Source organism: Bufo bufo, chromosome 6 (genome assembly GCF_905171765.1).
Source record: "Bufo bufo chromosome 6, aBufBuf1.1, whole genome shotgun sequence".
NCBI lineage: Eukaryota > Metazoa > Chordata > Amphibia > Anura > Bufonidae > Bufo > Bufo bufo.
In genome coordinates this window covers 52843655-53061365 of record NC_053394.1, presented here as the reverse complement: position 1 = coordinate 53061365, position 217711 = coordinate 52843655, and the positions used below count along the sequence as shown (strand labels likewise).

At 43.9% G+C, this 217711-nt stretch overlaps 1 protein-coding gene across 1 annotated transcript; it reads left to right on the top strand.

Annotated features, from left to right (window-relative positions):
- Nucleotides 1-28321: 28321 nt before the first annotated feature.
- LOC121004844 (alpha-2-macroglobulin-like) lies at nucleotides 28322-205216 on the top strand. Its single transcript, XM_040437236.1, has 36 exons — nucleotides 28322-28498; nucleotides 31942-32125; nucleotides 32240-32399; nucleotides 33291-33343; nucleotides 33542-33562; nucleotides 52428-52581; nucleotides 53038-53122; nucleotides 53871-53991; nucleotides 62272-62386; nucleotides 63452-63561; nucleotides 63654-63812; nucleotides 64630-64857; nucleotides 66089-66155; nucleotides 104433-104578; nucleotides 116835-116984; nucleotides 120765-120935; nucleotides 139218-139329; nucleotides 153145-153283; nucleotides 158936-159161; nucleotides 160749-160875; nucleotides 162442-162563; nucleotides 164255-164312; nucleotides 164482-164565; nucleotides 165301-165477; nucleotides 166104-166185; nucleotides 167565-167721; nucleotides 174640-174714; nucleotides 174805-174967; nucleotides 175205-175410; nucleotides 186446-186661; nucleotides 190025-190152; nucleotides 192588-192678; nucleotides 193806-193874; nucleotides 196080-196182; nucleotides 197745-197786; nucleotides 205118-205216. The coding sequence occupies exons 1-36, from the start codon at nucleotides 28431-28433 to the stop codon at nucleotides 205132-205134; spliced, it is 4386 nt and encodes a 1461-aa protein (XP_040293170.1). The 5' UTR covers nucleotides 28322-28430; the 3' UTR covers nucleotides 205135-205216.
- Nucleotides 205217-217711: the final 12495 nt, after the last annotated feature.

Here is a 217711-nt window from a genome sequence, read left to right as displayed (position 1 = left end):
CGCGGGGTATAGAACAACAGACCGAAGAGTGGTTGCTGCCGGTGAGCCTCAAGCCCGGCCTGGTGGTGTGCGATAATGGGCGAAATCTCGTTGCAGCTCTGGGACTAGCCGGTTTGACGCACATCCCTTGCCTGGCGCATGTGCTGAATTTGGTGGTGCAGAAGTTCATTCGCAACTACCCCGACATGTCAGAGCTGCTGCATAAAGTGCGGGCCGTCTGTTCGCGCTTCCGGCGTTCACACCCTGCCGCTGCTCGCCTGTCTGCGCTACAGCGTAACTTCGGCCTTCCCGCTCACCGCCTCATATGCGACGTACCCACCAGGTTGAACTCCACCTTGCATATGCTGGACAGACTGTGCGAGCAGCAGCAGGCCATAGTGGAGTTTCAGCTGCAGCACGCACGGGTCAGTCGCACTGCGGATCAGACCCACTTCACCACCAATGACTGGGCCTCCATGCAAGACCTGTGTGCCCTGTTGCGCTGTTTCGAGTACTCCACCAACATGGCCAGTGGCGATGACGCCGTTATCAGCGTTACAATACCACTTCTATGTCTCCTTGAGAAAACACTTAGGGCGATGATGGAAGAGGAGGTGGCCCAGGAGGAAGAGGAGGAAGAGGGGTCATTTTTAGCACTTTCAGGCCAGTCTCTTCAAAGTGACTCAGAGGGAGGTTTTTTGCAACACCAGAGGCCAGGTACAAATGTGGCCAGACAGGGCCCACTACTGGAGGACGAGGAGGACGAGGATGAGGAGGAGGAGGTGAAGGAGGATGAGGATGAAGCATGTTAACAGCGGGGTGGCACCCAAAGCAGCTCGGGCCCATCATTGGTGCGTGGCTGGGGGGAAACACAGGACGATGACGATACGCCTCCCACAGAGGACAGCTTGTCCTTACCTCTGGGCAGCCTGGCACACATGAGCGACTACATGCTGCAGTGCCTGCGCAACGACAGCAGAGTTGCCCACATTTTAACGTGTGCGGACTACTGGGTTGCCACCCTGCTGGATCCCCGGTACAAAGACAATGTGCCCACCTTACTTCCTACACTGGAGCGTGATAGGAAGATGCGCGAGTACAAACGCACGTTGGTAGACGCGCTACTGAGAGCATTCCCAAATGTCACAGGGGAACAAGTGGAAGCCCAAGGCGAAGGCAGAGGAGGAGCAAGAGGTCACCAACGCAGCTGTGTCACGGCCAGCTCCTCTGAGGGCAGGGTTAGCATGGCAGAGATGTGGAAAAGTTTTGTCACCACGCCACAGCTAAGTGCACCACCACCTGATACGGAACGTGTTAGCAGGAGGCAACATTTCACTAACATGGTGGAACAGTACCTGTGCACACCCCTCCACGTACTGACTGATGGTTCGGCCCCATTCAACTTCTGGGTCTCCAAATTGTCCACGTGGCCAGAGCTAGCCTTTTATGCCTTGGAGGTGCTGGCCTGCCCGGCGGCCAGCGTTTTGTCTGAACGTGTATTCAGCACGGCAGGGGGCGTCATTACAGACAAACGCAGCCGCCTGTCTACAGCCAATGTGGACAAGCTGACGTTCATAAAAATGAACCAAGCATGGATCCCACAGGACCTGTCCATCCCTTGTGCAGATTAGATATTAACTACCTCCCCTTAACAATATATTATTCTACTCCAGGGCACTTCCTCATTCAATGCTATTTTTGATTTCATTTTACCATTATATTGCGGGGCAACCCAAAGTTGAATGAACCTCTCCTCTGTCTGGGTGCCGGGGCCTAAATGTGTGACAGTGGCCTGTTCCAGTGGTGGGTGACGTGAAGCCTGATTCTCTGCTATGACATGAATACAGATTCTGCGCTGACATAAGGCCAGATTCTCTGTTACGGGACCTCTCTCCTCTGCCTGGGTGCCTGGGCCTAAATGTGTGACAGTGGCCTGTTCCAGTGGTGGGTGACGTGAAGCTTGATTCTCTGCTATGACATGAATACAGATTCTGTGCTGACATAAGGCCAGATTCTCTGTTACAGGACCTCTCTCCTCTGCCTGGGTGCCTGGGCCTAAATGTGTGACAGTGGCCTGTTCCAGTGGTGGGTGACGTGAAGCTTAATTCTCTGCTATGACATGAATACAGATTCTGTGCTGACATAAGGCCAGATTCTCTGTTACGGGACCTCTCTCCTCTGTCTGGGTGCCGGGGCCTAAATGTGTGACAGTGGCCTGTTCCAGTGGTGGGTGACGTGAAGCCTGATTCTCTGCTATGACATGAAGACAGATTCTGTGCTGACATAAGGCCAGATTCTCTGTTATGCGACCTCTCTCCTCTGCCTGGGTGCCTGGGCCTAAATGTGTGACAGTGGCCTGTTCCAGTGGTGGGTGACGTGAAGCTTGATTCTCTGCTATGACATGAATACAGATTCTATGCTGACATAAGGCCAGATTCTCTGTTACAGGACCTCTCTCCTCTGTCTGGGTGCCGGGGCCTAAATGTGTGACAGTGGCCTGTTCCAGTGGTGGGTGACGTGAAGCCTGATTCTCTGCTATGACATGAAGACAGATTCTGTGCTGACATAAGGCCAGATTCTCTGTTACGCGACCTCTCTCCTCTGCCTGGGTGCCTGGGCCTAAATGTGTGACAGTGGCCTGTTCCAGTGGTGGGTGACGTGAAGCTTGATTCTCTGCTATGACATGAATACAGATTCTGTGCTGACATAAGGCCAGATTCTCTGTTACGGGACCTCTCTCCTCTGTCTGGGTGCCTGGGCCTAAATGTGTGACAGTGGCCTGTTCCAGTGGTGGGTGACGTGAAGCTTGATTCTCTGCTATGACATGAATACAGATTCTATGCTGACATAAGGCCAGATTCTCTGTTACGCGACCTCTCTCCTCTGTCTGGGTGCCTGGGCCTAAATGTGTGACAGTGGCCTGTTCCAGTGGTGGGTGACGTGAAGCTTGATTCTCTGCTATGACATAAATACAGATTCTCTGCTGACATAAGGCTAGATTCTCTGTTACGGGACCTCTCTCCTCTGTCTGGGTGCCGGGGCCTAAATGTGTGACAGTGGCCTGTTCCAGTTGTGGGTGACGTGAAGCTTGATTCTCTGCTATGACATGAATACAGATTCTGTGCTGACATAGGCCAGATTCTCTGTTACAGGACCTCTCTCCTCTGCCTGGGTGCCTGGGCCTAAATGTGTGACAGTGGCCTGTTCCAGTGGTGGGTGACGTGAAGCTTGATTCTCTGCTATGACATGAATACAGATTCCATGCTGACATAAGGCCAGATTCTCTGTTACAGGACCTCTCTCCTCTGTCTGGGTGCCGGGGTCTAAATGTGTGACAGTGGCCTGTTCCAGTGGTGGGTGACGTGAAGCCTGATTCTCTGCTATGACATGAATACAGATTCTGTGCTGACATAAGGCCAGATTCTCTGTTACAGGACCTCTCTCCTCTGCCTGGGTGCCTGGGCCTAAATGTGTGACAGTGGCCTGTTCCAGTGGTGGGTGACGTGAAGCTTGATTCTCTGCTATGACATGAATACAGATTCTATGCTGACATAAGGCCAGATTCTCTGTTACAGGACCTCTCTCCTCTGTCTGGGTGCCGGGGCCTAAATGTGTGACAGTGGCCTGTTCCAGTGGTGGGTGACGTGAAGCCTGATTCTCTGCTATGACATGAAGACAGATTCTGTGCTGACATAAGGCCAGATTCTCTGTTACGCGACCTCTCTCCTCTGCCTGGGTGCCTGGGCCTAAATGTGTGACAGTGGCCTGTTCCAGTGGTGGGTGACGTGAAGCTTGATTCTCTGCTATGACATGAATACAGATTCTGTGCTGACATAAGGCCAGATTCTCTGTTACGGGACCTCTCTCCTCTGTCTGGGTGCCTGGGCCTAAATGTGTGACAGTGGCCTGTTCCAGTGGTGGGTGACGTGAAGCTTGATTCTCTGCTATGACATGAATACAGATTCTATGCTGACATAAGGCCAGATTCTCTGTTACGCGACCTCTCTCCTCTGTCTGGGTGCCTGGGCCTAAATGTGTGACAGTGGCCTGTTCCAGTGGTGGGTGACGTGAAGCTTGATTCTCTGCTATGACATAAATACAGATTCTCTGCTGACATAAGGCTAGATTCTCTGTTACGGGACCTCTCTCCTCTGTCTGGGTGCCGGGGCCTAAATGTGTGACAGTGGCCTGTTCCAGTTGTGGGTGACGTGAAGCTTGATTCTCTGCTATGACATGAATACAGATTCTGTGCTGACATAGGCCAGATTCTCTGTTACAGGACCTCTCTCCTCTGCCTGGGTGCCTGGGCCTAAATGTGTGACAGTGGCCTGTTCCAGTGGTGGGTTACGTGAAGCTTGATTCTCTGCTATGACATGAATACAGATTCCATGCTGACATAAGGCCAGATTCTCTGTTACAGGACCTCTCTCCTCTGTCTGGGTGCCGGGGTCTAAATGTGTGACAGTGGCCTGTTCCAGTGGTGGGTGACGTGAAGCCTGATTCTCTGCTATGACATGAATACAGATTCTGTGCTGACATAAGGCCAGATTCTCTGTTACAGGACCTCTCTCCTCTGCCTGGGTGCCTGGGCCTAAATGTGTGACAGTGGCCTGTTCCAGTGGTGGGTGACGTGAAGCTTGATTCTCTGCTATGACATGAATACAGATTCTGTGCTGACATAAGGCCAGATTCTCTGTTACGGGACCTCTCTCCTCTGTCTGGGTGCCGGGGCCTAAATGTGTGACAGTGGCCTGTTCCAGTGGTGGGTGACGTGAAGCCTGATTCTCTGCTATGACATGAAGACAGATTCTGTGCTGACATAAGGCCAGATTCTCTGTTACGCAACCTCTCTCCTCTGCCTGGGTGCCTGGGCCTAAATGTGTGACAGTGGCCTGTTCCAGTGGTGGGTGACGTGAAGCTTGATTCTCTGCTATGACATGAATACAGATTCTGTGCTGACATAAGGCCAGATTCTCTGTTACGGGACCTCTCTCCTCTGTCTGGGTGCCGGGGCCTAAATGTGTGACAGTGGCCTGTTCCAGTGGTGGGTGACGTGAAGCCTGATTCTCTGCTATGACATGAAGACAGATTCTGTGCTGACATAAGGCCAGATTCTCTGTTACGCGACCTCTCTCCTCTGCCTGGGTGCCTGGGCCTAAATGTGTGACAGTGGCCTGTTCCAGTGGTGGGTTACGTGAAGCTTGATTCTCTGCTATGACATGAATACAGATTCTATGCTGACATAAGGCCAGATTCTCTGTTACAGGACCTCTCTCCTCTGTCTGGGTGCCGGGGTCTAAATGTGTGACAGTGGCCTGTTCCAGTGGTGGGTGACGTGAAGCCTGATTCTCTGCTATGACATGAAGACAGATTCTGTGCTGACATAAGGCCAGATTCTCTGTTACGCGACCTCTCTCCTCTGCCTGGGTGCCTGGGCCTAAATGTGTGACAGTGGCCTGTTCCAGTGGTGGGTGACGTGAAGCTTGATTCTCTGCTATGACATGAATACAGATTCTATGCTGACATAAGGCCAGATTCTCTGTTACAGGACCTCTCTCCTCTGTCTGGGTGCCGGGGCCTAAATGTGTGACAGTGGCCTTTTCCAGTGGTGGGTGACGTGAAGCCTGATTCTCTGCTATGACATGAAGACAGATTCTGTGCTGACATAAGGCCAGATTCTCTGTTACACGACCTCTCTTCTCTGCCTGGGTGCCTGGGCCTAAATGTGTGACAGTGGCCTGTTCCAGTGGTGGGTGACGTGAAGCTTGATTCTCTGCTATGACATGAATACAGATTCTGTGCTGACATAAGGCCAGATTCTCTGTTACAGGATCTCTCTCCTCTGCCTGGGTGCCTGGGCCTAAATGTGTGACAGTGGCCTGTTCCAGTGGTGGGTGACGTGAAGCTTGATTCTCTGCTATGACATGAAGACAGATTCTATGCTGACATAAGGCCAGATTCTCTGTTACAGGACCTCTCTCCTCTGCCTGGATGCCTGGGCCTAAATGTGTGACAATGGCCTGTTCCAGTGGTGGGTGACGTGAAGCTTGATTCTCTGCTATGACATGAATACAGATTCTGTGCTGACATAAGGCCAGATTCTCTGTTACGGGACCTCTCTCCTCTGTCTGGGTATCGGGGCCTAAATGTGTGACAGTGGCCTGTTCCAGTGGTGGGTAACGTGAAGCCTGATTCTCTGTTATGACATGAAGACAGATTCTGTGCTGACATAAGGCCAGATTCTCTGTTACGCGACCTCTCTCCTCTGCCTGGGTGCCTGGGCCTAAATGTGTGACAGTGGCCTGTTCCAGTGGTGGGTGACGTGAAGCTTGATTCTCTGCTATGACATGAACACAGATTCTATGCTGACATAAGGCCAGATTCTCTGTTACAGGACCTCTCTCCTCTGTCTGGGTGTCGGGGCCTAAATGTGTGACAGTGGCCTGTTCCAGTGGTGGGTGACGTGAAGCTTGATTCTCTGCTATGACATGAATACAGATTCTGTGCTGACATAAGGCCAGATTCTCTGTTACAGGACCTCTCTCCTCTGTCTGGGTGCCGGGGCCTAAATGTGTGACAGTGGCCTGTTCCAGTGGTGGGTGACGTGAAGCCTGATTCTCTGCTATGACATGAAGACAGATTCTGTGCTGACATAAGGCCAGATTCTCTGTTACGCGACCTCTCTCCTCTGCCTGGGTGCCTCGGCCTAAATGTGTGACAGTGGCCTGTTCCAGTGGTGGGTGACATGAAGCTTGATTCTCTGCTATGACATGAATACAGATTCTGCGCTGACATAAGGCCAGATTCTCTGTTACGGGACCTCTCTCCTCTGCCTGGGTGCCTGGGCCTAAATATGTGACAGTGGCCTGTTCCAGTGGTGGGTGACGTGAAGCCTAATTCTCTGCTATGACATGAAGACTGATTCTGCGCTGACATGAAGCCAGATTCTCTGCTATGGCATGAAGAGACAGATTCTCTGCTGACATGAAGCCAGATTTTTTGCTATGGCATGAAGAGACTGATTCTCTGCTGACGTGAAGCCAGATTCTCTGCTATGGGACCTCTGTCCAATTGATATTGGTTCATTTTTATTTTTTTTTATTTTTATTTTAATTCATTTCCCTATCCACATTTGTTTGCAGGGGATTTACCTACATGTTGATGCCTTTTGCAGCCCTCTAGCTCTTTCCTGGGCTGTTTTACAGCCTTTTTAGTGCCCAAAAGTTCGGGTCCCCATTGACTTCAATGGGGATCGGGTTCGGGACGAAGTTCGGATCGGGTTCGGATCCCGAACCCGAACATTTCCGGGAAGTTCGGCCGAACTTCTCGAACCCGAACATCCAGGTGTTCGCTCAACTCTATCTAACGATTCTCATTACTGATTTATAATTTTCCTCTTTATGTAAGATAGTTTATGTCATGCGATAAATCGGCAATTACACAACTTTCCTATTGGTTGGCTATGGCTAATATGTGTATTTTAGGAATATTCGCTATATTGCTATAACTTTGTTTTTTAGAATATTCGTAATATTCTAAAAAACGAAGTTATAGCAATACAGGGAGTGCAGAATTATTAGGCAAGTTGTATTTTTGAGGATTAATTTTATTATTGAACAACAACCATGTTCTCAATGAACCCAAAAAACTCATTAATATCAAAGCTGAATATTTTTGGAAGTAGTTTTTAGTTTGTTTTTAGTTTTAGCTATTTTAGGGGGATATCTGTGTGTGCAGGTGACTATTACTGTGCATAATTATTAGGCAACTTAACAAAAAACAAATATATACCCATTTAAATTATTTATTTTTACCAGTGAAACCAATATAACATCTCAATATTCACACATTTACATTTCTGACATTCAAAAACAAAACAAAAACAAATCAGTGACCAATATAGCCAACTTTCTTTGCAAGGACACTCAAAAGCCTGCCATCCATGGATTCTGTCAGTGTTTTGATCTGTTCACCATCAACATTGCGTGCAGCAGCAACCACAGCCTCCCAGACACTGTTCAGAGAGGTGTACTGTTTTCCCTCCTTGTAAATCTCACATTTGATGATGGACCACAGGTTCTCAATGGGGTTCAGATCAGGTGAACAAGGAGGCCATGTCATTAGATTTTCTTCTTTTATACCCTTTCTTGCCAGCCACGCTGTGGAGTACTTGGACGTGTGTGATGGAGCATTGTCCTGCATTAAAATCATGTTTTTCTTGAAGGATGCAGACTTCTTCCTGTACCACTGCTTGAAGAAGGTGTCTTCCAGAAACTGGCAGTAGGACTGGGAGTTGAGCTTGACTCCATCCTCAACCCGAAAAGGCCCCACAAGCTCATCTTTGATGATACCAGCCCAAACCAGTACTCCACCTCCACCTTGCTGGCGTCTGAGTCGGACTGGAGCTCTCTGCCCTTTACCAATCCAGCCACGGGCCCATCCATCTGGCCCATCAAGACTCACTCTCATTTCATCAGTCCATAAAACCTTAGAAAAATCAGTCTTGAGATATTTCTTGGCCCAGTCTTGACGTTTCAGCTTGTGTGTCTTGTTCAGTGGTGGTCGTCTTTCAGCCTTTCTTACCTTGGCCATGTCTCTGAGTATTGCACACCTTGTGCTTTTGGGCACTCCAGTGATGTTGCAGCTCTGAAATATGGCCAAACTGGTGGCAAGTGGCATCTTGGCAGCTGCACGCTTGACTTTTCTCAGTTCATGGGCAGTTATTTTGCGCCTTGGTTTTTCCACACGCTTCTTGCGACCCTGTTGACTATTTTGAATGAAACGCTTGATTGTTCGATGATCACGCTTCAGAAGCTTTGCAATTTTAAGAGTGCTGCATCCCTCTGCAAGATATCTCACTATTTTTGACTTTTCTGAGCCTGTCAAGTCCTTCTTTTGACCCATTTTGCCAAAGGAAAGGAAGTTGCCTAATAATTATGCACACCTAATATAGGGTGTTGATGTCATTAGACCACACCCCTTCTTATTACAGAGATGCACATCACCTAATATGCTTAATTGGTAGTAGACTTTCGAGCCTATACAGCTTGGAGTAAGACAACATGCATAAAGAGGATGATGTGGTCAAAATACTCATTTGCCTAATAATTCTGCACGCAGTGTATAGCGAATATTCGTAAAGTACACATATAGACTGTAATTTAGCTAATATAGTGCTATAGTAATTTTTTTTAATAGTGTAAATTTTTTAGTTCAGAAGTTCAGAAGAGGCAAAAAAAATTAGACTATAAAAAAAAATTATAGCACTATATTAGCTAAATTACAGTCTATATGTGTATTTTACGAATATTCGCTATATTGCTATAACTTTGTTTTTTAGAATACTACGAATATTCTAAAAAACGAAGTTATAGCAATATAGCGAATATTCCTAAAATACACATATTAGCCATAGCCATAGCCAACCAATAGGAAAGTTGCCGTATACAGTTAAAAGAAAATCGCAATACGCGAATAATTAAATCGCATATTATTCGCGATAAATAGAATAATGGCGAATATTCGATTTAGACGAATATTCAATTGAATATTCGCGAAATATTGCGAAATCGAATATGACACCTCCCGCTCATCACTACAGTACAACATGTGAGACAGCGTAGAAATGTCTGACATTGATTGGAAGAGCATGACCAAGACTTCCAAGTACTATCCTGATCTTCTAATTTCCCAGACTTTACCCCAATTGAGTATTTTTGGGACCGCCTCGGTCATCGTGTTTGGTGTTTGGATCCTCCCCCACAACCCTTCCAGAAGCTGTGGGATGCACTGCAGCAAGCATGCCTCCAAATACCTGTGACAACCTACCGTACTAGGACCTTACTGCCATAGAGGGGCCTTAATGTGGTTGTCCCATCTCACCACTTCCACAGTGAGATGGGACTAAGCGCCAACCCCTGGTGGCCAGGTGTCTGGAAACTGCTGAGTGGACCAGCACTTTGCAGTTTACATAGCTCCCATTGCATTGAAACAGAGCTACAGAAACAGCGTAGCAGAACATGCTATCCGGCTTTTGTAGCTTCAGAGTTATGGAAGCAGCATAACTTGTTCTGCAAAGCTAGTTACATAGCTCCCATTCACTGAAATTGGAGCTACTAAAAAAGCAGAGCCCGAGCCCACTTGGCAGTTTATGCAGCCCGCTTGGCAGGTTCTGTAAGACTGGCCACCTAGGGCTAGCACCAGGGGCGTAGCTAAAGGCTCATGGGTCCTGGTGCAAGAGTTCAGATTTTGCCCCCCTTCTCTCAGTGCTTTGTGGCCAGGGGCAGGGAAGCACATAGCCTTTGTGCTGCCTGAGGCAAAAATTGAAACGGCATTCGTCCCAAAGGCAAATTCTTGACCTAACCCCTTACCTCTAGCCAAAGGTGTAACTTGAATAGCATGCACTTTCTATAATACCATTGTCTTCACATGCGGCACAAGGGTCTTTGGGCCCCCTCAGGCTCCTGGGCCCGGTAGCAACTGCTACCTCTGCACCCCCTATAGCTACGCCCCTGGCTAGCACTTAGTCTCAACTTGCTGTGGATATGACGTCATGGGCCAATCCCTTTAAGTTATTGCTACTGAAAGGCACAACAAGGGGGTCTTAGCAATACTATAGGTGAGTCGTATTACTACTGAGGACACTGTAGATGGATCTTCTTACTAGTGGGGGCTCTGTATGGGGACCTTATTATTACCGGAGCATTGTAGGGAGACCTTATTACTTTTGGGGACACTATGAGGGTATTATTAGTACTAGGGGTGCTATGTAGTGCTTTATCACTACTGGCAGAACTATAAGAGGTTCTGTTTCTACTGTGAGCATTCTCAACTTGCTGTGTAAATTACGCTATTGGACAATCTCTTTAGTTATTGTTACTTGGGGGCACAACAAGGGGGCCTTAGCACTACTAGGTGAGTCGTATTACTACTGAGGAAACTGTTGCGGGATCTTCTTACTAGGGGTTTTATTACTACTGGGGATACAATGGGGGTGTTATCACTACTAGGGGCACAGTGACGGGCTATTTTACAACTAGAGGCAATATGAGTTTTTTATGACAAGGGCACTATGGGGGCATTATTACTGCTGGGGGCACTATTGGGAAAATACTTTTACTATGGGCACTACTGGGTGCATTATTGCTATTACAGGCACTGTAGGGGCACTCTGGTAGCAAATTATTACTATTAGTGGGAGTTTAGGGAGCACTTACTATGCTGGGACTATCTGTAATTCACAATTATTTCTGCAGCATAGTTTTTGGGGCATTCGGGATCACAGTATTAGGGGTAGCAGCAGGAGACAAGATGTGGCTGAAAGAAGTCGTCATGGTGATCTGCGCTGAATGGAGAAGATGAGGAAAAAGGTGTATGTATAATTAGAGATGATGTCACTGGTTGTAATAGGTATTTTCAGACTGGAGTACTAAGGGCCCACCAGAGGAAATGATCATGACTAGAGTTGTTGAAAATTCGATTAGGCGGCTTTGCCGAATTTGAAGAATTACTTTGATGCTGAAGGGAAGATATTCATGAAGCTTTATTTTTCAGTTAATTTTACTTTTCTGATGTCTGTATTCAGCCCTTAGCAACCCTATTTCTCGGTGCCTCTATTTCAGCATCTTCCTAAGATGGCCTCTGCTGCATTTCCTGTGGTGATGTTTGCCCTGTCCTTGAGGCCATCCTGTATTTCCCTCACTTCCCATAAGCCTTTGCTCTCCTCATGTGAAGTAGCAGGACCAATCAGAATGCAGACAACTTCCCCCACTACCCCAGAGCAGTGTGTGTCCTCTCACATCGAGCTAACCAGAGACAGAAAAGCCCTGCATTACATGAAATCACCTTAGAATTGGGAAAAACCTCCTAAAAATGACACTTTATTATTGTATCATTTTAATGTGTATCTGCAGTAAATCTTGTTGGCGCACAACTCAAGGGGACGCTATTGCATCTTTAACCCCTTAGTGACATCATTCATTTTAGCTTTAAGGACCAATAATATTTTCCCCCTTTGTGTTCTAGCAGTCATAAATTTTTACATTTTTTCTTCTTAATGTTTTTTTTATTTTGCGGGATTAGTTGTAGGTTTTTTAAGAACCATTTTGGGGTATACTCGTATATAGTGTATTAAATAACGTTTATTTTATTTTTAGGGGGAAAGAAAACAACAATTTTTACAAATTTTTAGTGGAATTTTTATGGTGTTCACTGTGTGGTAAAAATAACTTACGGTATTAAATTACATTATGTGTGTCACTACAATGGTGATAATTAGTGATGAGCGAGCATGCTCGGCCGAATACTTGTTCGGCTCGAGCATCGCTATGCTCGGCACATAGTGGTACTCGGCCGAGTACCACATGTGCTCGAGCGGCATGCTCGAGTCTCCTCCCCGCACGTTTTTTGCGGCTGCTAAGCAGCCAATAAACGTGCAGGTAAATACTGCTATCACTGTAATGCCAGTAGCCATGTTGGCTGCTGGCATTACAGCGATTGGCTGGCCGGAACGCGTCATCGGGTGCTATATAGCACCCGATGACGCGGGTTCGGCCCACTGCGAGTCAGGGAGAGCAGCGCTTAGGAAGGGACAGATAGTGTAAGGAGATTGTGATCGCAATATATTCCAGTGACTAACGTTTCAAAGACCCAAAAGTCCTTTTAAGGACTATTGTGTGTGGTGGCAGCAATTTAATTGTGCAAAGTTGTACTCAAATTTTTTTTTCTATACTTTGCGAAATAGTGATTCTTTTGCTATATAGAAGGTGTCTGCAGTGACTTGTGACATCTGTGCAGCAATACCTTCTGTGTGTCAGGGTCAGAGATAGGAAGAATATTAGTAAAAACAATATTTTTTTTTACCATAATCCACATTTTTGCTGTCAACGGTGCAATTAGTCAATTGTGTGATCTGCGCTTCAATACCTTGTGTGGTTGTCAGGCCCAGATATAGGGAAAAATTTAAAGTACAGAAAACTATTTTTCTCCCATAATCTATCCACATTTTTGCTGTCAACTGTGTAATCCGTCTAATTGTGTGATCTGCGCTTCAACGCCTTGTGTGGTTGTCAGACCCAGATATAGTGAAAAATATAAATATAAAATACATCAGAAAACAGTGTCTGTACCGGAGATTCCAATAATCTGGGCCTAAAATAGTGTCCATATTATGTGCTGTTCTGTGACATATACAGTACGTCATCCGAAAACTGTTTCTTTAGGGAAAATTCCAATAATCTGGGCCTAATATAGTGTCCATATTCTTTGTGTTTCTGTGACATTTACTGTCCTGCAACCGAAAACTCTTTCTTTAGGGCAAATTCCAATAATCTGCGCTTAATTTTCATGGCTGTGTCATGGTCTGGTATTGTGGACTATGACACTTTTGCTGTGCATGCTTGTTGCTGGTGGCAACATGTTGTTTTTGCATGTTTTGACACTTCCACTTTAAGTTGTGTGTCCCTTCCCATCCTGGTGTGCACGGGGTTAAGGTGTGTTTGCTAGGTGTGGTGGGTGTGACCTCAGGCCTCTTTATATGTTGGGGTGGTGGAACCTGTGGTCAGTTTGATTTTGCTTGTCAGTCTGTGTAGGAGCTCTGCTCCCTGGCTGTATGTATAAGTCTGTGTGAGCCACCCTCATTTGTTATATTTTTTCCCTTGCTCTGTCTGTGTGTCCCCTCCGGCGTGTTTCTGTTTTCTCTCTCCCACCTGGTGTATGTTGTTATGGTGTGGGCCTTGTTTGAAGGTTATTGTGTTGTGGTGTGTTTCCTCCGAAAGGGGGTTGCTTTCCCGGAGGGGTTTAAGCAAACATCTAGACAATGCATTTCCAGTCCATCTCGGCGGCAGGTAAGTTCTGGTAACCTAGGTTGTCTGTTGCCTTTTGTTACTTACCTGTCGTTCGGCTGTAAACCCTGTCTAGTTGGTGGCCAGCTGCTGGGCTTCTGGAGACACTATGCATCCGTTGTGAGGATGAATGGGTGGTCTCTGCCCTGTCTTCAGGCTTAGGGCATAGCAGGGATACCTAGGGTTCTAGGTTGGTGAGCATGAGCCCCCTTACCTTCTGAGGCGGCTCATGCATTAAGAGTTTAGGGAGATCTTCAGGGTCGCGTTAGGAGGTGACCTGCTCCCTGTTCCCTGCTATCCGGCGTAGCAGCGACTGGTATTGTACGGTGGGAGGTTTCCCCCACTCCCCGCCGTGACATTAGTATAGTGTCCATATTCTGTGGGTTTCTGTGACATATACTGTCCTGCATCAGAAAACTGTCTTTAGTGGACTGTTAAACAATCTGCGCCACATCTAGTAACAAAACCATTAATATGAAGAAGGCGAGCACTAAGGGACAGGAATTCTGTGTGTTTCTGTGACATATACTGCTCTGCATCCGAAAACTCTTTCTTTAGGGCAAATTCCAGTAATCTGGGCCTAATATAGTGTCCATATTCTGGGTGTTTCTTTGACATATACTGTCCTGCATCCAAAAACTGTTTCTTTAGCGTAAATTCCAATAATCTGGGCCTAATATAGTGTCCATATTCTGTGTGTTTCTGTGACATATACTGTCCTGCATCCGAAAACTGTTTCTTTAGGGCAAATTCAATAAATCTGGGACTAATATAGTGTCCAAATTCTGTGGCTTTCTGTGACATACTGTCCTGCATCCGAAAACTCTTTCTTTAGGGCAAATTCCAATAATCTGGGCTTAATATAGTGTCCATATTCTGTGTGTTTCTGTGACATATACTGTCCTGCATCAGAAAACGGTGTCTTTAGCGGACTGTAAACCAATCTGCGCCACATCTAGTAACAAAACCATTAATATGAAGAAGGCGAGCACTAAGGGACGGGAATTCTGTGTGTTTCTGTGACATATACTGTCCTGCATCCGAAAACTCTTTCTTTAGGGCAAATTCCATTAATCTGGGCCTAATATAGTGTCCATATTCTGTGGCTTTCTGTGACATATACTGTCCTGCATCCAAAAACTCTTTCTTTAGGGCAAATTCCATTAATCTGGGACTAATATAGTGTCCATATTCTGTGGCTTTTTGTGTCATATACTGTCCCGTATCTGAAAACTGTTACTTTAGGGCAAATTCCAATAATCTGTGCCTAATATAGTGTCCATATTCTGGGTGTTTCTGTGATATATACTGTCCTGCATCCGAAAACGGTGTCTTTAGTGGACTGTAAAACAAGCTGCGCCACATCTAGTGACAAAACCATTAATATAAGGAAGGCGAGCACTAAGAGACGGGGAAGTGGGCGTGATGCTGATGGAGCACGCAGAGGCCGTGGCCCTGGGCGCAATGAAACTGTGCCTGCTGCCAGTGCACCAGAAAAAAAAAACATCCACCGTACCCAGCTTCATGTCCAACTTAGCTGGGCGGCGCAGGACAACACTGTCCAAGTCAGTTGGATTGCTGAAGATAATGCTTCCAGTCGGTTAAGCACCACCCTGTCTTCCACCAAGTCCGCCAAGAGTCTGGTCAACCGAGTCCTCTCTCTGATCATCCTTCCTCCCACCATGGAGAGGCTTGACAAACTAGTGATCCCACACTCGGATATTCCAAGGAGCTCTTTCCAGCGCCACTATTACATTTGGCTCTCGTGCCCAGCACGCTTGAAGAGGGACCTGAGATATTGTGCCCTGATTCCCAACCTCTTGAGCCTTCACAGTCTCAAGAAGATGACGGTGGTGAATGGCAATCATTTGTTCACGAGGTGCGTGATGATGATGAGACACAGTTACCAATCCCTGAGGTTGTGGTTAGGTCAAGTCAGGAGGATGAGCAGAGTGAGAAAGTGGAAGAGGAGGTGGTTGACGATGAGTTCACTGACCCAACATGGGAAGGTGAAAAGCTGAGCGAGGACAGCAGTACAGATGGGGAGGAATCCGCAGCACCGCAACAGGCTGGAAGAGGCAGTGAGGTTGCAAAAGGGAGAAGTCATCCCACACCAAACAGGCCGGCAACCATTACACCGAGCACCCCTATGCATAAATCTACATTGCCAAGGGGTAGGTGTTCGGCACTATGGCGCTTTTTTAAGGAAAGTGCAGATGACAAAAGAGTGGTAGTTTGCAGCCTGTGACATATACTGTCCTACATCCAAAAACTGTGTCTTTAGCAGGCTGTAAAACAATCTGAGCCACATCTAGTGACAAAACCATTATTATGAAGAAGGCGAGCACTAAGGGACGGGGAAGTGGGCGTGATGCTGGTGGTGCACGCAGAGGCCATGGCCCTGGGCGCAATGAAACTGTGCCTGCTGCCAGTGCACCAGAAAAAAAAAACATCCACCATCCACCATACTTAGTTGGGCGGCGCAGGACAACACTGTCCAAGTCGGACCAGTGTGAACAGTTGGTCGGTTGGATTGGTGAATGGCGCTTTTTTGAGGAAAATGCAGACGACAAAAGAGTGGTAGTTTGCAACCTGTGCAATACCAAAATGAGCTGGGGCATGAACACTAACAACCTCACCACCACCAGCATGATCCGCGACATAGTATCCAAGCACCCTAATAAGTAGGCCGAACGCCTGGGTCCACAATCTGGGTCTGCGGGTCACACCACTGCCTCCTCTTCCCCTGTGTTACGCACTGCTGGCCAATCCCCTGTCGAATGCATAGGCCCGTATGGCCCTCGCCCTGCACCTGGACCTTCGCATGAACCATTAGCAACAACATCAACTTCCCTGTCCCAGCGCACCATCCAAATGCCCATAACACAGTCATTTTAACGCAAGCGCAAATATCCACCCACCTACCCACAGGCCAAAGCACTAAATGTGCCACTTTCGAAATTACTGGCCCTTGAAATGTTGCCATTTAGGCTTGTGGACACTGAGGCCTTCCGCATCCTGATGTTGGCGGCCGTCCCTCGGTACGCAGTCCCCAGCCGCCACTATTTTTCGCGGTGTGCCATGCCTGCCTTACACTAGCATGTGTCCCAGAACATCACCCGTGCCCTGATCAACGCAGTTACTGGGAAGGTCCACTTAACCACGGACACATGGACAAGTGCTGGTGGCCCGGAATGCTACATTTCCCTAACGGCACACTGGTTGAATATTGTGGAGGCCGGGAGTGAGTCGTACCCTGGGATGGTACAGGTGCTACCCATGCCCAGGATTATGGGCCCTATGTCCATCAGGGTCTCTGCCAGCAGCTATGTTACTGGCTGCAACCCCCAATTCTCCTCCTCCGCCGCCTTCTTCTCCACTTTCACCTCCAGAAGCAGTCAGCCATCAGTCGCTAGCTGGAAGCAGTGTAGCACTTCTGTGGTTAAGCGTCAACAGGCTGTGCTGAAGTTGATCTGTTTAGGGGACAAACAGCACACCACCGCAGAGCTATGGCAGGGTATAAGGGACCAGACCGAGCTGTGGCTCTCGCCACTCAACCTACAACCAGGCATGGTTGTGTCTGACAATCGCCGTAACTTGGGGGCGGCTTTGGAGCTCAGTAACCTGACACACATCCCATGCTTAGCCTACGTCTTAAACTTAGTGGTTCAGCGGTTTATCAAAACCTACCCCAATTTACCAGAGCTACTAATGAAGGCGCGCCGCATGTGTGCCCATTTCCGCAAGTCGTCCACAGCTTCAGCCGGTCTGTCAACGCTGCAGCAGCGCTTGCGGCTTCCAGCTCACCGACTGTTATGCGACGTGAGCACGCGCTGGAACTCTACGTTCCACATGTTGGCCAGGCTTTATGAGCAGCAGAGGGCAGTTGTGGAATACCAGCTGCAATATGGTCGTCGCCTTTCGAGTCAACTGCTACTATTCACAAGCGATGAGTGGGCATTGATGTCAGACCTCTGTGAGGTTTTAAAAAACTTTGATGAATCCACACAGATGGTTAGTGGCGATAACGCTAATATCAGCGTAACCATTCCACTGCTGTGTCTACTCAAACAATCGCTGCTCACAATTAAGGACAACGCTCTGTATCCTGGCTAACGTTTCCTCATCCAAAATACCGCAGTGACATTATACTCATTCCAATAACAGGGCATCTTAACCACCTCAGCTACCCTAGCTTAAACACCCTTAATGACCAGACCACTTTTTACAATTCTGCACTACACTACTTTCACCGTTTATTGCTCGGTCATACAACTTACCACCCAAATTAATTTTACCTCCTTTTCTTCTCACTAATAGAGCTTTCATTTGGTGGTATTTCATTGCTGCTGACATTTTTACTTTTTTTGTTATTAATCGAAATTGACCAAAATTTTTGCAAAAAAATGACGGTTTTCATTTTAAGTTGTAAAATTTTTCAAATAAAACGACATTTTTATATAAATTTTTCTCTAAATTTATTGTTCTACATGTCTTTGATAAAAAAAATGCAATAAGTGTATATTTATTGGTTTGCGCAAAAGTTATAGCGTTTACAAACTATGGTACAAAAATGTGAATTTCCGCATTTTGAAGCAGCTCTGACTTTCTGAGCACCTGTCATGTTTCCTGAAGTTCTACAATGGCCAGACAGTAGAAACACCCCACAAATGACCCCATTTCGGAAAGGTATTCGCTGATGGGCATAGTGAGTTCATAGAAGTTTTTATTTTTTGTCACAAGTTAGCGGAAAATGATGATTTTTTATTTTTTTTTACAAAGTCTCATATTCCACTAACTTGTGACAAAAAATAAAAACTTCCATGAACTGACTATGCCCATCACGAAATACCTTGGGGTGTCTTATTTCCAAAATGGGGTCACTTGTGGGGTATTTATACTGCCCTGGAATTTTAGGGGCCCTAATGCGTGAGAAGTAGTTTGAAATCCAAATGTGTAAAAAATGCCCTGTGAAATCCTAAAGGTGCTCTTTAGAATTTAGGCCCCTTTGCCCACCTAGGCTGAGATATTTCTCTCATCCAGCATGGGTATATGTAAAAAGACACCCCAAACCACACTGCCCTACTTCTCCTGAGTAAGGCGATACCACATGTGTGACACTTTTTTGCAGCCTAGGTGGGCAAAGGGGCCCAAATTCTAAAGAGCACCTTTAGGATTTCACAGGGCATTTTTAACACATTTGGATTTCAAACTACTTCTCACGCATTAGGGCCAATAAAATGCCAGGGCAGTATAAATACCCCACAAGTGACCCCATTTTGGAAAGAAGACACCCCAAGGTATTCCATGAGGGGCATGGCGAGTTCCTAGAATATATTTTTTTTTGGCACAAGTTAGCGGAAAAGGATGATTTTTTTTCTTTGATTTTTTTTCTTACAAAGTCTCATATTCCACTAACTTGTGACAAAAAATAAAAACTTCCATGAACTCACTATGCCCATCACGAAATACCTTGGGGTATCTTCTTTCCAAAATGGCATCACTTGTGGGGTATTTATACTGCCCTGGCATTTTAGGGGCCCTAATGCGTGAGAAGTAGTTTGAAATCCAAATGTGTAAAAAATGCCCTGTGAAATCCTAAAGGTGCTCTTTTGAATTTGGGCCCCTTTGCCCATCTAGGCTGCAAAAAAGTGTCACACATGTGGTATCGCCGTACTCAGAAGAAGTAGGGCAATGTGTTTTGTGGTGTATTTTTACATATACCCATGCTGGGTGAGAGAAATATCTCTCTAAAAGTCAACTTTTCCCATTTTTTTTATACAAAGTTGTCATTTTAGAGAGATATTTCTCTCACCCAGCATGGGTATACAGTGGCGGAAATAATTATTTGACCCCTCACTGATTTTGTAAGTTTGTCCAATGACAAAGAAATGAAAAGTCTCAGAACAGTATCATTTCAATGGTAGGTTTATTGTAACAGTGGCAGATAGCACATCAAAAGGAAAATCGAAAAAATAACTTTAAATAAAAGATAGCAACTGATTTGCATTTCATTGAGTGAAATAAGTATTTGAACCCCTACCAACCATTAAGAGTTCTGGCTCCCACAGAGTGGTTAGACACTTCTACTCAATTAGTCACCCTCATTAAGGACACCTGTCTTAACTAGTCACCTGTATAAAAGACACCTGTCCACAGAATCAATCAATCAAGCAGACTCCAAACTCTCCAACATGGGAAAGACCAAAGAGCTGTCCAAGGATGTCAGAGACAAAATTGTAGACCTGCACAAGGCTGGAATGGGCTACAAAACCATTAGCAAGAAGCTGGGAGAGAAGGTGACAACTGTTGGTGCGATTGTTCGAAAATGGAAGGAGCACAAAATGACCATCAATCGACCTCGCTCTGGGGCTCCACGCAAGATCTCACCTCGTGGGGTGTCAATGGTTCTGAGAAAGGTGAAAAAGCATCCTAGAACTACACGGGAGGAGTTAGTTAATGACCTCAAATTAGCAGGGACCACAGTCACCAAGAAAACCATTGGAAACACATTACACCGCAATGGATTAAAATCCTGCAGGGCTCGCAAGGTCCCCCTGCTCAGGAAGGCACATGTGCAGGCCCGTCTGAAGTTTGCCAATGAACACCTGAATGATTCAGAGAGTGACTGGGAGAAGGTGCTGTGGTCTGATGAGACCAAAATAGAGCTCTTTGGCATTAACTCAACTCGCTGTGTTTGGAGGAAGAAAAATGCTGCCTATGACCCCCAAAACACCGTCCCCACCGTCAAGCATGGGGGTGGAAACATTTTGCTTTGGGGGTGTTTTTCTGCTAAGGGCACAGGACAACTTATTCGCATAAACGGGAAAATGGACGGAGCCATGTATCGTGAAATCCTGAGCGACAACCTCCTTCCCTCTGCCAGGAAACTGAAAATGGGTCGTGGATGGGTGTTCCAGCACGACAATGACCCAAAACATACAGCAAAGGCAACAAAGGAGTGGCTCAAGAAGAAGCACATTAAGGTCATGGAGTGGCCTAGTCAGTCTCCGGACCTTAATCCAATCGAAAACCTATGGAGGGAGCTCAAGCTCAGAGTTGCACAGAGACAGCCTCGAAACCTTAGGGATTTAGAGATGATCTGCAAAGAGGAGTGGACCAACATTCCTCCTAAAATGTGCGCAAACTTGGTCATCAATTACAAGAAACGTTTGACCTCTGTGCTTGCAAACAAGGGTTTTTCCACCAAGTATTAAGTCTTTTTTTGTTAGAGGGTTCAAATACTTATTTCACTCAATGAAATGCAAATCAGTTGCTATCTTTTATTTAAAGTTATTTTTTCGATTTTCCTTTTGATGTGCTATCTGCCACTGTTACAATAAACCTACCATTGAAATGATACTGTTCTGAGACTTTTCATTTCTTTGTCATTGGACAAACTTACAAAATCACTGAGGGGTCAAATAATTATTTCCGCCACTGTATGTAAAAAGACACCCCAAAACACATTGCCCAGCTTCTCCTGAGTACGGGAATACCACATGTGTGACACTTTTTTGCATCCTAGGTGCGCAAAGGGGCCCAAATTCCTTTTAGGAGGGCATTTTTAGACATTTGGATCCCAGACTTCTTCTCACGCTTGAGGGCCCCTAAAATGCCAGGGCAGTATAAATACCCCACATGTGACCCCATTTTGGAAAGAAGACACCCCAAGGTATTCCGTGAGGGGCATGGCGAGTTCATAGAAGATTTTTTTTTTTAGCACAAGTTAGCGGAAATAGATTTTTTTTTTTGTCTTTTCTCACAAAGTCGGGCTGAAAGAAAAAATGAACGGCACAGATTTCTTCATTCGCATCGATCAATGTAGATGAAAAAATCTCTGCCAAAAAAAAAAGGAGGGGTAAGGCGTCTGCCAGGACATAGGAGCTCCGCCCAACATCCAAACCCACTCAGCCCGTATGCCCTGACAAACCCGATTTCTCCATTCAAATCAATCGATGTGGATGAATAAATCATTGCCGGGATTTTTATTTTTTTTATATAGACAGTGTTTGCCAAAGCATATGAACACCGCCCCTCAGCTCATAAGCCTCGGCAAACGTATCTTTTTTACTGCAGAGGAGAAATCTCGTCTTGCAGCGCCGCATACACAAACTTTTGTGTAATCTGACAGCAGCGCAATGCTTCTGTCAGAATGCACATCAGTGCTACAGCTGGTTCATCGGTTGGTCCACCTAGAAGGTAAAAAAACAAAACATATAAAAAAAAACAGGCCGCAACGCAATTAATTTATTAACATTAACTTTATAACATTTGAATCAGAACATTAACTTTTAAAAACTTTTTTGAACTTTTGGAACATTAACTTTTTTGCTTACCTGTGATTTTTTTTATTTTTTTTTACCTTTTTTATAGGACAAACCTCCCCTTCCCCATGGGACAATGTGCAAAGCGCAAATTGCCCAGAGATGTGGCGAAGTACATTATGCACTTTGTCCCAGGTGAAAGGAGAGGTTTGCAGCAGCTGTGAGTGAAAGGGCCCTAAGAGCCCTGTGTGCCTGTCCTTTGTAACGCAATCCCTATGCTAAGTGTACCTGTGTGTGGTACTTACGGAAACACTCCCCTAAGCATAGGGCAGGGTGGTCATGGCAGTCAGGACAGAAATAGCGGGTGTCACGCCTTATTCCACTCCTGCTACAGACACAACATTTTTTTCGGGGTGGCAGTTGGTTTGAGGTACCAGCAACGACACTGGATACAGGAGGTTCTCGATGATCTCTTCCTGAAATTTGAGGAAGGATCTTGTTCTCCCAGCCTTACTGTAGAGAACAAAACTATTGTACATCGCCAATTGAATTAAATATACAGACACCTTCTAGTTCTTATATCAGCGTCTGGTCCTGCGGGAAAGTAAATAAGGAGCCAACATCTGGTCATTGAAGTCCACCCCTCCCATGAGCAAATTATAGTCGTGGACCGAGAGGGGCTTTTCAATGACACGGGTTGCTCGTTCTATTTGGATTGTCGTGTCTGCGTGAATGGAGGAGAGCATGTAAACGTCACGCTTGTCTCTCCATTTCACCGCGAGCAGTTCTTCGTTACACAAGGCAGCTCTCTCCCCCCGGGAGACGGGTGGTAACGAGCCGTTGGGGGAAGCCCCGGCGACTAGGTCGCTGGGTGCCACAGCAGCCAATCTGTTTTAAAAACAAATGCCTGAAGAGGGGCACACTTGTGTAAAAATTGTCCACATAAAGATGGTACCCCTTGCCAAATAAGGGTGATAACAAGTCCCAGACTTCCCACTGCTTCCCAGGTAGTCAGGGCAACCGACCGGCTCCAGGGTCTGATCTTTACCCTCATAGACTCGAAATTTGTGCGTATAGCCTGTGGCCCTTTCACAGAGCTTATACAATTTGACCCCATACCGGGCGCGCTTGCTTGGGATGTATTGTTTGAAGCCAAGGCGCCCGGTAAAATGTATAAGGGACTCGTCTATGCAGATGTTTTGCTCAGGGGTATACAAATCTGCAAATTTGGTGTTAAAGTGGTCTATGAGGGGCCGAATTTTGTGGAGCCGGTCAAAAGCTGGGTGGCCTCTGGGACGAGAGGTGCTGTTGTAACTAAAGTGCAGGAAACGCAGGATGGTCTCAAATCGTGTCCTGGACATGGCAGCAGAGAACATGGGCATGTGATGAATTGGGTTCGTGGACCAATATGACCACAATTCATGCTTTTTTGTCAGGCCCATGTTGAGGAGAAGGCCCAGAAAAGTTTTAAATTCGGAAACTTGGACGGGTTTCCACCGGAAAGACTGGGCATAAAAGCTTCCCGGGTTGGCGGCTATAAATTGAGTGGCATACCGATTTGTTTCTGCCACGACTAAGTCCAAGAGCTCCGCAGTCGAGAACAGCTCAAAAAACCCCAGTGCCGATCCGATCCAGACTGGGTGGTGAAAGGGGGAACTACTGGTGCGGCTGAAGTTAGGGGCTGCCAATCAGGGTTTGCCAGCACCTCAGGGACTCTAGGGGCTCTACGGGCCTGTCTGTGCGGTGGCTGCGACGGGGGAACTAATGCACGTGCCACCGTACCAGCTTCAACTGCCCTTCTGGTGCTCGCCACTTCACCATGTTCTACGGCAGTGCTGGTACTAGGTCCAGGATGGGCTGCGCTGCTGGTGTATGCCTCACCACGTAATCCGACAGAGCCAGCCCCACTCTGCTGCCCTTGAAGCGGATCCTGCGCAACCTGTGGTCTAGCAACACGGGGCCGGGTACGCCTTGTGGTATCAGGGACCTCAACCTCATCGTCCGAACTTTGGGTCAGACTGCCACTGCTTTCTACAGGTTCGTATTCTGACCCGCTGGATTCGTCAGATGAGGGTTCCCATTCCTCATCCGACTGGGTCAGAATCCTGTAGGCCTCTTCAGAAGAATACCCCTTATTTGCCATTTGGTCAACTAAATTTAGGGGGTATTCCCTGAGACTACCCAAGAAAAAAGCAAGCCTGTCTTACAAATGGGAGGCTAGCGAAGTACCGGAAGCCGCTACGATTGATAAAAAATATCAAAACTGATTTTTTTTTTATCGCCGCAGCGCTTGTAAAGTGATTGTGCAGTGATCAAAAAAATAAATCATTTTTTGTCACTGCGGCGGGGCGGGCGTGGGTGAACGTACGTGTGGGCGACCGATCAGGCCTGATCGGGCAAACACTGCGTTTTGGGTGGAGGGCGAACTAAGGTGACACTAATACTATTATAGATCTGACTGTGATCAGTTCTGATCACTTACAGATACTATAAAAGTACCAATGCTGATTAGCGATACGCTAATCAGTGAATCAGTGACTGCGGTGCGGTGGGCTGGGCGCTAACTGACGCTAACTACCTAACAAAGGGACCTAAACTAACCTAAAACCTATCAGTCAATACTAGTGGGGAAAAAAAGTGACAGTTTACACTGATCACTTTTTTCCCTTTCACTAGTGATTGACAGGGGTGATCAAGGGGTTAATTGGGGTGATGGGGGGTGATCTGGGGCTAAGTGTAGTGTTTGGTGTGTACTCACAGTGATGTGTGCTCCTCTGCTGGGACCAACCGACGAAAAGGACCAGCAGAGGAGCACAGAAGCCATTTAACACCTTATATTTATAAATATAAGGTGTTAAATGGCTTAAAAGTCACCAACCTGCCAGCGATGATCATTGGCTGGCAGGCTGGTGACGAACTTCTGATGTAACGATTCCCGGCCTGCACTGCGCATGTGCGGGCCAGCTCTGCCCGAAATCTCGCGTATCGCGAGAGAACGCGCCGGCGCGTCCAGGAGGAATAACAGGGCCGCCGCCAGGACGCAATCCTGCGTGCGGCGGTCCTGCGGTCCTGAGGAGGTTAAGAGTCCTGTATTGTTATTTATCGTCACTACCTCCCCGAGTCAGAAGTGGGTAATTGCCGCACGCCTGCTGCCTTCCTTGGATGTTTCTGCTTTAATACCTTGACCCACTCTCTCTGGGTGGTTCACAATTATAAAAAAAAAGTGGCAAAGCAACAACAATCAATCAGATTTCAGCCATTGACCTCCCTTGGATGTGGTATCCCTTTCTCAAACTCCCTCTCAGGCATCGAACTCTGATTCCCCGTTACCCGTGATCACCATGGTAGGCGCAGAAAAGAACATCGAAAGCTGGTAGTGCAGACATCCAAATGAATCGTCGCCGTCACGGGGACGTGCAATCACCCAGAGGTTATCTAGAGTCACCAATGCGGCAGCAGGCTTTATTGACCTTATGGGCATTTATAGGCCTTGAAGATTAGTCTGTTGATGCAAAAAGGCCTTTGCTTATCTGTGTATAATGTTACCCTCCCAGGATTTTATCCTGCTAAAAAAAGTCAATAAAGCCAGCTATCTGTTTTGAATGGGGAGTGCCGTGACATTTATTTTTTGTTGTTGGAATATTCTCATGGACTGCCTTTTCCACTGATCACCACTCTTAGGATTTGTGGAACCACAAGTCCCAGGATGAAGGCCCAGATTTGAGTCTATGTAGTGCCAGTTCTACCTTACTTAAAGGCATTTTCAGGAGTTCCGGTGACGAACCTCAGCCTGCTGACACTCTAAAACATTAGGGGCGAGGGCCTGCTGGTGAGCTGGCCCTCTCAAACATTATATGCAAGTGTCTGCTGGTGAGCTGACGCTCTAAAACATTATATGCGAGGGCCTGCTGCTGAGTTGACGCTCTAAAACATTATATGCGAGTGCCTGCTGGTGAGCTGACGCTCTAAAACATTATATGTGAGGGCCTGCTGCTGAGCTGACCCTCTAAAACATTAGAGGCAAGGGCCTTCTGGGGAGCTGACCCTGTAAAACATTATATGCGAGGGCCTACTGCTAATGTTTTACAGGCCGAGCTCAACTGCAGGCCCTCGCATATAATGTTTTACAGGGTCAGCTCAGCAGCAGGCCCGCACCTAAAAATTTTTATTGGGTCAGCTCACCTGCAGGCCCGCAACTCAAATCTTTTACAGGGTAAGCTCACCTGCAGGCCCGCAACTCATGCTGCCTTGCTTTGAAGTACAAACCGGATTCCAAAAAAGTTGGGACACTAAACAAATTGTGAATAAAAACTGAATGCAATGATGTGGAGATGGCAAATGTCAATATTTTATTTGTAATAGAACGTAGATGACAGATCAAACGTTTAATCCGAGTAAATGTATCATTTTAAAGGAAAAATATGTCGATTACAATTTACACAGTGTCAACAAATCCCAGAAAAGTTGGGACAAGTAGCAATAAGAGGCTGGAAAAAGTACATTTGAGCATAACAAAGAGCTGGAAGACCAATTAACACTAATTAGGTCAATTGGCAACATGATTGGGTATAAAAAGAGCTTCTCAGAGTGGCAGTGTCTCTCAGAAGCCAAGATGGGTAGAGGATCACCAATTCCCACAATGTTGCGCAGAAAGATAGTGGAGCAATATCAGAAAGGTGTTACCCAGCGAAAAATTGCAAAGACTTTGCATCTATCATCATCAACTGTGCATAACATCATCTGAAGATTCAGAGAATCTGGAACAATCTGTGCGTAAGGGTCAAGGCCGTAAAACCATACTGGATGCCCGTGATCTCCGGGCCCTTAAACGACACTGCACCACAAACAGGAATGCTACTGTAAAGGAAATCACAGAATGGGCTCAGGAATACTTCCAGAAACCATTGTCAGTGAACACAATCCACCGTGCCATCCGCCGTTGCCAGCTGAAACTCTACAGTGTAAAGAAGAAGCCATTTCTAAGCAAGATCCACAATCTCAGGTGTTTTCACTGGGCCAGGGATCATTTAAAATGGAGTGTGGCAAAATGGAAGACTGTTCTGTGGTCAGACGAGTCACGATTCAAAGTTCTTTTTGGAAATCTGGGACGCCATGTCATCCGGACCAAAGAGGACAAGGACAACCCAAGTTGTTATCAACGCTCAGTTCAGAAGCCTGCATCTCTGATGGTATGGGGTTGCATGAGTGCGTGTGGCATGGGCAGCTTGCATGTCTGGAAAGGCACCATCAATGCAGAAAAATATATTCAGGTTCTAGAACAACATATGCTCCATCCAGACGTCATCTCTTTCAGGGAAGACCCTGCATTTTTCAACAAGATAATGCCAGACCACATTCTGCATCAATCACAACATCATGGCTGCGTAGGAGAAGGATCTGGGTACTGAAATGGCCAGTCTGCAGTCCAGATCTTTCACCTATAGAGAACATTTGGCGCATCATAAAGAGGAAGGTGCAACAAAGAAGGCCCAAGACGATTGAACAGTTAGAGGCCTGTATTAGACAAGAATGGGAGAGCATTCCTATTTCTAAACTTGAGAAACTGGTCTCCTCGGTCCCCAGACGTCTGTTGAGTGTTGTAAGAAGAAGGGGAGATGCCACACAGTGGTGAAAATGGCCTTGTCCCAACACCATGAAATTCTGATTCAACATATTTTCCCCTTAAAATGGTACATTTTCTCAGTTTAAACTTTTGTTCCGTGATTTATGTTCTATTCTGAATAAAATATTAGAAGTTGGCACCTCCACATCATTGCATTCAGTTTTTATTCACGATTTGTATAGTGTCCCAACTTTTTTGGAATCCGGTTTGTACTTAGGGGGACCTAGTCCCATGTTGCTGAAATGCAACTGGCATCACAACTAAAACTTTTAATCCCTGATACGTCGCATCCAGAAGCACACTGCACAAACATGCTCAGCTGTTCTTCTAACTCCCATAAAAGTGAATGGAGCACTCTGGGAGTTGTAGTTTCAGAACACCTGGAGTGCCGGAGGTTACAGATCCCTGGTCGAAACATTTAAACCTCCCGTCATTTTATCTCGGAATATCTCCACTTCTCCAGCCAGGAGGAAAGGTAAAAGTGGCGAAATATCATGTGATTATATGATTATGCAACTACTCAAAGTTGGTCCAATTTTTTATTTTTTTATTTATCTGTGTGAAATTTCTTCAAAGCCTTGAACAGCCAGTGCTTTTCAAATATTTGTTATGTTGTGAAGCTGTGCAATGTCCATGTTGCCTGCAGCACAGATATAAAGAATTGAGGCAGGGACCTACAAGAAAAAGTCCTCCACTAGAAGTTCCCTGTTGACCCGCACTATGGTTTCCAGCGCCTTTTTAGTGGGACTGGTTATACTGCAAACCTCGTGGGCAACAGAAGCAAGACTGTAAGTACTGTAGCTGTGATGTACATTTATCCAAAAGCTAAAAGTATACAATGTGCACACATTGTGCTTTTATGCAGTTTTCTTGAAGTGGGTATAATCAGCTTCCATTTTCCAAATCACACATTTGTCTTGCATTGTTTGCATAGTATTTATAAAAATGTTATTCTAATATGCAGACAACTTGGGGAAGAGGAGAGGGGGTACTGGCTCTCCTTGAGGAGACCAGCTGTGTAGGTAGGCTTAGTGGCAATGCTCCATGGGAAACAAATATGCAAACAGATATCTCCCAGAGAAAGAGAACTGTCTAACAGTTGTGTTCCAAATAATAGCAGTCAGACATCACTAACCTGATCAATCACTGTTTTTGGTAGAAAGGATATTTCTACATGGCAAATAATTTACTAGCAGGTGTAGTAGAGTAATAGAAACCCAACAGACCCAACAGTCATGCCATGCATACTGCTGATTCTTTGTAATTCAATCATTTATTTAAAAAGGCATGTTCAAAATATTAGCAGTGTGGAGTTCAATTAGTGAGGTCATTATTGCCCTTATTTAAGGAAGGAAGGCAGCAAATGTTGTACATGCTGGTTACAGTGCATTTCTCTCTGAAATTCTGAGGAAAATAGGTCGTTCCAGACATTTTTCAGAAGAACAGTGTACCTTGATTCAAATGTTGATTGGAGAGGGGAAAACATATAAAGAAGTGTAGAAAATGATAGGCTGATAAAATGTGCAGATAAAATGATCGCAAATGCTTTAAAATGGCAACTAAAACCTGAAAGACGTGGAAGAAAGCAAAAAAACGACCATTCAAATGGATAGAAGAATAGCCAAAATGGCAAGGACTGGCCAGCAATCAGCTCCAGGAAGATCAAAGAAGGTCTAAAGATACCTGTGAGTACTGTTACAATTAGAAGACGTCTATGTGAAGCCAAACTATCTGCAAGAAGCCCCCGCAAAGTCCCACTGTTGAAAAAAAGACATGTGCTGAAGAGGTTACAATTTGCCAAAGAGCATATTGACTGACCTATAAAAGTGAGACTGTTCTTTTTGGGTCTAGTGGCCGGAGAGAGTTTGTCAGATGACCCCCAAACACTGAATTCCAGCCACAGTACACTGTGAAGACAGTGAAGCATGGTGGTGCAAGCATAATGATATGGGGATGTTTCTTATACTATGGTTTTGGGCCTATTTATCGCATACCAGGGATCATGGATCAGTTTGAATACATCAGAATACTTGAAGAGGTCATGCTGCCTTATGCTGAAGAGGAAATGCCCTTGAAATGGGTGTTCCAACAAGACAACGAACCCAAAGACACCAGTAAACGTGCAACACCTTGGTTTCAACAAGATTGACGTTATGGAGTGGCCAGCCCAATCTTACTCCAATAGAAAACTTGTGAGGTGACATAAAAAATGCACTTTCTGAGGCAAAACCAAGAAATAGAGAAGAACTGTGGAATGTAGTCCAATCATCCTGGGCTGGAATACCTGTTCACAGGGGCCAGAAGGTGGTTGACTCCATGCAACACAGATGGACAGCAGTTCTCAGAAACAGCGGTTATACAACTAAATATTAGTTCAGTGATCAAAGGAAAGCAAAATCTTCAAACATTTTTCAGTTTATATAGTGAATGTTTGAGTTTGTAAATAAGAATACAAACACTACTTTTTTTTTGAACAGTCTAATATTCCCTTTTCTTCAGTTTTTTTTAGAGGAACAACACAAATTTTATATATTTTTCTTCATGTTTTGATTTGGAATATAATGTGTAGTGCTCCCAATGCATTTGTGTGTATAGAAATCAAAGCTATTAGAAGGATTTTGAGCTTTATTCACCTTTTTAAACACACTGCTATTTTTTTTAACACAACTGTACAAGTGACACATTTTAAAACTGGCTCCCTATGAGGTAAAGTCTGAAAGGTTACACTAGAAAGATGGTTCTCTTTTTCTACATAGCATTGCTATTAAGTCTCCTTAAGGTGAGCCACTATACCCTTAAGATGCATCTAAGGAATCTCGCCAGAATGCAGATTCTATAGAATCAGAGTTTCATGTGATTTGATTCAGGATAATTTTTGTAGAGGGAGAGAGAGAAGCGCTTTTAATTTAAATTAGATGGCTCATTTAGTCTAATTGGACCACTGTTGAATTTCCAGAAATTTGCTCTTCACAACTTGACACTATGAATTTTAAATTATAATTTTGCAATATGTGTAGACATGCAAACTTAAGGGATTCACCTCAAGATCTGATTAGAATATTAAGCAAATCAATTTGTTTATCAAACAGAGTTCTTCAGCAGGGAGGGTCTGTCCCAGCACTTAAGAGGTGCACCCCTCTGGCTTGATTGACAGGGCCAGACATCTCACCCGGCCCCGTCAACCTCATGCTTATGCTGTTGCTGTAAGTAGTGGCACAAGTACAAAGGCTCTGTTTCTGTTGCACTTCTGATTTTTGGGGAATCTATTCACTACATTTGGTGTTACTCAAATGGTTCCACTTCTAAAAGAAGATGATTGCAGACCAGATTAAGTGCAAACCATTCATCTTTACTGAACATGGCTGTAGTTACAGTAATACAAAAGATATGTTATTGTGGTCACTTTAAGAACACAGTATGCTGGAATTATAAATGTTACAGAACGTAAGGCTATAGTCACCTTTGGGGAATTTTCTTTATTCACTTGCATGTATTCTTTATATAAAATAATTTTTTGCAACATAATTTTATTAAAACATTTGCACCTTTTGGCTTCTATTAATAAAAACAATATAAAAAAACACAGAAATAGTTGTATATACATAAAAGCTTCCCAAATATGGAAGTCCTTATATGAAGGGTTAACATGCCCTCCCTGTCCTGCATGGGCTCTGTGGAAGGGTGGACAGTAGCTACCCAAGAGAATAATGCTGGATTCAGAATTCCAAGAGACCATATTTTTGTGCTTGACCAATCTGCTTTAACATCTCCCCAAGCATGGTATGACATTGTGGTACAGGAAGAGTTTAAAAGACTGTGAAAAATTTTTTTGTTTTCTGTGGACAGAATCATGGTCCTATATGTGAGGTTGGGGAAAGCAACCCATGTCCCCTTGAACGTGGCCACCACACTGAGAGTTTTTCAAGGGTAACCAACCCACTGGTGTCTCCTGGTAGGGCAGAGTCGTAATACAGGTATAAATACCCTTCTTCATGAATCTATTCGACAGTAAAGTCAAGCATAGCACAAGGGAAGGAATCACCAAATTCTGGGGTACCACAAAACCATCATAGTTGTAGTGCAGCCGAGCAATATTCCAGTTTTTGCTGGGTGACTACCTGGTATACTATAGTATAATAGAAGATAGTGTCACTTTGAAACAGCACTAGCACTATGTAGACCTGCTCTTATAGCTGTGCTATTTTTCTCTTCTCCATCTCTTCTACCTCAGGCACTATGCTCTCATCTTCCCTTCAGAGCTGCGTGCAAGCCATCAAGAAAAGATCTGCTTGCAATTGGAGGGAGCTCGAGGAGAGAGCAATGTAGAAATATCACTGAACCTGGATGATAAGAACACAACACTGATAGATAAAAACTTCCAAGAAAACTCCATATTCACCTGCCTCAACCTGCAGGTAACAGGTCTAGTTGAGTCTCTGTCACATTTCCTTCACATTTACATGGCCCCATAAATATATATCACCCAGGGATACATATTCAGCTGCTGCTCTAATTTTATTTCTGCTCAGGTTTCAGACCCTGAAAAAGAAAAAGAGGTCGGCAAACTGACACTTTCCATCCAAACTGTGGATGAAACCATAACCAAAACCACTAAGCTTATTGTGAGGAAGCAAATATCCAAGGTTCTAGTCCAGACAGACAAGGCTGTGTACAAGCCCGGTCAAGCTGGTAAGAGAATGGTCATGGGTTGTTATTAAGTAAAAAATACATTTTTAGTTCTTCAATGTCTTATACCTGTTATTATTTAGTTGTATAAGTTTATAAAAAACGTATCAGTTTTCTTTCAGAGCCAGCAGATTGTGTCTGATATTGCAACTCCACCCCATTCATTTAAATAAGGTTGAGCTGCAAAGCCATGAACAAGAGTGCTGCTATTTTGGAAGAAAGCAATCTGCTTATTTGAATATTACAAATGTTTTACATGTAATTACAGAGGTCATTTGATGTACCATAATGTCTAGCATGTAATTGATTTGTACTCATATGGTAATTTATTGGGAAGCACGGATTCTTTCTTTGAAAATTCATCGTGCTCATTTTGCATTCTTTTGTGTGAGTTCTGTCAGATATCCGTTATTTTGGACAGGATAAAAAGAGCTGAGAGGAACACCATCAAAAACAATGCATCTCTAATGGAACTGACAACAAATGGATGCAAAATGAGCAGAATAGATGCTCAAAATAAAGAATCAGTGTTTTTTTCTGCCCTTCTGACGAATCAGAAGAACAGCAAATAATTGATGTATACATGTCCTAAGCTGTATTTGAAATTGTAGTTGACGTTGGCCTTTCCAATACAATACAAATCACAAATTTACAGTGTGAGTCAATGGCAGACCAATGCAAGTACAGTATATGCAAATTATATACAGTATATGTTTACATGTCAGATGTACAGTGAAAAGAGCCTACGTATTGTATTTTTACCTTAAGTCATGATGTTGCAAAATTGCTTTTTTTAAGGGTGGGGGGTTGGTTGGGTTTGTTGGTTGGTTGAATATCAAATGTCTTTCTCAAGGAGGCTCACATTATTAATAAACTGTATGTCAACTTCTACAGTGCAATTCAGAATTCTATCCCTTAATGAAGATTTTAAACCAGAAAGCGAAGTAGTAAGTTCAAACTCCACAAATAATATAAAGGAAAACAATTTAGAAAGTATCAAAATATGAGCACATTAACATGTTCTATCTATCTATCTATCTATCTATCTATCTATCTATCTAGAAAAATAAATATGGTATATTATGTAGCTAACTGCAATAAACAGATTCTATGAAAAATGTTAATGTATCTGTGTTTTTTCCCAGATTCCAGTCATTGAAATGCAGGTCAGTATTTAATAATAATAATAATAAAAAATATATATATAAAAATTATTATTATAAATTATACTATTAACATATAGAAATAAAAGGAGTACCTGTCATATCTCTTAGGGCATGTTCACATCTGTTTTCGAGGCTCCGATTGGGGCTTCCGTCAAAGTTTGTCAAAAATAGTGGAGAGAAAAATCTTGAATGCATTTTTCTCCTCTGAAATACATGTTCTCCTGAATGCGATCAGTTGACTAGAGATGGCCTTGCTGTTCACCCGGCGGTCGTTTCGAGCAAGCGAACATATGTCGATGTCCGCCGGCGCCATATTCTTTTGCATTGTGCTGAATATTGACCCATGACACATCCATCAGGTGGGACAGGACAGCCAATTGAGACATTTCAGCACATGGACACACCCCCTACATTATAAATAAATCCGATCTGGCAGCCATTTTACATTCTGTTTTTTGCCAGTGTAGGGAGAGGTTGCTGTGTGGAGCAGGGACAGGCTGTTAGAGACACCAAACGCTAGCTAATAGGGCCACAAAAGTTCTTTTAAGGACTCGTATAGGTGTGCTATCGATAGGTGTGACATGCTGAGGGGTGTGATATACCTATAATATACTTTCTAACCTAGAAAGTATATTATAGTGCATTTGTATTGTGCAGCAGTTGTGTGCGGTTCTGCTGAGATACCGCAGCTAGATAGAGGGACAAACGCTATTGGAATAACTAATTGCAACAGGTGTGATATACCAGTTGCCCCCCAAATAAAACTAATTGAGGGGTGTGATATACCTATAATATACCTTCTAACATAGAAAGTATATTATAGTGCATTTGTATTGTGCAGCAGTTGTGTGGGGTTCTGCTGAGATTCTGCAGCTAGATAGAGGGACAAACGCTATTGGAATAACTAATTGCAACTGGTGTGATATACCCAAAAAAAATAACTGATTAAGGGGTGCGATATACCTGCTGCCACAAAATACTGATTAAGGGGATTGATATACCTGCTTCCACAAAATACTGATTGAGGGGTGTGATATACCTGCTTCCACCAAATATTGATTAAGGGGTTTGACATACCAGCTTCCAGCAAATACTTATTAAGGGGTACTATATACCTGTTTCCACAAAATACTGATAATGGGGATAGAAATACCGGCTTCCACCAAATATCGATTGAGGCCTGCGATACACCAGCTTCCACCAAATATTGTTTAAGGGGTTTGATATACCAGATTCCAGCAAATGCTCATTAAGGGGTTCTATATACCTGATTTGACAAAATACTGATAGAGGGGATTGATACACCGGCTTCCCCCAAATATTGATTGAGGCCTGCGATACACCAGCCTTCACCAAATATTGATTAAGGGGTTTGATATACCTGCTTCCAGCAAAAACTCATTAAGGGGTTCTATATACAGTGCTGCCCATAATTATTCATACCCCTGGCATGAATAACTTTTGACTTAAAGTTACTTTTATTTAACCAGCAAGTAATTTTTTGATGGGAAATTACATAGGTGTCTCCCAAAAGATAATAAGACGATGTACAAGAGACATTATTGTGTAAAAAAAAACAAAAACTGTTCTCAGCTTTTATTTACATCTGAGCAAAAAATACAAGATGTTCCACACTGTGGAAAATCTCAGAGGACGTGGTCGGAAGCCAAAAGTGACACCTGTGCTGGCCAGGAGGATAGCTAGAGAGGTGAAAAAGAATCCAAGGATCACCTCTAAGTCAATCCTGGTGAATCTGGGCTCTGCTGGTGGCAATGTCTCAAGGCAGACAATCCAATGGACACTGCACGCTGCTGGGTTCCACTTCTCCAGATAAGGCACACAGCAAAAGCTCATCTGGACAAAGAAGAAGACTTCTCGTCTTCTGTGTTATGGTCAGATGAAACACAAATTTAATTGTTTGGTCACAATGATGTTTCCTTCATTTGGCGTAAAAAAGAAGAAGCCTTCAACCCAAAGAACACCATCCCCACTGTCAAACATGGTGGTGGGAACCTAATGCTTTGGGGGTGTTTTTCAGCCAATGAACCAGGGAACCTAATCACAGTAAACGGCAACAGCAAATACTCATTAAGGGGTTCTATATATTCCACAAAATACTGATATAGGGGATTGATATACCAGCTTCCGCCAAATATTGATTGAGGCCTACGATACACCGGCTTCCAGCAAATATTGATTAAGGGGTTTATTATACCAGCTTCCAGCAAATACTCATTAAGGGGTTCTATATATACCTGTTGCCACAAAATACTGATAGAGGGGATTGATATACCGGCTTCCACCAAATATTGATTGAGACCTGCGATACACCGGTTTCCACCAAATATTGATTAATAGTTTGATTTACCAGCTTCCAGCAAATACTCATTAAGGGGTTCTATATACTTGTTTCCACCAAAAAAAATGATAAAGGGAGTTGATATACCGGCTTCCAGCAAATATCAATTTAGGCCTGCGATACACCGGCTTCCACCAAATATTGATTAAGGGGTTTAATATACCAGCTTCCAGCACATACTCATTAAGGGGTTCTATATATACACCTGTTTCCACAAAATACTGATAGAGGAGATTGATATATAGAGATGTCGCAAACATAAAATTTTCTGTTCGCGAACGCGAATTTTCGCAAATGTTCGCGAACGGGCGAAGCGGGCGAACCGCCATAGACTTCAATAGGCAGGCGAATTTTAAAACTCACAGGGACTCTTTCTGGCCACAATAGTGATGGAAAAGTTGTTTCAAGGGGACTAACACCTGGACTGTGGCATGCTGGAGGGGGATCCATGGCAAAACTCACATGGAAAATTACGTAGTTGATGCAGAGTCGGGTTTTAATCCATAAAGGGCATAAATAATCTAACATTCCTAAATTGTTTGGAATAACGTGCTTTAAAACATCCAGTGTGTGTATACGATCAGGTATGATGTTGTATCGATCAGGTAGTGTAAGGGTTACGCCCGCTTCACAGTGACAGACCAAACTCTGACAGACCAAACTCCCCAGTTTAACGCACCGAAAACAACTGCAAAGAGTTGTTAATAGTTGACACACTCATGACATAAATTTTATTCCTGTATGTGTCAATCTTGGTGTAGTGATGACTGTGCTCGTGCGCACGTTCGGGAGATTGCAGGCGATGTCGGTTTTTTCAAAGCCTATTGTCGTGCTGAGGTAGTTGAGTGACAGTTAAGTGACCCAGAAAACAATGATTCTGCAGTGTGGGCCCATTGTTGGCCTAGTAGGCTTTAATGATCACCTTAGATGATCACAAAGAAAATTAATGTTTTTTCTATGAAAAATTATCCAGCCGATCGCTTTTGGTCTGTTCACAATGAAGCAACGACCTTATCATCTGGGGTGTGCCAACATTGCCAACACACTCATAGAGGTGATCGCTTCATTGTGAAACGCAAGCCCCTTCACCACAACAAGGTAACGATCACGAAGGGGAATTGACACATGTATGTGCCTTTTTTTTTTTTGCAGCCACAGTGCAGCACCAGAGGCCAGAAAAATGAGGCATGTATACATGCCTGAAAAATCAGGTACTGTTGCAGCCGCTGCTGTAGCAGCGGCCGGAAAAATTGATGTTTTCCGGGCAGAAAGTGTACTAAAACATTGTGGCTTGAACCCTAGTTGGTGGCGGAGAAGTCACGCAAGTCATCCGGCATGCAGAGATTAAATACAGCAGCGTGGGGACCATTTTTAGGCCAAGGCATCTCATCAGGCCTTTTTTAGTCAAATGCATCCCCCACTGTCAGTCCCTTCGGGATCCATGCCTCATTCATCTTAATAAAGGTGAGGTAATCTAGACTTTTTTGACCTAGGCGACTTCTCTTCTCAGTGACAATACCTCCTGCTGCGCTGAAGGTCCTTTCTGACAGGACACTTGAAGTGAGGCAGGCCAGAAGTTCTATCGCAAATTGGGATAGCTCAGGCCACAGGTCAAGCCTGCACACCCAGCAGTCAAGGGGTTCATCGCTCCTCAGAGTGTCGATATCTGCAGTTAAGGCGAGGTAGTCTGCTACCTGTCGGTCGAGTCGTTCTTTGAGGGTGAACCCCAAAGGGCTGTGGTGATGCGTAGGACTTAAAAAGCTCTGCATGTCCTCCATTAACAACATGTCTGTAAAGCATCCTGTCCTTGATGGCGTCGTCGTGGTAGGAGGAGGATTACTTTCACCTCTTCCCCTGTTAGATTCCCGTTGTGCTATGACATCACCCTTATACGCTGTGTAAAGCATACTTTTTAACTTGCTTTGGAACTGCTGCATCCTTTCCGACTTCCGGTAATTCGGTAACATTTCAGCCACTTTCTGCTTATACCGGGGGTCTAGTAGCGTGGCCACCTAGTACAGGTCGTTCTCCTTCAGCCTTTTTATACGAGGGTCCCTCAACAGGCATGACAGCATGAAAGACCCCATTTGCACAAGGTTGGATGCCGAGCTACTCATGTCCCGTTTCTCATCCTCACGGATCTCATTGAAGCTCTGTTCTTCCCCCCAGCCACGTACAACACAACAATTACCAGATAGGTGACAACGAGCACCCTGGGATGCCTGCTGTGGTTTGTCTTCCTCCTCCTCAAAGCCACATTCCTCCTCTGACTCCTCTTCCTCAGACTCCTCTTCCAGCGTTGCCGCAGGTCCAGCAAACGATGATGATAAGGCTGTTTCTGGTGGTGATGGTGACCACAACTCTTCCTCTTCATGCTCATCTACGGCCTGATCCAGCACTCTTCGCAGGGCATGCTCCAGGAAGAAAACAAATGGGATGAGGTCGCTGATGGTGCCTTCGGTGCGACTGACTAGGTTTGTCACCTCCTCAAAAGGACTCATGAGCCTACAGGCATTGCGCATGAGCGTTTAGTAACGTGGCAAAAAAATACCCAGCTCCGCAGAGGCTGTCCTAGCACCCCGGTCATACAAATACTCGTTGACGGCTTTTTTCTTGTTGGAGCAGGCGGTCGAACATTAGGAGTGTTGAATTCCAACGTGTCGGGCTGTCGCAAATAAAGCGCCTCACTGGCATGTTGTTTCGCCGCTGAATATCGGAAAAGTGCGCCATGGCCGTGTAGGAACACCTGAAAGGGCCACACACCTTCCTGGCCTGCTTGAGGACGTCTGTAAGCCTGGGGGACTTATACACAAAGCATTGTATGATCAGATTCAACACATGTGCCATGCACGGCACATGTGTGAACTTGCCCAAATTCAATGCCGTTTCCGTTGTCACACACCACTTTGCCGATCTCCAGTTGGTGCGGGGTCAGCCACTGATCCACCTGTGCGTTCAGGGCGGACAGGAGTGCTGGTCCGGTGTGACTCTCTGCTTTAATGCAAGTCAGCCCCAAGACGGCGTGACACTGTCGTATCCGGGATGTGGAATAACCCCTGGGGAGCATGACGCAGTTGATGTGGAGCATGACGCAGCAGCAGAAGAGGACTCAGCCGAGGAGGTTAGTGAAGAGGATGGAGTAGGAGGAGTAGAGGAGGTGGCAGCAGGCCTGCCTGCAAGTCGTGGCAGTGTCACCAACTCCGCTGCAGAGCCACGCATTCCATGCTTGGCAGCCGTCAGCAGGTTTACCCAATGCGCAGTGTACGTGATATACCTGCCCTGACCGTGCTTTGCAGACCAGGTATCAGTGGTCAGATGGACCCTTGCCCCAACACTGTGTGCCAGACATGCCATGACTTCCTTTTCCACAATAGAGTATAGGTTGCCTTTTGTTGAAAAAAAAAATTTGGCGGGTACCTTCCACTGCGGTGTCCCAATAGCTACAAATTTTTTGAAGGCCTCAGACTCCACCAGCTTGTATGGTAAAAGCTGGCGGGCTAAGAGTTCCGACAAGCCAGCTATCAGACACCGGGCAAGGGGGTGACTCTGTGACATTCGCTCTTACGCTCAAACATTTTCTTGACAGACACCTGACTGTGGGCAGATGAGCAGGAACTGCTGAAGGTGAGAGGGGCGGAGTGGCGGGTGGTTAGAGGGGGGCAAGGAGGACAGCAGTGGTTGACGTGGCTGAAGATGCTGGACCAGGAGGAGGATGGTGGCTTTGAGTTTGTGTGCTGCTTGTACTCATGTGTTGATCCCATAGGCGTTTGTGATGTGAGATCATGTGCCTTCGCAAAACAGTTGTACCTAGGTGGGTGTTGGACTTCCCATGACTCAGTTTCTTTTGGCACAGGTTGCAAATGGCATCGCTGTTATCAGAGGCAGACACACAAAAAAATGCCACACTGCTGAGCTTTGCAATGACGGCATTCTGGTGGTGGCAACAGCATGCGTTGATTGGCGTGCTGTCTGGCTGAACCCGGGTGCAGATACATGCTGTCTGACTGTGCCACTAGCTCCATGCGACAACCTCCCCCTGCTTCCAACTCGTCTCCTCCTCCTCTTTGCCTCCCCATCTGAACTTTCCCCCCTGTTCTTCTTCTCTTTGAGCGGGCACCCACGTGACATCCACGGACACATTGTCATCATCAACCGCTTCTCTTGTATCTGACAACTCAGCAAAGGAAGCAGCAGCGGGTACAACATCATCATCATCACACCGTACGTCCATGTGTGTAATGCTGCCTGACTGAGACATATCCCTGTTATCTACATCCTTTGGGCAATAATGGTTGCGCATCACTCATTCTTCCAACTGATGTGTAAATAACCCTCTGACAGATCAAGTGAAGCAGCTGTGGTGTTAGTGTTGATGGTGGCGGCGGGCGGGCGATTGGTAACTTGAGAGGTGCCCGAAGCTGAGCTGGAGTATGATGGTGCATCAAGGTTCCGAGCGGAAGCTGTAGAAAATTGGGTGTCCTGTGTAAGCCAGTCAACTATGTCCTCAGAATTTTTCGAGTTCAGGTTACGTGGCCTCTGAACACTGGGCTTTATTCTAGGGCCAAAGGATATCACAGCACCACGACGACCCCTGCGGGGTGGCCTGCCTCTGCCTTTCATTTTTTTTTAGATTAGTGGTACTATGCGTGCAAGGTACTGTGCTACCCTATATAAGTGGTGGGCAGTGGGCACAGTACAGTCAGTGGGCCTGACACTCACTGGCAGGCAACTGCAATTATAGTACAGAGGAAAAGTTTAATGACTTTTTTATCTGCAAGGTACTGTGCCACCCTATATGAGTGGTGGGCACTGGGCACAGTACAGTCTGTGGGCCTGACACACACTGGCAGGTAACTGCAATTATATTACAGAGGAAAAATTGAATGACTTTTTTTATCTGCAAGGTGCTGTGCCACCCTATATGAGTGGTGGGCAGTGGGCACAGTACAGTCTGTGGGCCTGACACTCACTGGCAGGCAACTGCAATTATATTACAGAGAAAAAATTGAATGAGTTTTTTTTATCTGCAAGGTACTGTGCCACCCTATATGAGTGGTGTGCACACAGTACAGTCTGTGGGCCTGTGGCCTCTCACACACGGGCAGGCAACTGCAATATATATATATAAAAAAATAAAATAAAAGCAGACTGATGTACCAGCTGTCCTTACAGAAGATGAGTCTTTGAGGACTGGGGTGGACACAGAACACTGGCCTAGCTAACGATTTCCCTATTAATCCAGCAGCAGCAGCACTCTCCCTGCTCTAACTAACACTGCAGCTTCAGAATGAATCTAAGAGGGCTGCCATCCTTGCTTTTTTAGAGGAGGTGGGAGGGTCTGGGAGGTAGGGTATGCTGATTGGCTGGAATGTGTCTGCTGACTGTGAGGTACATGGTCAAAGTTTGCTCAATGATGACGTATAGGGGGCGGACCGAACATCGCATATGTTCGCCTGCCGCGGCGAACGCGAACAAGCGATGTTCGCCGGGAACTGTTCGTCGACAAATAGTTCGGGACATCTCTATTGATATACCGGCTTCCACCAAATATTGATTGAGGCCTGCAATACACCAATGTCACGGATGAAGTTAGCAGATAGCTGGAACATATAAATAAACGAGCGACTGGCTTGATCCCAAAATAAGGAGCTTATATTTGAGCCCTATAAAACCCTAAGAGCTCTCCCTGACTGCTATGCACATGCAAGGGTCTGTATGGTAGACGATTGCATGCCCGCATACTGTCACGACCGCTATCCCAGCAGCAGTCGTGTCGCACCAGACGGAGGGGAAGGGGGACCCTTATCTACGGATGGGAATAGTATGGCCACCACTGACTAACCCTAAGCTGGCACCTGTCTGCCCTGATACCCTAGACGGGGTGTGAACCCGTGCGGCGAGCAGGATGCCTAAACCCTCAGTCACCCTAAAAAGGCCTAGAGTGGGGAAAGGCCGATGGGAGCACTAGTCACCATTACTCATGTCTAGGAGAACAGCAGGGGAAGACAGCAACAAACAAACTATATCAGAGATAGACTTATCCAGTCACGAGCAGAGAAGGCGATCCCAATCACGACAGTCCACGCCAGACAATAGCTCCACAGCAACACCATCAAACGATCTCCTTCAAAGGTCAGAATAGAACTGGAAGTAAGGACTATATCTGGCAATGACTGCAAGTGAAAGTGAAACTAATATAGTAGCTGGGAGTGGCAGACAGGACTCACCTGAGAAGGATGCCTACAAACTCCCAGTCAGGACAAAAAGGTTCACAAGGCAAAACCCAGATGACATACCCTGAACCACGGAGCAAACTCACAAGCTATCGCGAGTAGCAAGTCGCTGCGACCTTCTCCTCCCAGACCTGTCTGGATCAGTCACAGTCGTGACACATACCTAATACTGTGTGACACCTGAAAACCCTATAATAGTGAGGGGACACGACCACCGGCTCCCTGCACTTAATACGGACGGAGTCAGGGTCACCTAGAATCAAGCCAGCAAGGAAACACAATAAAGTAAATGACTTATCTGAACAAACAGCAGACACAGCCTCCAGCAGTGAACACCTCATCCAGGAAGTAGTATAAACCGCAAAGTGAGGCAGTATGGGAGGGATTATAAAGGAAGACGATTAGTCGAAATAAGTGACACCTGGCAGAAGGAAAGGAGATGAGAAAGTGAAACCAAAGCAAAGAACATCATACAAGAGGTAGAGAAGAACGTCTGCCAGATCTTCTCACAGAATTGGCGGTGACAACCAGCTTCCACCAAATATTGATTAAGGGGTTTGATTTGCCAGCTTCCAGCAATTACTCATTAAGGGGTTCTATATACTTAGAAAACAGAAAATAGACACTCGCGCTGCCGTCTGTATTGGGGAGAAAGGAAATTGAGCCCACACAATTGGAATATGCGTAGGCCCCGTCGCTGCAGGGTTCTACTGTAAGGTTAATGCCAGAAAAACCACAGAGTAGGAGGAGACCTAATATCAAAAGCAGAGAAAAAGAACCCGCGCTGACTTGTTTGCTGCCTGCAAAAAAATGGGTATTGTCGCACTAGATAGAGTGGGTTATAACATATAGTGTTAAATACCTATATAAGTGTTGCCGCAATAGGCAGAGTGTATACTGACACTCGATTTTTACTCCTTTTGTGATACTCCTCTATCTTGTTATATCTGGAGTTTCTATCTGGAGGATAAGTGGCAAAGTAAAAATCGTTTTACATGCGATTTGTTATTAGAGCAAAGTAAAAATCGTTTTACATGTGATTTATTATTAGAGCAATACTACATGCGGTCTAAGTGGCAAAGTAATAATCGTTTTACATGCGATTTATTGTGAAAGCAGTGCTATATGCGATCTATTTGGGGAGCAGATGCTCAACACTTACTAGTATGCGTATAGTCCGGTACGTCTACTGTTATGATGCGAATGTCCGCTATCGGCAATGGTCCTCTTGTTGTCTGGTATGGTCCTGTCTTCAGCCTGCCTCGTGGTGCGTGCGCAGCTCCGGCCGGTAGCTTGCGCACGCACAGGGCCGGAGCTGTACGAACTCTGCAGCAGAACAGGTTCTGGGGAGCTTGGTTTCTTTTCACCAAATTAGATCACCAAACTGGTCAGTCACAGCCAGTGCGCCATCAGTGACATCGTACCTTATGCCTTCTTTCTGGAGCGTGCATTGCATCAAGTCATTGATCAAGCCGTCGAGGAGCAGGAGCTTGAAGATGAGGAAGTCGCAATGCTGAAGGAATACCCAGGGGGGGCTGCTCCATCAGAGACAAGTCAGCAGGAGTCTGAAGAGGAGTCAGAAGAGGATGGTGCCTGGGGGGATGAGGAGCAGGAGGAGCAAGTAGAGCAGGCTTTAAACTTTTCGATGATCTCTGGTGTTGTCCGTGGATGGGGGGAAGAGACAGAGGACAACATTCTCCTGGGTGATGATTAGGAGCCAGGGCGCTCCACCAATTCCAATTTAGTGCAAATGGGGGACTTCATGCTCCAATGTTTGAAGAGGGACACCCGTATAAAAAGCATCAAGGGCAAGGACCAGTACTGGGTGGCAACGTACTTAAACCCACGATTCAAACACAAAATGGCGGACATGTTTCCAGCATCACAGAGGGCTGTCAGAATGCAGCATTTCCAGGCCTTGCTTCGAGAGATGCTGCATTCTGCTGTTGCTGGCGCTGGCAGAGGAGTTTCCACCCACAGAGAAACAGTTGCAGGTACCAATCCTACCGCGCATGCAAGAAGAGGGCCGTTCGAAGATGTTTTAGTCACTTCGGATATGAGATTATTCTTGCAAAACAACCCATCGTCAGCCGCCCTCCAGATCCAGCCTCAGGGAATGTCTAGACCGACAGGTGTCCGACTACATCGGGTTGACGGCCGATGTGGACGCTCTGAGAAGCGAGGAACCCCTTGACTACTGGGTGTGCAGGCTTGACCTTTGGCCAGAGCTGCCACAATTTGCCATGGAACTCTTGGCTTGCCCCTCATGGAGTGTCCTGTCCGAAAGGACGTTCAGCGCAGTAGGAGGGATCATGACCGATAAGCGCACTTGCCTAGCTCATGACAGTGTGGACTACCTCACATTTCTAAAAATGAATGAGGCATGGATCTCGGAGGAATTCAACACCTGTGACGACCATGTTTAATTGAATTTCCTCATGTCAGCCGACACATATCCGCCACCACCCAGAACAAAGAATGGTCCCTGTTTTATGTAAATACAGCGGCATAAAAGGCCTTTTCTGTCTGGTAAATGCCTAATGTTTGGGGCCTGTACTCCACTGGCCTGCAGTAAAATTGGAATCCAATGTCTAATATACCTCCAGCCACATAATCACTTAATCTTTTCTGTACGGTCAATGCCTAATTGTTGGGGCCTCGGAGGAATTCAACACCTGTGACAACCACGTGTTATCGAATTTCACCTATTATCATTTGGGGTTTATTTTAGAGGGGGGATTTCGTTAGTCATGTTTTTAATCCAATTTTATATTTTTATTTCTTTTAAATATATGTATTTGACATGTATTTGTACTGGCCTACAGTAAAATTGTTAACCAATGACCGTCTAATATACCTCCAGCCACATAATCACTTGATCTTTTCTGTTCAGTGAATGCCTAATGTTTGGGGCCTGTACTCCACTGGCCTGAAGTAAGATTAATATACAATGACCAACTAATATACCTCCAGCCACATTATCACTTGATCTTTTCTGTACGATGAATACATCATTTTTGGGGCTTCTAATCTAACTGGCCAACAGTAAAAATTGTTAATGACCACCTAATGTACCTCTGGCCACATAATCACTTGTTCTTTTCTGTATGTTGAATGCCTAATGTTTGGGGCATGTACTCCACTGGCCTGCAGTAAAATTGATATCTATTGACCATCTAATATACCTCCAGCCACATAATCACTTGATGTTTTCTGTGTGGTGAATGCCTATTGTTTGGGGCCTATACTTCACTGGCCTGAAGTAAAATTGATATCCATTGACCGTCTCATATACCTCCAGCCACATAATTACTTGATATTTACTGTATGGTGAATGCATAATTTTTAGGGCCTGTAATCTAACTGGCCAACAGTAAAATTGTTATACTGTGACCGCCTAATGTACCTCCAGCCACATAATCACTTGCTCTTTTCTGTCTGGTGAATGCCTAATGTTTGGGGCCTATACTCCACTGGCCTGCAGTAAAACCGATATCTAATGACCATCTAATATACCTCCAGCCACATAATCACTTGATATTTTCTGTACGGTGAATGCATAATTTTTACGGCCTGTAATCTAACTGGCCAACAGTAAAATTGTTATACGGTGACCGCCTAATGTACCTCCAGCCACATAATCACTTGTTCTTTTCTGTACGGTGAATGCATAATTTTTTGGGCCTTTACTCCACTGGCCTGCCGTAAAATTGTTATCCATTGATGGTCTAATATACCTCCAGCCACATAATCACTTGATGTTTTCTGTGTGGTGAATGCCTAATGTTTGGGGCCTGTACTCCTTTGGCCTGCAGTAAAATTGATATCCATTGACCGTCTAATATACCTCCAGCCACATAATCACTTGATCTTTTCTGTACGGTGAATGCATAATTTTTGGGGCCTGTTCTAACTGGCCAACAGTAAAATTGTTATATGGTGACCGCCTAATGTACCTCCAGCCACATAATCACTTGTTCTTTTTTGTACGGTGAATGCATAATTTTTTGGGCCTTTACTCCACTGGCCTGCCGTAAAATTGTTATCCAATGATGGTCTAATATACCTCCAGCCACATAATCACTTGATGTTTTCTGTGTGGTGAATGCCTAATGTTTGGGGCCTGTACTTCACTGGCCTGCAGTAAAATTGATATCTAATGACCGTTTAACCACCTCAGCCCCCTTAGCTTAAACACCCTTAATGACCAGGCCACTTTTTACACTTCTGACCTACACTACTTTAACCGTTTATTTCTCAGTCATGCAACTTACCACCCAAATGAATTTTACCTCCTTTTCTTCTCACTAATAGAGCTTTCATTTGGTGGTATTTCATTGCTGCTGACATTTTAACTTTTTTTGTTATTAATCGATATTTAACGATTTTTTTGCAAAAAAATGACATTTTTCACTTTCAGTTGTAAAATTTTGCAAAAAAAAACGACATCCATATATAAATTTTTCTCTAAATTTATTGTTCTACATGTCTTTGATAAAAAAAAAATGTTTGGGTAAAAAAAAAATGGTTTGGGTAAAAGTTATAGCGTTTACAAACTATGGTAAAAAATTGTGAATTTCCGCTTTTTGAAGCAGCTCTGACTTTCTGAGCACCTGTCATGTTTCCTGAGGTTCTACAATGGCCAGACAGTACAAACACCCCACAAATGACCCCATTTCGGAAAGTAGACACCCTAAGGTATTCGCTGATGGGCATAGTGAGTTCATAGAAGTTTTTATTTTTTGTCACAAGTTAGCGGAAAATGATGAGTTTTTTTTTTTTTTCCTTACAAAGTCTCATATTCCACTAACTTGTGACAAAAAATAAAAACTTCTATGAAGTCACTATGCCCATCAGCGAATACCTTGGGGTGTCTTCTTTCCAAAATGGGGTCACTTGTGGGGTAGTTATACTGCCCTGGCATTCTAGGGGCCCTAATGTGTGGTAAGTAGTTTGAAATCAAAATCTGTAAAAAATGGCCGGTGAAATCCGAAAGGTGCTCTTTGGAATGTGGGCCCCTTTGCCCACCTAGGCTGCAAAAAAGTGTCACACATGTGGTATCTCCGTACTCAGGAGAAGTTGGGCAATCTGTTTTGGGGTGTCATTTTACATATACCCATGCTGAATGAGAGAAATATCTTGGCAAAAGACAACTTTTCCCATTTTTTTTATACAAAGTTGGCATTTGACCAAGATATTTATCTCACCCAGCATGGGTACATGTAAAATGACACCCCAAAACACATTGCCCAACTTCTCCTGAATACGGCGATACCACATGTGTGACACTTTTTTGCAGCCTAGGTGGGCAAAGGGGCCCACATTCCAAAGAGCAGCTTTCGGATTTCACCGGCCATTTTTTACAGATTTTGATTTCAAACTAATTACCACACATTTGGGCCCCTAGAATGCCAGGGCAGTATAACTACCCCACAAGTGACACCATTTTGGAAAGAAGACACCCCAAGGTATTCCGTGAGGGGCATGGCGAGTTCCTAGAATTTTTTATTTTTTGTCACAAGTTAGCGGAAAATGATGTTTTTTTTTTTTTGTTTGTTTTTTCTTACAAAGTCTCATATTCCACTAACTTGTGACAAAAAATAAAAACTTCCATGAACTCACTATGCCCATCAGCGACTACCTTGGGGTGTCTTCTTTCCAAAATGGGGTCACTTGTGGGGTAGTTATACTGCCCTGGGATTCTAGGGGCCCTAATATGTGGTAAGTAGTTTAAAATCAAAATCTGTAAAAAATGGCCGGTGAAATCCGAAAGGTGCTCTTTGGAATGTGGGCCCCTTTGCCCACCTAGGCTGCAAAAAAGTGTCACAAATCTGGTATCCCCGTACTCAGGAGAAGTTGGGCAATGTGTTTTGGGGTGTCATTTTACATATACCCATGCTGGGTGAGATAAATATCTCGGTCAAATGCCAACTTTGTATAAAAAAATGGGAAAAGTTGTCTTTTGCCAAGATATTTCTCTCAGCCAGCATGGGTATATGTAAAAAGACACCCCAAAACACATTTCCCAACTTCTCCTGAGTACGGGGATACCAGATGTGTGACACTTTTTTGCAGCCTAGGTGGGCAAAGGGGCCCACATTCCAAAGAGTACCTTTCGGATTTCACCGGCCATTTTTTACAGATTTTGATTTCAAACCACTTCTCACGCATTCGGCCCCTAAAATGCCAGGGCAGTATAACTACCCCACAAGTGACCCCATTTTGGAAAGAAGACACCCCAAGGTATTTCGTGATGGGCATAGTGAGTTCATGGAAGTTTTTATTTTTTGTCACAAGTTAGTGGAATATGAGACTTTGTAAGGAAAAAAATAAAATGAAAAAAATCATCATTTTCCGCTAACTTGTGACAAAAAATATAAAATTCTAGGAACTCGCCATGCCCCTCACGGAATACCTTGGGGTGTCTTCTTTCCAAAATGGGGTCACTTGTGGGGTAGTTATACTGCCCTGGCATTCTAGGGGCCCTAATGTGTGGTAAGTAGGTAAATGACCTGTGAAATCCGAAAGGTGCTCTTTCGAATGTGGGCCTCTTTGCCCACCTAGGCTGCAAAAAAGTGTCACACATGTGGTATCGCCGTATTCAGGAGAAGTTGGGCAATGTGTTTTGGGGTGTCTTTTTACATATACTCATGCTGGGTGAGAGAAATATCTCGGCAAAAGACAACTTTTCCCATTTTTTTATACAAAGTTGGCATTTGACCAAGATATTTATCTCACCCAGCATGGGTATATGTAAAATGACACCACAAAACACATTGCCCAACTTCTCCTGAGTACGGCGATACCAGATGTGTGACACTTTTTTGCAGCCTAGATGCGCAAAGGGGCCCACATTCCTTTTATGAGGGCATTTTTAGACATTTGGATCCCAGACTTCTTCTCACGCTTTAGGGCCCCTAGAATGCCAGGGCAGTATAAATACCCCACATGTGACCCCATTTTGGAAAGAAGACACCCCAAGGTATTCAATGAGGGGCATGGCGAGTTCATAGAAATTATTTTTTTTTGGCACAAGTTAGCTGAAATTGATATATTTTTTTTTTCTCACAAAGTCTCCCTTTCCGCTAACTTGGGACAAAAATTTAAATCTTTCATGGACTCAATATGCCCCTCACAGAATACCTTGGGGTGTCTTCTTTCCGAAATGGGGTCACATGTGGGGTATTTATACTGCCATGGCATTCTAAGGGCCCTAAAGCGTGAGAAGAAGTCTGGAATATAAATGTCTAAAAAATTTTACGCTTTTGGATTCCGTGAGGGGTATGGTGAGTTCATGTGAGATTTTATTTTTTGACACAAGTTAGTGGAATATGAGACTTTGTAAGAAAAAAAATAATAATTTCCGCTAACGGGCCAAAAAAATGTCTGAATGGAGCCTTACAGGAGGGTGATCAATGACAGGGGGGTGATCAATGACAGGGGGGTGATCAGGGAGTCTATATGGGGTGATCACCCCCCTGTCATTGATCACCCCCCTATAAGGCTCCATTCAGATGTCCGTATGTGTTTTGCGGATCCGATCCATGTATCAGTGGATCCGTAAAAATCATACGGACATCTGAATGCAGCCTTACAGGGGGGTGATCAATGACAGGGGGGTGATCAATGACAGGGGGGTGACCAGGGAGTCTATATGGGGTGATCACCCCCCTGTAAGGCTCCATTCAGATGTCCGCATGTGTTTTGCGGATCCGATCCATGTATCAGTGGATCTGTAAAACTCATACGGACATCTAAATGCAGCCTTACAGGGGGGTGATCAATGACAGGGGGGTGATCAATGACAGGGGGGTGATCAGGGAGTCTATATGGGGTGATCACCTCCGTCATTGATCACTCCTCTGTAAGGCTCCATTCAGACATCCGTATGTGTTTTGCGGATCCGATCCATGTATCAGTGGATCCGTAAAATTCATACGGACCTCTGAATGGAGCCTTACAGGGGGTTATCAATGACAGGGGGGTGTTCAATGACAGGGGGGTGATCAGGGAGTCTATATGGGGTGATCTGGGGTGATCAGGGGTGATCAGGGGTGAATAAGTGGTTAATAAGTGATCATAACAGCATCTAATATACCTGTTAGGGGTTAAAAAGATCACATCTCCAGCCTGCCAGCGAACGATCACCGCTGACAGGCTGGAGATCCACTCGCTTACCTTCCGTTCCTGTGAGCGCGCGCGCCTGTGTGCGCGCATTCACAGGAAATCTCGCGTCTCGCGAGATGACGCACGGATGTGTCCAGGAGGAATGAATCAACCACCTTCCGGACGCATCCGTGCGTTAGGCGGTCCGGAGGTGGTTAATATACCTTCAGCCACAAAATCACTTGATCTTTTCTGTCCAGTGAATGCATAATTTTTGGGGCCTGTTCTAACTGGCCAACAGTAAAATTGTTTTACGGTGACAGCCTAATGTACCTCCAGCTACATAATCACTTGATTTTTTCTGTCTGGTGAATGCCTAATGTTTGGGGCCTATACTCCACTGGCCTGCAGTAAAACTGATATCTAATGACCATCTAATATACCTTCAGCCATATAATCACTTGATATTTTCTGTACGGTGAATGCATACTTTTTACGGCCTGTAATCTAACTGGCCAACAGTAAAATTGTTATACGGTGACCGCCTAATGTACCTCCAGCCACATTATCACTTTATGTTTTCTGTCCGGTGAATGCCTAATGTTTGGGGCCTGTACTCCACTGGCATGCAGTAAAATTTTTGTCCAATGACTGTCTAATACCTCCAGCCACATAATCACTTGATCTTTTCTGTACAGTGAATGCCTAATTGTAGGGCCCAGGAGGAATTCAACACCTGTGACGACCACGTGCTATGGAATTTCACCTATTATCATTTGGGCTTTATTGAAGAGGGGGGATTTCATTAGCCATGTTTTTAATCCAATTTTATATTTTTAGTTCTTTTAAACATATGTATTTGACATGTATTTGTACTGGCCTGCAGTAAAATTGATATCCAATGACCGTCTAATATACCTCCAGCCACATAATCACTTGATCTTTTCTGTCCGGTGAATGTCTGATGTTTGGGGCTTGTACACCACTGGCCTGCAGTAAAACTGATATCCAATGACCGTCTAATATACCTCCAGCCACATAATCACTTGATCTTTTCTGTCCGGTCAATGCCTAATGTTTGGGGCCTGTACTGCACTGGCCTGCAGTAAAATTGATATCCAATGACCGTCTAATATACCTCCAGACACATAATCACTTGATCTTTTTTGTACGGTTAATGCCTAATGTTTGGGGCCTGTACTCTAGTGGGCTACAGTAAAATTGTTATTTAGTGACCGCATAATGTACCTCCACCCACATAATCACAATTTATTTTATGTCAGGTGAATGCCTAATTTTTAGGGCCCGTATTCCTGTGGCCCTAAAGAAAAAATTTCTAGTCTCCAGCAGTGCACATTTTTGAGAATTTCCCTTTAAGACACATAAAAATGACCCATGATTAAAATACATATTTTTTATGGGAATTTTTGTCATTGATCTTCCTCTAGTATGTCACTGTCCATGTTGTGGGACTATTTGCGCACTTCTAGTAAGTATTTGGTGGCTGCAAATATGACCTGAAGGTTTTTCAGGTACGCCTGCCATTAAAGTAAATGGGGCCCGCCGCAAACTTGCGGTTAGCGAACATTTGATCGCGTTTGCGCACTCGTGGTCGCGAATCGTCTCAGCCGATGTTTGTCCATCACTACTGTTGACCTCTGTTCCTGTCAGTTATGTGCCAAACCTGGCACTCCTATAACATAGCAGAAGAACAGAAATAATAGCACTGAAAGTGCCCTTAAAAAATGTGTTGTCCTGTTTCTTTTGGAAGGTTCATTAATTTTTTATCACTGGATGTCCTGCTGCTCGATCATCTAGTGATCAATTGTAACTTAAAAGATAATACTGCAGAAGGTGTTCAGATCTCCTGCAGTGCCATCGCAGGAGAAACAAAGTATTACTCGGGTCCCACTGAAATCAATGGAGAATCTATGTGTGTATGAACATGCCAGGGGACCCTTTTTATTGTTACTTTCTGCTATGACAATTAGCTAAGGGTCCTGAATGTGGGATCCCCTCTATTACCAAATAATTGGCTAATAGAATATTCTAAAGTGGGTCTTCTAAACCAGATTACCATTTTTCAGTTTAGGCTACAAGTAAATAAATAATCCTATTACTTTAGGTGGTCAACTGATAATGTACAATTTGAGGTTGTTCCTTTTAGGATCCAGACAAAAATAGGATTGGTCAATGGTTAAATGTGAGCCTCAATCAGGGAATCGCTGAGCTCTCCCTATTACTCTCCTCCGAGCCCACACTAGGGCAATATATCATCAAAATGAAAGACACAGTCGATTACTTCAGCGTGGAAGAATATGGTGAGGAGGACATTTTCTTGTATAAACATCTAAAACATATACAGGTGAAACTCGAAAAATTTGAATATCGTGCAAAAGTTCATTTATTTCAGTAATGCAAATTAAAAGAAATTGCATTAATGCAGCTTAAAATTAGAATTTAATGTAAAGGTTCAATATTCTAGGCTCAAAGTGTCACACTCTAGTCAGCTAATTAATCCATATCCCCTGAGCAAAGGGTATCTCAAAATTGTGACTTTGGGGTTTCATAAGCTGTAAGCCATAATCATCCAAATTATAACAAATAAAGGCTTGAAATATCTCACTTTGCATGTAATGAGTCTATCTCGTATATTAGTTTCACCTTTTAAGTTGCATTACTGAATAAATGAACTTTGCACGATATTCAAATTTTTCGAGTTTCACCTGTAATGGAAGCTGTATTATACTTTACTTTTCTCCATTATGTTTTTTTAGTACTTCCAAAATTTGAGGTCAATCTTCATTTCCCCAAGAATGTCATGTTCAACAGTAAACAATTTCCAGTTAAAATATGTGGCAGGTGAGTCGATCATTTATTATATTGATTCTGGCAATAGATCTGCAGGATATTCTCAAGAACAGAACTAGAAGATTACATAGAAACAAACAAAGTAGATGACTTGTCTAACTGCTTTGCTGTTATCAGATGACTTGGAGCTACTATATAATAAGGTAAAGATAAAAGCATTCAGCATGTACCAGAGCATTTATGGGTAAACCATATGATCTCACGTGCTGTGATCGTGAGATAATTGTAGGTGCAGTTCTGGTGCAATCTGGTACCTTGGCACCCATTATATGTCCTGTCATTGACAGCCAGCCACCATCACCTTCATTTTCAGTGGTGTTGAGAATGAAAAATCTGGACTGCTACAGACTGAAACCTTATTGTTTTTAGGTCCTGTTTGGAATCCTACAAGTTAGCAGAACCTACAGAGCCAGCTGCAACATCTGTAGGCAAATGCGCCGCAGGATACCATATGGAACCTGTATGCATCCATGTCCGGCAGTATCTCATCCTGTATTGAGGCTAGAGGGGGCCCAATAGAGTGCTAGAGCCTACTTTCAATTGTTCTGTTTTCCCTAATAAACCTTTCATTTTGCTTTAATATTGTAATCACTTCCATATATCATCATTACATTCAGACATAGAACAGTTCATTCAATTCCAACAACTGCCTCTTGGTGCTTTATTTTTTTGGCAAAGAGTGTATTTTTTTTTTATGCTGGGTTTATACTGATACTGTAATATTTTCATAATCTTTTAGGTACACATATGGGAAGCCAGTACATGGAAATTACACTATGTCCATTTGTAGGAAGTATTATTCAAGATTTTGGTCAGGTACACATGAGGAACCTCCAATTTGTCTTTATTTTCCTGGAAAGGTAAGAAATCTACAACATTAAAGCATTAGTAAAATATTTATAGTTAGTTATAATGGGAATGGTTTGGGGAACTAATAAAAGACTAGCATTCTCCCATCAGGGGCATAACTACCATAGTGGCAGACCATGCAACTGCTATAGGGCCTAGGGCAAGAGGGGGCCCAGTTAGGATCACTCCCTCTTCTACTGGGGGTTAAAACTTTGTGAAGACACCACCCTCTGAAATAACAACTTTTAGCAAATGAAGCAGTGGAAAAATGGCCCAAGAGTCATTGAAAAGGGTTTAGGCAGAAACCCTTCTGTCCTGTGTGTGGGTCCTGGTTTGATCCTTGCTATGGGGACCTTACTTCTCTATGTACGCCACTGTCTAGCATTTTTATATCTCATTCTTCCATCAAATATTTAAAGGACAGGTTCACACAGTGTAACCTTTGATGCAGTTTATTGCAAAAACAAGGTATATCTCTTATCTTCATAACTAACAATCTATTGTTAAAGGGAGGTTTGTCAGATACTTTCTGACCTTTAAACTGATAGGGTAAGAATTAGGGTCCTCTTACACTGGCTGATGCTAGTCAATAAATGAGTATTGGTTTCATTTAAACGGCCTTTCTATAGATGAATGAAGTTTTGAAATATTCGATTCGCTGAAGTTCACCAAGAAATGTTATTTGTTCCAAATTAATTTGCCACGAATTATTATAAATCCCGGCCTAATCATATTCCCACTTGGTGGCCCAATCTCAGTGCGAAAGCTTGAAGTAGTGTTGATCGAGCACCAAAGTGCTCTGGTGCTCCAATAGAACACTTTGGGATGCTCAGGTGCTCTACAGAGCAATAGAGCACAATAGAAGTCAATGGGAGGAACAGAGCATTAAACCAGGCACCGCCTGCTCTTAAGAGGGGAGGGTTTACTGGTTCACAGGAAAAGGTCAGAAATTGATGGAAACACCACTGAAATGGTTCAGAACAGCATAGGGAGGATGTCTGGATGCATCTTGGACTCCAAGGTCGCTGCTGGGAACAACGTTGTCCGAGTAGTACGCCACTTTTACAGACTGACAATAATACGCACAAAAACAGAAAGATAAAATCAATTTTAGAAGAAAAATTGTATAGAATCATTCTTTCCTTTATTTTTACTTGTATATAAAGTGCAAGTGCTGCCAAAAATTTACAAGCAAGAGGTACATCCGAAACCCAGCCTGCATATCACATAAAGGAGGGCCTCATTCACATTGTGGTACAATTGTTCAGGTAGTAGGACTCCTACACTCATAAAGCCTATGCACTAAGTGAAAGGGCTGCCAAAAATTAGAAGGAACCGGCACTCCAATACACTCTTTATTACACATAAAGGGGGGGTGTCACGAGGGTGTCAAGAACACGCCTGACTCAGTTATACCCGGGGTCAGGAAGTCGCAGCGGTTGGCTGAGCGCTCCTATGTAAGATAGGGCTGTTTCCTTATGGTAGTTTTCTGGGTTTGCTTTGCAACCCTTTTGGCTCACTCAGGATCCGTAGCTCCTTCTCCTCAGCTGTTCCTTGTACAGCACTCCCAACCTCCTTATATTCCCTCTCACACTTCTATGGTTGCCAGATATAGAGCCTTCCTGCCTGGACTTCTATACTGACACCTCTGGAGCTGTGTTGCTGCGTTCTCTGGTTGTTGGTCTAGAACGTTACCCTTCGGATCCCTGTTGGACCTTTGTGGTCTGCTGTGTCGCCCACCGGGTGTATGTGTTTGTCTGTATTGTCCTGTCCTCTCCCTGGTGGTCTCCTCTTAGTGTCAGTGGTGCGGACTAGCGATCCCACGGCCCGTTCACTATCTAGGGTCTCATTTTAGGGGAAAGCCAGGGGTTTAAGACACGTGATCGCCGCACGGGGTGGATGGAACCCGTCTAGGGAAGTCAGGGCAGTCAGGTGCCATGCCGCAAGGTGAGTCAAGGGGTCACCACCTTTCCCTCCTCCCCTTGGCCTGGGCTTTCCCTTTTCCCTCCCTGTGCGTGACGCCGGTCATTACAGTTATTTTCTCACTTGATCACACAACGGCTAATAAGTCCTTTTTTCCCCACTATACACACAAAAAAGGGGCTTTAAAACATATAACTGCACTGCTAAACGGCAAATATATTTTTACTTTTGCCACTATTACACGCCACAAAGGCTTTAGAACATATAACTCACCACTAACATGGCAAATATATTTTTTCTTTTTCCACGAATACAACGCCACAAAAGGCTTTAGAACATATAACTGCAACCGCTGAACGGCAATATTTTTAATTTTGCCAATAATATACGCCACAAAAGGCTTTAGACATATAACTGCACTGCTAAACGGCAAATATATTTTACTTTTGCACTAATACACACCACAAAAGGCTTTAGAACATATAAACTGCGTTGCTAAACTTCAGATATATTTTACTTTGCCGCTAATACATGCCACAAAAGGCTTTAGTACATATAACTGCACCGCTGAACGGCAATAATTATTTTATTTTGCCAATAATATATGCCACAAAAGGCTTTAGAACATATAACTGCACCCACTAAACGGCAATATATTTAACTTTTGCCACTAATACACGCCACAAAAGGCTTTAGAACATATAACTGCGTTGCTAAACGCCAGATATATTTTACTTTTGCCGCTCATACATGCCACAAAAGGCTTTAGAACATATAACTGCACAGCTGAATAGCATATATATTTTTCTTTTTCCACTAATTCATACCACAAAAGTCTTTAGAACATATAACTGTACCGCTGAACGGCAAATATATTTTATCTTTTTCCACTTATACACGCCAGAAAAGGCTTTAGAACATATAACTGCACCACTGAACGGCAAATATATTTTTTATTTTTCCACTAATACATGCCACAATAGTCTTTAGAACATATAACAGCACCCAACTGTACAACTGAACGGCAAATATATATATTGTTTCCACTAATACACGGCACAAAAGGATTTAGAACATATAACTGCACCGCTGAATGCTGAAAGGCAAATATATATTTTCTTTTTCCACTAATACACGCCACAAAAGGCTTTAGAACATATAATTGCACCGCTGAACGGCAAATATATTTTTTTCTTTTTCCAATAATACACGCCAGAAAAGGTTTTAGAACATATATCTGCACCGCTGAACGGCAATTATATTATTTCTTTTTCCACTAATACACGCCACAAAAGGCTTTAGAACATATAACTGCGCCGCTGAACGGCAAATATATTTTACTTTTGCCAATAATTCATGCCACAAAAGGCTCTAGAACATATAACTTCACCGCTGAATGCTGAAAGGCAAATATATTTTTTCTTTCTCCACTAATACACGCCGCAAAAGGCTTTAGAACATATAACTGCACTGCTGAGTGGCAAATATATTTTACTTTTGCCACTAATATACGACATAAGGGGCTGTTTTTTTAGCACTTCACCACACAACGCTTAATTAGCCCTTATATCTCCACTAATACAAGCCAAAAAATCCTTTAGAACATATAACTGCAACGCACAAGGGCAAATAAGATGTAGAAATATTGCCTTGCAATAAATAGTGATGAGCGGCAGGGGCAATATTCGAATTTTGCAAATATTTGGTCGTATATTTGTCATATATTTGCGAATTCGAGAATTTGCGATTATTTTCTTGATTGTGAAAATCGGAAATGTAATATGCGCGTATTGCGCGCGCAATACAGGCGTGGGTCACTGTTGCTACATTTTTCAAGCTCCAAGAAGTTTCCTGAGTCTGGAGAAAATGGTTGGCACGGCAGATCGTTACAATAGCTTTATATGCAGATAGAGTGCTCCAATATACACTGCTCAAAAAAATAAAGGGAACACAAAAATAACACATCCTAGATCTGAATTAATTAAATATTCTTCTGAAATACTTTGTTCTTTACATAGTTGAATGTGCTGACAACAAAATCACACAAAAAAAAAAAATGGAAATCAAATTTTTCAACCCATGGAGGTCTGGATTTGGAGTCACCCTCAAAATTAAAGTGGAAAAACACACTACAGGCTGATCCAACTTTGATGTAATGTCCTTAAAACAAGTCAAAATGAGGCTCAGTAGTGTGTGTGACCTCCACGTGCCTGTATGAACTCCCTACAATGCCTGTGCATGCTCCTGATGAGGTGGCGGACGGTCTCCTGAGGGATCTCCTCCCAGACCTGGACTAAAGCATCTGCCAACTCCTGGACAGTCTGTGGTGCAACGTGACGTTGGTGGATAGAGCGAGACGTGATGTCCCAGATGTGCTCAATTGGATTCAGGTCTGGGGAATGGGCGGGCCAGTCCATATCATCAATGCCTTCGTCTTGCAGGAACTGCTGACACACTCCAGCCACATGAGGTCTAGCATTGTCTTGCATTAGGATGAACCCAGGGCCAACCGCACCAGCATATGGTCTCACAAGGGGTCTGAGGATCTCATCTCGGTACCTAATGGCAGTCAGGCTACCTCTGGCGAGCACATGGAGGGCTGTGCGGCCCTCCAAAGAAATGCCACCCCACACCATTACTGACCTAATGCCAAACCGGTCATGCTGGAGGATGTTGCAGGAAGCAGAACGTTCTCCGCGGCGTCTCCAGATTCTGTCACGTCTGTCACATGTGCTCAGTGTGAACCTGCTTTCATCTGTGAAGAGCACAGGGCGCCAGTGGCGAATTTGTCAATCTTGGTGTTTTCTGGCAAATGCCAAACGTCCTGCACGGTTTTGGGCTGTAAGCACAACCCCCACCTGTGGACGTCGGGCGCTCATATCACCCTCATGGAGTCTGTTTCTGACCGTTTGAGCAGACACATGCACATTTGTGGCCTACTGGAGATCATTTTGCAGGGCTCTGGCAGTGCTCCTCCTGTTCCTCCTTGCACAAAGGCGGAGGTAGCGGTCCTGCTGCTGGGTTGTTGCCCTCCTACGGCCTCCTCCACATCTCCTGATGTACTGGCCTGTCTCCTGGTAGAGCCTCCATGCTCTGGACACTACGCTGACAGACACAGCAAACCTTCTTGCCACAGCTCGCATTGATGTGCCATCCTGGATAAGCTGCACTACCTGAGCCACTTGTGTGGGTTGTAGACTCCGTCTCATGCTACCACTAGAGTGAAAGCACCGGCAGCATTTAAAAGTGACCAAAACATCAGCCAGGAAGCATAGGAACTGAGAAGTGGTCAGGTCACCATCTGCAGAACCACTCCTTTATTGGGGGAGTCTTGCTAATTGCCAATAATTTCCACCTGTTGTCTATCCCATTTGCACAACAGCATGTGAAATTGATTGTCACTCAGTGTTGCTTCCTAAGTGGACAGTTTGATTTCACAGAAGTGGGATTGACTTGGAGTTACATTGTATTGTTTAAGTGTTCCCTTTATTTTTTTGAGCAGTGTATTTGCGATTGCGCAAATCGGCAAGTAATGATGTGCATATTTTGGCACAATACGTGCTAATTCAGATTTTAGCAGGTCTGACTATATATTACTGATTAGTGCAGTATTGTTATGAACTTGTGACATCACAGCACTATGTCTGTAGCATGTATGTATGGACAGCAGAACACTACCTAACAACCTGCACTGGAACCTATCAGCTACACTATATCCCTATCTAACCTGCACTGACTATCTCCCACTAACTATCTGTATTATATATATAATCTAACTAACTAACTGTAATTATACAGCAAAGCACAGAGCACAGCAATGACAATGCTGTCTCTCTCAGAACTCCATAAAACTGCAGAAAATGGCTGCTGGGGAGGTTCTTATATAGTAATGGGTAGGCAACTTTCCTATTGGTTGCTGGGGATGTTGCTAAGCTCAGACCAGGACACTGCAGCCTTCTCATTGGCCCACAAGCAAAAAGGAAGGTTACTGATGAAAAAAAATCTAGAATATTCGCGATTATGAATATATAGCTCTATATTCTAAATCTTCACGAATTCTCGAAGTGGCGATATTCGCGATTAAAATTCGCAATACGAATATTCGCGCCCAACACTACACTGCGTGCAGAATTATTAGGCAAATGAGTATTTTGACCACATCATCCTCTTTATGCATGTTGTCTTACTCCAAGCTGTATAGGCTCGAAAGCCTACTACCAATTAAGCATATTAGGTGATGTGCATCTCTGTAATGAGAAGGGGTGTGGTCTAATGACATCAACACCCTATATTAGGTGTGCATAATTATTAGGCAACTTCCTTTCCTTTGGCAAAATGGGTCAAAAGAAGGACTTGACAGGCTCAGAAAAGTCAAAAATAGTGAGATATCTTGCAGAGGGATGCAGCACTCTTAAAATTGCAAAGCTTCTGAAGCGTGATCATCGAACAATCAAGCATTTCATTCAAAATAGTCAACAGGGTCGCAAGAAGCGTGTGGAAAAACCAAGGCGCAAAATAACTGCCCATGAACTGAGAAAAGTCAAGCGTGCAGCTGCCAAGATGCCACTTGCCACCAGTTTGGCCATATTTCAGAGCTGCAACATCACTGGAGTGCCCAAAAGCACAAGGTGTGCAATACTCAGAGACATGGCCAAGGTAAGAAAGGCTGAAAGACGACCACCACTGAACAAGACACACAAGCTGAAACGTCAAGACTGGGCCAAGAAATATCTCAAGACTGATTTTTCTAAGGTTTTATGGACTGATGAAATGAGAGTGAGTCTTGATGGGCCAGATGGATGGGCCCGTGGCTGGATTGGTAAAGGGCAGAGAGCTCCAGTCTGACTCAGACGCCAGCAAGGTGGAGGTGGAGTACTGGTTTGGGCTGGTATCATCAAAGATGAGCTTGTGGGGCCTTTTCGGGTTGAGGATGGAGTCAAGCTCAACTCCCAGTCCTACTGCCAGTTTCTGGAAGACACCTTCTTCAAGCAGTGGTACAGGAAGAAGTCTGCATCCTTCAAGAAAAACATGATTTTCATGCAGGACAATGCTCCATCACACGCGTCCAAGTACTCCACAGCGTGGCTGGGAAGAAAGGGTATAAAAGAAGAAAATCTAATGACATGGCCTCCTTGTTCACCTGATCTGAACCCCATTGAGAACCTGTGGTCCATTATCAAATGTGAGATTTACAAGTAGGGAAAACAGTACACCTCTCTGAACAGTGTCTGGGAGGCTGTGGTTGCTGCTGCACGCAATGTTGATGGTAAACAGATCAAAACACTGACAGAATCCATGGATGGCAGCTTTTGAGTGTCCTTGCAACGAAAGGTGGCTATATTGGTCACTGATTTGTTTTTGTTTTGTTTTTGAATGTCAGAAATGTATATTTGTGAATGTTGAGATGTTATATTGGTTTCACTGGTAAAAATAAATAATTGAAATGGGTATATATTTGTTTTTTGTTAAGTTGCCTAATAATTATGCACAGTAATAGTCACCTGCACACACAGATATCCCCCTAAAATAGCTAAAACTAAAAACAAACTAAAAACTACTTCCAAAAATATTCAGCTTTGATATTAATGAGTTTTTTGGGTTCATTGAGAACATGGTTGTTGTTCAATAATAAAATTAATCCTCAAAAATACAACTTGCCTAATAATTCTGCATTCCCTGTAGTAATAAACCCTGTTAATGGCTGTAACACCCCAATAACAAGAACGGTTTGCTGGAATTACATAGCTGTATAATGGCAATTTGGGTGCCCAGTCAGTGCAGTAAGGTGTAATGGGATTATTCCTATTACCCAGACTGTAACCTGCCTTACTGAACCTTGTTCAACATAAATGCTGTGGAATGATTCCTCCCTATTCTTTCCCTACACCTTGAATAATCTTTCCTTGAACTTGTAAATTGTTTTTTTAGCACAATTAAGTTTTTTTCTACCACTGTCTTTAGCGCCTGCAGACATCTCTCCCTGCACTAAGTACACTGGAAAATGGCATCCAAGAATCCAAGATGGTAGAGGCTATTTATAGGGCTGTGACATCACAGTGCTGGCTGCTGATGAGCTGCATGCATGGCATTATGGGTGATCCCGTCTTCCCAGAGTTACTTTCTTAATGTCCTCATACGTGCAGCCTCCATTTTAGGAAAAAATTTGATTCGTTACCACGAATCGCAAGAAAATTTGACTTCGGTGCGAATCAAATTTTTCCTGAAATTCAGATCAACTTCCACTTTGTCAGCTTTGATTCGCTCATCTCTAGTCATCAATATTGAACTCCTGGAAAACATCTTAAAAAAGATGCAGATGGAAACTACCCCTTAATTGTTCTTGTGTGTTTGTCTTATTTTCCTCAAAGCTCGACAGATCTGGATGCCAAACCGTAGAGATCCAATCTGAAATCTTCAAATTAAACAAAACTGGCTTGGTAATGCAATTGACTGGTTTGGCCTCTATCACAGAAGAGGGGACTGGTAAGTGTTCTTATCTACTATTACTAAAGCCCCATGCAAATGAACATATCGCAGTTCAGCTAAATATGGATATGGTCCTTGTGCCATCCACATTTAAATTGTGGACCCATTGTTCCTTATCGGCCCGTGGTCTGCATTTTTATTTTATATATTCTATCTTTTAGCAGGATAGACATATGAATTTGTAAAGCATATGGGTGAAGCATGTCCTATACTTTTCCTATACTTGGCTGCAATAGGTGAACCCTGGACTGTCAATGAGTCCCCCCCAAAAAAAAGCAGAACCACACTGACCACATTCGTATTTTGTGGATCCATAATTTGTGAACCGCAAAAAGGTGTGGATTAGGTCTCAGTCAAATTTCAGTAAACTACAATTAGTATTTAATCAGCTTTTATGACAGTGGAGCCAAAAGAGAAAAAGTATAGTGGAAAGATGTGTGCTGGTTTGCCTTGCAAATACTGATGGAAAATACTGACCAAGTGACCAAATACTGACCGTATGAAAGACCTAAATCTGGGTTTCCACATTCACATTTTAAGACAGCCTGCCGGATCCGCGCTAACGCTAGCCCACTGTGCCGCCGGAAGTCTGCTCTGGCACCATTCACAATAATGGGGGCGGGCAGGAGGTCCTGCCACAGCACAACAAACATGCCGAGATGAGGCTGGACAAAAACTACAGCATGCTGCGGTTTTTGTCCGGCCACCTCTTGGCTTGTTTGCCGTGCTGCGGCCAGACCTCTGGCCCGACCCTATTATAGTGAATAGGGCCAGAGTGGACCTCCAGCGGCACGGTGGGCTAGCGTTAGCATGGATACGGCAGGCTGTTTCCCCGCCAAAACAGCCTACTGGACACTGCTACCGCGAGTGTGAAAGTATCCTTAATGCCGTTTTTTAAGCCAAAACCAGGTGTGGATCTTAAAGGGATAGTGAGTGTAAAGGACATATACTAACTCATCTGTAAAGACTGTTTCAGTAAACTCAAACCAGTAAACGTAGCCTTGAGGTGGAAAAATATTCAAAAGTGTTTTCTTTTTACTTATTTTTCAACTTTTTATGTAGGGGTGGATCAGTCAACATCCAGTCAAACAAGCATATCCACTGTCATCAACAGATTGTCATTTGTTCATACTGATAAGGACTATAAGCCTGGGATACCATATAGTGGACTGGTGAGTGTTATAGGACCCCTTCTCCTGTATATAGTATTTGCATTGCAGGTCATACATTGCATTTACAGTATATCTTATGATTTATTTTTCAGATTAAAGTGGAAGATGCTGATGGTAATCCAATACCAGACATTGCGGTTTTTCTCCAGAGCAGACCTGATTTAGTCAATCTGACTTTAGTGACAGATGAGAATGGTCAAGCATCCTTTACTTTAAATACCAGCAACTGGGAAGCCAAAATGTACTTGAAGGTACCAATCAATGTCTGCTTAGCTTACAGTAGGCTACAATTTGTGTGTGTGATGGGGATCAGAATCTCTTCACTGTGTGCTGTGTATGGTAGACATCAAAGCAGCTCATTTCCTGTTTCTGCTCAAACCTCGCCCTTCCCTCTACATCTACGTCTATAGACAACAGTTGTACCCTGATCTGACCTTTATCTCTTTGCTTCCTGTGTATGGATTTTAACAGTGAACTTGGCCTGAGTGAACAAAAGGGACACAGAAAGAGGCATTTTTCTGTGATAAGATATATTCCAAAAGTTCTTATTTCACCTTATATTTATTATTTTTCTATATACAATATATTCTATTTATTTATTTATTTATTAAGGTAAAGTAGTTTGGTATATATATATATATAAATATATATATATCTGAACTGATGCCTCACAGGACTGGGGTTTTGTATAAGTTCTTCTATTTACCCCCCACTTCCCATAAAAAAACTTTGTAGTGCTTAAATTGTTATATTATCAACTAAGAGACCCATGTGAAAGATTCTATAGCATTTGTGCTTGTCACATTTCAGACATGCACTCTTTCGTACGTGAGTTTTGATTACACAGGGTGGGATCTTGACACTCCATAGGATTTGCATTGAGTGCGAATCCTCTCTTAAGTGAATCTTCCAAGTGTGATGCGATGTGTGGGGTATTAGGAACTGTTTAACAAGCATTTTTATACTTACTATTACATTTTTGTTCTTTTTACCCTAGACATCAACAGCATTAGGCATTAATAATATTTTAGTAACTTTCTCCCATTACAATTTACTTATTTTTTGTAGGCTAGAACACACCTGGACACTGAGCCATATACTCCTGGTGAAATCAGGCCTAGTTATGGTATAGCCTCCTTGCATGTTGCCCAGTTCTACACTCGGAGCAAGAGCTTCTTGAAGCTCTACCATTTGGACAAAGTTCTTTCATGTGAGGGGCATCAGGAGGTTTTAGTTGAATATATCATTCAGTACTCTGAGCTGATGGAGGCCAAACAACTCTATCTACATTATCTGGTGAGCAACAACACAATAAATCAATGATGCATGGTTCCAAGTTATATTCTAGTTATCATGCAGACGTCTATTTAGGTATAATTATATGCAATACACTGGGATAAAAGGTACAATCAAAGATTTGCCAAAATTTCTGTATAATCATCTATAAATAAGAACTAGCTTTATACAACTACAGTAAATAAGCCTACTAGTACCGTTTACAAATAGATATCACTGGTTTGGCTGATAATCTAAGCAGGTATGAGCGAATTAATTTGAATTGATTGGTCTAATTAGCAAGAGCTCCCCACCTCTGAGGGGCTGTCGCACACAAGTGCCCACTTGCTGTTTGATTGCCAGAGCTGGACATATACAGTAGCCCGACCCTGCCAATCTCCTGCCTGTGCCACTGCTCAGTGTATTGCCCCTTCCTTGGATAGAAACTACCACAGACTGAAAGTGACTGCTGCATTCATGACCCCATGATGATCTCTTGTCTGCAGTGGTGTCTGAATCAGTGTGTATATATATACTCATAAGCACTTCCTACCTTGCTCTTGCTATATATATGCTGCGAACTGTGAATAGTAATGCTTTCTAGTGCAATGTTTTTGTTTTTTTTCTAGTGTAAAGCTTTAGTTTAAATGTCAGTTCTTGTTCCTCTGTCCATGGCATCTAGGATTGCTCCAAACAACATTTCATTGTATTGTACATTGTATTACATTGTATTGTACAGTGACAATAAAGGTATCTTATCTTATCTTATCTTATTTTAGTGGTGCCAGCGTAGAAGCACTGATTCGATTTCGGGTATGCTGCTACTCGGAAATGTTGCAGCGCACATGCAGTCACTGTTCGGGAAGACAAATGAGTGCTTCTACACTAATGCATCTACATTGAGAAGCGGAGCAAACAAAAAATAAACAGGTTTTAAAGACAGATCCGTCTTGGCTATTTTAGATATAATAAAACTGGATCTGTTCAGAACGGATGCAGACAGTTGTATTATTTTGACGGAAGCGTTTTTGCTGATCCATGACGGATCTAGCAAAAACACTGGTGTGAAAAAATGTCCTATTCTTGTCCATTTTGTGGCATTTTAAGGCATTGTTAAAATTGATGATCTGCAAAAAAAAAACAAAAACTGATGCAATCTCTAATTCTTTGAATCATAAAATGAATCTGTACATGTTTTATATTATATTTTCTATACGTATTTATCTAAAACGTTATTTTATTTATTTTATAGTTACTTTCTAAATCTTCAATAAAAGATTATGGGTCTGTAGAAATTAACATTAAAAATGATGCTGAAGGTAAGATCTCTTGCTGAAATTTCTATTGTCCTGTAACCAACATTTCATGATATGATGAGTCGGTGGATCAGAATACAGTATCTTCCATTTTAGGATTGATTAAAAAAACATTTAGCTAAAAATATATAAATTCTAATCAGATTGTACTTTAGATTTGGTTTCCAATACATTTGTATTTCAATAACGAAAAAATGTTTTGTGAAGAATAGTGATGGACGAACATCTGCCGGGACGGTTCGCGAACGCGATCGCGCGAATGCGATCAAATGTTCGCAAACCGCAAGTTCGCAGCGGGTCCCATTCATTTTAATAGCAGGCGAACCTGAAAAACCTTCAGCTCATATTTGCAGCCAAGAAATAATTACTAAAAGTGCACAAATAGTCCCACAACATGGACAGTGACATACTAGATGTATTATTCGAATTTGCGATCTGCATTCATTAATTTTTTCAATGCGAAATAGCTGCAATATAATTTTCACGTACGCACATGCGCAAATGCACTATACAGTACCCAAAAGTATATTGGTATATAACACCCTGCTTCAATCAGTTTTTTTGAGGGGCGACTGGTATATCACACCAGTAGAAATTATTTGTTCCAATAACGCTTGTCCCTCTATATACCTGCAGTATCGCAGCAGAACCGCACACAACTGCCGCACAATACAAATGCACTATAATATACTTTCTAACATAGAAACTATATTATAACATTGTACACAGAAGGCAATCCATTAGAATATACATAAAGATAAAACGTAACCTTTAATAATGTTACTATGAGGGTCTATTAACACGTCCGTAAGTGTTTTGCAGATCCGCAAAACACGGACACCGGCAATGTGCATTTGCGGACCGCACATCGCCGGCACTATAATAGAAAATGCCTAATCTTGTCTGCAATTGTGGACAAGAATAGGACATGTTCTTTTTTTTTCCGGAAACGGAAGCACGGATGCGTAAGTGCGGATCCGCAAATGCGGATGCGGACAGCACATTCCGGACCCATTGAAAATGAATGGGTCTGCACCCCTTCCTTAAAATTGCGGAACGGATGCGGACCCATTTTGCGGACGTGTGAATGGAAAAGATATCCCTCAAAATTAAAATAAATGAAATTATTAAAGTTAAGCAAAAAGCATTGATGTGGTAGGCAATAACAAGTGCTCGGCGGAACTAAATCAGAAACCATATGTCCTACCACAATCCGGGGGGTTCCAGTGCACATCCATGAATCCTTGAGGGAAAGCAAAAAACATCTATCCCTGGGCTAGATGATGATGTGGTAGGACAGGGTGGGCAAAGAACTGTCCCTGATATAGCCCTACAGGGGGGTGCTATCCTGGCCCTGACAGCCTAACCAGAGACCAGGCACCCTGATAAGAGCGACCCCATCCGGAACATTACCCTATATAAATATGGCCCTAGTAAGCCCCTAGTCATTAGGCCCCTGACTTCCAGGTGATCACTATATAGATCTATGTGTTTTTGACTCATTATAAAAGTATATTATAAGTACAGGTCCTTCTAAAAAAATTTGCATATTGTGATAAAGTTCATTATTTTCTGTAATGTACTGATAAACATTAGACTTTCATATATTTTAGATTCATTACACACAACTGAAGTAGTTCAAGCCTTTTCTTGTTTTAATATTGATGATTTTGGCATACAGCTCATGAAAACCCCAAATTCCTATCTCAAAAAATTAGCATATTTCATCCGACCAATAAAAGAAAAGTGTTTTTAATACAAAAAAAAGTCAACCTTCAAATAATTAAGTTCAGTTATGCACTCAATACTTGGTCGGGAATCCTTTTGCAGAAATGACTGCTTCAATGCGGTGTGGCATGGAGGCAATCAGCCTGTGGCACTGCTGAGGTGTTATGGAGGCCCAGGATGCTTCGATAGCGGCCTTAAGCTCATCCAGAGTGTTGGGTCTTGCGTCTCTCAACTTTCTCTTCCCAATATCCCACAGATTCTCTATGGGGTTCAGGTCAGGAGAGTTGGCAGGCCAATTGAGCACAGTAATACCATGGTCAGTAAACCATTTACCAGTGGTTTTGGCACTGTGAGCAGGTGCCAGGTCGTGCTGAAAAATGAAATCTTCATCTCCATAAAGCTTTTCAGCAGATGGAAGCATGAAGTGCTCCAAAATCTCCTGATAGCTAGCTGCATTGACCCTGCCCTTGATAAAACACAGTGGACCAACACCAGCAGCTGACATGGCACCCCAGACCATCACTGACTGTGGGTACTTGACACTGGACTTCACGCATTTTGGCTTTTCCCTCTCCCCAGTCTTCCTCCAGACTCAGTCCACTGCTTCCGCAGGTCCCCCAAGGTCTGGAATAGGTCCTTCTCCACAATCTTCCTCAGGGTCCGGTCACCTCTTCTCGTTGTGCAGCGTTTTCTGCCACACTTTTTCCTTCCCACAGACTTCCCACTGAGGTGCCTTGATACAGCACTCTGGGAACAGCCTATTCGTTCAGAAATTTCTTTCTGTGTCTTACCCTCTTGCTTGAGGGTGTCAATGATGGCCTTCTGGACAGCAGTCAGGTCGGCAGTCTTACCCATGATTGTGGTTTTGAGTAATGAACCAGACTGGGAGTTTTTAAAAGCCTCAGGAATCTTTTGCAGGTGTTTAGAGTTAATTAGTTGATTCAGATGATTAAGTTAATAGCTCGTTTAGAGAACCTTTTCATGATATGCTAATTTTTAGAGATAGGAATTTTGGGTTTTCATGAGCTGTATGCCAAAATCATCAATATTAAAACAAGAAAAGGCTTGAACTACTTCAGTTGTGTGTAATGAATCTAAAATATATGAAAGTCTAATGTTTATCAGTACATTACAGAAAATAATGAACTTTATCACAATATGCTAATTTTTTGAGAAGGACCTGTATATCGCACCCCTCTGTGTATCACACCTATCGATAGCACACCTATACTAGTGCTTAAAATGACTTTTGTGGCCCTATTAGCTAGCGTTTGGTGTCCCTAACCGCCTGTCCCTGCTCCACACAGAAACCTCTCCCTACACTGGCAAAAGACTAAATGTAAAATGGCAGCCAGATCAGGTTTATTTATAAGGTAGGGGGTATGTCCATGTGCTGAAATGTCTCAATTGTCTGTCCTGTACCACCTGATGGATGTGTCATGGGTCAAAATTCTTCACAATGTAAAATAATATGGCAGGTGCGAATACAGATGGAGTAGAGTTAACACTCCTGTTTTCTGAGATTTCTGAGTTGTGTTATCTAATCTAGTGATGAGCGGCAGGGGCAATATTCGAATTCGCGATATTTCACGAATATTTGGGTGAATATTCGCCATATATTCGAGAATTCACGAATTCATGATCTCCAGGCATTATTTTCTTGATTGCAAATATTCGCGATTACGAATATATTTTGCGATATTCTAAATATGTGCAAATTCTTGAAGTGCCGATATTCGCTATTAAAATTCGCAATTCGAATATTCGTGATCAACACTAATCTAATCTAAGCAAACACCTTCAATTGCTTTTCAATGGCTTTTGTCTCAAGATAACGCGATGAGTTAAGAAATTTTAGTTAAGAGCTGGAGTGCTAACCCTGCTACATCTGTATCTCCATATGTTCGCATGTTTGGCAAATCACGAACACGCAAAGTTCGCCGCAAAGCAACCGCCGGGCGAACCGTAAGGCCATCTCTAGTGAAGAAATTAAATTCATGCCTGCTACAAGCATGGCTATATTTACACCACTATCTCCACCTATGTATTCTACATAACAAAGTTGGCTAAACTATGTCTCCTTTGGAGACTACAACAAGTTTCCTATAACTTACCAAATTTGGCAAGTGAAGGAAAATTTCACAAATTTTATAGCTAAAATATCCATACATCATTATTGGCAACATTTTAGTGGCTTTTTTATGATTGTTCTTGGGTTCCTTGAAAAGATTTTTTGAATCCTAATGTTTACAACTAGAGATGAGCGAGTTGAAGCTGACAAAGTGAAATTCAAATTAGAATTTCAGGAAAAATTTGGTTTGCACCGAAGCCGAATTTCCTCGCGATTCGTGGTAACGAATCACATTTTTTCCTAAAATGGCTGCTGTACGTGTGAGGACATGGAGCAAGGAACTTTGGGAAGGCGGAGTCACCCATAATGCCATGCATGCTGCCAATCAGCAGCCAGCCCTGTGATGTCACAGCCCTATAAATAGCCTCAGCCATCTTGGATTCTGCCATTTTCCAGTGTACTTAGTGCATGAAGAGAAGTCAACAGGCGCTAGGAACAGTACTAGAAAAAAACTTCATTATGCGTAAAAAAAACTATTTACAAGCGCAGGGAAAGATTATTCAAGGTGTAGGGAAAGGATGGGGAGGAATCATTCCACAGCATTTATGTTAAACAGCGTTCAGTAGGCCAGGTTACAGACTTGGTAATAGGAATAATCCTATTACACCTTGCTGCACTGACTGGGGATCCAAATTGCCATTATACAGCTCTGCAATTCCAGCAAACCGTTCTTGTTATTGGGGTGCAAATGCTGTTTGATACAGCCATTAATAGGGTTTATTACAAGGAAATATTTCTACGTCTTATTTGCCCTTGTGCGGTGCAGTTATATGTTGTAAAGCATTTTTTGGCTTGTATTAGTGGGGAAAAAAGGCTTATTAGCCGTTGTGTGGTGAAGTGCTAAAATTCCAGCCCTTTTTGTCGTGTATTATTTGCAAAAGTAAAATATATTTGCCGTCCAGAGGTGCAGTTATATGTTCTAAAGCCTTTTGTGGCGGGTATTAGTGCAAAAAGAAAAAATATATTTGCAGTTCAGCGGCACAGTTATATGTTCTTATGCCTTTTCTGGCGTGTATTAGTGGAAAAGAAGGAATATATTTGCTGTTCAGCGGTGCAGTTATATGTTCTAAATAGGGTATGTCACGGGAAGGGAAGGTAGAAGGAAGGGCACCCCCTAGACTGCCACCCTCAACCCTGTCCCTGCCTACTTGCACCACCCGCCCTAGGTGACGGGGCGCAACTGGGCGACGGTCCCTAACCTCCGTAAGTTCCGGGTAGGGGAGGAAGGAACAGAGAGGGTACCGGACAGCTAGGCAGAGAACTGTACGCGAGATGCAGGCAAAGGCGGGTCAGCTAGCCGAGGTCAGTCCGGGAGGTCACGTCAATACAAAGGGAAGAGGCAGGTGGCAAATCCGAGAACGAGCCGAGGTCAAAATCCAAGATGTAGCGTCAAAACCAAGGAAGCAGGCAAAGGGAGGTCAGGAATCGGTCAAGGACAAATTCCAGAGGTCAATCAATAGAGTAGCTAACAATACACACAGCCTAAGAGACTAAAATCACAGGCAACCTGTAGCCAGCAGGCCACCTGTGAGGGTCATGTGACGTGGCCAGCTTCACATGACCGACAGACAGACAAGTCGAGCACCGAGTGATCAGCTCGGCGCTCAAGGCAGACCTAGGAGCAGGGAGCCTCCCAGCTAGCAAAGCCACCCTGGGAACGAGGCCAAACACAGATCCTCGCTCCCGAAGCTAAGCAGCAGGTCTGCGGCTGATGGGTGACCGAGTGCGCCTTTGGCGCCCCGTTACAGTACCCCCCCTTCCACGAGGGGCCTCTGGAGCAGCCCGGGGGGTGACTGGGACAGGAAGATCCTCCAGAAGGAATGTGAATGGATTAATCGGCTCCGTCCCAGTCTCCCCTCGGGATTAATGAGAGATTGACATTTTCTTGTTTCCTTTGACTGCCTTTAGTCTATAATTTGGTGCCTTTTTCTAGATTGTCCCTTGTTATGTATTGCCAGGCCCGATGTAATTTTGAATACTCTTAAACTGGCCAGATGCGGGAAGTATCTGAATCTAAGTATCATTATAACCAACGAACATGACTTTTTCGTTGGATAATATAACATCCTCTATATTTTTCTTAGGCTGCTTGATGGTTTTTGGTGAAGGTTTCATTCACCACATTTGATGAATATACCTCTGTCTCCTCTCCACCATGTATTTCTCTGCCCATAGATATGTGACCATTCTTGGATGCTTTTAATGGGTATCTATGTGTCTTACCCTGTTGGGATAATTGCGACCAGACATGGGTCTGTATATAGTCTGGGTCCCTATAGGTATGATTTGTATAGGAGGTTGGTGAATATGCGGATAGAGAGCACTGTACAGCGCATTGGGGCATCCCTCATTTTCGCTACATGCCTTAGATGTCATAGAAACCAGTTGACCCGATGTGATCACATGCCTGTGTTCCAATGCGTTCCACTGGCCGGAAGCATGTGACCGGAACCGAGCGCGCTGAACTGAGCGCTGGGCTGCGTTCCACGGGCCGGAAGATAAGTACATCCTATGACAGGAAATGACAGAATTGTGGTATTTTTGAATGTGGTGAGCATATAAATAGGGGACACCTGGTGAACACAGGGATGGGCTGAATGAGGAGTTTGGGACGATCGGATCCTGAGACGGACAACAGACTGTAAGTTGGGGAATTGCTTCCCCCTCGTTTTTACTAACTAGACTGCGATTGTTGACCATTAGCGTTTGTTCTTTGCAGTATGGGTCATCTATGTTCATTGAAGGAATTCACTAACTGCACCATTGGACCTATGATGTTTAAAGTGAGTGTACAGAGATTGTGAGTTCATTTCTATTGTTTTGGGCATCGGTGGAGGTTTTTTATAGGATACGCTTTGTTCTCTACCATGTATCTTTCTTCCACAGGTGTCTGCAATGAACTGTGGCTAAGCTATACAACGGTCTTGGTGTCCTGACTAAACTGTCTGCATTGTGTCCTAGTGATTGAGATCCCCTCCAGCCACTGACAAATGGTCCCCTTTTTTATTATGGGGGTATCATTTATATAACTACGGATATCTCACTATCCATATTGATATCCGTCACCCAAATCCTACTGACCCCCTGATGATCCCATAAAGTGGGGGAAACGCGTCAGGGCAATTTTAATGACGTATATCTGATGGTGTACTGTGCACCTAGCTAATTGCCTGACCTTAGGACTACAGGTTCTTCTCAAAAAATTAGCATATTGTGATAAAGTTCATTATTTTCTGTAATGTACTGATAAACATTAGACTTTCATATATTTTAGATTCATAATACACAACTGAAGTAGTTCAAGCCTTTTCTTGTTTTAATATTGATGATTTTGGCATACAGCTCATAAAAACCCAAAATTCCTATCTCAAAATATTAGCATATTTCATCCGACCAATAAAAGAAAAGTGTTTTTAATACAAAAAAAGTCAACCTTCAAATAATTAAGTTCAGTTATGCACTCAATACTTGGTCGGGAATCCTTTTGCAGAAATGACTGCTTCAATGCGGCGTGGCATGGAGGCAATCAGCCTGTGGCACTGCTGAGGTGTTATGGAGGCCCAGGATGCTTCGATAGCGGCCTTAAGCTCATCCAGAGTGTTGGGTCTTGCGTCTCTCAACTTTCTCTTCCCAATATCCCACAGATTCTCTATGGGGTTCAGGTCAGGAGAGTTGGCAGGCCAATTGAGCACAGTAATACCATGGTCAGTAAACCATTTACCAGTGGTTTTGGCACTGTGAGCAGGTGCCAGGTCGTGCTGAAAAATGAAATCTTCATCTCCATAAAGCTTTTCAGCAGATGGAAGCATGAAGTGCTCCAAAATCTCCTGATAGCTAGCTGCATTGACCCTGCCCTTGATAAAACACAGTGGACCAACACCAGAAGCTGACATGGCACCCCAGACCATCACTGACTGTGGGTACTTGACACTGGACTTCAGGCATTTTGGCATTTCCCTCTCCCCAGTCTTCCTCCAGACTCTGGCACCTTGATTTCCGAATGACATGCAAAATTTGCTTTCATCCGAAAAAAGTACTTTGGACCACTGAGCAACAGTCCAGTGCTGCTTCTCTGTAGCCCAGGTCAGGCGCTTCTGCCGCTGTTTCTGGTTCAAAAGTGGCTTGACCTGGGGAATGCGGCACCTGTAGCCCATTTCCTGCACATGCCTGTACACGGTGGCTCTGGATGTTTCTACTCCAGACTCAGTCCACTGCTTCCGCAGGTCCCCCAAGGTCTGGAATCGGTCCTTCTCCACAATCTTCCTCAGGGTCCGGTCACCTCTTCTCGTTGTGCAGCGTTTTCTGCCACACTTTTTCCTTCCCACAGACTTCCCACTGAGGTGCCTTGATACAGCACTCTGGGAACAGCCTATTCGTTCAGAAATTTCTTTCTGTGTCTTACCCTTGTTGAGGGTGTCAATGATGGCCTTCTGGACACCAGTCAGGTCGGCAGTCTTACCCATGATTGCAGTTTTGAGTAATGAACCAGGCTGGGAGTTTTTAAAAGCCTCAGGAATCTTTTGCAGGTGTTTAGAGTTAATTAGTTGATTCAGATGATTAGGTTAATAGCTCGTTTAGAGAACCTTTTCATGATATGCTAATTTTTAGAGATAGGAATTTTGGGTTGTCATGAGCTGTATGCCAAAATCATCAATATTAAAACAAGAAAAGGCTTGAACTACTTCAGTTGTGTGTAATGAATCTAAAATATATGAAAGTCTAATGTTTATCAGTACATTACAGAAAATAATGAACTTTATCACAATATGCTAATTTTTTGAGAAGAACCTGTAGGAGTGTATACACAGTCAACCATTAGGCCCTATATGATAGGGTAGGGTGTATTTGTTGTTTCTGTATGTGTATCATCTGTCCATCTTTAAGCACATATTTAGGATATGACGTATCTTCACACCCTCTTTCACCACCCTGGTAGGGTCGTGTAAGGGTTGTAATAGCCTAGGTTCGAGAACAGGGAGTCCCCACCATCAGGGGTCGTTTCTGGGCTGAGGAATAGACCAGGGAGAGATAATAGGGACAGATTCCCTGGCGTTCCAAAGGTGCTTACTGTGGACTGTATCTGAGTGGACCCTCAGTGATTACTGTCTTCATGTTTATTGACTTAATTTTCCGATTTTAAAGGATATAAATAAAATGTATAAATTTTAAGGGTTATATTATTTGCTGGATTTTGACATACGTTTATTAACCCAGAGAGACGCTATTTACTTAATTGCTGGACTAGGATAAAATTCCGGGCGAGTCTGGATCACCACCTGTGAGATACACCCTTTAGATACTGTGGTTCTATTCAGTTATTTGAAAAACAGCCATTTTGGGCAAAAAACTTTAATTGCGGCCTAGTCTGTATCAGGACGTGTGAGATACACCCTTTACATACTGTGGTTCTATTCAGTTATTAACCTCTTCAGGACACATGACGTACCAGTACGGCATGTTGTCCTGGTACTTAAGGACACATGACGTACTGGTACGTCATGTGTATTTCCGATCACCGCTGCCCGGCGGGCGGTGATCGTAACCCGGTGCCTGCTCAAAACATTGAGCAGGCACCTTGGCTAAATGCGCGGGGGGGGGGTCAATTCAGGGGGGTCAATTTAGACCTGCGGTTTGCTGCTTTTACCTGCGCTTTGCGGCGGCGATCGGCGCTGCCATCGGGTCCCCATGCGGTTGACCCGATGGCATAAAAGGCAGTGCGATGCCTAAGGAAGGCATCGCGCTGCCTTCCGGTAACAAGCTTGTGAGATCCAGCCCCCTGGATCTCACAGGCCGGAAGCTGTATGAGTAATACTCACTGTATTACTCATACAGCCAAGTTCAATTCCCAAAGTGGGACAAAAAAAAAGTGAAAAAAATTAAGTTTCCCCCCCCAAAAACTAAAAGTTTCAAGTAAAAATAACCTAACCCCTCAGATGAACACCGTAAAAAAAAACAAAAAAAACCTGTGCTAAATAAACCATTTTTTTGTCACCTTACATCACAAAAAGTACAACAGCAAGCGATCAAAAAGGCGTTTGCCCACCAAAATAGTTACAATCTAACCATCACCTCATCCCGAAAAAGTTGAGCCCCTACCTGAGACAATCGCCCAAAAAATAAAAAAAACTATGGCTCAGAATATGGAGACACTAAAACATAATTTTTTTTGTTTTAAAAAGCTGTTATTGTGTAAAACTTACAGAAATAAAAAATAAGTATACATATTAGGTATCTCCGCATTCGTATCGACCGTCTCTATAAAAATATCACATGACCTAACCCCTCAGATGAATACTGTAAAAAATAAAAAATAAAAGCTGTGCTAAATAAACCATTTTTTGTCACCTTACATCACAAAAAGTGTAATAGCAAGTGATCAAAAAGTCATATGCACCCCAAAATAGTGCCAATCAAACCGTCATCTCATCCCGCAAAAAATGAGACCCTACGTAAGATAATCGCCCAAAAACTGAAAAAATTATGGCTCTCAGACTATGGAAACACTAAAACATGATTTTTTTTGCTTCAAAATGAAATCATTGTGTAAAACTTACATAAATAAAAAAAAGTATACATATTAGGTATCGCAGCATCTATAATAACTTGCTCTATTAAAAATATCACATGACCTAACCCCTCAGTCGAATACCGTAAAAAAATTAAAATAAAAACGGTGTAAAAAAAGCCATTTTTTGTCACCTTGCATTACAAAAAGTGTAATAGCAAGCAATCAAAAAGTCACACGCACCCCAAAATAGTGCCAATAAAACCGTCATCTCATCCCGCAAAAATCATATACTACCCAAGGTAATCACCCAAAAACTGAAAAAATTATGGCTCTCAGACTATGGAAAAAAAGAAATCATTGTGTAAAACTTACATAAATAAAAAAAAGTATACATATTAGGTATCTCTGCGTCTGTGACAACCTGGTCTATAAAAATACCACATTATCTAACCTGTCAGATGAATGTTGTAAATAACAGAAAATAAAAACGGTACCAAAACAGCTATTTCTTGTTACCTAGCCTCACAAAAAGTGTAATATAGAGCAACTAAAAATCATAAGTACCCTAAACTAGTACCAACAAAACTTCCACCCTATCCGGTAGTTTCTAAAATAGGGTCACTTTTATGGAGTTTCTACTCTAGGGGTGCATCTGGGGGGCTTCAAATGAGACATGGTGTCAAAAAAAACAGTCCAGCAAAATCTGCCTTTAAAAAAACGCATGGCATTCCTTTCCTTCTGCGCCCTGCCGTGTGCCCGTACAGTAGTTTACGACCACATTTGGGGTGTTTCTGTAAACTACAGAATCAGGGCCATAAATATTGAGTTTTGTTTGGCTGTTAACCCTTGCTTTGTAACTGGAAAAAAATTATTAAAATGGAAAATCTGCCAAAAAAGTAAAAATTTGAAATTGTATCACAATTTTCCATTAATTCTTGTGGAACACCTAAAGGATTAACAAAGTTTGTAAAATCAGTTTTGAATACCTTGAGGGGTGTATTTTCTTAGATGGGTCACTTTTATAGAGTTTCTACTCTAGGGGTGCATCAGGGGGGCTTCAAATGGGACATGGTGTCAAAAAAAACAGTCCAGCAAAACCTGCCTTCCAAAAACCGTATGGCATTCCTTTCCTTCTGCGCCCTGCCGTGTGCCCGTACAGCGGTTTACGACCACATATGGGGTGTTTCTGTAAACTACAGAATCAGGGCCATAAATATTGAGTTTTGTTTGGCTGTTAACCCTTGCTTTGTAACTGGAAATGGAAAATCTGCCAAAAAAGTAAAAATTTGAAATTGTATCACAATTTTCCATTAATTCTTGTGGAACACCTAAAGGATTAACAAAGTTTGTAAAATCAGTTTTGAATACCTTGAGGGGTGTAGTTTCTAGAATGGGGTCAATTTGGTTGGTTTCTATTATGTAATCCTCACAGAGTTACTTCAGACCTTATTTGGTCCCTAAAAATTGCTTCTAAACTTCTAAGCCTTGTAATATCCCCAAAAAATAAAATATCATTCCCAAAATGATCCAAACATGAAGTAGACATATAGGGAATGTAAAGTAATAACTATATTTGGAGGTATTACTATGTATTATAGAAGTAGAGAAATTGAAACTTGGAAATTTGCAATTTTTAAAAAAATTTTTTGGTAAATTTGGTATTTTTTTATAAATAAAAATGACATTTTTTTAACTTCATTTTACCAGTGTCATGAAGTACAATATGTGACGAAAAAACTATCTCAGAATGGCCTGGATAAGTCAAAGCGTTTTAAAGTTATCACCACTTAAAGTGACGCTGGTCAGATTTGCAAAAAATGGCGAAATAAGGCCTAAAGGGGTTAAACAAACACCCATTTTGGGCAAAAAACTTTAATTGCGGCCTAGTCTGCATCTGTACGTGTGAGATACACCCTTTACATACTGTGGTTCTATTCAGTTATTTGAACTATAGCAATTTTGGTCAAAAATCTTAAATTCCGGCCTAGTCTGCATCTGTATGTGTGAGATACACCCTTTAAATACTGTGGTTCTAGTCAGACATTTGAAAAACAGCCATTTTGTTCAAGAAACTTAAATTCCGGCCTAGTCTGGATCAGGAATGGTAAGATACACCCTTTACATACTGTGGTTCTATTCAGTTATTAAACATACACCCATTTTGCGCAAAAAAACTTTAATTGCGGCCTAGTCTGCATCTGTACGTGTGAGATACAACCTTTATATACTGTCGTTCTATTCTCTTATTAATTAAACACCTATTTATGGCAAGATCCTAAACTTGAGAAATATGAGTAGAGCGTCAAATAAGGGACGTGGCCAAGGTCGTTGTGCTGCATGCACAAGTGAAACCTCTTCCTCAGGTGCGAGTAGGCGACAGAACCTGCAGCGGTATTTGGTTGGGCCTAATGCGGCTCTACGAATGTTGAGGCCAGAACAAGTAGAGGCGATAGTAGATTGGGTTGATGACAGTGCCTCCAGTTCCTTCACATTGTCTCCCACCCAGTCTCCTGCTGAAAGATCAGAGTTGGCACCTGCAGCCGATGTCCATCAGTCATTCACTTCACCCCCTTGCAAATCAGCCAAGCAGTCTGAGCCCCAAATCATGCAGCAGTCTCTACTGCTTTTTGATTACTCTGTTAGCAGGGATTCCCAGGGCCATCCACCTATCCCTGCCCCAGAAGTGGAAGAGATTGAGTGCACCGATGCCCAACCACTTATCTTTCAAGATGAGTACATGGGAGGACCATCGCAGCACGTCTCAGATAATGACGAAACACAGGTGCCAACTGCTGGGGCTTTCGAAAGTGTGGAGACTGACAAGGAGGGCAGGGGTGAAGACTGGGTGGAAATGATGTGGAGGACGATGAGGTCCTCGACCCCACATGGAATTAAGGTAATGCGAGTGACCTATGTAGTTCGGAGGAAGAGGCGGTAGTCACACAGAGCCACCAGCACAGCAGAAGAGGGAGCAGGTTGCAAAAGCCGTCCCCTAGACAGTACTCCTGCTACTGCCCACCGCAGCAAGGGACGAAGCACACCAAAGCCAGCTCCAAGGAGTTCCCTGGCGTGGCAGTTCTTCAGACAATGTACTGACGACAAGACATGAGTGGTTTGCACGCTGTTCAATCAGAGCCTGAAGTGAGGCATAAACGTTCTCAACCTGAGCACAACCTGCATGACCAGGCATTTAAGTGCAAAGCACGAGCTGCAGGGGAGTAGACACCTCAAAAACCAAGAAAGGTCTCTGGCTCCTCCTGCTTCCTCTTCTGCTGCAGTCTCAGCCTCTTCATCCACCTCTGGAGTGACAGTGCCACCTGCCACCCCGCAAACAGAGGATCTGCCAGCAACACTACCACCTGGGTCACCAAGTATCTCCACAATGTCCCACGGAAGCATTCAGCTCTCCATCTCCCAAACACTGGAGAGGAAGATGAAGTACCCCCCTACCCACCCGGGATCCCTAGCCCTGAATGCCAGCATTTCTAAATTACTGGCCTTTGAAATGCTGTCATTCCATCTGGTGGAGACGGAGAATTTTAAAGGCCTTTTGGCGATGGCTGTCTAACAGTACGTCGTGCCCAGCCGCCACTACTTTTCCAGGCTAGCCATCCCTTCCCTGCACAACCAAGTGGGGAACAAAATCAGGTGTGCACTGTGCAACGCCATCTGTGGCAAGGTGCACCTCACTACGGATATGTGGACCAGTAAGAACGGTCAGGAACGTTATATCTCCATAACAGCACACTAGGTAAATGCAGTGGCGGCTGGGCCTGAGGCGGATAGCAGTTTGGCGCATGTCCTTCCACCACCGAGGATTGCAGAGCGCTTCAGTTTGCCTCCTGTTGCTTCCTCCTCCTACTTCGCTTCCTCATCCTCTACCGGCTCCACATCCGGTCAGCATAACACCTTCACCACCAACTTCAGCACAGCCAGGGGTAAACGACAGCAGGCAGTTTTAAAACTTATCTGTTTGGGGGACAAACCCCACACGACGCAGGAGCTGTGGACGGGCCTTGAACAACAGACTAATGAGTGGTTGGTGCCAGTGAGCCTCAAGCCCGGCCTGGTAGTGTGCGACAATGGGCAAAATCTCGTAGAAGCTCTGGGACTAGCCGGTTTGACGCACATCCCTTGCCTGGCGCATGTGCTGAATTTGGTGGTGCAGAGATTCCTTAAAAATTACCCCGATATGTCAGAGCTGCTGCATAAAGTGCGGGCCGTCTGTGCGCGCTTTCGGTGTTCTCACCCTGCTGCTCGCCTGTCAGCTCTGCAGCGTAACTTCGGTCTTCCCACTCACCGCCTCATATGCGACGTGCCCACAAGGTTGAACTCCACGTTGCACATGCTGGCCAGACGAGCGAGCATCAGCAGGCGATAGTGGAGTTTCAGCTGCAGCACGCACGGGTGAGTCGCTCTGCGGAACAGCACCACTTCACCACCAATGACTGGGCCTCCATGCGAGACCTGTGTTCCTTGTTGCACTGTTTCGAGTACTCCACCAACATGGCAAGTGCCGATAACGCCGTTCTGAGAGTTACTATCCCACTTCTATGCCTCCTTGAAAAAACGCTGCTGGCGATGATGGAAGAGGATGTGGCACAGGGGGAGGAGGAGGAAGAGGCATCATTTCGTAGGGTTTCCGGCCAGTCAATCACAAGTGGCTCTGAGGGTGGGTTCCTGCATCCACAAAAGCCAGTTGTCATGGGGTTACGAAGGTGCACTCGGTCCCCCATTGCCCGCAGACCTGTTGCTTAGCTTTGGGAATGAGGATCTGTCTTTGACCTCATTCCCAGGGCGGCTTTACTAGCTGGGTGGCTCCCTGCTCCTAGTCTGCCTTGAGCGCCGAGCTGATCACTCGGTGCTCGACTGGTTGGTCTGTCGTTCATGTGACGCTGGCCACGTCACATGACCCTCACTCCCCACTATAAATACAGGCAGCCTGCTGGCCACAGGTTGCCTGTTAATTTCTAGGTTCCTGGCTGTTTGTTGAACTACTGAAGGCTTACCTGATCCTGTTCCCTGACGATCCTTTTGCCTGCTCCTCCTGTACTGCGCATCCGTCCTGGTATTGTGACCTCGGCTCCCACCTGACTACTCTCTTAGGACTCCTCTTGTACTTCTCTGCTCTCCTGGTATTTGACCCCCGCTTCTCCTGACCATTCTTTGCTTAATCCTTTGTACTGCGTAGCTCTCTTGGTTCTGACCCGGTCCGTTCATGTTCCGTATTTTGTCTTGTCTGTCTTCCCTGCACATATCCTAAGTTAGGGACTGTCGTCCAGTTGTCCCCTGTCATCAGGACTTGTGAGGCAAGTAGGCAGGGCCAGGGGTGAGGATGGAGTGCAGTGGTCACTATCCTTCCCCCTGTGTGTGTGTGGACATGACCGTTACAGATTAACAGGCCCAATAACCACTGTATCATGAATCCTCTTATTACCCTGACTGACTATGTCTCTAGCTTGACACAGGTGGTGCAGGAGCTAGGAGAGAAACTCTGTTCTTTTGAGTTAGGGCAAGGTTCTTCCACTCCTCAGCCCTCCAGTCCACATTTTGAACCCCAGATCAAGCTCCCAGAACCCTTTTCTGGAGACCGGAAGAGGTTTCTCTCCTTTAAGGAGACTTGCAAACTCTACTTCCGTTTGCGCCTCGTGTCCTCCGGTCCCGAGAGCCAACGCGTGGGGATTATCATTTCTCTACTACAGGGTGATCCCCAGGACTGGGCATTCTCGTTACCTCCTGGGGCCAGTTGTCTGACTTCTGTGGAGGGGTTTTTTCAGGCCCTGGGTACCCTCTATGATGAACCAGACAGGGCCCTGGTAGCCGAGACGGCTCTTAGGGCACTGGTTCAGGGCCATCTCCCTGCGGAGGAGAATTGCACCCAATTCAGATGGTGATGTGTCCCCTCAGGATGGAATGAACCAGCCCTGAAGAGTTAGTTTAGGTCTGGTCTGTCTGATAATTTAAAAGATCTATTAGTCAGTTATCAAATTCCAGAGACCTTAGAGGAGATGATGACCCTAGTTGTCCGACTTGACCGACGAGTTAGAGAGAGACGACAAGAACGACAGTTCTGTTCTCAGATGGTGGTCCAGCCAGAGGCCTTTTCCAGGGACAACACTGAGGTCTCCACCGAGGAACCCATGCAAGTTGGCATGACCCGGGATAATCTTTGTCGCAGATGCGGAGAGTGCTTCTACTGTGGAGATCCTGGCCATTGTATCGACAAGTGTCCTAAGAGGGTCCTCACTGACAGGTCTCCTAAAGCAAGACAACCTAAAGACCAGGTACACCCTGATTTTTCTAAATAAAAGCTTTTGGTACCCATAACAATTTCTCTGGGGGTTAGTAAGTGGCCGGGTAAGGCCTTTATTGATTCCGGTTCAGCGGCCAGCTTTATTGACTTTAAATTTGCTAGTAAATTGGGTATTCCAATGCTTGCTTTACCTACACCTATCCATGTCATGGCTATTGATGCTACTCCCCTGATGGGTGGTACGGTGAGGTCATGTACCTCTGAAATTTCTCTGACCGTGGGTGTGTGCCACTCTGAGAAATGTTCTCTTTTAGTCCTGGAAAACCTACTGGTTGAGGTGGTACTAGGGTTGCCTTGGCTCCGTTTACATAACCCCACAATTGATTGGTCCAAAGGAGAGTTGGTGAAATGGGGACCTAAGTGTAACTCATGCTTGTCTGTGGTCCAGGCTGGGGTTTCAGTAAGGTCTAATACATTACCCTCAGTTATTAAAGAATTTTCTGATGTATTCTCATCCCCTACTCCAGAGGTTCTACCCCCCCATAGACTTTATGATTGCGCCATAGAGCTAATAGAGGGTGCCGAATTTCCTAAAGGGCGAATTTATAATCTTTCAGGGCCCGAACGCAAGGCTATGGAAGATTATATTAAGGAGAGCCTTGCTAAAGGGCATATTAGACGTTCAGTCTCTCCTATGGGAGCAGGGTTTTTCTTTGTTAAAAAGAAGGATGGTGGTCTTAGGCTTTGTATTGATTACCGGAGATGAAATAAGATCACTGTCCAAAATAGATACTCTCTCCCATTGATTCCGGATTTATTTAACCAGGTTCTGGGGGCAACCTGGTTTTCCAAGATTGACCTGAAAGGGGCATACAATCTAATCTGAATCAAAGAGGGAGACGAATGGAAGACAGCGTTCAATACTCCGATAGGACACTTTGAATATCAGGTGATGCCTTTTGGACTCAGCAATGCCCCAGCTGTGTTCCAAAACTTAATGAACGATATTCTCAGGGAGTTCTTAGGTAAATTTATTATAGTCTATCTTGACGACATTTTGATATTCTCTCCTGATTTCGAATCTCATGTGTCTCATGTCAAACAAGTATTAGAGGTGTTGAGGGAGAACCAGCTATCTGCTAAGCAAGAGAAATGTGTCTTTGGTGTACAGGAGATACTGTTTCTAGAGCATGTTTTGACTCCTCACGCCTTTAAGATGGATCCTGGTAAGGTTTTAGCAATTAAGGAATGGGTAAGGCCTTCATCCTTAAAGGCTTTACAACGGTTTTTGGGTTTCGCTAATTACTATTGTAAATTTATCATAAATTTTTCTGTAATTGCTAAGCCATTGACCGACCTTACTAAGAAAGGGGCGGATTTGGAGAATTGGTCTACCAAGGCCATCTCTTCATTTGAAACCTTAAAAAAGGCATCCACCCCAACAGATAAGTTGTTTGTTCCCGTACAATTTCGTTTCCAGCTGTTGGGGGAGTGTCACGATTCTGCCTTTTGTGGACATCCGGGTTTTGAGGGCACTAAGGATCTGATTTCTAGATCTTATTGGTGGCCCACTCTGACCAGGGATGTCAAGTCCTACGTGTCAGCCTGTGAGGTTTGTGCCAGGTCTAAGACACCTAGGACTCGCCCTGCTGGTAACCTATGACCCCTACCCATTCCCAGTAGACCCTGGTCCCATATCTCGATGGACTTTATAACTGACCTACCGCTGGCGGAGGGTAGTAGTCGATAGGTTTAGCAAGATGGTTCATTTCATTCCCCTGTCTAAACTCCCGAATGCTAAAACCCTGGCGTCTATTTTTGTGAGAGAGATTGTTCGTTTACATGGCATCCCGGAAAACATTGTTTCTGACAGGGGTGTGCAGTTTGTGTCCAAATTCTGGAGGGCCTTCTGTCAAAGATGTAAAATTTCATTGTCTTTTTCTTCCGCCTACCATCCTCAGAGTAATGGGCAGACTGAACGCCTTAATCAGTCTGTGGAACAATTCCTGAGGTCGTATGTTGCTGATGAACAGCAATTATGGGTCAAATTCCTTCCGTTGGCTGAATTTGCTTTGAATAACCGTGTCAATTCTTCTGCTGGGGTCTCCCCTTTCTTTTGTAACCATGGTTTTCATCCCCGTTTTCATTCTGGGTCGTACGTCTCCTCCTCTAACCCTGAAGCGGATAAACTCTCCTCCGAACTGTGCACAGTTTGGGCCCGGGTTCAATCGAACCTAGAAAAGGCTCAAAATTCTCAAAAACTCAAGGCTGATAGGAGATGTTCAAGGGGGGTGAACTTTCAATGTTGGGGATAAAGTATGGTTGTCCTCCAAGAATCTATCTCTCAAGGTAGCTTCTAGAAAGTTTGCTCCTCGTTTTATTGGACCATATAAGATCACGGAAGTGATTAACCCGGTATCTTTTAGGTTGGAGCTGCCCGAGTCATTCCACATTCATAATGTGTTCCATAAATCTCTACTTAAAAAGTATTTTGAACCGGTAGTACCATCGAAAGCCTTGCCTCCGCCGGTTCTTGTTAATGATGCTGTCGAGTATGTGGTGTCTAAGATAGTGGATGTCAGGAAGGTGCGTAATTCCTTGCAGTACCTGATTCACTGGAAGGGGTATGGTCTTGAAGAGAGATCTTGGGTTTCTGCCAGGGAGGTTCATGCTCCTAGACTTGTTCATAAATTTCATTTGGAACATCCTGAAAAGCCATCACCTGAAGTCTTGGGTCCGGTGGCCCCTCGTAAAGGGGGGGGGGGTACTGTCACGGGGTTCCAAAGGTGCACTCGGTCCCCCATTGCCCGCAGACCTGTTGCTTAGCTTTACTAGCTGGGTGGCTCCCTGCTTCTAGTCTACCTTGAGCGCCGAGCTGATCACTTGGTGCTCGACTGGTTGGTCTGTCGGTCAGACCCTCACTCCCCACTATAAATACAGGCAGCCTGCTGGCCACAGGTTGCCTGTTAATTTCTAGGTTCCTGGCTGTTTGTTGGACTACTGAAAGCTTACCTGATCCTGTTCCCTGACGATCATTTTGCCTGCTCCTCCTGTACTGCGCATCCGTACTGGTATTGTGACCTCGGCTCCCACCTGACTACTCTCTTAGGACTCCTCTTGTACTTCTCTGCTCTCCTGGTATTTGACCCCGGCTTCTCCTGACCATTCTTTGCTTAATCCTTTGTACTGCGTAGCTCTCTTGGTTCTGACCCGGTCCGTTCATGTTCCGTATTTTGTCTTGTCTGTCTTCCGTGCACATATCCTAAGTTAGGGACTGTCGTCCAGTTGTCCCCTGTCATCAGGACTCATGAGGCAAGTAGGCAGGGCCAGGGGTGAGGGTGGAGCACAGTGGTCACTATCCTTCCCCCTGTGTGTGTGTGGACGTGACCTTTACACCAGTACTCAATTGTCCAGCCAGGTCACAGTTCTGGAGAATGACGAGGTGGAGGATGAGGAGGAGGAGATAAAGGAGGAGGAACCATGTTCACAGCAGGGTGGCACCCAGACCAGCTCATGGCCATCACTGGTGTGTGGCTGCGGGGATAGAGACGACACAGACGATACACCTCCCACAGAGGACATCTTTTCATTGCCTCTGGGCAGCCTGGCACACATGAGCGATTACATGCTGCAGTGTCTCCGCAACGACCGCCGAGTTGCCCACATTCTAACTTGTGCTGATTACTGGGTGGCCACGCTGCTGGATCCACGTTACAAGGACAACGTACCGTGCTTAATTCCGTCACTGGAGCGTGATCGTAAGATGTGTGAGTACAAGCTCACGCTGGTAGACGCGCTGCTAGTGGCATTCCCACCTGACAGCGGGGGCACAGTGGAAGCACAAGGCGAAGGCAGAGGAAGAGGTCGCCAACGCAGCTGGGGCACCGCCAGCACCTCAGAAGGCAGGCTTAGCATGGCCGAAATGTGGAAAAGCTTTGTCAGCACGCCACAACAACCAGCATCACCAGCTGATATGGGACGTCTTAGCAGGAGGCAGCTTTTCAGCAACATGGTGGAGCAGTATGTGTGCACATGCCTAATCGTACTGAATGACGGGTCTGCCCCCTTCAACTTCTGGGTCTCCAAATCGGGCACATGGCCTGAGCTTGCCCTTTACGCCTTGGAGGTGCTGGCCTGCCCTGCAGCCAGTGTATTGTCTGAATGTGTTTAGCATGACTGGAGGGGGTTATCACAGGTTATATTTCCTTTGGGGTGTACCCTAATTAAAAAAAAATAAAAAAAAATGTAAAACCAAAAAGCAGTGTAGGCTACCTCCTCCTCCACCACCGCTTCCACATACACCGCCACATCCACCGCCTCCTCAACCTCCTACTCCATATGGACCTCGTCCTCCTAGATCAAGATTATTATTTTTTATTTTTACGTATTTTATGTTATTTTAAGTCATTTCCCTATCCACACTTGCTATGCTCTTAACCACATTTCGATGCCATTTGCAGCCCTCTAGCCCTTTCCATGACATTTTTACAGCCATTTTAGTGCTCAAAAGTTCGGGTCCCAATTGACTTCAATGGCGTTCGGGTCCCGAACTCGAACTTTTTTGTATAGTTCGGCCGAACCCGTTGAACCGAACATCCAGGTGTCCGCTCAACTCTAGTTCTAAAGCCTTTTGTGGCGTGTATTAGTGGAAAATGTTAAAATATATTTGCCGTTCAGTGGTGCAGTTATATGTTCTAAAGCCTTTTCTGGCGTGTATTAGTGGAAAAAGAAAAAATATATTTGCCGTTCAGCGGTGCAGTTATATGTTCTAAAGCCTTTTGTGGTGCGTATTAGTGCAAAAAGAAAAAATAGATTTGTCCATTCAGTGGGGAAGTTACATGTTCTAAAGTCTTTTTTTTGTTTGTATTAGTGGGGGAAAAAAGGGCTTATTAGTAGTGTTGATCACGAATATTCGAATTTTTATCGCGAATATACGTAATTCAAAAATTCACGAATATTTAGAATATACTGATATATATTCGTACTTTCGAATATTCGAGATTTTTTTTTGAGAATTTTCGTAATGCGAATTTTTATTGCAAATTTTTCAATTGCCAAGTAAAAACATGATTCCTCCCTGCTTCTTGCTTGTGGGCCAATGACTCATTGGCCCACAAGCAAGAAGCAGGGAGGAATCATGACTTTAAATGGGAAAAATTATGAATATTCTAAAAAACTAATATATAGCACTATATCGAATATATTCTTTTTTTTTCGAATATTCGTAATATTCTAAAACAAGAATATATATAGCAATATAGCGAATATTCGAAAAAAAAAAAACGAATGTAGAGCAATTTAGCTAATATAGTGCTATAATCTTCTTTGTCTAATAGTTGTCATTTTTTTCTAATCTGAAGTTCAGATTGGAAAAAAATTTCAAATATTGAAAAAAAGATTATAGCACTATATTAGCTAACACCGTAAAAATTTTTATATAAAAACTGTGCTAAATAAACCATTTTTGTTACCTTACATCACAAAAAGTGTAATAGCAAGCGATCAAAAAGTCACACGCAACCCAAAATAGTGCCAATAAAACCGTCATCTCATCCCGCAAAAATCATATACTACCCAAGGTAATCGCCCAAAAACTGAAAAAATTATGGCTCTCAGACTATGGAAACACTAAAACATGATTTTGTTTGCTTCAAAAAAGAAATCATTGTGTAAAACTTACATAAATAAAAAAAGTATGCATATTAGGTATCGCCGCATCCGTGACAACCTGGTCTATAAAAATATCACATGATCTAACCTGTCAGATGAATGTTGTAAATTACAATAAATAAAAATGGTGCCAAAACAGCTATTTCTTGTTATCTTGCCTCACAAAAAGTGTAATATAGAGCAACCAAAAATCATATGTACCCTAAACTAGTACCAACAATACTGCCACCCTATCCCATAGTTTCTAAAATGGGGACACTTTTTTGTAGTTTCTACTCTAGGAGTGCATCAGGGGGGCTTCAAATGGGACATGGTGTAAAAAAAAAACAGTCCAGCAAAATCTGCCTTCCAAAAACCGTATGGCATTCCTTTCCTTCTGCGCCCTGCCGTGTGCCCGTACAGCGGTTTACAACCACATATGGGGTGTTTGGTTTGGCTGTTAACCCTTTCTTTGTAACTGGAAAAAAATTATTAAAATGGAAAATCTGCCAAAAAAGTGAAATTTTGAAATTGTATCTCTATTTTTCCATTAATTCTTGTGGAACACCTAAAGGGTTAACAAAGTTTGTAAAATCAGTTTTGAATACCTTGAGGGGTGTAGTTTATAGAATGCGGTCATTTTTGGGTGGTTTCAATTATATAAGCCTTGCAAAGTGACTTCAGACCTGAACTGATCCCTAAAATTTGGGTTTTTGAAAATTTTTAAAGATTTTAACTTAACTGATAAGCCTTGTAACATTCCTAAAAAATAAAATATCATTCCCAAAATGATCCAAACATGAAGTAGACATATAGGGAATGTAAAGTGTAATGGATCTCCTAGCACCCGACCGGGTACCTCCGTTGATAGATGCTCCTAGTGCTTCCCGAGGTCCCCAAGCACTCCACTTGACACTGTAAGCGCTGCAGACCTCACGAACCGCCGAAGCTTGGTTGAGGTCTCACCATCTCCTACCCACCCTGGACCTACGACAAGGCTCCAGGCTCCAGTGGGTGAACCTCTCCTTAATCCCGAGAGCAGGAACAGCTCTTACAAGAGCTAGTAGTTATGCCAGGGGAGTATAGCAAATCTTCAGCGTATAGCAATCCCCCAGTGTAGATCAGTTACCCAAACACCAGCCTCAACATGGTAAATGGTAAAACAGGAACTCTTTATTGAACACACAGCATTGACTTATATACACATGACATACTGAGGACATGACATAGCAGCCAATTCTGTACAGTTTAAACACAAAACTAACCCTATTCAACAAACACAATGGCATTGTCTGTGACGCAATTAACAAACACACTGGCATTGTCTTTGATGCAATCAACAATTAACATGCAAACAGATATCTTCACCCTCTCCATAATGAATGAATAGGGGACGAGGAGACACATGTGATGGGATTATCTCCTGAGTGTATCATAGGAGTCGGCTGCTATTATAATCAACTATCTTAATCCCATCACTAACACAATCAGTGGGAGTCTCAGTGCAGAGTTAACCCTTTTTGTGTTGCTGAATCCACACCATGCCTTTTTAATGGGCCATAGGAAATATGTGGCATATAAATTACACACATAAATCAGGGTTCATAGTTCCTTGTAACCCCAAAAGGTCTGAGTGGGTCTCCATTGTTCTCGGTCCATAGTCTGTAGGAAGGAGGCTAGCCCTCAGGCTCCTCCAGAAGCCCCAGTGACGGTTCAGTCCATCACATTTCTCCCCTCCCAACAGTAGACTAACCAGGTACCTGACCTCCTGTCGGTCGGTGCCTAAGTTAGTCGAGTAGCCCACCCATAAACAAACACTGGTCCTGTTGAACTCTGGGGCCTGGCTCTGTTCTATATGTCCCCAGCTGTTAAGTGGGCATCTGCTACTCCTTGCTTCATTGTTGTTCTCTAGCTTGGAGTTATAGGTACTTGGTGGGCAGAGGCCGACTGCGCTCTGCCCAGATGCCAGCTCTTCCGCTGGGGTAGCCAGTTGGGAGTCAGGCTCTGGACAAGAGGATAGGGGAGGGTAGAGGCCAACTGCACTCTGCCCAGATGCCAGCTCTTCCGCTGGGATGGGGTCATGGAATCCTACCCCCAGGACCTTGTTGCGGATCAGCTGTGGAGAGGATGGAGCGCTTACCTCCTCCTCCTGGCATTCCTGCGGGGTTGGTGGGGGATCTGTACCGGCCATCCAGCATCCCAGTAGGCCTGGTGCAGAGACTGCGGTCCCATCTGCACCATCGGAGTCAGGGGTGCTGTCCCCCTGTGGTTGGGGAGAGAAACCAGTTGTCTGCTCTCCCTTCAAGGTACACTGCCGCTGGGGAATGAAGACGATGCTCTTCTCTCCCTGCAAAACATACTGCCGCTGGGGAGCAGGACCGACTGTCCCTACTCCCTGAAAATCCAGCTGCCGTTGGGGATCTGGGCCGACTGCCCAGCATCCCTGTAGGGTCGGTGGAGAGACCTCGGTCCCATCTCCACTGTTGTGGGGCTTACTGTCTCCCCCTGGTATGTTAAGCTGCCGCTGGGGTGAGGGGGTAACAAGCTCCTCTCCCATACATACTTCCAGCCGCTGGGGAGGGCGACCAACCGTCTCCGCTCCCAATTCAGTGTCCTGCTGCTGGGCAAAGGAGACTGGGCTCTCTATTCCCTGCTGGACACTCTGCCGCTGGGGTGGAAGGACAAAGCTCTCCTCTCCCAATAAAACCCTCTGCTGCTGGGGGACAAGACCGACTGTCTCTGCCCCCTGTAACTCAGCCTGCCGCTGGGGGATAGAGACTGGGCTCCCAATTCCCTGCATATTACACTGCCGCTGGGGGATGGAGACTGGGCTCCCAATTCCCTGCATATCACACGGCCGCTGGGGAATGGAGACTGGGCTCCCAATTCCCTGCATATCACACTGCCGCTGGGGAATGGAGACTGGGCTCCCAATTCCCTGTATATCACACGGCCGCTGGAGAATGGAGACTGGGCTCCCAATTCCCTGCATATCACACTGCCGCTGGGGGATGGAGACTGGGCTCCCATAAATCAGGGTTCATAGTTCCTTGTAACCCCAAAAGGTCTGAGGGGGTCTCCATTGTTCTCGGTCCATAGTCTGTAGGAAGGAGGCTAGCCCTCAGGCTCCTCCAGCAGCCCCAGTGACGGTTCAGTCCGTCACATCAAGTAATAACTATTTTTGGAGGTATTACTATGTATTATAGAAGTAGAGAAATTAAAACTTGGAAATTTGCAATTTTTAAAAAAATTTTGGTAAATTTGGTATTTTTTAATAAATAAAAACTATTTTTTTTAAACTTTATTTTACCAGTGTCATGTACAGTAGGTGATCGCGAGATTGTGCATAAAACTGGGTTTGCATCGGCGATATTGACCCTCTGTGAGCCCTGTCGCGTGAGACAGCACCGAGCTGTGTCGCTCATTAATTTTTTTTTTCCCTCTGGATTCCTGCCTAAATCACTTTCACCGCTAGGTGTCATGCACGCTTTGTTTTCTATTTGTCGTCACACTACAGTACTACTGTGGCTGCAGAAGAGTGTGTCAATTTCTTGGGCATATGAACAAGTAAAACTGCTGGTGGTCCAGCGGCAGCGTGTCAGCCTTGTAACACCTAGTGTCTAGGGTTCGATTCCCCTGTTAACTTTTTTTTTTTTTGTGTGTCTTTACTTAATAGAGTTCACTCCTGTATATTCGAGTACAGTCTGTACAGTACCTATACTCCTGCAGCCCTCACTATTATGGAAAAAATCTTCAGAGGCTGGGAGCGCGGGATTGAAGAGAAGGTGCTGGCAAGAGTCAGGACCTGTAGCCAGAGCTCATTGTCTCAGTGTCTGCAAGTGAGGAATCACGTAGCTCATTTGCATAACAATGCCGTATTTAACACCTCCGTCTTAGATATGTGAAGTGGACTGCTTAATGCTTTGGGGGAGGGGGGGGGTTAAATAATTTACAATGCAAATTGTAATATAGCACATGGAGCCTGGAGGGGGTTAATGTACTCACCTAAGTATTATCACACAGTGCATGCTGCAGACATGCGTCTAGCACGCAGAGCTGTCTTTTACTGGCTTGGGGATGTTTAACCACCTCAGCCCCCAGTGCTTAAACACCCTGAAAGACCAGGCCACTTTTTACACTTCTGACCTACACTACTTTCACCATTTATTGCTCGGTCATGCAACTTACCACCCAAATGAATTTTACCTCCTTTTCTTCTCACTAATAGAGCTTTCATTTGGTGGTATTTCATTGCTGCTGACATTTTTACTTTTTTTGTTATTAATCGAAATTTAACGATTTTTTTGCAAAAAAATGACATTTTTCAATTTCAGTTGTAAAATTTTGCAAAAAAAACGACATCCATATATAAATTTTGCTCTAAATTTATTGTTCTACATGTCTTTGATAAAAAAAAAATGTTTGGGTAAAAAAAAAATGGTTTGGGTAAAAGTTATAGCGTTTACAAACTATGGTACAAAAATGTGAATTTCCGCTTTTTGAAGCAGCGCTGACTTTCTGAGCACCTGTCATGTTTCCTGAGGTTCTACAATGCCCAGACAGTACAAACACCCCACAAATGACCCCATTTCGGAAAGTACACACCCTAAGGTATTCGCTGATGGGCATAGTGAGTTCATAGAAATTTTTATTTTTTGTCACAAGTTAGCGGAAAATGATGATTTTTTATTTTTATTTTTTTTTCTTACAAAGTCTCATATTCCACTAACTTGTGACAAAAAATAAAAACTTCCATGAACTCACTATGCCCATCACAAAATACCTTGGGGTCTCTTCTTTCCAAAATGGGGTCACTTGTGGGGTAGTTATACTGCCCTGGCATTCTAGGGGCCCAAATGTGTGGTAAGGAGTTTGAAATCAAATTCTGTAAAAAATGACGAGTGAAATCCGAAAGGTGCTCTTTGGAATGTGGGCCCCTTTGCCCACCTAGGCTGCAAAAAAGTGTCACACATCTGGTATCTCCGTATTCAGTAGAAGTTGGGGAATGTGTTTTGGGGTGTCATTTTACATATACCCATGCTGGGTGAGATAAATATCTTGGTCAAATGCCAACTTTGTATAAAAAAATGGGAAAAGTTGTCTTTTGCCAAGATATTTCTCTCACCCAGCATGGGTATATGTAAAAAGACACCCCAAAACACATTCCCCAACTTCTCCTGAATACGGAGATACCAGATGTGTGACACTTTTTTGCAGCCTAGGTGGGCAAAGGGGCCCATATTCCAAAGAGCACCTTTTGGATTTCACTCGTCATTTTTTACAGAATTTGATTTCAAACTCCTTACCACACATTTGGGCCCCTAGAATGCCAGGGCAGTATAACTACCCCGCAAGTGACCCCATTTTGGAAAGAAGAGACCCCAAGGTATTCGCTGATGGGCATAGTGAGTTCATGGAAGTTTTTATTTTTTGTCACAAGTTAGTGGAATATGAGACTTTGTATGAAAAAAAAAAAAAAAAATCATCATTTTCCACTAACTTGTGACAAAAAATAAAAAATTCTAGGAACTCGCCATGCCCCTCACGGAATACCTTGGGGTGTCTTCTTTCCAAAATGGGGTCACTTGTGGGGTAGTTATACTGCCCTGGCATTTTCCAGGGGCCCTAATGTGTGGTAAGTAGGTAAATGACCAGTGAAATCCAAAAGGTGCTCTTTGGAATATGGGCCCCTTTGCCCACCTAGGCTGCAAAAAAGTGCCACACATGTGGTATCTCCGTACTCAGGAGAAGTTGGGGAATGTGTTTTGGGGTGTCTTTTTACATATACCCATGCTGGGTGAGAGAAATATCTTGGCAAAAGACAACTTTTCCCATTTTTTTATACAAAGTTGGCATTTGACCAAGATATTTATCTCACCCAGCATGGGTATATGTAAAATGACACCCCAAAACACATTCCCCACCTTCTCCTGAGTACGGAGATACCAGATGTGTGACACTTTTTTGCAGCCTAGGTGGGCAAAGGGGCCCATATTCCAAAGAGCACCTTTCGGATTTCACTCGTCATTTTTTACAGAATTTGATTTCAAACTCCTTACCACACATTTGGGCCCCTAAAATACCAGGGCATTATACCTACCCCACAAGTGACCCCATTTTGGAAAGAATAGACCCCAAGGTATTCGCTGATGGGCATAGTGAGTTCATGGAAGTTTTTATTTTTTGTCACAAGTTAGTGGAATATGAGACTTTGTATGAAAAAAAAAAAAAAAAAAAAAATCATCATTTTCCACTAACTTGTGACAAAAAATATAAAATTCTAGGAACTCGCCATGCCCCTCACGGAATACCTTGGGGTGTCTTCTTTCCAAAATGGGGTCAATTGTGGGGTAGTTATACTGCCCTGGCATTTTCCAGGGGCCCTAATGTGTGGTAAGTAGGTAAATGACCAGTGAAATCCGAAAGGTGCTCTTTGGAATATGGGCCCCTTTGCCCACCTAGGCTGCAAAAAAGTGTCACACATCTGGTATCTCCGTACTCGGGAGAAGTTGGGGAATGTGTTTTGGGGTGTCTTTTTACATATACCCATGCTGGGTGAGAGAAATATCTTGGCAAAAGACAACTTTTCCTATTTTTTTATACAAAGTTGGCATTTGACCAAGATATTTATCTCACCCAGCATGGGTATATGTAAAATGACACCCCAAAACACATTCCCCACCTTCTCCTGAGTACGGAGATACCAGATGTGTGACACTTTTTTGCAGCCTAGGTGGGCAAAGGGGCCCATATTCCAAAGAGCACCTTTCGGATTTCACTCGTCATTTTTTACAGAATTTGATTTCAAACTCCTTACCACACATTTGGGCCCCTAAAATACCAGGGCATTAAACCTACCCCACAAGTGACCCCATTTTGGAAAGAATAGACCCCAAGGTATTCGCTGATGGGCATAGTGAGTTCATGGAAGTTTTTATTTTTTGTCACAAGTTAGTGGAATATGAGACTTTGTATGAAAAAAAAAAAAAATCATCATTTTCCACTAACTTGTGACAAAAAATAAAAAATTCTAGGAACTCGCCATGCCCCTCACGGAATACCTTGGGGTGTCTTCTTTCCAAAATGGGGTCACTTGTGGGGTAGTTATACTGCCCTGGCATTTTCCAGGGGCCCTAATGTGTGGTAAGTAGGTAAATGACCAGTGAAATCCGAAAGGTGCTCTTTGGAATATGGGCCCCTTTGCCCACCTAGGCTGCAAAAAAGTGTCACACATCTGGTATCTCCGTACTCGGGAGAAGTTGGGGAATGTGTTTTGGGGTGTCTTTTTACATATACCCATGCTGGGTGAGAGAAATATCTTGGCAAAAGACAACTTTTCCCATTTTTTTATACAAAGTTGGCATTTGACCAAGATATTTATCTCACCCAGCATGGGTATATGTAAAATGACACCCCAAAACACATTCCCCAACTTCTCCTGAGTACGGCGATACCAGATGTGTGACACTTTTTTGCAGCCTAGATGCGCAAAGGGGCCCAAATTCCTTTTAGGAGGGCATTTTTAGACATTTGGATACCAGACTTCTTCTCACGCTTTGGGGCCCCTAGAATGCCAGGGCAGTATAAATACCCCACATGTGACCCCATTTTGGAAAGAAGACACCCCAAGGTATTCAATGAGGGGCATGGCGAGTTCATAGAAATTTTTTTTTTTTGGCACAAGTTAGCGGAAATTGATATTTTTTATTTTTTTCTCACAAAGTCTCCCGTTCCGCTAACTTGGGACAAAAATTTCAATCTTTCATGGACTCAATATGCCCCTCACGGAATACCTGGGAATGTCTTCTTTCCGAAATGGGGTCACATGTGGGGTATTTATACTGCCCTGGCATTCTAGGGGCCCTAAAGCGTGAGAAGAAGTCTGGAATATAAATGTCTAAAATTTTTTACGCATTTGGATTCCGTGAGGGGTATGGTGAGTTCATGTGAGATTTTATTTTTTGTCACAAGTTAGTGGAATATGAGACTTTGTAAGAAAAAAAAATAATAATTCCGCTAACTTGGGCCAAAAAAATGTCTGAATGGAGCCTTACAGGGGGGTGATCAATGACAGGGGGGTTGATCAATGACAGGGGGGTGATCAATGACAGGGGGGTGATCAATGACAGGGGGGTGATCAATGACAGGGGGGGTGATCAATGACAGGGGGGGTGATCAATGACAGGGGGGGTGATCAATGACAGGGGGGGTGATCAATGACAGGGGGGGTGATCAATGACAGGGGTGGTGATCAATGACAGGGGGGTGATCAATGACAGGGGGGTGATCAATGACAGGGGGGTGATCAGGGAGTCTATATGGGGTGATAACCACAGTCATTGATCACACCCGTGTAAGGCTTCATTCAGACGTCCGTATGCGTTTTGCGGATCCGATCCATCTATCAGTGGATCCGTAAAAATCATGCGGACGTCTGAATGGAGCTTTACAGGGGGGTGATCAATGACAGGGAGTAATCAATGACAGGGGGGTGATCAGGGAGTCTATATGGGGTGATAACCACAGTCATTGATCATGCCCCTGTAAGGCTTCATTCAGACGTCCGGATGCGTTTTGCGGATCCGATCCATCTATCAGTGGATCCGTAAAAATCATGCGGACATCTGAATGGAGCTTTACAGGGGGGTGATCAGGGAGTCTATATGGGGTGATCACCACAGTCATTGATCATGCCCCTGTAAGGCTTCATTCAGACGTCCGGATGCGTTTTGCGGATCCGATCCATCTATCAGTGGATCCGTAAAAATCATGCGGACGTCTGAATGGAGCTTTACAGGGGGGTAATCAATGACAGGGGGGTGATCAATGACAGGGGGGTGATCAGGGAGTCTATATGGGGTGATAACCACAGTCATTGATCATGCCCCTGTAAGGCTTCATTCAGACGTCCGGATGCGTTTTGCGGATCCGATCCATCTATCAGTGGATCCGTAAAAATCATGCGGACATCTGAATGGAGCTTTACAGGGGGTTGATCAATGACAGGGGGGTAATCAATGACAGGGGGGTGATCAGGGAGTCTATATGGGGTGATCAGGGAGTCTATATGGGGTGATCAGGGGCTAATAAGGGGTTAATAAGTGACGGGGGGGGGGGGGGGTAGTGTAGTGTAGTGGTGCTTGGTGCTACTTTACTGAGCTACCTGTGTCCTCTGGTGGTCGATCCAAACAAAGGGGACCACCAGAGGACCAGGTAGCAGGTATATTAGACGCTGTTATCAAAACAGCGTCTAATATACCTGTTAGGGGTTAAAAAAAACACATCTCCAGCCTGCCAGCGAACGATCGCCGCTGGCAGGCTGGAGATCAACTCTCTTACCTTCCGTTCCTGTGAGCGCGCGCGCCTGTGTGCGCGCGTTCACAGGAAGTCTCGCGTCTCGCGAGATGACGCGTATATGCGTCCACTCGGAATGAATCAACCACCTCCAGGACGCGTCTGTGCGTACAGCGGTCCGGAGGTGGTTAAAGTGTTGCATGCATCCCAATGCTGGCATCCCATTTATTTCTACTGAGACACACAGCCGCTATATCCCAATATGTCATGCGTGCGGGTCCCAGAATGCATGCAGGGTGCGTTCAGGGACCTGCACCAGCATGTCATATTGGGATAAAGTGGTTGTGTGTCTCAGTAGCAATAAATATGATACCAGCATTGTATAATAGTATAATTTTGTATTCTCCCAAAAAAAGCCAATAAAAGCTACATTTTAAAGATACCTGTACCTTTGAGTATTTGTGTGTGTTTTTTTTTATTTATGTTTAATGTGTACAGTTTTATTTTGTATTCTCCACAAAAATCTAATAAAAGCTACATTTCTCCACAAAAAGCTAATAACATACAGTATTGTAATGTTGAATTACAATAGAATGATACTTGTGCTGTAGGCATACTCTGCCAGTTGGGGTTTGGAGCTAGTTTACAGGCACCCCCCATGGTGCCAATTCTCCTCCCTCCTTGGCTCTCAAGGTTGCAATGTGAATAGAGTGGGGGGAGGGGAACTGTAATTTAAGCTTGCTGATGGAGCCAGAGCTGTGAGAAAAAGGAAAACAAATTCTGTTACAGTACTGTAGGCAGGCCACAACTGTAGCACTGAAAGGTGTCCCTCTCACCCACACCATCCAACAGCAGAGAAAAATGGTACAGTACTGTACAGTACAGATCAGTGCACAATATTCTACTTTACTGAAGTTCAAACAAACACAAAAGGCACTAGTTTTTTTTCACATATAATGTATAGTTTATTTCTGCAGTGTTCACAGCACATTAACTACTGTACATTACATGCTACTGTATTATTTAACATTGTAACTCTTAATTGCAACTTTTTCCAAGGGCATTCTCGAGACATCCGTAGGAATTCATTACCTTTGTCCCTACAAGCTTGAACATTGTCCCCTAGGAATCTTTGGTGGACAAAGTCAAGAATGGTTGCTTTCAAATTTGCAGGGATTCCCGGTTTGTGATTATCCCCATCAAAATTAACCCTCTTGGTCCATTGCTGGTATTGCTCCCATGAGATTAAATGTTTCAAAACAAGCCGGGCCATATTCCCCGGTTTGTTGAGAGAATGCAGCACTATAAGGGCTGTATCCTCTTCGGTTATGACTGGGAGGGCATAGTCTGGCAATGGAGACATTGTCTTTCTACTCCTTGCCACCGACGATACCCTGCTGCCTATAGCGCTTGTCGTTGGGTATGTCAAGGACACTGGCCTTGGATAGCTTCTGGCTGGGGTGGCCATAGAATCCAAGGGTGTGCCAGATGTGAAGGGCATTGGACTTTGATTGCTTCTGGCTGGGGTGGCCATAGAATCCAAGGGTGTGCCAGATGTGAAGGGCACTGGACTTTGATTGCTTCTGGCTGGGGTGGCCATAGAATCCAAGGGTGTGCCGTATGTGAAGGGCACTGGACTTTGATTGCTTCTGGCTGGGGTGGCCATAGAATCCAAGGGTGTGCCAGATGTGAAGGGCACTGGACTTTGATACATTGGTGGTGTCAGAGGTGCAGTGAGATGGGTGAGAGGGACACCTTTCAGTGCTACAGTTGTGGCCTGCCTACAGTACTGTAACAGAATTTGTTTTCCTTTTTCTCACAGCTCTGGCTCCATCAGCAAGCTTAAATTACAGTTCCCCTCCCCCCACTCTATTCACATTGCAACCTGAGAGCCAAGGAGGGAGGAGAATTGGCACCATGGGGGGTGCCTGTAAACTAGCTCCAAACCCCAACTGGCAGAGTATGCCTACAGCACAAGTATCATTCTATTGTAATTCAACATTACAATACTGTATGTTATTAGCTTTTTGTGGAGAAATGTAGCTTTTATTAGATTTTTGTGGAGAATACAAAATAAAACTGTACACATTAAACATAAATAAAAAAAAACACACACAAATACTCAAAGGTACAGGTATCTTTGAAATGTAGATTTTATTGGCTTTTTTTGGGAGAATACAAAATTATACTATTATTATACAATGCTGGTATCATATTTATTCCTACTGAGACACACAACCACTTTATCCCAATATGACATGCTGGTGCAGGTCCCTGAACGCACCCTGCATGCATTCTGGGACCCGCACGCATGACATATTGGGATATAGCGGCTGTGTGTCTCAGTAGAAATAAACGGGATGCCAGCATTGGGATGCATGCAACACTTTAAACATCCCCAAGCCAGTAAAAGACAGCTCTGCGTGCTAGACGCATGTCTGCAGCATGCACTGTGTGATAATACTTAGGTGAGTACATTAACCCCCTCCAGGCTCCATGTGCTATATTACAATTTGCATTGTAAATTATTTAACCCCCCCCCCCCTCCCCCAAAGCATTAAGCAGTCCACTTCACATATCTAAGACGGAGCAAATGAGCTACGTGATTCCTCACTTGCAGACACTGAGACAATGAGCTCTGGCTACAGGTCCTGACTCTTGCCAGCACCTTCTCTTCAATCCCGCGCTCCCAGCCTCTGAAGATTTTTTCCATAATAGTGAGGGCTGCAGGAGTATAGGTACTGTACAGACTGTACTCGAATATACAGGAGTGAACTCTATTAAGTAAAGACACACAAAAAAAAAAAAAAAGTTAAGAGGGGAATCGAACCCTAGACACTAGGTGTTACAAGGCTGACACGCTGCCGCTGGACCACCAGCAGATTTACTTAAAGAAGGGCATACAGTATATGTAAAGCAGTAAATTTGATTTTCACCAATCGATCACAGTTTAGTCCTGTAGTATTACTGCAACTGATTGGTGCCACTGTATCAGGTAAAGCGGAATTGAACAGTAGTTGTCCCTGTACTGACTGCACCCATCCCTCAGACACTGCCATCATAATGTGAGAGAAGATGTACCAAATGACTCCACCACCCCCCCCCCCCCAAAATACCAGGAAGAGTCCCTCGGCACATTTGCGCAAGCAGAGGAGATTTCCAGTGATTTTGCAAAGATTTTTTCCATAATAGTGAGTCCTGTAGTATCCCTCAGACACTGCCATCATAATGCATAATGCAATAATACATCAGTATGTATGTCCCGCTCAGGCTGATTTGGCTGGGATCGAACCGGGGTCTCAGAGGAGGACTGAACAAAAGCCGACATGCGCACAATGGTTTTTGTCCAGCGCCACCCCGTGGTTACATGTAGCAACAACAGTTTGAGAATGCATCGCAAGCCCATTGCGGATGGTCTCGGGGACAGGCAGCGCGACAAGTACAAGCTGCAGCGCCGAGCACCAGCGTGATGGGCTCGCGATAGAAATACAATATCGAAAATACCTACTGTAGTACAATATTTGACGAAAAAACAATCTCAGAATGGCCTGGATAAGTCAAAGCGTTTTAAAGTTATCACCACTTAAATTGACACTGGTCAGATTTGCAAAAAATGGCCGGGTCTTTAAGGTGAAATAGGGCCTTAATGGGTTAAAGAAGATCAGCACACTCCTCTCCTAAAATACTCTGCAATGCTGAGGAATCCTGCTCATTTAACTCTCAGTATGTGATATGCTACTCATCTTTTTTTTTATTTATTAGAAATTCAAACAATACAATTCACCAAAAACAAAACATTATTATAATCTTTTCCCCCTAATAAACCCTACCCCCCTGTTCATACCCAACCAACCCGCTGCCTTGTTATGCGTCTCCCTCCCGCCCCCACAACTTTTAAGAGAAAAAGGGAGGGATAATGAGGGAGTGTAGGCAGGAAAACCTACTTTCATTCTCCCCAAATTTTAGTCCATTTTTCCTCAGTATTTCTTAGCTTATATAGAAGGTTTTCATATCTCCTAATCTTATTAACCAGGCTAACCCATGAAGTAATACTTGGAGTATTTCGAGAAAACCAAACCCTAGCAATCAAGTCTCGCCAAAAGAATCCTTTTATATTTTGGACATTCTACCTTGGTCAGGTTATTCAGTACCATACATTCCACCGTAAACAGTATCTCAATTTCAATTCCCGGATAATACCATTTTAAATTGCCCCCCAATATTGTTTCAACTCTAAACATGACCAAAACATATGCAAGTGATCCACCCCAGATAAATCACACCGTGGACAATTAGTAATATCCGTTAAACCACATTTATTAAGTCATAAAGATGTGACATAGATTAAATTGATCCAAAACGTGATTAAAATGATAAGAAACGAAACTTAAATTTGCCGATATATTATCCCAATCTTCAAGGGAAATTCACGGACAATCAATTTGCCAAGCCTTTTGTCTAGGAGAACGTGTATTATTAAATCAACACTTTTAAGCAACACTTTATAAAGTTGAGAAATTTTAACCTTCTGTCCCATATTCCCTATAGATGAATAGACGAAGCGGGAGATCGAGAAAATGATTAAACAGGGCATGGGGGAGGAGGGGTCAAACATGGAGGCAAAGGATACTTCAAACTTCAAACCTGTAACCAGGTCCCAGCCGAGACCGAAATATCAGAAGGAGGGCGAGCCAGGCCGCAAGCATACACCGCCAGACAAGGCGGACAAATGCAGGGGATCCGCTGAGAGTCCTGTCCAGCAGAATACAAAGGGCTCAAAGGTGGGGGCGTCCCACGGTTCCGATAGAGAGGCTCGTGTTTTGCATAGTGCAGCGGGATAAAACGGTCGGAGGGAGGAGCGACGTAGCAAACCTATGTCGTCACGTTTTCACCCCCTCTGACGAAGGGGCTTCATCATCGGGAGAAGAGGGTGGCAGCTTGTCCGTCAGGCAGCAGCAGAGCCAGCAAGTCGCTAGAGTGGCCAGGAGTCAGCAGGGTGGCAGCAGTTGGAGGTCGGTAGCCAAACATCCCTGGGGTAGACCACCTGCTTCGCAGGAGCCTACCTACCCAGGAAGTAGTGGTGCACGGGTTCACGGCGGCAGAGGTGGTAGCAGTCAGTCAGTGCATAGTGCTGGGGGTAAAATCACCTATGCGGCGGTGTGGCAGTTTTTTGTTATGCCGCCGGAGGAGATGAACATGGCCATATGTAGAATCTGTGGGCAGAAGGTGAAGCGTGGCCAGGGTGCCAATTAGAGATGAGCGAATTTTTTGAAATTTCGATTCGGCTGCTTTACTGAAGTTTACAAAAAAAAAATCGCTTTGTGACGAATTACTTCATCACGAAGCACATTTTTTCGTAAGCAATGACAGGGAACTGCAATAGCACCCCCATCATTGTAATCCTCAGATATCGCGTTCATACATGATCGCGGCATCTGAGTGTAAAATTAACAATAATTCAAACTTACAAAATCAAACTTACCGCCTCCATTTGCCCGCGACGGGCCGGCCGCCTCCATCTTGTTTGAAGATCTCGGCCAAAATCCCGTGCAGCGAGAGATTACGTCATCACGCCGAGATCTTCAAGCAAGATGGAGGCTGACGGCCCGTTGCGAGCAAATGGAGGAGGTAAGTTAAAATTTTTTTGTATTTATACTATTTCAGGTTAAATCGATTCGTTGACAAGAAGCACGAGGAAATTCAGCTTCTAGGCGAATCGAATTCCGCTTTGTGGGATTCGATTTGCTTATCTCTAGTGCCAATGTTGGCACCACGGCCATGCGTCAACATATGCAGCCTCACCATACAGTGTCCTGGGAGAACCATGGCTCTGATGTGGTGGTCCAGTCTGCCGCAGCAACCTCTGCATCACCCAGTGGCACACAGTCACATTTCAGGCAGTCAAGGCTCCACCACCTCAGCCGAAGGGAGCTGTCTGTCCTTCCTATCATCTACCGGTCCTGATGCTCCTGCTCCTCGTCCTCCTACTCCTTGTCACTCATTCCATCAGCAATCGATCACTGAAGCGATTGGCAAGAGACAACAGTATGCGTGCACTCATCCAACAGCGCAGAAGCTGAACGCCTGTCATCTGCATGTCATACTGTCTTCACAGTATAATGACACTACCACAGCAGACTCCCTATGCATGTTACTGCAAGGCACAGTGTTCTACGCCATTTTAAAGGCTCTCTGCAGCCAGGAAATAGCCGTTTTTACACAAGATTTACGGTGAATAAATTCGGATCGAACCGATTTTTTTTTTTTATGTGGCGAACGGCCCAAATCGAACTTTTGAAAAATTCGCTCATCTCTATTTACAACATTGCTTTTCTGATTTTTGGAGAGAGCTTTCCCTGGCTGCAACAATCGTTTGGTTTGGCAATGTAATTGACTCCTCTGGTTTCTATTTTAAAGTTATTTGGGAATTTAGAGACAAATACAAGTTAAATGGAGATGAAATTGGAATTTTGACATGAACTTCAATGGAGGCTCAGGTTGGCATCATCATGGTTTGGAGGATGAGACCCTAATATATAAAGGTTGAGAAGCTGTGTTCAGGAATTAATTCTTCCCTGACCTACATGCTGTAGATTTTCTGTAATCTGGTTTAATTAGTGGATAGCAATGTTAAATTTGAATCCAAAAATATTAAAGATTTTTACATTGAAATGCAATCATAATGTTCTACAACCACAAATGTTTTGTGTGTCCTAGAGATACATGGAAAAGCCACTTTAAATCTCAAATTAAGCGGAGACACATCAACAACTATTCATGTCCTTGTCTACATTTTTCTACCTAATGGAGAAATATTAGCAGACACTGAAAAGTTCAACGCACAGAAATGTTTTAAAAATAAGGTAAGTGAATGGAAAAGTTAACTCAAAAAATGACAATTATATTTAAGGACCTACTTCATATAACATGTATATCTTACAGATGTAGCAGCGTTAGCACTCAAGCTCTTAACTCAAATTTCTTAACTCATCACGTTATCTTGAGACAAAAGCCATTGAAAAACAATTGAAGGTGATGGCTTAAAGCATTTAGTTTAGATAACATGTCTCATAAAGCATGAGTGTTCACTCTACTACATCCGTACTTATGGGCAGATGTTTGAAGATGTTTTGAAACCATGATAGCTCTTATACAAATATGTGAATTGCTTTATGTTCTTCAATAAAATGGGTTCTAAAAAAAAAGTAATAGACCATACCATAATTTCCCCCCTTAGTGGTTCCCTGAAAGAGATGAGGAAAAAAAATCCTCGCATGCCCCCTAAAAATCAAAGACATTTGGAGGTCCACTGTATTACGGATAAAGAGTGTTCATTACCACCTTAACTTGTTGACAACAGACATTTCCCCTTTTGTCTACAGACCTCACCTGTCCAAGATATATCATGCTCAATAGTGATCATCAGTAATCCACATAAAGTTTCAACCCCCTGGGGTGCCTAGCCGCAGAGTATCAAATTGCCATATCATTCTACCACAAACCCTTGTGGACATTAGTGATGAGCAGTGATGGTCAGTTCGCAGTGTTTACCAGCGAACACATGCGGGCTGCCATCTTGACTCACCCATCCGGCAATGCACAGGTAAGCGCTTACCTGTGCCTTTGCCGGGAGGCGGTCTGAAATCAAATGCGGTCACCGGGAGCAGGCAGTTCCGAGAACAGCCCGATGAAGGCCCCCAGCGGCTGTTCTCGGAACTGCCTGCTCCCGGTGACCGCATTTGATTTCAGACCGGCTCCCTGCACAGACACAGGTAAAAGCTTACCTGTGCATCGCCGGACGGGTGAGCCAAATGCAGCCCGCATGTGTTCGCTGGCGAACACTGCGAACTGACCATCAATGGTGATGAGCAGCAGGGGTCATATTCAAATTTGTGATATTTCGCTGATATTTTGTAGAATATTCTTCGAATATTTGTTATATTCTACATTCTTTTTTTTTACTCGAAAATCGCCTTTATTCATATGTCTAAATAAAAGAAAAATAACATAAAATACCTCAAATAGGGAAAATTATCTAACATAACACAAAACAATAAAAAATTGAGTCAATCCTCACAGTAGTGGGTGACAAAATGGCAGGGTCTCGTGTGGGAAAACGATGCTTGGGGGACTGTCCCTAAAGATATAATATTACCACTAAACAACTGTGGTATTCTTTAAGCTACCGCGTGACTCATCCCTTGTTGATGGGAGTTGATATGCACCTATCTTTTCCATTTGTGTTACTGTTTATTATTTTTGGTACGTTTATTTTTACATGGTAAAGTCTAGACGAGTCAACTATAGCTTGTTCTACACTTCTCGATCAGGGCCATCCTAGGGCGTCCAGGAGGTTCCTGACACGGGATCGCCCCTTCCGGGGCGGCCATTCCATCCTAGGCAGGGCAGAATGAAGATAGGGTCATCTTTAGGGACAGTCCCCCAAGCATCGTTTACCATACGAGACCCTGCCATTTTGTCGCCCACTACTGTGAGGATTGACTCTTTCAAAATTGGATTTTTTTTGTTTTGTGTTATGTTAGATAATTTTGCCTATTTTTTTTATTTTGACATATGAATAAAGGCTAAGTTTTAAAGGATGGTTATCTGTGACTATACTTAACTTCACTAGACCATCACGATTTATATTACCCTCTGACAGGTTATAGTCTGTACTGTGAGTTAAGTGTAGAGGAGACAAGCTCGGAAACAAATCCATAATGCTGCACAGCCAGCAATTCTGCAGATAGCCAACACTCATCCCGTCATTGTCCTGTGAGCTGAGCATAGGGAGAGACATGACAAGCGCTTATGCGCTAAGGACAGTGTTGCTGAAGACTTTTAATAGAAGAATATTGGAGAAGGGAGAGTGCAGGGAGACTGCAGGTAGAGTGCAGGGAGAATTATTCTGCGTCAGTTTTATTTATTTATTCCTGTATTTACTTATTCCTACACCAGCTGTAAACTAAGATATGTAATTTAATACCAATACCTCATCTTTTGATGGCTTTCTGTCTTCCAAATCATCCTCCAAAGTCTACATATCCCAGAAAAGTCAGCAATATGCAGAGAGAGGAGGAGCTAGATGTTCCTGATGACATATTCTCATTGATATTAGATGATGTGGGAAAGGAGGAAAAGCAGATGGAAGAAGAAGGGCTCCTATCTGTAGGGCAGGAGAGGGCTGGGTTTGGATAAGTGGGTACAGATCCTGTTTAAAGGTGCATTAAAGGTGGAGTGTGGCTATTAACAATGAAGACCGACTATACAGTGCAGTCTTTAGTATTACATAAAAGGCAGCTGCTGGTCTAATTGGCCACGCAGTTCAGCACTGCCGCTCTGTGTGGCCATACTGTAAGGCAGAGTGGCCTGGGTATACCTGATTTATAGCGATTCTTGGCGAACTTCCGCAAAGCTACCAGATAAAATTTTTCAAATCTTTACTCATCTCTAGTGGTTGTGACTTGGCTGGATGTGGCCAGCCTCACCATGGAGTCATACGCTAAGTAGATTGAGATCTGATCTAATCAACAACATTAACATTTCTGTTTTATAGTTTTGGCTGTTTATTTTCTTCCTGGAAACAAAATTAGCTGTATTTCCATACATTTTGGTGCATTTGTTTTAACTTTTATTTACTATTTTTTTAGGGCTTACTGTATCATACCCTTTCCATGTTTTTCTTGAGGTGTACTTTGTCTGTATGCAATTTTTTGCTATGATACATTACATTTGTCACCAATAGGTGCTCATGTTAATACTGAGTGATATACATTTATTTCTGAATGCCTCTGTATTGATTAGTGCAATAGTAGACTATGCCATTCAGTACAGGCTCTTTTTACGTTATACTTTACATTTACCATTTTGTGTAAAAAAATTTCCAACCTGTGTGCCAAACATAAGGCCGCCATGTAACTGTATATCATGCAGTTCCATATTATACATTTCCCATAGGCTCGCATGTTCCACAGATAAACACTGTGTAATATACATTTTAATGCAGGATGCCTCTTGATTAGAGTTGAGCGAACCCGAACTGTAAAGGGTTTGTGTTCGGTGTTCGGCAATTTTTATGGCGCTTTTTGAAAGGCTGCAAAGCAGCCAATCAACAAGCGTTTAACTGTGTACCCTTAGAAGCCATCACAGCCATGCCTACTATTGGCCAACTGCAGCATGTGACCCAGCCTCTATATAAGGCTGAGTCACGTAGCGCTGCACGTCACTCTGCTATTCTTAGTGTAGGGAGAGGATGCTGCTTCTGTCAGGGACAGATCAAGGATAAATACTAAGAAGAACTGCCTTATAACTCAGCGATCTCAATCCAATGTGTTTTGTGGGTGCAGTGCACAGTTTTTTTTAAGCCTGCCCTGAGCCAACTTCTGTTGAAAACGCATTTTGTTTTTACTTCAGTTTGTCACTATGAATACCTAATCGGCAGCCATTTTATGCAGACATGCTGGTGCAGCACTATATACCTACATGTCTGCTAGTCCAGAAATACAGCTTTTTTGCTGACTGTGCTTAAAAAAATATTTTTTTCATATACTGGTCATCTTTGATTACACGTGCATAAGTGACTGTCACATTTAGGCCACAAATACGGCCATTAGGTTACTGCGTTTAAAAAAAATCTTTTTTTCATATACTGGTCATCTTTGATTACACTTGCATAGGTGACAGTCACATTTAGGCCACAAATACGGCCATTCGTTTACTGCGGTTGAAATAAACCGTGTGTTCATTTACTGGTCATCTTTGATTACACATGCATAGGTGATAGTCACATTTAGGCCACAAATGCGGTCATTTGTTTACTGCGGTTGAAATAAACTGTGTGTTCATATACTGCTCATTTTGAATTTAACGTACATAGAATACAGTCACATTTAGGCCACAAATACGGCCATTCGTTTACTGTGGTTGAAATAAACTGTGTGTTCATATACTGGTCATCTTTGATTACACATGCATACGTGACAGTGACATTTAGGCCACAAATATGGCCATTCGTTTACTGCGGTTGAAATAAAACCGTGTGTTCATATACTGCTAATTTTGAATTTAACGTACAAAGAATACAATCACATTAAGGCCACAAATACAGCCATTCGTTTACTGCGGTTGAAATAAACCGTGTGTTCATATAATGGTCATCTTTGATTACACATGCATAGGTGACAGTCACATTTTGGCCACAAATACGGCCATTCGTTTACTGCGGTTGAAATAAACCGTGTGTTCATATACTGCTCATTTTGGATTTAAGGTACATAGAATACAGTCACATTTTGGTCGCAAATACGGCCATTTGTTTACTGCGGTTGAAATAAACCATGTGTTCATATACTGGTCATCTTTGATTACACGTGCATAGGTGACAGTCACATTTTGGCCACAAATACGGCCATTCGTTTACTGTGGTTAAAATAAACCGTGTGTTCATATACTGCTCATTTTGGATTTAACGTACATAGAATACAGTCACATTTTGGCCGCAAATACGGCCATTTGTTTACTGCAGTTGAAATAAACCGTGTGTTCATTTACTGGTCATCTTTGATTACACATGCATAGGTGACAGTCACATTTAGGCCACAAATACGGTCATTTGTTTACTGCGGTTGAAATAAACTGTGTGTTCATATACTGCTCATTTTGAATTTAACGTACATAGAATACAGTCACATTTAGGCCACAAATACGGCCATTCGTTTACTGTGGTTGAAATAAACCGTGTGTTCATATACTGGTCATCTTTGATTACACATGCATACGTGACAGTGACATTTAGGCCACAAATATGGCCATTCGTTTACTGCGGTTGAAATAAAACCGTGTGTTCATATACTGCTAATTTTGAATTTAACGTACAAAGAATACAATCACATTAAGGCCACAAATACAGCCATTCGTTTACTGCGGTTGAAATAAACTGTGTGTTCATATACTGGTCATCTTTGATTACACATGCATAGGTGACAGTCACATTTTGGCCACAAATATGGCCATTCGTTTACTGTGGTTGAAATAAACCGTGTGTTCATATACTGCTCATTTTGGATTTAACGTACATAGAATACAGTCACATTTTGGCCGCAAATACGGCCATTTGTTTACTGCGGTTGAAATAAACCGTGTGTTCATTTACTGGTCATCTTTGATTACACATGCATAGGTGACAGTCACATTTAGGCCACAAATACGGTCATTTGTTTACTGCGGTTGAAATAAACTGTGTGTTCATATACTGCTCATTTTGAATTTAACGTACATAGAATACAGTCACATTTAGGCCACAAATACAGCCATTCGTTTACTGCGGTTGAAATAAACCGTGTGTTCATATAATGGTCATCTTTGATTACACATGCATAGGTGACAGTCACATTTTGGCCACAAATACGGCCATTCGTTTACTGCGGTTGAAATAAACCGTGTGTTCATATACTGCTCATTTTGGATTTAACGTACATAGAATACAGTCACATTTTGGCCGCAAATACGGCCATTTGTTTACTGCGGTTGAAATAAACCATGTGTTCATATACTGGTCATCTTTGATTACACGTGCATAGGTGACAGTCACATTTTGGCCACAAATACGGCCATTCGTTTACTGTGGTTAAAATAAACCGTGTGTTCATATACTGCTCATTTTGGATTTAACGTACATAGAATACAGTCACATTTTGGCCACAAATACGGCCATTCGTTTACTGCGGTTGAAATAAACCGTGTGCTCATATACTGCTCATTTTAAATTTAACGTACATAGAATACAGTCACATTTAGGCCACAAATACGGCCATTCATTTACTGCGGTTGAAATAAACTGTGTGTTCATATACTGCTCATTTCAAATTTAGCGTACATAGAATACAGTCACATTTTGGCCACAAATACGGCCATTCGTTTACTGTGGTTGAAATAAACCATGTGTTCATATACTGGTCATCTTTGATTACACGTGCATAGATGACAGTCACATTTTGGCCACAAATACGGCCATTCGTTTACTGCGGTTGAAATAAACCGTGTGCTCATATACTGCTCATTTAAAATTTAGCGTACATAGAATACAGTCACATTTTGGCCACAAATACGGCCATTCGTTTACTGGGGTTGAAATAAACCGTGTGTTTATATACCGTTCATTTTTAATTTAACGTACATAGAATAGAGTCACATTTAGGCCACAAATACGGCCATTCGTTTACTGCGGTTGAAATAAACCGTGTGTTCATATACTGATCATTTTGGATTTAACGTACATCGAATACAGTCACATTTAGGCCACAAATATCGCTGGCATATAGAGTTAAAAAAAAATTCTAGTGCAATACCCTACATCAGGGTTTATATTGGCGGTTAATTATTTTTAACATACTTACCCAATTTTTACTTTGCTTTGTGAACGCTAACTATGAGGCAAACATCTAATAAGGGACACAGTCATGGTCGCGGTGGTGGTGTTGGAGCCTCTGGTGCAGGGAGAGGACGTGGCCATTCTGCCACAGCTACACGTCCTACTGAACCTACTACCTCAGGTCCCAGTAGCTGCGAGAATCTACAGCGATATTTGGTCGGGTCTAATGCCGTTCTAAGGATGGTAAGGCCTGAGCAAGTACAGGCGCTAGTGAATTGGGTGGCCGACAGTGGATCCAGCACGTTCACATTATCTCCCACCCAGTCTTCTGCAGAAAGCGCACAGGTGGCGCCTGAAACCCATGCCCATCAGTCTGTCACATCACCCCCGTGCATATCGGGGAACCTGTCTGAGCCTCAAGTCATGCAGCAGTCTCTTATGCTGTTTGAAGACTCTGCTGGCAGGGTTTCCCAAGGGCATCCACCTAGCCCTTCCCCAGTGGTGGAAGACATAGAATGCACTGACGCACAACCACTTATGTTTCCTGATGAGGACATGGGAATACCACCTCAGCACGTCTCTGATGATGACGAAACACAGGTGCCAACTGCGTCGTCTTTCTGCAGTGTGCAGACCGAAAAGGAAGTCAGGGAGGAAGACTGGGTGGAAGAGGATGCAGGGGATGATGAGGTCCTAGACCCCACATGGAATGAAAGTCGTGCCACTGGCTTTTTAGAGTTCGGAGGAAGAGGCAGTGGTGAGACTTAGCCAACAGCGTAGCAAAAGCAGAAGCAGGGTGCAAAAGCAGAGCAGCCGTCGCCGAAACAGTTCGCCCGCTACTGGCCACCGCCACCAGGGACCGAGCACACCAAAGGCAGCATCAAGGAGTTCCCTGGCATGGCACTTCTTCACACAATGTGCTGACGACAAGACCCGAGTGGTTTGCACGCTGTGCCATCAGAGCCTGAAGTGAGGCATTAACGTTCTAAACCTTAGCACAACCTGCATGACCAGGCATCTACATGTGAGACATGGGCTGCAGTGGAGTAAGCACCTTCAAAACCAAGAAAGGGCATAGGCCCCTCCTGCTCCCTCTTCTGCTGCTGCCCCGGCCTCTTCCTCCGCCTCTGGAGGAACGTTGGCACCTGCCGCCCAGCAAACAGAGGATGTGCCACCAACAACACCACCTCCGTCACCAAGTATCACAAACCTTTGAGAGAAGGCGTAAATTCCCACCTAGCCACCCTTGATCCCTGGCCCTGAATGCCAGCATTTCTAAACTACTGGCCTTTGAAATGCTGTCATTCAGGCTGGTGGAGACGGACAGCTTCAAACAGCTCATGTCGCTTGCTGTCCCACAGTATGTCGTTCCCAGCCGCCACTACTTCTCCAGGAGAGCCGTGCCCTCCCTGCACAACCAAGTATCGGATAAAATCAAGTGTGCACTGCGCAACGCCATCTGTGGCAAGGTCCACCTAACCACATATACGTGGACCAGTAAGCATGGCCAGGGACGCTATATCTCCCTAACTGCACATTGGGTAAATGTTGTGGCGGCTGGGCCCCAGGTGGAGAGCTGTTTGGCGCACGTCCTTCCGCTGCCAAGGATCGCAGGGCATCATTCTTTGCCTCCTGTTGCCTCCTCTTCCTACTCGGCTTCCTCCTCCTCTTCTACCACCTCCTCATCCGGTCAGCGACAGACCTTCACCACCAACTTCAGCACAGCCAGAGGTAAACGTCAGCAGGCCGTTCTGAAACTGATGTGTTTGGGGGACAGGCCCCACACCGCGCAGGAGTTGTGGCGGGGTATAGAACAACAGACCGACGAGTGTTTGCTGCCAGTGAGCCTCAAGCCCGGCCTGGTGGTGTGCGATAATGGGCGAAATCTCGTTGCAGCTCTGGGACTAGCCGGTTTGACGCACATCCCTTGCCTGTCGCATGTGCTGAATTTGGTGGTGCAGAAATTCATTCACAACTACCCCGACATGTCAGAGCTGCTGCGTAAAGTGCGGGCCATCTGTGCGCGCTTCCAGCGTTCTCATCCTGCCGCCGCTTGGCTGTCTGCTCTACAGCGTAACTTCGGCCTTCCTGCTCACCGCCTCATATGCGACATGCCCACCAGGTGGAACTCCACCTTGCACATGCTGGAGAGACTGTGCGAGCAGCAGCAGGCCACAGCACCACTTCACCACCAATGACTGGGCCTCCATGCGAGACCTGTGTGCCCTGTTGCGCTGTTTCGAGTACTCCACCAACATGGCCAGTGGCGATGACGCCGTTATCAGCCTTACAATACCACTTCTATGTCTCCTTGAGAAAACATTTAGGGCGATGATGGAAGAGGAGGTGGCCCAGGACGAGGAGGAGGAAGAGGGGTCATCTCTAACACTTTCAGGCCAGTCTTTTAGAAGTGGCTCAGAAAGAGGATTTTTGCAACAGCAGAGGCCAGATACAAACTTGGCCAGCCAGGGCCCACTACTGGAGGACGAGGAGGAGGATGGGGATGAAGCATGTTCACAGCGGGGTGGTATCCAACACCGCTCGGGCCCATCACTGATGCGTGGCTGGGGGTATACGGAGGACGCAGACGATACGCCTCCCACAGAGGACAGCTTGTCCTTACCTCTGGGCAGCCTGGCACACATGAGCGACTACATACTGCAGTGCCTGCGCAACGACTGCAGAGTTGCCCAAATTTTAACGTGTGCTGACTACTGGGTGGCCACCCTGCTGATTCTCGTTACAAAGACAATGTGCCGCCCTTAATTCCCTCACTGCAGCGTGATCGCAAGATGCGTGACTATAGGCGCACCCTGGTAGATGCGCTCCTGAGAGCATTCCCGACTGACGCCGGGGGACAAGTGGAAGCACAAGGCGAAGACAGGGGAGGAGGAAGAGGTCGCCAAGGCAGCTTTGTCAGCGCCAGCACCTCAGAAGGCAGGGTTAGCATGGCTGACATGTGGAAAAGCTTTGTCACCTCGCCGCAACAACCGGCCCCAACTGCTGATATGGAGCGTGTTAGCAGGATGCAGCATTTGAACAACATGGTGGAACAGTACCTGTGCACACGCCTACACGTACTGACTGATGGTTCTGCCCCATTCAACTTCTGGGTCTCCAAATTGTCCAAATGGCCAGAGCTTGCCCTGTATGCCTTGGAGGTGCTGGCCTGCCCTGCAGCCAGTGTACTCTCTGAACGTGTATTTAGCACGGCAGGAGGCGTCATTACAGACAGACGCAGCTGCCTGTCCACAGCCAACGTGGACAAGCTCACGTTCATTAAAATGAACCAGGCTTGGATCCCACAAGACTTGTCTGTACCTTGTGCAGTATAGATATTTATACCACCATCAAACATACATTCTTGTACTCAAGTCAAGTGCAATGATTCTTTGTTTTCTTTTTTTTAATTTGTCCCAATAATTTGGGGGCTACCTACCCTAATAAAAAAATTAAAAAAAAACATTGTTGGCTACCTGTTCCTCCTCCATTGCTGCCTCCACATACAACACCACAATCACAGCCAACCTCCGACTCCATATCCACCTCCTTCTCTGATTTGCAGGTTAATAATTTGGAATTTTTTGTTATTTTATTTCATTTTAAGTTATTTCCCTATCCACATTTGTTTGCAGAGCAGTTGCCATGCTCTTAAGCACATTTTACTGCCTTTTACATCCCTCTAGCCTTTTCAAGGACTATTTTAGAGCCACTTTAATTTTAAAAAAGTGCCAATTTTAGTGCCCTAAATTGAAAAAATTCTTATTTTCAATTGTCGGTTGACATTTTTCCATTTTTGGCGTATACAAACCCTTGCTGTGCCTGGGTGACAGGGGCCTAAATCTCTCAAAATCCTCTGTTGTATTGCTGGGTGACATGAACCCCCTTTTGCCGTGAATGAACCCCTGCTCTGCATTGCTGACAGGGGCCTAAATCTCTCAAAATCCTCTGTTCTATTGCTGGGTGACATGAACCCCCTTTTGCCGTAAATGAACCCCTGCTCTGCATTGCTGACAGGGAACTAAATTTAGTGAAAACATCTGTTACTGATCGGAAGATGCGAGACTACAAGCGCATGCTGATGATAGCATTCCCACCTGACAGCGGGGGCACAGTGGAAGCACAAGGCAAAGGCAGAGGAGGAGGAAGATGTCGCCAACGCAGCTGGGGCACCACCAGCACCTGAGAAGGTAGGGTTAGCATGGCCAAAATGTGGAAAAGCTTTGTCAGCCTTGGAGGTGCTGACCTGCCCTGCAGCCAGTGTATAGTGTGAACGTGTGTTTAGCACGGCAGAGAGCATTATCACAGGCTGCAGCCAATGTGGACAAGCTTACATTTATTAAAATGAAGCAGGCATGGATCCCACAGGACTTGTCCGTACCTTGTGCAGAATAGACATTTATACCAGCCTCAACCATCCATTCTTGTACTCAAGTGCACTTATTCTTAGTTTTGTTTTGTTATATGCCCCAATATTTACCACCTACACCGTCACGTCAACCTACACCGCCACATCCACCCATCCACCGCCTCCTCAACCTCCTACTCCTAGATCCAGATTGTTATTTTTAATTTTTCTGTATTTTATGTCATTTTAAGTCATTCCCCTATCCACATTTGTTTGCAGAACAGTTGCCATGCTCTTAAGCACATTTTGATGCCTTTTGCAGCCCTCTAGCCCTTTCCAGGACTATTTTAGAGCCATTTTAGTGCCCAAAAGTTCGGGTCCCCATTGACTTCAATGGCGTTCGGGTTCGGGGTCAAGTTCGGGTCAAGTTCGGGTCCCGAACCCGAACTTTTTTTTCAAGTTCGGCCAAACCTGCCGAACCCGAACAGCCAGGTGTCCGCTCAACTCTACTCTTGATTAAACAGCTTTTTAATACAGCTAAAAAAAAGGGTGACCCATACTCAACCAAATTTATGCCAAGAGGACTTTCTTTTGGCATCCAGATGTAGCAGGTCTGGTTTCCATTGTGCAGGATGGAAAAGAAAGTCCCGCTGACAGGACTTTATTTTCTGTCCTGCATAACGGAACCCAGACGGTTCTGTTATGCTTGCCCATAGACCTCTATTGTGACAGATCAAAATGGAATGCTTCTAAAGGTTTCTGTTTTGAATTCCATCTTATGAATTCCGTTATTTTCCATTCTAACCATGTTATAACAGGAAGCAATAACGGAATTCATAACACAGATGTGATCCCGTCCTAACTTGTTAACTCATTTATGTTGGTGGTTGCTAGTTCTGTATGTTGGGTTGATGTAAGCCAATGGATAAGACTAAATAATTGCAGATTCAGTAGGTCATCCCAACTTTAGCAAAACACTTTCCCAGTGGTGATTTAGTTTGGAGTGAATAATTGTAAACTTCAGGTACCAAAAACCAAGCCAGTCAGAACTAAAAATGGCAAACATTAGATCTTCTGTTAATTCATTTAGCTCACTGATGTTGGTGCTTGCTAGATCGGTTTGTCAGGTTGATGCACGACAATGGATAAGTCTAAATTAGTGAGGATTGAGTATGTAGGTCATCTCAACTTGAGCAAAATGCTGTTCCAGTGATGATTTAGTTTGGAGTAAAAAGCTATACGCTCAAGGTACCAAAAACCAAATCTAAAACTAAGCTACTGTATAATAGTAATTACAAAAGCCAACTAGAACTAAAAATGGGATATATTCCATTTTCTCTGCCCTTATTTTATTATGGTCTAAGGCTGTGAAAAAAAATAATTATAATCAAACTTTTTCCAGGTATCAAGTGGGTTTACTGCTGATGAACTTCTTCCAGGATCAGATGTGTCTCTCCAGGTTGAGGCTGCTCCTGGATCTCTCTGTGGTCTGCGGGTGGTAGATCAGAGCGTGGTACTGATGAAACCAGAGAAGGAGCTGACTGCTGACAAAGTGAGTAGTAATAGTGATTTAATAGTTCATGAGAAAACCTGTGCATTAGTTTTCCCAACTAATGTCTCTCAGTGTTTTAATTCCATAGTAAGGCCTCATGCACACGACCGTATGTATTTTGCGGTCTGCAAAAAACTGATCCCCCAAAACTACGGATGACTTCAGTGTGCATTCCATATTTTGTGGAACAGAACAGCTGGCTCCTAATAGAACAGTCCTATCCTTGTCCATAATGTGGACAATAATAGGACATGTTCTATTTTTTTGTCGAACAGAAATACGGACATACGGAAACTGAATGCACACGTAGTAACCAGGTTTTTTTGCGGACACATTGAAATGAATGGTTCCGTATACGGTCCGCAAAAAAAAAATGGACATGGAAAGAAAATACTTTCATGTGCATGAGGCCTAAGGCTACATGCACATGAACGTTGTTTGTTTCCGTGTCCGTTAAATTTTTTTTGCGGATAGGATGTGGACCTATTCATTTCAATGGGTCTGCAAAAAATGCGGACAGCACACCATGTGCTGTCCGCATCAGTATGTCTATTCCGTAGCCCCGCAAAAAAAATAGAACATGTCCTTTTCGTGTCCGTTTTAGGCATTGTTACAATGGATCCGCAAAGAAAAAAAAAAGTATGGCATACGGATGTCACCAGTTTTTTTTGCGGATCCGCAATTTGCGGACCGCAAAACACATACGGTCATGTGCATGTAGCCTTAAAGCTGAGTTTGCAGGAAGCTTTTTATTTTATTGAATCAGTAGGTTTTTGTCAAAATATTTCAAAAATAATTTTCTTTTGCAAAATTTTTGTTTTGGCAAAAATCTAAAGAAAAAGAAAAAAAATACGTTAAATAGGTCTAGCGGTTATAATCAAACCTGCGAAAATCTAGGAACTCTTAGGCCCCTTTCACACAGGCGAGTATTCCGCGCGGATGCGATGCGTGGTTGAAAGTTGTACCCGCACTGAATACCGACCCATTCATTTCTATGGGGCTGTTCACATGAGCGGTGATTTTCACGCATCACTTGTGCGTTGCGTGAAAATCGCAGCATGCTCCTCTTTGTGCGTTTTTCACGTAACGCAGGCCCCATAGAAATGAATGGGGTTGCATGAAAATCGCAAGCATCCGCAAGCAAGTGCGGATGAGGTGAGATTTTCACGCACGGTTGCTAGGAGACGATTGGGATGGAGACCCGAGCATTATTATTTTCCCTTATAACATGGTTATAAGGGAAAATAATAGCATTCTGAATACAGAATGCATAGTAAAACAGCGCTGGAGGGGTTAAAAAAATAAATAAATAATTTAACTCACCTTAGTCCACTTGATCGCATAGCCGGCATCTCCTTCTGTCTTCATTTGAGCTCTGTGGAGCAACAGGACCTGTGGTGACGTCACTCCGGTCATCACATGATCCATCACATGATCTTTTACCATGGTAATGGATCATGTGATGACCGGAGTGACGTCACCACAGGTCCTGTTGCTCCACAGAGCTAAGATGAAGACAGAAGGAGATGCCGGCTACGCGATCAAGTGGACTAAGGTGAGTTAATTTTTTATTTTTTATTTTTTTAACCCCTCCAGCGCTGTTTTACTAAGCATTCTGTATTCAGAATGCTATTATTTTTCCTTATAACCATGTTATAAGGGAAAATAATACAATCTACAGAACACCGATCCGAAGCCTGAACTTCTGTGAAGAAGTTCGGCTTTGGGTACCAAACATGCGCGATTTTTCTCTCGCGAGTGCAAAACGCATTACAATGTTTTGCACTCGCGTGGAAAAATCTTGGGTGTACCCGCAACGCAACCGTACCTTTTCCCGCAACGCCCATGTGAAAGAGGCCTTAGCATTTCGTTGATCTACTACGGACAGATTTTCACATGGCTGAGGGTGCTGAATAACTATGCTTCTTAAAAATTAAAAGTGAAAACAGATTAGATCATTTTGATTTCTTTTTCAGTCTGGAACCAAACATGCATTTTTATACATATGAAGCAAAACATTATACAGATGCAGACAAACTAAACTTGATGCGTTAAGTAAAAAAAGGCCAGAGAAAGATAACTAAGATTATAATGGCTTTTGTCACGAGATAACCAAGATAACACACACTGTGTCATGTGTTATCAGAGTCAATTTTAGCTCAGCTACATATGTACTTTTCTATATATTTTTCTTTATTTTTTTATGTATTCCTGTCCTTGGCTCGAAAACTTGCATTGAAAACTATCACAAACACTAGATGTATGATTCCACCCTGAAAGTGAAGCTTTGGGTAGAATACAACTTTTTATAAATTTAACCAACTTTGGGTCAATAAGCACACAGGTTGGTCCTTTCCTCACTATTGGTTCTCGAGATGAGTGGTGTGAGATGATGACCAACGTTAATAAAAATGTATGATTTTTGCAGTATTCATCATGGGAAGTCTATCCTATAGCTGTGGCCATCCAGTGCTGGTGTTATGTATTTAAGCCAATGGATTTGCTTGAATGTCATTATATTTTATTAAATTTGTTTCATAAGAAATTACAGTCCTTAAAAGGATTTCCCAGTTTGCATAACATCCAACATAAATAATCATTTATGAGGGTAGTTGCAATTTTGTATTGTATTTCTTTTACCTTTTATTGCTCCTACCTTCCATTCTGGGCTGTGGTCACATGACCATGTCCATTAAGCTCTTTCTTATTTCCTGTGATGTTATGTCCATGGGCGGGGCAGTGATAGGGGAGTGTCTATGTGACCAGCTGGTTGGGAGGAGCTATAAACTACCTGGGCGTTGTTAGAGGAAGTGCTGGAGCTGTGGCAGAGAAAGGAGAAGTGCATCATGGGTTTGGTTACACAATTCCTCATTCCTCAAGCAGTACCCTCCAGCTATTAGCTGTACACCACAAATGTCATCATTTCCCATTACCCACAACTGCCTATTAAGTATGTCCATAGAGAGCTTAAAGGGATTGTCTCACTTCACTGTCCATATTGCCTCCTTTGCTGGATTGATTCATTTTTCAATCACATTATACACTGCTCATTTCCATGGCTACAACCAACCTACAATCCGGCAGCAGCACTTGAACACTATAGGAAAAAGCACCAGCCTATGTCTACTACCCAAGTCCCGGCCACCGGAGAAGCCAGCCCCTTTTCCTTTAGTGTGCAAGCACGACCACTGGTGCTGGATTGCAGGGGGGTCATAACTGCTACAAACAAGCAGTGTATAATGTGATGGAAAATGAATCCAGACAGCAAAGAAAGCTATATGGACAATCGCATTACATTAGTATGTGCCTTGCATTAACTTTATCTACATGATAACTGCCTTTTTCTGAAGGAAGAAAACCCCTTTAATACTCTCTTATAACTTATTCCTACTGCACTTGGTGATGACTGAACATGGGAGAAATGAGTATTAAGCTCTCTAATGCTAGACAATGTCAGAACATGGCAGCTGTGAGAGAAGGAAAGTGGTGATAAAGTCAATGCCTGCAGCTACAGCCATGACAAGGACTGAGGAGGGCGGGTTCATATTTTTATACTCTCCTTATATCACATGCCAATAGTTTCTAGAAGGACCAAACCAGGGAAATATTGAACTGCCACCCATAGAAAATAATCATGTAGGCAATAAGTAAAATAAAGTTCTGCATTGTCTTATCAATAAGTGAAAATATGCTCTACACAGTCAATATAATAATTAGGGCTCCACACCATTGTACACATGCATAGCATTTTGCTTTAACGCATAGCAATTTTTTAAATAGGTTTTTGACTTATTTTCCTACTTGGAAGTTTGGTTGTCTGACTATGGAATCTGGGAAACTGAAGATGCATGTAGATTTCCCAGCTTTATCCCTGATCACCCCTTTCTACGGCAAGGAAGAATACTACGGCCCTCTGGCGCCAGCATCGTGGATGTGTACAGCTTGCTAAAGGTTCGTCTTATATGTCAGTTATATGTCAGTTACATGTCAGTTATATTCTCTACAACAGAATTTGAAGGAATAAGTAGAACTTTGATCAAATATATTTAGAGAACCTGTCCCAGAGAAAATGCAATGCTGTCTGCAGACTGTATGTTATAGAGCAGGAGGAGCTGAGCAGATTGATATATCGTTTTGTGAAAAACGACTCAGTAAAACTTGCAATTTATTCATTTAAAGATATTGTACAGCAAAAAATATTCAGCAGTTTTACAACCAGCCCCTGGATCTGAAAATTTTTGTAATAACATGTAATTAGAAATTTAACATTGCCACTAAGTTATTCAATAAAATGTATCCGTATAGCTCCACCTGGCTGAGAAGGCCACACATGCTCAGTTTCATCCTTCAACTGACTTCTGAGATGTGATAGGGAGAGAGCTTCAGCAGAATGGACACACCCTTTGAGCTTCCAGCTTGATGTAAATCTAGCAGAGCAATGCATGGGGTGTTCTCTAGATCCATTTGAGGTGCAGGGCTCTAGAAAGAGGTTCTAATGTACCATATATCCGATTTCAATTTTTTACATGAATTATGGGATAACCCCTTTAAACCTCTGCTCTTTTTATGCCTTGGAGTCATGTGGGTGGTGCCAATCAGTGTCAATCACTGAGTAGGACCGCCAACATTATTTCAAGTCATAAAAAGAACAGATGTTTAAATTGGTGCCGAGCACCAAAAGAGAGCAGAGGGGGTTCTTTTCCCACAAAACTATCCTTCTATCTATCTATCTATCTATCTATCTATCTATCTATCTATCTATCTATCTATCTATCTATCTATCTATCTCTCATCTATGTACATTTGAAACCAGAAGTTGACATACACTATATAAAAAGACACATACAGTATGCATGTTTTTATCAATATCTGACATGAAATCAGAATAAACCTTTCCTGTTTTTGGTCAATTAGGATTACCATAATTATCATTATTTGCCAAATGCCAGAATAATGAGAGAGAAAATGTTTTAAGGCATTTTAATTACTTTCTGCAATGTCAAAACTTTACATACACTATGATTACTATTCTTTTAAACAATTCTGGACTGCCCATATGATGATGTCATGTGTTTGGAAGCTTCTGTTAGGTTTGTTGGCAACATATGAGTTAATTAGAGACACACCTGTGGATGTATTTAAATGCACACCTGAAACACACTGTTTCTTTGTGTAGCATCATGGGAAAGTCTAAAGAAATCATCCAAGATATCAGGAAGAGAATTGTGGACTTGCACAAGTCTGGCTCAACCTTAGGTGCAATTTCAAGATACCTGAAGGTGCCTCGATCATCTGTACAAACAATTATTCGCAAGTAGAAACCAAGATGGGAATGTCCAGCCATCATACCGCTCAAGAAGTAGACGGGTTCTGTGTCCCAGAGATGAACGTGCTTTGGTCCGACAAGAACAAAAGCAAAATGCCTTGTGAAGATGACGGTGGAAGCTGGTAAGATTGTGTCCATATCCACAGTGAAACGAGTATTGTATCAACATGGGCTGAAAGGCCACTCTGCCAGGAAGAAGCTATTACTCCAAAAGAAACATAAAAAAGCCAGATTAATGTTTGCAAATGCACACAGAAACAAAAACCTACATTTTTGGAGACATGTCCTGTGGTCTGACGAAACTAAAATTGAACTTTTTGGCCATAATGACCATTGTTACGTTTGGAGGAAAAAGGGAGAAGCTTGGAAGCCTAAGAACCATCCCAACTGTGAAACACGGGGATGGCAGCATCAAGTTGTGGGGTTGTTTTGCTGCAGGAGGGACTGGTGCACTTCACAAAATAGATGGCATCATGAGGAAAGTAGATTATGTGGAAATACTGAAGCAACATCTCCAGACATCAGCCAGGAAGTTAAAGCTTGGACGGAAATGGGTCTTTCAAATGGACAGTGACCTGAAGCATACTTCCAAACTGGTTACAAAGTGGCTTAACCCGTAGGATACCAGCGCCGTAACTGGTGCTAGGAACCGGGTTCAAAATACCAGCGCCATAGAACTACGGCACTGTGTTCACCCGGTTCCTGAGCTAAATCGCTCGGTGACCGGGTGATGATGAATGCTCAGGATGGCAGGCAGCCATCTTCCCAAGGGGCAGAGAGAGGTTTTTTCGCCCCCCTGCAGCATCGATCGCTGCGATTGGCCGATTTCTGCAGACCGGCCACTCGCAGCTCTGGATGATTTTTTTATTCATCTAGGAAGCTGCAGGGGGGTGGAACAGGGTTTGTACAGGGGTGACCGGTGCTGAACTTGTCAGCAACTGTCCCCCCTAGGTCAGGCTGGGGACACCAGTGTTTGGCGTCCCCTGCCAGCGCTGCCATTTGGTCCGTGCACTTTTTTTGTTTTTTTATTCTTTTTTCCAGCTCTGCACAACTTTTTCTGCATGCGAGCTGTGACCGCCAAGTGTAGTTCAGTACATACCTGCCTGATCAGCATCAGGGGATTATTTTCAGCGCTTTTTTTTTCCACATCTGTGTTTTTTTTGCCATTTTTTTTGTTGGGGTTAAAAAAGAATAAAGTGTAGTTAGGGGTTTATATAAATATATATTAAGCTCTATATTTCTATACATATAGACATAAGTAAAATTTTTAGCCAGTGTTGACTTTTTAACCACTGTAGTGAATTTTTATACTATAGTTTTTGCACGCACGCACGATCTGTGTGCGTACGTGCTGCAGACCACCGAAAACTAGTGTGCTCATTTACATCTGCACATTTTTATTTTTATTTTTTTACATTTTTTTCTGTGAAAAAAGACTTGCAGTTAGTGACAGGTAGTTAGTTATATATATATATACACTCACCTAAAGAATTATTAGGAACACCATACTAATACGGTGTTGGACCCCCTTTTGCCTTCGAAACTGCCTTAATTCTACGTGGCATTGATTCAACAAGGTGCTGATAGCATTCTTTAGAAATGTTGGCCCATATTGATAGGATAGCATCTTGCAGTTGATGGAGATTTGAGGGATGCACATGCAGGGCACGAAGCTCCCGTTCCACCACATCCCAAAGATGTTCTATTGGGTTGAGATCTGGTGACTGTGGGGGCCATTTTAGTACAGTGAACTCATTGTCATGTTCAAGAAACCAATTTGAAATGATTCGAGCTTTGTGACATGGTGCATTATCCTGCTGGAAGTAGCATCAGAGAATGGATACATGTTCTCATTCTGTTTACGCCAAATTCGGACTCTACCATTTGAATGTCTCAACAGAAATCGAGACTCATCAGACCAGGCAACATTTTCCCAGTCTTCAACAGTCCAATTTTGGTGAGCTCATGCAAATTGTAGCCTCTTTTTCCTATTTGTAGTGGAGATGAGTGGAACCCGGTGGGGTCTTCTGCTGTTGTAGCCCATCCGCCTCAAGGTTGTGCGTGTTGTGGCTTCACAAATGCTTTGCTGCATACCTCGGTTGTAACGAGTGGTTATTTCAGTCAGCGTTGCTCTTCTATCAGCTTGAATCAGTCGGCCCATTCTCCTCTGACCTCTAGCATCCACAAGGCATTTTTGCCCACAGGACTGCCGCATAATGGATGTTTTTCCCTTTTCACACCATTCTTTGTAAACCCTAGAAATGGTTGTGTGCGTGAAAATCCCAGTAACTGAGCAGATTGTGAAATACTCAGACCGGCCCGTCTGGCACCAACAACCATGCCACGCTCAAAATTGCTTAAATCACCTTTCTTTCCCATTCTGACATTCAGTTTGGAGTTCAGGAGATTGTCTTGACCAGGGCCACCCCCCTAAATGCATTGAAGCAACTGCCATGTGATTGGTTGACTAGATAATTGCATTAATGAGAAATAGAACAGGTGTTCCTAACAATTCTTTAGGTGAGTGTATATATATATATATATATACAGTACAGACCAAAAGTTTGGACACACCTTCTCATTCAAAGAGTTTTCTTTATTTTCATGACTATGAAGGCATCAAAACTATGAATTAACACATGTAGTATTATATACATAACAAACAAGTGTGAAACAACTGAAAATATGTCATATTCTAGGTTCTTCAAAGTAGCCACCTTTTGCTTTGATTACTGCTTTGCACACTCTTGGCATTCTCTTGATGAGCTTCAAGAGGTAGTCACCTGAAATGGTCTTCCAACAGTCTTGAAGGAGTTCCCAGAGAGGTTTAGCACTTGTTGGCCCTTTTGCCTTCACTCTGCGGTCCAGCTCACCCCAAACCATCTCGATTGGGTTCAGGTCCGGTGACTGTGGAGGCCAGGTCATCTGGCGCAGCACCCCATCACTCTCCTTCATGGTCAAATAGCCCTTACTTTCAAAGTTTTCCCAATTTTTCGGCTGACTGACTGACCTTCATTTCTTAAAGTAATGATGGCCACTCGTTTTTCTTTACTTAGCTGCTTTTTTCTTGCCATAATACAAATTCTAACAGTCTATTCAGTAGGACTATCAGCTGTGTATCCACCTGACTTCTCCTCAACGCAACTGATGGTCCCAACTCCATTTATAAGGCAAGAAATCCCACTTATTAAACCTGACAGGGCACACCTGTGAAGTGAAAACCATTTCAGGGGACTACCTCTTGAAGCTCATCAAGAGAATGCCAAGAGTGTGCAAAGCAGTAATCAAAGCAAAAGGTGTTTCACACCAGTTGTTTCACACATGTTTGTTATGTATAGAATTCCACATTTCATTATTTTGATGCCTTCATAGTCATGAAAATAAAGAAAACTCTTTGAATGAGAAGGTGTGTCCAAACTTTTGGTCTGTACTGTATATATATATATATATATATATATATATATATATATATATGAAAAAATGGCGGCACCGAACAAACGTAGAGTGGGTGCTAAGTCCCAGGGCATGTGTCCAAAGCCCAAATATAAAAGAGGAAAATCAGACAGCACTCCAGGTAGGAAGCAAAATTTTATTCACCCATGTGACAAAAAAGGAAGCAACGTTTTGGCTCAACAATAGAGCCTTTGTCAAGCATTGAACACAAGTGCAAAGTGAATTATATATACAGGCCAAACAATTCATCAAATCAGTGAACATAATGCAAAACAGCCATGTGTAATTAATGATATAATTGATCAATATATAAATAAAAATACTATATAATGATTAAAAAAACTGTGATCGATATCATATCATATATATGAGGTGATACAACAATGGAAAAGATAGCAGTATTACATAATCTGCAAAATTCATAAATATATAATTGATAAAGTGCCTGTGTGCATTATAACAAAGTATGTAACCCAATTAAAAACATCAATAAAAGCATAATCGAGGGGAGGAGACAAATAGAAAAGAACATATAGCCATACCCAACAGGTGGATCAGATGTATCGTATACTGTAGCGCCATGCTCAGCGTGTAGTAAGTCACAGTATGCATACTCCAGGTGACGGCATCGGTGCGCGGAAGCAGGAAGTGACACGCAGCAAAAAACAGTGCATGCGCACCTCATACCCACTCCACACACCGCCATCTTAAGTGTGGTTTCTATCAAATAGGAGTACGCGCATGCGCACAAGCACAATGGAATAACACCGCCATATTAGAGTCTGGCGGACTGCCCAAATGATAAATGCGAGCCAATATGGAGCTCATATGGCTCAGGGAAAACTGCTAACATTTCTACCATATAAAGGAGAGGACATGCCTCTTCAGAGGGGGGAAACCTCCCCAAAGTAGGCACCCCAGACTAACATGTACAGCACGTTAGTGCCATACATATTGAGTGAGTGTGCCAAGTGGTATCAGTATATCGCAGCTAAATCAGGGGATCTCCTGCTGGACAGAACAAATATATGTGCAAAAAATTGGAGATTTTCCTAGCTATTGTAATGGAAAATATAGATTTTATTAAAGACAGGAGGCGAACATTGTGCATTAACTTTCTTTACTACTCCCATTAGCAGCAAGAATAACTATTACAACAGGTGAAAGAGTTTTTTCAAAACAGGTACTAAATATGTAAATGAGGAAGTCCAGGTAACCAATCAGTGATCTTCCTAGTGTATAACAGATGATGACAACGTAGACTCTGCCTCTTTCTTGATGGTGACTCGAGATGAAGTAACTTGAAATTAACCGAATCTTGGCAATAAAAGGAATGCAAAGTAGATCTAGATGATATAAATTTGGAATAACAGGAACGTTTGAAGATGGATGGAGGATTGAAGAGTTGAAGATATTCTAGTATGCTATTGAGACATAAAAATATATATGTACAATCAGGGTTGGGTTAATAGGGGGGGACAATGTTCGCCTCCTGTCTTCAATAAAATCTATATTTTCCGTTACAATAGCTAGGAAAATCTCCAATTTTATTGCAACAGGAGGCTCCCATTGTGCAAGTTTAAAGCTAAATGTGTATAAAAATTCCATAATTATAATTTATATGATGGACATAGATATATGAGTGTCAGGTTTGAAATAAAATGTTTTAAAAGTGGATTCTGAAGACCAATCCGCGGCCTTCAAAATATCAGAGAGAGAAACTCCTTTTTGGAAGACTTTAGTGGAAACCGCTCCTCGGATTGAGTGGGGACCAAAGATTGATGTATGGTAAGTTTAATCCATCTGGCTAATGTAGGGGAGGATACTGGAAGATGTGGTTTACGAAATGAAATAAGAAGTTGGGAAGATTGAGGAGTGCATACTGATTGGGTCATGGATTTGTATGTTTTTAAACATTGGACAACGCATAGTTTATCGTTAGAAGGGAAAGCTGGGTTAAAAACCATATGTAGGTTGGTTTTGGTTCTTCTGGTGATTTGGAAGGTTACTCCGTTAGGGGTGAAGGATCTGTGAGAAATGTCCAAGGCTCTGACATCTGAAACCCTTTTGATGGAGATGAGACATAAAAGGGTCGTGATTTTAAATGAGAGTAATTTTAGTGAAAGATGTTCGTTGTCTTCCCAATTAGAAAGAAGATTTAGAAGGAATGTAACGTCCCAAGTGGAATGGTATCTAGGTTTAGGGGGATTTCTAAAACGAATGCCTTTCATAAGTCTGCAGACCATTGGGTGTTTGCCAACAGGAATGGAGTTAACAGGGGCATGTTCTGATGATATTGCGGAACGGTAAAGGTTTATGGTCCTATAAGCTTTCCCCATATCAAAGGATTCAGAAAGGAAGTTTAATATGTGGGTAATAGGTGTGTGAATGGCATCCAAATCCCGTTGAGTGCACCAATGAAGCCAAATTTTCCAGGCTGATCTATAAGCCTTTTTGGTACCTGGGGCCCATGCGTCAGAGAGGATGTCGATAGTAGATTGTGAAAGGCCGAGATCGATTGTTGATTGCCTGAAATCAGCCAAGCTATTAATGTTAGGTGTCCCGATAGGATCAGAGGGTGGAGGTGTCCCAAATGGTCTCGGAGGAGATCCTGGGGAGAAGGGAGAATTCTCAGGATATCTATCGTTAGACTGAGTAGTGTGGGAAACCATGTTTGAGATGGCCACCATGGAGTGATGATCACTTGTGTGTATCCCTGTGCAATTGTCTGAAGTAGATCTCTGGGGATTAATGTGAAGGGAGGAAAAGCGTAGAGACGTTTTTGTGGCCAAATTTGGCGAAGAGCATCTAGAGCTAAAGCTTCTGGATCCAGACGCCAGCTGAAGAAGGTGGGTATTTGTGTGTTCAGTCGTGATGCGAATAGATCTATTAGGAGGGGACCCCATAGTTTGTTGATCTGTTGGAAGATGAAAGGGTTTAATTGCCAATCGCTGGAATCCGAAAGGTATCGGGAATTCCAGTCGGCAACTGAATTTATCAAACCTGGGAGATATTCTGCTTTTAGGGTGATATTCCTGTCCAGACAGAAATGCCAAAAATCTTTGGCAATGTCGGTTAGAATCTTGGAGGTGGTGCCCCCTAAACGGTTGATGTATTGAACTGCTGCGATATTTTCCATACGTAGTAGGATGCAGCAGTGTGATTTGTCTTTCGCGAAACTTTTCATGGCGAAAAAGGCGGCTAGTAGTTCCAGACAATTGATGTGTAGATGAGATTCTGATTCTGACCATTTTCCTCCTGTGGAATAAGGACCGCAACAAGCGCCCCATCCCGATAGGCTGGCGTCTGATTCTAGTACCAGGTCTGGTAAGGAATTGAATATCATTTTCCCATTCCAGATCTGGATATGTTGAAGCCACCAAAGAAGTTCTTCTTTGGCTTCTGGAGATAGGGGAACTTTGTTCGAATATTGTAGACCCTCCCGTAAATGTTGTGTTTTTAGGCGTTGGAGGGCTCTGTAGTGTAATGGGGCGGGGAAGATTGCTTGTATGGAGGCCGATAAGAGGCCCACAATCCGTGCAATGGTCCGTAGTGATACTAGATGTTTGTTTAATACTGAACGGATTTCTTTTCAAATCAAGGAGAGTTTTTTGGTAGGGAGACTCAATAGAGCGGAGACGGTATTGATATTGAAACCCAGAAATTCTATTTCCCTGGATGGGGATAGGACAGACTTTTTCTAATTGATTAGAAAACCAAGATTGGTTAGAAGAGAAATGGTCCATTGTGAATGAGTAAGGAATAGTGAGAGTGATCGTGCCATAATTAAAATATCGTCCAAATATATGATTAAACGTACACCTCGGAATCTTAAGGATGAGATCACTGGTTTCATTAATTTGGTGAAGCACCAAGGGGCTGATGATAGACCAAATGGAAGGCAAGTGAATTGCCATTTATGGTTGTTCCCTAAAAATTGTAGAAAAGGTTGATGGGAAGGGTGTATGGGTATGTTGAGATAAGCATCTTTTAGATCTATTTTTATTAGCCAATCTTGAGGGAGTAAGAGGTCCATGAGAAGGTGAATTCCTTCCATTTTGAAGTGATGATAAGTGACAAAATCGTTGGGGGTTTTTAAATTTATGACAGGTCTGTGACCCCAATCTTTCTTTTTTACTAGAAAGATGTTGCTGATGAAACCCGGAGATAGAGGTGGTACTTGAATGATAGCTTTCTTGTAGAAAAGATCCTGTATCTCTAACTCTATGAGGTTTTGAGATAATCTTAGCCCTCTTACTGGCTGTCATAGCCTGGCTATTGGTAGTCTCCTCCCGGGTGGAGGGTCTTTTGTGGGGATTTTCGCCACCATTATAATTACCGCCTGGTTTATACGGGCGTTTATTGGAATCTTGACCCTTTCCCAGGGTGTGGGATTTTGGGTCGTCTGTAAACCTTCTTTTCTTGGCAGAAATCCCTGATTTTTTAAATCCTTTGGCTAGCTCCGTAATTGAATCTTCTGCTGAAAGGAAGTTGTCAGTCGGAGTAGAAGGGTAATTTTGAGGTGACCTTTGGATTACTACCAAGGAAAGGGATCTAAAAATGGAGTCTTGAATAGATACCATGGCTGACTGTATCGCAACGGATACTGATTTAGAGACGGATTGATCCACCATTTGCTGGATAGAATCTGAAATTAATACTTCATAGCCAATGGGTATGGATTAAATAGATTGGGGATTAGGTTGTTCTTCAGAAGGATTCATGTTGCTAAATATATGAGTATGAATAGAAGAGAAAAATGGGAAAATTAAATGAATGTGGGATAGAAAAGTGTTTTATACATATACATACACAAATACGCGCATTTAAGAATATACTCTATCAGTATATAAAATACATACAGACAAGTATAGAATAACTGAATCCACGTAAATGTAGATGTACAGGGGATACTTACAATTGGGCAGAAGAAGAAGATATAAAAATATATATTTAATGGTGTGTAGATGTGTAGAAACTGTAGAGACGTATTGGAGTTCTGTGAGGTGATCAGATGCGCTGAGGTAATTTGAAAAGCGAGCGCAATCACCTCACAGTTTGAAGCGGAGCGCCCGAAGTCTCGCAATACATGAGACTTCGGCTCTGAAGGAGAGAAGATGGAGTCTGGGGACTGGCGAGGGAAAGGAGGTAAATTGAGAGAGAAAAAAGGCAATAATAGCTTGTTAAAACGTGTCGGAAGTCAGGGGAAAAGGGGGGAAAGTGACCACCATTGACAAAATGAAAGCGAAAGCTTTGGTCACGGTGTCTGACTGGGAAACACGCAACTGTCTAGGTGAAGTGCAGTACCGAATGGTATTTTGATATAATAACAGCAATTATTACAGTTTATGCATCCAAATAAAGATAATAATTAAGAAAAGAAAAGACAAAATTATTAATACGTATCTCTTCTTAGATGGGAGCAGCAAGAAAGAGGCAGAGTCTACGTTGTCATCATCTGTTATACACTAGGAAGATCACTGATTGGTTACCTGGACTTCCTCATTTACATATTTAGTACCTGTTTTGAAAAAACTCTTTCACCTGTTGTAATAGTTATTCTTGCTGCTAATGGGAGTAGTAAAGAAAGTTAATGCACAATGGAAGCCTCCTGTTGCAATAAAATCCACTATAACCACACCTGGAATAAAAGCATAGTGACCAATTAAAAATTTTTAATTAAAGAGCATTTTTGTAAATCCAACTGCTTGTTCCCGTCTTCCAGATCTCCCACTTCATGATCCAGATTACTGGAAAAGACAAAGAGAAAGAAAACAATTACTTTTCTATCTAAACATAATATATCAATATCTGTGTTCAAACTCAACCACTAAACAGGAGCAGAACAGAGCAGAACATACGGCGGGAAAAGGGCAAGCCACTAATCAGATAACACTCCATGGATTATATTCGATGTTAAGACCATAAGATTTGAGACAATTCAGTGTATGTATCCAATACATTTCTCTTTTTTTTCATCAAAGACAATCTATTACCACCTCTCCTGGGTAGGGGGACATGATCAATGATCCAACATTTAAGATCCACCAATCTTTAAGGCATTAAGGCATTGCCAACATATTTGCAAGGGTAGTTCTTTCATACATCCCGTAACAGGAGTGTCTTTTCCTATTCAACATTATCTTACTTGCAATTCTAATTTTGTTATTTATGTTTTAACATGTCCTTGCAAACTTTTATATGTTGGTGAGACTTCCACTGACCTTAAGATCCGCCTCAACAATCATTGCTATACGATCCGCAAAAAGCACTCTGATTTACCAGTTCCTAAACACTTCCTGGATTCGGGGCACACTGAAATGTTGGATCATTGATCATGTCTCCCTACCCAGGAGAGGTGGTAATAGATTGTCTTTGTTGAAAAAAAGAGAAATGTATTGGATACATACACTGAATTGTCTTAAACCTTATGGTCTTAACATCGAATATAATCCATTGAGTGTTATCTGATAAGTGGCTTGTCCTTTTCCCGCCGTATATTCTGCTCTGTTCTGCTCCTGTTTAGTGGTTGAGTTTGAACACAGATATTGATATACAGGTCCTTCTAAAAAAATTAGCATATTGTGATAAAGTTCATTATTTTCTGTAATGTACTGATAAACATTAGACTTTAATATATTTTAGATTCATTACACACAAATGAAGTAGTTCAAGCCTTTTCTTGTTTTAATATTGATGATTTTGGCATACAGCTCATGACAACCCAAAATTCCTATCTCAAAAAATTAGCATATCATAAAAAAATGGTTCTCTAAATGAGCTATTAACCTAATCATCTGAATCAACTAATTAACTCTAAACACCTGCAAAAGATTCCTGAGGCTTTTAAAAACTCCCAGCCTGGTTCATTACTCAAAACCGCAATCATGGGTAAGACTGGCGACCTGACTGCTGTCCAGAAGGCCATCATTGACACCCTCAAGCAAGAGGGTAAGACACAGAAAGAAATTTCTGAACGAATAGGCTGTTCCCAGAGTGCTGTATCAAGGCACCTCAGTGGGAAGGAAAAAGTGTGGCAGAAAACGCTGCACAACGAGAAGAGGTGACCGGACCCTGAGGAAGATTGTGGAGAAGGACCAATTCCAGACCTTGGGGGACCTGCGGAAGCAGTGGACTGAGTCTGGAGTAGAAACATCCAGAGCCACCGTGTACAGGCGTGTGCAGGAAATGGGCTACAGGTGCCGCATTCCCCAGGTCAAGCCACTTTTAAACCAAAAACAGCGGCAGAAGCGCCTGACCTGGGCTACAGAGAAGCAGCACTGGACTGTTGATCAGTGGTCCAAAGTACTTTTTTCGGGTGAAAGCAAATTTTGCATGTCATTCGGAAATCAAGGTGCCAGAGTCTGGAGGAAGACTGGGGAGAGGGAAATGCCAAAATGCCTGAAGTCCAGTGTCAAGTACCCACAGTCAGTGATGGTCTGGGGTGCCATGTCAGCTGCTGGTGTTGGTCCACTGTGTTTTATCAAGGGCAGGGTCAATGCAGCTAGCTATCAGGAGATTTTGGAGCACTTCATGCTTCCATCTGCTGAAAAGCTTTATGGAGATGAAGATTTCATTTTTCAGCACGACCTGGCACCTGCTCACAGTGCCAAAACCACTGGTAAATGGTTTACTGACCATGGTATTACTGTGCTCAATTGGCCTGCCAACTCTCCTGACCTGAACCCCATAGAGAATCTGTGGGATATTGGGAAGAGAAAGTTGAGAGACGCAAGACCCAACACTCTGGATGAGCTTAAGGCCGCTATCGAAGCATCCTGGGCCTCCATAACACCTCAGCAGTGCCACAGGCTGATTGCCTCCATGCCACGCCGCATTGAAGCAGTCATTTCTGCAAAAGGATTCCCGACCAAGTATTGAGTGCATAACTGAACTTAATTATTTGAAGGTTGACTTTTTTTGTATTAAAAACACTTTTCTTTTAGTGGTCGGATTAAATATGCTAATTCTTTGAGATAGGAATTTTGGGTTTTCATGAGCTGTATGCCAAAATCATCAATATTAAAACAAGAAAAGGCTTGAACTACTCAGTTGTGTGTAATGAATCTAAAATATATGAAAGTCTAATGTTTATCAGTACATTACAGAAAATAATGAACTTTATCACAATATGCTAATTTTTTTAGAAGGACCTGTATTATGTTTGGATAGAAAAGTAATTGTTTTCTTTCTCTTTGTCTTTTCCAGTAATCTGGATCATGAAGTGGGAGATCTGGTAGACGGGAACAAGCATACCCAGCAGTTGGATTTACAAAAATGCTCTTTAATTTTAATTTTCATTGGTCACTATGCTTTTATTCCAGGTGTGGTTATAGTGGATTTTATTGCACATATATTTGTTCTGTCCAGCAGGAGATCCCCTGATTTAGCTGGCATATACTGATACCACTTGGCACATTCACTCAATATGTATGGCACTAACGTGCTGTACATGTTAGTCTGGGGTGCCTACTTTGGGGAGGTTTCACCCCTCTGAAGAGGCGTGTCCTCTCCTTTATATGGTAGAAATGTTAGCAGTTTTCCCTGAGCCATATGAGCTCAATATTGGCTCACATGTATTATTTGGGCAGTCTGCCAGACTCTAATATGGCGGGGTTATTCCATGTGCTTGTGCGCATGCGTGTAATCCTATTTGATAGAAACCACACTTAAGATGGCGGTGTGTGGAGCTGGCATGAGGTGCGCATGCGCTGTTTTTTGCTGCGTGTCACTTCCTGCTTCCGCGCACCGATGCCGCAACCTGGAGTATGCACACTGTAACTTACTACACGCCAAGCATGGCGCTACAGTATATGATACATCTGATCCACCTGTTGGGTATGGCATTGGCTATATGTTCTTTTCTCTTTGGTCTCCGCCCCTGGATTATGCTTTTATTGATGTTTTTAATTGGGTTACATACTTTGTTATAATGCACACAGGCACTTTATTATTTATATATTTATGAATTTTGCAGATTATGTAATACTGCCATTTTTTACATTGTTGCATCACCTCATATATATATGATATTGATCACAGTTTTTTTATCATTATATAGTATTTTTATTTATATATTGATCACTTATGTAATTAATTACACATAGCTGTTTTGCATTATGTTCACTGATTTGATGAATTGTTTGACCTATATATAATTCACTTTGCACTTGTGTTCAATGCTTGAGAAAGGCTCTATTGTTGAGCTGAAACGTTGCTTCCTTTTTTGCCACATGGGTGAATACATTTTGCTTTCTACCTGGAGTGCTGTCCGATTTTCATCTTTTATATTTGGGCTCCGGACACATGCCCTGGGACTTAGCACCCGCTCTACGTTTGTTCGGTGCCGCCATTTTTATATATATATATATATATATACACAGTATATAAAACTAACTACCTACCACTAACTGTAGGTCTTTTTTCACACACATATATATATATATATATATATATATAAAAATCAATTTTAGTTAGTGTTAGTTTAGTGCCAATTTAGCATTTTGCACGAACGCACCACCTGTGTGCATTTTGAAATCACTGAGCACCGATCAATAGTGTCCATTACTGATCGCGTCTGCTCATTTTTCAGCGCTTTTTTTTGTGCAGAAGATCCTTTTTTTTTTGCAAATTTTTTTTTCTCCTTTTTCCTTCTAAATTTAATTTCCAATTTATTACAAGCTTCTTCACGTGTGAAAGAACCATTTTACATATTTCACACGTTACACCCCAATAAAATAAAAATGGCCTGTCCATCCCAACGAGTATACTCAGCTGAAGAGGCATACACGTATCTTGCCTCTGATACTGAGTCGGCCAGTGAGGGAGAAGAGGATGCCACTTTCCTCTACTCCTCTACCCCCTCATCATAATCCGATGATGAGGGACCCTCTAGAAGGCACCCCAGGGTAGCAGTGGAGACAGCCCCCCAGAGTGTTCCCATATGGACCCCACCCCCTGAGAATTATCAGCCCCAAATTCCTGAGTTTGTGGGCAGCTCAGACTGTACGGGCTTCACAGAAATAGAATTTTAAAAAATCTTTTTTCTGAAGATTTTATAAATTTTATGGTAACCCAAACAAATTTATACACCCAGCAATTTATTTCCTGGAACCCCACAAAACCATACGCTAGACCCCAAGGTTGAAACCCAGGAAATGCAGCAGAGATGATGACCTTTTGGGGGCTCTTGCCGCATATGAGCCTAGTAAAAAAAACAAAGATTAATCAGTATTGGAGTGCGGATGTCTTGTACCACACTCCAATTTACAGTAATGCCATGGCCCGTAATCGATTCCAAGCAATTCTGAAATGTTTGCATTACAACGATAATGCACAGTGCCCACCCCAGAATGACCCCGCATTTGACCGTCTGTTCAAAATTAAGCCCATCCTTGACCACTTCAACGCAAAGTTCTCAGAAGTGTATACCCCAGAACAAAATGTCTGTGTATATAAATCCCTATTAATTTTCAAAGGGAGGGTAAGATTCCACCAGTACGTGCCCAGCAAGTGGGCAAGGTATGGCATAAAGTCTGTGGGAGTAGCTCTGGGTACACTCACAAGTTCCAGGTTTACGAAGGGAGGGACACCCGGATTGAACCCCCACAATGCCCCCCCGTACTAGGAGTTAGTGGGAAGATAGTGTGGGATTTACTGCACCCACTGCTGGATTAGGGTTACCATTTCTAAATGGATAATTACTACACCAGTCTACCACTGTTCCAGTCCCTAGCTTCTAGAGGTACTGTGGTGTGTGGCACAGTACGCAAATATCAGAGAGGCTGCCCTAGATCCCTGGTAGGGAAACCACTACGAAAAGGAGAAAGCCGTGCTCTGCTCAATCAGAACACGTTGGTGGCTAAGTACAAGGAAAAGAGGGATGTCCTTTTCTGACCACCATTCACAGTAACACCAGCTCCCCTGCCGCTGTGCGAGGTACCACAACCACTGTCCCCAAGCCAGACTGAATCCTGGACTACAATAAACATATGGGGGGGGTTGTTCTTTCAGATCAAGTTTTGAAGCCCTACAATGCCACAGGAAAAACAAAAGTGTGGTACAAAAAGCTGGCCTTGCACATTGTACAGATGGCACTGTACACTGCGTTTATGTTATTTAGATCTAGATGTCAGCCAAGAACATTCCTACAATTTCAAGAGGTGGTGATAAAGGCTCATGTTTTTTCAAACCAAGCAATGGTGGGTCCAAGTACTTCTGTAAGTTACCATGCCCTGAGTTGTAAATTTCCCTGGTAAAGTCCCCCAAACAGCGAGAATGGGAAGGACCCAAAAAAGATGCAGGGTGTGTTCCAAAGGGAATAAGGAAAGACACTATTCACCATTGCGAAACTTGCCCTGAAAAACCTGGTCTGTGCATCAAGGATTGTTTCAGAATCTATCACTCATCTATGGATTTTTTTAACATGCGACATGGCACCTAAAATCCATGTCTGTTGATTCAAGCCCATATGGCAGGCTACAAGCAGATATGGGGTGTTACCGTATTCAGGGGAAAATGGGTAACAAAATGTGGGTGAAAAGCAACTTTTTCTGGAAAATATTGTAATTTTTCATTTCCACAGTATTTCCTAATTCTGTGAAACGCCTAATGGGTCAAAGTGCTCACTACACACCTTGAAATACTCCTTCAGTGGTCTAGTTTCCGGAATGGGGTCACTTTTTGGGGGTTTCCACTGTAGGGGTACCTCAGGGTGTCTTCATATGCGACATAGCTCCAAAAAACCAATGCTGCAAAATCTGTCCTCCAAAAGCCCTCTGGTGCTCCTTCCATTTTGAACCCTGCCATGCACTCAAGAATCTGTTTTTGAGCACATGTGGGGTGTTGCCATATTCAGGGGGAAATGGGTAACAAAATGTGGGGTGCATTTTGTCCTGTTACTTCTTGTGAAAGTGAAAAATGTGTGTGTAAAGCAATTTTTTCTGGGAAAAATTGTAATTTTTCATTTTCACTGCCAAGTATTTCCTAATTCTGTGAAATGCCTGATAGATCAAAGTGCTGACTACACACCTTGAAATACTCCTTAAGGGGTCTAGTTTCCGGAATGAGGTCACTTTTTGGGGTTTCCACTGTAGGGGTACCTCAGGATGTCTTCAAATACAAAATGGTGCCTAAAAAACATTCTAGCAAAATCTGCCTCCAAAATCCATATGGCGCTGCTTTCCTTCTGACCACTGGCACATACCCATAGAGCAGTTTACCGCCACATATGGGGTATTTCTGTAAACTGCAGAATCATTGTAATGCATATTAAGAAAAAATTGATTAACATAAAAAATCTACCAAAAAAAAGTGAAGTTTTTGAAATTTTACCTCTATTTTCATTTTATTCTTGTGGGACACATCAAGGGTTAACAAAGTTTGTAACATAAATTTTGAATAACTTGAGGGGTGTAAATTCTAAAATGGGGTCAATTATGGGGGGTTTCCATTACATAAGCCCCTCAAAATCACTTTATAACTGAATTGGTGCTTAAAAAAATGGTTTTAGAAATTTTGGTGAAAATGTGAAAAATTGCTTCTAAAATTTTAAGTCTCCTAACTTTCTAAAAAAATAAAATGACATTTACAAAATGATGCCAACATAAAGTAGACATATGGGAATGTTGATTGATAACTATTTTATGAGGTATTACTATCTGTCTTAAAAGTAGAGAAATTCAAATTTAGAAAATTGTGAATTTTTCCAAATTTCTGGTAAATTTGGGATTTTTTCATAAATAAAGGTGTAATATATTGACTAAAATTTATGACTGTCATGAAGTACAATGTGTCATTAGAAAACAATCTCAGAACGGCTAGGATAAGTAAATGTGTTCCAAAGTTATTAGCACATAAAGTGACGCATGTCAGATTTGCAAATATCGGCCTGGGATTTAAGGTGAAAAGTGGCTCGGTACTGAAAGGGTTAAGGATAACAAAATCAATGTTTTGGAGTGGCCATCACAAAGCCCTGATCTCAATCCTATTGAAAATTTATGGGCAAAGCTGAAAATGCAGGTGCGAGCAAGGCGACCAACAAACATGGCTCAGCTACACTCGTTTTATCAGAAGTAATGGGCCCAAATTCCGACCAACTATTGTGAGAAGCTTGTGGAAGGATATCCAAAACGTTTGATCCAAGTTATACAGTTTAAGGGCAATGGTACAATATTAATGAAATCTATGTAAACTTTTGACTTTGTAGAAAGTAATAAAAATGCCTTAAAACATTCTCTCTCTCTCTCATTATTCTGGGATTTGACAAATAATAATAATTATGGCAATCCTAACTGACCAAAACGGGAAAGGTTTATTCTGATTTCATGACAGATATTGAGAAAAACATGCATATGTGTTTATACCGTATAGTGTATGTAAACTTCTGGTTCAACTGTATCTCATTAGATATCTATGTAGTTATGAATGTATCTAATGATCTTCCTTTCTTTTAGTCCATGAGTTTAAAAATAATAACAAGTGCGGATATAAAGAAGCCTGTGGAATGCTTACCAAGAACTTTTATTCTAAGAGGTGGTGTAATTCCTCCTGCTAGAGATAGAAATAGTAAGTTATCCACTTACATAATTTTTTTTATGTTTTTTTAGGAAAGCATTGCATAGAAAACAATGCTGTTACCTATATAGTTTATGTATTGAAATACTACTGAAACAAAAAAATACCCGTTCCATATCATTACCCCATGTAAACATCCAATTAGCGAGCAAAAGTTATTCATGAACTGCAGATGCTCAGGTGAAACTAAGGCGGCTGATTACTACTTAGAGCAGTTGATGTGTAAAATCGCTGTGGAAAGACATCCTTGTAGATAGGAAGTATTAAAGCGTACCTAACCTTTCAACAAACTTTGCATTAATCAATAGTACAGTGTTTACACTATTTCTGGCCATTATATGAATTGCATCTGGCTTTTTCTAGCAGTTTTCCCCTATTTATGCTGAATGTCTAGGTTTCAGTTCTCCCACAGATGGTAGCTGGAGACTAGCTGCCATCCACTGCACACAGAAAGTAGAGGACAATCTGCTTCCTAACCTTCTCTTACTGAGAGGTTATGTTACAGAGAGGTTATGACCTATATGGTTGTGAATAAAGTGCTTAGGAAGTTTCTATCCCATGTACAGTCATGTGAAAAAATTAGGACACCCTTTGAAAGCATGTGGTTTTTGTAACATTTTAATAAATGGGTTATTTCATCTCCGTTTCAACAATACAGAGAGATTAAAGTAATCCGACTAAACAAAGAAAACTGAAGAAAAGTCTTTTCAAGATCTTCTGTAAATGTCATTCTACAAAAATGCCTATTCTAACTAAGGAAAAAGATAGGACACCCTTGCCCCTAATAGCGAGTGTTACCTCCTTTGGCTGAAATAACTGCAGTGAGACGGTCTTGTAGCCATCTACCAGTCTTCGACATCGGTCTGAGGAAATTTTTACCCCACTCCTCAATGCAGAACTTTTTCAGCTGTGAGATGTTTGAGGGGTTTCTTGCACGTACAGCCCTTTTCAAGTCACCCCACAGCATCTCAATGGATTCAAATCTGGACTTTGACTTGGCCATTCCAGACTCTCCATTTCTTCTTTTTCAGCCAATCTTGGGTTGATTTACTAGTATGTTTTGGGGTCATTGTCATGTTGCATGGTCCAGTTCCGCTTCAGCTTTAATTTTCTAACTGATGGTCTCACATGTTCTTCAGCACCTTCTGATACACAGTAGAATTCATCGTGGATTCTATGATGGTGAGCTGACCAGGTCCTGCTGCAGCAAAGCAGCCCCAAACCATGACACTTTCCACTTCCATGCTTCACAGTTGGTATGAGGTTCTTTTCTTGGAATGCTGTGTTTGGTTTAACGCAAACATGTCCTCTGCTGTTGGTGTCCAAATAATTCAATTTTGGACTCATCTGTCCAAAGAACATTATTCCAGAAGTCCTGGTCTTTGTCAACTTTATCGCTGGCAAATGTCAGTCTGGCCTCGATGTTTCTCTTGGAAAGGCAAAGGTTTCCTCCTTGCACACCTCCCATGCAAGTTAACTTGTACAGTCCTTTCTGATTGTAGAGGCATGTACTTCTACATCAACAGTAGCCAAGCCTGCTGTAGTTCTCGAGATGACACTTTAGGGTTTTTTGGATACCTCTTTTAGCATCTTGCGGTCTGCTCTTGGGGTGAACTTGCTGGGGCGACCAGTCCTGGGCATGATGCAGTTGTTTTGAAAGCCCTCCACTTGTAGACTATCTTCCGGACAGTGGAATGGCTGATTTCAAAATCTTTTGAGATCTTTTTAAATCCCTTCCCAGACTCATAGGCTGCTACAATCTTTTTTCTGAAGTCCTCTGACAGCTCTTTTGCTCTCACCATGGTGCTCACTCTCACTTCAACAGTCAGGAGCACACCAAACTAAATGTCTGAGGTTTAAATAGGGCAAGCCTCATTCAACATGCAGAGTAACGATCTACTAATTATGTGCACCTGGTGTGATATACCTGTGTGAGATCTGAGCCAATTTAAGAGGGAATACATGTGAGGTGTCCTATCTTTTTCCTCAGTTAGAATAGGCATTTTTGTAGAATGACATTTACAGAAGATCTTGAAAAGACTTTTCTTCAGTTTTCTTTGTTTAGTTGGATTACTTTAATCTCTCTGTATTGTTGAAACGGAGATGAAATAACCATTTATTAAAAATGTTACAAAAAACCACATGCTTTCAAAGGGTGTCCTAATTTTTTCACATGACTGTAGCTCCACCAGTCTGCTTGTCTGTGTGAGCTGCTGCCCACTAATTCCCCTCCTCTCTCCATAGACTTGCTTTGATATGTGTAATACTGTATGATCCTCTTGTAGAGCTGCTCCTGTCTAGGATGTGATTAAGTCGTTTTTCAAAGTAAAAAGCGATTAGCAAGGGGGAGTTAAACCGCTGATAACATGAGAACTAGACATTTCTCACTGACAAAACATATTACAAAGTTTCTTGTAGTTGTTAGTACTATTGATTTATGCAAATTGTGTGAAAAGATATTGAGTATTGAGGTGGCAGCAGCATGAGGAGACCACAGAGTAGTGATGTGGCAGCAGCATGAGGAGACCACAATGTATTGAGGTGGCAGGAACATGAGGAGACCACAGAGTGGACCAGCGACATAGTGATGAGGTGGCAGCAGCATGAGAAGACAACAGAGTGGTGAGGTGGCAGCAGCATTAGAAGAACACAGAGTGGTGATGTGGCAGCAGCATGAGGAGACCACAGAGTGGCCCAGTGACATAGTGGTGAGGTGGCAGCAGCATCAGGAGACCACAGAATGGTCCACTGACAGAGATGTGAGGTGTCAGCAGCATGAGGAGACCACAGAGTGGCCCAGTGACATAGTCATGATGTGGCAGCAGCAGGAGGAAACTACAGAGTGGTGAGGTAGCAGCAGCATGAAGAGACCACAGAGTGGCCCAGTGACATAGCAGTGAGGTGGCAGTAGCATGAAGAAACCACAGAATGGTGATGTGGCAGCAGCATGAGGAGACCACAGAGTGGTGAGGTGGCATCTGCATGAGGAGACCACAGAGTGGCCTAGTGACAGAGTGGGGAGGTGGGGGACGATACCAGTACCCTCTGAAGTTGGTGGGTGGCAGTAGGAGCACCTGGCAGCAGGTATGGCATCAGGCGGGTGACAGCATCAGAATAATAGCTGAAGCAGATAGCCAGAAGAAACAGGTCTCTTTTGACAAAGTTTAGGTGTGGCACCATGGATGATCTAGTCTGATGCATTAGGCACTGGTGTTTGAAAATCCTGGCTGATCTATGCTAATTCATCTTCACAAAGGTAATTTTTTTCACATTTTGAGTGGACAGGCGAGTTCTCCTTGGGGTAGCTATGGCCCTCACCACACTAAACACCCGCTCTGATGCCACACTGCTGGCCGGGCAGGAAATCTTGTCTAGGGAAAACGCGGCCAGTTGCGGCCACAAATCAAGTTTGGCTGCCTAGTAGTCCAGGGGATCTTCGATGTGGGGTGGCTGGGTGCAATCCAAGTATGCCACAACCTGCTGGTTCAGGTTCTGCTCTATGTCTAGCTGCTGCTGCTGGTGAGTAGTTTCTTCAGTCGGCGGGTGAAGAAAACTGTTCATCAGCGACTCTAGGCTTAAGTTGCTGCTGATGGAGCTGGTACTGTTCCTGCCCCATCCATCCCAGCAGCCATGGCAGTGGAACGTGAGTGCAGAGGGTCCCCCCCGTAAGACCTGCGTGAAGATGGATGATGGCGCACATAGACAGCGACCAACTGACTGCATAGGATGTCTTAATAGGAGTTCAGTTTGTCCTCCCTCTCAGCGGGTGTAAAAAAGGCCCCCATTTTGGACTGGTAGCGAGGGTCTAACATGGTGGAGAGCCAGAAGTCATCCCTCTGCCAAATGGTGACAATTCAGCTGTCACTACGCTAGCAACTGAGCATGCATTGATCCATTTGCACAAGTGACTCGGAGGGACTTCCTGCCTCTATCTCCACTGCATACTGCCACGGTGTGCCTGGGTCATCCGGCTCGTATTCCTCATCATCCTGTAGCTCCTCTGGCTGCTCCTGCTCCTCCTCTCCTGTCACTTGTGTAGAAAAACCAGCTGTTTCTCTACACATTGCTTGTGCTTGAATTTCCTCCTCCACCCCCTCTAGTTCAGCCCCCACAGGGCTCATGTGGCCGTGAGATGTAGTCGCCATGTCTCCCGTCCCCTGGCTAGCCAGATTTAGCAGCATCTATTCCAGGACATGAAAACTGTGGAATGACGTTGTTTATCCCGTACTCCTGGCGACTGACATAAAGTGGCCTCCTCAAAGGGCCCAAGCAAACGGCAGGTGTCACACATGAGCTGCCACTGGCTAACATCGAAGTTACACAGGGGAGTACTCCTGTCTGCTTTGATCATCAAGAAAATGTTTATGGACTTTCTCTGTTCATATAATCGGTCCAACATATGGAGGGTGGAATTCCAACGAATGGAAACGTCGCATATCAGCCTATGTTGGGGGACGCTGTTCTGCCACTGCAGCTCAAGGAGGGTGTGCTTTGCGGTGTACGAGTGGCTGAAGTGCATGCAAAGTTTCCTGGCCATTTTCAGGATGTCTTGCAGATGGGGTGAAGACTTAAGGAACCTCTTTACAACTAGATTAAACATGTGTGCCATGCAGGGCACATGGCTCAGCCCTCCTTGATGCAGCGCCTACACCATGTTCTTCCCGTTGTCGGTCACCATGGTTCTGATTTTGAGTTGTCGAGGAGAAAGCCAGGATTCAATTTCTTGATAAAGGACGTGGAGCAGTTCCTTCCCTGCGTGACTACGTTCTCCCAGGAAAACTAGGTGTAGAACAGTGTCACTCCGCCGTGCCTTGCAGATATGGTATGCTGGAGGAGCCCTGTGAATTGTCCCTGCAGTGGAGGCTGAGGACACGGTGGAGGATGAGGAGGCAGAGGCGGATATTGTCGCAGGACCAATGGCGTGACAATGTAGAGGCGGAATCAGCGTCACCTAGCCTAGAGCCTGGTGTGGCTAGGCAGGAACCAGATTTACCCAGTGGGCCGTAAAGGACATATACTGTCCTTGACCTTAGTTATAGCTCCACACGTCAGCGCTCCCGTGCACTTTGGCAGACACCGACAGGCTCAAGGACTGGCCCACTTTCTGTTCTACATATGTGTGCAGGGCTGGTACTGCCTTTTTGACAAATAAATGACTGCTTGGGACTCTCCACCTCGGCTTGGCACAAGCCATCAGTTCTCTGAAAGGTGCAGAGTCTACCACTTGGAAAGGGAGGGACTGCAGCACCAGCAACTTGGCCAGGAGCACATTCAGCTTCTGCAACCGTTAAATGGCTGCACACATATTGTTGTCTCTTGCAATCGCTTCAGTGATCGATTGCTGACGGAATGACTGATGAGGAGTAGGAGGAGGAGGAGCAGGAGTATTAGGACCAGCACATGATGGGAAGGACAGCTCCCTTCGGCTGAGGTGGTTTTCCCCCCAACACTCCTCGTTGACTGCCTGCTACCACTGCCTCAGTGAACCCCTGAACCGCTACTTTCCGAGCAGGTAGGCTTCTGCGAAGCGGGTGGTCTACCCCTGCACTTTGGCTTCCGACCCCCTACTGCTGCCACCATGCTGACCCACGGCCATGCTACCACCCTGCTGGCTCAGCCGCTGCCTCACGTGCAAGCTGACACCCTCTTGTCCTGATGATAATGATGAAGCCCCTTCTTCATCCGGCTCTTAAGTGCGATCTGCTACATCATTATCATTCGCTACTGTCTGCACGTCACTGATGCAGAAGCCTGACCACTCGCAACATCTGCTTCCACGAGACTCTCCTCATCACTACTTGCCTGCCTACTGGAGGAAGCGGAGGATGTCTCCTCCAGATCTTGGCTTGGCAGTAGCTGCTGACTGTCCTCTAGTAGTTCGTGCTCGCTGAAAAGTGGAGCCGAGCCTACGGCATATAATACTTCTCGCGCTGAGGGAATCCAAAATGACAGAGGCAGGTTGAGAACAATTGGGGGCACAGGGCCTGCTCCTGGGCAATGCCAACTAAGCGTCTTATTGGCATGGACTCTTGGCTGGGGGTGTCTGAAGTCATTTGCGACGAATTCAAAGACAGAGTCAACATTCAAGCACCACTGGGTTGCTGGTCAAGACACGATCGCTAGATGACACTGGGAGCTCAGGCATCTCACTGCGAATCCTGAGGCCACCCCCCTTTCTTCTGTCACTATTTCTGCATGCAACAGAAACATTTTGGCCACTGCCCATTACTTTTAAAGGGTCTGTCACCTGTCTGTCTGACATACTATATAATAAAAGAATTCAATTAAAATTTTAATTATACACACCAATGTAGTTCATTGTAACTTCACTGTAGAATGGCAATTAATACATATTCTTTTTCCTATTAATACACCACAAAAAATGAAATATAACAATCACAATTCACTGCAAAATGGCTAATAGGACGTACATTTATTTTCTTTCAATACACCCCGTAAATTGTTGTAGTACAATGCAACTTCACCGCAGAACGGCAATTAAGACGTATTCTTTTTCCTATTAATACACCCAAAAAAAAAGAAATATAACAATTACAATTCACCGCAGAACTGTTAATAGAACGTACGTATCTTTCTTATTAATACACCCCGTAAATGGTTGTAGTACAATGTAACTTCAACGCTGAACGGCCATTATGACATATATTTTTCCTTTTTTTCCCTATTAATACACCACCCCCCAAAAAAAAAATAAGTCACAATTCACCGCAGAACTGCTAATAGGACGTACGTTTATTTCCTTTCAATACACCCCGTAAATGGCTGTAGTTCAATGTAACTTTACCGCAGAGCGGCAATTAAGGTGTATTCTTTTTACTATTAATAAAAAAATAAAAAAGTATAACAATCAAAATTCACTGCAGAACGGCTAATAGGACGTACATATCTTACCTATTAATACACCCTGCAAATGGCTGTAGTACAATGTAACTTCACTGCTGAACGGCAATTATGACATATATTTTTTCCTTTTTTTTCCTATTAATACATCCCCTCAAAAAAAGTAAAACAATGTAAAATCAATGCAGAACAGCTAATATGATGTACGTATCTTTCCTATTAATACACCCTGTAAATGGCTGTACTACAAAACACTTACACCCCAATAACAAGCAAGGTTTGCTGGAATTACTGATTTATCATATAGTGCAAACAACCTAAAAGCATGACGGTGGTATTGGTTATCAGCCGTCCGACCCCTAACCATACCCCACTCTTTTTCCTCCAAACCCTGTATCCAACCCTCACCCATACCTCATCTCTAACATGCCCCAAAATGACACACGGACACCAGGCTTGGAATAAATCGGCCACAGCAGCCGTCTTTTATTAACATATAAACATAACATATAAAAAATAACAATTCTCCCCCCCCCCCCTGAGGGGAGGTCCTTGAGGCCCCCAAACAACCGCAAATACCCCAGTGGGTGAGCCATCTTGCTTCCAGCCATTGCCCTCCATCTCAGAGGCACCACTGAATGGCCCCTTTTAAATCCGTCACCACTGGGAGTCCAGCCCCAACCATGGAGCCCTCCCAGCATCCTCCTCTGTGAATCAGACCAACTTCAAGGACCTCCCCCCGCCACAGCCACCGTGACACCAAAAACTACCCCCACCTGCCCCATTCCCCCTTAAACCTCCACCCCCAACCCCTTAAATAAAGGTAGGGTGGGCGGGAGCTCTTTTCAGGATCTGACAAAATGGCCCCCGGTCTCCCCTCAGCTTCCCTATTTAACCCCTTAACCACACCCCTACACTAAAACCACCCAATCCCCCACTTCCACAGATTCCTCCTCCCATCCCCTCTAATCTCCACCTAACCTACTAACTGGGGTCTCCCTAAACCAAACCCCCGTCATGATGCCCTCCCCTAAGGCTGTGCCCCCAGTCCGGCCATGACTTGACGGTGGTATTGGTTATCAGCCGTCCGACCCCTAACCATACCCCACTCTTTTTCCTCCAAACCCCGTATCCAGCCCTCACCCATACCTCATCTCTAACATGCCCCAGGCTTGGAATAAATCGGCCACAGCAGCCGTCTTTTATTAACATATAAACATAACATATAATAAATAACAATTCCCCCCGAGGGGAGGTCCTTGAAGCCCCCAAACAACCGCAAATACCCCAGTGGGTGAGCCATCTTGCTTCCAGCCGTTGCCCTCCAGCTCAGAAGCACCCCTGAATGGCCCCTTTTAAATCCGTCACCACTGGGAGTCCAGCCCCAACCATGGAGCCCTCCCAGCATCCTCCTCTGTGAATCAGACCAACTTCAAGGACCTCCCCCCGCCACCAACGCACAGACTTGACCGCCTTAAGTCTGCGCGTTCCTCCACAAATGCAAGGCTACTTCAATCCCCTCCTGGATTGCAAGGCTCCACATGTCCAAGCCAACCGCATTCAAATGCACACCGTCCGCCCACCAAAACCCCCCTACACCCTTCTCAAGCTCCATATGCCTCACTGCCACCGCCCCATTCCTGGCCATGAACCGACCCATTGCCCGGTTCACCTTAACACGTGCCCTGTTCAAACCTACCACCGAACGTGCATCCCTCCACACCATCCTAGGAACAATATCTGACCAGACCGTCACCATCCGCGGAAACAAGGCCCACAACCGCAGCAAGTCGAATTTGATCCCTTGCAGCAACTCGCGGAACGGCCGCGCCACCAGGTCATTACCTCCCACATGCAGAACCAAAACTTCGGGTGCCCTATCCTGCCTTACGAACCTGTGAATCTCCGGCAACACCCCGGCCCAAACCATACCTCTCCGCCCTAGCCATCTCACCACCGCCACGGACCTCGAGAACCCCAGCTGCTGACCATCCGGCCGAACCGCTGCCCGGACAGCCCCCCAAAAGACATAAGAATGTCTGAGGATCCAAACTAGGGCCGGCACTGCATCTGCAATGAAAAACAAACCCAAGAACAAACAATAATGACATTGCATAAACACCATCAACCTATCCTACCCCATCACCCGCCGGCCGCTCCCCTATAGACTGTGCAATCGAATGTACGATCTAAACCGCACAGACTCCCACCGCCCAATCCTTTTTATAATCTCGTCGCCCAACCCCCACCTCGCCGCCTCCGTTGCCACCCCAATTCTAAAAGAATGACTCGAGTACCCCTCAGGCCCCAAGCCCAACCGAACCAGACATTTCGAAAAGACCGCCACAAACTGAAAACGCGACAAAAAAGAATCATCCTTATGCACTAACAACGGCAACATCCCACTCCTCCTGCCACCCCAGTAATCCCGTAAACTCCCCACCGGGCACATGGCGCAATCCGGGACCCCAAACAATACTACTCTCCGCCCCCGACCTTCCGCATCCGTCTTGGACCGGCGAATAACGAACTCCAGCCTGTCTTGGAATAGCTCCACATCCGCCCTCTGCAACCCCCCAGCCTTACGCACCGACGGACTCACCAACTCCCCCACCCGTAACGCCCCGAAAAACGCCAAGGAAAAAGCCAACCAGAACAACCGAACCTCTGAGGCGGAACAACACACTACCCCCAGCTGCTCCCCCAGTTTCAACAACAACCCGAAGGACACAGGTCTCCTGTTATTTCCCCCCGTACACGCCCTTCGCCACCCCTTCAACGCCCGCATTACCAAAAATGAATTAGTCACATCCGGCCGCTGCCTACACTTAAAACCGAACGCCAATCCGGCCATGCAGCTATTCATCTTTGCCACGGACCAACCCTCTTCTCTACAGCGACCCACAAACAACAACATTGGGACCTCTAACTCCCCCTCCCCAACACCCAACTTACTGCACCAATCCTCCCAGTACTGCCACGATTTCAGATACAACTCCCACGTCCTAGGTGCCAGCGATGCCTGAATAAGACTTGCTACCGTTCTTCCAGTACCTCCCATAGACAACTCGGGCATTCCCTCCCAAACTCCTCCGCGTCTGGAGCCAACTGCCGAAAACGGTCCCACTGTGAACGAGAAAGAGCGTCAGCTATGCCATTGTCCACTCCCGGCACATGAACCGCCACCACCCACGCATTGTTCAACAGGCACTCCAACACCAAACGTTGCAACAACCGCACCACCAACCCCGACGAAGCTGACAACCCATTTATCGCCTGCACCACCCCCAGGTTATCACAGTGAAACCTTACCTTCCTATCTCGGAACACTTCCCCCCACAACACCACCGCCGCCACAAAGGGAAACAGTTCCAACAAAGCCACGTTCTTTACCCAACCTCGTTCCACCCAACTGTCAGGCCACCGACCCTCACACCACTGCCCCCGGCAATAAACCACAAAGCCCTTGCTACCCGCTGCATCCGAAAACAACTCGAAATCGAAAGAATTCACCACATCACCCATAAATAACGAGCGACCGTTAGAACGCTCCAAGAAGGAACTCCATACCCTCAAGTCCACTCTCAACTCCTTTCCTAAACGCACATAGTGATGTGGTGAAACCACCCCCCCCGTCGCCATAGCCAACCTCCTACAGAACACCCTCCCCATAGGCATGATCCGGCATGCAAAATTGAGTTTTCCGAGCAGCGACTGAAGCTCCCGCAACTGCAGCTTTTTCAAGCGAGACGCCCTCGCAACCTCCCCCTTTAAATCCTCTAACTTATCTAAGGACAACCTACATTCCATCCTATCCGTGTCAATCACTATCCCTAAAATCACTCAACTCCGTAACCGGCCCTACCGTCTTATCCGTAGCCAACGGGACCCCAAAAACCCCAAACAACGACTCCAAGGTATGCAACAACAAGGCGCACACCCTAGAACCCGACGGACCAATACATAGGAAATCGTCCAGGTAATGAATGATGGACTCACACCCCGACGAGTCCGCCACCGCTCATTCTAAAAATGAGCTGAACGCCTCAAAATACATGCAGGACAGGGAACAGCTCATTGGCAGGCACCTATCCACAAAAAACTCCCCCCCCCCCCCCCCCCAATAACATCCCAACAAGTGTAAACAGTCTGGGTGCACTGGCAGCAACCTAAACGCAGCCTCGATGTCAGTCTTCGCTAATAGCGCCCCCCTCCCAAACTTCTTAACCCACTGCACTGCCGCATCAAATGAGGTATAAACCACCGAACATAAGGCAGGGTCTATACCGTCATTGGCTGACCTCAAATTTTTCCTAACCAAGACCGCTTCACACTGAACAAACGGGATCCGAAAACCAACTGAAAAACCTTCCCAAAACAAAGCTGCAGCCTCCCTATCCGGATACCGGTCTAGAAATGGGCCCATCCTTCCCAGACGTACCGGCGTCTCCCCCTTTGCTATTGAAATCCCCCCCCCTCTGTCTGTTACCCCTAAAGCACCGCGCTGCACCGTGTGCACCTCCGCACACCGAGCACTCGTGTTTAAATTTACACTTTGCTCCGAATTGACATGTTCCGTCATTAAATGCAAAACACAGCCCCTTTGCTGAAGCTGACGCAACATTAGGCTGCCCACTACCTCCTGCCTCCCCCCGAAAGAACTGACCCTGTCTTACCGGCGCGGTCACCTTCAACCACAAAGCTATATCCTTGTGATCCCACTTAATTTCGGGCCGCACTGCCTTCCGCTGCCGGAACTGTTCATCGTACCGCAGCAACGCTATCCCCCCATACACCCTGTACGCCTCCCCAACTGCATCCAAATAACAAAACAACGCCGAACAGCACTCCGGCGCCTTCTCCCCAATTACGCTTGCTAATATCGCGAACGCCTGCAGCCAGTTTGCAAAGGTCCGCGGTATCAGGCGGTACCTACGCTTCTCTTCCTCCTCCTTCTTACCCTCATCCCGTCTCGCCCTATCCAAGTTAAATTTGTCTAGAGGAAGCAAAGAAAAAATCTCTACATACTCCCCCCTCCAAATCTTTTCCCTTACCTCTTGCTTCAAATGTGCCCTCAATAGGCCCTCAAAGCACACATAAACCTCTCCCCTTGCCCTATCGTCCATCTGAACCGTCTCCTCCTCTACCGCGCCCCCCGCCTGCGTCTGCACCGACGCCATCGCAGCCCCCCCACTCACACCGCCCCCCCCCAACCGCACTCGCTCCCCCAGAGGGCCCGGACACCCCCCACGCTGGTAACGGAGACGCTCCCCCCATACCCCATCCTGCAAGCAAACCTGCCAGCCCCCCAACAATTGCCCTAAACCCCTGCTAACATCTACTGGGGACCCCCCCAACACCCCCAGCCCCCCCAACAAACTGCGCTTGCGTTCCCCAAGAGGCCTCACCTGGCTGCCTGGGTGCTGTGTCCCCACCAGCCGTAGATCCGGACTCCAGCTGATCCCTCCTCCGCGTTGCCGCCTCATCTTCTAGTCCCCTAGCCAGGCCCAGGCTAGAGACGTTAGGCCCTCCATCTTCCTGGGCTGCAAGAGAGTGGGCGGGGCTTCCTCTTCCTTGCGCAGTGATCACTGAAGACAGGGGCCTGCTGCCGGACCCCGAAACGACTGCAGCAGCCCCGTTCCTCCCGCCGACTTGTCCACGCTGAGGGGTCTCAGCCTCCGATCCTGGGCTGGAGACCCCCGCTTCTGGTCCCTCTCCCACGCCGTCCGTCACAGCAGAACGAGGTGACCGGGCCCGGCCACCTCGCAGGCTCTGCCTACTAGTCGGATTCCTCCCACGCCGGGGAGTACTGGAGGAAGCGTTCCCCACCGACCCCCGGCGTGGAGGGTCCCTTGAGGGGCTCCGTTTGCGGCGCTGAGCCTTGGAAGGGGGCTGGGCAGAGAAGCCTGCGGGCTATAGCGCGCCGGCGGCCTGGCCCGCCCCGCCGTGGCCGGATTAACACTGGCTGAGGCCCAGCCGGAGCCTCAGCCGCCCCCTGGAGCATCTGCTGTACCTGCGTCTGGATCCAGTCGGCGCCGCAGACCTCCGCTGCTGCCCTCAAACGAGCGATGGTCTCCTCCAGCTGCTCCATTTCGGTCACCAGCTCACAGCAAAGGTACCAGCTTTTTTCAGGATCTGACAAAATGGCCCCCGGTCTCCCCTCAGCTTCCCTATTTAACCCCTTAACCACACCCCTACACTTAAACCACCCAATCCCCCACTTCCACAGATTCCTTCTCCCATCCCCTCTAATCTCCACCTAACCTACTAACTGGGGTCTCCCTAAACCAAACCCCCGTCATGATGCCCTCCCCTAAGGCTGCGCCCCCAGTCCGGCCATGACTGTAGTATAACACCATTTTGGATCCCCAATTAGTGCAGAAAGATACAATAGTAATCACTCCTATTACCCAGGCTGTACACTCTCCTATTGCACCCTGTTCTCCTTTTATCGTTTAGATGATGCCTCCCTATTCTTTCCCTACACCTTGAATAATCTTTCCCTGCACTTGTAAATCGTTTTTTATCACAATTAAGTTTTTCCTAGCACTGTCCCTAGCGCCTGCTGACGTCTCTCCTGCACTAAGTACACTGGAAAATGGCAGAATCTAAGATTTATATATAGGCCTGTGAAATCCCAGGGCTGGCTGGCTGCTGATTGGCTGTATGCATAGCATTGTGGGTGATCCCTCGCTCCATATTCTAACATGTGCAGCAGCCATTTTAGGAAAAAATGTTATTCGTTAGCACAAAGCGCAAGGAAATTTGGCTTCGGTGTAAATCGGATTCACTCATCTCTAATAAGCACCTTGAACAAGCAACCTTCCCCACCCCCATATTAAATAAACAATTCCTATTAGGATCTGGAAAAATGGGTTTTCTAAGCTGCATAAAGAAAAGTTACTATTGTGAATGTTTATTACAATGCATCTGTTGCTTTGAAAGGAGTTCACATAACGCCCTTAAGTGGTGTGGAAGTCATGAGACCAGACGCAAGACGAGCTTTAAGAAAGGAATCACAAGAAACTGAAAAAGTGAGAGCATATTTCCCTGAGACTTGGATTTGGAAACTAATTACTCTAGGGTGAGTTGGTTTCAGAAAACTCTCTATAAATGCATTTTTGCTAACTTTTAACATACTACGAACTCATAAAACAAAGGAACCAAGAAATAAATATACTGTATTTGTAAAAATGTCACAGAAAACCTTAAAAAGTTAACCTATATCTAAATACCTTTGTTTATGCATGTAATTAAAGGGAGTCTGTCACCAGATTGTGACCTTATAGACCGCTTACATAGCGCTCTAGCATAGCAGTCTATGATTCTAATGGTACCTTTGATGTTTGCTTGTGAAGTTCCCCCAAGGCAAAAACTGACTTTTATTCATATGTAAATTAGGTCTCGCAAGTGCCCAGGGCGGCGCTCACCTCGTTGGAGCCCAGGCTGTTCTGCCTCTTTTCGTCATATCCCCGCCCCAGCCTCTTCCTCTGCCCACCCCGCTCTTCCTTTGCGTCCTCCTTCTCTGCAGCGAGATCCCGCGCCTGCTCTATCCATTGCTTGGCCGGGGCATGCGCACTGCGATGCCCATTGTGGGTGTCTCTGGTCCGCCTCCTCGCCACTGTTTCTCGCCGTTGGCCGGCGCATGCGTAGTAGCTACTGCGATGCCGTGCCCACAATGGGCATCGCAGTGCGCATGCCCCGGCCAAGCAATGGATAGCGCAGGTGCGGGATCTCGCTGCAGAGAAGGAGGACGCAAAGGAAGAGCGGGGCGGGCAGAGGAAGAGGCTGGGGCAGGGATATGACGAAAAGAGGCAGAACAGCCTGGGCTCCAACGAGGTGAGCGCCGCCCTGGGCACTTGCGAGCCCTAATTTACATATGAATAAAAGTCAGTTTTTGCTTTGGGGGAACTTCACAAGCAAACATCAAGAAAGTTAAGAAAACATGCACAACTTTTTTCAATGTTTTCAATAATATTTATAAATAAAAATAAAACCCCTTAATAAAATAAACCTCTGCACACCCCCTTAACGAAATAAACCCATTAACCCCCCCTTAATAAAACCCATTAACCACCCCTTAATAGACCCCTTAACCCTTCCTTAATAAAATAAAAACCTGCACCCCCCTTAAACCCCAGTATAATAAACATTGGTGGCGCAGTGCGCCCCCCCCAACATAATAAACATTGGTGGTGCAGTGCGCCGCCCCTCCCTAGCATAATAAACATATAAACATTGGTGGTGCAGTGCGCCCCCCCCCAACACCCCAGTATAATAAACATTGGTGGCACAGTGCGCCCCCCCCCCCCCAACATAATAAACATTGGTGGGCAGTGCCAATGAGGGTTAAAAAAATAAATAAAAATTAACTCACCACCTCCAATTGATCGCGTAGCAGCCGGTCTCATGTACTTTCTTCAGGACCTGTGGTGATGTCACTGGACCATGTGATAGAGGCTGGAGCTCAGTGACGTCACCACAGGTCCTGAAGAAATTACAAGGAGACCGGCAGCAGCTACGCGATCAATTGGAGGAGGTGAGTTAATTTTTTATTTTTTAACCCTCATTGGCACTGCCCACTGCCCACCAATGTTTATTATACTGGGGGGGTGGGGCGCACTCAATGTTTATTATACTGGGGGGGGGCCGCACTCAATGTTTATTATACTGGGGGGGCCGCACTCAATGTTTATTATACTGGGGGGGCCGCACTCAATGTTTATTATACTGGGGGGGGGGGGGGCCGCACTCAATGTTAATGAAGATAACTGAGTGTTAATACAAATGCAGGAGGCGGGTGCCGGAATCAAATAGCGGCACCCGACCTCTATGACAGGGAGCACCTGAGGGGTTAACTGCCGCTGATGAGGCTGATCGCAGCTTCCTGTCATAGAGGTCGGGTGCCGGCTATTTGATTCCAGCACCCGCCTCCTGCATTTGTATTAACAGGTCAGTTATCTTCATTGGTGGCGCAGTGGCCACAGCCCCTCCCCCGGCCCTGTCCCTCTTCTTATTGGCCACGGCGGCAGCTGTACAGGGGGAGGGAGAGACCATCTGGAGCCCTGCCCCTATCACAGCGCCACGCCTGGGCCGGCCCACTCGCCACATTTTTTTTTTTTTATCCTCAGTCGCGGCTGGCACCCCCCTTGTGAGTGGCACCCGGGGCGGGCCGCCCCCCCCCCCGCCCCCCCCTTGGTACGCCACTGGAGCCACCAAATTATTCAATAAAATCTAACTGTATCGCGCCGCCTGCTTTTTTTTCCCTCACTTCTTCTTACTTCTCTGTCAATCTTACTGAAAGGTTCACACAAGTCCTATCTACTGTTAGAGGCTGTGACAGATAGGCTAGGTTCACACCTGAGCATTTTACAGCGCGTTCCTACGCGCTGTAAAATGCTCAACAGGCAAAAAACAATGTTTCCCTATGGGTATGGTTCTCACCTGAGCGTTTTACAGCGCGTACGAACGCGCTGTAAAACGCCCTACGCCCAAGAAGTACAGGAGCTTCTTTGGGGCGTATTGTCGCGCGTAACACCTCTGTTTTTCATTGTACGCCACTGTGGTCAATAGCAAGTACGCGCATTTCCAAAATACAAAAACGCCCCAAAATACGCCTCAAAAACGCCCGATAAAAACGCCTGTAAACAGCGCTTATCGAATACGCTCAGGTGTGAACCCAGCATTACAGGCAGAAAGCTGCATCAGAAAGGTCACACCCCCTGTGAAAGGACACATTCCCTGTGCCACAGAAAAAAGGACACATCCTCTGAGAAAGGACACACCTCCTCATCTGCCAGCTTGAAATAAATGTACCAGAACAATTGAAGAAATAAATGGGGGGCGCGATATCAGGGTTCATGTGAGTAGAGATCAGCAAAATTTGATTTGGCTTCTTTGCCGAATTTTACAAAAAATTTTGCTTTGTGGCGAAATACTTTGTCACGAAGCGCATTTCTTTGTAATTAGTGGGTGCAATGACAGGGATGGGAGATTGCGTTGCCCCCTGTCCTTGTACCCCTCAGATGCCACGTTCATAGCTGATCGTGGCATCTGATATAAATAACAGAGTGTAGAATAAAAAAAAATAGAAATAATACTTACCTGATCCATTTACGGTACGTTCTGGTATGAAATCTTGCACGGCCCGAGATTACTTCATCACACTGGCTGGCGTGGTGATGTCATACGTCAGCTTGCTCAGGATTTTATGCTAGATCTTCAAGCATGGAGGCCGCTGGCCTGTGGCGAGCTAATGGATCATGTAAGTAGGATTTTTTTTTGTTTGTTTTTTACACTATTTCAGGTTAAATTGTTTCGCCACCAGCATGAGGAAATTCGGCTTCAAGGAGAAATTTATCCTGAAATTTATCCTTCGTGGACTTCGATTCGCTCACCATTACATGTGTAGTACAGGGCAGGTTCTACCTTTGTTAGAAAGAGATTTTCATGTACGTACTTTGTGTTGTCTGATTTTCACTTTATTCATTAATAATGGGATAGTCCCTTTAAAGGAAGCTTACTTGAATTCTGAATTTCTGCAACTCTTGCAGCTACCCCATTGAACATAAAAATTAGCAGATATGTAATTCCTTCTGTCGAAAAATTAAAGGGCTTGTCCTATGAAAAATATTCTACAGTTTTCGAACCAACTAGTGAATCTTAATGCTTTGGTAATTGCATGTACGTAATTAAAAATTTTGTTTAGCCATTGAGTTGTTCAATAAAATATATATATATAGCGTCACCTGCTGTTTGTCCACATGCTCAGTTCCATCCTTCAACTGTCACCAGCTATATCTACTGTTAGAAAGTGTGACAGTTACATGGAGAAAGCAGCAGCAAATGGACACATCCCCTGAGAACTTACACATCCTCAAGACCATCACAGAGAAGGTTATGGATGCAATTGGGTCTGGAATAGGGTTAAAAATAATTACCATACCATTGGGCTTCAATCATTTCACTCTCAGACAGATCATCTGTGGAGACGGCTTGCCCAGGCCAATCCATTTTAGCAGGTTTAGCCCAGTAGAATGCAAAATGCTGAAGTAAGTCTCTAAGAACCCCAGAATCACAGGATCTACTGGTAGCTCTGCCTACTTTTTTTTTATCAGTCTACTATTAATAAGAGGCTGTATAGAAGGTGCCAAGAAAAAATACTGTAGTCCAGAAAGTGCAGAATATCAAGACATAGATTATCCATAGATTACCTGTGAAAACACTAGAATTTCTGGAACCATGTGCTCCGGAGAGACAAGACACCCAACGAGTAGAACTGGCAGAACACCCAACTGGCAGAAATGAAAGACAACATTTCACTCAAAGAGTCAGACATAAAATGGTAATGTATGTTGGTGGAAATGTTATGGTTTGGGGCTGCTTTGAGTATCAGGTTCTCAGCAGCTCATCATCATAGAATCACAAAAGGCATCAGGAAAACATGTGAAACTTTGTTCTTGGTTTCCCATAGAAACCATTTTAGAGACATCATTGTTGAAAAAAAAAATCTGTGCTGGGATGAATACTTAGATCCAGTCCATTAGACTAATGAAAGAGCTATGTCTTATCTAATTCAACCCACTTTATGGAGGTTGCTCTTTTGCTATGAGAGATGGCAAATTTATTTTCCAACCATTTTTATCTTCTTAGTAGTGTGACAGCAGGTAACATAAATTCCAAATGACCATCAAATTCACAATTTGCTCCTTAAAGGCAACCTGTCACTAGTTTTATGGTGTCCTAACTAAGGGTAACATAAATAAGTGACTATTTCTTTTCAAAATGCTGGGTCACTTTCTTTAATTGACCCAGTCAATCTGCTAACATCTTGTATTGAAAAGCTCTAGCTGATAACGATGAGTCCTGACTCCTGAATATTCATGAGCTCCTGACTCTCCCCGCCCACCTGCTGCTGAATGACAGTGATTTTCCATATGAATCAGCAGCAGGTGGGCAGGGGAGTGGCTATAGCTCTGAATTATATATACGCTGGACTCAATGACATCACGCTGGACTCAAATCAGCTCATTAGCATGCGGCATGTGGCATCTTTGTGTGCATAATATGAGGTAACCATCTGTCACACCAGTAAGTGAATACATCTAAGGCACTTTTTAGTAGTTAATGATTGTATATAATTAGTTATATTATAATCAAATATCCACATGACAGGTTCCCTTTAAGGCCCTTTTATGGATCACTAGTTCCCGATAATTGGCCAGTGTGAATGTGCTACCAATCATCCAATGAATGAGCAAACACTCAGATGATTGTATCTGTCATCTTGTTTCTGGGCAACATATTACCCTGTGTCATCAGGGGCCTGTAAATTGGCAAGAGTAAAATGGCCATCACTCTTTGTGGGCTCACAGTGTTAGCTTTGGCCAGAGTGGCATCCAGGCTCCTTTAGAATTAACAGCACTTCTCAGTTGCCGGTATAAATTTTCTGTGGCTAAATCAAACTGTATTATGAGTACCAATTCTGGTACACATTTATTAACCTACCACATGCTGTCCAATAGGCAGGCAGGATGTTAAATAGCTGGAAGACTGATACATAATTCTGAGGAATTAGATTCAGTAAAACTTGTATTTTGCCTCCAGTGGGAGGTCATTGACAGCTATATCTGTATACTGTACATGCTGATACAAGATAGAGTGTCAATCTTTGAGTTACCCTCCCCCATTGGATTAATATATTATTTTAAAAAGGTATTCAATTTGTTCTATATAGAGAATCGGGCAAAACAGAACTTCACTATCGAGCTCCAGATACCATCACTGACTGGAATGCAGGAGCCGTATGTATGGGACCCAGTGGATTTGGCATTTCTCCTTCGTCATCCCTTAGAGTTTTCCAGCCGTTCTTTGTCGATCTTACCCTCCCGTACTCTGTTGTCAGAGGAGAGTCATTTACCCTCAAAGCCTCAGTCTTTAACTACCTGAAACAATGTATAAAGGTAACAAAAGTGACAACTGACACAATAGTATAATTACAAATGAACAATGAATCTCCCCTCTGTAGTGCCTTTGTGATGAAACAAGGCACAGTATGTGAGCTCTCCTGACCATACAGATTGCTTATGGAGCTGACGGCAAGGCTTCTCAAACAATGCTCCACCCAAAAGTCCTTTTCAGCATTACTTAATAGAGCACTACATATAACACCCATACTGTAACAGTGTATACTTGTTATGTAAGTGCTATGGATATTTCATTTAAGAAATCTCATCGGCCTCTAATACAAAAGAATGTGTAATTATACATTTGCAGGCTTTTAAGCTATTTACTGATTATTGTAGTTTGGGAGGGGGGCGGAGTTGACAAAGTCTTTCACACTAGCGTTTTGGCTTTCCGTTTGTGAGATCCATTCAGGGCTCTCACAAGCGGTCCAAAACGGATCAGTTTTGCCCTAATGCATTCTGAATGGAAAAGGATCTGCTCAGAATGCATCAGTTTGCCTCCGATCGGTCACCATTCCACTCTGGAGGTGGACACCAAAACACTGCGTGCAGCGTTTTGCTGTCCGCCTGACGAGGCGGAGCCAAATAGATGTAAGTCAATAGGGACATATCCGTTTTCTCTGACACAATCTGGCACAATACAAAACAGATCTGTCCCCTATTGACTTTCAATGGTGTTCAAGATGGATCCGTCATGGCTAGAGAAGACATAATACAACTGGATCCGTTCATGACGAATGCATGCAGTTGTATTATTGTAACGGAAGCATTTTTGCAGATCCATGACGTATCCGCAAAAAATGCTAGTGTGAAAGTAGCCTTAAAGGAAACCTGTCACCAGGATTTTGGGTATAGAGCTGAGGACATGGGTTGCTAGATGGCCGCTAGCACATCCGCAATACCCAGTGCCCATAGCTCTGTGTGCTTTTATTGTGTAAAAAAAAACGATTTGATACATATGTAAATTAACCTGAGATGTGTCCTGTCCCTGAGATGAGTCCAGCGTGAAGGAGTCCAGCCCCGCATCCTCAGAATCTCCTCCTTGATCCCCGACGTCAGATAGCTAGAGCGCCGTAATCTCGCGATGCACGAGCTAGCGCATGCGCAGTTTGTTCCCTGAGGCTGATGCTAGCACAGGGAAGGAACACTATGACAACACTGCGCATGCGCTAGCTCGCACATCGCGAGATTACAGGGATCTAGCTTTCTGACGTTGGGGAGCAAGGAGGAGATTCTGAGGAAGCAGGGCGGTGCTGGGCTCCTTCCCGCTGGACTCATCTCAGGGACAGGACACATCTCAGGTTAATTTGCATATGTATCAAATGTTTTTTTACACAATAAAAGCACACAGAGCTATGGGGACTGGATATTGCGGATGTGCTAGTGGCCATCTAGCAACCCATGTCCTCAGCTCTATACACAAATTCCCAGTGACAGGTTCCCTTTAAATGGAGAAAGTGTACAGCCCCCTTCATTGACGTCTACTGGAGTTGTGGAAAGAGCAAAAAGCATCTTGACTTGACTTTTATTTTGCCAGAAGTCTTGTAGATCTAAATATCCTTTTGTTCTCACATATTTTGTCAGGTGCAAATCACTCTGAAGACCACTGATGAGTTAGAACAAAAACCATGCCCTGACTGTCAGTATATCAGTTGTCTGTGTGAAGATGAGAGCAAAACCTTCTACTGGAACCTAAAAGCCTCTAAACTAGGTAAAAGTCATGAAGCCCATCATGATTTGGAAAACTGTAAAATTTCTGAAATGTATTCAATGTCAATAGATAAAACCGTTAAAAATTTGTTCATTTAAAAAAAAATACTACTTTGATAGTTTTATAAATATTTCAGATTGCAGATTTCTACCTTTAGCTAAGTGCCAATCGTGCTTTTATATTAACAGCTGTCATGTATGACAGGCTGCATACTAGGTTAAAACTGCCTAACAATGACCTGTTCCAAGTCTAGATTACTTGGATTTTCAGCTTCACGGCTACACTTATATCCCCTTTGCAAACTGTTTATTGTTCCAGGGCATCTAACATGAAATATGAAGCCACTTTACAAACAGTCCTGACTAATTTTTTGTACTGTTTTGTGTCTATATAGACCTATATTTCTCTATGGTAACAGACTACAAACAAACCCTGTGTAGTCAGATCCTGCAGTCATATTGCTTTACACTACTTCTTAGCATACCTTTGGTAGGTTAGCAAAAGAAGAGTTTATATGGAAGAGAACATGACTGCAGGTTCAGATTACACAAGGTTTATTTGTAGTCTGTTACCATGGAGACATATAACAGAAAATAAACCACATTTTGTTTTTTCTTAAACCTGCTTTATTTAATGTAGATACAATGTAACAAAATGTCACTGTAATAAGGACAGAAAATGAGAAAGAAACTGGGAAAAAAGTTTTCAGCCTAAGCATCCTCCAGCCCAACCAATGTATACTAACACTCTGGTCACCACTTGACTAGCTAGATATAATTTGATAAAAATCTGAAGTGAATGAAATGTCATCATTTATTCTGAATAATACATGGAGGTTTTAACTTTATTGCATGGATGACATATGATACAACCCATGGCTTGTCACATACCGGGGTCAATCAATTGTACCTTATTGGAATCGATTTTTGTGGCACGGATAATCTTTCTGCACATGTCTTATTTTTTTAAAATACATGTCCTGAGTTTGTGTCTTGCCCCTGGTTGTGCAACTCAGATTCTGAACACAGATTTTGTTCGATCTGCAAAGATTCTTTTTGTTTAGTGATGGCGCTTATATTCGTGTACCTGGACCTGTTATGTCTGAACTGTGACCAAGAGTTATGTGCCTGTTCCATCTTACTAGTTTCTGCTAATGTATCTGCTATTTCTAAACCGTGTCCTGAAGTCTGTTCCATCAACGTTGCATGTTCTCTGCCTGTTTATCCTCATTCTGGTTCTGTCTATGTTTTGCCTTGGACTTGCTTATATCCTGCCAATTCTTTGTCTGGCCCTGTGTATGATGTTGGCTGTGCTTCCTGTGTTTTGCACTGGAGTCTCTGATCCGTGTGTCAGCTTCAAACTATACCAGGACTATTCCAAGAGGTAGTGGCCTGGTGGCTGCCCTGCAGCGAGAACCAGATCTCTGTATAGGGGTTAAAGGGTTAAAACCACAGGACCACCAGTATAATGCCTTCAGGTGCAGCCCACAGTCAAATCAGTTAGTTGGCACAGTGGTTCCACAACCATTATCTAACAATATTATACCATGTTTCTATCCCTTCCGAGGTGATGTGAATATCACAGTAAAGACAGAAGCTGTGGACACTGAGGAATTATGTGAAAATGAGGTACCGATTGTCCCAAAGCAAGGCAGAACTGATACCATTGTAAAGTCAGTACTCATACAGGTGAGTGTGCAATCTTTTTATTCCAAGGCTAGTTTCACACCTCCAGTGTGAATTCCATTGAGCTGTTCATGCAGACAATGTTATCAATTGAGTCCAGCCGATCTCCTGCATTGTCTTCTGGAATGCGGCCGGATCTCCACCCAAACCATTATACTTAATGGGGCCCACGGCCATTCTGTCGGCATCTGGCAGTGCTGGATCTGGTGAATTCCAGCAGGCTGTTCTCTACCAGAACATCCTGCCGGAATTTACATCACAAGACAGATTAGAAGAGCCCACAAACTTTGTGGTTTGCATCAAGAATGACCAGACATTTAATAGGAGACAGTTCAAGGGTGAGTGCTCCAATGGGCCAGGTTCCAATAGGTCATTGGTTAGGATGGCTATAGATGTTAGTTGAGTAATGAGTCTTTTTGATTTCAGTCAAAACATACAAGATAGGTACAGAAGGCTGTACAGAGGCACATAGAGTCCCTGGTCTTTGACATGCATAATTTGTATTACAGTAAGATTGATATGGAATCCAACACTAAAACACCTCTATGTGACTCCGTACAATATCAGAAGCATATGAAGGTGCAGTAGGACACCATAGATGTCAAGGCATGATATTATGTATAACTTGGATGTTGTGGAAAACTATAATACATTAGAGGTTATTAGGAGTAGCACAAGCTCTCATAATACTAAGGGAGTTTTTTGAGCTGAGCGCCACAATGTCTTCTAAGAACAGATCGGTAGGGGTGCCTGAAGTTAGACCACCATTCATCTAATATTCATAATCTATCCATAGAATAAGTCATCAATATTTAACGCCTAGAGAATGGTATAAACAGCACATTTTTAAATCACTTTATTTAATAAATATGTCTGCATCCACCTGAAAAAAAGTAAAGTCATGGCCACTAGGGTTTGCACTTCCGCCTAATTTGCAGTTCACTGCATGTTGTCAGGCAAAATCCATCTCTAGTAACAGAGACTCAGAAGATGGCTCACAGGAAATGGAGACATGTCAAAGCTAGCAGAGATTCTAAGCCTGATAAAACAACTGTTTCTATACAGCTTATGAACATTATAGGAGCCTCCTTTGTGTCTGTAAGGCTACTTTCACACTAACGTTTTGGCTTTCCGTTTGTGAGATCCGTTCAGGGCTCTCACAAGCGGTCCAAAACAGATCAGTTTTGCCCTAATGCATTCTGAATAAAAAAGGATCCGCTCAGAAGGCATCAGTTTGCCTCCATTCAGTCACCATTCCGCTCTGGAGCCGGAGACCAAAACGCTGCCATCTTGGATGGATTTTTTGCTACAGTCGCATATCATTATAAAAATTGCCTCGCGACATTGGTGCGACAAAATGTCGTTGTGTAGATCTAGCCTAACTGTGTAACTGAAATAGGGATAATATGGCTGAAAAAAACCTTTAGGGAAGCCCAAAAACACCTGCTCCTTCATAGTTATGATTCTACGATGCAGCTTAGCCATTATCCAAACTAAAAAAAAATCTGCTATACTTTAAGCTGTGAAGTATACATATAAGTTCTGCAGAGGCTGTTGCTACCTTCTTCTAATTCCCATTGGATTTTATACCGGTAAACGATTATTTGCCTTATTCTAACTTTGCAGTTTTGTGGTGATATATTGTGTTTGTGTGTCTTTTGATATTTGTGACCCCATATTTGTGATCTTTTTAGCCTGGAGGTATTCTTGAGGAAAAAGCACACAGCAATCTGATCTGTATCAAAGAAGGAGGTAAGAAATCCTTACCTTTATGTTTTTGGGGAGGATATTACATTTACTTTTAGTTTATATGTACATATTAATACAGTATTTTATAATTGTCTGGTATTCCCACTCTGCTCCAGATGAAAGCAACCATGTTTTTCTAATCCTGCACAACTTCTTTTACATTATATTCCAGATCAGCCTAAACCAGAAGAGTTATCACTAAAGGTCCCTGAAAATATTCTAAAGGATTCTGCAAGAGCATATATAACAGTTTTGGGTAAGATCTATGATTTATGATCTATATAAACTATTAGAGTATGCTATACCCCATCTGACAGATGTTTAGAAGACATGTCTTTAAAGAGCTTGACAACTGACAATAGTGTCTTTTTTAGAATTCCAATGCAATCCTTTGTCATCTAATATAGAGGAGGGGTTATTGTTAGCATCCATGGTGGTCTAATGAAGAGGAGGAGTTAGTGTCAGCATCTATGGTGGTCTATGGAAGTGGATGAGTAGCAATTTCTTGGTGGTCTTTGGTAACAGATCAGTGATGACCACTAATTTGCTCACATACCCAGGCTCCTCAATGCTGAATATGATGGGGCAGATTTGGGTAATATTTAGCCAATTTAAACTTGGACCAGGCAGTCTATAGATGACAAATGTATCACAGTGGCTGGCACTGTATGACTGTCTAACTTTACACTACCTATTGGTTGGCTCACTTTGCTCCAAAGGTTTGCACCAAAATTGACACAATTTTGGCACACTTTTGCATTTTAAGCCATATTCCTTTTGGTAAGTCATGACCCACCCACTCTAAGCCATACCCCATTGCCTACTGAGATATAAAAATGGCTAAAATACATAATGTGATGCAAGGCCTGCATGCAGTTTTTTGTCAAATTGAGCCATACCCGTAAGTCTAGCACATCTAGCTTAGTAAAATTTCTCTGATGTCATCAATATGCTATTATTGTTATATTTGAATGATGTTATTACATTGCAGGAGATCTAATGGGCACAGCTATGCAGAACCTTGATCGTCTCCTGGCCATGCCATATGGTTGTGGAGAACAGAATATGGTTTTGTTTGCACCTAATATCTACATCCTGCAGTATCTAGAAAAATCACATCAACTAAACAAAGAAATTCAGAGCAAAGCCAAAACATTCCTGGAGAAAGGTGAGAAATCCTTCATCCATTGCTTTTCTTTTTATTAGCATGAATTTCTCTATAATTTTATTATTCATTTCCATTTACAAATCTGACAAAGGAATATATCTACCCCTGTTCTAAAGTTTACTCATTTTTTTCTCACAAAATAGCTAGGTACTGTAATTCAATTCCACCATGGTGGTTTGAAAATTTATATCGGAGTGGTTTTCACATAAGATTAAACAGACATTATGCTACAAATTATTATTATTTGGTTTGATGTGGATACTGTATGATATGAGCAATGATTTCAAATGGTAAATGCATGTTTTTTGGGGGGTATGTTTGTGTTTGTATGCACATGCCTAATTTTTTGTGGGGAAAAATTGACATGGAGATTCACTGAAAGGACAAACCAGCGTGAAATTTGGAATGGTCTGCAAATACAAAATAAAATGATTTTGCAAGAAAGCCATTGGATTCCATACTGTTTTGTAGGTTCTCCTTGGAACAGAGTTGTATTAAGTGTTATTGTAGGACCTTTTGTAGTTAAGCTGATGAATACTGTACTTTACATGTTATTCTAAAGTTTTGTTTTACATACAGTATGAAAGTATTAAAGCAGTTATTTATATTGTATCTTATTCTCACAGGGTACCAGCGTCAGCTAAGGTATAAACACGATGATGGGTCATACAGTGCCTTTGGAAAAAGTGACAAAGAGGGAAACACATGGTTAGTGGATTTGTCTTTATATTCTTTTTTATCTCTTTTGAATATTCCTTACATTTTAGCATTTACCACAAATAATCGCACTTTACCCAGATGTAATAAGATATATACTTTGATGTTATGGAATTTGTTAAGACAATGGACTCTTTCTTCGACAGCTAATTCAGCACTAAACCAGAGCAGGGAAGTCTAAACATTTTTTCTGTTCTCCACTCTTAACCTCTTCACAAAAGTATGGATTTTTTGGTTGAATCCCCAGGAAGTTCCCGGAAGAAGCCACCAATTGATTGATGTTAGACACAGACTGGATTTAAAAATGAGTGCAGAGGTCAGGATGACCAAGAGTCTGTACTGTGAGGATAGCCCAAGTCAAGGAGAAGTACCAGAGATCAGAGTGCTATAGTCAGAAAACTTGAGTCAAACTTGTTAATAAAGTACAAGGATGCCAAGGACAGACAGGAGCATAGTCTGGGTGTACCACTTTCATTACCAGATTCAGGATATAAAATACTGAAAATTACACAAGAACAGGATCACTTAATCTAAGGTTCAGACAAGGTCTGGAGAGTGAAATACCTACAGAAATTCCCCATGAGGTGCTGTCTTTGGGACATGCCAGTTGCCATGAACATGAAGTCATCAATGGAGGTCAGCAGAGTGGGACAGCACCATGAAGGACAAACCGTAACTTGGGAGCAAGAGCGTAGCACTAGAACATGGAGCAGTGAGCAATACTGGCATTGTGATGTGTTGTGATTGACTTTGATATGCAGGTGAAACTCGAAAAATTAGAATATCGTGCAAAGTTAATTTATTTCAGTAATGCAACTTAAAAGGTGAAACAAACATATGAGATAGACTCATTGCATGCAAAGCGAGATATTTCGAGCCTTTATTTGTTATAATTTGGATGATTATGGCTTATAGCTTACGAAACCCCAAAGTCACAATTTTGAGGTACGGTCCCCTTTGCTCAGGGGATATGGATTAATTAGCTGACTAGAGTGTGACACTTTGAGCCTAGAATATTGAGCCTTTTCACAAAATTCGAATTTTAAGCTGCATTAATGCAATTCCTTTTAATTTGCATTACTGAAATAAATGGACTTTAGCACGATATTCAAATTTTTCGAGTTTCACCTGTAGTTGAAGGTTAGACAGTAGGCTATAACATACTTCTCAAATCAATTTATTGAAAATGAATTGTGACGTACTCACATACATACATAATTATGTTTGTTTTTGGATGATAGGCAAGAGTGGTGCTTTGGAAATATAAAACTGGACGGTTTAGAGATGGGTAGAGAAGCTCGAGGAATTCCATTCGTTGTTGGTTATTGTTACAGATATACAATATATTAAACTCTAATGTGTTTCCACAGGTTGACTGGATTTGTGCTGAAGTCCTTCAGCAAAGCTAGACCTTATATCTTCATAGATGAAAGTCATCTGAACCACTCCCTTCTCTGGCTGAAAAATAGCCAGCAAGACACTGGATGTTTCCGGAGTGTGGGGAGGCTTTTCAATAATGCCATGAAGGTGCTTTAAATGAGAATGTTTTTTGTTGTAGGGCTGTGACAAAGGTGACATGACATAATCTTGAATTATGCAGGTGAATCATAATACTATACTGATATGTAGACCAATAATTGAAAATACAGAAACTTATGCACCTGAAAATACAAAATACGAGGCAGTGTCTTTTGCTCTGGTTCCCTAAATGTTTCTAAGGTTCTCCGTACTTTGTAGATCCTTAAAGAGGAACAGCAAGTTGAAAAGTTTTATGGGCAAACTGTAGGTAGGCTCAAAATTTAAAGTGACAAATATTTCACATTAACTGAGTAACGAACAGAAAACTTATCTAATGCTTCCCTTTCATCTTTTTTGTTGCAGATTTTTGGGCTCCTCTTCTGCCACCCAAGAGGGCTGTACTGCTTCTCAGACTGCATGATGCATATTATTCATTGCCAGTCTAAGACACTTAATGCATGTGCAGTCAAAACCATACATCATGGCTACAGCCCAGTTGGGAAGGAGAAGTGGCCATGGGGTTTAGGAGAGGAACACTAGTGTTGGTCGAGCACCAAAGTGCTCGGGTGCTCGAGTAGAACACTTTGGGATGCTCTGGCAATGGAAATCAATGGGAGAACCCGAGCAATAACCCAGGCACCCCCTGCTCTAAAGAAGGTTGGGTATCTGGTTCATAGGAAAAGGTCAGAAATTGATGGAAACACCACCAAAATGGTTCGGTAACAGCATGGGGAGGATGTCTGGATGCATCTTGGACTCCCTGGTCACTGCTGCGAATGATCTTGTCTGAGTAGTACGTCACTTTTACAGACTGACAATAATACACAACAAAACCAAAGATAAAATCGATTTTAGAGGAAAAATTGTTAGGAAACATTCTTTCATGTATATTTACTTGTATATAAAGTGCAAGTGCTGCCAAAAATTACAAGGAACCGGCACTCCAATACATCCTTTATTACACATAAAGGAGGGCATCATGCACACCCTTGAAAAATTATGATTGATGGCTTACTAGTGCCCCTTAAAAACATTAGGAGCAAGGGCCTGCTGGTGACCCTCTAAAACATTAGGGGCGAGGACCTGCTGCCGAGCTGACCATCTAAAAATATTTTGTGGGCGAGGGCCTGCTGCCAAGCTGACCATCTAAAAAATGTTGTGGGAGAGGGCCTGCTGCCGAGCTGACCATGTTAAAAATTTTGTGGCCGAGGGCCTGCTGCTGAGCTGACCCTCTAAAACATTAGGAGCGAGGGCAGCCAAATAAGCATGTTGATATGATGGAGGAGGAGGAAGAGAAAAGGGAGATTTAACCATATACCCTTTTTAGTGGTGGAAGGGGTGCATGGGAATACAGTGTATTCAATACACCAAAAAAGCCAAATTTAGAGAGCCTTTATGTTCAGCCACTTTCCTCTAGTGGAGTAGAGAAGTAAGGGGCAATCCAGGCCTTGTTCATTTTTATAAGAGTCAACCGGTCAGCATTTTCAGTGGACAGGCGGATGAACTTATCAGTTATTATGCCCCCAGCAGCACTAAATACACACTCTGACAAAACACTGGCGGCAGGGCAGGCCAGCGCCTCCAAGGCGTAGAGCTCAAGTTCGTACCACGTGTCCAGCTTGGACATCCAATAGTTGTAAGGCACAGAGATATCACGTAGTCCTTCACCATCTTCCAAAATGTTTCCATCCTTGTGACAGTAGGCCGCGCATTAGGTTGAGGGTGTCATAAAACTGTCCCAGGCCTTGGAGAGAGTTGCCCTTCCTCTGTTGGAACTGCTGTGTGTTCCCCTCGCCTCCCCTCCACGGTTGGCCAAGGAACTACGTACTCTGCCGCCACCGTTGTCAGCTGGAAATTTTTGGAGCAATTTTTCCCCAAGGACCTTCTGGTATTGCACCATTTTGCTCGTCCTCTACACCACAGGAGTGAGAGATGAGAAGTTCTCTTTGTAGCTGGGGTTGAGAAGGGTGAACAACCAGTAATCAGTGTTGGCCAAAATGCGTACAACGCGAGGGTCACGGAAAAGGCAGCCTAACATAAAGTCAGCCATGTGTGCCAGAGTCCCAACAGACAAGACTTCCCTGTCCTCATCAGGAGGATGACTCTTAATATCCTCAGCCACTTACTCCTCTTCTGCCCACCCACGCTGAACAGATGGAATTAAACTTCCATGGGTACTACCCTCTGTAGCAGAGGCAATCGTCTCCTGCTCCTCCTCTTTATCGTCCAATTTGCGCTGAGAAGACGAACTGAGGGTGGTCTGGCTATCACCCTGTGTAATGTCTTCCCCCATTTCCACCTCTTCCACATGCAAAGTGTCATCCTTAATTGTGAGCAGCGAGCGTTTGAGTAGACACAGAAGTGGGATGGTTACGCTGATAATAGCGTTATCGCCACTCACTATCTGTGTTGATTCCTCAAAGTTGCGTAAAACCTCACAGAGGTCAGACATCAATGCCCACTCGTCGCTTGTGAAGAGCCGAAGCTGACTGGAAAGGCGACGACCATGTTGCAGCTGGTATTGCACTACTGCCCTCTGCTGCTCACAAAGCCTGGCCAACATGTGGAACATGGAGTTCCAGTGCGTGTTCACGTCGCACATCAGTCGGTGAGCTGGCAATTGCAAGCGCTGCTGCAGCGTTGCCAGACCGGCGGAAGCTGTCGATGACTTGCGGAAATGGGCACACCCGCAGCGCACCTTCACCAGTAGCTCAGGCAAATTGGGGTAGGTTTTGAGAAAATGCTGCACCACTAGGTTGAACACGTGGGCTAGGCATGGTATGTGTGTGAGCTTGCCGAGCTTTTGCCACTTCCCAACTGCAGTGCTACACTGCTTCCAGCTACTAACGGATGGCTGACTGGTGCTGCAATATGATAATTCAGAGGTGGAAGTGGAGAAGGAAAGTGGAGAAGGAGGTGGAGGAGGTGGGGTTGCAGCCACTAACGTAGGTTGCGTGGAAACCCTGATGGCAGTAGGGCCCGCAATCCTTGGCATTGGTAGCACCTGTGCCATCCCAGGGTACGACTCGTTCCCGGCCTCGACAACGTTCACCCAGTGTGCCATCAGAGAAATGTAGCGTCCCTGGCAAAAAGCACTTGTCCATATGTGAGTCGTTAAGTGGACCTTCCCAATAACTGCGTTGGTCAGGGCACGGGTGATGTTACAAGACACATGCTGGTGTAAGGCTGGGACAGCGCACTGTGAAAAATATTGGCGGCTGGGGACAGAGTACCGCGGGGACAGCTGCCGCCATCAGGCTGCGGAAAGCCTCAGTGTCCACAAGCCTAAATGGCAACATTTCCTAGAGCCAGCAATTTGGAAAGGTGTGCATTTAGTGCTATGGCCTGTGGGTGGGTGGCTGGGTATTTGCGCTTTCGTTCAAAGGCCTGGGGTATAGACATCTGTACACTGCGCTGGGACACAGAAGTAGATGTGCTAGCTGATGGTGCTTGCGAAGGTCCAGGTGCATGGCGGGAGGCATCCGGGCCTGCGTCTTGGACAGGGGATTGGCCAGCACGTAATACAGGGGAAGAGGAGGCAGTGGTGTGACCCGCAGACACTGGTTGTGGACCCAGGCGTTCGGCCCACCTATTAGGGTGCTTTAATGCCATGTGGCGGATCATGCTGGTGGTGGTGAGGTTGCTAGTCTTCACGCCCATGCTCATTTTGGTACGGCACAGGTTGCAATTGACAATTCTTTTATCGTCCGCACTTTCCTTAAAAAAGGCCCAGACTGCGGAACACCTACTTCTTGGCAAGGGAGATTGCCGCAAGGGGGTGCTCCGGGAAACAGTTGCATGCCTGTTTGGTGTGGCCCGCGTTCTACCTTTTGCCACCCCAATGCCTCTTCCAGCCTGTTGCGGTGCTGCGGATCCCTCCCCCTCTGTACTGCTGCCCTCGCTCGTCTTGCCACCTTTCCAGGTTGGGTCAGTGACATTATCGTCCACCGCCTCCTCTTCCACTTCCTCACTCTGGTCATCTTCCTAACTTGTTGACCTAACAACAACCTCACTTATTGACAACTGTGTCTCATCCTCATCATCAACCTCTTGAGACACTAATTGCAGTTGACTTATTTGCAACTGTGTCTCATCATCATTATCCACCTCGTGAAACATTAATTGCCATTCCCCACCATCATCTTCTTCTGACTGTGGATGCTCCAGAGTTTGGGAATCAGGGCACAATATCTCCTCATGTCCCTCTTCAAGCGGGCTTGGCGAGAGGCCCAAATTAAGGAATGGTGCTAAAAAGAGCTCCTCGGAATATCCGAGTGTGGGATCAATTGTTTGCCAAGACTCTCCATGGTGGGTGGAAGGAGTATCAGGGTGAGGATTCTGCTGACCAGACTCTTCGCTACTGAGACTGGACTTTGCGGAAGACAGGGTGGTGCTTAACCGACTGGAAGCATTATCTTCTGCAATCCAACCGACCACCTGGTCGCACTGGTGTGACTTCGAGAGTGGTGTCCTGCGCCGCCCTGCAAACTGGGACATGAAGCTAGGTATCGTGGATGAGTGTGTTTCTTGTGCTCTGGCAGCAGGCACAGTTGCCACGGCCTCTGCATGCACCGTCAGCATAACTGCCACTTCCCCATCCCTTACTGCTCGCCTTGCACATATTAATTGGTACTGAAATTACACTGAATGAATTTCACTGATATTTAGGATGCGCACACGTTAAACAGGAGGTATATCGCAAGTAATGTCGCTGTCACCACCGCCTAATAAAAAAATTACACTGAATGAATGTTACTGATATTTAGGTTGCACAAACGTTATACAGGAGGTATAGCCCAAGTAATGTCACTGTCACCACCGCCTAATAAAAAATGACACTGAATGAATGTCACTGATATTTAGGATGCGCACACGTTATACAGGAGGTATAGCGCAAGTAATGTCACTGTCACCACCGCCTAATAAAAAATTACACTGAATGAATGTCACTGATATTTAGGATGCACAAACGTTATACAAGATATATGGAGCTGGTAATGTCGCTGTCACCACCGGCTAATAAAAAATTTCACTGAATTAATGTCACTGATATTTCGGATGCGCTAACGTTATACAGGAGATGTAGTGTAGGTAATGTCACTGCCACCAGCAGCAAAAAATTAGACTGAATGTCACTGATATTTCGGATACGCCAACGTTATACAGGAGATGAAGCGCAGGTAATGTAACTGTCCGCAGGGGACACCGTCTATGGAAAAAGTACACTGGATGTCACTGATATTTTTAGGCTACAGGAGATGTAGCACAGATAATGTCTCTGTCTGCAGCGGCCAAACAATTGCAAGCTATTTAGCGCAGGTTGCGCTAAAAATATCTATTGCTGTCAAATACAACTATAGTCCTTAAAAGGACTTTTGGGTCTCTAACAAGTTTTAGCAATTTAGTGCAGGTTGCACTAAATATTGCTGCCACACACAATAGTCTGTGTAATTTTAGGTCTACAACAAGTATAAAAACTTAAATATTGCTATTTCAATCCCTACACTATCTCTCCCTTCTGCTCTCCAGCTCTCCCTGACTAATACTGAGCCGAACACGTGTCATCGGGTGCTATATAGCACCCGATGACATGTTACGGCTAGCCAATCACTGTAATACAACAGCCAACATGGCTACAGCATTACAGTGAGCGGCAGTACTTACCTGCACATTTATTGGCTGCGTAGCAGCCAACAAACATGCGGAGAGGAGACTCAAGCATCGCGCTCGAGCACACGCGGTATTCAGCCGAACACCGCGATGTGCCGAACATCGCGATGCTTTAGCAGAACTAGTGTCCACCTTAACCTATTCGTGTCTTTCCTGGGTTGAAATTGACCTCCATAATGTATTCTTCTGCTGTCCACTAAACTCTAACCAGCCTACTGGCAGGAAAAAATACTTTATATACAGTAACTTGACTAGCTCCAGCCATTATGGAGAATGTGCCAAACTTGCGATACTGTGTTCTCAACCTGGTATAGTTAAGGAGGTATGCCTTTCCCCCAAACATGGGATCTGGAACCATACTTTTTCTGCACCATACTGAGCAGGGAACAAGTGCCAAAAAGGAAAAGCCATCCAAACTTCCAACTTCCAACAAAATATATATAAAAGCAATGTCACAGATTAAAGGCACTGTGTACCTATAGTATATAGCACAAATATGTACAGATGGTGATATTTAGGTGAAATGCCTGTTGTTGCAGTATGTGTGCTTGTGGTAGGGTCAGCAACGATTTCACAGACTTTAGGGTTAAAACTCCAAAACAATTTAGTTTTTCTCCAAATACTGTGGTCCACAGCAGACAAAGTGTAACATGCACTTGGGGAATCAGTTCACAGACACACAAACAGAAAATCAAATACCTGCCCATCTGAGTGCTAACTATACATAAGTTTATCTCACCTAGGTACTTCCGCAATCACCAGTAAATCAGGCTTCACACAGCCATAGTCCAACTAGCTTCCAGGCTCTGACCCTGAATGAACATTTCAGCCCTGTATTTCTCCCACAGTAATGAGCCCAGCATCTGCACCTGGGATTACTTCTGGCTAGGGGAAAATGTTGTACTGGAGTGAGGAAGAGAATGGCATGTCCCTCTACCAACCTACCTACCGTTCCATAAAAATCCAGGCCCATAAAACACTTTCAAGAAAAATGCCAGAGCAAACTACACTTTGGTGAAACCACCCATCTTTCTTTGATTCTTTTACCTCACCCATCTCAGCAATCTCGCTGAGATATATACCCCTCTGGTATATTACCTGCCACCATGTTAATCTGTATAAAACAGTTGATACACATGTAAACATTTAACCAGCAGCAGTACAACTTAAACTGGGGAAATACCTATCTATGACCTTACAACCATAGTAGGTCCAGTGTACTTATGAAAATTTGACAACAATATAATTATGTTTCAGGGAGGTGTAGAAGATGAAGTTTCCTTTTCTGCTTATATAACTCTTGCTCTTTTGGAATCTGGAGTGTCTGTGCAGGTAAGTGGTCATGTACAGTAAATGTAAGATATAAAAATAAATAAAACAGATTTTTACGCCAAGTTTGAAGCTTATCTTATTCCTTTTCAGGATCCCTTGGTAAGGAATGCTCTGTCTTGTTTAAAGCAAGCTTCTGTGAATTCCAGTAATGTTTACACCCAGGCCCTTCTGGCTTATACCTTTACATTGTCTGGAGACACACAACTTACAAAAACTTTGATGGATAAATTGGAAGAAAAGGCAGTACATGGAGGTAAGACAAGAAGATATTTGTTTCAATGCACATCATCAGTGCTGATAAATAGGTTCATCCCCACATATCAATAGCATCTGCCATAAATGTTTCGTGAAAACGAATGGGACCCTCTCCAGTTCTGAGGACAGGGGTCCCATATTCTCAGCAAACTGTTTTCAGCACATATGAGGTCCATCTATCTACATATCTAATCTATCATACAGTACATCTTATCTTTGTATTTTTTATCTGCAGATGGACAATTACACTGGAAGCGGGACTCTCCTCCTCCTTCTAAAGTCTCATATTGGTGCCGAGCTCCTTCAGCAGAAGTAGAATTGACCTCCTATGTGCTTTTAGCTCTGCTGTCTGGTCCCACTCAAGACTTTGGCAAAGCTTCCCTGATTGTGAATTGGTTGAGCAAACAGCAGAACCCGTATGGAGGATTCTCTTCTACACAGGTGAAGAGAAAGTAAAGCAGTAGAGCGCTTAGAACTGAAAGGCCATAAATTGCAGGTGCTGTGCTGTTCCGAGGATCTACAGGATTGTAGAGTGCTTCCTTTAATCTTAGTTTCCTATTATTGTTAGAAGTTTTCTGGAACATTTCCTTAATATTAACCTGTCACCACCATATCACCCCCTTCCATCTGCCACAAGTGCCTTATAGCTTTCTTGCTCAATTTTCCATTCATGTGAACTGTACATTTCTGTGTTTTCAGTTCGTAGAAAATTGTAGGATGCTTCCTCTAATCTTAGATTCCTTAGTTTTCATTTTGTAGAAAAATGTTTTTATATAACTTGTGTGCAATTTGTACCTTTGAAGTCAAGGAGGCAGCATAGCTCATGCTTGTCATGCAGCAGACATCCTCTTTAGTGTTGAGTGAATTGAAGTCAAACAAATTGATTTCGATTCGAATTTAAGGAAAAATTAGATTCGCCACAAATTTGAATTTCCTATCTCTTAGTGTTTCTCTTAGTGGTAACGAATTGTTTTTTTTTCCTAAAATGGCAGATACAAACTTGTAACAAACTGAAAGTAAGAACCTTGGGATTATGATATGGTCCATAATGCTATCCCAGCCAATCAGCTCCCCTGTGATGTCACAGCCCTATAAAAAGCCTCACCCTGCCAGTCTCCTTGATTTTACTGTAAACTGAGCATTCAAAGAAACCTAACAAGTGCTTCAGATTCATTGTTAACAGGTGGTCTAATATATTTGTACATTTTTCTAGTTCATTTGCAGTGCTATTCATACTTAATCTGTTCTGTTATACATAGACTTACTGTGCATCAGACTTAGTCTAAACAGCAAGTCTATATAGACACATTTACCTAGTTCATCTTCTGCTCCATTAATATTTAATCTGTTCAGTTATACATAGACTTACTGTGCATCAGACTCAGCATCAACAGGCGGTCTAATATATAGGCGTGTTTATATAGTTCATTTTCTGCACCATTTATATTTAATCTGTTATTCAGTGGAAAAAATGTTGTAGGCAGCACAAGTCGCACCAGAAGAAGGGGTGGTGGTAGCAGTAGCCGCAGCAACAGGCCAGAACTGCCACTGTCATCCAGCGGTCATGTATTGACTAACAATCCAACTGTACTGGAATGGCAGACTCACTCTTCAACATCATCTCAAGTGACAACAGATACACCCAGCCAGTAATCGGTGGTGCCTCTGACACCACACTTGTCCTCTTGGTCCAGGAACAACCTTTGGTGCCCTCACCTGTCCTGCAAATGCCTCTTTTTGTTTTTTTGCTGCTCTTTCTGCTTGGGGAGTAATACATAGTCTTAAAAGGAACATAATACAAGTACCTGTTACATACAAACATCAACCAAGATAAGAAGAAAATCCAGGATATTCACTTTACAGGTAATAGTAATTTAAAATGTATTTTCACAAATGCCAGAAGTCTATCTAGCAAAATGGGGGAGCTGGAGGCTATGGTACTAGAAGAACACATAGATGTAGTTGGTGTGGCTGAGACATGGTTGGACTCTTCGCATGACTGGTCTGGTAATATTCAGGGTTTTAACACTTTTTAGTAAAGACAGGGTCAATAGAAAAGGCAATGGCATGTGCCTGTATGTGAGGAGTGATCTGAAGACTAGAGATGGCCTTGGTTCGCGGCGAACTTTGCTTGTTTGCGATTCGCTGAACATGCGAACATATGGCGATATTCGCAATCGCCATATTTATTTCCATAGCGACGAACTTTGACCCATGACACATCCATCAGATGAGACAGGACAGCCAATTGAGAAGTTTCAGCACATGGACACACACCCTACCCTATAAATAAACCCGATCTGGCAGCCATTTTAAATTCTGTTTTTTGCCAGTGTAGGGAGAGGTTGCTGTGTAGAGCAGGGACAGACTGTTAGGGACACCAAACGCTAGCTAATAGGGCCACAAAAGTCTTTTTAAGGACTGGTAAAGGGGTGCTATTGATAGGTGTGACATACTGAGGGGTGTGATATACATACTTTCTAACCTAGAAAGTATATTATAGTGCATTTGTATTGTGCAGCAGTTGTGTGCATTTCTGCTAGATAGAGGGACAAACGCTATTGGAATAACTAATTGCAACTGATGTGATATACCTGTTGCCCCCCCCCCCCCCAAAAAAAAAACAACTATATATTGATTGAGGCCTATAATACACCGGCTTCAACCAAATATTGATTAAGGGGTTTGATATACCAGATTCCAGAAAATACACATTAGGGGGTTAAATATACCTGTTTCCACAAAATACTGATAGAGGGGTTTGATATAACGGCTTCCACCAAATATTGATTGAGGCCTGCGATACACTGGCTTCCACCAAATATTGATTAAGGGGTTTGATATACCAGATTCCAGAAAATACTCATTAAGAGGTTCTATATACCTGTTTCCACAAAATACTGATAGAGGGGATTGATATACCGGCTTCCACCAAATATTGATTGAGGCCTGCAAAACACCAGCTTCCACCAAATATTGATTAAGGGGTTTGATATACCAGATTCCAGAAAATACTCATTAAGGGGTTCAATATACCTGTATCCAGAAAATACTGATAGAGGGGTTTGATATAACGGCTGCCACCAAATATTGATTGAGGCCTGCGATACACCGGCTTCCACCAAATATTGATTAAGGGGTTTGATATACCAGCTTCCAGAAAATACTCATTAAGGGGTTCTATATACCTGTTTCCACAAAATACTGATAGAGGGGATTGATATACCGGCTTCCACCAAATATCGATTGAGGCCTGCGATACACCAGCTTCCACCAAATATTGATTAAGGGGTTTGATATACCAGATTCCAGAAAATACTCATTAAGGGTTCAAAATACCTGTATCCAGAAAATACTGATAGAGGGGTTTGATATAACGGATTCCACCAAATATTGATTGAGGCCTGCGATACACCGGCTTCCACCAAATATTGATTAAGGGGTTTGATATACCAGCTTCCAGAAAATACTCATTAAGTGGTTCTATATACCTGTTTCCACAAAATACTGATAGAAGGGATTGATTTGCAAGCTTCCACCAAATATTGATTGAGGCCTGCGATACACCGGCTTCCACCAAATATTGATTAACGGGTTTGATATACCTGCTTCCACTAAATATTGATTGAGGCCTGCGATATACCTGCTTCCACAAATACTGCTCTTCTATAGAGACTTTGTCACAGGGTCATTTTGAAAATTACAGGCAGAGGAAGAGGCAGGCCATTCCGCAGGGGTGGTAGGGGTCGGGCAGGTGCACCAGGCCTAAGTGGGAAGTTGGAGAAGGTGCGTGCAATTACGTCAAAGGACGCACCAGAGTTGGTTGAGTGGCTCACTCAGCGTTCCGCTTTTGCACCCTCCTCATCCTCTGTATCTGCACCCTCCTCACTCTCTGCTGTGTGCACCCCCAAAGACACCACCACCATAGCCTCTCCACTCGAGTCAGAAGAATTATTTTCCCATCCATTCCCAGACCTTACCGATGCGCAGCCATTCTTGGCATCGGATCAGGAAGAGGAGGTAGAAACGGCCGCCACCCAGTGGTCTGACGACAGTACCCAGATCAGCCCAAGGACGGAGGTCCTTACTGTTGCTGCCTACTCCGAGATCTCTACTGTCAGTCGGGGTGAAGGTGACTATGATGACGTGTCGATGGATGGCAGGCAGAACTCGCAGTGCACAGGAGGCAAAAAGCAGACTGCAAATGTATCTGGAGCGAGCCATCCACCATGCAACATGCATCTGGCGCTGACAGGACGCTGGCACATGGCTCCACAGAGTGGGCTTTTTTTTTAACGTGTCAGCTGCTGACAATAGTGTTACGATCTGCAGCCTGTGCTGTCAACACATAAGTCGCGGTAAGCCTAACACTCATCTAGGGATGACCGCCTTAAGAAGGCACCTGGCCTCCCATTACCGAGCCCAGTGGGAGCAACACCGTATGAACCCACAAAGCCACACTCCCGGTGCTCCACGTCCTGTCTCTTCTCCTTCTCCTGTCTCCTCCCATTTGTCCTCCACTCCACCTTCTACCGTGCCGTTGTCACGTTCATCTGGCAAAAGGCAGGCTTCCGTGGCCCAAATGTTCGAACGTAAAAATCTGATGACACCGGATAACCCTTTTGCCCAACAGCTGACCGCTGGCTTGTCGGAACTGCAAGCCCGCCAACTACTGCCATATAAACTGGTGAACTCGGAGGCCTTTATAAAATTTGTGGCCATTGGCACACTGCAATGAAAGGTGCCCGGAAGGAAATATTTCTACCAGAAGTGCATCCCAGAGCTATATGGCCATGTTCAGCTGCAAGTGAATGTATCTCTGGCACACAGTGTCGGTGCCAAGATACATCTGACCACAGACACGTGGTCTAGAAAACACGGGCAGGGAAGGTACATAACTTTTACTGCCCACTGTGTGAACCTTCTGATGGCTGTCAAACATGCAACCCGTGGCACCCGTGTGGATTTGGTGTTACCGCTACGGATTGTGTGCAGGCCTGCCTCTTCTTCTCCTCCTCCTACTCCATCCTCGGCTGACTCCTCGGCTGACTCCTCCTTTTCCACTGCTGCCGTCTCTTCCACTGCACCCCCCCCAAGCTCCCCAGAACCTTTTTCGATGTGCCAGGTGAGACATTGCCATACTGTGCTCTGGTTGTTATGCCTGGAAGCCAAGAGCCACACCGGTCCTGCACTGCTTTCAACTCTGCGGTCACAGGCCGATCAGTGGCTCACCCCGCTCAATTTGACAGTTGGTAAAGTGGTGTGTGACAACGGTGCCAATCTGCTGAGCGCACTAAAACAGGGCAAAATGACACACATGCTGTGCATGGCACACGTCCTGAACTTAGTCATGCAGTGATTAGTTGCCAAATACCCCAGGGTCCAGTACGTCTTGTGGCAGGCCAGGAAAATCTCTGGCCATGGCTTCCTTTGCTGACGTTCAACGATGACACCACCTGCCCGTCAGACGTCTGATTTGTGACAGCCCGACGCGGTGGAACTCCACCTTGTATATGCTTGATAGGCTGCTCCAGCAACAACATAGCATTAATGACTACCTGTACGAAATCTGCAGCACGACAGGTTCTGGGGAGCTTGGTTTCTTGCAGACTTCTGTGACCATTTGATGAGATCACCAAACTGGTCAGTCGCAGCCAGGGCGCCATCAGTGACATCGTACCTTACGCCTTCTTTCTGGAGCGTGCATTGCGTCGTGTCATTGATCAAACCATCGAGGATCAGGAAGATGAGGAAGTCGCAATGCTGAATGAATTCCCAGGGGGGGCTACTCCATCTGAGACAAGTCAGCAGGAGTCTGAAGAGGAGTCAGAGGAGGATGGTGACTGGGGGGAGGAGGAGGAGCAAGAAGAGCAGGCTTTAAACTTTTCTGGGATCCCTGATGTTGTCCGTAGATAGGGGGAGGAGACCGAGGACGACATTCTCCTGGGCGATGAGCAGGAGCCAGGCCGCTCCACCATTTCCAATTTAGTGCAAAATGGGGGCCTTCATGCTTCAGTGTTTGAAGAGGGACCCCCGTATAAAAAGCATAAATGGCAAGGAACAGTACTGGGTGGCAACGTACTTAGACCACTAGTACAAACTGGCGGACATGTTACCAGCATCACAAAGGGCTGTCAGAATGCAGCATTTCCAGGCCTTGCTTTGAGAGATGCTGCATTCTGCTGTTGTGGGCACTGGCAGAGGAATTTCCACCCACAGAGAAACAGTTGCCGGTACCAATCCTACCGCGCATGCAAGAAGAGGGCGGTTTGAAGATGTGTTGGTTGGTCACTTCGGATATGAGATCATTCTTGCAGCCAACCCACTGACAGCCGCCCTCCGGATCCAGCCTCAGGGAATTCCTAGAACAACATTGGGTTAACGGCCGATGTGGACGCTCTGAGAAGCGAGGAACCCCTTGACTACTGGGTGTGCAGGCTTGTCCTGTGGCCAGACCTGGCACAATTTGCCATGGAACTCTTGGCTTGCCCCTCATCGAGTGTCCTGTCCGAAAGGCCGTTCAGCACAGCAGGGGGGATCGTGACCGATAAGCGCACTAGCCTAGCTCACGATAGTGTGGACTTCCTTAAATTTCTAAAAATGAATGAGGCATGGATTTCAGAGCAATTCAACACCTGTGACGACCATGTTTAATTGAATTTCACCTATTGCCATTTGAGGTTTTTTCAAGAGGGGGGATTTCGTTAGCCATGTTTTGAATCCAATTTTATATTTGTAGTTCTTTTAAACATATGTATTTGACATGTATTTGTACTGGCCTGCAGTAAAATTGATATCCAATGGCCGTCTATAATACCTCCAGCCACATAATCACTTGATGTTTGCTGTCCGGTGAATGCCTAATGTTTTGGGCCTGTACTCCACTGGCCTGCAGTAAAATTAATATACAATGACTGTCTAATAAACCTCCAGCCACATAATGACTTCATCTTTTCTGTACGGTGAATGCATAATTTTTGGGGCCTGTAGCCCACTGGCCTGCAGTAAAATTTATATCCAATGACCGTCTAATATACCTCCAGCCACATATTCACTTATTCTTTTCTGTACGGTGAATGCATAATTTTTGGGGCCTGTAATCTAACTGGCCAACAGTAAAATTGTTATATGGTGACCACCTAATGTACCTCCAGCCACATAATGACTTGATCTTTTCTGTACGGTGAATGCATAATTTTTGGGGCCTACAATGTAACTGGCCAACAGTAAAATTGTTATACGGTGACCGCCTAATGTACCTCCAGCCACATTATCAATTTTCTGTACGGTGAATGAATAATTTTTGGGGCCTGTAGTCCACTGGCCTGAAGTAAAATTGATATCCAATGACCGTCTAATATACCTCCAGTCACATAATCATTAATGTCTTCTGTCCAGTGAACGAATAATTTTTGGGGCCTGTAGTCCACTGGCCTGCAGTAAAATTGATTTCCATTGACCGTCTAATATACCTCCAGCCACATAATCACTTTATGTTTTTTGTCGGGTGAATGCCTAATGTTTGGGACCTGTACTCCCGTGGCCTAAAATAAAAAAATTCTAGGCTCCAGCAGGGCACATTTTTGAGAGTGTCCCTTTAAGACATATAAAAATGGCCCCTGATTTAAATACATATTTTTTGTGGGAATTTTTGCCATTGATCCCCCTCTGGTATGTCACTGTCCATGTTGTGGGACGATTTGTGCACTTCTAGTAAGTATTTGGTGGCTGAAAATATGACTTGAAGGTTTTTCAGGTTCGCCTGCCATTAAAGTAAATGGGGCCGGCTGCGATCTTGTTGTTCGCGAACATTTGAGGGAATCTTCCCGGCCGATGTTCATCCCTCACTAGTGAGGACAATCAACAGCTACAGGTCTAGCACAGCCATGGAGGAGAGGTACACTGCTTCCTCCCTTAGGCGTGAAACTAGCGATGATGACCTGTGGGAGCACATGTTGTGAGTGGTCAGGGATGTGACAATGATAATAGTGAAGGTGACATATGTGACAAACAGACATTAGTGTACAATGATTTAGCCGATCACACGTGATAGCCTGATGCTCCTCCATCTCCTCATCACGTGTTTCACCAGCAGTCGATCATTGAGGCAAACAATCCTCTTTGGAGTTACCCCTTAACAACATTACTCAATATCATACTTGGGTTTACATACTCTTCTACCTATAATAAACACATCACTTCTTCATTCATAAAAACTAGTCCGGAGACTGCACTCTCCTCTCCTCTGTTCACTTCAAGTAATACATGGCCTTAGATCCAGGTCTATTATCAGACCATTAGGTTGGAGCGAGTTCATGCAGTAAATGTTAAGTGGGAACTCCAAAGAGGATTGGTTGCCAGAAACATGTGATCGGTTTAAAGGGACTAAGAATGAGGATGTGTGTATATGCGGGCTGAAAAGGCCCTAAGAAACTGTTTTATGAATTATAAATGCGTTTTTAATAGTAATTTTATTTTTTTTACAAAATTTGGTGGTTAATCTGCCAAAGCAGCAGAAGGAGCAGGAGGAGCTAAAGGGTGATGACGAAGATGATGCAGATGACCTTGACACACCATGGCAGTATGCAGTGGAGATGGAGGCAGGGAGACCCTCTGCAAATGACCAGTAGTGATGAGCGGCAGGGGCAATATTCGAATTCGCAATATTTCACGAATATTTGGCCGAATATTCGCCATATATTCGAGAATTTGCGAATTCATGATCTCCAGGCATTATTTTCTTTATTGCGAAAATTCGCATAAAATTAAATAAAAACGAATATTCGCCATTACGAATATATTTTGCGATATTCGAAATATTAGCGAATTCTAGAAGTGCCGATATTCGCGATTAAAATTCGCAATTCAAATATTCGTGATCAACACTAATGACCAGGTGCATGCTGAGTTGCTTGCATTTGGCAGAGATTATTATTGACTCTCCCCAATGTTAGACCCTCACTACTGGTCCAAAAGGGGGGACTTTTTCGCACATTCTGGGAGGGATGAAAAACTCAACTACTATCGAGACAGCCTATATAGTCATTTGGTAGCTACCTACGTGTGCCATCGCCCATCAAGGTTTAACTGGGTGGATCCTCTGAGCTCACACTCCATTGCCCTGACTGCTGGCGCGGGGCAGGAGCAGCACGAGCTCCATCAGCAGCAACTTAAATCTTGAGTCTCTAATGAGTACTTTTCTTCAGCTACCTACTGAAGAAACCACCCAGCAGCAGCAGATCAACCAGGATTTCCAGACATGGTTGCCTGATACAACAGACTACATAATTCTAGCAGTAGTGATCTGACTGTGGTGAAACATTGCGACAAATGGCCCTTTACTTCTGTCCACATGCAGCTGCCACTACTCAAATTCTACCACCCTCCTGATTCCACACACCTGCTACCTCTACTGCCATCTGTCCATACTGTGATCTGCGCCATCTTGTGCTGTTGCTGCCACTTCTGTCCCCCCCCCACACTTTGTTCCGGGGTCACTATTGTAACTCTTCATGCTGTTGCCACCCTCACCAGTCTGTTACAGGGCCAATAGTGTCCCTGTTTGGCTGTGTTGACATCATTGTTTATTTGTCCATTCTTCTGATCCATCAGATCAGGGATCCTGTTGTTGGAGCGTCCATAAGGCCTCTATCACACAGTCAGTATTTTGCATCAGGATTTGGTCATGATTTTGAAGCCAAACTCATGCAGATTGAGCACGAGGCCTCTATCACACAGTTAGAATTTTGCTTTCGGATTAGATCATGATTTGGAAGCCAAAAGTAGGAGTGGGTCCAAAACACTGAAGACATGCAATTATTTCCATCATATACTATTTCTGTTTTGGACCCACTCCTGTTTTTACCTTACAAATTCTGATCAAATGCTGAAAGAAGAACGGAAAAATAAGCAGTTATGTGAACACAGCCTTACTGCTGACCACTCCCCCACTGTCATGGGGCCACTAATTGAATCTTGGGCCACTCCATGGTTAAGGGCATACTGATAAATTAGACGCTAATATTGACTTGATAAATTAGCCCCGACGCTAATATTGACCTGTAAGGCTGAGTTCACACTATTTGGCCAGTTATTTCCATCAGTTTTTGTGAGACAAATCCAAGAGCAAAGCCTACTCTCGGATGGCACAATGACGTGTACGTCCATATATGTGACCTACCTATAATTCTGACCCACAGTTTCACTACCAGAAAGGACTAGCTATGAATGTCGCTGAAATGCACAGTGATGTACACTCTCTAAAGTTTAACTGCAGGCTGAGAGAGACCTGACTTAAAGTGCTCTGTGATTAATTCATTTGTAACAAAGCAAATTGTTGGGAGAAATTCAGTGAAGCAACCAAATCAAATTTTTGCAAAACTTCGCTAATCTCTAATAATTGCTTATGGACCTTTGTAAACCAGCAGACATCATACACAATATGTCTGAGATTCCACACAAGAGGCATTTTGTGCATTGAGAGATTCTTCTCAGTGCCTGCACAGTTTTCCCCAGCTGTAGTCTCTTAGGCTTTAGAACCTCTCTGCGCAGGAGCCACATCTCGGGACCAAAAGCACCCTGGAATGTGGTACCTGTGCTGTGAGCTGTGCTGCCCCTGAAGTCAAATAGACAGCATCTGGGCAACCTGTGTAGGCAGCAAGAAAAATCGCTATCGGCCCTTGCGTAGGATCTTGGCACACAGATTCTGATGTTTGCTAATTTTAAGACATCAATCAGCATTGAAGAGAATCTCTGGGAGAGTGGAAAGCTTGACTTGTAGCATGAGCTCCACTGTTCCCTTGACTTTAAAGGCACAATTTGCATATAACACGCAAGGTACATAAAAACATTTTTCTACTAAATTAAAATATGGAGGGATTTCCAGTTAACATGAATGCACACTTGAGCAAGAAAACTTAGTACTTGTGGCAGTTAGGGGGCTGATATGGTGGGTTGACAGGTTCCCTTTAAGATTGGCCACCAGTTTTTGATCAGTGGAGGGTCCGACGCCCCAGATCTCATAGCAGAATGAATGGCATCCAGTGTTCACCATATACACTTTACTGATTACACAGGCACATATTTTTGTCAATATGGACAAGTGTTCCTGGTACAGCGGCTACAGTCCATATCCTTTTGTGGGGCTGTGCCTGGGTAAAAATTGAAGCAGCCTCTTCATTCTGCTGATTGGTGGTTGATCCAAGGGGTTGGACCCCTACTGATCAGATATTGATGATCTAGCAAAGGCATGGATAGGCAATCTGTGTTTAAAGGAAATCTGGACAACCTTTACTTTTTAAAATGCTCCAATGAGCTGATCACAAGGTGTCCTGAATATAGGACCCTTCTCTATGAATTCAGAATTCTTTCAGGTATAAAAATGCGTGTTTTTGTAAAGTAGGCAACCCCTTTAAGTCCTGGAAAATGCTTTTAAATTCAAATTATACATATGCTCACATTCCTTTTTATTTCTAAGGACACGGTGGTGGCTCTTCAGGCCCTGGCCAAGTATGCAGAAGTCACGTTCACTGATGAAGGAGATGTGACTGTTACCGTCAGTTCCAAGACGGGATTAATCGAGAAGTTTCATGTGGACAAAAATAATCGTCTGCTTCTCCAAAAGGCCAAGCTATCAACTATCCCTGGAGACTACACAGTGACATCTACAGGGACTGGTTGTATCTTTGTTCAGGCAAGTAGAACAATGACACGGTATTCTTTCTCCCGATTTAACCCGATGAAATGCAGTTATGTGTAGACGTAGAATGCGAAAAACAGTTACATCAGTCATCCATGATGTTGAGCAGATACTGACAGGACATCAGATATCCAAATGCAGGGAAATTTATCAAAATTGCTGCAAAGAATAACTGGCTTAGTTGCCCATGGCAACCTATGAGGTTGATTGTTTCATTTTACAAAGGAGCTCTGAAAAACCAAAGGTGGAATCTGATTAGTTGCTATGGGCAACTAAGCCAGTTTTCCTTTGCACCAATTTTGATAAATCTCCCCCACAGTGCCATGATGTTTACTACACAAGAAGTAAACACCAACACTGATGGCTGCAGTGACGACAGGGAATTCTTTATCACATGTCATAATTCCAGACCACACGTTTTTATACCTAGGGGTGAAAGAGCAGTGAGATCCCATGAATATGATATGCCATATAACCCTGTGATATTGTCCCTAACAAGGCACCCACCCCACAGTGGGCATTCTTGATAAAAAAATGTCACCTTGTGGAAGCATAATATACGATACCTGTAGAAAATAATAATCAGAATTGCATCTAAATCATAAATTGTTGCTTTATCAGGTGAGCAGAAATTCCATAAAGGAAGCCATTTACTTTATAAAGCACACAGTGATCCAGATTTACTCAAGTGTCTGTGCCAAAGATCTGTCTAAAAAAATGGGGTGCAATTTGCCATATCTAGGGTTTGTACACTTTTTTCCAACATGCTTAAAGGGGTTGTCTCACTTCAGTAAGTGGCATTTATTATGTAGAGGAAGTTAATACAAGCCACTTACTAATGTAGTGTGATTGTCCATATCGCTTGCTTCGCTGGCTGGAGTAATTTTTCCATCACATTATACACTGCTCATTTCTATGGTTACAGACCACCCTGTAATCCATCAGTGGTGGTCATGATTGCACACTATAGGAAAAAGCATCAGCCTCTCTGGTGGCCGGGACCATGGGAGAGCACATAGACTAGTGCTTTTACCTATATTGTACAAGCACGACCTGATGGATTGTAGGGTGGTCTGTAACCATGGAAACGAGCAGTGTATAATGTGATGGAAAAATGAATCCAGCCAGCAAAGGAGGCAAAATGGATAATAACAGTATATTAGTAAGTGGCTTGTATTAACTTTCTCTACATGATAAATGCCACTTACTGAAGTGAGACACATATATATAGACACCCAGGGAACCACGATGGGGAAAGGTTTCACACCAAGTTATGCCAATCTGTACATGGGTGCCTTTGAAGAGTCATACATATATGCTCCCCATCGCTAGTTCCACCATGTTGGCCTATATAAATGATATATCAATGATTTGATCTTTATTTAGTGTACAAAACAAGACCAGCAATGAGTGCCGGTCTTGTTTTGTACAGCGTGCATGGGAGATTGATCTGGGACATGTGCACCACGCCACTGAACACACGGAGTGCCGACTGCACCATTGTTGGATTGATCTTTATATGGGAGGCCCCTCAGGAGGCTTTTGACAAATTTTCCAGCTTTCTTAATCAAAACCGATGGGGCCTCAAGTTTTCAGGAGTCTTGAATATTTAGATCTACTTTTAAGTACAGATGGAAACAATGAAATCTCAAAGACATTTTTCAAAAAAGTAGACTGCAATAGTCTTCTGGACTACAGAAGCTCTCATTGGCACAAATGGAAGAATAACATCCCCTTTGGCCAATTTCAAAGAGAAAAGGCGTAACAACACCTGACACAGGTTAAACTATAAACAACTTTAATTCCAACTTCATCACAACCTACAATCAATCTCATGGCAGTATCAGGAAAATTATGGAAAAGTATTGGTCCATTTTGACAAATGATCCATTTCTAAAAGGAACCATTTCCAACAGGCCCTGTATCACATTTAGAAGAGTTAGAACCATAAAAAGTAAAATAGCTCCCAGTAAACTGAGACAACCAGTCAAGAAAATCAGTGCAATTCCCTTTTCCCGCAAGATGCAAGTGCTGCTTCAAAAGTCACACTACAGGTGAGACTTTTGAGATACGGCCTTTTCTCAACTGTTGTTATATATCTCCAAGAGTGCACTTGTGGATTGCAATACATTGGTAGGACCACCATGAGCCTAAGGGAACGCATAAACAAACATTTCTCTAACATAACCAATGGGTTCTTTAAATAAAATGGGGGAGATATATCAAGTCTGGCGGATCCATCCACAAGTTTTGACTTCCTAGCACTGGCGTGAGATGCGCCTGATGAGAAGCCTCTTAACAAATCAGGTGCATCTGTGACCTGCCATGTGCCTGCCATGTGCCAGAAAGTGAAGTCTATGCCAGCTCCAGGCTGGCGTAGACTTCAGCTATAACTTGTGGCACTTTCTGCCAAAATTTATAGTAAATGCGGCAGACCGAAGCCACACCCCTTCAACTATGTCATGCCCCTTTTCTTGTCACTTCAGAAAAGTACAGAGAAGCTCAAAAATTCGCAAATTAAGGTGCACAGATGCCGTGTGCCATAATCTGCAACTTTTTTATGCCACAATTGTGGAGTATAGGGCTTGATAAATGTCCCCGGAGGGGGAACAACGAATGACCGCCAGGCATCCTGTCCGCTTGGGGGTTCAGGCAGTTGCTGGTGAGTTGGTTCCTGTGTTTGTTGTTTTGTACTGAGTCTGGTACGGTGTTTTGGTACCAGTACATATGCATGGGTTCCAGTTGTGGTGCGGACTCCTCGTGTGCCTTCAAGCAGCCGCGGCAGGCAAGTGACCAAGTATTCCGGTGTTCTTGGGTCAGTGGTTATTCTTGCCACTGGACTCTTACCTGCTGATCCAGTTTGCTTCTCACTGTCATCTCACTTGTGAGAGCGGTGTCTTACTGTTATGGTGTAATGTTCTAGGGGTCAGATGGATTCGCTCTAGGACATGACAGTAAGTTTTGTTGTTTTCCGGTTGTTGCTGGTAACTAGGCCTTAGGGAGATGCTTGTTCATTCATCTGGGAAGGAACAGGTTGTCCCTAGTCCTGACATTACTTCCAGGGATCATTAGGGTTAGTAGGGCCCGAGGTTACTGTGTATGAGCCCTCCTACCATCTGGGTTCGCTCATACAGTTAGGAGTCAGGGCTAGGATTAGGGTGGCTCTAGGAAGTGACCTGCTCCCTTAGCCCAGTGTCCAAGCCTAGTTTATATTCCCACTTTCCTTCGGTGTTAGGTGGGGAATCGTCGTCGTCGTCGTCCCCACTCCCCACCTTGACAGTCTCCATGCTGAATGTCAGATCAGGGAGGAGACTATGCCTGAACAACTATATGTAAAAAAAAATCTTTAATCCACAGGCTGTACTGAGGTACAACATCCCTCCACCAAAGAGAGAAGCAACTTTTTCATTAGCCATTACAACATCTTCAAGAATTCAATGTCGGCTGGATCCAGTGACACATTTTGAAATACTCATCACTGCCGCGTGAGTTATTCTTTTTACTTTTGTTCAAGTTTGATCTAGATTTCCAATTATGTCTATCAGGAATGATAATGAGCGTATTAATTTCTAACTATTGTCCGTGAGTTAGCTGATTTGCATGCAGCAATCACCTCTTATGGAGATAAATGATCACTACCATGATCGTTTGTCCTCATACACCCTAATTGTTTGTCAGCAGCCCATCCCTGCTTATACAAGGTGATGTGCTGTCGTCAAATGATGACGACAAAGATTTTTAGTGCTGCATGAATGATGTGGGAAAGCTGAGAGTATTGAAGAAAGCTATAATAACTGCCACTTTTGCTGTCAACCGGTATTTACAGAGGCGGATATAAGTATAAAACATTCTGTACGTAAAGCAGTGCCCATCTTGTTGCTGATTTGCCTGACAGAAATTACTTGTCTGGCTCCAAAACTCCTTGAACGGGCAGACCCAACGGGAGTGGTCTTTTGGAGGTGTGTGCCTTATATACAGTAAAAGTCTATGGCTGAAGGCAGAGGCATCAAATCACGGATCAGAATTAGGGGGTCTGGTCTGGGGGGAGTGGTCTTTATTTGTTTAGAAATCTTGTTTTTTTAAGGGTGTTTTTTCTGGGGTCTGATCTGGATGGGGATTCTCCAGTTGGGTAACTTCTTCAAGGATGCTATTTTACAAACAGCTGTTTTATACTTACTGTACATCCACCTGTCACAAAGTAGGGGGAGGGGAGTAACACCAGAATGACAACAGAAGAAAAATGACCAGGAACTAGGCCTCAAGGCTAGGTAAAGAGAAATGGTGACCACCTAAGGAAACCCTAAACCTAGCCCTGACTCCTGTCAGTATGAATAGACCCTGAAGGTGGGAATATTCATACACAGGAAACCTAGGCCATAGTAACTCTGAAAATCCCTAGGATTAGTGACAGGGTCAGACTACTTGTTCCTTCCCAGATGAACGAACCAGCGTCTCCATTAGGGCTAGTAAACAATGAGCAAATGGGAGCAACAAAATACCAAGAGAAGTACACTTATCTTCAATAGAAAATGGATGAGCAGGAACTCAGATGAGGACCACACACCAGCTCTTCCAACTCCAGGCAAAGAATGAAACCGCATGGTATGAAGTGTGAGTCCAGACAAAATAGAAGAGCAGTAATGACCATAAGCTACACCTGAGACAAGAGGTGTGGTCATTACCAACAACACTGCAAGAAGTGAAAACAGTTGACCTAACGTGCAGACAGTCTCTCAGATCTTGTAACCTCTGTCATGGGAGGGACCATGACACCACCTTTTCGAAAATTTAGGTGACAACCAAAGAGTTGGCCATTATAACTCTGTTCAATATTCTCTCCCAACTTATCTACATTTACTGTATGAACTGCCACTTTTGGGGTTAGGGGAGATGTTGCTGCAGATTTGCTCCTGAAGAAAGCTAGAACAGCATGTTTAAAGTCAGTCACGTGAGCTCTACTAAATGGTCATCTATGCATGCCATTTTAAATTGGACTTTAGGAAATCTGGGTGGCAGCAATAACGTTCAGATAAAGGCTGAATATAATTTGACGCTATTCCAGATAATTACAATTTATATATTTTGTGAATCATGTAGCTCTAGCTTAAGTTTCATGAAAACAAATATAGACCAAACAAAATCAACTGAGATGAATATGGACCCCCAGAGCAATCCACTAAATAAATACAGACCACAAAGCTGACCCACAGCGCCCAGAGAAGTCGGCCTAAATAAATACACAACCCAAAGCTGATCCAGTTTTACAGTGTCTATGGTTATTCACAAATTTGAGTCACTTTGAACCACTTTTTTTTTCCAATTTTGTCAACCACTGGCCAGGGCTCTCCTCATGGGCCCTATGGGTTTATAATCATCTGTTGCTCCATTAAGGTTTCTGTAGAATGGCACTGCATGTGTAAACTCTGACAAAATGTTTTAGCGCAGATTATTATTATTAACCAAGAAAAAGGTACAACACAAGATCACAGTTGGTGTTCATATTCATCACTTGTAGAATTCCTCTCAGGAGTGTAGGACGTGGTGATGTATCGGTGAGCAATGAGTGCAGATCCCAGCAGTGTTTTTTTTTTAGAAGGCAGATGGTGATTTTGTCAACATTCAGTTGTTCTAAGTGCCTCCCGAAGTCTTTGGGGATGGCACCCAATGTGCCAGTCACCACTGGCACCACAGCTGCTGGTTTGTGCCAGAGTCTTTGCACTTCAGTTTTTAAATCTTTGTATTTAGCTTTTTTTTCCATGTAGTTTCTCTCCAACGCTGCTATCACCGGATATTGCGATGTTGATGAGCCACACCCTTTTGTTCTTCTTCTTATGATTATTATCTTTTTATAACCACCACATATTTCGCAGCACTTTACAATTCAGGAAAAAATAAAACATCTGTACTTTTCCTTCTGCAGTTATATTGGTGCCCGGGAGAAATCAAACATGGCCGTTATTGAAGTCAAGATGTTGTCTGGATATATTCCAGTGAAGAGCACATTAAGGAAAGTAAGTGACTGGGATTTTCCTATTTAGACAAATTACAACATGTAACAATTTTAAAATAAGAGTCAGAAATTAGAATGACATAAAAAAACAAAAGTACTGATACTCACCTCACATATCCCCCCCTACTCCCATTGCTATGCTTCCTGGGTCCTCACTGATGTTCCTAGTCCATCTCGGCACACTGACCCCTCAGCCAATCATTGGCCACAGTGATTACCCAACTAGTGGTGATGAACAAGTGATTGGCTGAGTGGTCATGTACTGGGTGTCGAGAGGGGCAGGGAAATAAAGGGGACCAGTTAAGATTGTGAGCCGCAGGTGATTGTTCAGGCCAGTATCATTTTTCTTGCTTTTTTATATAATTATGATTGGACAACCCGTTTAAGCATCTCTTGAAACAAATCAAACAAGGCACAGTGAAATGGCTATGGCTATATCGGTTTGTAGACACTGCAGAGCTGAGCGTGCTATGCTAACCATTTTTATGACGTGTAATATCTATACTATCTGATTGAATGGCTGGAAAATTTGAGTTCAAGGACGTAGCAGAGGGATGGGGGCTCTACTAGGCAAATCCCTTTCCAATCCAGTGGTAATGATAGTTATACCCCTGCCACCTCCTGTTTGTGATTCATCAAGCATTGCATTATGGCAAAGAAAAGTTTAATTTTCTTTCTCCTAAGAACATGTCAACTCCTTTTTGCCATGGCATTCAGCTGATATAATTGGGAGAAGGTATAGTTTACCAGATGCAATGACCCCTATAAGACAATATTTAAACCTACTGTACATGTGCATTGATACCTATAGAAGTGAATGGTTGGCCGTTTAATAGTTCAGTTGGACAGAGATTATAGTGTAATAGCCAATGGAGTGGTCTTTAAATGGGCACCTACTGCTCTTTGCAAGTGAAAAAAAACATACTAATGCAACAAAGAAAGAAACAGCAATACACAAAGACAGGAGATCTGCATTTCTCAAGGTATATTTATGTCATTAACCTAAAGAAGACTAAATTAAATGCTGTACCACCTAAAGAGAAATACAGTAGCACCAATTATTTTCCAGTTTTTATGCCTTCCTGGCATAATATTAATACCAGTTGTAATATCAAATTTTCTTCACAGCTGAAAGAAGACAAATTGATAAAGAGAAGTGACATCCAGACTGACATGGTGACCCTTTACCTGGAACAGGTCTGAATTAGCATCACATTTTTTAGAGGTTTTGTGGATTAAAAAACCCAAATTCATTTTTAGGGGCCTTCTGAATTATGGATCACTGTTGCATGGATTAAAAATATAGTTGCCTGGCCTAATATTTGCCTCTTACAGAGAAGTTCTCTGCTAGATATTATTGCTTGAAGGAGAGAATATGGTGTTTACAAATGTGGCCCAAGGCTTCTTTCACATTTGCAGCATAGCTCTCCGGTATGCTGCCCCATCATAGAATGCCGGAAATCGCCTGGAGGGGTTTTAGTCTAGCCAAATGCCAACATATTTGCCAGGTAGTGGCCAAATCTCTGGATGACCTCATCATATTCAAAGGGGCCGGTGGGCATTCAAGTAACATCTGGCAAGGTGTCACGTTCGGGTGTGGGAGATAAACACCACACCTAACATAGGACGGAAAGGGGTGAGGTAATAAGGCCTGGAAACTAAGGAAAGGAGATGGACACCTCCTAGTAAAACCCTAATTAACGTCCTGACTAACTACTAGTATGACTAGACCCCAGAGGTAGGTGAGTTCATACACAGTAATACCTAGGGTCCTAACTCACCCTATAGGACCCTGGTACTAATATCAGGACTGAGACAACCTGTTCCTCCAAAAGGAAGGACGAACAGGAGTCTTCCTCAGGCCTTAATAAAAATGACAGGGAAATGCAACACACAAAATAACACAAACAAAATACAAAAGGGAAAGAAAACACTTAACTTCAAGTGGCTATGGCAGCACCAGGAGCTCAGCCGAGATCCACAAGTCCAACAGAAGCTATAAACCGCATAACATAGTGGGAGAAACAACAATAAATAGAGAAGGTTAAATGACCATAATAGCCAAACCTGGGGAAATAAGGTGTGGCAAGCACCAGAAACAACACAGACGTCATTTGATCCAAACGGAAAACATGTCAGATCAAACAACGTGTTGCCAGTCTCACCGATCTCCTGCCATCTGTCGCGGGAACGTCCGTGACACAAGGCTTCGGCAACTCTGTGTCACGGCCTTTGGTGTGCGCTGTGACACTTGGCCGCTTGCTGTTGCCTGTGGCAACGTGTTGCTGTGTCTGCATGCGGGGGCAGTGTCACAGCCTTTGTGGTGTGTGCCGTGACATGGTTGCCTTGCATGTTGTTGCCTCCGGCAACGTGTATTTGTTATGGTGTTTTTCCTGCTTTGGTGTGCACGGGCTTAAGGTGTGTTTGGTAGGTGTGGTGGGTGTGACCTCAGGCCTCCTTATATGTTGGCGTGGTGGAGTGTGAGGTCAGTTTGTATTTTGTTGTCAGCTTGGTGTGGAGCTCTGCTCCTGGGCTGTTGTGATTATGTCTGTGTGAGCCACCGTTATTTGTTATATTGTTTTCCCTTGCTTTCCCTCCTGCTTGCTTCTGTTTACCCTTCCCCACCTGTGGTGTATGTTGTATGGTGTGGGCCTTGTTTGCTGGTGTGTGTGCTCCTAATGGGGCTTGCTTTCCTGGAGGGGTTTAAGCAAACAGCTAGACTGTGAGTTTCCGGTCCATCTCGTCGGCGACAGGTAAGTCCTGATAACTTTTGTTGTCTGTTGTCTTATAGACCTACCTGTCTTTTGGCTGTGGCCCTGTCTAGTTGGTGGTCAGTTGCTGGGCTTCAGGAGACACCATTCATCCGTGGTGAAGGATGAATGGGTGGTCTTTGCCCTGTCTTCAGGATTAGGGCACAGCAGGGATTACCAGGGTCCTAGGTCGGTGAGCATGAGCCCCCTTACCATCTGAGGCGGCTCATGCGCTAGGAGTCTAGGGAGAACCTAGGGTTACATTAAGAGGTGACTTGCTCCCTGTTCCCTGCTACCTGGCTAGCAGCCACCGCCATTGCATGGCGGGGGGTTTCCCACGCCCCGCCGTGACACTCTGGCAGGCTGTTCTTTGCCAAAACAGAGGGCAGAGAGCTGTGCCGCAAATGTGAAATTAACCTAAGGCCTCATGCACAGAAGGCTAAATGACAACATATAGAGTTTTATCTGGTTTTAGAGGAAATAGCTGTCGGCCAAACAAGTCATGGTTGACAGTTATATGAAGTGTGTGGCCAACTGTACAGCATATTTATACCTACCTGGGTTTCAGGTTATGTAGGTGGTGGTCAAAGGTTCCTGATTTATCTTACATTTTGGATACTTTTATAGCGTGTTTTATGTTTTCTCACCCTAGTTGGATCACAACCCGTTAAACCTCTCCTTCATAGTGGAACAGCACATAACGGTGAAAGACCTAAAACCATCTACAGCAAAAGTATACGATTACTACGAGACAGGTAAATATATAATAAAGTATTGCTGTAATTAAATATTAGACCGGATAGTTTTCGTTTATGTGCACTTTCAATGTACATTATAAAGACACAGCAGACAGATGGATTCATTATGTGTTGCACACCTAATGAATTAACACTAATGTGGTTACGGTTTAGATTCTTTGTTTACATTGTCATCTGCAATAAGGAATAACCATGAATCAAACATGGAGATCAGAAACTCTCCTTTTCTAGTAACCTTGTGTGCACTACAATAAATGTCCCACCAGAAACATTCTCCTGAGCAAGATTGTTCCTCTCTAATGTCATATTACGAGACCTGTATATATTAACTTCAGAATTTTCTGGGGCTTGGAATGGCCACGTGGGTGATTCTCTTTACATTTCCAAAGCCTGCAGGATCAGACAACACAGGGTTTGTTTGTAGTCTTTAGATTATCACACTGATGTAATGGAAAACTGGTTTAGTTGCCCATAGCAACCAATACGATTTCACCTTTCATTTTTCAGAGCTTCTTTGGAAATTGAAAGGGGATGTCTGATTGGTTTTTATGGGCAATTAAGCCAGTTTTCTTATACCCTGTCACCAGTTTTAATAAATCTTCATAGTTCTACATAGGAGCTGTAGACACAAAACTGCTCATTTGCTTATAGAGTAAAAGTACTTTTTTCTCCAGAATGATGAAATGGATGGGATAGTTGCCAACTGTCACAAATATAGCAAGACTGCTTTTGATTTTAAGAGACAGTCCTGGAAAATTTGCAGTGTCTCAGGCCAAAAATGGGCAGGGCTCACTGAAACCCACCCACAAGTGGGTATTTCCAGGCAGGATTGGGGAGTACACAGGGGCAGGGCATAGATGCTCTGATTTTGTTAAGTATGGGATCATTAAAGGGGCATTCTGGTTTGTTATATTTAGCCCCTATCCACAGGTTAGGGAATAACTATTAGATAGGTGGGGGTCCTACCGCTGGGACCACTACCGAACATAAGAAATGGGACCCTTTACCCCCTGCAGATCCCCTGAAATGACCGGAGCAGCCTGTCACACATACACATGGCTGCTCCATTCATTTCTATAGGAGTTCTACAGATCTTATCTCCCATGAATTCCCATAGAAATTAATTGAGCGGCCGTGCACATGTGCGACCTTCCACTCCCGTCATTTCAGGAGAGCTGCAGGGGGTACGGGGCCCATGCTCTTGTGATCGATGGGGGTCCCAGTGGTAGAACCACTACCAATATAATAGTTATCCCCTATCCACAGGATAGGGGATAACTTTAACCAACTGGAAAGCCCCTTTAAGTGAAAGATATAATTGCAATCAGTTAAGCTACAAGACCTTGTGCCTGGTTAACCAGTGAATTTCCTGGTGGCAGATTCACTTTAAGAATATTACAGTCTGGCTACTACAAAACACAAATGTACAGTATAGCTCAAGTATAGATCAATATTACTGTACTATCAATATCAATGGTACATATTGCTTCATATGTGTAATATTCAATATGACTCCATGTGACCATACAAAGCCAAAAACTGTTATTTCTAATTTTCAGATGAACAAGCCACAACAGAATTCACTCTCCCTTGCAGTACTGGTAAGCGCTAGCTAGCTTATGTGCTTTTTTCACTATCTACCGCCTGTGTAAACTGTCCACCTTGGATTCATTCCCTCTCTCCACACTCTGATATGCCATATAAACCGGTTCCTCCTCCCAGCCCTGGCTGCTATCTCTGAGAAAAAGGAGCTAGAGAGCAGAAAGAGGAGTCAGAAACAAGGGCACTGCTCTGCTCCATTTTATGTCACATTCTGAGGTACCAGAAACTCAATGCAGGACGAGTGTTGATCACAAATATTCGAATTTCAAATTTTTATCGCGAATATAGGTAATTCGAAAATTTGCAAATATTTAGAATATAGTGATATATCTTCGTAATTTCGAATATTCTAGATTTTTTTTATTGCGAATTTTTGTAATGCAAATTTTTATCGTGAATTTTTCAATTGCCGAGTAAAAACATGATTCCTCCCTGCTTCTTGCTTGTGGGCCAATGACTCAATGGCCCACAAGCAAGAAGCAGGGAGGAATCATGACTTTAAATGGGAAAAATGATGAATATTCTAAAAAACTAATATATAGCACTATATTGAATATATTAGTTTTTTCGAATATTCGTAATATTCTAAAACAAGAATATATAGCAATATAGCGAATATTTGAAAATAATCGAATGTAGAGCAATTTAGCTAATATAGTGTATATTCTTTGTCTAATAGTTGTAATTTTTTTCTCATCTGAATTTTAGATTGGAAAAAAATTTCAACTATTGAAAAAAAGATTATAGCACTATATTAGCTAAATTGCTCTATATTAGTTTTTTTTTCTAATATTCTCTATATTGCTATATATCAGGCATGGCCAACCTGCGGCTCTCCAGCTGTTGTAAAACTACAACTCCCACCATGCCCTTCTGTAGGCTGATAGCTGTAGATTGTCTGGGCATGATGGGAGTTGTAGTTTTGCAACATCTGGAGAGCCTCAGGTTGGCCATCCCTGCTATATATTCTTGTTTTAGAATATTACGAATATTCGAAAAATGAATATATTCAATATAGTGCTATGACTCATTGGCCCACAAGCAAGAAGCAGGGAAGAATCAAGTTTTTGCTCGGCAATTTAAAAATTTGCGATACAAATTAGCATTACATTTGCATACTACGCGATTGTTACCTTCTCGATTGTTCGAGTAAAAAAATCGTAGAATATAATGAATATTCGCCGAATATTCTACAAAATATCGCAAATTCGAATATGACTACTGCCGCTCATCACTATGCAGGACTAACAGACACACTTCTTCTTTTTTCTTCTACAAAGCCATAGGAGAGCTTATTTTATATGGGATGAGTTTACATTTTAATGGCACCATTTTCAGGCACCTTTCTGTATTGTACAACTCTTAAAATATTGTTTGGGGTTCCTGCTGGCTTATTGTGCCCTGAGTGCCTACTACTTTGCCATAATAACAGTGACTAATTGATCATATCACGTTTCTACGTTCATACCCATTGACATGTTGACTTTGTTGGCTCATGTTTTGAGGTTTACTTGCTTTTGTGTACCCAATGTGTGATCCTTTATTTCTGAGAATACTGTATGCTATAAATATATTAATTTATAAAAATCAGTAAATACCTTTGAAACATAAAATATTGTTTGGAATGACTGTGGAAAAAATGCAATTTCACATTGTTTTTAGCGTTTCACTGCATAATAGAAAGACATTGCGGAGACCAAATTTGTATGGTCTTTGTTATTTTTACTGCATTTAAACAATTAATAAGTTAGTTTTTCAACTTTCATAACTTTATTTTGTGCCAAAAGAGCTGTTTGAGGGCTTAGTACCATTTTTTTTAATACATTCAGCCTTTTGATAATTTTTTTCATTTGTTTTGGGAGATTAAGTGACTAAATTACAATTCTGGCATTTGTTTTCTTTTTTTTTCTTTCTTTTTTTACAACATTAACCCTGAAGGTTAAACAAAGGGATCATTTATTATATAGGGTCATTACAGACAAGACAATACCAATTATATATTTTTTTTTACACATGTGAAATGAAAAGTTTTTTCTTTATTTTGTAATATTTTTATTGATATTTTTTTAAAATATATTCATCTGTTTCACATATTTTAATCCCCTTAGGGGACTTGAACCAGCAATCATTTAATTGCTTGTACCATGCACTTTTATACTTCTGTATTACAGTGTATAGGGATTATTATTACATTTTGCCAGACACATAATGCTACAGAGGCAAGAACATGGCAGGCTCAGGGTCCTTCATAAGGCAGCAGGCTGCCAGAACATCTACCTGGTACCCTGTGATTGAGTGCACAGGGTGCCTATTGGAGGACAAAGGTAGCTCCCTCCCTCTGTCTAACCACTCAGATGCTGTGGTCACTATTGAGCACTATTGGGCACATAACCCAAAGGGCTTAATGAAGACTATATAGAAAGATCCTACACTTTGCATTTAGGAAGCAAATGAACAGTAAACAGTGCCTATAGTCTTTAAATTGCCTGTCCTGTAATGAAAAGGAGGTGACTCTGCTGATCCTGCTCAAATCTATACAGCAAAGATGAAAGTGAACTGCAAAAAAAAAATCTGTAAGTGTCAGCCTCTTGTCCGTCCTCCAATTACTAGTATGAAAATTTGAGGTTTTTTTTATTCAGTTACATAAAAAATTAAAAACAAAAGTAAAATAAAAATAAGATGAACTGTATGTGAATAAAAAAGTATTTTGCAATGATACATTTTGTTTAGAATGATAGCCAGTGCCACTCATTAAGAGCACTAATAGATTCAGCAATCTTTAATGTAAAATATATCCATTCCTGCAACAACTACAGAATAAACAGTTTTGAAATACTCTCTAACCATAGTTACATAGTTGTTAAGGTTGGAAAAAGACAAAAGTCCATCAAGTCCAACCTGTAATCCTGCTATATCGATCCCTGGATCAATGTCTATCTTCCTTTTAAAAATGGGTTGGGCCAAAGGGGAAGGGTGCGTAGAACAAGATTTCTATACATTGTCATAAGCCTCAATGTTATTTTGAATTAAAGAGTAATCTAAACCTTTTTTGAAGCCATCTACTGTATTTGCTGCTACAAGCTCCTTCGGCTATTCCAGAGATTCACAGATCTTACTGTAAAGAATGCTTGTCGCCCTTTATGACTAAATCTTTTTTTCTCCAGTCATAGGGAGTGGCCCCTTGGTTTTTGAGGGGGTCTAACACAGAATAATTTCCCTTGATATTTTTTATATGGTCAGTTTATATATTTGTTAGATGTCTTTTAAAAAAACTGAAGTTCAGTTCATTTAATCTTTGCTCATAACTAAGATCTTCCAGGCCCTCTGTACTTTTTCTAACTCCAGGGCATCCTTTTTATGGACTGGTGCCCAGAACTGAACTGCGTATTCCAGTTGAGGCTGCACCAATACTTTGTATAGTGGCAATATTACATTCCTGTCCTGCGAGTCCATGCCTCTTATTTAGTCTATGATCTACTAATACACAGCACTACTACTCCCATCCTCTATGTCATTAATGAATAAGTTAAATAATAGCGAACCCAGCACAGAACCTTGGAGTACACCACTTATAACCGGGGACTATTCAGAGGAGGAATCATTGACCACAACTCTTTGGATACGATCATGAAGCCAGTTTTTAATCCAATTACAAATTATATTTTCTAAACCAATAGACCTCATTTTACTCATTAGTCATCCGTGTGGGACAGGATGAAACGCCTTTGCAAAGTCCAAAAACACAATATCGACAGCCTTCCCTCTGTCCAGGCTTCTACCCACCTCCTCATAAAAACAAATCAGGTTAGTTTGACAGCTTCTGTTCTTAGTAAAACCATGTTGGCTATCACTTACTATATTATTGACAGTTACATAATCCTGTATATAGTTCCGTAGAAGGCCCTCAAACATTTTCCCCACTATGGATGTTAAGCGTGCTGGTCTATAATTTCCTGGTGAAGACCTAGCACCCTTTTTGAAAATGGACACCACATTCGCCTTGCGCCAGTCTCTTGGTACAATGCCTGTCATTAAAGAATCTATAAATATTATGAACAGAGGAAAAGCAATAACTGAACTGAGCTCCTTTAGAACTCTAGGGTGTAATCCATCTGGACCTCGGGCCTTGTTCACTTTTATTTTTTTTAGCATATTAAGGACCATATCCACATTCAGTCACTCAATCCCCAGTGACCAACACCCTGTTACCATCATTTAGAGGTCCTACATATTTATGTATTTGAAGAATGTTTTGAGGTTATTCTTACATTTTTTGGCCACCTGTATTTCATTGTGTATTTTTGCTGATTTTATTACCCCCTTACATAATTTATTTAGTTCTTTATACTTTTTAAAGGCTACAGCTGAGCCTTCCGATTTAAATTTCTTAAAGGCCCTCTTTTTGTCATATATTGCTCTTTTTACACTATTTTTAAGGCATGTGGGGTTTAATTTTATTCACTTGTACTTGTTACCTCTAGGAATGTATTTAACAATATAATTATTCAAAGCACTCCCATTTAGCATTAGTGTCATTATGTGACAATAGTTGCTCCCAGTCTATGTCCTAAAGTGCAGCACTCAACCCTGGGAAATTCGCCTTTTTGAAATTACCGACTTAAGTTTGTTTTTTACAGTTTAGTTGGAATATAATTATATTGTGGTCACTATTACCAAGGTTTTCATGGATAGTGACATTTCTCACAAGCTCTGCAATGTTAGAAATTACTAGATCCAGACAAGCATCGCCTCTAGTAGTATCTTCTACAAAATGGCCTATAAAATGATCCTGCAAAATACTAAGACATTTTCTCGGTTTTGCAGCAGAGGCAGAACCATGTTCCCAATCTATGTTTGGATAGTTAAAATCTCCCATTTTCACTACTGTGCTAGCCTATGCCACCCGCCCCATTTGCACGTACTGTTGATTTCCTCAGTGATATTGTGGGGGTTTATAGACCACACCAACAATTATTTTTTATTTTTTTCCCTCAAGGTTTCAACATCATCACAACCTTCATCCACAAATGTTTCTTTCACATTTACTTTCATATCACTCCTGACATACAAACCTACACCACCACCTTTGCGTTTATCCCTATTGTTTCTAAAGAGTGTAAAACCTTGACGATTTATAGCTGTCACGGTCATATTGGTGTTTGACAGTGACGCGGTTGCCATGCAGACTCGTTGCTTGTGGCAACGTGTAGTTTGTGGTTTGCACGTGCACTTCCCCTTTAAGTTGTGTCTCTCTGCTGTGTGCAGAGGGGTGAACCATAAGTCTGTAGTCAGTGCTGCCTGGGGCTGCCGTGCACCTTGCTGTATGGGGCCCAGGCAGTATCAGGAGTGCTGGATACCTGTGTGTGGTGTTGTTTGTACGGAGTCCTGTCTGGTGCTGGCCATTTTCTGGTGTGCATGCTTATCCTCCGGAGGAAGGGTATATGGTGTGAGATGCTGTTAACAGTGCAGTTCTCTGTGTTGCAGTTGGTGTTTGTGTCTCCCCTTGTCCATGTCTCAGTGGTTCGTTTCTTGTGTTGTGTTGCTGGCTTCATTCCTTTGGTGTTCTGGCTGTGTGCTGGTTGGGGAATGCCTGCTGGCAGCGACCTTGTGTGAACTGGGTCTGAGGTGGAAGCAGCTTTCAGTGTGGTCTCTGCGAGCTGTTTGTTGGCTGGCTGGCTGGCCGGTTTCTAGGTGGTTCCGGCATGCTGGCGGCAGTCTTGGAGAGACCTCCTTGCACTGGGTCTTTGAGGGGTGGGAGTGTCACGGCCTTTGCTGTGTGCGCCGTGACACTTTTGCCACGCTTGCAGTTGCCCTGGGCGACGTGTTGCTGTTATGGCATGTGGTGGCAGTGTCTCTGCTTTTGCTGTTTGCGCCGTGACATGGTTGCCACGCATGCTGTTGCCTGTGGTAACGTGTTGCTTGTTGGCTGGTGTGTGCACTTCCCCTTTTAGTGGTTTCCTCCTTCTGGTGCTGGAAGGGTTAGCTCCCTGACTGGGTGTGGTCACTTGCGTTTTATTACCTGTGGCTCCCTGGCTGGAGTCAGTGGTACTCCAGCCGTCGTTGGTGCTGGAGCTCTGCTCCAGTCCAGGGTGTTCTGTCTGCCCAGTCCTTGAGGGCCACCTTGTAGGACATACTGTCACGGTGGGGAGTGGGGGAAACCCCCCACCGTACAATGTCAAATATAAAGAGGGAGCAGCTAGGCCAGGACACAAGGATAAGGGAGCAGGTGACCTCCTATTGCGTCCCTAATCCTCGCCCTAACTTCTTACCGTATGAGCGGACCTAGTTGGTAGGACGGCTCATACCCTGGATACCTTTGGCCCTGAGTCGCCCTGAGAATCCCTCACATAGGAGCAGGGGAGAGGCGACCTGTTCTTCCCAGACACGGAGGAACCGAAGTCTCAAATGGCCTAGCTGCAGGGAAAAGTGGGAGACTGAATACAGCGACAGAGTCGGCAGGTAAGAACACAAGACAACACGCTTACCTGCCGCTGCCACCACGACTGGAACCCGAGCATACGTTCAGGAGCCCACACACCAAACAGGACTCCGTACAAACAACACCACACACAGGTATCCAGCACTCCTGATACTGCCTGGGCCCCATACAGCAAGGTGCACGGCAGCCCCAGGCAGCACTGACTACAGACTTATGGTTCACCCCTCCACACACCACACAGCCGGGAGACACAACTTAAAGGGAAAAGTGCGCGTGCAAACCACAAACTACACGTTGCCACAAGCAACGAGTCTGCACGGCAACCGCGTCACTGTCAAACACCAATATGACCGTGACAATGGCCCAATCATGAAAGGAGTCCAGCCATGTCTCAGCAACACCAACTACATCAATATGTTTCTCCAGTACCAAGGCCTCAAGCTCTCCAATTTTGCTTGCTACACTTCTGGCATTTGTGAACATATATTTAAAGTTGTCATCAAATTTTACACTTTTAGGAAATGTATTATATATTTTTTTATGATCACTGCAGTTGTCAATCCACATCTTTGGTTCAGCTTCCCTCTTAGGGCTGTATTACATTAAAAGATTTAGCAGATGATTGTCTGGAAGGAAGCGTTCCTTCCTGGAAATCGCCTGCCTGTTAGTGGAGGAGACTGCTGCTATTACATGCCACGATCTCCTCCACAGTATGGGGAGAAGCGCTAGGTAATGCCATCGCTAGTCCCCCTACTGACTCATTGTTTGCCGGCAGCAGATAGTAATTAGAAAGCACAATCTACCGCCGGCAAAGGATGATTTTTAAGCATGCTCAATAATCATGATTGCCTGATTGTCTATGTAACCCTTTTGTTTCTGCTCTGGTTACAGATAATACAACAAATTGATGATAAGACCTGGCTGTATACATCATCTGTTCCTGAGAGCTACCACTGAGATCTGTTGCTCTGATATTAATAAAATAATAATGAAAAACGCAAATCTCATGTTCTGTGTCGATGAACTTTCAGAAGGAAAACGCATTTCTTACTTAATAATAATTCAAATAATCTTTATTTATATAGCACCAACATATTCCGCAGCACTTTACAATCAGAGTTCTCATGTACTAAAACCATTTATTACATAGCAACAAACAAATCAACAACTCCCTGCCCTTCTGGGGCCATAACTTTTTTTTTTTTTTCTGTTCACAGGCGTAGGAGGGCTTGTTTTTTGCGGTACAAGTTGTACTTTCTAATTCCACCATTTAATTTTGCATATGAAAATTCCAAATGGGATGAAATTGGAAAAAAAAACAACACAATTCTGCAACAGTTTTATGGGTTTTGTTTTTACAGTGTTCCCTATACGGTAAAACTGACTAGTTTCATTCATTCTCCAGGTCAGTACTATAATACCACATATATATAATTGTTCTTGCTTAGTAATACTGAAAAAAGTAAAAACTTGAAAAACATTTTTTTTCTTCTTTTCATCGCCATATTCTGACCCCTATAACTTTTTTGTAGTAATGTGTATGGAGCTGTATGACGGCTCATTTTTTGCAAGGCAATTTGTACTTTTCATCTATACCATTTTGGTGTGTGTATGGCTTTTTATTACTGTTTATTAAAAAAAATTGTGGAAGAAGAGGCTAAAAAATGTTGAATCATCTATTTTTACTTTTTTTCCCATTTCACAGTTTTCCATGTGGTGGATAGTGTTGGATGATGGATCAGGCTCTGAAATATAATGTTGAATTGAGAAGAGTTACATTAGGGGATGTGGCAATGCTAAAAAGATGTGTTTTTAGGGAGCACCTAAAACTGTAGGAGTTGGGAATTAGCCTAATTGTTTGGGGTAGGGCATTCCAGAGAACTGGTGCAGCTCAAGAGAAGTCAGGAGTCAGAGGTTCGGATCATGGAGGATGTTATGGCGGGTTTACATGGTCGGATAGTGGGGCAGATTATCGAGGACAACTGTTCCTGCAAATGGTTGTTCCCGACAATCTGCCCGTCTAAAGGTGCACCAATCACCCAATGAACGAATAAAGCTGTTGTTCGTGCAGGTAAGTAAATTATCATTTCTCAGCAGCACATCTGTGGTCTAAACAGTGATCTGCTGCCTAGAAACAATGCAGATGTATGAGGACAAGCAATAGCGATTGTTTGTTCTCATACTGTGGAGGTGATCGCTGGATATAAATGCAGAGCTTCACCCCCACTGATCAATCAGCCAGTTTTCAGGAAGGAAAGCTTCTTTCCCGATAATCAATTTGCACATTTTTATTATCATATATATGGATAGTGTATCCATATACATTAAATATCCCATGAGGCCACTTTTATTGAATTTTTTTTGCTCCTCTTTTCCCCTTCTGTGTTACAATCTGAACTAGGTGTTATATTAAACAAGTTGCTAATTTGCCCAGCTAAAGTTATCAGCACATGGGGTTAAATAGGATACTATAGGGGTTTTGTTTAGTGTTGAACGAGCATGCTCGGCTGAACACCAGTGCGGCTAGAGCATCGTGATGCTCGATTCAGTGTATTTAAATCTAATTTAGCCTCTCTTTCTGAAAAGTTTCTGGCAGGTTTCGAACTCACAACCTTCTACATTACAGCCCAGAATGTTAACCATTACACTGTAGAGCTGCATGGCCAGTTATAAAAAATAAAATCAGACTTCTGCTGTATAGGAATACTTACTACTTACTAATAAGTATTCCTATACAGCAGAAGTCTCATATATTTTTTATATAATTTTTTTTTAGGAACTGGGAATGCAGCTCTATAATGTAGTGGTTAAGATTATTGGCTAATGTAGAAGATTGTGAGTTTGAATCCTGGAGAGCATCGGGAAGTGTTCTACTCAAGCACATGAGCACTTTGGTTCTCGATCAACACTAGTTTTGTTTCATGCTATGACTAAGACAGCAGTAAACAGTTGAAACATGTGAGACTTCAAAGCTTTTTCCTAGGAAGATGTATTTTTACAGAAATCAATAAAGTAATGGATTTCATACAACATGCTGGATCCTTCCGCTCCTTCTACTTTATTAATTGCTACAATGGTGATTCATGGCCACTGCTGTCCTTTGCACATGGGCCACGGCTTTCTGTGTGTGAATTAGGGCTTTTGTTCATTGTATCTCTCCTCAGTTGCAGTACTGCAACGGTTAACCTTCTCTTGCTCTGTGAGCTGCTGCGAGACTGGTTCCAGTTGCTCATCTGCCCAAGCAATTTAGTCTCCTTAGATCTTGCTAGGTCTCTCTTACTAGAGCTTGTAAAAGAGCTATAATTTGTGAGTCTGCCTGTGTACTGACTTCTGCCTGATACTTGGACCCTGACTCTCTGCTGCCTGACCTGGCCCATGCCCGTTCACTGTACTGACCTTGTGCCGCTTGCCCCAAACTTTGGACTGTTTCATGGATTTGCCCGTCCTAACTCTATCCTGTTATTTACTATGGGTTTGCCTGTTGCCATGTACTGATGTTACTTACTTACAGGGCTCATTAGCCAACCACACCTGGACTATTCCAAGAGAAGGCAAGATCCCTGTATAGGAGTTAAAGGGTTTAAAAAACAGGGAACTGTTACAATAACACCGTCAGGACTAGCCCTAAGTTAAACCAGTTAGTTGGCACATTGGGTCCACATTCACTGCCCGTAACATTGGCATCGTACACACCTACAAAGTTTGATTGGTTATTTGTAAAATAGTCCTTAGTGGCAAATGACTCCAAAGTCACCTACCAATGTAGTTTTCTTTTTCTGTCAATTATGTAAAAGACCAATTTACACACTTGAGATAGTTCACATGACTGATGTTAATCAGCTAGCCAAAGCAAATGGTGTTATCAAATATACATGTGGGTGTATGATTTCCCAAAAGTCAGTGTTAAGAGCACATTTGCGATCATGTCATCCAAAAATCACTTATCACATATCAATATGTTGTTCATTAGGTTTTCCAGTTTTGTGTCCTGCTTATTTGGTACATACTAGAACTACTGTGCTGCAAAACAAGATTAAACATTCAGCCAAAAGAACATTTGTGAAATTGCAGATCCGCAATTTCCAGTCCGCAAAACAGCCAACTGTCATATGCATGAGTCCTATGTTTTCCAGTCCATCCCAAAGGAGTTCAACAGAGTTAAAGTGGTTGTCCGGGTTACATACATTGATGACCTATTGCTGGGAATATGTCACCTGGCACCCCCACGATCAGGTATTTCAGGCTGCCATTAACATTGCATGAAACGGAAGCATTTGGCACACGAATACTGAAGCTCAACTCGCATTTACTTGAATGGGAGCTGAGCTGCAGTACTCCATACGGCCACTACACAGTGTATGGAGTTGTCTGCCTCCAGCTCCATAGATAATTTACGGTGCTGTGGTAGCCCAAAACAGATAATCAGTGGGGGTGGGAGTGACAGACTCCCATCGATCATATATTGATAAACTATCCTCCAGATAGGTCGTAAGTGCAGTAGGTAGCATTTGCCAGGCCCACACCAAAACAAGATTTGTCTTTTAGACTTCCCAACTTCTAGAGGCAGTGTAGTCTGGTCCCATGTGAGTCAGCAGAACAGTCTAGACTGTGAGGAGCAGACCTAGCTGATCCATGCTCCGGATTGAATCAGCCAGAAGCAAAGCAAAGATGCAGAAGAAGCAGAGAAAAGATATACATTAGGAACATACTAGATGGAAAGAGCAGGTGTACAGAAGTTCTTTGGAGAATTGCTGTCTGACAAGGACCACTGAGTTTCCATTGCCACGTGTCTGGGAGAATATCTTATGAAAGGGGCAGAGCATAGTCTTACATTAGGGGACCGCCCTGTGGTTGCATTACATAAAGAAACTGAAGTGTTACACCCCATGCCTGGATGCTTGTACAAAAGATACGTAGCTAGAGTAGTGCGGTGTAAGGAAAATTGCTCCAGAGAGACAACCGTGCCTGTTAACTCAAATTCCAGCCATGAGAACTGTAAGATCCGTGGAAATAGCATGTTTATAACATCTGCCAGTCTATTGCATGCTGAAACTATGATTAATGTGCCTGAACTTGAACATTTAATAAAGAACTGTTTTCTGTTAGCCTAGCCTGATTATTTATTGCGCTGCTACACTGCTCGGAAACCTGCTGCGTCAAGGGATCCTGTTACTATTGCAACAGGAATAGACACATAGAAGACACAAGCTGGGCATTACCAAGACAGGATATCAAGTTGATGGATGTATGCACTTAACCGTCTAGATCAGGGGTCAGCAACCTCCGGCACTCCAGCTGTTTTGAAACTACAACTCCCAGCATGCATTCTTGCTCTGCTCTTCTAAGAACTCTCGTAGAAATTAATGGAGCATGCTGGGAATTGTAGTTTCACAACATCTGGAGTGCCGAAGGTTGCTGACCCCTGCTTTAGATCCTGCTTTAGGCCTCTTTCACACTACCGTATGGCTATTTCAGTGTTTTGCGGTGCGTTTTTCACGGATCCGTTGTTCCATTTTTTGTTTCCGTTGTGTTTCCGTCTCCATTCCATTTTTCCGGTCCGTTTTTCCGTATGGCATATACAGTATACAGTAATTACATAGAAAAAATTGGGCTGTGCATAACATTTTCAATAGATGGTTCCACAAAAACGGATCGGATACGGATGCATTTCCGTATGTGTTCCGTTTTTTTTTTTGCGGACCCATTGACTTGAATGGAGCCACGGAACGTGATTTGCGGGCAATAATAGAACATGTTCTATCTTTCAACGGAACGGAAAAACGGAAACACGGAAACGGAATGCATACAGAGTACATTCCTTTTTTTTTGCGGAACCATTGAAATGAATGGTTCCGTATATGGACCGTATACGGAACGCAAAAAACGGCCCGCAAAACGGAAAGAAAAACGGTAGTGTGAAAGAGGTCTTAGGCTACTTTCACACTAGCGTTCGGGGCTCCGCTTGTGAGCTCCGTTTGAAGGGGCTCACAAGCGGCCCCGAACGCATCCGTACTACCCTAATGCATTCTCAGTGGACGCGGATCCGCTCAGAATGCATCAGTCTGGCAGCGTTCAGCCTCCGCTCCGCTCGGCGCCTGGCCGTGCGGAGGCAAGCGGATCCGTCCAGACTTACAATGTAAGTCAATGGGGGCGGATCCGTTTGAAGATGACACCATATGGCTCAATCTTCAAACGGATCCGTCCCCCATTGACTTTCAATGTAAAGTCTGGACGGATCCGTCTGAAGCTACTTTCAGACTTAGAATTTTTTTTTAACTATAATGCAGATGGATCCGTTCTGAACGGATACAAACGTCTGCATTATAGGAGCGGATCCGTCTGAGCAGACATCAGACGGACCCGCTCTGAACGCTAGTGTGAAAGTAGCCTTAGCCTGTCACTGGGACTTTCAAGGGACCTGTCAAGGGACTTTCATTGGTAGGAAGCAGCACATATAAAAATAAATATATACAATCTATGTCTTCATTAGGAAGACACATAACTAATGTCACCATATAGCACATATAAATAATGCAGATATACTGTACAAATAAATAATTCTAGACACAAGACAATACAACAAAGTTTAAAGGAACAGAACTTTACTCCGACTAAAGCAAAATGGTTACAAATAATGGCACTAAGCTAGATGGTTACAGTCTCACCTGGACATACAGTTTGGATGGCACTAGTAAGGGAACACAGCTTGTCTGTTACAGTTTGTAATGAGCACATAGCTTGACAGATACAGTCTCTAATGGGCACCCAACGTAATGGTTAAAGGGGTTTTCTGAGATGACCTATCATCTGGATAGGTCATCAGTATCTGATTGGGTGGGGGTCTGACCACTAGGATCCTCGATGATCAGCTGTTTGAGAAGGCATCAGTGCTCACAGTAGTGTTGTGGTCTTCTTGCAGCTTTTCCCAGGCCATGTGATGTCACGTTCATCAGTCATAAGGCTTAGGCGCAGCTCAGCCCCATTAAAGTGAATGAGGTTGAGCTGTGATACCAAGCACAGCTTCTATACAATGCATAGCACTGTGCTTGGTGAGCTGAGAGAAGGGTGTGGTGCTACTGTGAGCACTGATGCCTTATCAAACATCTGATCAGCGGGGGGTCCGGGTGTCAGATCCCTACTAATCAGATATCACAAAAGTATCTGCAAATTCCTTTAACATGTCTGTAGGATTCACAGATCAACTCACATTGTTTAATTAACACAGGGTCTTCATGAGCTTGGCAATATATTGCTCTATATTCACAGTTACTTGAAGGGCTGACATGGCTAACATCTGACCATGATGCAGAAAAACATAAAAAGTGATCCAAAACCACTTACAGCATACTCAGGGACTTCTCTGAGCATGGATCACTCTCTTCCCTGCAGACCCAAATAATATAGCAGTCAGGTTCAGGGTCAAGATGATGGAAGTGATCTGCAACAACTCAGCAGGATTTTCAGGGTCACAGCCTTTTTAGTGACGAATGCTTATAGGGCCCAACTTCTCTTCACAGACCTCCTCTGGATCTCTGCTTTAACGTCACTCCCATGCACTATTTGTCTTTCACAAGCTCTCTGTACTGTCTCAATAAAAACACACTACTACCTAATGTAAGTAACCGATCAGGCGTAAGGCAGTTGCAGAGCAACTGCCCTAAATGATGATAATAGACAGGAGAAGACGAGACAACAGGAGAATCCCTGCTGCTCCTAACTCTCTGGGTATATTCTATATATTTTGGCACTATCTTAGCCTGGAGCCCATGCGGTGCCACACTATTGTATCTGCCCACATGATCAGAAACCTCACCAGTGGAGTTGAGTGGACACCTGGATGTTCCAGGACGAACTTTGGACGAACTTCGCAAAAAAGAGTACGAGACCCGAACTTGACCCCGAACCCCATTGAAATCAATGGGGACCCGAACTTTAGAGCACTAAAATGGCTCTAAAAAAGTTATGGAAAGGGCTAGAGGGCTGCAAAAGGAAGCAAAATGTGGTTAAGTGCATGGCAAGTGCTCTGCAAAAAAATGGGATAGGGAAATGACTTCAAATAACATTAAATACGTAAAAATAAAAAATAATAATCTTGATCTAGGAGGAGGAGGTCCATATGGAGTAGGAGGTTGAGGAGGCTGGGGATGTTGCGGTGTAGGTGGAAGCGGTGGAGCAGGAGGTAGCCAACACTATTTTATATATATATTTTTTTTTTTCTTTGTTTAAATTTGGGTAGACCCTAAAACTTTGGAAATATAAAAAATAAAACAAAGACAAAGTGCGCTGGAGTACAACAATGGGTGGTTGAGGCCGGTATACATGTCTATTCTGCACAAGGTACGGACAAGTCCTGTGGAATCCCTGCCTGGTTCATTTTAATGAACGTGAGCTTGTCCACATTGGCTGTGGACAGCAGGCTGCGCTTGTCTGTGATAACCCGCTCCTGCCGTGCTAAACAAACGTTTAGACAATACACTGGCTGCAGGGAAGGCCAGCACCTCCAAAGCGTAAAGGGCAAGCTCAGGCCATGTGCCCAATTTGGAGACCCAGAAGTTGAAGGGACAGACCCATCAGTCAGTACGTGTAGGCGTGTGCACACATACTGCTCCACCATGTTGCTGAAATGCTGCCTCCTGATAAGATGTTCCATATCAGCTGGTGGTGCTGGTTGTTGTGGCGTACTGACTAGAGTTGAGCGAACACCTGGATGTTCGGGTTCGAGAAGTTCGGCTGAACTTCACGGAAATGTTCGGGTACGGGATCCGAACCCGAACCGAACTTCGTCCCGAACCCGAACCCCATTGAAGTCAATGGGGACCCGAACTTTTGGGCACTAAAAAGGCTGTAAAACAGCCCAGGAAAGAGCTAGAGGGCTGCAAAAGGCAGCAACATGTAGGTAAATCCCCTGCAAACAAATGTGGATAGGGAAATTAATTAAAATTAAAATTAAAAAAATTAAAATGACCCAATATCAATTGGACAGAGGTCCCATAGCAGAGAATCTGGCTTCACGTCAGCAGAGAATCAGTCTCTTCATGCCATAGCAAAGAATCTGGCTTCATGTCAGCACAGAATCAGTCTCTTCATGCCATAGCAGAGAATCTGGCTTCATGTCAGCAGAGAATCAGTCTTCATGTCATAGCAGAGAATCAGGCTTCACGTCACACACCACTGGAACAGGCCACTGTCACACATTTAGGCCCAGGCACCCAGGCAGAGGAGAGAGGTCCCGTAACAGAGAATCTGGCCTGATGTCAGCGAAGAATCTGTCTTCATCTCATAGCAGAGAATCAGGCTTCACGTCACCCACCACTGGAACAGGCCACTGTCACACATTTAGGCCCAGGCACCCAGGCAGAGGAGAGAGGTCCCGTAACAGAGAATGTGACCTTATGTCAGCACAGAATCAGTCTTCATGTCATAGCAGAGAATCAGGCTTCACGTCACCCACCACTGGAACAGGCCACTGTCACACATTTAGGCCCAGGCACCCAGGCAGAGGAGAGAGGTCCCGTAACAGAGAATCTGGCCTGATGTCAGCGCAGAATCTGTCTTCATCTCATAGCAGAGAATCAGGCTTCACGTCACCCACCACTGGAACAGGCCACTGTCACACATTTAGGCCCAGGCACCCAGGCAGAGGAGAGAGGTCCCGTAACAGAGAATGTGACCTTATGTCAGCACAGAATCAGTCTTCATGTCATAGCAGAGAATCAGGCTTCAGGTCACCCACCACTGGAACAGGCCACTGTCACACATTTAGGCCCAGGCACCCAGACAGAGGAGAGTGGTCCCGTAACAGAGAATCTGGCCTTATGTCAGCGCAGAATCTGTCTTCATGTCATAGCAGAGAATCAGGCTTCACGTCACCCACCACTGGAACAGGCCACTGTCACACATTTAGGCCCCGGCACCCAGACAGAGGAGAGAGGTCCTGTAACAGAGAATCTGGCCTTATGTTAGCACAGAATCTGTCTTCATGTCATAGCAGAGAATCAGGCATCACGTCACCCACCACTGGAACAGGCCACTGTCACACATTTAGGCCCAGGCACCCAGGCAGAGGAGAGAGGTCCCGTAACAGAGAATCTGGCCTTATGTCAGCGCAGAATCAGTCTTCATGTCATAGCAGAGAATCAGGCTTCACGTCACCCACTACTGGAACAGGCCACTGTCACACATTTAGGCCCCGGCACACAGACAGAGGAGAGCGGTCCCGTAACAGAGAATCTGGCCTTATGTCAGCGCAGAATCTGTCTTCATGCCATAGCAGAGAATCAGGCTTCACGTCACCCACCACTGGAACAGGCCACTGTCACACATTTAGGCCCTGGCACCCAGACAGAGGACAGAGGTCCTGTAACAGAGAATCTGGCCTTATGTCAGCACAGAATCTGTCTTCATGTCATAGCAGAGAATCAGGCATCACGTCACCCACCACTGGAACAGGCCACTGTCACACATTTAGGCCCCGGCACCCAGACAGAGGAGAGAGGTCCTGTAACAGAGAATCTGGCCTTATGCCAGCGCAGAATCTGTCTTCATGTCATAGCAGAGAATCAGGCTTCACGTCACCCACCACTGGAACAGGCCACTGTCACACATTTAGGCCCCGGCACCCAGACAGAGGAGAGTGGTCCCGTAACAGAGAATCTGGCCTTATGTCAGCGCAGAATCTGTCTTCATGTCATAGCAGAGAATCAGGCTTCACGTCACCCACCACTGGAACAGGCCACTGTCACACATTTAGGCCCCGGCACCCAGACAGAGGAGAGAGGTCCTGTAACAGATAATCTGGCCTTATGTTAGCACAGAATCTGTCTTCATGTCATAGCAGAGAATCAGGCATCACGTCACCCACCACTGGAACAGGCCACTGTCACACATTTAGGCCCAGGCACCCAGGCAGAGGAGAGAGGTCCCGTAACAGAGAATCTGGCCTTATGTCAGCGCAGAATCAGTCTTCATGTCATAGCAGAGAATCAGGCTTCACGTCACCCACTACTGTAACAGGCCACTGTCACACATTTAGGCCCCGGCACACAGACAGAGGAGAGCGGTCCCGTAACAGAGAATCTGGCCTTATGTCAGCGCAGAATCTGTCTTCATGCCATAGCAGAGAATCAGGCTTCACGTCACCCACCACTGGAACAGGCCACTGTCACACATTTAGGCCCCGGCACCCAGACAGAGGACAGAGGTCCTGTAACAGAGAATCTGGCCTTATGTCAGCACAGAATCTGTCTTCATGTCATAGCAGAGAATCAGGCATCACGTCACCCACCACTGGAACAGGCCACTGTCACACATTTAGGCCCCGGCACCCAGACAGAGGAGAGAGGTCCTGTAACAGAGAATCTGGCCTTATGCCAGCGCAGAATCTGTCTTCATGTCATAGCAGAGAATCAGGCTTCACGTCACCCACCACTGGAACAGGCCACTGTCACACATTTAGGCCCCGGCACCCAGACAGAGGATTGAGGTCCTGTAACAGAGAATCTGGCCTTATGTCATCACAGAATCTGTCTTCATGTCATAGCAGAGAATCAGGCATCACGTCACCCACCACTGGAACAGGCCACTGTCACACATTTAGGCCCCGGCACCCAGACAGAGGAGAGCGGTCCCGTAACAGAGAATCTGGCCTTATGTCAGCGCAGAATCTGTCTTCATGTCATAGCAGAGAATCAGGCTTCACGTCACCCACCACTGGAACAGGCCACTGTCACACATTTAGGCCACGGCACCCAGACAGAGGAGAGAGGTCCTGTAACAGAGAATCTGGTCTTATGTCAGCACAGAATCTGTCTTCATGTCATAGCAGAGAATCAGGCATCACGTCACCCACCACTGGAACAGGCCACTGTCACACATTTAGGCCCCGGCACCCAGACAGAGGAGAGAGGTCCCGTAACAGAGAATCTGGCCTTATGTCAGCGCAGAATCTGTCTTCATGTCATAGCAGAGAATCAGGCTTCACGTCACCCACCACTGGAACAGGCCACTGTCACACAATTAGGCCCCGGCACCCAGACAGAGGAGAGAGGTCCTGTAACAGAGAATCTGGCCTTATGTCAGCACAGAATCTGTCTTCATGTCATAGCAGAGAATCAGGCATCACGTCACCCACCACTGGAACAGGCCACTGTCACACATTTAGGCCCAGGCACCCAGGCAGACGAGATAGGTCCCGTAACAGAGAATCTGGCCTTATGTCAGCGCAGAATCAGTCTTCATATCATAGCAGAGAATCAGGCTTCACGTCACCCACCACTGGAACAGGCCACTGTCACACATTTAGGCCCCGGCACCCAGACAGAGGAGAGCTGTCCCGTAACAGAGAATCTGGCCTTATGTCAGCGCAGAATCTGTCTTCATGTCATAGCAGAGAATCAGGCTTCACGTCACCCACCACTGGAACAGGCCACTGTCACACATTTAGGCCCCGGCACCCAGACAGAGGAGAGAGGTCCTGTAACAGAGAATCTGGCCTTATGTCAGCACAGAATCTGTCTTCATGTCATAGCAGAGAATAAGGCTTCACGTCACCCACCACTGGAAAAGGCCACTGTCACACATTTAGGCCCCGGCACCCAGACAGAGGAGAGAGGTCCTGTAACAGAGAATCTGGCCTTATGTCAGCACAGAATCTGTCTTCATGTCATAGCAGAGAATCAGGCATCACGTCACCCACCACTGGAACAGGCCACTGTCACACATTTAGGCCCAGGCACCCAGGCAGAGGAGAGAGGTCCCGTAACAGAGAATCTGGCCTTATGTCAGCACAGAATCAGTCTTCATGTCATAGCAGAGAATCAGGCATCACGTCACCCACCACTGGAACAGGCCACTGTCACACATTTAGGCCCCGGCACCCAGACAGAGGAGAGAGGTCCTGTAACAGAGAATCTGGCCTTATGTCAGCGCAGAATCTGTCTTCATGTCATAGCAGAGAATCAGGCTTCACGTCACCCACCACTGGAACAGGCCACTGTCACACATTTAGGCCCCGGCACCCAGACAGAGGAGAGAGGTCCTGTAACAGAGAATCTGGCCTTATGTCAGCACAGAATCTGTCTGCAAGTCATAGCAGAGAATCAGGCATCACGTCACCCACCACTGGAACAGGCCACTGTCACACATTTAGGCCCAGGCACCCAGGCAGAGGAGAGAGGTCCCGTAACAGAGAATCTGGCCTTATGTCTGCGCAGAATCAGTCTTCATGTCATAGCAGAGAATAAGGCTTCACGTCACCCACCACTGGAACAGGCCACTGTCACATATTTAGGCCCAGGCACCCAGGCAGAGGAGAGAGGTCGCGTAACAGAGAATCTGGCTTCATGTCAGCACAGAATAAGTCTTCATGTCATAGCAGAGAATCAGGCTTCACGTCACCCACCACTGGAACAGGCCACTGTCACACATTTAGGCCCCGACACCCAGACAGAGGAGAGGTTCATTCAACTTTGGGTTGCCCCGCAATAT

Bases quoted from the DNA above. Each gene is read 5' to 3' on its own strand.
- LOC121004844 (XM_040437236.1), top strand. From the start codon at position 28,431: ATGGTTTCCAGCGCCTTTTTAGTGGGACTGGTTATACTGCAAACCTCG. The intron at 33,344-33,541 runs GTAAGTTCAAAC...GTTTTTTCCCAG, and splicing joins TTAAACCAGAAAGCGAAGTA to ATTCCAGTCATTGAAATGCA. The intron at 174,715-174,804 runs GTAAGTGGTCAT...ATTCCTTTTCAG, and splicing joins AATCTGGAGTGTCTGTGCAG to GATCCCTTGGTAAGGAATGC.